At 52.2% G+C, this 232,308-nt stretch overlaps 4 protein-coding genes across 6 annotated transcripts; all 4 read right to left on the reverse strand.

Annotated features, from left to right (window-relative positions):
• Positions 1-46,779: 46,779 nt before the first annotated feature.
• On the reverse strand, positions 46,780-138,984 carry RABL6 (RAB, member RAS oncogene family like 6). Of its 3 annotated transcripts, XM_006117345.3 has the most exons (15): positions 138,590-138,984; positions 132,564-132,698; positions 117,115-117,162; positions 107,690-107,742; positions 105,933-106,024; positions 102,811-102,951; positions 98,340-98,445; positions 95,033-95,136; positions 70,265-70,629; positions 66,308-66,464; positions 61,287-61,499; positions 58,275-58,632; positions 55,658-55,829; positions 49,537-49,592; positions 46,780-48,833 (listed from the first exon to the last, which is right to left on the reverse strand). In XM_006117345.3, exons 1-15 carry the CDS (start codon positions 138,717-138,719, stop codon positions 48,642-48,644), a joined length of 2,322 nt encoding a protein of 773 aa, XP_006117407.3. In that variant the 5' UTR covers positions 138,720-138,984; the 3' UTR covers positions 46,780-48,641. The 3 variants fall into 3 exon arrangements, with proteins under 3 accessions (XP_006117407.3, XP_075761920.2, XP_006117409.3); XM_075905805.2 differs by lacking the exon at positions 102,811-102,951; XM_006117347.3 differs by lacking the exon at positions 49,537-49,592.
• A 2,126-nt stretch (positions 138,985-141,110) lies between these two features.
• On the reverse strand, positions 141,111-165,288 carry CCDC183 (coiled-coil domain containing 183). Its single transcript, XM_006117348.5, has 14 exons — positions 162,353-165,288; positions 161,253-161,374; positions 159,548-159,625; positions 158,447-158,614; positions 157,559-157,663; positions 151,522-151,644; positions 150,537-150,665; positions 150,027-150,087; positions 147,749-147,849; positions 146,557-146,717; positions 145,063-145,228; positions 142,275-142,403; positions 141,536-141,632; positions 141,111-141,318 (listed from the first exon to the last, which is right to left on the reverse strand). The coding sequence occupies exons 1-14, from the start codon at positions 162,420-162,422 to the stop codon at positions 141,182-141,184; spliced, it is 1,647 nt and encodes a 548-aa protein (XP_006117410.3). The 5' UTR covers positions 162,423-165,288; the 3' UTR covers positions 141,111-141,181.
• A 152-nt stretch (positions 165,289-165,440) lies between these two features.
• On the reverse strand, positions 165,441-179,532 carry AMBP (alpha-1-microglobulin/bikunin precursor). Its single transcript, XM_075905281.1, has 10 exons — positions 179,316-179,532; positions 177,798-177,940; positions 176,861-176,937; positions 175,034-175,147; positions 174,495-174,596; positions 171,510-171,547; positions 170,640-170,718; positions 170,011-170,178; positions 168,800-168,973; positions 165,441-165,635 (listed from the first exon to the last, which is right to left on the reverse strand). Exons 1-10 carry the CDS (start codon positions 179,433-179,435, stop codon positions 165,604-165,606), a joined length of 1,047 nt encoding a protein of 348 aa, XP_075761396.1. The 5' UTR covers positions 179,436-179,532; the 3' UTR covers positions 165,441-165,603.
• A 31,728-nt stretch (positions 179,533-211,260) lies between these two features.
• On the reverse strand, positions 211,261-214,027 carry NRARP (NOTCH regulated ankyrin repeat protein). The gene has a single exon (XM_075905265.2). It carries the CDS (start codon positions 213,768-213,770, stop codon positions 213,426-213,428), a length of 345 nt encoding a protein of 114 aa, XP_075761380.1. The 5' UTR covers positions 213,771-214,027; the 3' UTR covers positions 211,261-213,425.
• Positions 214,028-232,308: the final 18,281 nt, after the last annotated feature.

A 232,308-nucleotide genomic window follows, 5' to 3' on the forward strand; every position in this document is an offset into this window, starting at 1 on the left:
TCTCTCCTCTGCCCACGCAGGCAGTGGACACTGGCAGGGGCCAGTTCTGGGGCCCATCCCCAAGCCTGCCAGGCACCAGGGGAAGAATCGATAAACTCTGCTGACTAGAGAGGCCAGCCCACTGTGGTGCCAGGCCCCATCGGCCTGGATGCGCGTGTGGGAGGAGAGGCCACATCCCTGGGAGGGACGAGGCTCCCGATGCCCTCGGGGACATTCTCTGCTGAGGCCGTGAGCTCGCGTGGCCCAGAGTCCGGCTGGCAAAGGCTCGGCTGCAGTTACCACAGGCCCATTTCCAAGCCGGTGCCACTTGGGGGCAAAGGCAAAGGGAGCCCAGATGCCAGCTGGGGCATCCTGAACCCACCTCCTCACAGCTTGTCACAAAGGAGCTGGCACATCACTAGCCCCAGTCTGCAGCTGGGGGGAGGAGGCGCCCTGTGCTCACCACGGCCCAGAACAAGACGCAGGCGCCTGGGTCTGAGCCTCCTGCCGCAGCCCAGAGATCTCCCCTGGCCCCAGAAATTGTCTCCAAGGCCCCCCCAGCTCCCTCCTCCCATCCCAGCCAGACAAAAATCTGAAACACTTGTGCCCTGCATTGGCAGCAGGCGACCTCAGCCCGGGGAAGATCCCAGGGCAGGCACGGCCCCAGCCCAGGAGCGGCAGGATCCAGTCGTGGCACCGCTTCCCCTGAAGCGCCTGGCTCCCGAGAAGGGTTGAGTCCAGGGCCGGCTCGAGCCATTCCTGTGCCCCGGGCAGCGGGCGCACGGCGCACACGCAGCTCCGCCCCCGGGCACACGGCGCCCCTTACAGCTGCAATCGGGCGCACGACACACGCAGCTCCGCCCCCGGGCACACGGCGCCCCTTACAGCTGCAATCGGGCGCACGGCGCACACGCAGCTCCGCCCCCGGGCACACGGCGCCCCTTACAGCTGCAATCGGGCGCACGGCGCACGCGCAGCTCCGACCCCGGGCACACGGCGCCCCTTACAGCTGCAATCGGGCACACGACGCACACGCAGCTCCGCCCCCGGGCACACGGCGCCCCTTACAGCTGCAATCGGGCGCACGGCGCTCGCGCAGCTCCGCCCCCGGGCACACGGCGCCCCTTACAGCTGCAATCGGGCGCACGGCGCACGCGCAGCTCCGCCCCCGGGCACACGGCGCCCCTTACAGCTGCAATCGGGCGCACGGCGCACACGCAGCTCCGCCCCCGGGCACACGGCGCCCCTTACAGCTGCAATCGGGCGCACGGCGCTCGCGCAGCTCCGCCCCTGGGCACACGGCGCCCCTTACAGCTGCAATCGGGCGCACGCGCAGCTCCGCCCCCGGGCACACGGCGCCCCTTACAGCTGCAATCGGGCACACGGCGCACGCGCAGCTCCGCCCCCGGGCACACGGCGCCCCTTACAGCTGCAATCGGGCGCACGACACACGCAGCTCCGCCCCCGGGCACACGGCGCCCCTTACAGCTGCAATCGGGCGCATGACGCACGCGCAGCTCCGCCCCCGGGCACACGGCACCCCTTACAGCTGCAATCGGGGGCACGGCGCACGCGCAGCTCCGCCCCCGGGCACACGGCGCCCCTTACAGCTGCAATCGGGCGCACGGCGCACGCGCAGCTCCGCCCCCGGGCACACGGCGCCCCTTACAGCTGCAATCGGGCGCACGGCGCACGCGCAGCTCCGCCTCCGGGCACACGGCGCCCCGTACAGCTGCAATCGGGCGCACGGCGCACGCGCAGCTCCGCCCCCGGGCACACGGCGCCCCTTACAGCTGCAATCGGGCACACGACACACACACAGCTCCGCCCCGGGCACACGGCGCCCCTTACAGCTGCAATCGGGCGCACGGCGCACGCGCAGCTCCGCCCCCAGGCACACGGCGCCCCTTACAGCTGCAATCGGGCGCACGGCGCACGCGCAGCTCCGCCCCCGGGCACACGGCGCCCCTTACAGCTGCAATCGGGCGCACGCGCAGCTCCGCCCCCGGGCACACGGCGCCCCTTACAGCTGCAATCGGGCGCACGGCGCACGCGCAGCTCCGCCCCCGGGCACACGGCGCCCCTTACAGCTGCAATCGGGGGCACGGCGCACGCGCAGCTCCGCCCCCGGGCACACGGCGCCCCTTACAGCTGCAATCGGGCGCACGGCGCACGCGCAGCTCCGCCCCCGGGCACACGGCGCCCCTTACAGCTGCAATCGGGCGCACGGCGCACGCGCAGCTCCGCCCCCGGGCACACGGCGCCCCTTACAGCTGCAATCGGGCGTACGACGCACGCGCAGCTCCGCCCCGGGCACACGGCGCCCCTTACAGCTGCAATCGGGCGCACTGCGCACGCGCAGCTCCGCCCCCGGGCACACGGCGCCCCTTACAGCTGCAATCGGGCGCACGGCGCACACGCAGCTCCGCCCCGGGCACACGGCGCCCCTTACAGCTGCAATCGGGCGCACTGCGCACGCGCAGCTCCGCCCCCGGGCACACGGCGCCCCTTACAGCTGCAATCGGGCGCACGGCGCACGCGCAGCTCCGCCCCCGGGCACACGGCGCCCCTTACAGCTGCAATCGGGCGCACGGCGCACGCGCAGCTCCGCCCCCGGGCACACGGCGCCCCTTACAGCTGCAATCGGGCGCACGACACACGCGCAGCTCCGCCCCCGGGCACACGGCGCCCCTTACAGCTGCAATCGGGCGCACGACACACGCGCAGCTCCGCCCCCGGGCACACGGCGCCCCTTACAGCTGCAATCGGGCGCACGGCGCACGCGCAGCTCCGCCCCCGGGCACACGGCGCCCCTTACAGCTGCAATCGGGCGCATGACGCACGCGCAGCTCCGCCCCCGGGCACACGGCGCCCCTTACAGCTGCAATCGGGCGCACGACGCACGCGCAGCTCCGCCCCCGGGCACACGGCGCCCCTTACAGCTGCAATCGGGCGCACGACGCACGCGCAGCTCCGCCCCCGGGCACATGGCGCCCCTTACAGCTGCAATCGGGGGCACGGCGCACGCGCAGCTCCGCCCCCGGGCACACGGCGCCCCTTACAGCTGCAATCGGGCGCACGGCGCACGCGCAGCTCCGCCCCCGGGCACACGGCGCCCCTTACAGCTGCAATCGGGCGCACGGCGCACGCGCAGCTCCGCCCCCGGGCACACGGCGCCCCTTACAGCTGCAATCGGGCGCACGGCGCACGCGCAGCTCCGCCTCCGGGCACACGGCGCCCCGTACAGCTGCAATCGGGCGCACGGCGCACGCGCAGCTCCGCCCCCGGGCACACGGCGCCCCTTACAGCTGCAATCGGGCACACGACACACACACAGCTCCGCCCCGGGCACACGGCGCCCCTTACAGCTGCAATCGGGCGCACGGCGCACGCGCAGCTCCGCCCCCAGGCACACGGCGCCCCTTACAGCTGCAATCGGGCGCACGGCGCACGCGCAGCTCCGCCCCCGGGCACACGGCGCCCCTTACAGCTGCAATCGGGCGCACGCGCAGCTCCGCCCCCGGGCACACGGCGCCCCTTACAGCTGCAATCGGGCGCACGGCGCACGCGCAGCTCCGCCCCCGGGCACACGGCGCCCCTTACAGCTGCAATCGGGGGCACGGCGCACGCGCAGCTCCGCCCCCGGGCACACGGCGCCCCTTACAGCTGCAATCGGGCGCACGGCGCACGCGCAGCTCCGCCCCCGGGCACACGGCGCCCCTTACAGCTGCAATCGGGCGCACGGCGCACGCGCAGCTCCGCCCCCGGGCACACGGCGCCCCTTACAGCTGCAATCGGGCGCACGGCGCACGCGCAGCTCCGCCCCCGGGCACACGGCGCCCCTTACAGCTGCAATCGGGCACACGACACACGCGCAGCTCCGCCCCCGGGCACACGGCGCCCCTTACAGCTGCAATCGGGGGCACGGCGCACGCGCAGCTCCGCCCCCGGGCACACGGCGCCCCTTACAGCTGCAATCGGGGGCACGGCGCACGCGCAGCTCCGCCCCCGGGCACACGGCGCCCCTTACAGCTGCAATCGGGCGCACGGCGCACACGCAGCTCCGCCCCCGGGCACACGGCGCCCCTTACAGCTGCAATCGGGCGCACGGCGCACGCGCAGCTCCGCCCCCGGGCACACGGCGCCCCTTACAGCTGCAATCGGGCACACGACACACGCGCAGCTCCGCCCCCGGGCACACGGCGCCCCTTACAGCTGCAATCGGGGGCACGGCGCACGCGCAGCTCCGCCCCCGGGCACACGGCGCCCCTTACAGCTGCAATCGGGCGCACGGCGCACGCGCAGCTCCGCCCCCGGGCACACGGCGCCCCTTACAGCTGCAATCGGGCGCACGGCGCACACGCAGCTCCGCCCCCGGGCACACGGCGCCCCTTACAGCTGCAATCGGGCGCACGGCGCACGCGCAGCTCCGCCCCCGGGCACACGGCGCCCCTTACAGCTGCAATCGGGCACACGACTCACGCGCAGCTCTGCCCCCGGGCACACGGCGCCCCTTACAGCTGCAATCGGGCGCACGGCGCACGCGCAGCTCCGCCCTCGGGCACACGGCGCCCCTTACAGCTGCAATCGGGCGCACGACGCACGCGCAGCTCCGCCCCCGGGCACACGGCGCCCCTTACAGCTGCAATCGGGCGCACGGCGCACACGCAGCTCCGCCCCCGGGCACACGGCGCCCCTTACAGCTGCAATCGGGCACACGACACACACGCAGCTCCGCCCCGGGCACACGGCGCCCCTTACAGCTGCAATCGGGCGCACGACGCACGCGCAGCTCCGCCCCCGGGCACACGGCGCCCCTTACAGCTGCAATCGGGCGCACGGCGCACACGCAGCTCCGCCCCCGGGCACACGGCGCCCCTTACAGCTGCAATCGGGCGCACGGCGCACGCGCAGCTCCGCCCCCGGGCACACGGCGCCCCTTACAGCTGCAATCGGGCGCACGCGCAGCTCCGCCCCCGGGCACACGGCGCCCCTTACAGCTGCAATCGGGCGCACGGCGCACGCGCAGCTCCGCCCCCGGGCACACGGCGCCCCTTACAGCTGCAATCGGGCGCACGGCGCACACGCAGCTCCGCCCCCGGGCACACGGCGCCCCTTACAGCTGCAATCGGGCGCACGGCGCACGCGCAGCTCCGCCCCCGGGCACACGGCGCCCCTTACAGCTGCAATCGGGCGCACGCGCAGCTCCGCCCCCGGGCACACGGCGCCCCTTACAGCTGCAATCGGGCGCACGGCGCACGCGCAGCTCCGCCCCCGGGCACACGGCGCCCCTTACAGCTGCAATCGGGCACACGACACACGCGCAGCTCCGCCCCCGGGCACACGGCGCCCCTTACAGCTGCAATCGGGCGCACGGCGCACGCGCAGCTCCGCCCTCGGGCACACGGCGCCCCTTACAGCTGCAACCGGGCGCACGACGCACGCGCAGCTCCGCCCCCGGGCACACGGCGCCCCTTACAGCTGCAATCGGGCGCACGGCGCACACGCAGCTCCGCCCCCGGGCACACGGCGCCCCTTACAGCTGCAATCGGGCACACGACACACACGCAGCTCCGCCCCGGGCACACGGCGCCCCTTACAGCTGCAATCGGGCGCACGGCGCACACGCAGCTCCGCCCCCGGGCACACGGCGCCCCTTACAGCTGCAATCGGGCGCACGCGCAGCTCCGCTCCCGGGCACACGGCGCCCCTTACAGCTGCAATCGGGCGCACGGCGCACGCGCAGCTCCGCCCCCGGGCACACGGCGCCCCTTACAGCTGCAATCGGGCACACGACACACGCGCAGCTCCGCCCCCGGGCACACGGCGCCCCTTACAGCTGCAATCGGGGGCACGGCGCACGCGCAGCTCCGCCCCCGGGCACACGGCGCCCCTTACAGCTGCAATCGGGGGCACGGCGCACGCGCAGCTCCGCCCCCGGGCACACGGCGCCCCTTACAGCTGCAATCGGGCGCACGGCGCACGCGCAGCTCCGCCCCCGGGCACACGGCGCCCCTTACAGCTGCAATCGGGCGCACGGCGCACGCGCAGCTCCGCCCCCGGGCACACGGCGCCCCTTACAGCTGCAATCGGGCACACGACACACGCGCAGCTCCGCCCCCGGGCACACGGCGCCCCTTACAGCTGCAATCGGGGGCACGGCGCACGCGCAGCTCCGCCCCCGGGCACACGGCGCCCCTTACAGCTGCAATCGGGCGCACGGCGCACGCGCAGCTCCGCCCCCGGGCACACGGCGCCCCTTACAGCTGCAATCGGGCGCACGGCGCACGCGCAGCTCCGCCCCCGGGCACACGGCGCCCCTTACAGCTGCAATCGGGCGCACGGCGCACGCGCAGCTCCGCCCCCGGGCACACGGCGCCCCTTACAGCTGCAATCGGGCACACGACACACGCGCAGCTCCGCCCCCGGGCACACGGCGCCCCTTACAGCTGCAATCGGGGGCACGGCGCACGCGCAGCTCCGCCCCCGGGCACACGGCGCCCCTTACAGCTGCAATCGGGCGCACGGCGCACGCGCAGCTCCGCCCCCGGGCACACGGCGCCCCTTACAGCTGCAATCGGGCGCACGGCGCACGCGCAGCTCCGCCCCCGGGCACACGGCGCCCCTTACAGCTGCAATCGGGCGCACGGCGCACGCGCAGCTCCGCCCCCGGGCACACGGCGCCCCTTACAGCTGCAATCGGGCACACGACACACGCGCAGCTCCGCCCCCGGGCACACGGCGCCCCTTACAGCTGCAATCGGGGGCACGGCACACGCGCAGCTCCGCCCCCGGGCACACGGCGCCCCTTACAGCTGCAATCGGGCGCACGACGCACGCGCAGCTCCGCCCCCGGGCACACGGCGCCCCTTACAGCTGCAATCGGGCGCACGGCGCACACGCAGCTCCGCCCCCGGGCACACGGCGCCCCTTACAGCTGCAATCGGGCGCACGGCGCACGCGCAGCTCCGCCCCCGGGCACACGGCGCCCCTTACAGCTGCAGTCGGGCGCACGCGCAGCTCCGCCCCCGGGCACACGGCGCCCCTTACAGCTGCAATCGGGCGCACGGCGCACGCGCAGCTCCGCCCCCGGGCACACGGCGCCCCTTACAGCTGCAATCGGGCACACGACACACGCGCAGCTCCGCCCCCGGGCACACGGCGCCCCTTACAGCTGCAATCGGGCGCACGGCGCACGCGCAGCTCCGCCCTCGGGCACACGGCGCCCCTTACAGCTGCAATCGGGCGCACGACGCACGCGCAGCTCCGCCCCCGGGCACACGGCGCCCCTTACAGCTGCAATCGGGCGCACGGCGCACACGCAGCTCCGCCCCCGGGCACACGGCGCCCCTTACAGCTGCAATCGGGCACACGACACACACGCAGCTCCGCCCCGGGCACACGGCGCCCCTTACAGCTGCAATCGGGCGCACGGCGCACACGCAGCTCCGCCCCCGGGCACACGGCGCCCCTTACAGCTGCAATCGGGCGCACGCGCAGCTCCGCTCCCGGGCACACGGCGCCCCTTACAGCTGCAATCGGGCGCACGGCGCACGCGCAGCTCCGCCCCCGGGCACACGGCGCCCCTTACAGCTGCAATCGGGCACACGACACACGCGCAGCTCCGCCCCCGGGCACACGGCGCCCCTTACAGCTGCAATCGGGGGCACGGCGCACGCGCAGCTCCGCCCCCGGGCACACGGCGCCCCTTACAGCTGCAATCGGGGGCACGGCGCACGCGCAGCTCCGCCCCCGGGCACACGGCGCCCCTTACAGCTGCAATCGGGCGCACGGCGCACGCGCAGCTCCGCCCCCGGGCACACGGCGCCCCTTACAGCTGCAATCGGGCGCACGGCGCACGCGCAGCTCCGCCCCCGGGCACACGGCGCCCCTTACAGCTGCAATCGGGCACACGACACACGCGCAGCTCCGCCCCCGGGCACACGGCGCCCCTTACAGCTGCAATCGGGGGCACGGCGCACGCGCAGCTCCGCCCCCGGGCACACGGCGCCCCTTACAGCTGCAATCGGGCGCACGGCGCACGCGCAGCTCCGCCCCCGGGCACACGGCGCCCCTTACAGCTGCAATCGGGCGCACGGCGCACGCGCAGCTCCGCCCCCGGGCACACGGCGCCCCTTACAGCTGCAATCGGGCGCACGGCGCACGCGCAGCTCCGCCCCCGGGCACACGGCGCCCCTTACAGCTGCAATCGGGCACACGACACACGCGCAGCTCCGCCCCCGGGCACACGGCGCCCCTTACAGCTGCAATCGGGGGCACGGCGCACGCGCAGCTCCGCCCCCGGGCACACGGCGCCCCTTACAGCTGCAATCGGGCGCACGACGCACGCGCAGCTCCGCCCCCGGGCACACGGCGCCCCTTACAGCTGCAATCGGGCGCATGACACACACGCAGCTCCGCCCCCGGGCACACGGCGCCCCTTACAGCTGCAATCGGGCGCACGGCGCACGCGCAGCTCCGCCCCCGGGCACACGGCGCCCCTTACAGCCGCAATCGGGCGCACGGCGCAGCTCCGCCCCAGGGCACACGGCGCCCCTTACAGCTGCAATCGGGGGCACGGCGCACGCGCAGCTCCGCCCCCGGGCACACGGCGCCCCTTACAGCTGCAATCCGGCGCACGGCGCACACGCAGCCCCGCCCCCGGGCACACGGCGCACCTTACAGCTGCAATCGGGCACACGACACACACGCAGCTCCGCCCCGGGCACACGGCGCCCCTTACAGCTGCAATCGGGCGCACGGCGCACGCGCAGCTCCGCCCCCGGGCACACGGCGCCCCTTACAGCTGCAATCGGGCGCACGCGCAGCTCCGCCCCCGGGCACACGGCGCCCCTTACAGCTGCAATCGGGCGCACGGCGCACGCGCAGCTCCGCCCCCGGGCACACGGCGCCCCTTACAGCTGCAATCGGGCACACGACACACGCGCAGCTCCGCCCCCGGGCACACGGCGCCCCTTACAGCTGCAATCGGGCGCACGGCGCACGCGCAGCTCCGCCCTCGGGCACACGGCGCCCCTTACAGCTGCAATCGGGCGCACGACGCACGCGCAGCTCCGCCCCCGGGCACACGGCGCCCCTTACAGCTGCAATCGGGCGCACGGCGCACACGCAGCTCCGCCCCCGGGCACACGGCGCCCCTTACAGCTGCAATCGGGCGCACGGCGCACGCGCAGCTCCGCCCCCGGGCACACGGCGCCCCTTACAGCTGCAATCGGGCGCACGACGCACGCGCAGCTCCGCCCCCGGGCACACGGCGCCCCTTTTGCTGCAATCGGGCACACGACACACGCGCAGCTCCGCCCCCGGGCACACGGCGCCCCTTACAGCTGCAATCGGGCGCACGACACACGCGCAGCTCCGCCCCCGGGCACACGGCGCCCCTTACAGCTGCAATCGGGCGCACGGCGCACGCGCAGCTCCGCCCCCGGGCACACGGCGCCCCTTACAGCTGCAATCGGGCGCACGGCGCACGCGCAGCTCCGCCCCCGGGCACACGGCGCCCCTTACAGCTGCAATCGGGCACACGACACACGCGCAGCTCCGCCCCCGGGCACACGGCGCCCCTTACAGCTGCAATCGGGGGCACGGCGCACGCGCAGCTCCGCCCCCGGGCACACGGCGCCCCTTACAGCTGCAATCGGGCGCACGACGCACGCGCAGCTCCGCCCCCGGGCACACGGCGCCCCTTACAGCTGCAATCGGGCGCACGGCGCACACGCAGCTCCGCCCCCGGGCACACGGCGCCCCTTACAGCTGCAATCGGGCGCACGGCGCACGCGCAGCTCCGCCCCCGGGCACACGGCGCCCCTTACAGCTGCAATCGGGCGCACGCGCAGCTCCGCCCCCGGGCACACGGCGCCCCTTACAGCTGCAATCGGGCGCACGGCGCACGCGCAGCTCCGCCCCCGGGCACACGGCGCCCCTTACAGCTGCAATCGGGCACACGACACACGCGCAGCTCCGCCCCCGGGCACACGGCGCCCCTTACAGCTGCAATCGGGCGCACGGCGCACGCGCAGCTCCGCCCTCGGGCACACGGCGCCCCTTACAGCTGCAATCGGGCGCACGACGCACGCGCAGCTCCGCCCCCGGGCACACGGCGCCCCTTACAGCTGCAATCGGGCGCACGGCGCACACGCAGCTCCGCCCCCGGGCACACGGCGCCCCTTACAGCTGCAATCGGGCACACGACACACACGCAGCTCCGCCCCGGGCACACGGCGCCCCTTACAGCTGCAATCGGGCGCACGGCGCACACGCAGCTCCGCCCCCGGGCACACGGCGCCCCTTACAGCTGCAATCGGGCGCACGCGCAGCTCCGCTCCCGGGCACACGGCGCCCCTTACAGCTGCAATCGGGCGCACGGCGCACGCGCAGCTCCGCCCCCGGGCACACGGCGCCCCTTACAGCTGCAATCGGGCACACGACACACGCGCAGCTCCGCCCCCGGGCACACGGCGCCCCTTACAGCTGCAATCGGGGGCACGGCGCACGCGCAGCTCCGCCCCCGGGCACACGGCGCCCCTTACAGCTGCAATCGGGGGCACGGCGCACGCGCAGCTCCGCCCCCGGGCACACGGCGCCCCTTACAGCTGCAATCGGGCGCACGGCGCACGCGCAGCTCCGCCCCCGGGCACACGGCGCCCCTTACAGCTGCAATCGGGCGCACGGCGCACGCGCAGCTCCGCCCCCGGGCACACGGCGCCCCTTACAGCTGCAATCGGGCACACGACACACGCGCAGCTCCGCCCCCGGGCACACGGCGCCCCTTACAGCTGCAATCGGGGGCACGGCGCACGCGCAGCTCCGCCCCCGGGCACACGGCGCCCCTTACAGCTGCAATCGGGCGCACGGCGCACGCGCAGCTCCGCCCCCGGGCACACGGCGCCCCTTACAGCTGCAATCGGGCGCACGGCGCACGCGCAGCTCCGCCCCCGGGCACACGGCGCCCCTTACAGCTGCAATCGGGCGCACGGCGCACGCGCAGCTCCGCCCCCGGGCACACGGCGCCCCTTACAGCTGCAATCGGGCACACGACACACGCGCAGCTCCGCCCCCGGGCACACGGCGCCCCTTACAGCTGCAATCGGGGGCACGGCGCACGCGCAGCTCCGCCCCCGGGCACACGGCGCCCCTTACAGCTGCAATCGGGCGCACGACGCACGCGCAGCTCCGCCCCCGGGCACACGGCGCCCCTTACAGCTGCAATCGGGCGCATGACACACACGCAGCTCCGCCCCCGGGCACACGGCGCCCCTTACAGCTGCAATCGGGCGCACGGCGCACGCGCAGCTCCGCCCCCGGGCACACGGCGCCCCTTACAGCTGCAATCGGGCGCACGGCGCAGCTCCGCCCCAGGGCACACGGCGCCCCTTACAGCTGCAATCGGGGGCACGGCGCACGCGCAGCTCCGCCCCCGGGCACACGGCGCCCCTTACAGCTGCAATCGGGCGCACGGCGCACACGCAGCTCCGCCCCCGGGCACACGGCGCCCCTTACAGCTGCAATCGGGCACACGACACACACGCAGCTCCGCCCCGGGCACACGGCGCCCCTTACAGCTGCAATCGGGCGCACGGCGCACGCGCAGCTCCGCCCCCGGGCACACGGCGCCCCTTACAGCTGCAATCGGGCGCACGCGCAGCTCCGCCCCCGGGCACACGGCGCCCCTTACAGCTGCAATCGGGCGCACGGCGCACGCGCAGCTCCGCCCCCGGGCACACGGCGCCCCTTACAGCTGCAATCGGGCACACGACACACGCGCAGCTCCGCCCCCGGGCACACGGCGCCCCTTACAGCTGCAATCGGGCGCACGGCGCACGCGCAGCTCCGCCCTCGGGCACACGGCGCCCCTTACAGCTGCAATCGGGCGCACGACGCACGCGCAGCTCCGCCCCCGGGCACACGGCGCCCCTTACAGCTGCAATCGGGCGCACGGCGCACACGCAGCTCCGCCCCCGGGCACACGGCGCCCCTTACAGCTGCAATCGGGCGCACGGCGCACGCGCAGCTCCGCCCCCGGGCACACGGCGCCCCTTACAGCTGCAATCGGGCGCACGACGCACGCGCAGCTCCGCCCCCGGGCACACGGCGCCCCTTTTGCTGCAATCGGGCACACGACACACGCGCAGCTCCGCCCCCGGGCACACGGCGCCCCTTACAGCTGCAATCGGGCGCACGACTCACGCGCAGCTCCGCCCCCGGGCACACGGCGCCCCTTACAGCTGCAATCGGGCGCACGGCGCACGCGCAGCTCCGCCCCCGGGCACACGGCGCCCCTTACAGCTGCAATCGGGCGCACGACACACACGCAGCTCCGCCCCCGGGCACACGGCGCCCCTTACAGCTGCAATCGGGCGCACGACGCACACGCAGCTCCGCCCCCGGGCACACGGCGCCCCTTTTGCTGCAATCGGGCGCACGGCGCACGCGCAGCTCCGCCCCCGGGCACACGGCGCCCCTTACAGCTGCAATCGGGCGCACGACACACACGCAGCTCCGCCCCCGGGCACACGGCGCCCCTTACAGCTGCAATCGGGCGCATGACGGACGCGCAGCTCCGCCCCCGGGCACACGGCGCCCCTTACAGCTGCAATCGGGCGCACGGTGCACGCGCAGCTCCGCCCCCGGGCACACGGCGCCCCTTACAGCTGCAATCGGGCGCACGACGCACACACAGCTCCGCCCCCGGGCACACGGCGCCCCTTTTGCTGCAATCGGGCGCACGGCGCACGCGCAGCTCCGCCCCCGGGCACACGGCGCCCCTTACAGCTGCAATCGGGCGCACGGCGCACGCGCAGCTCCGCCCCTGGGCACACGGCGCCCCTTACAGCTGCAATCGGGCGCACGGTGCACGCGCAGCTCCGCCCCCGGGCACACGGCGCCCCTTACACCTGCAATCGGGCGCACGACACACACGCAGCTAAGCCCCCGGCCACACGGCGCCCCTTACAGCTGCAATCGGGCGCACGGCGCACGCGCAGCTCCACCCCCGGGCACACGGCGCCCCTTACAGCTGCAATCGGGCGCACGGCGCACACGCAGCTCCGCCCCCGGGCACACGGCGCCCCTTACAGCTGCAATCGGGCGCACGGCGCAAGCGCAGCTCCGCCCGCGGGCACACGGCGCCCCTTACAGCAGCAATCGGGCGCACGGCGCACGCGCAGCTCCGCCCCCGGGCACACGGCGCCCCTTACAGCTGCAATCGGGCGCATGACACACACGCAGCTCCGCCCCCGGGCACACGGCGCCCCTTACAGCTGCAATCGGGCGCACGGCGCACGCGCAGCTCCGCCCCCGGGCACACGGCGCCCCTTACAGCTGCAATCGGGCGCACGGCGCAGCTCCGCCCCAGGGCACACGGCGCCCCTTACACCTGCAATCGGGCGCACGACACACGCGCAGCTCCGCCCCCGGGCACACGGCGCCCCTTACAGCTGCAATCGGGCGCACGACACACACGCAGCTCCGCCCCCGGGCACACGGCGCCCGTTACAGCTGCAATCGGGCACACGGCGCACACGCAGCTCCGCCCCCGGCCACACGGCGCCCGTTACAGCTGCAATCGGGCACACGGCGCACACGCAGCTCCGCCCCCGGGCACACGGCGCCCCTTACAGCTGCAATCGGGCGCACGGCGCAAGCGCAGCTCCGCCCCCGGGCACACGGCGCCCCTTACAGCTGCAATCGGGGGCATGGCGCACGCGCAGCTCCGCCCCCGGGCACACGGCGCCCCTTACAGCTGCAATCGGGCGCACGCGCAGCTCCGCCCCCGGGCACACGGCGCCCCTTACAGCTGCAATCGGGCGCACGCGCAGCTCCGCCCCCGGGCACAGGGCGCCCCTTACAGCTGCAATCGGGCGCACGACGCACGCGCAGCTCCGCCCCCGGGCACACGGCGCCCCTTACAGCTGCAATCGGGCGCATGACGCACGCGCAGCTCCGCCCCCGGGCACACGGCGCCCCTTACAGCTGCAATCGGGCGCACGGCGCACGCGCAGCTCCGCCCCCGGGCACACGGCGCCCCTTACAGCTGCAATCGGGCGCACGACACACACGCAGCTCCGCCCCCGGGCACACGGCGCCCCTTACAGCTGCAATCGGGCGCACGACGCACGCGCAGCTACGCCCCCGGGCACACGGCGCCCCTTACAGCTGCAATCGGGCGCACGGCGCACGCGCAGCTCCGCCTCCGGGCACACGGCGCCCCTTACAGCTGCAATCGGGCGCACGGCGCACGCGCAGCTCCGCCCCGGGCACACGGCGCCCCTTGCAGCTGCAATCGGGCGCACGGCGCACACGCAGCTCCGCCCCCGGGCACACGGCGCCCCTTACAGCTGCAATCGGGCGCACGCGCAGCTCCGCTCCCGGGCACACGGCGCCCCTTACAGCTGCAATCGGGCGCACGGCGCACGCGCAGCTCCGCCCCCGGGCACACGGCGCCCCTTACAGCTGCAATCGGGCACACGACACACGCGCAGCTCCGCCCCCGGGCGCATGGCGCCCCTTACAGCTGCAATCGGGCGCACGGCGCACGCGCAGCTCCGCCCCCGGGCGCACGGCGCCCCTTACAGCTGCAATCGGGCGCACGACGCACGCGCAGCTCCGCCCCCGGGCACACGGCGCCCCTTACAGCTGCAATCGGGCGCACGGCGCGCACGCAGCTCCGCCCCCGGGCACACGGCGCCCCTTACAGCTGCAATCGGGCGCACGACGCACACGCAGCTCCGCCCCCGGGCACACGGCGCCCCTTTTGCTGCAATCGGGCGCACTGCGCACGCGCAGCTCCGGCCCCGGGCACACGGCGCCCCTTTTGCTGCAATCGGGCGCACGACACACACGCAGCTCCGCCCCCGGGCACACGGCGCCCCTTACAGCTGCAATCGGGCGCACGACACACACGCAGCTCCGCCCCCGGGCACACGGCGCCCCTTACAGCTGCAATCGGGCGCACGACACACACGCAGCTCCGCCCCCGGGCACACGGCGCCCCTTACAGCTGCAATCGGGCGCACGACACACACGCAGCTCCGCCCCCGGGCACACGGCACCCCTTACAGCTGCAATCGGGCGCACGGTGCACGCGCAGCTCCGCCCCCGGGCACACGGCGCCCCTTACACCTGCAATCGGGCGCACGACACACACGCAGCTCCGCCCCCGGGCACACGGCGCCCCTTACAGCTGCAATCGGTCGCACGACACACACGCAGCTCCGCCCCCGGGCACACGGCGCCCCTTAAAGCTGCAATCGGGCGCATGACACACACGCAGCTCCGCCCTCGGGCACACGGCGCCCCTTAGAGCTGCAATCGGGCGCACGACACACACGCAGCTCCGCCCCCGGGCACACGGCGCCCCTTACAGCTGCAATCGGGCGCACGGCGCACGCGCAGCTCCGCCCCCGGGCACACGGCGCCCCTTACAGCTGCAATCGGGGGCACGGCGCACGCGCAGCTCCGCCCCCGGGCACACGGCGCCCCTTACAGCTGCAATCGGGCGCACGGCGCACGCGCAGCTCCGCCCCCGGGCACACGGCGCCCCTTACAGCTGCAATCGGGCGCACGACACACACGCAGCTCCGCCCCCGGGCACACGGCGCCCCTTACAGCTGCAATCGGGCGCACGACACACACGCAGCTCCGCCCCTGGGCACACGGTGCCCCTTACAGCTGCAATCGGGCGCACGACACACACGCAGCTCCGCCCCCGGGCACACGGCGCCCCTTACAGCTGCAATCGGGCGCACGGCGCAGCTCCGCCCCCGGGCACACGGCGCCCCTTACACCTGCAATCGGGCGCACGACACACACGCAGCTCCGCCCCCGGCCACACGGCGCCCGTTACAGCTGCAATCGGGCACACGGCGCACACGCAGCTCCGCCCCCGGGCACACGGCGCCCCTTACAGCTGCAATCGGGCGCACGGCGCAAGCGCAGCTCCGCCCCCGGGCACACGGCGCCCCTTACAGCTGCAATCGGGCGCACGACACACACGCAGCTCCGCCCCCGGGCACACGGCACCCCTTACAGCTGCAATCGGGCGCACGGTGCACGCGCAGCTCCGCCCCCGGGCACACGGCGCCCCTTACACCTGCAATCGGGCGCACGACACACACGCAGCTCCGCCCCCGGGCACACGGCGCCCCTTACAGCTGCAATCGGTCGCACGACACACACGCAGCTCCGCCCCCGGGCACACGGCGCCCCTTAAAGCTGCAATCGGGCGCATGACACACACGCAGCTCCGCCCTCGGGCACACGGCGCCCCTTAGAGCTGCAATCGGGCGCACGACACACACGCAGCTCCGCCCCCGGGCACACGGCGCCCCTTACAGCTGCAATCGGGCGCACGGCGCACGCGCAGCTCCGCCCCCGGGCACACGGCGCCCCTTACAGCTGCAATCGGGGGCACGGCGCACGCGCAGCTCCGCCCCCGGGCACACGGCGCCCCTTACAGCTGCAATCGGGCGCACGGCGCACGCGCAGCTCCGCCCCCGGGCACACGGCGCCCCTTACAGCTGCAATCGGGCGCACGGCGCACGCGCAGCTCCGCCCCCGGGCACACGGCGCCCCTTACAGCTGCAATCGGGCGCACGACACACACGCAGCTCCGCCCCCGGGCACACGGCGCCCCTTACAGCTGCAATCGGGCGCACGACACACACGCAGCTCCGCCCCTGGGCACACGGTGCCCCTTACAGCTGCAATCGGGCGCACGACACACACGCAGCTCCGCCCCCGGGCACACGGCGCCCCTTACAGCTGCAATCGGGCGCACGGCGCAGCTCCGCCCCCGGGCACACGGCGCCCCTTACACCTGCAATCGGGCGCACGACACACACGCAGCTCCGCCCCCGGCCACACGGCGCCCGTTACAGCTGCAATCGGGCACACGGCGCACACGCAGCTCCGCCCCCGGGCACACGGCGCCCCTTACAGCTGCAATCGGGCGCACGGCGCAAGCGCAGCTCCGCCCCCGGGCACACGGCGCCCCTTACAGCTGCAATCGGGCGCACGCGCAGCTCCGCCCCCGGGCACACGGCGCCCCTTACAGCTGCAATCGGGCGCACTGCGCACGCGCAGCTCCGCCCCCGGGCACACGGCGCCCCTTACAGCTGCAATCGGGCACACGACACACGCGCAGCTCCGCCCCCGGGCACACGGCGCCCCTTACAGCTGCAATCGGGCGCACGGCGCGCACGCAGCTCCGCCCCCGGGCACACGACGCCCCTTACAGCTGCAATCGGGCGCACGACGCACGCGCAGCTCCGCCCCCGGGCACACGGCGCCCCTTACAGCTGCAATCGGGCGCACTGCGCACGCGCAGCTCCGCCCCCGGGCACACGGCGCCCCTTACAGCTGCAATCGGGCGCACTGCGCACGCGCAGCTTCGCCCCCGGGCACACGGCGCCCCTTACAGCTGCAATCGGGCGCACGGCGCACGCGCAGCTCCGCCCCCGGGCACACGGCGCTCCTTACAGCTGCAATCGGGCACACGACACACGCGCAGCTCCGCCCCCGGGCACACGGCGCCCCTTACAGCTGCAATCGGGCGCACGGCGCACGCGCAGCTCCGCCCCCGGGCACACGGCGCCCCTTACAGATGCAATCGGGCGCACGACGCACGCGCAGCTCTGCCCCCGGGCACACGGCGCCCCTTACAGCTGCAATCGGGCGCACGGCGCACACGCAGCTCCGCCCCCGGGCACAAGGCGCCCCTTACAGCTGCAATCGGGCGCACGACGCACACGCAGCTCCGCCCCCGGGCACACGGCGCCCCTTTTGCTGCAATCGGGCGCACGGCGCACGCGCAGCTCCGCCCCCGGGCACACGGCGCCCCTTACAGCTGCAATCGGGCGCACGGCGCACGCGCAGCTCCGCCCCTGGGCACACGGCGCCCCTTACAGCTGCAATCGGGCACACGACACACGCGCAGCTCCGCCCCCGGGCACACGGCGCCCCTTACAGCTGCAATCGGGCGCACGGCGCACGCGCAGCTCCGCCCCGGGGCACACGGCGCCCCTTACAGCTGCAATCGGGCGCACGACACACGCGCAGCTCCGCCCCCGGGCACACGGCGCCCCTTACAGCTGCAATCGGGCGCACGGCGCACGCGCAGCTCCGCCCCGGGGCACACGGCGCCCCTTACAGCTGCAATCGGGCACACGACACACGCGCAGCTCCGCCCCCGGGCACACGGCGCCCCTTACAGCTGCAATCGGGCGCACGACACACGCGCAGCTCCGCCCCCGGGCACACGGCGCCCCTTACAGCTGCAATCGGGCGCACGACGCACGCGCAGCTCCGCCCCCGGGCACACGGCGCCCCTTACAGCTGCAATCGGGCGCACGGCGCACACGCAGCTCCGCCCCCGGGCACACGGCGCCCCTTACAGCTGCAATCGGGCGCACGGCGCACGCGCAGCTCCGCCCCCGGGCACACGGCGCCCCTTACAGCTGCAATCGGGCGCATGCGCAGCTCCGCCCCCGGGCACACGGCGCCCCTTACAGCTGCAATCGGGCGCACGGCGCACGCGCAGCTCCGCCCCCGGGCACACGGCGCCCCTTACAGCTGCAATCGGGCGCACGACACACGCGCAGCTCCGCCCCCGGGCGCACGGCGCCCCTTACAGCTGCAATCGGGCGCACGGCGCACGCGCAGCTCCGCCCCCGGGCACACGGCGCCCCTTACAGCTGCAATCGGGCGCACGACGCACGCGCAGCTCCGCCCCCGGGCACACGGCGCCCCTTACAGCTGCTATCGGGCGCACGGCGCACACGCAGCTCCGCCCCCGGGCACACGGCGCCCCTTACAGCTGCAATCGGGCGCACGACGCACACGCAGCTCCGCCCCCGGGCACACGGCGCCCCTTTTGCTGCAATCGGGCGCACGGCGCACGCGCAGCTCCGCCCCCGGGCACACGGCGCCCTTTACAGCTGCAATCGGGCGCACGGCGCACGCGCAGCTCCGCCCCCGGGCACACGGCGCCCCTTACAGCTGCAATCGGGCGCACGGCGCACGCGCAGCTCCGCCCCCGGGCACACGGCGCCCCTTTTGCTGCAATCGGGCGCACGGCGCACGCGCAGCTCCGCCCCCGGGCACACGGCGCCCCTTACAGCTGCAATCGGGCGCACGGCGCACACGCAGCTCCGCCCCCGGGCACACGGCGCCCCTTACAGCTGCAATCGGGCGCACGGCGCACGTGCAGCTCCGCCCCCGGGCACACGGCGCCCCTTACAGCTGCAATCGGGCGCACGACACACACGCAGCTCCACCCCCGGGCACACGGCGCCCCTTACAGCTGCAATCGGGCGCACGACGCACACGCAGCTCCGCCCCCGGGCACACGGCGCCCCTTACAGCTGCAATCGGGCGCACGGCGCACGCGCAGCTCCACCCCCGGGCACACGGCGCCCCTTATAGCTGCAATCGGGCGCATGGCGCACGCGCAGCTCCGCCCCCGGGCACACGGCGCCCCTTACAGCTGCAATCGGGCGCACGGCGCATGCGCAGCTCCGCCCCCGGGCACACGGCGCCCCTTACAGCTGCAATCGGGCGCACGGCACACGCGCAGCTCCACCCCCTGGCACACGGCGCCCCTTACAGCTGCAATCGGGCGCACGACGCACACGCAGCTCCGCCCCCGGGCACACGGCGCCCCTTACAGCTGCAATCGGGCGCACGACGCACGCGCAGCTCCGCCCCCGGGCACACGGCGCCCCTTACAGCTGCAATCGGGCGCACGGCGCACGCGCAGCTCCGCCCCCGGGCACACGGCGCCCCTTACAGCTGCAATCGGGCGCACGACACACGCGCAGCTCCGCCCCCGGGCACACGGCGCCCCTTACAGCTGCAATCGGGCGCACGCGCAGCTCCGCCCCCGGGCACACGGCGCCCCTTACAGCTGCAATCGGGCGCACGACACACGCGCAGCTCCGCCCCCGGGCACACGGCGCCCCTTACAGCTGCAATCGGGCGCACGACGCACGCGCAGCTCCGCCCCCGGGCACACGGCGCCCCTTACAGCTGCAATCGGGCGCACGACGCACGCGCAGCTCCGCCCCCGGGCACACGGCGCCCCTTACAGCTGCAATCGGGCGCACGGCGCACGCGCAGCTCCGCCCCCGGGCACACGGCGCCCCTTTTGCTGCAATCGGGCGCACGGCGCACGCGCAGCTCCGCCCCCGGGCACACGGCGCCCCTTACAGCTGCAATCGGGCGCACGACGCACGCGCAGCTCCGCCCCCGGGCACACGGCGCCCCTTACAGCTGCAATCGGGCGCACGGCGCACGCGCAGCTCCGCCCTCGGGCACACGGCGCCCCTTACAGCTGCAATCGGGCGCACGGCACACACGCAGCTCCGCCCCCGGGCACACGGCGCCCCTTACAGCTGCAATCGGGCGCACGCGCACACGCAGCTCCGCCCCTGGGCACACGGTGCCCCTTACAGCTGCAATCGGGAGCACGACACACACGCAGCTCCGCCCCGGGCACACGGCGCCCCTTACAGCTGCAATCGGGAGCACGGCGCCCCTGAGAGCTGCCATCAGGCACCCCCCCCAGTTTGGCGCCACGGGCAGCTGCCTGGCTAACCTCGCCCCTTAATCTGGCCCTGGTTGAGTCACAGACAGACACCAGCCAGCCTGAGCAGCAGCAGAGCTGAGAGTGACAAGGAATAGGGGAGGGTGAGAAAGGGAGACTGAGTGCAAGGGGCCACGTGGGAGTGATGGGGGACTGGCCGGGGCGGTGGATGGGTATCGCTTCAGCACAGACTACACCCCTCGACACAACCCCCAGCCTGCTTCTGAGCTGCCAACCCGCAGCGACCCCCAGCACAACCCCAACCTGTCAACCCCCCAGCACAACCCCCTAACTGCCAACCCGCAGCGACCCCCAGCACAACCCCAACCTGTCAACCCCCCAGCACAACCCCCTAACTGCCAACCCGCAGCGACCCCCAGCACAACCCCAACCTGTCAACCCCCCAGCACAACCCCCTAACTGCCAACCCGCAGCGACCCCCAGCACAACCCCCTAACTGCCAACCCGCAGCGACCCCCAGCACAACCCCAACCTGTCAACCCCCCAGCACAACCCCCTAACTGCCAACCCGCAGCGACCCCCAGCACAACCCCAACCTGTCAACCCCCCAGCACAACCCCCTAACTGCCAACCCGCAGCGACCCCCAGCACAACCCCAACCTGTCAACCCCCAGCACAACCCCCTAACTGCCAACCCGCAGCGACCCCCAGCACAACCCCCTAACTGCCAACCCCACCCCCAGCACAACCCCAACCTGTCAACCCCCCAGCACAACCCCCTAACTGCCAACCCGCAGCGACCCCCAGCACAACCCCAACCTGCCAACCCCCCAGCACAACCCCCTAACTGCCAATCCGCAGCGACCCCCAGCACAACCCCAACCTGCCAACCCCCCAGCACAACCCCCTAACTGCCAATCCGCAGCGACCCCCAGCACAACCCCAACCTGCCAACCCCCCAGCACAACCCCCTAACTGCCAACCCGCAGCGACCCCCAGCACAACCCCAACCTGTCAACCCCCCAGCACAACCCCCTAACTGCCAACCCGCAGCGACCCCCAGCACAACCCCAACCTGCCAACCCCCCAGCACAACCCCCTAACTGCCAACCCGCAGCGACCCCCAGCACAACCCCAACCTGCCAACCCCCCAGCACAACCCCCTAACTGCCAATCCGCAGCGACCCCCAGCACAACCCCAACCTGCCAACCCCCCAGCACAACCCCCTAACTGCCAATCCGCAGCGACCCCCAGCACAACCCCAACCTGCCAACCCCCCAGCACAACCCCCTAACTGCCAATCCGCAGCGACCCCCAGCACAACCCCAACCTGTCAACCCCCCAGCACAACCCCCTAACTGCCAACCCGCAGCGACCCCCAGCACAACCCCAACCTGCCAACCCCCCAGCACAACCCCCTAACTGCCAACCCGCAGCGACCCCCAGCACAACCCCAACCTGCCAACCCCCCAGCACAACCCCCTAACTGCCAACCCGCAGCGACCCCCAGCACAACCCCAACCTGCCAACCCCCCAGCACAACCCCCTAACTGCCAACCCGCAGCGACCCCCAGCACAACCCCAACCTGCCAACCCCCCAGCACAACCCCCTAACTGCCAACCCGCAGCGACCCCCAGCACAACCCCAACCTGCCAACCCCCCAGCACAACCCCCTAACTGCCAATCCGCAGCGACCCCCAGCACAACCCCAACCTGCCAACCCCCCAGCACAACCCCCTAACTGCCAACCCGCAGCGACCCCCAGCACAACCCCAACCTGCCAACCCCCCAGCACAACCCCCCCCAGCAGCGACCCCCAGCACAACCCCAACCTGCCAACCCCCCAGCACAACCCCCTAACTGCCAATCCGCAGCGACCCCCAGCACAACCCCAACCTGCCAACCCCCCAGCACAACCCCCTAACTGCCAACCCGCAGCGACCCCCAGCACAACCCCAACCTGCCAACCCCCCAGCACAACCCCCTAACTGCCAACCCGCAGCGACCCCCAGCACAACCCCAACCTGCCAACCCCCCAGCACAACCCCCTAACTGCCTGCAGCGACCCCCAGCACAACCCCAACCTGTCAACCCCCCAGCACAACCCCCTAACTGCCAATCCGCAGCGACCCCCAGCACAACCCCAACCTGTCAACCCCCCAGCACAACCCCCTAACTGCCAACCCGCAGCGACCCCCAGCACAACCCCAACCTGCCACCCTGTGACCCCCAGTATCCCTCAGCCTACCTCTGAGCTGCCAACCCCCACAGAACAACCCCCAACCTGCTATCTCAGAATGCCCCAAGACAACCTCCAACCTGCCCCCTAATCTTCCAATCTCCCAGCAGCCAAGCACAATCCTCAAACCTGCCCTCGAGCTGCCATCCCCGAACACATCCCCCAGCCTGCCCCCAACCTTCCAATCCCAGAACGCGAGCTCTGACCTCTCCTGCATCTCACTGATTCAAGGTGGCCCGCGTTCTTGCAGGAAATGGGCCTGGCCATTCCACCTGCTCCAGTACAAATGGGCAGGCAATGGCATTTTTGGCTGTAAAAAGTACAAAAATAATAAAGCGCAATAAAACTTAAAACAAAAATTCAGTTTTCTCCAAATGTCAGGTGTGTTGCCCCCCGCCAGACTCCTCTCGAGACACCTACGGATGCCCGTTCCACTGGTAGAGAAACACTGGCCTAGACGGTTAAGCAATAAGCCTTGGCTTAATCTTGCTGACCACTTGCATCCCCCCCATTGCTAACCCTGTATCAGAGCTGGAGCTAGTGCCGGGGGAGCAGGCTTAAAAGCCATTTTCCCCCAGCACTGGCTCCATGGTGCTAGCTGCTCCCCCTGCACAGCTGCCTCTATCAGAGGCAGCAGCTGGGAGGGAGGGGGAAGGTCAAGGGGAGGTTGTCATGAAGCAGCCTCTGTCCTCGGTGGGCCCAGGCTCCCCAGACAGAGGCTGCTCCCGGAGATGCGGAGCAGCCACTGTCCACAGGGAGCTCGGACTCCCCACAGACAGGGGCTGTTACCATGAAGCATCTCCCTGAACAACCTCCCCTGCTGCCCCCTCTCCTCACCTCCCCCACCCCTGCTGCTGCCTCTGATATCAGAGGCAGCAGCGGGGAGTTGGCGGAGCAGGGGAGGCTGCCACAAAGCAGTCTCTGTCTGCAGCAGGCCCAGGACTAATTTCTTAGAGCTGTAACCTGAAAGAGCAAGACACTTTGGGCTCCCGCAGGCTCAACCACACGTAGATCCCGTCACTGTAAAACAAGCCTAAGGGAGATGCACAGACTGAAAGATCCAGGCCCATGTGATCAGAGCCTGGGACTGCAACCTGCAGCATCATGCCCGTCCTACGAATTCACCCTTGGACATCAGAGCAGGTTTGACCATGGGCAAAAAGACCAGCTACTCGCCTTTGTAACTGTTCTTCGAGATGCGTCGCTCACCTCTGTTCCAATCAGGTGCGCGCGCTGCGTGCACGGCTGTTGGAAAGTTTTACCCTAGCTGCTCCCAGCAGGTTGACCGTGGAGCTCTCTGGAGTGGCACTGGTGCCACACCCTATAGATGACACTGCCAGCCCAATCGCCCCCCCCAGTTTCTTCTTGATGGCTACTCTGACAGCAGAGGAGGAGGGTGGGCGTGGAATCAAGATGAGCAACATGTCTCGAAGAACAACAGTTACAAAGGTGAGTAACCATTTTTGCTTCTTTGAGTGTTTGCTGGCATCAGTTCTGATCAGGTGACTCACAAGCCTTACCCTGGAGGAGACCCTGCCTAGTCAATGCGTAGCTGACTTGAGTACTGTGGTACCCAAGGCCAGGTCCTATCTGGACTGTTTCATGACAGCATAGTGTGATGTGAAGGTATGCACCAAAGACCACATAGCAGCTCTACAGATCTCCTGGAGAGGTACCTGAGCCAAGAAACAGCTGAAGAGGCCTGTGTCCATGTAGAACACTCTGTGAGAGGCAGTGAGGAAACCTTGGCCAGATCGTAACACATACGGCTGCATGCTGTGATCCAGGAGAAACAACACTGCAACAAGATTAGCAGCCCCTTTACAAGATCTGCCATTGGCATGAACGGCTGCGAGGACTTGCGAAAGGCCGTGGTCCGGTTGATGTAGAAGTCCAGTGCCTGCCTGACATCAGGGGATGCCATCTTGTCCCTGTAAGCTCTGGTGGGGATTAAGGTAGAACATGGGAAGAAAATGTCCTGGCCAATGTGGAAGTTAGAGCCCACTTTTGGGAGGAAAGCTGGGTGAGGGCAAAGCTGGATTTCGTCCGTAAGGAACGCAGTGTATGGGGCTCAACACCAGGGCATGGAGCCTGCCAAGTGGAGGTGATGGCAACCGGAAGAGCCACCTTCCATGAGAGCAAGTGGGGGGGGGGACCCAGGAGCACCATAAGGACCAGGCTGAGTTCTCAAGCAGGGACGGGGCACTGGGCTGGAGAATGGAATCTGTCCAGGCCCTTGAGGAAGCACCCGACCAGGAGGCTTATGAAAACAGAGCAACCAGCTCCCACCAGGCGGAAAGCAGAGAGGCCACCAGGTGCTTTAGGAACATGAGGCACTCCAGCTCCTGGGGGACAGAGGTAGACAAGGGGCCCAGATGATGCTGCAGACGCCAACAGGAGAAATGTTTCAATTTAGCCAAGTATGTGAGTCTAGCAGAGGGCTTTCTACAGCCAAGAAGGACATGGTGGACTCGCAAGCCTGCTCGGCAGGATTTAGCCACAAAGCTGCTACACCATGAGGTAAGGGAGGGAGTGGAGGTCCGAGTGGTGGAGATGACCATGATGAGGCCCAAGAGCAGGGGAAGTGGAATGGGCAGGTGTACCAACAGCTCCAGGAGAGTGGGGTACCGTGCTGACTGGCCCAGGCTGGAGCTATTAGGATAACATTCATCCTGTCCTGAGGAGCTTGAGAAACACCTTGTGGGCCTACGGGGGAAAAGCATACAGCAGACCGGTTTGCCACGGGATCAAGAATGCGTCTGCTTTTAAGGATCCTAGGCTGAGACCTCAGAATGACCAGAAACGCAGGCACTTCCAGTTGTCCCAGGGGGCAAAGAGACCTAGCTGGGGAAATCTCCACTTCTGGAAAATGGCATGGAAGACATCTGGCCGGATTGGCCACATGTGAGCAAACACATGTCGGCTGAGGTGATCTGCCAACTGGTTCTGGACACTTGGGAGGTATGATGCCTCCAGGTGAGTAGAGTGAACAATGCACAATTCCCACAAATGAAGGACTTCCGAGCAAAGGAGACCAGCTCCACCCTGTTTGTTGATGCAGTTCATGGCGGCCGTGTTACCCCACACACTGCCCCCCGAATGTGCGGTAGAAACACAAGACGTGTGTGGCAGGCACTGATGTTGCGAGACAACTTCCATCATCCACATTGTTGGAGTGGCGAGGTTCCCAAGGTGAGCATCTCTGAACCTAAAGTGGACCCACCTGTGACCAGAGATAATGTGGGTTGTGGAGCATGAAATGGAATGAGCCATCACCAGCTGAGGGTCCAGCCACCACCGGAGGGCGTGAATCAAGCAGCGAGGAACCATGACCCCCATGTGGGTGGGAAGCAGGGCGTCTGTCCCTACAAGTGGACTGATTCATCTCCACGAGGCCTTGAGCAGCCTCAAAAGTGTTCAGTGTGGAAGACAGGCCAAGCACCATCAGAACCCGGGACTCAAGAGGAGCTCATCATCTCAGTGCCCAAGCCCATTAGGGCCTGCCACAGCGGACAGCATGGACAAAGCAGGGCGTGCCGCTGGCGCAGCCACAGGGGACTTAGCCACTCTGGAAGATGTGCTGGAGAATGGGACCAGCACTGGAGGCCTTTGGAGAGCACCAGTGCTGGGACCGGAGGTGCACTACGCACCAAGGCACCCGATGCCAGTTCCTGTCTCAGTCCAGAGAGTGGATTCCACACGGAGCTGCTCCTTCTCTGTAGTATGGTTTAAGGCCTTGCAGATCACGCCCTTGTCTGCCAATAGGCTTCTCACAGTCCTGGGGGCTGCTCATTAGCATAGACTTGAGGCAAGACCTGCAGGGTTTGGCATGCTCCAGCCCAACCCCCCTCTAACTACAACTATCCATTAATGAACTATAAGCACTAGGGCCACATGGCCCCTGCAATGCAAGAGAGCCACAGTTCCAAATAGTGAGGAGAAGGAACTGAGGGGCTGTTGGGCTGGCAGGGTCATCTATAGGGTGCTGCACCAGCATCCCTCCATGGGGCTCCACAGCCAACCTGGCGGGCAGCAGCCGGGGGGAACTTTCCAGCAGCCAAGCACATAGTGTGCACACCTGACTTGCAGTGATGTGAGCAAGCACTGGAAGCAGCAGCCGGGGGGAACTTTCCAGCAGCCATGCACATAGTGTGCACACCTGACTTGCAGTGATGTGAGCAAGCATTGGAAGCAGCAGCCGGGGGGAACTTTCCAGCAGCCAAGCTCATAGTGTGCACACCTGACTTGCAGTGATGTGAGCAAGCACTGGAAGGAGCAGCCGGGGGGAACTTTCCAGCAGCCAAGCACATAGTGTGCACACCTGACTTGAAGTGATGTGAGCAAGCATTGGAAGCAGCAGCCGGGGGGAACTTTCCAGCAGCCAAGCACATAGTGTGCACACCTGACTTGCAGTGATGTGAGCAAGCATTGGAAGCAGCAGCCGGGGGGAACTTTCCAGCAGCCATGCACATAGTGTGCACACCTGACTTGAAGTGATGTGAGCAAGCATTGGAAGCAGCAGCCGGGGGGAACTTTCCAGCAGCCATGCACATAGTGTGCACACCTGACTTGAAGTGATAGGAGCAAGCATTGGAAGCAGCAGCCGGGGGGAACTTTCCAGCAGCCATGCACATAGTGTGCACACCTGACTTGAAGTGATAGGAGCAAGCATTGGAAGCAGCAGCCGGGGGAAACTTTCCAGCAGCCAAGCTCATAGTGTGCACACCTGACTTGAAGTGATATGAGCAAGCATTGGAAGCAGCAGCGGCCAGCAAGGGACATTATTTGACTAGGCAGGTTAGTGACTTGCTAAGCCTAGGACAGTAAGTTTGCCAACTTGGCAATATTTAAAATCCAGAGACTCCGTGCTGGAAGTTGGAACCTCCCCTGCCCTGCCTCCTCCTGCCGGGGACAACATCCCATTCACGCCTTTCCTCCTGCCCCTTTTGCTGGGGGCTGGAACAGTTGGTAGCATGGGGGTGCTGTGAGCCATTGAATCAAGCTGTAATCCTGCAAACCACGTGGGGTGCTGCAGCCCCCCGCTCCCTAGCTCCAGTCTGGGCCTGTTGCTCACTGCTTTTCCCCTCCCACACCTGGCTGGGTCAGGAGGGACTTGCCTGCAGAGCTGGGGCTGGGAGCTGCAGTTGCCTAACACAGGCAGGAGCAGCTCTGAATAGAGGCTGGGTGGGTGATGACATTGGGTGTCCACTTAGCTCCGACTAGACACTGGTTGGTCCCTGTTTCAACCAGACTTTGCAGCTGAAAGCCAGGCATCTGGCCACCACAAGGGCAGGGCAGGGGCTCAGATACAGGGCTGGGGGGGGGAAGAGGGGAGTCTTTAGAGGGCAGGTTGGGGGCTCAGGAAAGACAGGCTGGGGGAGCTGGCAGAGTGGGATCTTGTCACTGGGGGTGTGAGCGGATTTATCAGCTGGGAGGAAGACTGCAGGGTCAGAGGTGCCCTCCAGCAGGGACACAGCTAGGTTTAGTCTGGGGGGGGCCAATAGGATTGTGGGCACATATCAGTGTATGAGGAGAGGGGGGAGGTGGCAGCAGTGAGGTCGGGGGGGGGGGGAGCTCTGATGCTCCACTAGCTTGGCATGAGCCCAGATGTCTGGGCGCCCCCTGTACTACACCATAGCGCTTTTGGGGAAGGGATGGTCCCAGCCTGCTCCCTGGGAAGCCTGGGGGGTGCTGGGAGCCACTGAATCAAGCTGGGGGTGGGGCTCTTACTCCCCCAGCCCAGTTCTCTTACACTGTGCATCCCTCCCACAAACACTTGCATACTTCCATGAACCCACACGCTGCTTGCTCTCCCTCTCCTACACATATGCAGGCACCCTACATGTGCCCAGTCCTCCCTCCCCCATGCACAGCCCGTCACAGCCTGAGCATCACGCTCGCAGCCAGGCCAGGTGAATTTTGTTCTGTTCAGCAGATAATACCCCATGTGACTCAGTTTCCCTGCTCACCCTGTCTCTCCCCTTGTAATGCTGGCACTGGCTATAGGGAAGGGCATCCTTCCCTGCACACAGTTAGGGAGGAGACACAATTTAATTGATCAGAGCTCAAAGGATTTTCCCCTAATCGAATGTCTGTCACTTTCCTGCTTCAGGAAGGGAGGCAGCTCGAGGGGAAGGGAGGGGGAATCAGGGATGCTCAGGGCCAGAGTGCATAGGGGTCAGCGCTGTGCAGAGACCCACTCACCACAGTAGCCACAGGCCCCTAGCGCTGACTCTGCAGTTCAGGGGGGAGCGGGACTGTCACCCCCGGCCCCTCAGCTTGGTAGCTTGGGGTCTGGAGCACGTGGCAGGCCTGGGGCTGTGGGGCAGCAGGTCTGCCCAGAGGCTGGGAGGACAGTGATTAGACTCCTCCCAGGAGGCGTGGCTGAATAGATCTCCTTTGCAGGGGCGTAGGGGGAAGCACAGCTTCCTGGGGGAGCAGCTCCAAGAGGCAGTGGAAGGGGATGAAAGCCCATTTGCAAAGTGGTGGGTGACGAGAGGGGACAGGAATGTTGTGAAAAGCTCCTTTTAGACCCCTCCATTCATTTCTGTTGCTTGGTATCACCCCAGCCATCTGCATCACTCCAGAGCCCGGGATGGCAATGGGCAAACCGACCCCTCCCTGCCCAAAGAGCTGGGATGACTCTGCCCCCTGCCAGCGCCAGTCTGCCTGTGCCTCTGCCCAGTAAGACTCAAAGACCCCCAGGCCAGGGGACCCAGGGACACTCAGACGGCAGATAACCTCCTCCCTGCAGCTCCAGGGCCCAGGCTGCTGCCGCTTCGCTGTGGGTCGGAGGTGAATCTGGAACAGCATGAAAGGCTCCTGGCCCTTCCTTCCTGCCACCTCCGTGCCAGCCCCCAGCCACCTGCTGAACCAAGCCAGGGCACCCTGCTCAGACACAGCTTAAGCCATAAACAGCCTCCAGGGCCCAGCTGGGCCAGCCCACAGACCGCTGGCCCAATGCTCAGCTCCCATTTCAAAGTAAAGGCCCGTCCTTTGGTGCCATCCGCGGGGTTTACAGGGGAAGGGGGAGTGCAGCTGTGTGGATCCCAGTGCAGGATCAGGCCACGGGGTAGGCCCAGCCTTAGGCTGGAAGAAGCTGACATGCTGCAGGCCACAGAATACATCCTCATCCCTGCAAATGGCCTGTCAATGGGGCAGGCTCCTCTGGGACAGGGCTGATGTGGCACAGAGCTGCCAAGGAGGCCTAGGGGAGAAGCCCTGCTCATTTATTGGCAGCATCCTCTGGAAAATGGCCCCCAGCTGACCCTCCAGGATCCTCCCCCATACACACATTTTTGGCTGACACTAATATTTGTCGCCGTCTCCCTTGGCCACCAGAGTCGTGGCCTGCCCTGCCCTGCCCTGCCAAGCTCAGCCTCGCTGCCTGGCGATGACACAAACAGCTGAGGTGCCTGGAGGAAACCCCCCTATGGAGCATGCCCAGGAGACCTGTCTCCAGGCTGTGCCCACCTGCACTCGGGCAGCAGGGCCCTCCTCACACTGAGCAGTGTTCCCCCGGTTCCTGCAGCCCCCCAGACCCCGCAGCCCTCCATCCAGCCCCCCCCCCCGGTTCCTGCAGCCCCCCAGACCCTGCAGCCCTCCATCCAGCCCCCCCCCGGGTTCCTGCAGCCCCCAGCCTGGACTCCCCCTCCCCCGGTTCCTGCAGCCCCCAGCCTGGACTCCCCCTCCCCCTCCCCCTGGTTCCTGCAGCCCCCAGCCTGGACTTCCCCTCCCCCCCCCCCAGTTCCTGCAGCCCCCCAGACCCTGCAGCCCTCCATCCAGCCCCCCCCCCGGCTCCTGCAGCCCCCAGCCCTGCAGCCCCCTCCCCCCGGTTCCTGCAGCCCCCAGCCTGGACCCCCTCCCCCTCCCCCCTCCCCCCCCCCTGGTTCCTGCAGCCCCCAGCCTGGACTTCCCCTTCCCCCCCCCCAGTTCCTGCAGCCCCCCAGACCCTGCAGCCCTCCATCCAGCCCCCCCCCGGGTTCCTGCAGCCCCCCCAGACCCTGCAGCCCTCCATCCAGCCCCCCCCCCCCCCCCCCCCGGGTTCCTGCATCCCCCCGGGTTCCTGCATCCCCCCGGGTTCCTGCAGCCCTCCATCCAGCCCCCCCCCGGTTTCCTGCAGCCCCCAGCCTGGACTCCCCTTCTCCCCCCCCCCGGTTCCTGCAGCCCCCAGCCTGGACTCCCCTTCCCCCCCCCCGGTTCCTGCAGCCCCCAGCCTGGACTCCCCCTTCTCCCCCCCCCCCGGTTCCTGCAGCCCCCAGCCTGGACTCCCCTTCCCCCCCCCCCGGCTCCTGCAGCCCCCAGCCTGGACTCCCCCTTTCCTCTCCCCGGCTCCTGCAGCCCCCAGCCTGGACCCCCCCCCCCCCCCGGTTCCTGCAGCCCCCAGCCTGGACTCCCCCTTCCCCCCCCCCGGTTCCTGCAGCCCCCAGCCTGGACTCCCCCTTCCCCCCCCCCCCGGTTCCTGCAGCCCCCAGCCTGGACTCCCCTTCCCCCCCCCCGGTTCCTGCAGCCCCCAGCCTGGACTCCCCTTCCCCCCCCCCGGTTCCTGCAGCCCCCAGCCTGGACTCCCCCTTCCCCCCCCCGGTTCCTGCAGCCCCCAGCCTGGACTCCCCCTTCCCCCCCCCCGGTTCCTGCAGCCCCCAGCCTGGACTCCCCCTTTCCCCCCCGGTTCCTGCAGCCCCCAGCCTGGACTCCCCCTTCCCCCCCCCGGTTCCTGCAGCCCCCAGCCTGGACTCCCCTTCCCCCCCCCCCGGTTCCTGCAGCCCCCAGCCTGGACTCCCCCTTTCCCCCCCGGTTCCTGCAGCCCCCAGCCTGGACTCCCCTTCCCCCCCCCCCGGTTCCTGCAGCCCCCAGCCTGGACTCCCCCTTTCCTCTCCCCGGTTCCTGCAGCCCCCAGCCTGGACTCCCCCTTTCCCCCCCGGTTCCTGCAGCCCCCAGCCTGGACTCCCCCTTTCCCCCCCGGTTCCTGCAGCCCCCAGCCTGGACTCCCCCTTCCCCCCCCCCGGTTCCTGCAGCCCCCAGCCTGGACTCCCCCTTCCCCCCCCGGTTCCTGCAGCCCCCAGCCTGGACTCCCCTTCCCCCCCCCCCGGTTCCTGCAGCCCCCAGCCTGGATTCCCCCTTCCCCCCCCCCGGTTCCTGCAGCCCCCAGCCTGGACTTCCCCTCCCCCCCCCCGGTTCCTGCAGCCCCCAGCCTGGACTCCCCCTTCCCCCCCCGGTTCCTGCAGCCCCCAGCCTGGACTCCCCCTTCCCCCCCCCGGTTCCTGCAGCCCCCAGCCTGGACTCCCCCTTCCCCCCCCCGGTTCCTGCAGCCCCCAGCCTGGATTCCCCCTTCCCCCCCCCCGGTTCCTGCAGCCCCCAGCCTGGACTCCCCTTCCCCCCCCCCGGTTCCTGCAGCCCCCAGCCTGGACTCCCCCTTCCCCCCCCCCGGTTCCTGCAGCCCCCAGCCTGGATTCCCCCCCCCCCCCCCAACCCAATTTCTGCAGCCTCCGCCCGCGACACAACCTCCCCCCCGCCGGGCCGGTCCCTGCAGCCCCAGCCCAGGATCCCCGGTTCCCGCAGCCCAGCCAGGGCAGGGGCTCCCCGTACCTCCTCCTCCTCCTCCAGCCGCTGCGCCCGCTCAGTGCGCGGCCCCAGGCCGGGGCGGCTCCATCCTGCACCGGCCGCCACGGATCGGGCCCGGCTCCCCGCCTACCTGTCAGGCCGCTTCCAGCTCCGTATCGCCCCCAGCGGGCAGGAGCAGCCTTAAAGGGGCCGCGCCCGCCTCCCAGCTCCGCGGCCCCCCCGGTCTGCGCCCAGAGCGTGGGATCCGCCGCCCCCGCCCAGCTCCCCGCACGCTCCAGCCCCGCATTTCTCCAGGCTTTTCTGACGAACTCCCCCGCCCCCTCCCCCGCATGGCATCGCAGCAGCTGGGTCTCCCCTCCCCTGGGTCTCCCCTCCCCTGTGCCCTACCCGAAGCAGCTTCCTGGGGCGCGGGGGGGGGGGGGTTACAGTCCCCCTCCGATTCCTCCGATTCCCCTTTTCTGGAGGCCAGACGGGAGAGGGGGAGTTTTTTGAGAGTTGTGACTTTGGGGCAGTCTTCGGGGATGGGACACTTTGCCCATTGCCATAGACCCAATTTGTCCAAATCCCCTAGAATGCTGTGAACAGGCCCCTTCTTTCCCCCATTTCCCGGGGCCATTCTCTGGGACTGAGGTTGTGCTGGGTAGCAGCACCAGCTCTCCTGATGGTGGTGGGGAAATGGAACAGGACAAAATGTTCCAACCTGGCTATGACACTACACCCCCCAGGCTTCATGGAGATACCAAGATGCCATTGTAGGTTGGATGCACATTTTGCAGACAGGCCTGTGACTAGCTAGACTATGATTGTCCTATTTCTCATAGAATCCTAGGGCTGAAAGAGACCTCAGGAGTCATGAGTCCAGCCCCCTGCCCAAAGCAAGACCAATCCCAACTAAACCATCCCAGCCAGGACTTTGTCAAGCTGGAACTTAAAAGACTCTAGGGATGCAGATTCCATCCCATAAGAACATAAGAATGGCCATACATCAGACAAAGGTCCATCCAGCCCAGTATCCTGTCTGCCGACAGTGGCCAATGCCAGGTGTCCCAGAGGGAGTGAACTGAACAGGTACTGATCAAGCGATCTCTCTCCTGCCATCCAGCTCCACCCGCTGACAAACAGAGGCTAGGGACATCATTCCTTACCCATCCTAGCTAATAGCCAGTAATGGACTTAACCTCCATGAATTTATCTCGTTCTCTTTTAAACCCTGTTCTAGTCCTAGCCTTCACAACTTCCTTAGGCAAGGAGTTCCACAGATTGACTATGAGCTGTGAGAAGAACTTCCTTTTATTTGTTTTAAACCTGCTGCCCATTAATTTCACGTGGTGGCCCCTAGTTCTTATATTATGGGAACAAGTAAATAGCTTTTCCTTATTCACTTTCTCCACACCACTCATGATTTTATAGACCTCTATCATATCCCCCCTTGGTCTCTTCTTTTCTAAGCTGAAAAGTCCCAGTCGCTTTCAGCTCTCCCCATATGGGACCCGTTCCAAACCCCTAATCATTTTAGTTGCCCTTCTCTGAACCTTTTCTAATGCCAGTATATCAGAGACCACATCTGTTCACAGTATTAAAGATGTGGGCGTACCATGGATTTTATATAAGAGCAATAAGATATTTTCCGTCTTATTCTCTATCCCTTTTTTAATGATTCCTAACATCCTGTTTGCTTTTTTGACTGCTGCTGCACACTGTGTGGAGAACTATCCACAATGACTCCAAGATCTCGTTCCTGATTAGTTGTAGCTAAATTAACCCCCATTATATTGTATGTATAGTTGGGGTTATTTTTTCCAATGTGCATTACTTTACATTTATCCATATTAAATTTCATTTGCCATTTTGTTGCCCAATCACTTAGTTTTGTGAGATCTTTTTGAAGTTCTTCACCGTCTGCTTTGGTCTTACCCTCCCTAGGGAACCCATTTCAGTGCTTCACCACTCTCCTAATGAAATAGTTTTTTCTAATATCCAACCTAGACCAACCCCACTGTAACTTGATCCCATTGCTCCTTATTCTGCTATTCCTCACTACTGCGAACAGCCTCTCTCCATCCTCTTTGGAACCTCCCTTCAGGCAGTTGAAGGCTGCTATCAAATCCCCCCTCACTCTTCTCTTCTGCAGACTAAATAAGCTCAAATCCCTCAGCCTCTCCTCCTTGTAGGTCAGGTGCTCCAGACCCCTAATCATTTTGGTTGCCCTCTGCTGGATGCTCTCCAATGTGTCCACATCCTTTTTGTAGTGGAGGGATGCTTTGTCAGCATGTTATGTTTTGTACACACAGTTCTGAATATGGACCCTGTAGCTGTACATCACAAGTTGTCCCCCTTGAGTGACACCCTCTAGGCCATGATGCTTCTGGTCTGGCTGGTTATAAAGGACCCATTCAGGGCAATGGGCGAGTAGGGAAACTAATAAACCTTCAGGAAAAAACAAAACAAACAAAAAAAACCCCACCCTATGGGGAGCCTTCCTATGGGCATTTCGGCCAGCCTATAATGGATGCTGTGTCTTGCAAGGGCATATGACCAGCTCATGATTCTGGACTCTATTTTGGGGCCTGCATTTTTCTGCATACTGGGCTAGGAACTGGTTTTGAAACAAAGAGCTCCTGCCATATACTAAAGCTATACAAAATGGGGAGTGACCTCATTGGTTGTGCTTCACTCCCCATTCAGGAGAACTCCTGAAAACACCTGAGGAACAAAGACTGAGCTGGGGGAAGTGCTGGGCCCAAGCTAAAGGGATTTATAGCCTCTGTATAGGTCTTTCGAGGCTGCAGTCTACATGTATCATCAGCCAGGGCGAGAATTGGCTAATTCATATTTTCTAGTATTATTTGCTAGGTAATCTGCTTCAATCTCTTTGTTGTCACTTAAAATCACTTACAATGATAAAAGAAAGTATTTTTCAAGTACTGTAGTGTGATCTCTTTATTGTGAAAGTGCAACTTACAAAATAGATCGTTAGATAGCTGCACTCAAAACCAAAACAACGTGAAACTTTAGAGCCTACAAGTCCACTTAGTCCTACTTTTTGTTCAGCAAATTACTTAGACAGACAAGTTTGGTTACCTTTATGGGAGATAATGCTTCCCACATCACATTCACAATGTCACCTGAAATTGAGAGAAGGAGTTCACAGGACAACTTTGTAGCCTAGGATTGGAGCAGCTTGATTTATCTGTAATCGTAGGTTAGGAATTGTTAAACCCTGACTCCCAGCCTGGAATTTCAACATTATGTGGAGCCAAGCCCAGTCACCCTGTCCCAGACTTCCTAGCACTCTCACAAAATGCTGACACTCTAGCCGTTTGTTTGTACTGCAGTGTAAGAAAACTTGATTGTCCACCAAATCTGACTATACAGAGGACAAAGAAAGCCCATAGGACTATGGGATACTTTTAGTTAGAGGCGACATATGGGGAGAGGGCATGCACGGTCATATGTCCTCCCCTATTGCTGCTTGGCTTGTGAGCATGCTCACATGGACTGAGCATGCTCAGTAACTCTGCCGAAGCTGATTGCCCTCACTGTGCACCTCCACTACCGGCAGATTTGATGTTATTGGATTTTTTATGTGAATGTGCAGAACATTGTTGCCTCCACTGTTGTGCATTTGCCCCAATTTTTATACAAGTGGACCATGTGGAGCGTCTATTGAAAGCTGATGCTTTTCCTGGTTCTGTTTATACTGTTGATATATATGTACAATGTGTGTTGTCAAAGTTATGAGTACTTGCTCTGTACTGGTCTTTCAAGTATTTGCTTCTGAGAGACACCAAAAGCCTATTGTGGAAGGGTGGATAAGCACGTGAATTGGAGTCCTTTCCTTTGGGGGATGCCAAGCCACATCTGAGGAATGTTGCTGTGAACCTGTAGACTAGCAGGTAAGCAATGTTCTCTAAGGAAATTCTCATGCATGGACAGGTGACTTGCTCTTGTGACAAACTCCATTCTGGGAAGCACCTTCAGACAGCAGGAAAACAGAATTCCCTCCACATGGGCAAAGAGATAAAAAGGGGCCCAAGAGGTTCCTCCATTTTGTCTTGATCCAGCTCATGACTTCAGGAGCAGCTTTGCTATGAATTGGGCCTGGAGGGATTGATGACCCATCCTAACAGAGGATGTACTCCACAGTCTTTTAAGACAGAAGTTTGTTCCACCTCTGCTAAGAGACTGCTCCAGGAACTTGGCAATTGATGTATAGAATTTGTTCCGTTAACAATTTTACTCTCAACCTTTTCTTTATTTTATTAATAAACCTTTAGATTCTAAAGGACTGGCCCAGCGAGCTCTTTTGGGTAAGATCTGAGGTAGAAATTGACCTTGGATCGTGGCTGGTCCTTTGGGATCGGAAGAACTTCTTCGGAGTTGGCAAGATTGGTTTTCATAACCTCTCATCTGTGTTACGAGGGGTGCTGGTTGTGGGATGTTTATGGGAGTTGCTTGAAGGACATCTTGCTGGCCACGGTGGCAGCTGAAGTGCTCTGTGAGACTGGTTTGTTCCCTTATAGAGAACCCCGTCTTGGGCTGTAAGTAGCCCTGGTTCTAAGCAATTCGCCCTGATTTGAGCATCTCAGTGGTGACCCCAGAACCTGCTATATTACAGCAGGCATGGGTCATCTCTGCTTTTTGCAGACTCCCAAAGCATGAGCTGTGTCTACATTGCAAAGCAAGAGGGCTTGAACCCTGGGTCCTGACTTAGTGGAGGCTCAGACCACCACCACTCCAGGGACCCTGCATCTGAGTCCTGGCTTAGTACGACATGTGCACACACAGAAGTGGGCTTAGACATGAACCTGAGTTGGCACCCTGGATTTCCATCGCAATGTAGACGCACCCTCTGTGTGCTGAGGGGAGGCGGCAGTTTCCTGATGCAGACAGATGCCCAGTGGGGAGATCCTTAAACGCATTTCACCTGTATCCGAAGAGAACTACTCAGGGCCCTAGCAGAGAATGATGAGGGCACTGGGGCCCCTCACCCGCTGGGAGCCGCAGGACAAACCATGGCCAGCGAGGAAACTCTGTTGTTAGGTATTTTGCTTGGTACAAACAAGCTTCTTTTCTACAACAAAGGGGCAGAGGATTTCTCTGCTGCTCTGGGCCCTGCATAGGGGCAATGATCCTGCGCTTCTCCCAGGCTGAGGCCCTTGGTGAAAACTGTCAAGTGAGGGCAATTGTCTGAGCAGACTCTTGGCTGTCATTTCCTTTGCCCTTGGAAGCACCAGTCCCACTGGCAGCAAGGTCATCCCTGCTGCTCTGCCCTCTCACTGCTTCCACATCCTGCAGCCCATGCTGCTCTGATCCATCTGTCTAGCCTGCGGCAACTCCTGCTCCCAGGCTCATCCTTCCCAGCACAGCATCCAGGTCTGAGTGCCAAGGATTATAGGCCAAGCTCTCCACACAGTGGGCAGGTTGTACTGGCCCAGTGCTCATGGGCAGGGCCAGTCCTAACCAATTGGTGGCCCTGGGTGACTGCCTGGCTCACCCGTAGGGTTGCCAGATGGTTTCCAAAAAATATCAGACAAAAATTTCTGCAGCAAAAAAAATAGTGGGGGGGAAACCTCAGGGGAGGATTCGGGAGGTCGGGCCGAAATGCAGTTGCAGCCCACCCCTAAGACCAGCTTGGTTGGTGGCCCCTTGAAAATGGCAGTCCCAGGTGACCGCCTGGCTCGTCTGCCCCTAGGACCAGCTCTGCTCATGGGCGCTGCTGGAGCCCTGAAGAAAGGCCCTGTGTGGGCAAGTGGAGATCCATGCAGGAATGGGCTGGGTTCCAGCCTTGCATGCCAGATGCTGTGCGGAGGTAACTGGCTTGCCTAGAGCTGCCTTACATCCCGAGCATCTCAGACTGATCCTATTGCTGCTCAGAAGATTCAGCAGAAAGCAGCTGTGAAGGGGCTGATTGGCTCTGGAATATGGAGGAAGATTCTGCGAGGATCTAAGCAGTGGGAGGCTGCAAAAAGGAACAGGGACGGATAGAGAGGTGCTGCCCCAACTAGTGGCTGATGAGCTTTTGGCCTGTTAAAAATATAAATCAGGAAAAAAGCCACTGCCTGGGAACCTCTGTAAGAGGCAGAAGAGAAATAATAGCTCACCCCAGTCCTATGCCTTGTCTATAGCACACAGGCTTGTCAATCAAAGTCAGCTTTCATCACTAAAGCAAAGGAAGTGCATTCAACACAATGCTCTGTTTCCCAGCAAAACTCTCCTGCTTTGCCCACAAAATAAACTCACCTGGACAAGAGGCGTAATCAGAGTAACAAAGGGTCAGTGCAGGCAGCGTGCTTGATTATATCCCTGTAAATGGCTGAAGGGGAAAGGAAAGGCTCCTGACGGCTGGTGAGTAGGGACTGGGAGGAGACAGAAGGTCCTTGGTAGCTGGAAAGGTTGGAAGGGAGAGAAGACTCTACCAGCTAGAGGGGGGAGAGAAAGTCCTGCCAGATGGGACCCCTCTCACCCTGAACTTTTCACCCCCCTGACCCTCATTTTTACAACCTCCAAGCCCCCAGTCTCCTGCCCTCCTCCCCCACATCCCCAAGGCCCTGCCCTGACTCCTGCACACCCACACTGCCAGCCTCCTGCCCTGAAGGTCTCAGGCAATACTGGGTAAGTCTTCTAGTTAATATATAAAAAAGAGAAGCGCATTATTAAATAGTTAAAGAGACTCTCTGCCATTACAGCTGATTTCAGAGCCTGCAGATCAGAGTAATAGAAGTGACTGCCAAGAGACTGGCTCGCAATAAAGCTCTCTGGTTCATCCCAAATATCAGGGTCTTCCGCTTTCTCAGGAAGGCTTGCCGTGAGTAGGCTCTTCCCCACCCACTATGTAGACAAAGCATTTTGCCAGGTAGGCCTTACCCAAGTGTAACTACATTTGAAATACAGATACAGAGTCAACATTCATAACTTCAGACCCAAAAGTGATACATACACAGAAATAAAATAATCATATTCAGCAAATCTGACTTGTACAATGACACCGCACATGACTTATCTTCCATAAAATGCATCCTCATGATGCTCTACTATCATAATGATATCACTATGAAGACTATGCCATGCAGTCACACCTTTGTCAAGGGCAGGCTGGGTCTCTGCACTGCCTCCAGCAGAAATGGAAGAAGCCATTCGCAGCACACACCCGTCACTCTTTGTACACTCCCCATACATAGACTTGAGCAGCCTGTCACCACTTTGTATATGAACCTCACGAGATACACTTTTTGCCTATGTCTACATTGTGCATTCTTGCACAAGATATGCAAATGAGGTATGGTGATATTCATTGCCGTGCCTCATTTGCATATCTTCTTGTGCAAGAATGCGCAATGTAGATGTAGCCTTTCACTATAAGAATGTTGTAGACCAGTGGTCACCAACCAGTAGATCAGGATCTGCCAGTAGCTCTTGGAGCCTCTGACAGGTGATCCTGACTGGTTTGGCTGGAAGGCTGTCAAGTGCTGGCACTTCAGCTGCCCCTCCCCGCACTGCCCTGCTGCTCCTGCCCAGAGCCTCTCCCCGGGAGCCTCCTGCTTGTTGTGTAGGATGGAGGAGACTGAGGTGAGGGGACACTTATGTCACTCTGTCCCCCTCTCCCGTACCCCATCTTCACAGAGTGAAGAGGACAGGGCCCAAGATAAGGGGCAGGGCAGAAGTATTTGGATTTGAGGTAGATCCTGGACTGACAAATTCAGAAAGTGATCTTGTGCTTAAAAAGGTTGGAGATCACTGTCGTATACCATCTGCTGATTCAATGCTTGCCCACAGGAAGCAGCTGCGGGGTGTAGCCAGCAGGTCTGAAGCTCCTCCATCTTGCCTGCCACCAGACTGGGTAAGTAATCCCCTGCCTCAAACACTTCCCCCCCAGCCCTGTCTGGGCAGTGACTGGTGCCACAGGCCAGCCACTATCACATGCTCACTGGTGATTCTTCTCTTGGGTTCTTCAGCAAAACTGTGGCTCCTGCCTCGCCCGCCAGCCTCTGCAGGGATGGAATGAGCGGGGAGGCACATGTTGTACTTAGGGATTGGGTTTATCCGAATCCAGTGAACACCAGTACCCAGGAATGTGCTGGGGAAGGAAAGCCATTGCTCAAGGCTTGGAACACCCATGCTCAGATTTTCTGGGTGAGCGCTGGCAGTCAAGCCAGGGGCGTACCCCAGGCCACCTTCTGCAGCCATCCCTGTTGTGGCTACGATCAAAGAAGCAGGGAAGAACTATATGAAACAAGCCACTGCTGAGTCATATGAGGTAGGTCACCAGTGCCAGCCTTGCCTTGCCCAGGTGTTCTCCAGGGCAGGCAACTGGTAGGGCTTTGCAGGCAGCGGTTTGCATTGTAGCCAGCTGCTACTGCTGATGAAAGGACACGTTTCTCACACCCGTCCTACATGGACAAGCTTGGGCTTGCCTGTTGCCATGGCTCAGGGATCAGCAGGAATCTCCCACCTCTGCAAGAGACACAGGGGGCCTCTCCCCGCTGCTGGGACTCCAAGGTCTTCTGCAAATGATCCCTCCCACTGGGCACAGCCAGCCTACGGGAGCAGAGCCCAGACACCTGGCTAGAGTGCTGCTCGGAGCGCCAGTGACAAGAGGAAGACTAACTTCCCTAACAAGTAACAGTCTCTGCCCAGCCTTCTTGACCTGCAGCAAGCACCAAGTTGGTGTGGGGTTTGTGGCCCCATTGATTTTTGGCTTCTCTGCAAAGGCGTCTAAGAAGTGGCCTAGTTAACACCAAGCCAGAGTTGGTTCCTTTTTTCTCTGGTACCTGTCCAAGAAGAGCTGGCCCCTTTTAAAATGATTCCCAACATTCTAGAGCATTCAGAGAACTAGACAATGGCTCAGAGATCTTTCTTGAGTGGTAACAGCACATTTCAATCCCCATCATTTATATGAATAGTTGGGGTCATGTTTTCCAATGTGCATTATTTTGCATTTATCAATATTGAATTTCATCTGCTATTTTGTTGCCCTGTCACCTAGTTTTTGTGAGATCTTTTTAAAGCTCCTTGCAGTCTGCTTTGGACTTAGCTATCTTGAGCAGTTTAGTATCAGCTGCAAATGTTATCATCTGTTGACCCTTTTCCCCAGATCGTTTATGAATATGTTGTATACAATCTGTGGACTGGTCTCAGTACAGACCCCTGGGGCACACCACTAGTTGGCACACCTTTCTCCGTTCTGAAACAGACCATTTATTCCTACCCTTTGTTCCTATATTTTAACCAGGTATCAGTCTATGAGAGAACCTTTTCTCTTATCCAAAGACAGCTTACTTTGCTTAAGAACCTTTGGTGAGAGACTTTGTAAAAGGCTTTCTGGAAATCTAAGTACAGGCAGTCCCCGAGTTACGCGGATCCGACTTATGTCAGATCCGCACTTACGAACGGGGCTCTCTCGCCCCGGAGCTTGCAGGCAGCGGGACCGCCCAGAGCACAGCGGTCCTGCCACCTCGACCTCCGGGGCGAGAAAAGCTGCTTCGGGTGCCCCATGTCTGTTGGGGACCGTCTCCAGCAGACCAGAGACACCTGGAGCAAAGCCGGAGAGGCGGAGGGGTCCCGCGCCTCAGAGCTTTGCTCTGGCAAAGCCGGGGAGGCGCAGGACTCCGCCGCCGCTGCGGCTTTGCTCCTGGTGTCCCTGGTCTGCTGGAGACGGTCCCCAGCAGACCAGAGGCACCGGGAGCAAAGCCGCAGCGGCGGTGGAGTCCCGCGCCTCCCCGGCTTTGCCAGAGCAAAGCCTCAGAGGCACGGGACCCCTCCGCCTCTCCGGCTTTGCTCCGGGTGTTCCTGGTCTGCTGGGGACCGTCTCCAGCAGACCAGGGACACCCGGAGCAAAGCCTCAGAGGCGTGGCACCCCGCCGCCGCTGCGGCTTTGCTCCCCGTGTCCTTGGTCTGCTGGGGGGGGGCGCAGCTAGTGCGCCCCCCGCCCCAGAAGACCAGGCTTTTGTTGTGGACCCTGGGGTAGAGCAGCTGGGGTGCTGCCGGGTTGGTCCTGCAGAGACCTACCTGGCAGCCCAGCTGTTCTGTCCCAGGCTCCAGAGTCAGCCGCTGTTGAAACTGATCAGTGGCTGATTTCAGGAAGCTGGGGGCAGAGCAATTCTGCCTCCGGCTTCCTGTAGTCAGCCCCTGGTTAGTTTCAGCAGCAGCGGCTGAATCTGGAGCCAGTTCCGACTTACATACAAATTCAACTTAAGAACAAACCTATAGTCCCTATCTTGTATGTAACCCAGGGACTGCCTGTACACTATATACACTGGATCCTTTTGTCTCCATGCTTGTTGACTGCCTCAAAGAATTCTAGCAGATTGGCAAGGCATGATTTTTCTTTATAGAATCCTGTTGCCTCTTACCCAACAAATTATGTTCATCCACATGTCTGACAATTGTGTTCTTTACTCAAATTTCAACCAACTCACCCAGAACTGAAGTTAGAGTTACCAGCCTGTAATTGCCAGGATTGCTCAAAAATTGGTGTCTTATGAACTATCCTCTGTCATTTGGGAAAAAGGCTGATTTTAAAGGATAGGTTACAAACCACAGTTAAGTAGTTTTGTAATTTCACATTTGAGTTTTCAGAATTCTTGGGTGAATGCTATCTGGTCCTGGTGACTTGTTACTGTTTAGTTTATCAATTTGTTCCAAAACTTTCTCTAATGATACTTCAATCTGGGACAGTTCCTCAGATCTGGTCTACGGATGATAAGGACTAATTGACTATCTGATAAGCAAATGCTTATCGGATAGTCAACAGGATAGTTGACTAGTCTCTTCCCCCACCCCCCCTTCGCCCAATGCCTCTATCAAGCTGCTCCATGCAGCACTGCCACTTTGAATGTCGTGGGGAGCCTAGTGTTAGGCTTCTAGTGGTATTTCAAAGGGGCAGCACAGCATGGAGCCTGGGATCAGCTGGGGAATCCCCAGCTGACCCTGGGCTTCAGTGCTTTTGCCTTTGAAGTGTAGCAACAGCCTTGGCACCTTATCGACTATTCGATTAGTCAATTACACGATACTTAATCTGGTCACATTAAAAAGAGATGGCTCACGTTTGGGAAGCGCCCATCCTCAGCCATGAAGACCAATGCAAAGAATCCATTTAGTTTCTCGGCTATGACCTTACTGCTCTTTTAGCATCTTGACCATCCAGTGGCCCCATTGATTGCTTAGCAGACTTCCTGTCCCTGCAGCTTGACCTGTCTCACTGATACACCAACACTGGAGTTCTTGCCAGCAACTTCAAGTAACAGGATCCAAACTTAGTGCCTTTCTAGTGCAGGAACTCTGTTGGCATGTGTGTTTAAGGGCAGAAAGAAAAAAAAAAGATCCCTGAATCCTGACTCAGGATTTTGGGGGCTAGTGTACTACTAACAACATATAGCACTTGGAAACCTCATGAAAATAATTAAAAAATAAAGCCTTATTGCAAGTCTAGGAAAATTAGCATCCCAATATACTCCAACCTTCAGCTGCTAATAAGATTCCATATTGGAACATGCTTTTGGAGTAGACTGGGGATGTAATAGTGTCGTCGATTAACCAATAAGTAAAGCTTATAGATTAATGCTATAGACTACACTCATTTCCCTCCCCTCTTCCACCAGCAATTTTTTTAGCAGGCTGGCCAGCAGCCCAGCTCCGTCCTGGCTTGCAACAGTTCCAGGACCTCCCCCTGCTGTGGCTATGCATTTAAAGAGTATTAGGAGCCAGCCAGCTCAGTTCCAGCTTGTGCCGGGGTCCAGGAGCTCAGACACTGCACACACACCCCCAAACAGGGGCTATAGCCACCCCGTGCTGTTGCCTCTTTATCAGAGGCAGCAGCACAGGGCAACAGGCAGCCAGTCCACGAGGGGAGCTGTTTTTTAAACTAACTCCCCTCATATACCATTGCCTGCCTGGCACCCATGCTGCTGCCTCTGATGCAGAGGCAGCAGCACAGAGTTGCAGGGAGCTCCTCGGTAGTGGCACACTGACTGCTGGCCCCGCCCCCAGAGACTACAGAATAGTCAACTAACCAATAAGAGTTCATGTGGTTTCTTGACTAGTCAATTAATCGATATTTAACATCCCTGGAGTGGACACTTGCTCCCCTATTTTCTCTGTTACCATTACTTGCAGAGGACTTTACAAGTTCTATGGGGAGCACTTCCTCGTCTACAGAAATGCAACAATCTTCTCAGCAGCAGCTCAGGTAGCCAAAAAGCCGAATAGGTCCAGTGGCTCTTGACCCATTTTTTATTAGGAAGATATGGTAGGTGGAAACAAAGCACCTCAGTTCTTGCTTCAGTAGGACTTTATGCCCAGTTGCCCTAACATTCATTCTGTACTATCTAACCATCTGCCTATGCTGGAATACAAGCTCTTCAGTGGAGACCAACGTCTGATTTTAAGGTAGTGTGTCAAACCCCCTGTTGTTTCTAAATGAAGCGGTGACATGGAGGGCAGGGAAATTGTAGAGTGAGGTTTTATGCTATGCGAGCCCATCAGCAGCAAGTAACAGGTAGATAAAACTTACAGAACACCTGACGAGCCACTTAGAAAATTTGCCATTTAAATTTACATGCTACAAACAGATAGTGCTACACTGTAGAGTTTAACAACAAATGAACTTACAGCAATTTATGAGACATGATCCACTTGCAACCTGGGGCAGCTTTGGATCTAAGAAATTGCTGTCTCTATCAGCCATGAGTTGGCTGATTGTGTTTACCAGCCATCCCCAAATCAAATGGATTGGCACCTCCTGAAAAACAGCCTTCCAAGGGAAGTAGCGGGGGCAAAAGATCTATCTGGTTTCAAGATTAAACTAGATGGGTTTAGGAAGGGGATGGTTTGATGAGATAACATGATCTTGGTAACTAATTGACCATTCGTTATCAGTGGGAATAGGTCAATGGAGGGATGATAGGAGTTACTATAGAGAACTTTCTGGGTGTCTGGCTGATGAGTCTTGCCCACATGCTCAGGGTTTAGCTGATCACCATATTTGGGGTCGGGAAGGAATTTTCCTCCAGGGTAGATTGGCAGAGGCCCTGGAGGTTTTTCGCCTTCCTCTGTAGCATGGGGTACAGATCACAGCTGGAGGATTCTCTGCATCTTGGGGTCTTCAAAGTATTTGAAGGCTTCAATATCTGAGATATAGGTGAGAGGATTATTCTAGGAGGGGTGGGTGAGATTCTGTGGCCTGCACTGTGCAGGGGGTCAGACTAGATGATCATAATGGTCCCTTCTGACCTTGAAGTCTATGAGTCTATAAATACAGAAACAGAGCTGGAGTCAATGAGCTCCTGTAGAAACTTCCATACTAACACACATGGTTACTCTATACTTGGTTTACTCAAAGGCTGCATACTCTGAATTTGCAGAAACCAATTTTCAGAGGAAGCCAAATCCACAGATTAACTGCTTCTGGCCACTGCTAGCTGGGGCATTTCCTGGACACACACTCAAAGAACGGGGGAAAGGGATTTATATGGGCCACTGCACCTTGTTAGAGTGGAACAATCCTGTCAGCAATATAGTTTCACAGTGGTGCTTCTCTGTCTGGCCACCCAATGCAAGTGCATGGCACACTAGTGTTCAGGCTATCCTGAGGCTGCATTCATCATAGTCTCATGAATATATGGCTCAGCATTGATCCTCATCTTCCCCATGAAGAACAAGCATGCTCACACAACAGAGCAAGAACTGAGGTTCAGATCAATGCAGCAGAGACCAGAAATGAACCCTGATCTCAAATCATTAACAAGGCCAGCTTTCCTCAAAGCTGCGTCAGAGGGGGATGTGCATATGGCTTAGGGGAGGGGGAAGGAGCTCTTATAACCCTTTTCTTCTTTCAAGGACTGTTTAGGAAAGCAATGACTCCCATTACTGTTCTTTGTTTCAGCCATTCTAGTGCCGACTGTATTGTGGGCTGAGAAATCCTGGCCATCAGGAATATTGAAGGGACCATGGCAGTCAAATTTTGGCCAATGTGAGGGTTTGGGAAAAATCACTAGAATTTTCCCCGCCATTCCCCCCAAAATGACATAGTACAGCAAGAATATGTTGATGAGATTTACAGACATGCTGTAGCCTTGTGCTAGCTGAGGAAGTGAAACCATTTAGAAAGTGACTATAAACAGGAACAAAACCAATGGCTCTAGTGTCCTTGGCCTAGGCAACAAATGGAATATATGATCAAGCCATAGGAGGGGTAAGGAATTCAGAATTTAAGTTTTCAATTTTAACTATCTTCTTGTAATATTTACTAGATACAACAAATTTTTTAAAGCTGTGGTTTGTCACTGAGAGGTTCCCTTTAAGGAAACAAAGTAATCAGAAAGGGTTGAAATCCTTGGCCCCTTTGTGAAACTGTCCTGAAAGTTCAGGCTGTCTCTGGAGTTCAAGCAGGTGCTGCAGTGATCAAGCTGTGTGCATAAGGAAAAGTACAGAGGCAGTTGTGTACAAGAGAGCTTTATAGTCAGAATGGAGTGCATGAGATTTTTCAATGAAAAATGTAACATGATCTAAAATCTTTACAGAGCAGAAGCACTTTCAGAAACACTTTGTCAGCTGTAGTGCAAATGTCTTGTTTCCTTTTTGGAGCAGAGGCTGCAAACTGATTTGCATTCTGATATTTCTCCCTGGTATGTGAAATTTGAAATGTCCCATGCAAATTCTCCAAAGTGTCACATAAAACAAAACCAGGCAACCGCTAATGGAAAATGTACCTGGAATGAAACTGCTCACGCAGCAATACCCCAGTTTGTTATATATAGAAAGTTACAAGTGCATTTCTTAGGGGGGAAATGGAGCAATTATCTATAGTACAAGGCAACCCTGAAGTGGAGGATGGATCCAAAGCAGTTTCCCTCTGAAAGGGGAAATGGAAGGAAATCCAAGCTTGGATTTAATGTAGTTTCCTTCAAACAGGCTACCTTTTACAACTTAAAGGATAAAAACAACACACACGCAAAAGGACTATTTAATAAATGCACAAAAATGTGAATGGGCTTCCCAGGGATGAGCCTTGGAGGGAATACAACACAATAGGGTTCAGAATATTAACAGGATCTTTAAAGACAGGGTGGGAGGGGGACACTCACCAAGACAGTGAAAGGCATGAATGGCAGAAAGAGTATCAATAACCATCCATAATCCTTACTGCTGAGCCTGCACTGATACATGGTTCTTTGAGATCAGAGCCAAAATTAAAAGGCATTCAAAACTCACAAGAGGAGTGACAAGAGGAGGTTCTGCACTCTTCTCTGGGCAAGGAAGAGCCTTGCACTAGCTGCTAGGTGATCTAGCAAACCTGGTTTTCAGTATCTGCATAACCTGAAGGACGCTTTTCCCAGCTCAAGTGGTTTCCCCATTTGGTGCAGAGGCAGCTATTGTTTTACAGCATGCCCTGAGAAGTAAACGCCTCCCCATATTAACAAATTTCTGTAAACACTCCTGAAATACTGGTAACTCCACTTCTCTTCAGTAGTCATATCCCTGAGAGGTGCTGTAGGAGGGGGCTGCTAGCCACACTAGGAAATAAGTATCAATTTTTCTCTTTTGTAAAAGGTAACTTAGCATTGTCTTCCCAACTGCACAGTGACTCACCTGTATGGGAATCAATGGGGCTTCATGGATTCCAAAAGGAGCACCAGTGATTAAAATATGCTGCTGTGCAGAAAGATTCCCAAGTTATACTCACTCTTATTTCTGGCCCTGAAGCTGCTTCATTACAACCTGTACAAGAAGATATTTTGCTAATTTAAAGTGTGTTGATTGCTTTATGGGGCAAAGGTCAATAACATCTTTCTCATTAAAAAAATAGGAAGGATAAAAAGTTAAAGACTTGATTATCGACAAGGTGACAGCACGAAGCATTCAAATGGCCTGTATTGCTGCTTTCATGTATTTATTAAAATAGGAATTTCAGGGGTGCAGCAGTGGAACATGCTGGGGTGGGGGTGGTAGCAGGTCCACCACCTCTCCTTCCCCACACCCTGCCAATACCAGATTGGAATGCTCTGGAGAACATAAAGAGGGCTAGACAGTGGTAGGGGGAATGAGAACAGATTGCCACAATCCCGTACCATGACCTTACTCTTCCTCAAGTATACCATGGCTGTGCTTTCTTGCCACACAATGACTGCTCCACAATAGCACACACAGATGTAAAGCTTGTTTGTTCCACCATCTCTGTTTCAACAGTACCTACAGCAGACAGCCAAAGCTTTACACATGTATACCCATCCTGGCATGGCTCATACAGAAAGCTGGTGGCAGCCACCAGTGGAGTCCGCTGATTGTACACATTGAAAGTCTACAGCTCCTCATAGTCCCCGCCCCCTTGCTGCTTGGTGGTGCTGGCTCCTCCTCCCAGAAAAGCCTCCAGTTCATCTATCTCATTGTTTTTCTCTTTGTTTCTTTTCTTTTTTTTCTTCTCATCTTTGCTCTCTTCCTTCTCCTTGCACTTCTTGTGTTTGCTTTTCTTCTTCACAGATTTCTCTTCTTCCTGCAAAATGAGAAGGCAATCAAAAAAAGCTTCTTTCCACTGGTATCAGTAACCCATCATGTATCATTCTGAAAGTGTGACCCAGGGAAGGAAGCCTATCTATTATGGGAATTGTATGGAAGGAATTAAATCCAATATCTAGAAGAGGTGCGGTTACCAATGACAGACCCAGCTGCTGTCATAGATTGAGAGCATGTGAAGCAAAATTTGGGTTGCAATAGGAGTCCTGTCACATAAGGATGGCTAGTCAGAAAACCAAAAGTTAAAAAAAACAAGGTGGGCATGGTAATATTTTTTTTTTTTTTTATAAGAACCAACTTGTTGGTATGAGTGACAAGCTTTCGAGCAACCCAGAGCTGGGAAAGTTTAGGTCTGATGCACTCACTGAAGAACAAATCAGCTGATGATCTATGGTTAGCTCTTAAGATTTATTCTTTCTTGGGCACTGCTGAACTGATAGATAGCACAAAAGCTATTTTTTCTTTATGCAGGCTCTGTACAATCTAACCTTATGCTATATAATATCAGTGATTTAACCAATGGCTACTAGCTTGGAGGCTGAGGGACTATAGATCCCCTTGCCTCACTGGTGATGGAATATGGAAGAGAAATGAGTCACTATGAAAGCCAGCTGCAATTGCCCTCCTCTGTGTGACTGGCAGAAAAGATGCTCATGGAGTTATATCACGGAATGAAGCTGTACCTCTTTGCTCTTCTTTTTTTTCTTCTTTTTCTCCTTGGAAGGATGTTTTTCTTTATCTGTTCAAACAAAAAAACCCAAAAAATAGTTCTCTAGCAAAATTAAATGGCTAACAATGCACTTTCTACTAAAAAGTTCTGCTCTCTTGCTGCTAAAGAGGAAACTGTATATGGTACATCAGAGCTGAAGGGAAGGGACATCCTTCCTGATGCATGTCACTAAAGTGAATGGCACGAAGAAACCAGCTTCTTGCCCAGAAATTTTAGCATGAAGATAGCTACAAATGTAGGGCTGTTTTTTACTCTACAATTATAAAGCTATGCCCACTACTAAGTCTCTGGGCACATGTTCAAACACTAACATGTACTCGATGACTGACATCACCGAAATGTGGGGTTGGGTAATAAGTGGTGTGGGCCCAGAGCACGGCTTCCAACAGCTCCCATTCATAGAATCATAGAATACTAGGACAGGAAGGGACCTCGAGAGGTCATCGAGTCCAGTCCCCTGCCCTCATGGCAGGACCAAATACTGTCTAGACCATCCCTGAAAGACATTTATCTAACCTGCTCTTAAATATCTCCAGAGACGGAGATTCCACAACCTCCCTGGGCAATGTACTCCAGTGTTTGACCACCCTGACAGTTAGGAACTTTTTCCTAATGTCCAACCTAAACCTCCCTTGCTGCAGTTTAAGCCCATTGCTTCTTGTTCTATCCTCAGAGGCCAAGATGAACAAGTTTTCTCCCTTCTCCTTATGAAACCCTTTTAGATACCTGAAAACTGCTATCATGTCCCTCCTCAATCTTCTCTTTTCCAAACTAAACAAACCCAGTTCCTTCAGCCTTCCTTCATAGGTCACGTTCTCTAGACCTTTAATCATTCTTGTTGCTCTTTTCTGGACCCTCTCCAATTTCTGCACATCATTCTTGAAATGCGGGCCCAGAACTGGACACAATACTCCAAGGCTGTGTCTACACTGGCACCCTTTTCCGTAAAAGGGATGCTAATGAGACATTTCGGAATTGCAAATTCCGTGGGGGATTTAAATATCCCCCGCGGCATTTGCATGAAGATGGCTGCCGCTTTTTTCCGGCTCGGGGTTTTGCCGGAGAAAAGTGCCAGTCTAGACGGGATCTTGTGGAAAATAAGTCCTTTTCCGGAAGATCCCTTATTCCTACTTTCAAGGGAGGGACTTCAGCTTGGGAAGTATTCAAGTAGGAATAAGGGATCTTCCGGAAAAGGGCTTATTTTCCGCAAGATCCCGTCTAGACTGGCGCTTTTCTCCAGCAAAACCCCGAGCCGGAAAAAAGCGGCAGCCATGTTCATGCAAATGCCGCGGGGGATATTTAAATCCCCCGCGGAATTTGCAACTCCGAAGTGTCTCATTAGCATCCCTTTTACGGAAAAGGGTGCCAGTGTAGACACAGCCCAACTGAGGCCTAACCAGCGCAGAGTAGAGCGGAAGAATGACTTCTCGTGTCTTGCTCACAACACACCTGTTAATGCATCCCAGAATCATGTTTGCTTTCTTTGCAACAGCATCACACTGCTGACTCATATTCAGCTTGTGGTCCACTATAACCCCTAGATCCCTTTCTGCCACACTCCTTTCTAGACAGTCGCTTCCCATTCTGTATGTGTGAATCTGATTGTTCCTTCCTAACTGGAGCACTTTGTATTTGTCTTTATTAAACTTCATCCTGTTTGCCTCCGACCATTTCTCCAGATCATTTTGAATCATGACCCTATCCTCCAGAGCAGTCGCAACCCCTCCCAGCTCGGTATCATCTGCAAACTTAATAAGCATACTTTCTATGCCAATATCTAAATCGTTGATGAAGATATTGAACAGAGCCGGTCCCAAAACAGACCCCTGCGGAACCCCACTTGTTATACCTTTCCAGCAGGATTGTGAACCATTAATAACTACTCTCTGAGTACGGTTATCCAGCCAGTTATGCACTCACCTTATAGTAGCCCCATCTAAGTTGTATTTGCCTAGTTTATTGATAAGAATATCATGCGAGACAGTATCAAATGCCTTACTAACGTCTAGGTATACCACATCCATCGCTTCTCCCTTATCCACAAGACTCGTTATCCTATCAAAGAAAGCTATCAGATTGGTTTGACATGATTTGTTCTTTACAAACCCATGCTGGCTGTTCCCCATCACCTTGCCACCTTCCAAGTGTTTACAGATGATTTAATTACTTGCTCCATTATCTTCCCTGGCACAGAAGTTAAACTAACTGGTCTGTAGCTTCCTGGGTTCTTATTTCCCTTTTTATAGATGGGCACTATATTTGCCCTTTTCCAGTCTTCTGGAATCTCTCCTGTCTCCCATGATTTTCCAAAGATGATAGCTAGAGGCTCAGATACCTCCTCTATCAGCTCCTTGAGTATTCTAGGTGCATTTCATCAGGACCTGGTGACTTGCAGGCATCTAACTTTTCTAGGTGATTTTTAACTTGTTCTTTTTTTTATTTTACCTTCTAAAATTATCCCCTTCCCACTAGCATTCACTATGTTAGGCATTCCTACAGACTTCTCGGTAAAGACCGAAACAAAGAAGTCATTGAGCATCTCTGCCATTTCCAAGTTTCCTGTTACTGTTTCTCCCTCCTCACTGACCAGTGGGTCTACCTACCCTGTCCTTGGTCTTCCTCTTGCTTCTAATGTATTTACAAAAAGTCTCCTTGTTTCCCTTTATTCCCATAGCTAGTTTGAGTTCATTTTGTGCCTTTGCCTTTCTAATCTTGCACCTGCATTCCTGTGCTGTTTGCCTATATTCATCCTTGGTAATTTGTCCTACTTTCCATTTTTTATATGACTCCTTTTATATTTTTAGTTCATGCAAGATCTCATGGTTAAGCCAAGGCGGTCTTTTGCCATATTTTCTTTCTGACCAAGCGGAATAGCTTCCTTTAGGGCGCTTAATTATGTCCCTTTGAAAAACTGCCAACTCTCCTTGGTTGTTTTTTCCCTCAGTCTTGACCTTAAGCTCTCTGAGCTTACCAAAATCCGCCTTCCCGAAATCCATTTTCTGTATTTTGCTGAACCCTTCTACCCTTCCTTAGAATTGTGAACTCTATGATTTTATGATCACTTTCACCCAAGCTGCCTTCCACTTTCAAATTCTCAACCAGTTCCTCCCTATTTGTTAGGATCAAATCTAGAACAGCTTCCTCCCGGTAGCTTTTTCAACCTTCTGAAATAAAAAGTTGTCTCCAATGCAGTCCAAAAACTTATTGGACAGTCTGTGACCTGCTGGGTTATTTTCCCAACATATATCTGGATAGCTGAAGTCCCTCATCACCACCTAATCTTGGGCTTTGGATGATATTGTTAGTTGTTTAAAAAAAGTCTCATCCACGTCTTCCACCTGGGTAGGTGGCCTGTAGTAGACTCCTAGCATGACATCACCCTTGTTTTTAACCCCTTTTAGCCTAACTCAGAGACTCTCAACACTTTCGTTTCCTATGTCCATCTCCACCTCACTCCAAGTGTGTTCATTTTTAATATATAAGGCAACACCTCCTCCCTTTTTTCCCTGTCTATCCTTCTTGAGCAAGCTGTACCCTTCCATACAAACATTCCAATCGTGTATTATCCCACCAAGTTTCTGTGATGCCAGCAATGTCTTAGAATCATAGAATCACAGAGATGGAAGAGACCTCAGAAGGTCATCAAGTCCAGCCCCCTGCTCTAGACAGGACCAATCCCAACTAAATCAACCCGGCCAGGGCTTTGTCAAGCCAAGACTTAAACACCTCTAGGGATGGAGACTCCACTACTTCCTTAGGTAACCCATTCCAGTGCTTCACTACCCTCCTAGTGAATTAGTTTTTCCTAATATCCAACCTGGACCTCTCCCACCACAACTTGAGACCATTGCTCCTTGTTCTGCCATCTGTCACTACTGAGAACAGCCTCTCTCCATCCTTTTGGAACCTCCCTTCAGGAAGTTGAAGGCTGCTATCAAATCCCCCCTCACTCTTCGCTTCTGCAGACTAACAGACCCAACTCCCTCAGACAGTCCTCATAGGTCATGTGCTCCAGCCCCCTAATCATTTTGGTTGCCCTCCGCTGGACCCTCTCCCATGCGTCCACATCCTTTTTGTAGTGGGGGGCCCCAGAACTGGACACAATACTCCAGATGTGGCCTCACCAGAGCCGAATAAAGGGGAATAATCACATCTCTGGATCTGCTGGCAATGCTCCTCCTAATGCAACCTAATATGCCATTAGCCTTCTTGGCTACAAGGGCACACTGTTGACTCATATCCAGCTTCTCATCCACTATAACCCCCAGGTCCTTTTCTGCAGAACTACTACTTAGCTGGTTGGTCCCCAGCCTGTAACTATGCTTGGGATTCTTCTGTCCCAAGTGCAGGACTCTACACTTGTCCTTGTTGAACCTCATCAGATTTCTTGTGACCCAATCCTCCAATTTGTCTAAGTCATTCTGTACCCTATCTCTGCCCTCAAGCGTATCTACCTCTCCCCCTAGCTTAGTGTCATCCATCAACTTGCTGAGGGTGCAATCCATCCCCTCATCCAGGTCATTAATAAAGATATTGAACAAAACCGGTCCTAGAACTGAACCTTGGGGCACTCCGCTAGAAACCGACCACCATCCTGACATCGAGCCGTTGATCACTACCTGCTGGGCCCGGCCTTCTAGCCAGCTTTCTATCCATCTTACTGTCCATTTATCCAATCCACATTGCCTTAACTTGCTAGCAAGAATATTGTGGGAGACCGTATCAAAAGCCTTGCTAAAGTCAAGGTATATCACATCCACTGACTTTCCCACGTCCACAGAGCCAGTTACCTCACCATAGAAGCTAATCAGATTGGTCAGGCACAACTTTCCCTTTGTGTATCCATGCTGACTATTCCTAATCACTTTCCTCTCTTCCAAGTGCCTCAAAATGGCACCCCCTAGAGCAGGGGGCTGGACGTGATGACCTTCTGAGGTCTCTTTCAGCTCTATGGTTCTATGATTCTATGATCTGGGTCTGAAAGATATGCCCATTTACCGATAGCACCACAAGTCTAGATCATTTCACCTTCTGCCCTTCTGGCACTGTATATGCATTGAACAAAGGGGCTGACAGAATGGATCTCATGGGGCAGGTAAGCAGTTACCTACCTCCACTATAGAGGAGAAAACAGTCACTGAAGTGCAATTTTGTCCACTCAAGTCACTTATACCTCATAGGTCAGCACCAACGGATATGACACCTGGTCTCTTCCATCATTGTCAGTAATTCATCAGACCCAAACATAAGTGGGAAGCACAGGTTCACGGGAGTCAAAGGGTTAAAAGCACTAAATGAAATGTGAGTTACTGACTGTGGCCTCTGGAGAGTGAGTCCCTGCCAGCTGGGTGATGCTGATACAGAAGATAACAGGCTGATGGAGCTTGGATAGGTTTTGACATCTTAGTTATAATTTTAGAACTAATCAATGTCAAATCCCTTGTACACCTTTTACAGCTCCCTCCCCATGCCTGCAGTTTTAATGTTTCATCATTCCATTTACTTTGCAAGCAGATGAACAGGCAGCAGCGATGTGGTAACACCAATACAACCACAGAAACCTCGCTGTATAAGCTCTGATTGGATCTCAGGATGGGGAGGATCTACAATAATACCCAGCATGCTAGACGTACTGCTCCACATACACCATTCCTAAAAAGTGACAGTTAGCAATAGCCCCAAGTGCTCAGACTTGGAACAACAAATGCACAACTCCAAGCCCTTCATGCTCCAGTACCATGGCAGTGGGTACCAATTTTTAAGCATGCTAAGTTGGACAGAAAATCTCCAGAAAAGGCTCCCAAGAAGTGCTCTTGCTTCCAGCAGGGCAGGAAAAAGCACAGCAGTCTTCCCAAGACAAGAGCAAGGGCTTCCCCAGCTGAGGTTAGTCAGGGCAGAGGTGAGAGAAAGTGAAAGTTAATTATGCTTTGTCAAAGCTCATTACATGCTCACATAGGATGCACAGCTGGGTCAAGTTGGGGTTGCTTTATCTAATGCAAAATTGATTTAACATTGGACCTATTCAGGACAATGAAAAATCCAGCAGCTCAGACATATGACCACCTAACTTTTACCTTCGTCACTGGTCCCTTTGGGGCCTGTTTCTTCCAAACCCAAGCCAAAGAGATCAGAGTTATTCTTCAGCTTGAAGGAGCGAATTGTAGACTTCACGGGCTGTGGAGGCTTTGTCAAAGAGGTGTCTTCCTCGGAGACATCAGAGGGGTCTTCTCGGACAGGGAACTCACTCTAGAGAATGAATAAAAGACATCATGTACCCAATCTTCACTACCAATGAGTATAAACTGATCACTCAAGCAAATCCCCATTTCCCCTACACTTAGGATACATTTCTGGCCTCTAAAAGGGTTCTACTATCCCCAGAACTGAGTTAGTTTCAGGATTTCATTCCATGCTGGAATTGCCCAGATAGCACTGGAACCGCAGCTCTGGGGTGAAATTCCCTGTGGTGCTAACATTTGGGCTGAAAAGGCTAAACTCTCGGTGCTGTGGGATTAAACATGATCCTCAGCTGCATCAGGCTTACCAATTACTCTAATGGAAAACCTTCAAATACAACGGGCTCAAACCTATACTGTGCCCTGGCATAGTCACAGAGGGAAATCTGGGCCACGTGGGGTCAAAAGGCAGGGAAAGCATGTCACTGGACTGGAGCAAACCCCTCCGTTGAAGGAAAGAGGGAACTGCATCTCCTGTGATAGAGGCTAAAAGCTGGGAATTTGCAAGGGCCATGTAAAGCCTCAGAAGGCTCCTCTCACCATGCAAGAGGGGAAAGAAGAAAGCTATGCCCCTATCCTGGTCTCACCAGGTTTGTCACTTGATATTGAAAGGAGTTAACTTCTTTCCCTCACGGGACTCCTACCACTAGGCCAAATGTGACCCGCCTCTTGCCGAACTGCCTTTCCAGCCTTGCATGAAGCCTCTCTCTGTTCCTGGAGGGGGGCACAGCTGCTTTCCCTGCTCAACCTGGCCACACACTGCCCTGCAAAAGAGTTTTTCTATGGAGGGATATTTCCATGACACTGCAGCACTTCCCAGCAAATCCTGCTGTGTAAGCCGGAACATGGAGTCATAACCTTGCTGAGAAATGAAATGCTTGGAATGGAGTGTCACAAAACGAGACCAGTACGATCCACGGCCAAGGACATGCAGAAACTAAGATACTGATGCTCCCCATACAACCAAGGAGCAAGATGAACACATCAAACCAACTTTATAGGAGCGCTCTACACTTCCTGGCTCATTACACAGCCCTTGTCTGCAAGCACAAGGGCTTCTTTCCACATAAAAGCATGGCTAGTTGTTTCTGTGCAAATGGGCCTAATGGTTCTAACTGTGAACTATCTAAGGCAGGGACACCCAGAATTTATGAAGTAAAAGCCACAGTAGCAAACTGCTAAGATCCCAAAGAATTCACTGAATACCCTCATCTATTTTTTTTAGAAATGTGCATCTGTCTGTCCGTTTATGAGTCTGTTTGTTCAAGAACGCCTCCAAAACAGTAAAAGCTAGGACCACCAAATTTAGTAGGCGGCTTCCTCTTCTCCTAACTTAAAGCAAGGTCAGGGTTTGGTTGTTCCAAGAAAATGGGATTTGCCTTGCATGGAACTGTTTTCCATAATATGGAAAGGAAGGAGCATAGAAAGATTGGCCACTGGGGGCAACAAACCCACAGGAGAGCGCTATATGCAGAGTACCCACTGGGGAGCACCCACACAACCAAGAGAGTGACCACAAGGTCTGGGACTTGCCGTCTTGCCTGCCCCCACACTGGGTAAGTAGCCCGCCTACCCCACACCCTTTAGTGCAGCACCGAGAAGCGGGGAGAGAAGGCCCCTCATGGTTGGGGACAAAGCTCCACTGAATGGGATGCCCTGCCCTGAGCTCCTCCTCACGCCCTAACCCTCACTCTCACATCCTTTCCAGGCCCCAATCTCCTACCCTGTCCCTCCTTGCATCCCCAAGGCCCTGCCCTGACTCCTGCACCTTCCCTTCCCCCCCCACACACACATTGCCAGCTCCTTATCTTGAAGGACCCAGGTAATACCAGGTAAGTCTTCTAGTGTTTAATATGGAGGAAGACCCAGGAGAGATGCCAGGGGCTTCCTTCTCTCAGGGCAACCTTTGCAGTTTGTATCTATAGTGAAGTTGTGCAGCTGTAGCCTTGTGAATGCTGAGGACATGCTGTGGCTACCCCAACTTTAGCTGTCTGTTGGACTACCACTCTCAAGGCATTTGGGGCTTCAACAGGCTTTGCCAAGTAAGCATTCAATGCTGAACTTCACCATGCCCTGTTAATTCTTGGGTTAAAATCAAGGAACTCTACATACACATTCACTCTGTCCCTTCCCTTTCCCCATTTTTTCCCTCCGCTTTAGGACACCAAACTCCAGATGAAAAATCCTCAGCTTTTGGGTTTCACACGTTCCATATGGCTGCCTGAGCTCCATGCTTATCTGCAGTTGCTGAAAATAATCTGTATACATAGAACTGCAACTGTGAGCCATGCCACCATTCAACTTCAACCATGAGAAGATCATTAGTGGTCTATATTTGACCAATATGCTCTTCAGATCTTCTAGCTCTTAACCTGAAGTTGCTGCTTTTGGGATACTGGGAGATCAGACAAGAGTGCTCATCATTCCACTGTTGCTCTAGGCTGAGCTTATTTACCACTTTCTTCCTTTGGCTGTCAGACTCCTCGCTTTCAAAGTCCGGGTCATCCATCACAAATGAGAGCATCTGAGTGGCTATTGGTCCCTCCCGATCGCTGTCAGACTCCACTGGCTTTTCTTCTTTGCTTCCCTTTGGTTTGGAAACTGAGTCCTTGTTCTGGGAAGTAGTCCCTTGTACCTGGACTGATGCTGCAGCTGTAGGAGCAGCAGTTCCAGTGGCTGGCAGATCTGTGGGGAGCTTTGTGCTGCTGTTTCTCTCGGATCCAAAATGCAGAGGTAAGCTGCCTGGTGGCATCTGGTCAGGTGCTTTAGTGGAAGCTGCTTCCTTTTGAGGTCTCACTGAATTTTTGCAGGACCTTTAAAAAAAGGAAACAGGTTGTCAGCTATAACTCTTAACCACAAAAGGGTGAGCTTGGAACTCTCCCAGAACATCCCAGTTGTGCAAGGACTATGAGACCACTCAGTCACAAGGAGCCTGCTTGTGAGGGAAACAAAGAGATACATTCACTTTGGACCCATCAGCAGGGGTTGCATCACACAATTAAGCTGCACCAAATGGGCTGTTTCAGAGGGTCAGACCACTGGAGTAAGGAAGATGCATGGATCTGCCAGATACCGGCAGGAGCATTAGAATATTAATATTGGATTAACTTTTGTCTCCATTATAGTTGAGGCCTCCCTGGTCATAAGGAAAGGAGGAAGCATAACTAGCTGATTTTGTTAGAAACCGGTTTCATACAGATGAATATTTTCATGTTCAGATCTTCCCAAAGAGGCAGCACTGGAAAGTAAAGAGGAATGTGGGTTTTAATTGACAGAAGTGCTGACTAGCATCTGGCGAATAAGGGGTTAAACTCAGGTAACTAGCAAAGGTGTTGGTCAGGGAGCCGGGAGCCGATATAGAAGAATGAAATTTGAATTGGATATAGATTCCTTGCCTGCATTCTTTGTGTGGGAGAGAAAAATCAAGAGTTGAGAGACACAGAATGATTTAAACCCAGGCAGGACTACCATGCCTCCAAGAACAATGAGAAGTCCTGACCCAGTACGGCCATTCTAAGCTCAGGGTCGGGGGTCTCAATAGACCACCCTGATTTTCATGCAAACCTGCTCCTGGGTGGCCAGGCTGGCAGCTCTCCTGCCCTAGATGGCCACTTTCCTGTGCCTACTGCAGAGGTCGTGGATGAGGTCCACGATCTCTGCACTAGACCAAGTGGGCGCCCGCCTCTTGCGGACCCGGGCAGGCTCCCGGGAGCCGCCAGCCTGGTCCCGGGAAGAGGCGGAGGGCTGGGTGGCAGCGGGTGGCTGGCTCGTGCCGTGCCAGGTGCAGGGTCTGCTGGCTGGGTGCTGGCAGGCTTGCACCTGGCACGGGGACCGTAGCCAGACCGTGCCCCTTTAAGGGCTCCGGGGCCAGGAGGGGGGCAGACGAGTTTCCCTGGTGGTGCCCAGAGTGGCCACCAGGGAAAGCTGGGGAGGGCCAGCCTCCCACTAGTTCGAATTAAGTGGCTACACAGCCCTTAATTCGAACTACTTAATTCGAACTAGGCGTTAGTCCTCGTAGAATGAGGTTTATCTAGTTTGAATTAAGCGCTCCACTAGTTCGAATTAAGTTCAAACTAGCGGTTTGTATGTGTAGCGCCTATCAAAGTTAATTCGAACTAACGTCTGTTAGTTCGAATTAACTTTGTAGTGTAGACATACCCTAACAGATATATTGGAGCATAAGCTTTCATGGGCAAAGACCCACTTCGTCAGATGTATCTGATGAAGTGGGTCTTTGCCCATGAAAGCTTATGCTCCAATATATCTGTTAGTCTATAAGGTGCCACAGGACTTCTTGTTGTTTATGCAGATTCAGACTAACACGGCTACCCCTCTGATACTTGCTTCCAAGGAATTTGGAGCATGGAAGTGGACTGAACAAAGAGGAAGAAAGTGGACTTAGTCGCATTCAGGATATTGTCTCTTTAATTTTGTGGTTTGGTTTGAACTGCACAAGTAAAGCAAAGTGACTAACAGTAACTCACCAGTAAGTGGAATTTATGGGATTTCTCTAATCTGCACGTAAGCAGTGATGAGGCTCTATAGCAGGGTTTCCCAACCTATGGGTCGGGACCCAAATATGGGTCGCCATTACATTTCAAAAGGGTCACCAAGTGTCTTCCCAGGTGGCTCTGCCCTCCCTCCTCCCCCCATTTTTGAATTGCCCTGGGTCACCAACTCTTCCTGAATTGTCAAAATGGGTCCCCATCTGGAAACGGTTGGGAACCGCTGCCCTATAGAGTTGATTCTCAGCATTCAGACCCTGAAATCTTTCTGGCAGTAAGTCAAAAGCTGAAAGATAGCCTGGATGTCTCTGAGAACACAGACACTCGAAACTAAAGCATTTGACTGTGGGCCAAACCCTGCTATATTATTTAAATGACTGCACACTTCACATTCCACACAATTTATACAATATTCTCTGGGCTCCATTCTCCAGCAAGAGTAGCAATGCCTTTCCTTACGCCAATGTGCTGCTTTGCTGTTGCACAGAAGGCATCATAAGAACCCTCTGTGCCCTACGCAGCAAGGCTTGAGACCCAGCCACACCCACTATGAAAAATGTCTCAACTCCCCTTGTTCAAACTTTGTAAGAAGGCGGGGCCAATCCCTCCTCAAGATGTGCTCACACGCTGGGCAAGGATTGCTTGGAATGACAATCAAGTTAGCTCTTTGGTGGCATCTGTGCATTACAGTTTCATCACACTGACTAATCTGGATGGTGATCAATACTTCTGTGCATTTCAATAGCACCTTCCATCAGAGAATGTGCTGTTTGTGAGCTGCTGCAATTTCAGCCTCCCCAGGCAAGGCAGAGACAGCCCCATTTTACAACTGAAGAAACAGGCTCAATATTATTAAGTGGGATGCTTAATGTCACAGAGAGTCAATAGCAGGACTGAAAAAAGACCTACCTCTCCCAACCCCCAGTTCCACACTTTAGCTACTAGATTATACTCCTTCATACCATTGTGCTTCTCGGTCCAGGTAAATGTCTTCATCAGCCGTGATGGTGACTGGAACATCCTCCATTTCCGTCTCCTCCTCACTTGACAAAATAACATTTTTGCTTGGTATAAGTTCTGTTGCCAGTGAGTGTTTGCTGGGCACTCTGTCATCGAGATCCAGATCATCTTGGAAACCAGCTACCATGGGATTCCCTCCAAAAGCCTCCCCATCACTGTAAGACACAGAAGTGTTAAAACTCTGCAGGACACATACAGATGTGCACACTCTTACTTCCAGAATGCAAATGTAGGGCTGGTATGCCAAAATAATGCAACTGGGGTCTCTGAGGGCTCTCTGTGGTTAGTCTGGGTCAGCTGAAGAGGACTGTGCACTCTCTGATCTGCCATGGAGCTCAGGCAGTGCCTGATCACCAGAGCCAGGGGTCCGTCACAGCTTAAGTGACACAATGGATTATACTGGGGGTGGAGGAGAAGGCAGAGAGCGCAGCAGGTAGCAAGTGTGTTTTGTACAACCATGTTAGGTGAGGCCTCACAGCTGCCTCATATCTTTCTATCTCAACGAAGGCTTTATGGGAACATTTCTAGTACACTGTCCAGGGTATTAGTCAATTAAAAAATAAGAACTTCATGCCATAATCCTCATGTCCTGCCATTCAAAAGTATCCTGTATTGTCAGAGTGGCAGGACGTTACCTCCAGCATTTGGCTCCCTTGTGTTACTTCTATTCTATAGTGCTTCCTGAAGGAGGCAGCTATCCTGACACCACAACAATGCTGAACATTCCCCAAATTAAATTAACCTAAGAACACATTTAAGAATGTGAAAGCCCTTAAGGCTCCCCCGACTGAACAAGGTTATGCCCCCTCAGACATCCGGACAGGGAGTTTCACTGCAGAATTATAAACTGGAAATGCTTCGCTTGATTTCTGCAGGACCTGCTGTTTTAATGCTTTCCTCAAGATCTGCTCACATGAAAATAACCTATATTCCTGATCATTTAAACTCGGGAGGCTTCATACTTCCATCCCTTATCCTACCTACTTTCTCTATTAAGTACTTTTTATTCAGAGAGAATCATTTGCTTCTTGATAGATCAACATATTATGTTGTTGTCCAACCCACACAGAGCATTCACCTTCCTGTGAAGGCGTCACTTCCAAATACAAAAAATAACATTCATGGCATGTCATGGTTAACATTTGAGAGGGTTAAAAGAAGGAGCTGGGAATGACTAATGGTCCCTCAGGCTTTCCACCTGGTTTTCTAATAGGTGTCCATCATCATTCTGATCCCCTCTATTCGATGCTCAACCTGAGATTGACCAGCTGTGGATGGTGAGAGCTGCCACATGTGCTGACTAAAGGAACAGGACTTTGGCTGATTTCATGTTGACTTGCCCAGCCTTTTCTTACAAATTTTTTACAGCCTATCATTCCCAGGTTCGCTTTATAATGAATTTGTACTTTGGAGCATGCATGATGGAGAGAACTCATTTCAAATTTGACACTGCACTTAAGAGTTAATTTCAACTGAACATTTGACTGGATCATCATTCTGGAGTCCTAATGAGACACTCTGCTTTCTAAATACTACACTGCAGCCACCAATGCTCCAGCTGAGGCAGACTACCCAGGACTAGGGATGTTAAATACTGGTTAACTGAACAGTCAATTAACCTAATGAATTCTTATTAATTAGTCGACTATTCTAGGGGCAGGGCTGGCAGCAGCGCAGGGTGGCACTGGTCCCTGTCCGGGGGAGGAATGAATTCCCAGACCCAGAGTGAGCCAGAACTGAGCCGGGATGCCTGCCCACCTGGCTCCTTAATACACTTTAAATTCAGATTCACAGCAAGGGGTAGGTCTCAGATCCGGCATGAGCCAGGACTGAGTCGTGCTCCTGGCCAACTTGCTAAAAAATTTACTGGCAAGAGGGTCTGGAAGGGAGGGAAATGCATGTAGTCTATAGCATTAGCCGATAAGCTTTTGCTTATCGTTGGCTCCTGAACATTAGGAGGTGTTGGCTCCTGAGCATTAGGAAGATGCTGTCCCCCAGGCTGAGTAGGTTGCCATTGCAGCTCTCAGACCACACCAGACTCCTAAACGGCTGTAATTGTCTCCTGAACTCTGATCTCTCAAATACCAGGACACAGCATCACCTCAGGCTAGTCCCACAAAAACAAGTTCAAACATGGCACAGGGTTTGGAGAGGGGAGGCCTTTTCAAAGAGAAGTTTCTAAGCACTAAAAGGAACAGGAGTGGACTTCCCCTTGAAATGCATCAAAAAGAAAATGGAAGTGTCCTAGAAACGATGCTGCCCCATGGTTTTATTTTCATATGCTACTGGTGATGTGATGTGTTCTAGAAACCTCACTCTCTAAAGGACTTGAATACACAGCAGTAGAGCAAAGTGATCATCTCCACATGTAACGCAAATGTAAAGAAACTGGACCCATTGTTAGCTTCTACACAGATCACCGACCTGAAGCTTAACAGCAAAGCAAGGACATGAAAATGTGTAAAGAAATCATTGCTGCAATACAAACAACCGTCTGACAATGCAAATTAGCATCAGCTTAGGGCACTGACTCTTCAGTTGGAAGGAACTCACAAAGATGCAAAAATAAGCAAGCTGCGTAAGTTTCAACAGCCCCTGGTAACCTGCCACACCTACATTGATCCTGAGCTAACATACACCTATGTGTACACACTATGCACCAAGTAAGGATTGCTCTTTGAGAAGGATGGGATGCAAGACAAACTCTGCTGACATTAACCCAAAGAACATGCTTGGTGAGGGCCCTCATATTTACAGTAACCATATTTTCTGAACCAAAAATGGGGACACATTAGCCATGCCCTTGAACCTTTAGGCCCTGCCCCCCTGCCACAGGAAGTCCCACCCCTGGAGGTAGTACTTCCAGGGTCAAGATGGACAGATGACCAGAAGTAAAAGGTGTCAAGTGACCCCTCTAAGAACTCCTCCCACCATCCTCTACCAATAGGGATGGGTTTGGGCACCATAGGAATCCCCCATGCAACTATACTGCAACTGCATTAACTCAGGTCCCAGACCTAGGGTACCATGACAGTGCAGTGCTAGGGGTCCAACCTCTATCCAAGATGAGATCCAGGATCTGAGACCTATTACTTTGCAGTGTAGATGCAGCCCCATTTCACTCAGGACCTGGGAGTCATCCAGAACTGTCCCACAATTTCATGGGACAACTGCCATAGCCCTCTTAATGGCTGATGCTTACTGTTTCCAATTAACTGGTAATTGAAGGGGGGCTGCAGCAGCTCCCTACCTGCTGCAGGCAGAGGGCCGCTCCAGCCCCGCAGAGGACCCACTGAAGACAGGGGTCACTTGTCCAGAGCAGCCACTGTCTGTGGGGAATCCAGAGATCCTGCAGGCAGGGACTGCACCATTGTCCAGAGCAGCCTCTCTCCGTGGAGAGTCCAGCTTGCTGTGGACAGGGGCTGCTCCAGCGGGGGCTGGGAGCTGGTGGCAGCCCCGGTGTGATCTAACATTAACTGGTTAACTGAACAATGGCAATTTACATCCCTAATGGGATGGACTGCAACTGCATTTTTTGAAGTTACCACAAAACTATCAAGTGTCTTTTGTTTCCACAGGTCAGAATGACAATACTGAACTAACCATGACAATTACAGGGTGGAGAAGACCATGTCACTAACCCTCACCACCACTGCTTGAAAGGTAAATTTCCTGTGGAGATCAGTGGGGCTAGGCTATTTTATATGTAAAGCTACTGAGAAATGTATATGTCAATATCGTGTTGGCAATGCCTATATTATGTAAATACCACCTAATAATAATTGCCAAATGAGACCACTTCCCAGCCTGCTTACAAAGAGCCTGATCCAATTTTAACTTTAAGCCAGGATTGGGCCCAAAGCAATCTGTTGATATTACTAAAGAAGATCCAGTTAACATTAGGCACCCTTCAAAAATATAAGGGACCAATCAGTAAAAGCCCCACTGCCTGGTAGAGGTGATCTTTGAAGAAAATTGGAGAGACTTTGAATTGACTTGTGATAGCAGCGCTTTCTCTCACCGGATGTGGGGTCTTTAGCACAGGTTTCACTTTGTGTGTCAGAATAACTCAGAAATGCATTGTCATAGCTAACTCTATTCAGTCCTGCAGGGGACCGCGCGGTGCTGAGGCAGGTGGTGGTGGTGGCTCGCCAGGTGGCACGCTGGACCGTGGGGAACTCTGGAAACCGTGTACCACTGGAAGCCACCCCAGCTGCCCGAAAGCAAAGTGCCAAGGCAGGGAACCGCCTACATGCTTGGGGGGGAAGGGGGAGAACTGGTGATGCTGTGCCGCACTAGGGGAAGCTCTGCCAGGTTGTGGGGGGGTAGGGGAGGGAAATGGTGGTGCACACAGCCATTTCTACTTGCTGCTTCTCTGCAAGCTGGATGTGGCAGGGCTTTTCAGGACATTTTAGTACTTGATGGGAATGCCGGGACATCGTATTTAAATTTGGGACTGTCCCGGGATGTATGGTCGGCGTACATATAATGAGCTTCAGTGACATGTGGGGAAAACTATTTCAAATTCTGAGTGTACTGCTTTCAGCTCAGAGGCTGATCTCTTATGTACCTTCCCCTGCAGAGTGTAAACAATCTCCTCCCACCACTTCCATTTAGGAGCTATAGAAACAGAGGGGAAGGAACTGGAATCTAATTCAGCAAGGAAGTTGGAGAAAACTTGTGCTGTGGGGCAGGAGTGGTGCAAACATGTGCCAGGGCAAGAGAAGGCCCCAGCATGAAGGCAACCCTGTCCTCAATTCCCCTTACTCTCAGCACAGCTGGGTGACACTACTGACAGAGTGATCACGAAGGGGTGTGTGAGGGAAGAGGGGGGTGGAGGACGATGGATAAGTTTAGTTATACAGATCTAAGGGTACGGAAAGATAATTAGGAGGCTAGTAAAGATAAAAGCGCTGTTTCTATCCTGCTTCTCTTCCTCGACCTCAGTTTCTTTCCTCCTTACCTGTCACTTTCATTGTGGTCCTTAGTCCTTGGTATCCCCTTGTCTTTCTGAGGGTTTGGATCTTCCAGAAAACTGCGGTCCAGGCTGTCCTCTGGAATAAAGTCCTCCACACTCTGTACTTTTTCAGGAACTTCACTGGGGGGAATAGTAGCAGCATCTGTAGATGGGACAGTGATCAAGTAACACACCACAGAACAGTTTTGCATAAATGGTGCCCAGCTAGTGTGACAGAGAATTCACTCCCCATAGCAGCTCAAATGCAACACAGCTCTAACATGCTGAGGGCCACTTCTGTGTGTCGACATGTAGCTAACAGCTACAGAAGTCTTGGACATTTGCTGCTACTCCTGGGGGATTCTGTGCTCCTGCAGGAAAGGTCCACCCCCACAGATTTACTATTGTTCCCTCCAGAAAGTGGAAGGAGGCTAAGGGAAGGAAGGGACAGGGAAATGACAATGTGCACAGGTTTGGGGGACATGCCTCCTCCAAACAGAGGCAAGGAACAGGGGGCACATGGGGTGATGTGCCACTGCCTCCCCCCCATTTTTTGCAAGGACAGAGGTGCCCTGCTGAAGGAGGCAGTCTCTTCCAACTCTGCAGCTGAACGCAGCCTTCTGGGTCTTAGTTACTTGGGTTCCCTTTCCGTGTGCTGGCTGGGCAAGAGGGGTGGGAGAAGGGTGGAACAGGGAAGGGCGATGGGAATTCGGGAGTGAGGAGAGGGGATGGAGAAGAAAAGGGTTTGTGGAGTCACGGGGGAAGCAGGAGCCCAGATGAAGCATCCTCTCAGCAGCAACTAGGGTCCCTCCATTAAACAGGCCCATCGAACCCTCCCCCTAAAAAGCCCTATCCTCTTACAAGCCCCCAACCAGCTGTACCTGAATCCCTCCACCCCATCAAGCTCCACTTCCCAGATTCCCCCCCCAAGTGCCCACATCCAGACTGCCCTGTCAAACCTCATCTCTCTACACCCAGACCCTTTCTATACCATCTGTCTTGATCCCACTCATGAGATGTGGGGCTTGCCTCCCCCACTCCCCGTAGCCGCACAAGCTGGCACTGGTGCTCCAGCTACACAGGCACAGTGGCTTGGGGTGGGGGGGAGAGAAGTACATAGAAAGGGAATCCCTGAGCTTCACAGACCCAGGCAAGACAAGTGATCGGTTGAATGCTGGCTCTGCCTGGCAGCAGGGAGGAAGTTGCTTTGCGCACTGCAGGGGGACACTCCCAGCAGGCACTGCCCCCAGCATTCCCATTGGCTGGGAATCACAGCCGAACCCAAAAAAGGTTCCCCACACCAGCCCCTAAGTATTACATATAATAAGGGCTTGTCTCCATTATGCCAGGGATCAACGCTGCAACGACTGACCCACTAGTCAATGTATTGTGCCTGCTTAGACACGATAAATCAATCTCCAAGTGCTCTCCCGTTGATGCCAGTACTCCACCAGCACAAGAAGAGTAGCCGGTGTCGATGGGAAAGCAGCCTTCTGACTTTATCACATGCAAGATGCCACAGTGAGCATGTCAACTTCTGTTATGCTATTTGCACTGTTGGAGTAGATCAACTGCGGGGGTTAGCATAGACAAGGCATTACAGTTACTTTAATAGATCTTATCTGTAGAGCATTCATTGAATTTCTCCTGTATTCATCTTCACCCCAAATTCTTAATGCAAAAAAAAAAAAGCAATGCTCAATCAGATACAGAAAAACATGAAATGTGCAACTATATCCACTTTTATTTGCAGCATCCTTTAAGATGAACAATGACTTTTTCCTGATTGCCCTAGTGCAAGTTTTCCTAACGGAGCAGAGCCTAACATGGCTTTTTATTTGCTTTCTTGCTTGGTCAACAGCACCATCAACAACAGGGAATAACTTTTTTTAAATTGATGCTGCAGAATTTGTATGTACAGCTCAAATTTTCTTTGGAAGATCTGATAAAAGCACACTGTGGGTTTCTGAAAATTAAGTGTGACAAAACAATGAATAAAAGGTGACAGTTCTGAGACTGGTGTGCATCTGCTTTTCCTAATGATCCCTATGCCTCTCTGCATTCAATTCCACATGATTTTACTTCCAGTGTAAACTGTGAAGCAGATGGACAGCAAGATATGGCCAGTTTGCATTTTCACTTTTTCGGACAAAGCATAAAAAGACCTACAAATCAGGAGTTTCCAACATTCCTTCCTTCTCCCTATTTCCTGCTTCCAGGGAACTGGCTCAGGTAAGAAGAGTTATGAAACTGAAATTGGTGGGTTTTGTCATAATTGATCCAGGAGATAGGACATGTACACAATTAAAACTGAACAGTGTTTTGTCTAAACTTAAGCATGCATTTTGAGTGCCGCCTCCTTTCTGTGGGTGTCTTGATAGCTTTATGAACTCCTTAGAATGACAGTTTGAAGGAGGAGGTTATTTAGCAAAGGATGACTCAAAACCATGTCATGCTAATAACCGCTAGGCTGTGGGAGCTCCAGTCAGCCTTGTAAGCAAAGCGAATGTGATGGGCAAATTAAGGTCTTGCTCAGTAGAAATGAAAGCAATGAAGAGCCCTTAATGCCTTCGTACTGGGACTCTGTCTGATACTGGTTCTCCATGACCTTTGTAATACTTTGCTCTGCTGTTTAACAGCAGTAAGACCTAACCATGGGCCCCTTTCCTCCACATACCAATTGTGCTAGAGCATATTTCCCCAGAGGGTTATCTGATACTGAGCCAGCACAGAGTTGAAGTTGTGAGAGCATTTCACATTTCTGGCTGAATGATCATGTTCCTTGAATACAAGTGTGATGGGGTGAACAAAGCCTGACCTCTCTGCTGGAGGCCTTTCAGCACTCTGGCCAGCAGCAGGAGCAGTAGAGAGGTCCTCTGAGCAGAACCAAGGGGCAGCCTCTGCTGCAGCCAATCAGGGTGCATCAGGCTGATATAAAAGGAGCTGCTAGGCCAGGGCCTGTCAGTTCCTTCCTGGAGCTTCACCAAGGCAGACCTCAGTGCTGATTGGGGGAACACTAGCACTCTGGGCAGCTCTGAGTGGGAGCTGGGGAAGTACCTGGTCAGAGACAGGTCCTGCGGCTGAAGGCTAGCCAAGAAGCCAAAGATAACCCTGCAGAACCCCGGAGAAGGGGAACGCAAGAAACAAGGCCCTAGAGAATGGCTGGATGGAACAGCATCCTGGAGAAGTGGCCCAGGGATGTGACAGCAACTAATTACTTGAAACTCAGCAGGTACCTGCTACTTGTGGGGTCCCTGGGCCGGGACCTAGAGGAGTGGGCGGACCAGGGTCCACCTCAGCCCCCTGCAAGCCGCACCTGGGTGGGGGAGGGAGAGAGAAGAGGCCTGATCTCTGGCCACTTACTGGATGCTGCCTTGCCCACAGACAGGTGAGTAGACTGTAAGACTCCACTCAGCCACCAAAGGGGGCTTGCCTGAAGGGTGGAACCCTTTACAACAAATATTAGGCTATTTTGTTATGTTTTGCAGCTGCCTTACTTACATACAAGTAGTGGCTGCACGGATTTCTATTACCATGTTGATTTTTTTTGTGAGTGGCACAGGCCCAGCAGAGGGAAGGAAACATTCTAACTCAGAATGTGACCATTTTATTACTTTCCACATCTGCCCCCCTTTGCCCCAAGCCTTGAAGAGCATCATTACAGCCAGCAAGCTGCAGGAAGGAGTCCCATTCAGAGACTAGCATTAGCACTGCTGGAGGAACAAGGCAAATCAAGCAAGGCAGCTAGAAGAAAAGAACAAAGCAACTGTAGTACTCTTTTGATTTATACTGAACACGAGCCTTGCACTGCTAAGACACAAGGGCTGTCTGCTCTGCCTCCAACAGGGAACAGAAGGAATACACCAAAGAAATAGAGACAAAAGGGAAAGGCAATATTATAAGCATGCCCATGTACACACCACCAGACAGCAAAATCCAGATTATCTCTGTATCCGCACCTACCTGGCTGGGAAGGAGACGTCTCTGGTGCCGGTGATGTTCCAAAGAGGCGGGAGATAATGCTGCGTTTCTGCAGTGGGACTGCAACAGGCATTGCTGGGGAGGCTGTGGCGGGGGATGATGTGTATGGTGGCTGAGCCTCTAGTAGAAGCATTGGTGACAAGGATGGTGGAGGCTCAGGAGATGCTGTTGTGTTGGCAGGAAGCTGCTGAGGTGGTGGTGGCTGGGGGGTACCAGGACTAGAACTGTCTGTTGATGTGCAGCTGGGAGGTACTATGGGTGACTGGGAGCCAGAGGAAGGGCTCTGTCCATTAGTTGTCATTGGGGATGCATGTCCACGACTTCGGGCTTCCATCATTTCAAGGAAGCTGCAGGAGAAAGTGATTGCAGATATAAGGACTGGACCACCACACTTCAAGGGGTCTCAGTACAACACTGTGTTTCTCTGGCTGCAGCCTAAGGCTAGCAGCCAAGAGAGCAGGGTTCCAAGCTCAGTGCTGCCAACAACTTCCTGGGAACCTTAGACAAGTCATTTCCCCTCTCTGCACTTAACTTATCCCAACTGCGGATTTCTTCTCCAGAGCAGCTGCAGATACTGATTTCGGGGACATACCCTGACCAAACTTCTCCGAGGGTGGAGGAGGGTGGACAAAGCCTGACCTCCCTGCTGGAGGCCTTTCAGCACCCAATGGGGTCCAAAGGCTAATCAGTGTTAGAGAAAGTGCAGTGACCTCCTTTGATGGAAAGCAGCAAACTGCAAAAAGCATTAATACCTACAGGTCATCATTCCATGCTTGTACAGTAAGTTCTCTGGCACGGGTTTCCAGGAGGAAACCCTATACAGACATGTTACCCTCAGACTGTAGATTCCAACCTTTTCACTGCTGTGGCACACCCTGATACCTTTAAGCATTTGAAGTATATCACCATATTCTCTTCAGAATATTCATGAGCCAATCCAGAACAAGGGTAGTAGGGTTAAAATAAAATAGCCATGGCTGCTAATGTTACATCTAGAATTGTCAACAGTAGAAACTAACATTAAAGCTAAATATAAAAACTCTGGACAAAAGCACACTCAAAGTCACACATTTTGAGAATAATATTTTGGGATGAGCTGCGATTCATTGTTTCTTCTCATTTCCAAAATAAGTCTCTCCTCTGATCTCTGCCAGACAAGGCAAAGTACTGGGATACCCACCCTCCCTGCAAATTAATACAGACACTGAACCACTGCAGCTCTGGGAGGATGCTGTTCTAGAGCACAGCACCCAGGAAACCAACCCCCAAATGGGATCAAAACCTAAGCCACCTTAAAAGCTGGTTTCAGCACATCTTGAGGTGCAGGAAAGGCAGAGGCATAGTGGGGGAATGGTAAAAAGCCGGGAATCAACTGATTCCTGACTTGCGCCCAGTCCCAGATGCTGCATCTCTGCTTTTTAAACGTATTAAAAGCTGCCATTTAACATCCCTAGTATAAACAGTAAGATTTAAGTGGCTGCAAGTGAAAACAGACAGATCAAAGTAAGTTACTAAATTAATAGAAAATGCATAGCCAGTTCTAATTCACTAAAAAACTTATTGCATACAAATTCTTACCCTAAAGAACTGTTCTTATGTCAGCCATAATCTTCAAGTCAGAGAAACTCTTTTTTTCTGACTTGGGTCTCCAGTGCTGTTTGTATCCTACTGTGCCAGGCCGTTCCCCAGGCCAGAGACAAAGGGCCAAATGCTTCCTATTGCATAGACTTCCCCCAGTGCAGGAACCTTTTGTTTTATATCCTTCCTTCAATGGAAAAATGCCAGGGTCAAAATGGAATCCCAGTACTAGGTGGCAGGTCTTCCTAGGACCAACCACTTTCTGGACTTAAAGGACAAACCAGTTAACACATGTCAGATTGGAGAGAGGTAAACAGTCCCTAGGGGTCTGTACTATTTAATATATTCATAAATTATCTGGGGAATAAAGGATAAACAGATGGTAAAATCTGCAAATGATACAACACTCTGGGCACCGCATTTCAAGAAAGACGTGGAGAAATTGGAGAGGGTCCAGAGAAGAGCAAAAAGAATGATTACAGGTCTAGAGAACATGGCATATGAAGGAAGGCTGATAGAACTGGGTTTGTTTAGTTTAGAAAAGAGAAGATTGAGAGAGGACATGATTGCAGTTTTCAGGTATCTAAAAGGGTGTCATGAGGAGGAGGGAGAAAACTTGTTCATCTTGGCCTCTGAGGATAGAACAAGCAGCAATGGGCTTAAACTGCAGCAAGGGAGGTTTAGGTTGGACATTAGGAAAAAGTTCCCAACTGTCAGGGTGGTCAAACACTGGAATAAATTGCCAAGGGAGGTTGTGGAATCTCCATCTCTGGAGAGATTTAAGAGTAGGTTAGATAAATGTCTGTCAGGAATGATCTAGACAGTATTTGGTCCTGCCATGAGGGCAGGGGACTGGACTCGATGACCTTTCGAGGCCCCTTCCAGTCCTAGGATTCTATGATTAACACTCATCAAGACAGGTAAGTTCCAGGCAGACTGCAAAGAACTATAAAAGGATCTCACAAAACAGGTGATGGGGCAACAAAATGGCAGATTAAAGTCAAAGTTGATTGATGTACAGTGGAAAACAATCCCAACTACACATATAACATGATAGGGTCTAAATCAGCTGTAACTACTCAAGAAAGATCTTGGGAGTCACTGTGGAGAGTTCTCTGAAAACATCTAGCCAATGTGCAGCAGCAGTAAAAAAACCTAAGAGAATGTTGAGTATCATTTAAAAAGGGATCGAGAATAAGACAAAATATCATATTGCCTCTGTATAAATCCATGGGCAGAGTACACCTACATCTTGAATATTGCACGAAGATGCCCTATCTCTAGAAAGATATATTGAAATTGGAAAAGGTGTTGTAAAGGGCAACGTAAATGATTAGGGATATGGAACTGCTTCTGTACGAGGAGAGGTAAGAAAGATTCGGACTTCATTTTAGAAAGGAGACAACTAATCATGTAGAGACATGATTGAGGTCTATAAAATCATGACTGATGTGGAGAAAGGAAATAAGGAAGTGCTATTTACTTCTTCACATAACACAACCATTACAGTGTCATCAAATGAAATAGACAGCAGGTTTAAAAAGAAACCAAAGGAAGTATTTATTCCCACAATGCATAGTCAACCTCTGGAACTACTTGCCAAAGGATGTTTTGAGGGCCAAGACTAATAAATTCATGGAGGACAGGTCCATCAATAGCTATCTGGTGCACCTGGCATTAGACAGGATACTGGGCTAGACCGATCTTTGATCTGACCCAGTATGGCCGTTCTTATGTTAGCACAGACACAACCTCCCATGCTGAAATGGATTGATTGATCATTCATGTAGATACTGAATAGCATTGGCAAGAGAGCACTCCCTTGTGAGAAGTCATTTTTCTGTTGCCACCAACAATGCCACATCTTGCATAGCTGGACACAAACATCAGTTTTCCAACAGAGGCTAACTGCTGTATGGGGCAGTTATGGGCGGCAGGTTAGTATAATTTTTGGTGGTGCCCCATTAGCCACGCCCCCATTAACCACACCTCTGGAGGTAACACACTCGGGACTAGATGGACACATAACCAGAAGTAAAAGGTGTCATGTCACCCCTCTTGAAGGGCTTTTCCCACCATCCTCCTACCAACAGGGATTAATTTGGCCCCACCAAACCCCCCTGCATGCAGCTATCCTGCAGTTGCTTAACCCAACGTGTGTGGCATTAACTCGGGGGCAGAAAGCTGGGGGAAGTGTTCCCTCTAAGGCTATGTCTACACTCGCAGCTTCTTGTGCAAGTACAGCCATTCTTGCACAAGAACCCACAGAGCAGCCACACTGCCCGCCTGCTCTTGCGCAAAGAAATTTACAGTACGGCGTGGTAAGAGAGGGCGTCTTGCACAAGAGTTATGCTTTTTTCTAACAGGTGTAAGCTCTCTTATGCAAGAGGGCAGTGTGGATGCTTGGCAGGGATTTCTTGCGCAAGAAACCCCTATGGCTAAAATGGCCATCGGAGCTTTCTTGGGCAAGAGAGCGTCCACACTGCCATGGATGCTCTTGCGCAAAAGCACAGCTCACACATGGCAGCGTGGACGAGTTCTTGAGCAAGACTTCTTGCACAAGAACCCTTGTACAAGAAACCGCCAGTGTAGACACAGCCTAAGAGTTTCCTCCCACGAGCAGAATGAATTTTGTGTTGTGCACCAGTACTGAGTTCATGTGGCTTGTTTGGATGTGCCACTGTGGCACCCAAGTTATTAATAAATATTTTTAAACCTTTGCCTTTTCTCTCTGCTGCCATGTCTCCTCCCCTTGTTCCATCAGCTCCCCTGGTGCCTGCTCCTCCCCCTCCTCTGTTCTCCTGACTCCTGCCCTCAGCCCTCCTGCGACCTGCCCCCCTCCATCAGCCCATCTCTCCAGTAGCCCCACTCTGATAATGTGAACTACCCCTCCTTATCCCCTCTCCTAACACCTCCCCTGCCTCTCTCCTCTGGTGCTGTCCCTCCCCTGCATGTGTCTGCCCTTCTGCTTCACCCCCAGAATCCCCTGGCACCTGCACCTTCCTGGTGCCTCCCCCTTCCCTCACTGCCCCTGCCCCCTTTTTCCCTGATGTCCACCCTCTCACCATCCTCTGCCCCCGTTCCTCTCATGCCCCTGTGCCCTCACACGACTTGCTCCATCCCCACCTTCCTCATGCCCACCCCTTCTTTCAAGCCTTCTCCCAGCACCTCTCCCTCCCCCCTCTAGCCTCCACTGCCCTTACTCTCTCCTCTCCCAGCATCACCCTGTCCCCCCTCCCACTGACACCTCTCTCCTCCTGCCCTTTTCCTCATTGTCTTCACTTGGTCCCCTGGCATTTGTCTCTCCTGCACCCTGTCCCTTGGTGCCTTCCCCTTTCTTCTCCTGCCCCTCCCCCCCAGCACAAGCCCCTTCCTTACTATTTTTCCCCTTCCCCTCCCCAACCTTCTGCCTTCCAGTTTGCAAGGCTGGAGTATGTGGAGCTGCTCCAGCTGCTGGCCCAGGGCCAGGTGGAAGGTCTCCAAGAGACACGAGACCATAGTAATCATAGAGCCCCAACACTCTGAGCAGGACCCGCACACGGAGGCACCGGAAGCCACGTTTATCCTCCAGGTTCAACATGCCACCTGCCCGGGAAGTGTAGTTCCCCAGAGCAAGCTGTGTGGGGCCGAATTGGTGACTCCTGGTTGAGTCTGATGCCTTAGGGTGGAGGAGAAGCCATATCCCGTCCTCTGAGCGTGTTGTGGACCTGCAGCCAGATTCACTCGCGCTTCACTGGGACCATGCGCGGGACTGACAGTGTCCCAGGATCAGCATGTGCCAGGGTCAGTCCCGCTCCCCGCCGACCCATTTGCTCCCCCCGCTGCTTTCCCTGACCCTTCCCAACCAGCACTGTTGCCCCCAACACCCTCCCAGCCACCCCTGCTTCCTGCCGCCCAGTTCTCCTCCTCCCAATCTCCCCAGGCCAGCCCTGCAGCCTCCAATCCCCCCACCCCCATCTCCTCCAGCCAGCCACATTGCCCCTCCCCTCCCATCTCCCCAGGCTAGCTACACTGCCCCCGCCTGCTGGCCCCACCCCGCCCCGCATCTCCCCTGCACAGCCACGCTGCCACGCCCCTCCCGGCCAGCCCTGCCCCCCTCCTGGCCAGTATTTTTTCCCTGGGTGGGCTCTGAGCAGCAGGCCCCCACCATGTGGGCAGCTCCAGAGCCCGGCTGCCAGCAGCCCAGCTCGGGGCAGAGCCTAGAGTGCAAGGAGCAGCTGCTGTAGCCCTGCCCAGCCAGGCACTCCTTCCGACGCAGCGCGGACCGGCCAGTGGTGAGACTCCGGGGCCCCAGCACAGAGGGAGCGGCTCTCAGGCTTGGGGGCGCACGAGCAGCTGCTGGGGTGCAGGCGGGCGAGTGGCACTGGTGAGGAAGGGAGCCCGGCCACCCCCCTCCCCCTGTGAGCGGCTCCTCTCCGGTGCGGCTCTAGCGACGGCATACAGCGGCCAGAAGTAGGGGTACAAAGGCTGGGGGGGGGGGGCACGCACACAAGCGGGGCGGGGGAGTTGCGGGGGTGTGCACAGGAGGGGGTGGCTGGCCGCAGGGGGCACACGGGCGGTAGGGAGGGGCCGCACTCACCCAAAAGCCTCCCGCGTCCTCCACCAGCTTCATGGTGTGCGGCCCTGGCTTTTGAAGTGCCAGGGGCTGTCAGAGCATGCGCAGCATCGCCGAGGCGCACTGGGCTGTGCAGGTTCTTACGCCGCGGCCACCGGCATCTTCTTGCAGGGGGGAAGGGCAATATTCAGAGCTGGGGGAAGAGACCCAGCTCCAAATATTGGTGGAGCAGGGCCCCCGGCTCTAAATATTGCTGGAGCCTGGGCACCACGGGCCCATATAACTCGCCGCCCATGGGGGCAGTGATCTTCTATCATGTTTAATATTTTAATGAGTATCCTTCAGTGATTCACTGCATCATGCAGCTGATGGATTGAACATGGTACCTGTTACTATGGCCTTTTCAAATCTCTGATGTACTGAATGATGTTCAGCAGAAGCCATCTTGCTTTGGGATTAGGTGCGTTTCAACAAGTGGTGATCGGTGGTTCAAGATGAAGTGACACAGCAGTAGTACAGGCCTGAATTTCTTTGGCTTCACTGAGTCCTTCCCCCAACTCCCAGAGTGCCATAATATATGCTTGTTGCCAGATCTTGGGTACTTTGTTTTAAGCTAAGCTCACGTGAAATAACTTGAGTAACCAGTTTTTTGTTGCTGGTATGCTGTGTTGATTAGCTTACTAAGCTAATCATCAAGACCAGTACCCTTGACATTTTTGAAGTTATTAATTCTGGAGGATAATTCAGTCACTGTGTACTGTGCCCCAAATTATGGATCTCCTGGTCGCCATCTCCTGATGAAAAGTGCTACATAAAGAGCTAGGAATTATTAAAATCCCCATAATTTCGTGTTGGGAAAAGAGGGTAACCACAAGTTATCTTACAAATATGCCATATATGGAATTCTTATTTATCACCTGATAAATTAACTTAATAGCAGCCTACTTCAAGCCAGTAAGATTTCCCCCATCCTTTGATTTTATACAACAGTATTTGCAACCCTCTTTCCTTTATGCAAATGCTCATGTGAGAACTATTCACAGAAAGAGAAAGGGGATATCACATTTCTTTTGAACATGTCTGATGGCTATCCTGAAAGTTTTTGGTGTTTGAGTCATCCAATGAGAGCGCAGATATTCCTTGTTTCTTAACTGGCTAATCACAATGCAAATAGCAAATTCTCAAAGTCTCTCAGAAAATAGTCTGCAAGTAGCCTATAGCCTGAAATATGTGCAGGTAAACTGAATAATTCAAAATGACCAGATTCAGAATGCACATCTTTTTAAGGATAATTTAGAAACTGAAAATGGACTTAAATCCAACTCTAGTAGAACTGGGAAACAAAGTGGGGAAGCAATCAAGTGGTGGGGAACAGGTGCAACAGCAGAGACTAAGAAGAGGACAGGGAGACATGCAAATGTGTATTTATCATGCAAGTCAAAGCCATACAGGAGATAAAGTACATCAGTGGTCCCCAATGTGGTGCCTGCGGGTGCCATGGCACCTGCCAGGCCATTTCTGTGTGCCCACCGAGTGGTCGGGGCCGGCCCCTCCCCCGGGAGTGCAGCACAGGGGTGGTGCCAGCCCCGGGGGCGCAGCATGGGCGGCCCTGCCCCCAGGCATGCAGTGTCCTAGGGCTGTTCCAGCCCCAGGTGTGCAGTGTATGGGCATCCCTGCCCCTGGGTGCACGGCGTATGGGCATCCCTGCCCCTGGGTGCACGGCGTATGGGCATCCCTGCCCCTGGGTGCACGGCGTATGGGCATCCCTGCCCCTGGGTGCATGGCACAGGATTGGTGCCAGCCCTGGGCACGTGGCGTATGGGAAGCCCCATCCCGGGCGTGCGGTGCAGGAGAGGTGCCAGCCCCGTGAGTGCGGCGCATGGGTCGCACTGGCACTGGGCACATGGCGTATGGATAGTCCTGCCCCCCGGGTGTGTGTGCAGCCCCGCCCCTGGGTGCCCGGCGCATGAGTGGCCCCGCCCCGGGTGCCCGGCAGCCCCAAAAGGTTGGGGACCACTGAACTACATGAATTGAATGTCTGTTGTATGCCACCTTGTGTTTTCTTTGATAACTGCATGTTGGTGCATCACTGTCATGAGCTGGGGTCATCTGTTCTGTTCCCAGTTGCGTCAAGTACATCAATACAAACGGACAAAACTTAGATTGCTGTTTGGGCCCATGTGTATTTCAAATAGGACACTATCAGTTTTCTTGATCCTTTACCCACTATATGGAGGGAAAATATCAACTGAGATGTGGCTATTTAAGAGATTTCACCAAACACTGATATGCCAGGTGACAGTCTCCCCTCCCCCACACTTTATGAAAACTAGATTATGAATATAAATATGCATAATTCAAAGATGCTTTAGACAAAATACCTCATGTAACTTACCAATTTTAATGTTACAATCTATTGGATCTGTATATCCTATTTTAGTGCATGTATCATTCTTTTATATAAAATTAGAAATATGAAGGATGAGACTGCTGAACTATTAACTGTGGTTTGTAACCTATCCTTTAAATCAACTTTTGTACCTAATGACTGAAAGAGAAGTAACATGACACCAATATTTAAAAAGGGCTCTAGAGGTGATCCTGGCAATTACAGATGGGTAAGTCTAACAGTACTGGGCAAGTTAGTTGAAACTATAGTGAAGAATAAAATTCAGACACACAGATGAACATAATTTGTTGGGGGTAAAATCAACATGGTTTCTGTAAAGGGAAATCATGCCTTTCTAATCTACTAAAGTTCCTTGAGGGGGTCAACAAACATGTGGACAGGGGGGAATCTAGTGGATATAATATACTTAAGATTTCCAGAAAGCCTTTGACAGGTTCCCTCACCAGAGGCTCTTAAGTAAGTTGTCATGAGATAAGAAGGAAGATTCTTTCATGGACTGAAAACTGGTTAAAAGACAGGAAACCAAGGTAGGTGAATGGAGAGAGGTAACTAGTAGGGTCCCCCAAGGTTCTGTCCTGCGACCAATCCTATTCAACTTATTTATAAATCATCTGGTGAAAGGGGTAAACAATGAGTTGGCAAAATTTGCAGATGATACTAAATTGCTCAAGATAGTTAAGACTAAAGCTGACGGTGAAGACCTTCAAAAAGATCTCACCAAACTAAGTGATTGGGAAACAAAATGGCAAATGAAATTGAATGTTGACAAATATAAAGTAATGTACATTAGAAAAATAATCCCAACTCTATATACACACAATATGATGGGGACTAATTTAGCTACAACTACTCAAGAGGGAGATCTTGGGAGTCCTTGTGGATAGTTCACTGGAAAAACCCACTCAGTGAGCAGCGGCAGTCAAAAAAGCAAACTATATTAGGAATCATTAAAAAAGGGACAGAGAATAGGACAGAGAATATCATATTGCCACTGTATAAAACAATGGTACTCCCACATCTTGTTGTCACTTCATCTCAAAAAAGATATATTGTCACTGGAAAAGGTTCAGAAAAAGGCAACAAAAATGATTAGGGGTTTAGAATGGGTCCCATATAAAGATTGATTAAAAAGACTTGGACTTTTCATCTTGGAAAAGAGGCGACTAAGGGGGGATATGATAGAGATCTATAAAATCATGACTAGTGAGGAAAAAGTGAATAACGAAAAGTTATTTACTTGTTCCCATAATACAGGCAGTACCCGGGTTACGTACACAATAGGGACTGTAGGTTTGTTCTTAAGTTGAATTTGTAGGTAAGTCGGAACTGGTACATATTGTACCCCAGGTGTCCCCGATTCAGCCGCTGCTGAAACTGACCAGCGGCTGACTACAGGAAGCCTGAGGCAGAGATGCTTTGCCCCGGGCTTCCTGGAATCAGCCGCTGATCAGTTTCAGCAGCAGCTGACTTGGGGACACCTGGGGTAGAGCAGCTGGGGTGCTGCCAGGTTGGTCCCCGCAGCGCCGAGGTGCGGCGCTGCGGGGACCAACCCGGCAGCGCCCCAGCTGCTCTGTCCCAGGCATCCAGATTCAGCCGCTGTTGAAACTGACCAAAAGCGGCTGAATCGGACACGCCTGGGGCAGAGCAGCTGGAGTGCTGCTGGGTTGGTCTGGTAGCGCCAACCCTCGGCGCTACTGGACCAACCCGGCAGCACCCCAGCTGCTCTGCCCCAGGTGTCCCCAAGTCAGCCGCTGCTGAAACTGACCAGCGGCTGATTCCAGGAAGCCTGGGGCAGAGCAGCTCTGCCTCGGGTTTCCTGTAGTCAGCCGCTGGTCAGTTTCAGCAGTGGCTGAATCGGGGACACCTGGGGCAGAGCAGCTGGGGTGCTGCTGGGTTGGTCCAGTAGCGCCGTCCTCCGCGGCGAGAAAAGCCGCTCCGCATCTCCCTGGTCTGCTGCGGGTGGGGGTGCTAGCTCCGCGTCTCCCTGGTCTGCTGGGGGGAAGTGCCCCCTGCGCCGCTGGAGGCAGCGACAGTGGGGGAGGCACCCCGCACTAGCGGGGACCCCCTCCCCGTTCGTAACTAGGGGTCCGACTTAAGTCGGATTGCCGTAACCCGGGGACTGCCTGTATAAGAACTAGGGATGTTAAATTTCGATTAACTGACTAATCGAATAGTTGATGCAGTTTCCATTGACTATTCAATTAGTTGATAAGAGTGCCTCCGCCTTTGAAGTACAGCACTGGCCCCATGCTCCCTGTGGTGTTTCAAAGCAGCAGTGCCGTGGGAAGCCTGGGGTCAGCTGGGGACTCCCCCACTGACCTTGAGGACTCCCTCTGGGCTCTGTGCAGCGTTGCCATTTTGAAACGCCATAGGGAGCCCAGCATCAGGCTCCATGTGGCGCTTCAAAGCGACAGCACCGCACAGAGCCTGGGGTCAGCTGGGGAGCCTCCAGCTGATCTCAGGATCCATGTGGTGCTGCCACTCAGCAACACTGCATGCAGCCTGGCCCTGGGCTCCATGCAGCACTGCCACTTTGAAGCACTCCCTCCTCTTTTGCTGCCTCTTTCTGATAGAGACAGCAAGGTGGGGGGATGACTAGTTGACTAACGTGTTGACTATCAGAAAAGCATTTACTTACTGGTTAGTTGACTACTCAACCAGTCGTTCACATCCCTAAGAACTAGGGATCACCAAATGAAATTAATAGGTAGTGGGTTTAAAAACAAACCAAGAGGACCTTTTTCTTCATGCAGCGCAGAGTCAACCTGTGGAACTCCTTGCTGGAGGATGTTGTGAAGACTAGAACTTTAACAGGATTGAAAAAAAGAGCTAGAGGAGATTAGGTCCATCAATGACTATTAGCCAGGATGGGTAAAAATGGTGTCCCTACCCTCTGTTTGTCTGAAAATAGATGAGAGGAGAGAGATCATGTGATGATTACTTGTTGTGTTCACGCCTACTGTCACTAGGCAGACAGAATCTGCTACGCCTATCACAGCAAAGCGCGGGAAAACTCTTGCTCTCTCTATAAAACAGCTTCCCCTCCTGCATCCAGTTGAGGGTTCCCAAAAATTTGGAAGGCAGAACACGAGCCAGGTCTGAGGGCTGATCACCTGAGGGCCCCCTCCCGCTCACCGAATCTGTATACCGAATATGCTGTTGTCTCTGTTGTCCCTTCTGTGTCTGATAAGTGTGAGTATTGCTGTGTAAAGTTAGTTAGAGGTTTGTTAAATAATAGTGTTAGGAGTAAGTTAGTACTATTTAACAAACTTCTAACTGTTAGGAGTTAGATAGATGTTAGACCTTATGAGTGAAATGAATGTAAATATAAATGTTAAAAATCCCTGGGTTGTTGTTGATAATTACTGGGACTTGGAAAAACCTCAGGGTATTTTCCTCTATCGCACTGCATTTTGTTTACTGTTCCTGTTAATAGTTATTTGGCGCCCACGCCTGTAAAAACTGTTAAATAGAAAGTTATAGTTAAAAGCATTTTAATAAAAGTTAAAAGATATTCAGTACAAGGTTGCCTGTTTCTGCACCTCCCCGGGGCTGGCCACATTCCCGAACCTTCCATTTTACATCGACAACAAGCGGTGGGGCCATTGGAGAATTGAGGTGCTACAGGAGCACTAAAGGATGTTAATGTCATTGTGAAGAAACTAAATGAATTCTTTATATCAATCTTTTCATGGCTGAGGACATGAGGGAGATTCCCAAAACTAAGCCATTCCCTGTAGGTGACAAGTCTGAGGGGCTGTCCCAGCTTGAAGTTTGTCATAGAGACAGTCCACTTTCTCCAATATACATGGCAGAGGGGCACTGCTGGCACTTGATGGCAAATATTGCACTTGATGGCAAGTGCCAGCAATGCCCCTCTGCCATGTATATTTGAGAAAGTGGACAGTCTCTATGACAAAGGATAAATGGACACAAATCAGACATCAGAAATGGTAACATACAAAACTATAGGGGAACATATTAACCTGCCTGGTCACTCAATCATGGATTTCAAAGTAACCATTCTTCTACAAAGGAATTTCACCAGCCAATTAGAGAGAGAGAGAGTGTGGAATTGGTATTCATCGACAAATTTGACACTTCAGAGGGGTAGCAGAGAGTCTTTAAGGTGCTCTAGACTATTTGTTGTGTTTTAAGTTTTTCCTGTTACAGACTAACAAAACACGTAGATGGTATCATGACACTTCGTGGGTGCAACCCACTTCTCCAGATGACTGGAGTATTAGAAGTCCAGATCCAAGAATAAATAAGGGAAGGAGGAAAAAAAGAGAAGAAAGGAGAAGGAAAAGAAAAAAAAAAGAGACAGACAGTGAGTAGATGGTTCAAATAGTTACAAGAGGCTCATAAGAACACTGAAAATTTGACACTGTTTCCCTGGGCTTCAGTCTCCCCTGCCTTTAACAACTGCATTTTTACATCAAAAGCTAAGAATGAGACACTTCTAGCCCATTTAATTAGCCTCATTAGTACTGGTCCTACAACTGACAGGTACTTTTTTTTGCTGTTATAAATACCTTGGTTTCTGTCATTTTCACTCCAGCTCATTCTAACGAAAGCTAATGATAATATATTTTTATTAGTCTCTAATGTGCTACTGTCTTTTACTCATTTTTAAAGTTACAGATTAACATAGCTGCCTCTGAGACATTTTAGCTGTGGCAGCTGAATCACTTCTGTGAGGCTGTCCCAGGCCTCAGACACAGTGAATGTCTGGATGTTACTGGATCCGCTAAGACTGTGGTTCTCAACTGGTGGTCCATGGTGACTTTTTCGGTGGTCCACAGGAACATTGTCCAAAGTCACACGGCACGAGCAGGCACCGCCGTTACGCTGTTTTACGCCGTATTCACAAGCATGCGGTGCATCATCCATAGTGCCATCTAGGACGCAAACGCCTCAGGCTCAGCCTTCCCCTGTGTGACTCAGAAGAGGGCAGGCCTGACCTAGGCAAGCAGGCTTTAAAAAGCCAGAGCAGTGCGACCAGGGAAGCGAAGCGGACAGGGGACTGCAGACAGGGGACTGCAGACAGGGGAGTTGAAGACGGAGTTGAGCAGAGGGAGTGACTGATGGTGATGAAGACCCGAAGCGCTTGTGCCAATACTTCTCCTGTCTCCTCCACCTGTGCCTGTATCCAGACAGAGAACCTGAGCATGGATGCCTCTACCCAGGTCCTGGTGTGGTCTTGCAGTATTTGTGGCTTGCAATTCCCACTGAGTGATCTCCAGGCTGGGGGAGACAACTGTTGTGAAAGGTGCCTGCTGGTGGAATCTCTCAGGCAGCAGGTGGGAGAGCTACAGGAGGAGGTGGCCAGGCTGAGGAGCATTCGACGCCATGAGGAATTCCTGGACAGTATTCCTGTGGAGTCCACGGAGGTCACTGTCCTAGGATGTGGGACTGTTGACCAGCCACGTATGGAGGAGGCGGTGGTGCAGGGTGAGCACTGGCAGCTGGTTACTTCCGGCAGCAGGCAGTGTTCCACCCCTGCTCCTAACCCTCCCACTGTGTTGTTACATAACCGTTACACTTTACTTTCTGCAGGAGACAAGGAGTCACCCCCCACAGTGGAGGAGACCAGGCCTTGCACCACCAAGGTTGAGCAGTCTCCTGCCACCACTGCGAGGAAGAAACGTAGGGTAGTGGTGGTTGGAGACTCTCTTCTGAGGGGAACGGAGGCACCCATCTGTCGCCCTGACAGTTCATCTCGAGAGGTATGCTGTCTGCCAGGGGCCCGTATCCGAGATGTTACGGAGGCATTGTTGAGGATTATCCGGCCCTCTGACTACTACCCCATGCTACTCATCCACGTGGGCACAAATGATACTGCCAGGTGTGACACTGAGCGGATCAAGTGTGACTACAGGGCTTTGGGAGTACGGGTGAGGGAGTTTGGAGCACAGATGGTATTCTCTTCGATCCTTCCTGTCAAAGGTAGGGGCCCGGGCAGAGAGAGGTGCATCCTGGAGGTGAATGCCTGGCTGCGAAGATGGTGTCGCCAGGAGGGATTCGGCTTCCTTGATCACGGGGTGCTCTTCCAGGAAGGACTGCTTGGCGGAGATGGAGTTCACCTTTGCAGGAGCGGGAAGGCCTTGTTTGGACACAGACTGGCTAACCTTGTGAGGAGGGCTTTAAACTAGGTTTGACGGGGACAGGTGAGCAAAGTCCACAGGTAAGTGCTGAATGTGCGGGACTGGGAGATGGGTTGGAAATGGGGGGGACTATGGCCTATAATGGCAAGGAGAAAGGAGGGTCAGGGCACAACAGGGAGGCAAGATCAAATCAGTATCTTAGATGCCTATATACAAATGCAAGAAGTATGGGTAATAAGCAGGAAGAACTGGAATTGCTAACCAATAAATACAACTATGATATCATTAGTATTACAGAAACCTGGTGGGATGGGACGCATGATTGGGATGTTGGTATGGAAGGGTACGGCTTGCTCAGGAAGGACAGACAGGGAAAAAAGGGAGGAGGGGTTGCCTTGTATATTAAAAATGTACACACTTGGACTGAAGTGGAGATGAACGTAGGAGATAGCTGTGTAGAGAGTCTCTGGGTTAAGCTAAAAGGGGTAAAAAATGAGGGTGATATCATGCTAGGAGTCTACTACAGGCCACCTCGCCAGGTGGAAGAGGTGGATGAGGCCTTTTTTAAACAATTAACAAAACTATCCAAAGCCCAAGATTTGGTGGTGATGGGGGACTTCAACTATCCAGACATATGTTGGGAAACTAACACAGCGGGGCGCAGGCTATCCAATAAGTTTCTGGACTGCATTGGAGACAACTTTCTGTTTCAGAAGGTTGAAAAAGCTACCAGAGGAGAAGCTGTTCTGGATTTGGTTTTAACAAATAGGGAGGAACTAGTTGAGAACTTGAAAGTGGAAGACAGTATAGGGGACAGTGATCATGAAATAATAGAGTTCATGATCCTAAGGAAAGGTAGAAGGGAGACCAGCACAATTGAGGAAATGGATTTCAGGAAGGCAGATTTTGATAAGCTCAGAGAACTTGTAGGTAAGGTCCCATGGGAAGCAAGACTGAAGGGAAAAACAACTGAGGAGAGTTGGAAGTATTTCAAAGGGACGTTGTTAAGGGCCCAAAAGCAAACAATTCCGCTGTGTAGGAAAGATAGAAAATATGGCAAAAGACCAGCATGGCTTAACAAGGAAATCTTGCATGATCTCAAAATAAAAAAGGAGTCCTATAAAAAATGGAAACTAGGACAAATAACAAAGGATGAATATAGGCAAGCAACACGGGAATGCAGGGGCAAGATTAGAAAGGCAAAGGCACAAAATGAGATCAAACTAGCTACAGACATAAAGGGAAACAAGAAGACCTTTTATAAATACATTAAAAGCAAGAGGAAGACCAAGGACAGGGTAGGCCCACTACTTAGTGAGGAGGGAGAAGCAGTAACAGGAAACTTGGAAATGGCAGAGATGCTCAATGACTTCTTTGTTTCGGTCTTCACCGGGAAGTCTGGAGGTGTGCCTAACATAGTGAATACAAGCAGAGAGAGGGTAAGTTTAGAAGATAGGATACACAAAGAACAAGTTAAAAATCACTTAGGAAAGTTAGATGTCAGCAAGTCACCAGGTCCTGATGAAATGCATCCCAGGATACTCAAGGAGCTGATAGAGGAGGTATCTGAGCCTTTAGCTATGATTTTTGAAAAATCATGGCAGACAGGGGAGATTCCAGAAGACTGGAAAAGGGCAAATATTGTGCCCATCTATAAAAAGGGGACCAAGAACAACCCAGGAAACTACAGACCGGTCAGTTTAACGTCTGTCCCAGGGAAGATAATGGAGCAGGTAATTAAGGAAATCATATGCAAACACTTGGAAGGTAATAAAGTGATAGGGAATAGCCAGCATGGGTTTGTGAAGAACAAGTCATGCCAAACTAATCTGATAGCTTTCTTTGATAGGATAACGAGCCTTGTGGATAAGGGAGAAGCGGTGGATGTCATATACATAGACTTTAGTAAGGCATTTGATACGATCTCGCATGATATTCTTATTGATAAACTAGGCAAATATAACTTAGATAGGGCCACGATAAGGTGGGTGCATAATTGGCTGGATAACCGTAGTCAGAGAGTTGTTGTTAACAGTTCTAAATCCTGCTGGAAAGGGATAACAAGTGGAGTTCCGCAAGGGTCTGTTTTGGGATCCGTACTGTTCAGTATCTTCATCAATGACTTAGATATTGGGATAGAGAGTTTGCAGATGATACCAAACTCCTTATTAAGTTTGCAGATGATACCAAACTGGGTGGGGTTGCAACTTCTTTGGAGGATAGGGACATAATTCAAAATGACCTTAGCAAGTTAGAGAAATGGTCAGAGGTAAACAGGATGAGGTTTAATAAAGAGAAATGCAAAGTGCTCCACTTAGGAAGGAACAATCAGTTCCATACATACAAGATGGGAAGCGACTGTCTAGGAAGGAGCATGGCGGAAAGGGATCTAGGGGTCATTGTGGACCACAAGTTGAATATGAGTCAACAGTCTGATGCTGTTGCAAAAAAAAGCAAATATGATTCTAGGTTGTATCAACAGGTGTGTTGTAAGCAAAACTCGTGAAGTCATTCTGCCGCTCTACTCTGCACTAGTTAGGCCTCAGCTGGAGTACTGTGTCCAGTTCTGGGCGCCACATTTCAAGAAAGATGTGGAGAAATTGGAAAGGGTACAGAGAATAGCGACAAGAATGATTAAAGGTCTAGAGACCATGACCTATGAAGCCAGGATTCATGAACTGGGCTTGTTTAGTTTGGAAAAAAAGAAGATTAAGGGGGGACATGATAGCGGTTTTCAAATATCTAAGAGGGTGCCACAAGGAGGAAGGAGAAAATTTGTTCCTCTTGGTTTCTGAGGACAGGACAAGGAGTAATGGGCTTAAAGTGCAGCAGGGGAGGTTTAGATTGGACATTAGGAAAAAATTCCTAACTGTCAGGGTGGTCAAATATTGGAATAAATTGCCAAGGGAGGTGGTGGAATCTCCCTCTCTGGAGATATTTAAGAACAGGTTAGATAGACATCTGTCAGGGATGGTGTAGACGGAGCTTGGTCCTGCCTTGAGGGCGGGGGGCTGGACTCGATGACCTCTTGAGGTCCCTTCCAGTCCTATGATTCTATGATTGTCCAAAGTCACACGGCACGAGCAGGCACCGCCGTTACGCTGTTTTATGCCATGTTCACAAGCATGCGGTGCATCATCCATAGTGCCACCTAGGACGCAAACGCGTTGTGTTGTCAGTAACTTCCGTCTGAGGCTCTGAGCATCAGTGTAGCTGCCACCGTCGTGCTGAGCAGTTGCGGTGTCATTTGTCCTGTGCTATATATGCTATTTTACAGGTGTGGTATAGTTTGTGTATAATGGCAACGACAGGAAGAAATGTTAAGCGTAAGTATTCGGAGGATTACATCAAATTCAGCTTCACTTGTCAAGAAAAAGAAGGCGTGGATTTGCCACAACATGTTATTTGTTTCAAAGATTTGGGGAACGACTAAGCTGAAATTCCATCACAAAGTGTCACCCCAACTTGTTGCAAAAGGATGAAGATTATTTTGAGCAGTGGTTATCAGGTCTGAAACGGCAGCGCCTCGACTCAAGAAATGCATTCTATAATAAGACAAGCCATGCAGTGCGCGCTTCCTACATTGCTGCATACAAAGTTGCACAGGCCAAGAAGCCTTATACCATTGTAGAGCAATTTGTGCTCCCTTGTGTAAAAGAGATGGTGCGACTTCTTCTTGGCAAGGAAGCAGCAAGGAAGCTGAATGATATATCTGTCTATAAAGACACAGTATCGAGATAGATAAATGAGATCAAAGAACATCAGTGAACAAGTTGTGGATGAAATAAAGAAGTCTCCATTGTTTGCCATACAATTGGATGAATTGACCAACGTCGCATTGTGCTCTCAGCTATTGGTGTTCGCGCGATACATGGTTGACTTCAAAGACGAGTTTCTTTTTTGTAAGACTCTTGATACCATCACAAAGGCTCAGGATGTGATGGAAATTAACAATTTCTTTGAAGTACATGGTCTGGATTGGGTAAATCTTGTGGGTGTCACCACTGATGGTGCACCTGCCATGCTGGGCTCAAGATTGGGTTTACAAACGCTGGTGAAACAGCACGCTCCAATGGTAACCAGAGTTCATTGCTTCATTCATAGGGAAGCTTTGGCATCAAAAACATTGCCTGATCAACTGAACACCCTTTTCAAAGAGTTGGTGAAAGTGGTGAATCACATCAAATCATCGGCTCTGAACACCAGGCAGGACATGGGTTCCAACTTTGATGTGTTGCTGTTCTACACTTCTGTACAGTGGTGTCAGCAGGGAATGTACTCAGAGTTTTTCAACTGAGAGAGGAGTTGGATTTATTTCTCCAGGCCCAAGGGAAAGAGGAATTCCGAAATGTGCTGACAGTCAAATTTAGAACTTGCGTATCTTGTCAATATTTTTGGAATCTTGAACAAACTGAATCTTCAGCTACAAGGAAAAGGTGCAAATCTGTTCTCTCACCAAAGCATCATCAAGGCTTTTCTTGACAAACTGGAACTCTGAATCGTAAGAGTCGAAGGCAATAATCTAGTTCAATTGCCATATGTGGATGCCATGCTCGGGGAAAGGAAGCCATTCGGACACAAATTCTCGATCATTTACGGAAGCTATGAGACGAATTCCAATGATACTTTCTGGAGGTGGAAAGGAGAAGGAATGGATTATCTTTCATCACTGTGACGAAGTGTGGGTACATTGCTGGTTGCTAGGCTTGGGTTGTGAGTGACCTCCACTGGCTGCTGTCTACAGCATGGCCCAGCAGGGCAGGGGATGAGTCATTATGCAAGGGGGCTTCAAACCTGTCTGACGAGTTAACTCTGAGGGAGCGGAACAATGGGAGGAAGAGGAGTGGAGCCCTGGCGGGGGGCAGGGCTGGAAGTGGGTGAGTTAGTTTCTGTCTGGGAGCATGGAGGAGACAGCCTAGGGAAAGGGGCTGGAATTTAGGGGCCAGTCTCCCCCAACTCAAGGGGGGCTGAGGCATCCTAGGCCTGCCCTGTAACCAGATTACATCTGCGCTGTGCTGTATCCTGGAGAAGCAATAAACATCTCTATTCTACTGGCTGGTGGAGTCTGTTCGTGCCATTATGGGGGTGCAGGAGACGGGAAAACCCCAACGTGCTGTCACAATCAGGAATCCATTTACAACAGAGGATCTGCAGGAGGAATTCTTGGATCTGAAAAATGATTTTGCGGCTCAAGACGTGTACCAGCAGTCTACCATAGAGAAATTTTGGACCAGGGTGACCAGGAGTTACCCAAATCAGCACAAGCAGTCAGATTTCTTTTGCCATTTGCATCAACTTATATGTGTGAGACTGGATTTTCGTGTTTGTTGCAGGAATCGGCTGGCAGTGGAAAGTGATAATCGTTATGCATTATCAGATACCACTGCAAACATGGAAAAGCTTGTCAGTGAGAAGAGAATCCAAAAATCTGTTAGTAAGAAATAAATTTAAAACCAAAATATTCGTTGTCTGCTCTTTTTTTTATGATGTCTCAAAAAGGAGGTGGTCCACGAAAATGTTTTGATTGACCTGGTGGTCCGTAGACTGAAATGAGTTGAGAGGTGAGGCACCACTCAAGAGTTGAAAGAGCCAAGAATACCCCTGGGTGGCGGTTTGGGGCAGATCACTCTCTAGTAATGAGGAATGTAGAAGCAAAGTAGTCTTTGCTCCTCCTCTTTGTGTTTCTTTTACCAGAGAGAGAGAAAAACAACAGTTTTCTAAACTTGGGGGAGGGAGGGGTGATGCCCCCAGAGAAGAAACAAAGTTGTGGGGGATTTTTTAATTCCAAGGAAGAACAAGAGAGAGGAAACACTATTAGGGAGAACAAAAAAACCAAAATTAGCTATTAATTATGCTAATAACACAGATAAGGAAAGGTCAACTACTCTCTCTGTTTCAGAGGGGCAGCCAAGTTAGTCTGTAACCCGAAAAACTTAACTAATAGTCTTGCAGCACCTTAAAGACTAACAAAACATGTAGATGGTATCATGAGCTTTTGTGGGCACAACCCACTTCTTCAGATGAATGGAGTCATTAAAAGGTCCAGTTTCTAAATAAATAAGGGTATGTCTACACTACAAAGTTAATTCGAACTAACAGCCATTAGTTCGAATTAACTTTCATAGGTGCTACACATACAAACCGCTAGTTGGAACTTAATTCGAACTAGCGGAGCTCTTAATTCGAACTAGGTAAACCTCATTCTACGAGGACTAATCATAGAATCATGGGACTGGAAGGGACCTCGAGAGGTCATCGAGTCCAGCCCCCCGCCCTCAAGGCAGGACCAAGCTCTGTCTACACCATCCCTGACAGATGCCTATCTAACCTGTTCTTAAATATCTCCAGAGAGGGAGATTCCACCAACTCCCTTGGCAATTTATTCCAATATTTGACCACCCTGACAGTTAGGAATTTTTTCCTAATGTCCAATCTAAACCTCCCTTGCTGCACTTTAAGCCCATTACTCCTTGTCCTGTCCTCAGAAACCAAGAGGAACAAATTTTCTCCTTCCTCCTTGTGACACCCTTTTAGATATTTGAAAACCGCTATCATGTCCCCCCTTAATCTTCTTTTTTCCAAACTAAACAAGCCCAGTTCATGAAGCCTGGCTTCATAGGTCATGGTCTCTAGACCTTTAATCATTCTTGTCGCTCTTCTCTGTACCCTTTCCAATTTCTCCACATCTTTCTTGAAAGGTGGTTCCCAGAACTGGACACAGTACTCCAGCTGAGGCCTAACTAGTGCAGAGTAGAGCGGCAGAATGACTTCACGAGTTTTGCTTACAACACACCTGTTGATACAACCTAGAATCATATTTGCTTTTTTTGCAACAGCATCAGACTGTTGACTCATATTCAACTTGTGGTCCACTATGACCCCTAGATCCCTTTCCGCCATGCTCCTTCCTAGACAGTCGCTTCCCATCTTGTATGTATGGAACTGATTGTTCCTTCCTAAGTGGAGCACTTTGCATTTCTCTTTATTAAACCTCATCCTGTTTACCTCTGACCATTTCTCTAACTTGCTAAGGTCATTTTGAATTATGTCCCTATCCTCCAAAGAAGTTGCAACCCCACCCAGTTTGGTATCATCTGCAAACTTAATAAGCGTACTCTCTATCCCAATATCTACATCATTGATGAAGATATTGAACAGTACGGATCCCAAAACAGACCCTTGCGGAACTCCACTTGTTATCCCTTTCCAGCAGGATTTAGCACCGTTAACAACAACTCTCTGACTACGGTTATCCAGCCAATTATGCACCCACCTTATCGTGGCCCTATCTAAGTTATATTTGCCTAGTTTATCAATGCCTAGTTCGAATTAAGTAGTTCGAATTAAGGGCTGCGTAGCCACTTAATTCGAACTAGTTGGAAGCTAGTCCTTCCCAGCTTGCCCTGGTGGCCACTCTGGGCCAAGCCAGGGAAACTCTTCTGGCCCCCTCCCAGCCCCGGAGCCCTTAAAGGGCCACGGTCTGGCTACGGTGCCCGTGCCAGGTACAAGCCTGCCAGCATTCAGCCAGCAGACCCTGCATCTGGCACGGCATGAGCCAGCCACCCGCTGCCACCCAGCCCTCTGCCTCTTCCCAGGACCAGACTGGCGGCTCCCAGGAGCCTGCCCGGGGCTGCAAGAGGCGGGCGCCCGCGCCTGGTCTAGAGCAGAGATCGTGGACTTCGTCGAGGTTTGGGGGGGAGGCCTCCAATGTTCACAATCTCCGCACTAGGCACAGGAAAGTGGCCGTCTAGGACAGGATAGCTGCAGGCCTGGCCACCAAAGGGCACATGCGAACCCAGGAGCAGGTTTGCATGAAAATCAAGTTGGTCCAGTGAGACTCCCGACCCTGAGCCCTGAGCTTAGAACATAAGAACATAAGAATGGCCGTACTGGGTCAGACCAAAGGTCCATCTAGCCCAGTAGCCTGTCTGCCGACAGCGGCCAGCACCAGCTACCCCAGAGGGGATGGACCGAAGACAATGACCAAGCCATTTGTCTCGTGCCATCCATCTCCAGCCTTCCACAAACAGAGGCCAGGGACACCATTCCTACTTCCTGGCTAATATCACTCCATGGACCCAACTTCCATGACTTTATCTAACTTCTCTTTAAACTCTGTTATAGTTCTAGCCTTCACAGCCTCCTGTGGAAAGGAGTTCCACAGGTTGACTATTTGCTTTGTGAAGAAGAACTTTCTTTTATTAGTTTGAAGCCTGCTACCCATTCATTTCATTTGGTGTCCTCTAGTCCTTATATTGTGGGAACTAATGAAGAACTTTTCTTTATGCACCCTCTCCACACCACTCATTATTTTATATACCTCTATCATATTCCCCCTTAGTCTCCTCTTTTCTAATTGAAAAATCCCAGTCTCTTTAGCCTCTCTTCATATGGGACCTGTTCCAAACCCCTAATCATTTTAGTTACCGTTTTCTGAACCCTTTCCAAGGCCAAAACATCTTTTTTGAGGTGATGAGACCACGTCTGTACACTGTACTGAAGATATGGCGTATCATAGTTTTATACTTCCCCTCCTCCTTCTTCCCCTGGCTTCCCCCTTCCAGCTCCCTCCTCCCAGGTTTCCCCCTCCCCTCTCTCTTCCCCTCTCCCACCTCCTTTTCCCAGTCTGCCCAGAGGTTAATCCTCCCCCGCCCAGTTTTGATAAATAAAGAGAGTTTCTATTTTTGAACACACGTGTCCTTTATTTTTTACATCAGGCAGGAGAGCTAGGGAAGGGTAAGTGGAAGGAGGTGAGGGAGGAATGGGGCACAAGCCCCCAATGGGGAGCACTGGGATGGCTCTGTGGGCTCCTCACGGTGGAAGCTCTCCTGCAGGGCCTCCTGGATCCTGACAGCCCCCCGATTGACCCCCCGGATGGCAGCCTGCGGCAAGTGCAGCCGGGCTGATGGCTGAGTGTTGTGATGTGCCGAGTGCGGGCACTCAGGGCACTTCAAGACAGGACTGCTTTGCTGTCCCTCATCGAGGTAGACAAGCAAGCAGGGAACCCTGAGAATTGTCTGTCCGGGGTGGGGGTCGGGTCCCTTTAAGCACAGCCCTCGGCTAGCCTGAGGAAGCAGCTCCATACTCTAAGTCCTAACCTGATGCCCTGCCAGCACTGGTTCCGGCCAGCCTTAACTTTGGTTCATGGTCCACTCAATGTAGACTTGCTAGTTTGAATTAGCAAAAAGCTAATTCAAATTAGTTATTAGGTCTAGATGCACTAATTCAAATTAGCTTAGTTCGAATTAACTAATTCGAATTAAGTTAGATCGAATTAGTGCTGTAGTGTAGACATACCCTAAGAGACTGGGGGGAGGGGGGACAGAGAAGGAAAAAGAAAAAAAGGGGGGGGGGAGAAATAGTCAATTAGTGTCCATGCTACATTAAACTGACAGAGAAGGTGCAAATTGTTATTAAGTATCCATTGTTTGGTTTTTTGTGTCATCAGAATGTGGAATGTAATGGTCCTCTATTGTGAGGCCAAAGGTGGTTGAGAAGGAAATGAAGGGTTTTCCCTTGTACAGTGCTAGATAGACTCCAGGCAGATCATGAGGGAGGGAGAGCACATGGTGGGACCAATGGATACTGCTAGCAAAAGTCACAGATTAGAGGCGCAGGGGAGCATATACACCTACAGTAGAGTACCCATACGGACACTTCTCAAAAGAACTAACCAGAAGATACACAGAAAATGACTACAGACTAAACCATGTAACCCCATTTCTCTCTTGAAGCCCTCGAGTGCACTGTGAGTATCTCCGACATCGTTAGAGGCAGTGACATACTACTCTATAATTCTTATTGCATGTGAATCATTAGAACTCTACCATTTCATCTTATTCAGTTCCATGTCAATTTCTTTCCTCTCCTAAAGGCATGGGAGAAGGCAAAGGCATGTCTGAAGGCAAAGAGTCACAGCTGGAATTCAGAGAACAAGCTTGTATTCGAGGATCTCCTATTTTACACAAGACTCTAATGAAAGATCCAAACAAATACTAAATTGGGCTGTCTCCGAGTCATGTAAAGTGTTGTGCTGCCGAACAGACAAGAGCTACACAGACTCCAGCAAAAGGGTTAGAAAGGAAGGCTCAAGGACCTACATTTCGTAGTTCTGATCCTCTGTCTCTTGCTGCACTGAGAGCTCTTCCAACGTTGCATCAATATCAAGCTGATTTGTCTCCAGCTGCCGTAGCAACGTCTCCCTCTGAAGAAAGGAAAATAAAACAGGGTGAGCAGGAAAACTCACTGTACCAGGTATCTGAGAGCTTGCAGGTACAGCAAGACCTTGCATTAACATTAATGCGCTGTTTTACCCATTTTAATGAATTGATCAGCAGCTAAATGCCCCCAGCAAGGTGTTCAAGTTAAATAAAGGAATACAAGAGAAGAATAGAGGCAGACACACAGTGTTCATTATGAAAGTCAGCATCCTCTTTCACAAGAATGTGTGTGTCACAAAAAGTGTCACTTTTGATACTCACAACGGAGCACTGAAATAGGCTACAGCACAATCATGTAAACATTTCAAATCATGTAAGAATTGCTTATAAGTCCCTTTGAGAGAAGAGTATACAAAATTATGGACAGTGACCTCATTACTTTGCACAACACTGTAGATTCTCTGGATAAAAGAACTCTTCATTATCATGAGGTAGTATTCAGCTGGTGCAGCAAGGGGGACACACGTTTGCTTTCTAATGGCATTTAAGTCAAGCATCTAGCTGGGTGAATATAAAAGAACGATGCTCCTATTAAGTTTACAAAACAAGGTTGAGCAAAATATGGCCTGCAGACTGGATGCAGCCCATTTCTGTCCTGCCTGTGATGAGCATAAGAATGACCATAATGGGTCTGACCAAAGATCCATCTAGCCTAGTATCCTGTGTGCCAACAGTAGCCAATACCAGATGCCCCAGAGGTAGGAAACACAACAGGTAACCATCATGTGATCCCTCCCCTGTCATCCATAAGCTTTTCCTTATCAAATAGTTGACTAGTCGTTTACATCCCTAATTCTTACCTATCCTAGCTAATAGTCACTGATGGACCTAACCCCCATGAATCTACCAAGCACTTTTTTGGATCCTGTTAAGTCTTAGTCTTCACAATATCCTCTGGCAAGGAGGATTCAGTGGGATGCTCAGGCAGGCTGCCTGCCAGCCATGGCTCCACATTGCAGCTCTCGGAGATATGAAGAGCCCCCCTTAACCCCGGGATTTCTTAGCTCTGCAGTCTAGTTTTTTTATAAATTCTCTACCCCTCAATATTCCTTCAAAGTTATCTGCTATAAGAATGAACTTGACATTTATATTCAATAATCCATGGGCTATTTTAATTTCATGTATCAGAACGGGGCAGAAAATGTTACATCGTTAAGTGCTAGACAATTTCCAATAGTGTAAAATGCATGTGAGAAACTAAACTGTAGTTGACAGCCCAAAAGGCTAGTAACAAGGCAAACATTTTGCGAACAAAGTGAAATCTGGTCAGCCAGTAAGCATGCCACAGACACACATATTAAATCATGTTGTTGGCATTTTGGAGCTAACAGTCTGTAAAAATCAAACTCAATGTTCTACAGAACAAGCCAAGCAACTAGCCCATCCTAGAATTTTTCAGTCTAAACCCCACACTTATTTTAACATTAAATTACTCAGTAAAATTGAGTTAACTGAGTTCTAGATCAGTGATCACGAACCTGTTCATTGCGGTGCCCTTAAGAGTCGATCGCCACGGTCAGCTGGCCCAGCGGCTGCTCTTCTCTGATCCAGCCCAGCGGGAGCCTAGTGCAGCCTCAGCGAGCTGAATGCTGGGGCCACCTGAGCTGGAGCAAACAAGTGCAGCTGCCCAGTCAGCTGGCCACGACATTCAGCCCCCTGAGGCTTCGCTATGCTCCAGTTGGGCTGGATCAAAAAGAGGGGTGTTGTGCCCTAGAAAATTAGGCCTAGTGCAATTATGCTAAAGCAGACGTAACAAAGGTTTCTGGGTAGTCCCTGGGCAGAACTGGAGATAGGATCAAGCAGGGGCGCACCCTACATGCTTATTTAAGTTGCAAAAGTCAGATAAGTAAGAAGCTGCATTCTTGTACCTGCTGTGATGAGGAACAGTTTGTTTTGAGAACTGATAAGGAAATTCCCTGTTTCTGCTCTTCCCCTGTTTGTTCCAAACTCCCTGTTTATCATAGAATCATAGAATAATAGGACTGAAAGGGACCTCAAGAGGTCATCGAGTCCAGCCCCCCGCCCTCAAGGCAGGACCAAGCTCCGTCTACACCATCCCTGACAGATGTCTATCTAACCTGTTCTTAAATATCTCCAGAGAGGGAGATTCCACCACCTCCCTTGGCAATTTATTCCAATATTTGACCACCCTGACAGTTAGGAATTTTTTCCTAATGTCCAATCTAAACCTCCCCTGCTGCACTTTAAGCCCATTACTCCTTGTCCTGTCCTCAGAAACCAAGAGGAACAAATTTTCTCCTTCCTCCTTGTGACACCCTCTTAGATATTTGAAAACCGCTATCATGTCCCCCCTTAATCTTCTTTTTTCCAAACTAAACAAGCCCAGTTCATGAAGCCTGGCTTCATAGGTCATGGTCTCTAGACCTTTAATCATTCTTGTCGCTCTTCTCTGTACCCTTTCCAATTTCTCCACATCTTTCTTGAAATGTGGTGCCCAGAACTGGACACAGTACTCCAGCTGAGGCCTAACTAGTGCAGAGTAGAGTGGCAGAATGACTTCACGAGTTTTGCTTACAACACACCTGTTGATACAACCTAGAATCATATTTGCTTTTTTTGCAACAGCATCAGACTGTTGACTCATATTCAACTTGTGGTCCACAATGACCCCTAGATCCCTTTCCGCCATGCTCCTTCCTAGACAGTCGCTTCCCATCTTGTATGTATGGAACTGATTGTTCCTTCCTAAGTGGAGCACTTTGCATTTCTCTTTATTAAACCTCATCCTGTTTACCTCTGACCATTTCTCTAACTTGCTAAGGTCATTTTGAATTATGTCCCTATCCTCCAAAGAAGTTGCAACCCCACCCAGTTTGGTATCATCTGCAAACTTAATAAGCATACTCTCTATCCCAACATCTACATCATTGATGAAGATATTGAACAGTACGGGTCCCAAAACAGACCCTTGGTATTGCACAATACCGACCCTTGGAACCTTTACACTTTGATAAGGGTATGCCTAGCTAGATAAGGAAAAGCACCCACTTTGCCAGCAAAATGCCTGGTGACTTTTGTTAACAACACTCTCATGAAAACAACAATCCATATAGGCTCCTTTAACAACTGAAAAGCAGAACATTACAGGAAAAGCATGCCCACAAGTTCCTGTGGAAAGAATAGTTCTCTCCACCCACTTTGCACTAAGTAAATCCCTGATTCTTACCTGTAGTTGCAAGAATGGGATGTTGAAGAATTTGTGTAGATACTTGAGGCCAAAACTGTTCTTCATGGAAGATTCAGCATAGCGAAAATAAGATGAGCCCGGAGGCCTGTTCCAAATGAGAAGAGAATTACAAAAGACCGACTAACTACACAGACAGCAGAGGCATGTTCTATCCCATGAGCAACTCTCAACTCCCAGGCAAATCTTCAACCTCAAGACACGCTGGCAGCTCATCCTGCTAGCAGACTGGTGGAGAAAGACTAGAGTGCAGTTGTTTTGCTGCTGTGTCATGCAACAGTCTGACCTGCTCTGCTGGGACACTGTGCCAACACTTTACCAAACCAAGTATTTCAAAGCATTTCTTTTGGAACATTTTTATTTTTAATTCCATAAACAGACCTAAATTAAGCTATTAAAACCTCAGCACTGGGAATTAAAGTTACAATAGTTCACCTTGGATAATGGTGTGTATAACATGAATAAACAAGGCTGTAAAAAAAGAACTGGTACAAAGCCATTTATTGTGATGGATTACATTTCTAAACATCTGAGGAAGCCATGAGTGACTGACAGACTTTAAAAGAAAACCTGTTACACAAAAAAGTTCTTGTAAAATCACTCTCAGAAGGAGAAAGGCAGTATGAGGTGGATCAATTGTTCCCTGCCCAATGAGGACAGTATCTCTAACTTGATATTAACAAATAGGGAGAAACTGGTTGAAAATTTGAAAGTGAAAGGCAGCTTGGATGAAAGTGACCATGAAATTATAGAGTTCATGGTTGTAAGGAATGGTAGAAGAGAGAACAGCAAAACAAAGACAATGGCTTTCAGGAAGGCAGATTTTTAGTAAACTCAGGGTATGTCTACACTACAGAGTTATTTTGAAATATCTAATTTCAAAATAGTTATGTCAAAATATCTTATCTCAAAATAATGCGTCTACACACAAAATGCATTTCGAAATAGCTTTTTGCTATTTCGAAATAGCGCATCCACACTGATTGGATGCTGAATCGCATTTAAGGCCAGCCGGAACTGGTTCCGGCAGGTCATCAGGTCAGAAGTTACCTTGTGGCCACAGCGCTTATTTCAAAATAGCAAATTTGAAATTGGCACGATCCTCGTGGAATGGTGTTTACCAATTTCAAAATAAGCCCACCGCTATTTCATATTAATTTCAAAATAGCGGTTGGCTTGTGTAGATGCTAGGAAAGTTATTTCGAAATAATCACTGTTATTTCAAAATAACTTTGCTGTGTAGACATACCCTCAGAGAGCTGGTAGGTAAGGTCCCATAGGAAGCAAGACTAAGAGGAAAACAACTGAAGACAGTTGGCAGTTTTTCAAAGGGACATTATTAAGGGCCCAAAAGCAAACTATTCCACTGCATAGGAAAGATGGAAAGTATGCCAAGAGACCACCTTGGCTTAACCAGGAGATCTTACATTATATAAAAATCAAAAAAGGAGTCACATTAAAAGTGGAAACTAGGTCAAATTACAAAGGATGAATGTAAGCAAATAACGCACATATGCAGGGGCAAGATTAGAAAGAAAAAGACAAACAACGAGCTCAATCTACCTTGAGAAATAAAGAGCAACAAGAAAACATTCTATAAATATATTAGAAGCAAGAGGAAGACCAAGGACGGGGCAGGCACACTGCTCAGTGAAGGAGAAACAATAGGAAACTTGGAAATGGCAGAGGTGCTTAATGACTTCTTTGTTTCAATTTTCACCAAGAAAATTGATGGTGACGGGATGCCTAACATAGTGAATGCTAGTGGAAATGGGGTAGGTTTAGAAGTTAAAATAAAAAAAGAACAAGATAAAAATTACTTAGAAAAGATAGATATCATCAAATCACCAGAGCCTGATGAAACGCATCCTAAAATACTCAAGAGGCTGATAGATTTGGTACCTGAGCATTTAGCAACTATCTTTGAAAAGTCATGGAAGTCGGGAGAGATTCCAAAAGACTGACAAAGAGCAAATATAGTACTCGTCTAAAAAAAGGGAAATAAGAACAACCCAGGAAACTACAGACCAGTCAGTTTAACTTCTGTGCCAGGGAAGATAATAGATTAAGGAATTCATCTGCAAACAGCTGGAAGATAAGGTGATAGGTAACAGCCAGCATGGATTTGCAAAGAACAAATCATGTTAATCCTATCTGATAGCTTTCTTTGATAGGATAAAAAGTCTTGTGGATAAGGGAGAACAGGTAGACATGATATGCCTAGACTTTAGTAAAGCATGATACTGATTTACTTGACCTTATCAATAAACTAGTGAAATGCAACCTAGATGGGGTTACTATAAGGTGTGTGCATAACTGGCTGGATAACCATTCTCAGAAAGTAGTTATTAATGTTTCAGTCATGCTGGCAGTGAACAAGAAGTGGGGATCTACAAGGGTCTGTTTTGGGACCAGCTCTGTTCAATGTCTTCATTAACAATTTAGATATTGGCATAGAAGGTAATATGTTAAGTTTGCAGATGATATGAAGCTGGGAGAGGTTGCAAGTGCTTTGGAGGATAGGGTCATAATTCAAAGTAATGTGAAAAAACTGGAGAGATGGGCTGAGGTAAAGAGGATCGAGTTCAATAAGGACAAATGCAAAGTGCTCCACTTAGGAAGGAACAATCAGTTTCACACATACATAATGGGAAGCAACTACCTAGGAAAGAGTACTGCTGAAGGGGATTTAGGGCTCATAGTGGACCACAAGCTAAATATGAGTCAACAGCGTGACACTGTTGCAAAAAAAGCAAACCTGATTCTGCGATGCATTAACAGGAGTGTTGTGAGCAAAACATAAGTCATTCTTCTGCTCTACTCTGCACTGATTAGATTTCAGTTGGAGTATTGTGTCCAGTTCTGGGCACCACATATCAGAAAAGATGTGGAGAAATTGGAGAAGGTCCAGAGAAGAGCAATAAAAATTATTAAAGATCTAGAAACCATCATCTATGAGAGAAGACTCAAAGAATGGGGCTTGTTTAGTTTAGAAAAGAGACAACTGAGGGAGGACACGATAGCAGTTTTCAAGTATTTAAAAGGATGTTACAAGGAAGAGGGAGAAAAATTGTTCTCCTTGGCCTCTTAACATAGGACAAGAAGCAATGGGCTTAAACTGCAGCAATGGAAGTTTAGGTTGGACAGCAGGAAAACCTTCCTAACTGTCAGGGTAGTTAAACGCTGGAATAAATTGCCTAAGGAGGTTGTGGAATCTCCATCATTGGAGATATTTAAGAGTGGGTGGAACAGACATCTATCAGGGATGATTTAGATGGTGGCTTCCATGAGGGCACAAGACTGGACTTCATGACCTCTAGAGGTCTCTTTCAGTTCTAGTGTTCTATGATTCCGTGATTAAAGAGAGCATACCTCATGGCCAGGTTCAAAGAAATGCCAGTGTAGAGAATTAGCAGGCAGCCTGGAGGACACAGCTTGAAAGAGTTGCAGTGGGGATACTCAATCTCTAGGGTATGGGAAAGGGAGAAAAAGCTAGCTAGAAAAAGCTGCTGGTTACTTGGTGCACCGGCACTTGTGGAACAACAGTGTTGAGGGAAGTAACACCCAAATCTTTCAGCCAGAAAAAACCCCTTATTTTCTTCCATCTGGATAGAGCAGTTCTGAAAGGCCTGCACCATGGGTTAGGGATGTAAAGGACTAGTCAACAGGATGCCGACTAGTCACTCCTCCCACCCCTTGCTGTCTCTAGGAGGGTACTTAAAAGTGACAGGGAGCCCGGGGTCAGCTGCTCTGTGTGGCACTGTTTCTTTGAATGCTGCAGGGAGCCTGGCGTCAGGCTCCTCATGGCATTTCAAAGCTGCAGCGCTGCTTGGAGCCCAGGATCAGCTGGGGATTGACCCTGAGTTCCATGCAGTGTGCCAGCTTTGAAATGTACAATACCACCCAGCGGGAGCTCTTGTGCATTTCAAAGCAGAAGCGCCCTCATGGAGCCCAGGGTCAGCAGGACTTCCTGCTGGCCCTGGGTTTCACGTGGCATTCCACCTTTGAAATGCACAAGAGCCCCCACTGGGGCTCTTGTGCATTTCAAAGGTGGAATGAGGAAGTATTTATCGACTAATCAAGTAGTCGGTGGAAATTCCATCAACTACTCGACTAGCAAATTAATTGCTATTTAATATCACTTCTATGGGGACTTAGTGCTATTCACTGGTTCTGGGAACTGAGTTTTCTTCCCCTGCCCCGCCCTGCCCTCTGCCCGCTCAGAGGATGCCTGTAGGTTCAGTAGGAAAACCACTGCATGAGCAGTAAGCCCAATACAAAGTGACAATACACAGGCATAACGCATCCAACAGAATGAGAAGGGGGTTAGATGATCAGGGAAGGGAACAATTCAATGGCGCACACATGCTGTTAACTGGGGCTAGTTTGCATGCAAGAGAAGGGGAGGAGTACTGCTTGCTCAGAAAGCCAGTGTGGCATCAGCACTGTTTACCTGTTCAGATTATCAATGAATTCCCTCACATCATCTGGCAGGATGACCCGGTGCTCTCCCATATCGCGGTAATTCCCAAGCACACACACTGGAACATGGGTGGGCACTTTAGGAAGCTCCCTCAATATGTAGTTAAATGTCCTTTACCAAATAAGAGGGAAAACAAGTAATTACAGTGTGAGCACACTTGATGGGTTAGCTGTATTCTAAGCAACATCACTACATTTACAGCTTCCATTGACACAATACAAACATACATACATAGTCACAAAAAATGCAAAGCAAACAGAAACATCTAAAATATGAATCTCACAAGTGGGCTCCCTCTGAGGCCCACCTACAGACAAGGCTGAGACATAGTCTGAGGTAAAACTGTTCTTTCACAGAGACTGTCATTCAGAAGCAAACAGTCCAAGTACCTCAGTTCTGTACCTGGAGCTGGGATCCATATAAAATAGTCTAGGACAAGGTAACACACTGCACTGTTGGGTGAGGATTGGAAAAGGGAATATTCTCTTCACCCCAGGTGGAGACTGGGATTACGCCCTTGTATGAGCTTTGATGAAAACAAGGGCTAAAAGTTACTCCCGAGGGAATTCTGCATCACTGCATGCAAGAAGGAAACATGTCCTGCCTCACTCAAATTTCTTTGCTTCCCTGCAGAAAGTGTCAGAAAGCTAAGGAAAACTGCATCAGAATGGGGTGGGGGCAGGCTAGGAATGCTCATGGGCATAGTTTGGAGGATACTGCCTCCAAAACAGAGGCAAGGCATGGGGAGGGGGAGGGCACACAGAATCGTGTGCTACAGGCTCCTCCCACCCACATTTCAACAAGTGCAGAGCTGCCTGGCTGAACAAAAAAAAAATGTATCATTCAGCTGTGCTGACTTTGCAGCTGGATGTGGCCTCTTTGAGTCCTAGTCCCAGCTGTGTTTCCTTTCTGTGTGCTGGGAGCCACTCTGTTTCCTGTACAGCAGTGAGTACCCACCGTAGGGCAGAACAAGAGGGCTGAGTGGAAGAAAGGTAGTTGGAAAAGAAGGGGGTAAGTTGGGGAGATGGAGAAGGGATAGGGAAGAGAAGGGAATAGGAGAATGGGGGGAGAACGGAATAGGAAAATGGGGGAGGGGTGGAGAGCAGGAGTACAGCATGCAGCATCCCCTCGGCAGAAGCTGCAATTGGGGCTGTCACATTCAAGCAGACCCATCAAACCCTCACCTGATATACCCCCACATCCCCTGCACCTGGACCACTCTGATGAGCTCCCCAATAGGGAGGTAAGTGACTAGTTGGCTACCCAATAAACAAATGGAACCTTGTAATGTGCTGGGCTGAGCCTGCCTTCCCACCAACTCTTGGAGCACCTGATTCAGAGGGACAGGCCCCGGTGTCTTATGGTGGGATGCAGCCTCACTGTAGAATGCCTGTCAGGTGGGGGGCTTCAGGCTAATCTTCCCACCTCACTGCAAGCAGCACTCTGTGCTCCCTACTGGGAGAGTCCACATTTATTTACTGACAAATAAAATATGCAGAGTTTTAAAATATTTTACTCAGAATTTTTAATATTTGTGGTACAGAAATAAGTGCAATCTTATACACAGAATCACCGAGTTAGTGAAGCTATTTGTCTTGACAATTCTCTGTACTAGTGAGCTCTACAGGTTACATGCTATATTAGGGATGTTAAATTTCGATTAATTAACTATCAAATAGTCCCTGCGGGGGCACTTGTGCACTTCAAAGTGGAAGCGTCCGCGTGGAGCTTGGGGTCAGCAGGGGACTCCATGCTGGCCTCGGGCTCCACGTAGTATTCCAACTTTGAAATGTACACAAGCTCCAGCAAGGACTGTTGTACATTTCAAAGTTGGCTGCTGCTGTGCCCGTGCCCCTCCCCACGGAGATGGAGCTGGGGGGAACCGGCTTTTAAGCTGGCCCCCTCCAGCATCCTCTCCTCTTCCCCCCCTTACTGCCTCTTTGTAATAGAGGCAGCAAGGGAAGAAGTGACTAGTCGATAAGCTTTTGCTTATCGGACAGTCCATTAGTCACTTACATCCCTATGCTACATATAGAAATATTTTCTTTGATCCACTTCAGGCATATCATTTTAGCTGAGGGCCCTCCTTGTCTTGTCCTATTAAGGACACTGTGTTGATGTTTCCCTGCTTTGCAGGTATACAAGCCAGAACATGCTGTACTGATAGAGAATGGCTAAAGTTGCATGATCTATATCCCAGTGTCTAGACAGGCTGATCTATTATACTGATGAGAATACAGCTTTAGTGCCTGTCCACTTATTCTGATGTGCTGGGGTGTAGGAGTCTGCCAAGAGCTTTAATTAAATTAAACAGCACACGACTGCATCTGGAAGTGAGGCTCAAAGAGAGTTCCAGCAATGAGTACCTCCCTCTCTCTTGGGAGAACTACAGACAGCTTCATGAATTACAGCTCATAAATGTAATTCATGGCACCTTGTCAGCCAAATGACAGCAGTTGTTCCTTAGAAGCTGAAGGCACCAGTGGTAGTAGTTTGGGCCACTCAGGGTCCCTGACACACTAGGATTACTGTTTTCCTTTTCCCAGTTCCTGCCATCCCTGCACTCCTCACTTTCACCTTTCCTTCCCTGCTCCCATGTTTCCTTTCTGTTAGCAGAGGGATAAAAATAGCCCAACAAATTCTGCTGGAGCACTTAGAAACCCATATCTCCCTATTCCCTCAAGCTCTCTTCCCTGTTCCCCACATGTTTGGTTTTCACCGCTCCCATTAGATATCATGCCTACACTTAAGAATGGAAGCTCTTTGGAGCAGGAACTTTGCCATCTAACTTTGAAGGTGCTGAGCACCCTCCAGTGCTGGATAAGTAACCTGTGCAAAAGATATTTTCTTTAGGCTGCTGCATAGTGGGCATTACAGGTCAGTGAACATGTAGGGAGACAGCTTCTTGAGAACAGATCTAAATTGGTTTAAACAGGGGAACAGATGAAAAACAGGCCAGAAAATAAAGCAAAATTATAATATAATAAAGCTCTCAAGACTGGTATGTGTATAGATCCTGTGATTTCTAAAGATCATTTGTTTTGATTAAATAAGCAAGACTCAAGCTGCATGTGTCACTGCTCCTCTCTTACCACTGCTTGGTGATGTCGAATATCATCACTACTCCATTGCAGTTTTTGTACACATCAAGAAACTCCGCATCCAGAGCCATCTCTGACTCTGCCTGGGAACAGAAGGGCACACAAACTGTAAATACTTCAGCTGTTACAGCTTCAGACTCGTAAGAGAAACAATCAGAATAATGAAAAGTCACAAGTTTCCAAGGGGAGCATTTCAACAAAAAGGAGCAACACTAGATTTTACATCACTTGAAGAAGGCTTCTCAAATAGTTCACTGTGTATACTGCCTGAGGAAACAAGAGCTGAAAGCTGCCAGCGTTCTGTGAAAAGCCAAGTATTTGATTAGAGAAAGCAAGAGGATTTTAGCACTTGCAATCTCATTCTTCTCTCCAGCCCATCAGTTCAGATCCCCTCCTAACCAGCAGAATCCATAGACAACTACAGGATACAACAGGCAAAACATACTTTTAGAAAAGCAACTCCCTTTCTTTCTTCCTTTCCAAATCGAAATGTTTGCTGTGTTGTATACTGCTGATAATAAGGGAGTGTCTTCTGCTGCATCTCCCTCCCCTCTATAGTGATACCAGCATTGTCTAGCAGTACTATTGATAAAAAAAATCAATACTGTACTGCATTTTACTACTTTAGACTGCCAAATTCAGTATTTGCGGAGGGCCCCAGTCTTAACTGTGAATTTGCAGAGTCCCATTACAATATCATACCCGTAGCATGCTACATTTTAATGTGAAATTACCCTCCACTCTAATAGCTCAGCAGCTGTATGATTTACTTTCATACATAACTTCACACTGGGAAAACGAGCTTAGAACTTATCACTGGGCATTTCATGGGGAAAGCACCTGAATCAGAGGGTGTCTCTCTACTTATATGCAAGCAGGGAAGTCACTAGACTGGGAAAGAATTAATCCACTCTGTACACCAACCACACTGGCTCACTAATTTCAATAGAATGGTTTCAGAGAATAAAGATGGATACTGCAGGGCACATCACATGACCAAGAGGAACAAAGGACTTCAAGGGAGTAAGTGAACAGAGACTTCAAACCATCCTTCCCTGAAAGAGGAACACAACAGGATTTTTATGAAAGATGATTTGTAGGTGCATCTGAGGTCAAAATGCAGTCTTGGGAGGAAGGCATTACATGTTCTATCTTTGTTCTACAGCAAAAACTTTGCGTGTACAGCATACATCTTGTGCACAACAGCAATGCTGCTGTCAAGAGGGCACAGGCTCCCTACAGTTTGCTCCCATTGTAATATTTGGCAATAGTTCTCCCCTTTTCACCTGAGGATTCAAAATGCTTTAAAAAAGATGAGTGATCATTATCCCCACTGAAAAGATGACCAGCTAAGGTATCACATTAAGTGATCTGCCTTAGATCATGGAAAGGAACCTCTCGGTCTCCCTATTCTAGTTCTACATCCCTTTTGTCACCATAACTCAACAGCTACAATGCTGCACAGTGAACAGTGGAGGAATTTCACTCCAAAAGGGAGGGTAGAAACTATGCCAGGATTGCTACAGTGGATCATTCTCACTGCAATGAAGTGGAAGAAAAAAAAATGCTGGGGAAGCCTAGAACCTCAATCTAGGAGCATATTGTAGCAGATGCATCTGCTCGATCACCCTGAATGCAGACATGAGCGCGAACTACATCAGAACTTTTACACAAGAGATTGGCAGCTGACAACATGCAATCACTTAACAAGAACAAGGAGACATATTTGCATCTCAAATGTGGCTCACCTCTTGAGGGTCGTTCTCCAATTTCAAGCCATCTCCACGTTTTTTGCATTTTCCTTAGAAAGGAGAGAACAATGGAAGAAAAGCACTCAATGAGGTAGAGCATTCTCCAGTTGACCTTGGTGTCACCCATGGGAGCCCTTTCCCTCCCCCAGAGATTTGTGGATTTGCAGACAGCCACAACTAAGAACTGAATTCTACAATGACAGGTAAGAAGCGATCAACCCTAGTCACTCTGGCTGGTGGAATGGTCCTTAAGAGAGTTAGGGTCAACACAGCTATGTAGCTCATGGGTGTGAAAAATCCATCCCCCCAGCTATGCAGTTAAGTCAACCTAATCCTCAGTGTAAACAACACTAAATTGAGGGGAGAGTTCCCCTTTGATGTAGCTCCCACCTCTTAGGGAGGTGGGCTGACAACAATGACAGAAAAACCCTTCCCATTGCTATAATGAGTTTCTACACTATAGATACCAGAGGTGCACCAACACACTCTCCGTAGACTATGCATGCTTGATGGTGATTTCCCAGAGGCAGTTTTGTCCTTGGACAGGACACAATATTTGCATCCTACATTTAAAGCAGACCCACTTATTTCTATAAGTGGGGAGTCAGCAGGCTTTGAGGAAAAAAACCCATCAAGTCTGTTGAACATGAAGAAAAGCCTACTGTAGCCCTTCCTGGCAAGCAACCAGAAATAAGTGAAAGATCAAGGCCTAGGGCCTGCTCTTTGTTTAAAAAAAAAGAGCAGCTGTGACTGTTCCACCTTTTGTTCCTGCTAGCACTGGAGAAGCACAGTGCAAGACCTGACAACTGAATTGCACAATATAGCCAAATGCAAAAAGGCAAATATTTCAGTATGCAACCTTCCCAGGAGAGACTATAAGTGCTGAGTGTTGTTATATAAACCTGAAGCAAACAACATATGAATGTTTTAAATGTGGTTTTAGATAATTCATTGGTGCTTTGGTTTGGTTTGTAAGTAAGTGACTGTAGCAACCAAAATGATTAAGGGCAAATGAAACAGACTCTGAGGAAAGACAAAAAAGCTAAAGCTGTGGAACATGCCTAAAGGATGATTGTGGTAGGGGGAGGAGGGAAGGAGAAACATCCCACAGGCATGTGAAGGGAAGGCAGGAGAGAGACAGCACAGAGGGAATCTTATGACAATTTCTAAGAAGCCCCAATCCAAAGATCTGAACACATGACCACACTCTAGAAGCATACATAGCCAATTTAAGCTAAAGGCAGGAAAAGCTTAACAACAATGCCTGATCTACACTAGAGAATTAGATCAACACAGGGACAGTCCCTCAGTGACGGACTGTGGTGGGTGGCTGCAGTAGAGAGTCCTGCTGAGGCAGGGTATGGGCGGGGAGTTGCTGTGGTGAGCCCTGCAGAGATGGGGAAGGCCGGCAGTGGTGAGCCCTGTGGCAGGGCTAACAGCCCCCCACACTGCCCCATTAAAGGTAGTGAAACCCCTCTAGGTGAGGACACCCATCACCAACAGAAGGAGGGTAGCATGGACATGAAAAACTACAGTAATTACTGTGATGGCTATATATCAACCTAAGTTGGTTGATTTAATTCTGTAATATAGAAATGGCCTAAGATCTACAGGGCTATGGAATCATCTCAAGAGAAGGGAAAACCCAGCACTCAAGTCACTGAAGTAGACAAAAAAACTAGAAAATGTACTGCCAAAACCCAGTCTTGCAGGACACTGATCAAAGGCTAATTTAGATGAGCCAACATTTCTCTTATTAGGAAAGTCACAAAAGTTAGAGAGTACTGCTAAAATACAATTTTTGCATACAAAAATCCCTCAGCATCTTTCTGTCTTGGATAACATACAAATATCCTTAAATGCACCCCTTTTCACATGCTCAATATTCCCTAAAAAAAGCTGTTAAAACTGCTGCCCATATCCTCAAAGGAATGTGATCATTAAGGATTGTCTATACATGGGCACTATTGCAAAATTAACCAATGTGTGAATTTAAAGTAGAAAAGCTATTCTACACTTGCCCCCAACTAGGGTTGCCAGGTATTTAGTACTGAACCGGACAATCCGGTATTTTTGCCTCCTGTCCAGTTAAAAAAAAAAAAAAAAAAAAAAAAATCAGAAAATACCGGATACCTAAAATGCCCAGTATTTTCTGATTTTTTTCCCGGCCAGCAGGCGAAAATCCTGGGAAAATACCAGGTTCCGCAGGGGAGCTGCCTGGCCCGGCGCAGGGAGGCAAGATGGCAAGGTGGCCACCGGCAGCCTGTTAGGACCAAAAAGCCTCAAAAGCAAAGCGTTTCTTAAAGGGATTGTGTGGGGTTTTTTTTGGCTTAGCAACTCTCAGGGTCCTTTTTTTTTTTTGGTTCAGGTATTTTTTCAGAAACCATCTGGCAACCCTACTCCCAATATGGACAAGCTTACTCTACACTATAACTGCTTTTGCATAGTTGAACTTAACCTATTCTAGATATTTTTCTGTGTAGAAAAGTCCTTACAAGAATTCACAGAAACCAGAAAATACTGTTAAAAAGCTGCTTCACACATCTTAACTCTGCCCCCCAAAGGGATGGCATTACCTTGCTACATTGTTCTTTTGAGTGCACAGAACATATGCCTCAACTACAGGAATCAAAAGGCATGGAATCCCATTATGCATTGTTAGTATCTTTATGTGCAGCTCAAAACAAAGAAGCAGGTTTATGTACCTAATGTGACTCAAAAGCAGTTAGCTCCCATATCAAAGCTGCTATGCAGACCACATTAAGGGTCTCATTTGGCACTGCGAGGCATACTAACGCTGAAAATGCTCTTGCTATTCATTTCTTTTGATTGAAAAAAAAAAACCTCTTAGAGCTCCACAGCAAGGAAATCAAATGCTTTTATAACTATTTTATTCTCAGTATTTAATCCACCTGAAAAAATACAGGAAAAAAGTTTGTAAAATACTCTTTTTTGGCACATGGGCATGAAACAAATAGGGACAACACAAAATGTGTTTAATCATCTATTTGTTAAGGACAAAATAGAGAAATTATCCAATAAATGCTCTCCTCAGAGGATTTAACCACTTGGTAGTGCTTCTCCTGTGAAATAAGAGCAAAGGACGTCCGCAATTAAGGAATTCTTTCATGAAATAGCCTGGTTCATCATAAGCTCCTCGGCAGGTTTACTAGAAAATATTAATCTATAAGTGTTTACACTCAAAATGGCACTCAACAAGCAATCCTAACATTATTAAAAAAAAAAACCCAACAAATGGTCTGGTAGCACTTTGTAGACTAACAAAACATGTAGATGGGTATCATGAGCTTTCATGGACACAGCCCACTTCTTCAGATAACCGGAGTTATGAGTAGGGGATTTGAAAACTTGAAATAAATAGGAGAAGGGAAAGAGGGGGAGGGGGAAAGAGAATAATGCTCTGTCTCCTACCCCCCTTCCTGTTTTTTCTTTAAGTATCTGGAGAATGGGTGCTAAACCTAAGCAGATAAAGATCAAAGTCAATAGATAGACTGCTAAGACAGGAAGGATGCCACTCAGAAAACTGTTAGCACCCTCATTGATAGAGTCCCCACCAACCTAAATCAAGAGTGAGTCCATTAGCATATGAACTGAATTTGTGTATGTAATGTAATTCCAAGCTTTCTCTGTGAATTTGGCTTGAGGAGCTGGCTTGTGACAAGACCGCCACTTGCAGATCTGTCAGATTGTGGTTAGAAAAACAGAAATGTTCTCCAACGGGTTTCTGAGTATTCCCTTTACATATATCCGATTTCTAGTAACTACTGAAATAAAAATTTCTGTTGCTATTGTCTGGTCACAAATGGGTTAAGTTGAAACTGTAATGGAGCGAGGGTCCACAGAACCACAGGGTTGGAAGAGACCTCAGGAGGTCTTCAAGCCCAAACCCTTGTTAAAAGCAGGACCAATCCAACTAAATCATCCCAGCCAGGGCTTTGTCAAGCTAAGACTTAAAAAACCTCTAGGAATGGAGATTGCACCATCTGATTAAGCAACCCATTCCAGTGCTTCACTAACTCTTCTAGTAAAATAATTTTTCCTAATATCCAACCTAGACCTCCCACACTGCAACCTGAGACCTCATTGTGTCATCCTTCACCACTGAGAACAGCCTCTTTCCCTCCTCTTTGGAATCCCCCTTCAGGTAGTTGAAGGCTGCTATTAAATTCTCCCCACACTCTTCTGTAGACTAAACAAGCCCAAATCCCTCAGCCTCTCATAGGTCATATGCTCCAGCTCCCTAATCATTTTTTATTTGTTCCTGTCCCATAATCATTTTTGTTGCTGGACTCTCTCCAGTGTGTCCACATGCTTTCTTTAATAGGGACCCAGATGGGAAGTAATTCTTCAGATGTGACCTTACCAGTGCCAAATAAAGGGAAATAATCACTTCCCTAGATCTGCTGGCAATGCTCTAACTAATGCACCGCAATATGCTGTTAGCCTTCTTGGCTACAAGGGCGCGCTGTTAAGTCATATCAAGCTTCTCAGCCACTGTAATCCCCAGGTCCTTTTCTGCAGAACTGCTGCTTTAGCCAGTCGGACCCCATCCTGTAGCAGTGCTTGGGATTCTTCCATCTCAAGTGCAGGACTCTACACTTGTCCTTGTTGAACCTCATTAGATTTCTTTTGGTCCAATCCTACAATTTCTCTGTCCCTTCCCTCCAACATATCTACTTTTCCGCCTAGCTTAGTGTAATCCGCAAACTTGCTGAGGATGCAATCCATCCCTTCATCCTGGTCATTAATAATGTTGTCGAACAAAACTAGCCCCTGAACCAAACCTTGGGGCACTCTGCTTGATACCAACTGCCAACCAGACATCAAGCCATTGATCACTACTAGGGCTGTTGAGCAATTTAAAAAAATAATCACGATTAATCACGCGATTAAAAAATGTAATTGCAATTAATCGTGCTGTTAAACAATAAGAAGACTCCAGTTGACCCAGGGCTCCGAGTTGCACTGCCCCTTTGAAGCACCACCACAGCATTTCAAAGGGGCAGCGACACAAGAGTCCAGGATCAGCTATGCGGCACTGAGTCCCCAGCTGACCCCAGCTCCATGCAGCTCTACCCTTTTGAAACGCCGCCCTGGCATTTCAAAGGGGCAGCACCATGGGAGCCTGGAATCAGCTGTAATCCCCAGCTGATCCCAGGCTCTGCTCTCATTGCCTCTTTGAAATGCAGCCCCAGCATTTCAAAAGGGGAAGCGCTGCAGGGAGCCTGGGGTCAGCTGGGGATTCCAGCTGATCCCAGGCTCCCACTGCGCTGCCCCTTTGAAAAGCCCTACCAGCATTTCAAAGGGGCAACATCACAGCAATGCCTGTGATAAATGCGTTTAAAAAAATTAATGCGTTAATTGTGCTCTGCATTAATTGCAGGCGTTAAAGCACATTAATTGACAGCCCCAATCGTCGGGCTCAATGGGTAGTGATCTAGCCAACTTTCTACCCACCTTACACTCTAGTTCACTCATCTTGTTATTTAGACTTCTAGCATTTGTATATAAGCACTTTAAAAATTTGTCATTATTTAGCTATCTGCCATTGCATGATGTAATTGAATGGAACTCTTCATTTGGCTCTTTCATCAGATCTTATCCAGATTTTATCATCTTCCATTTTCTCCTCTTTACTAGAACAGAGAATCTCTATTAATAGACCCTCCCTTAAGGGATGTCTGACTGATCCATGTGCTCCTCTACACCGGTTGGCTTTCCCCCAGCCCTTCATTTAAAAACTGCTCTACAACTTTTTTCATTTTAAGTGCCAGCAATCTGGTTTCCTTTTGGTTTACGTGGTTTCCTGTACAGGCAGTCCCCGACTTACGCGGATCCGACTTATGTCGGATCCGCACTTACGAACGGGGCTCTCTCGCCCTGGAGCTCGCAGGCAGCGGTCCGCCACCTCGACCTCCGGGGCGAGAAAAGCTGCTCCCGGTGCCCCTGGTCTGCTGGGGACCATCTCCAGCAGACCAGGGGCACCGGGAGCAAAGCCGCAGCCGCGGCGGGGTCCCGTGCCTCTGAGGCTTTGCCAGAGCAAAGCCTCAGAAGCGCGGCACCCCGCTGCCGCTGCAGCTTTGCTCCCCGTGTCCCTGGTCTGCTGGGGAGGGGGGGAGCTATTGTGCCCTCCCCTCCCCCAGCAGACCAGGCTTTTGTTGTGGACCCTGGGGCAGAGCAGCTGGGGCGCTGCCAGTTGGTCCCGCAGTGCCGCTCTGGGCACTACTGGCCCAATCCGGCAGCACCCCAGCTGTTCTGCCCCAGGTGTCCTGATTCAGCCGCTGCTGGTCAGTTTTAGCAGCGGCTGAATCAGGACGCCTGGGGCAGAGCAGCTGGGGTGCTGCCGGATTGGTCCAGTAGCGCCGAGGAGCGGTGCTACTGGAGCAACCCAGCAGCAACCCAGCTGCTCTGCCCCAGGCATCCCCAAGTCAGCCGCTGCTGAAACTGACCAGCGCTGACTACAGGAAGCCCGAGGCAGAGTTGCTCTGCCCCGGGCTTCCTGGAATCAGCCGCTGATCAGTTTCAGCAGCGGCTGACTTGGGGACGCTTGGGGTTCTTAAGTTGAATCTGTATGTAAGTCAGAACTGGCGGTCAGTTTCAGCAGTGTCTGAATCTGGACGCCAGTTCCGACTTACATACAGATTCAACTTAAGAACAAACCTACAGTCCCTATCTTGTACGTAACCCGGGAACTGCCTGTATAGAACCTCCATTTCCCAAAAGTCTCCTCAGTTCCTAATATATCTAAACCTTTCTATACTGCACCATCCTCTCATCCACACACTGAAACCCTGCAGTTCTGCCTGTCTACCTGGCCCTGTGCGTGGAACTGGAAGCATTTCAGAGAACGCTACTATGAAGGTCCTGGATTTCAGTCTCTTATCTAGCAGCCTAAATTTGGCCTCCAAGACCTCTCTCCTGTCCTTTCCTATGTCACTGGTACTCACATGTACCATGATCACCAGCTCCTTCCCAGCACTACACAAGTCTATCTAGATGTCTCAAGAGAGCCACAACCTTTGTGCCAAGCAGGTAAGTTGAAACAAATTGAGACCTGATCCTACCATTACCATAAAAGGGATGACTTAGGAAGTAGTAATGAATGGCAAGAGATACAAAATAGGTGATTATAACTTTAAGCATCTGGAATCAAGCAGCTGCTTTGCATTCAGATTCTGTAAAAGCTTTCTAGTTTGCATCAGTTATACAACTCAGTCCAAAGCTGATACATGAGTCAGGACTGCACAGGGTGTGGTAGGCAAAACACTGCTTAATGAAATGAAGATACAGCAAATTCTCTCTGCTACCAGAGATTCCTACTCTTTAACCTCAGAAAAAGAATTATGAAGTGCCATTTCTTGGGATGCCATTTAGCAAAACTTCCAGACTCTTCTATAGCCGTGTAATACCTTTTATTTGATATGAAGTGCTGCCAGGGTATCAACAAGACCAAATTTGAACAGTGTATCCACTTGTGCATCTATTTGGTTAAGTTACCACCAATTTACCATGAAGTGCTTAATATTTTTGCATCTGACCGGGTGAGATGTATTAGTATGTTAGGACAAGTCTACACTAGACCTGGAAGGTTAGCTTAAGGTATGCAGCTCTAGCTATGTAGAATATGTAGCTGGAGTTGGCTTACCTTAAGCCAAGATTAGTGGCGTTCCCACAGCGGAAGGCTGACGGAAGCAAACACTCCTGTTGGCTTCCCTTACTCCTCGCAACTGTGAGGAGTACTGGCGCTGGCTAGAGCTGCCCTCAGCATTTGATTTACGGGTTTTAGCTAGACCTGCTAAGTCTAACATCAGAAGGTTGACCTCTGGAGCAGCAAGTGAAGACACGCCCTTTTCTTCTTGAAAGCAGGGATTTTTCCAGTGTTGGGGGTGCAATTTATAATTTTAGGTTGAAATCAATACCACATTCAGAGTGTAAACGTTGGCGGCATTTTCAAAGGCAGCCTTGTAAATGCAGCACACTGCACGACTGTTAAACATGCACATTACACTGGACTTTCTAGGAGAGGGTAAAGCAAGGATCAGCTCCTATATGCAGCACTGGAGGCTTTGCTAAAAAAGGGCTACAGTGTAGACTAGTGTGTCTCACCCACAGCATCACGGAAGAAGAATTTTTGGCCTGAGCACACAGGAAGAAAAATTAAATGAGATCACGTTAAAGCATGAAACAGTGAGATATGAATAATTACTTAAACATACCTTAAGGGAAAAAAAGAAACTAACCATTATCACAGAATTGCACTACTGTGAGGAGTTTGGTTGCAATATACGGCAATAACTAGGCCCATTAATCTGTAACTACATAAAAAACTTGGGTTTATTTATTCCATTTATTTATAGGATTCTATAAATTGACATTTTCACCCACTGGGAATGGAGATAAAGAGGACAATACATTTAAATTTCAGGCACACTCCATGCTCAGAAGTCAATGTGAGTGAATTGGAATCAACTTCTGCAAATACCAGTTTGCCTAGCCTTTTTTGCCACGAGGATGACAAGTCTTTAAAGCTTAAAGTCCAGCTCTGCTCTGAAAAGAAACAAAATTAAATTCAAACTAACAGCCAAAGTGCACAGCAAAGAAAAGCTGTTGGGGGAAAAAAGTGCAAAAGGACACCAGAAAATGCTGAACAAAATGCCTGATGGAATGTTTTACATGGTCCCAAGATGCAGTGCTCTTTGTTCCATGGTCCCAACACCTAGTAACAGATGGTGTTGCCAGGCACTGTTAGATTCATACCCATAGTGCATTGCTCCCGCTGTCGATGAGGAAAATCCCAATGTGAACACGAACCATCGACAGAGTGGGCAAGTGAGAACACATATTAGTGACTTTGCCGTTGTCGATTTCTATGTGTCGACATTTATTTTCCTCAACAAAATTTGGCAATGTAGACATACCTTTAGATTAGTGCACAGAAAATGCAATCATTTAAGTGGATCTAAATCACGCATTAAAAAAACATTTTCCACAGTGGAGCTATCATTTAAAAAAATATATTCCTTTAAAAATACAGTTCAGTGATTATTATTAGAAAAAGAATGAACTAGTGACCTAAAAAGGGAAAGGAAATGAAGTTTACCAAGCACAGTAGGAACCAAATCGTTTGGTCCATCATTGAATGAATGAAGATTACTTGGGGAGAAATTCAGGCTTCTTGCAACTTCTTCTAAATTTTTTTATTCCCCTGGAGTGAAAATGGCAAATCTGAGCTTTGGTAATAAGGGTGAATTCCCAGACCTCACAAGTTACTTCAGGAAATTAACATAAAATATTTCTACCAAAGGAAAGAAAAGCAAAGTTTCTATATTTTACATAAATTCTTCTAAATTAAGTTTCAAAAGGATCTAAGTAGCATTAGAAAGGAAACAAGAAGTCTTTACCTTTGTCAACTACATCCCAGACTTCAACCTTTACGATATCATCAGTGGCTAGAAATTGAATGAAAACACAAAATTTTAGAAAGGAGGATTTGGGGAGAAAAGAAAAACAGAGTATCTAAGTGCAAATAAAAAGCCTTAAAAATCCCACAGCATCCCCTCTCTGATGTACTTCAAATGCCATTCTCTAAGGAACTCCTTGAAAATCCCTGGTGACAGAAGTGACACTTGGACAATTTTTTTTAATTAAGTTGCAAATTTGGAACATTTCTTCAGGAGACCTTCAAAACCCCACTTGGATTCTTTTCTGTACCATACAGAGAGCTGCCACATTCTTCTTTAAGACTACAAGCTAATTAAATTCTGAGAACAAAAACTGGTTTGTAACAAAAACAAAATACAGGTCTATGTAGCACTTTAAAGACTAACAAGATGGTTTATTAGATGATGGTTTGTAACAAGTATCTGTGGTACAAAACTTCAGGAAAGGTATTCTAAGTGAGATCAACTTTACTAACATTTTAAAATCCTCATACAAATGCACCAAACAGGAATTGAAAATAAAACAATAAAACATAAAACAAGTCACACACAAGGTCTGTTATTGTGCAAGCTTCAAGTCACATTATCTATTCTTCTGACAAAATAAGCTTTTACTCTGGAAAGCACAACAAACCCAACAGGTATAAAAGAATAAGATTTATGAACTAAGTTCCAGTTGTAGAAATTTTATCACTGATGATGCATGAGCCAGAAACAGCTCAGCTTTGTTGTGCAGGAAAAGCAGTTAGCTAGATTTTTACTCAGTCTGAGTAACGGATATGATGCCATATTGAACACAGACACTGACTATATACCTTAGTTAGAGAGCTGCTTTTCAGAATAGTGCCACACTAGGGACTAAAACAACAATTTGTACTGGCAATCCCTATAGGCCCACAGCAATTGAGCCAAGATGGAGCAATTGAGCAAAGAGGCTCAAGGAAAAAAACATTTCCCTAACACACTGAGATAGAATTTCAACCTCTCTCATCTTAATCACTAAATAGTAGCAACAGTAACCTAATTCCAGTATGCAGTAGGGATGTAAATCCCCTTTTCATTAAACTTAACGTTTAACTAATTAATTAACGGGTTAACTGATCAAATGGAGTTGGATGAGAACTGGGGGCCATTCCAGCCCAGCTGCTTCAGACCCGGAGCTAGGCTGCCACCTCCCAGCACATACGAGCCTCACATGGGGCTGAAAGCAACAGCAAGGATGTGGGAGGTGGGGATGCTGGCTCCCAGTCCATGAGGGCTTGCAGGCTGGGCATCACCACCCTGCTGTGGGTGGAAAGGAATCGGCAGTCCCCCCTCCCCACCACCACCGCCAGCCCCCTTCTACCTCACAAGGCTGACAACTCCTAGTCTGGCAAGGAGTTCCACTGGTTGACTACACGCTGTGTGAAGAACTTTCTTTTATTAGTTTTAAACCTGCTACCCATTAATTTCATTTGGTGTCCTCTAGTTCTTCTATTATGGGAACTAATACAGAACTTTTCTTTATTCGCCATCTCCACACCACTCATGATTTTATAGACCTCTATCATATCCCCCCTCAGTCTCCTCTTTTCTAAACTGAAAAGTCCGAGTCGTTTTAACCTCTCTTCATATGGGACCCCTTCCAACCCCCTAATCATTTTAGTTGCCCTTTTCTGAACCCTTTCCAAGGCCAAAATATCTTTTTTGAGGTGAGACCACATCTGTACACAGTATTCAAGATGTGGGCGTACCATAGTTTTATACAGGGGCAGTAAGATATTCTGGGTCTTATTTTCTATCCCTTTCTTAATAATTCCTAGCATCTTATTTGCCTTTTTGACGGCCGCTGCACACTGTGTGGAAGTTTTCAGAGAACTGTCCACGATAACTCCAAGATCTCTTTCCTGATTTGTCGTAGCCAAATTAGCCCCCATCATACTGTAGGTATAGTTGGGGTTATTTTTCCGGATGTACATTACTTTACACTTATCCACATTAAATTTCATTTGCCATTTTGTTGCCCAATCACTCAGTTTGGTGAGATCTTTTTGGAGTCCCTCACAGTCCACTTTTGTCTTGACTATCCTAAACAGTTTGGTATCATCCCTCCCAGTGGCCAGACACCATCCAGCACCCTGTCCCTGGCCAGACCCCCACCAGCACCCATGCCTTGCCCCCTGGCCCAACCCCCACTAGCACCCAGGCCGCAGGCCAGACACTCACCAGGACCCTGTTGCTGCTCCCTGGCCAGACTCCCACCAGCAACCTACTCTTTTCCCCTCCCTCCTGGCCAGACACCTACCCCCAGCTTGCTATTTTCCCCCAGATTTTGAAGCCCCATCTCTATTCCACTTACTGGAAACCCTGTCCCGCACACTGGTTCCCTCATTTTTGGCCCCACCTCAGAGTGTAGAGGGGCCCACAAAATCTACTAACCCTGGAACCCCAAAAGTGTTAATCTGGCCTGAGGCCTTGAACTTCAGTCCTAGCTACCCCCTCCCCCCCCATGGGCTGCAGTGCCAAGGGAGTGAGGTATCTCAGTTGGGGTCACATCAGTGAGGCTTGGGGTTTTTTGGAGGGGTTGTTTTTTTTGCATCTCACTTGTGACTGATTTTTCTGTGGGTCAGTGGCCCCTGACCCAAAGCAGGTTCCCCGCCCCTCTCATAAATAAAGACAACGGAGAAACCTTTTGTGTTGGACATAATATTTTATTAAAAAATGAAGCCTGGCCAACTAGCCCCCTATCTGGCCGCAGCATCATAACACTCCTGCACCTCCCACAGACCCCAACCCTGAACCCATCACCTGAACCCTGTGCCCCTCATACATCCCAACCCAAACTCCTAGACCCCCAGCTCCACAAGCCTGCAGCTTGCTCAGCACACCAACCCTCCATCTGACCCCAACACTCTCTAGCCTAGAGCCCTCTGCCTGAGCCAGCATCCCCTTCTCCACGTTCTCCTGCATCCAAATTCCCTCCCAGAGCCTGCACCTCTTACCCCTCCACACATTCAAATCCATCATTCTCACCCAGAGCCCACACCTCCTGTCTCAACCCAGTGAGAGCGAGTAAGGGCTGGGGACAACAAATTATGGAGAGAAGGGGAATGGAGAGAGTGGGGCCTCAAGGAAGGGGTGGGATCTTGGGGAAAGGATGGGATAGATCTTGGGTGTAAAAGGGTTGGAGACCACAGATTTAGATTATCCCTGACAGGTGTCTGCCTAACCTGCTCTTAAATATCTCCAGTGATGGAGATTCTACAACCCGCCTAGGCAATTTATTCCAGTATTTAACCACCCTGGCAGTTAGGAAGATTTTCTTAATGTCCAACCTAAACTTCCTTTGCTGCAATTTGTACTGTCATCAGAGGCCAAGTAGAACAATTTTCCTCCCTCCTTGTAACACCCTTTTAGATACTTGAAAACCACTATTATGTCCACCCTCAGTCTTCTCTTTTCTAAACTAAACAAGCCCAGTTCTTTCAGTCTTCCCTCGCAGGTCATGGTTTCTAGATCTTTAATCATTTTTATTGCTCTTCTCTGGGCCTTCTCCAATTTCTCCACATCTTTCTTGAAACGTAGTGCCCAGAACTGAACACAATACTCCAATTGAGGACTAATCAACACAGAGTAGAGCGGAAGAATGACTTCTTATGTCTTGCTGATAACACTCCCAGTAATGCATCTCAGAATTGTGCTTGCTTTTTTGCTACAGTGTCACACTGTTGACTCATTTTTTACTTGTAGTCCACTATGATCCCTAAATCTCTTTCAGCAGTACTCCTTCCTAGAAAGTCGCTTCCCATTCTGTGTGTGTGAAACTGATTGTTCCTGCCTAAGTGGAGTACTTTGCATTTCTCCTTATTAAACTTCATTGTTTACCTCAGACCATTCTCTAGTTTGTCCATATCACTTTGAATTCTGACCCTATCCTCCAAAGCACTTGTACTCCCTCCCAGCTTGGTTTCACCTGCAAACTTAATAATCATACTCTCTATGCCATTTTCTAAATCAGAGGTAGGCAATAATTTTTTACCAGGAGTAACTTCAGAAATGTAAGCCACCCCAGGCCACCCCGGAAGGGGTGGGGCCAGGACACTTCCATGCTTACCCACCAACGGACCATGATTGGCCTGGGGGTGGAGGAACGCGCAGTCTTTTCCCCCATCCCCACCCTGAAAGAACTGCCAGCTATTCTAAACACCTGGCAGTTCCCTCTAGGTACCCATGCCCCTGGCAATGGGAAGAGACTTCATGTGCTTCCCCTTGGGGATGGGGGAGCGTGCAAAGGTCAATCAGGGACTGGGGAGGAGGAGCACATGAAATCTCTCCCTCTCCCCCACTGCCCTGCAAGGGAGCACCGCACTTAAGAGTCAATCACCATTTGAGCAGCAGCTGGCTGTTGACTAAGTACTGAGCCCCTCGCAGAATGGGAGATTTCATGGGCTCCCTCTGCCCTCAAGCCATGATTGGCCTGGGGCGGGGGGAGAGCATGAAGTTGTTACATAAAAGCGTCCACCTGAGCTATTACTTGAATTTATACATGGATTTTCTGGAATACACTAAACTGTAAGGTCCTGCCAACACATGACTTCAACTGACAAAAACCTCCTGCTGGCTGCTGGGGTGGGGGGCAGTTGTCTTCTAAATCACTTCATTACTGATGACTTGAAAATGATTCTCTGAAGCTTTGTAATTGTTTCAGCTGCATTGCCTTTTAAACTCTGCAACTCATTGTAATCTTTGTAAAACCTTACAACTTTGTAACTCTCAGCAACTTTGCTTTGTAAGTTCAGAAACCTACTGTAAGCTTGGTGATTGAGCCTTGCAACATGACTGAGTGAGAGTGAGAGTAAAACTATTGTGTTTGGGATTAGAAATTGCAAGCTAGGTGATGAGTCATCAGACCAATCAGGGAAACACTGCTGCTCTGCTGGATCAAGGGAAGTCTGGGCATGCTCCCAGGTGAGGGATGTGGATGAGTCACAGGGGTTGTACAGTGGCAATAAAGAAGAGAGCACATGGCAGAAGCTCCCTTTCTGCAACCAGAAGCTCTCTTTCTTTTCTGATCAGCTCCCCAGCCATGATCAGCAGACAGGCCCTCCAGAATCTACATGTCTTGGCTCCTTCTGCAATCCATATGCCTGTGTGAGTGCCTGAGGGCAGGAATGAATGTGTGTGAATGAATGAAGGTGTGTGTTTGTGTGTGTGAGAGATAGCTGGTTCCCCTTTAGTTTAAACCTTTAGTGGCAGCTCTATCATCTTTAGTTTAACCATATAGTGGAGTGTTAATTCCTCAATCAATAAATCCATACTAGTGTAACCTGGGTGGTATCCAGTAGGAATTTTTGGGTAATAGATGTCTCCCCCCACTCTGCCAGAAGCACATGGCACTTCTAAACATCGCATGCTCCTTGGAGGGCAGGAGCAAGGTGGGAGGAGACTTCACACACTCCCCCTCACCCCAGGCCTTAATTGGCCTGGAGGCGGGAGGAACGGCAGGGCCTCTGCAGGCCAGATCAACTTGCTTGGTGGGCTGGATCCAGTCTGTGCAGGCCCTTGTGCCCACCCCAATATAAATCATTGATGAAGACATTGAACAGAACCGGTCCCAAAACAGACCTCTGTGGAACCCCACTTGTGCCCTTCCAAAATAAACCATTAATAACGACTCTCTGAGAATGGTTGTCCAGTCAGTTATACACCCACCTTATAGTAGCCCCTTCTAGGCTGCATTTCAGTAATTTATCAATAAGGTCACATGAGACCATGTCAAACGCCTTACTAAAGTCTAGGTTTCCCACATCCACTGCTTCTCTCTTATCCACAAGTTTTGATATCCTATCAAAGAAAGCTATCAGATTGGATTAACATGATTTGTTCTTTACAAATCCATGCTGGCTGTTACCTACCACCTTATTATCTTCCAGATGTTTGCAGATGGATTCCTTAATTACTTGCCACATTATATTCCCTGGCACGGTAGTTAAACTGACTGGTCTGTAGAATCCTGGGTTGTTCTTATTTTCCTTTTGATAGATGAGGGCACTATATTTGCCCTTTTCCAGTATTCTGGAATCTCTCCCAACTTCCATGATTTTTCAAAGATGATAGCTAAAGTCCCAGATACCTCTTCCATTAGCTCCTTGAGTATTCTAGGATGCATTTCATCTGGCCCTTGCAACTTGCACACATCTAACTTTTCTAAATAATGTTTAACTTCTAAACCTACCCCATTTCCACGTGCATTCTCTATGTTAGGCATCCCATCACCATCCATCTTCTTGATGAAAACCGATACAAAGAAACCATTAAGCACCTGTGCCACTTACTCTAAAACTAACTGCTATTAAACTACGAAGACAAATTAGACTAAACTATTTACAACTATACACTAGAGATGTTAAAATGTGGGTATTTAATTGAGGAACGATAGAACTTTTATCAACTACTCAATTAGTTGACGGGCAGCCCGGCTCAATTACGGCTCGTGTCTGGTACAGGAACAAATCCTGCTGCAGCTCTGCAATTTAGAAGGCAGTAGGCCGTGAAGCAGCCCCTGCTTGTGACTGGGTCACAGGAACAGCTTCTGTCCACCTGTCATCTCTGACAGAGGCAGCATGGGAGAAGAAACAGGCAGCACCGTGGAATGGTGGGGGAACGGGCGTTTAAGCTGGCTCCCCTCAATACTGGCTCTTGCTTCCACACACCCTGATACAGAGGCAGCAAGGGGAAGGAATGCAAGTCGTTGACTACTCTTTTACATCCCTACTATATACAATGGAACAAGAAAAGCACTAGTCTGCTTGCAAAGTAAGAGATAAGCAGAGGAAGCTCCAGCTACCGTCACTGACGTAAGAAAGAACTGAAGAGAAGGAGGGTCAACAGCACCTTTTATGGGCAGCCATTTTGGCACCACTCCAGGAGGTGCTGAGGCTGACCCTACAGCAAGCTGCTAGGGGAAAACTTTTCTGGCTACTGTGCACGTGTGTATGCATACCCGATTGGAATGCACTTGAACAAACACTCGAAGAACTAGCAGAAACCTGTCAGAGGGAGTGTTCACTTTTGAGGAAAACCACTTTACCCGTGTCACAGAAAAGAAACAAAGAGAAGAAAGGAAAGACAACACTCATGCAGCAATCACAGCCGAACCTTGTCTTCCGACACAACGAGCTCCAGGATCAGACTCCTCAGATTCCTAGGGACCCATGAAAAATAAAACCTGTGAAAGAATCATCGACCTGCAGGGATCACCAATGACTGAATTTAACCAACTATAACTAAGACTACAATTTAGCCATGAGCATCTTTAGTGGAAGTCATGGACAGGTCACAGGAAATAAACAAAAATTCACATGACCTGTCCATAACTTGCACTAAAAATGCCTGTGATTAAACCTAGGCTGAGTGTGAGCAGAAGAGGAAGATCAGGACTGCATACTGGGGGAGCGCAGCACAGGCACAGACCAGGTGAGTAGCTGGGGGTGGGAGCGCGCAGGCGCCCAGAGCCAGCAGCAACAACTGTTGGGGGCCTCAGGGACCAGAGCTGTACTGGAGACTGGGGACCAAAGCTGCTCCAACTGACTGCCTGAAAACTGCTGCAAATGCTTATTGGATAGCTGACACGCTAGTCGACTAGTCACTCCCACCCCCTCTTGCTGCATAAGAACATAAGAACGGCCGTACTGGGTCAGACCAAAGGTCCATCTAGCCCAGTATCCTGTCTGCCGACAGTGGCCAGCACCAGGTGCCCCAGAGAGGGTGGACCGAAGACAATGATCAAGCGATTTGTCTCCTGCCATCCCTCTCCAGCCTCTGACAGACAGAGGCCAAGGACACCATTTTATCCCCTGGCTAATAGCCTTTTATGGACCTAACCTCCATGAAATTATCTAGCTTCTCTTTAAACTCTATTATAGTCCTAGCCTTCAAAGCCTCCTCTGGCATGGAGTTCCACAGGTTGACTACACGCTGTGTGAAGAAGAACTTTCTTTTATTAGTTTTAAACCTGCTACCCATTAATTTCATTTGGTGTCCTCTAGTTCTTCTATTTAGGGAACTAATAAATAATTTTTCTTTATCGGCCCTCTCCACACCACTCATGATTTTATAGACCTCTATCATATCCCCCCTCAGTCTCCTCTTTTCTAAACTGATAAGTCCCAGTCGCTTTAACCTCTCCTCATATGGGACCCGTTCCAAACCCCTAATCATTTTAGTTGCCATAGTTTTATACAGGGGCAGTAAGATATTCTGGGTCTTATTTTCTATCCCTTTCTTAATAATTCCTAGCATCCTATTTGCCTTTTTGACCGCCGCTGCACACTGTGTGGAAGTTTTCAGAGAACTGTCCACAATAACTCCAAGATCTCTTTCCTGATTTGTCGTAGCCAAATTAGCCCCCATCATACTGTACGTATAGTTGGGGTTATTTTTCCGGATGTGCATTACTTTACACTTATCCACATTAAATTTCATTTGCCATTTTGTTGCCCAATCACTCAGTTTGGTGAGATCTTCTTGGAGTCCCTCACAGTCTGCTTCTGTCTTGACTATCCTAAACAGTTTTGTATCATCTGCAAACTTTACTACATCACTGCTTACCCCTTTCTCCAGATCATTTATGAATAAGTTGAAAAGGATTGGTCCCAGGACTGACCCTTGGGGTACACCACTAGCTACCCCTCTCCAATCTGAAAATTTACCATTTATTCCTACCCTTTGTTACCTGTCTTTTAACCAGTTCTCAATCCAAGAAAGGACCTTCCCTCTTATCCCATGGCCATGTAATTTACACAAGAGCCTTTGGTGAGGGACCTTGTCAAAGGCTTTCTGAAAATCCAAGTATACTATATCTACTGGATCCCCCCTGTCTGCATGTTTGTTAACCCCTTCAAAGAACTCTAACAGATTAGTAAGACAGGATTTCCCTTTACAGAAACCATGTTGACTTTTTCCAATAAATTATGTTGTTCTACATGCTTCACAATTTTATTCTTTACTATTGTTTCGACTAATTTGCCCGGTACTGAAGTTAGACTTACCGGTCTGTAATTGCCAGGATCGCCTCTAGAGCCCTTTTTAAATATTGGTGTCACGTTGGCTACCTTCCAGTCATTAGGTACGGAAGCCGATTTAAAGGATAGGTTACAAACCACAGATAATAGCTCAGCAATTTCCCATTTTAGTTCTTTTAGAACCCTTGGATGAATGCCATCCGGTCCCGGAGATTTGTTAACATTAAGTTTTTCTATTTGTTCCAAAACCTCCTCTAATGACACTTCAATCCGGGACAGTTCCTCAGATTCATCACCCACAAAGGACAGTGCAGATTCAGGAATCTCCCCAACGTCCTCAGCCGTGAAGACTGAAGCAAAGAAATCATTTAGTTTCTCCGCAATGGCTTTATCATCCTTGACTGCTCCTTTTATAGCTCGATCATCTAGGGGACCCACAGGTTTTTTAGCAGGCTTCCTGCTTCTAATGTACTTAAAAAACATTTTGTTATTTCTTTTTGAGTTTTTGGCTAGCTGTTCCTCAAAATCATGTTTTGCTTTTCTTATTACATTTTTACACTTGATTTGACAGTGTTTATGTTCCTTTCTATTTATCTCACTAGGATTGGACTTCCACTTCTTAAAAGATACCTTTTTGTCCCTCACTGCTTCTTTTACATGGTGGTTAAGCCACGGTGACTCTTTTTTAGGTCTCTTGCTATGTTTTTTAATTTGGGGTATACATTTAAGTTGGGCCTCTATTATGGTGTCTTTAAAAAGTTTCCATGCAGCTTTCAGGGATTTGGCTCTAGTCACTGTGCCTTTTAATTTCTGTTTAACTAACCTCCTCATTTTTGCGTAATTCCCCTTTTTGAAATTAAATGCCAGGGTACTGGACTGCTGAGGTGTTCTTCCCACCACAGGAACGTTGAATGTTATTATATTATGGTCACTATTCCCAAGCGGTATGGTAACGGTTATATCCTGGACCTGATCCTGCACTCCACTCAGGACTAAATCGAGAATTGCCTCTCCTCTTGTGGGTTCCTGCACTAGCTGCTCCAAGAAGCAGTCATTTAAGCCATTGAGAAATTTTATCTCCGCTTCTCTTCCTGAGGTGACATGTATCCAGTCAATATGGGGGTAATTAAAATCCCCCATTATTATAGAGTTGTAGTGTGAAAGATGCAGTGTGTGTGTGTGGGGGGGGATGCTTCAAAGAGGCAGAACTGTGTGAAGCCAGGGGCCAGACCCTGGGCTCCATACAGCACTGATAATTGTAACACTGCATGCAGCCCAGGGCCAGCTGGGGACTCTCCCACTGACCCTGGGCTCCCTGTGGTGCTGCCACTTTGAAACGCTGCAGGGAGCCCTGAGCCAGCAGGTGACTGCTTGAACCCTCAGACTGTTGCTATACTTCAAAGGCGAAGGTGCCCTTATCAACTAATCAAATAGCCAATGCAAATTGCATCAACTACTCTATTAGCCGATTCATCTAAATTTAACAACCCTAACCCTAAGTATGACTTTCAATCTAGGAAACCATGCACTTCTGGTTTAGCACAGGGGTGGAACCTTTTTTGGTTCAAGGACTACTGACCTACAGAAAAATTAGTCAGGGGCCACACACAAGTGAGAAGCAAAAACAAACAAACAAAAAAAACCTTTACTGACACTTCCCTCACTCACCAGCACCTAGGGAGGCCCAGATGAGCAGATTATGTCTGCTCAAGCCCCGCAGTAGGAAGGGGGGGGCTGGAATGCCACTGTGGGCTCTCCAATGCTGAGGAGGATGGACGACCCTGAACCTCAGGGGCTGGGGGCAACATCCAGGTCTTGGGCTTTATGTTCCCCACCCCTGGTTTAGCTAATAAATGTAAAAATCCTGTAAAAAGAATAACTGGTACAAATATTTTTTTTAATTATTGCTTTCCTAATACATTTATTTGAACTTAGGGTTAGCCAGAGATCAGATGCAAAGCCTAGCTTTGCAAAGCAATTCCTGCTCTGCATTCAATTTTCCAGCTTGACTGACTGACAGGCACAAGGTGATCAAGTGACTTGTCCAAAGTCAAAGTGCCCTAGGCCTCACTGGACTGAAAACCATTACATTCTGAGTTTTTGTTTCAGACACACAGTCTTTTGTTTCTATCACAAGACATGTCTAAAGTCATGCATTCATGAAGCCAGATTTTGCGACCCTTAATCATACTGAGTAGTATCTTACTCCACGAGTAGTACCACTAAAATCAACGTGGCTACTTGCAGAGTACTACTCACTGGGCAAAGGCTTACCTTGCCCACGTTTAGCTTTCCTCACTGTTTGCCCCTGCCAGAGCCTTCCCCTATTGCTGGAGTTCTCATCTGCAACAGGGAAAGGCTCCAGCAGCGGGAAGCTGGCAGAGCGTCTCTTTGCAGTAGGGAAAGGTTTCATCAGCAGGAAGGCAAAGGGACATTACACAGATAAAAGCAGCAGTGTAGACAAGAAGGCAAGCTTGGGCGAGTAGAGAGCTGTTTAGGGTACATATTCAGGTATATACCAACATGCTTCACACTTGTCTGTACTCTATTCACCTAAGCCATGTCTCTACATTGCTATTTAAAACCTGTGCCGTGGGCTTACCCAAGTACACATCCTACACTCCCCCAAAAAGAATCATGCAGTGTAGACATAGCCTGTGAATAAAGCAAAGAAAGGGATGTTTATCATGTGTTAGTGAAGGCATAACTTATAGAACCTCTTAATTTGAGAGACGTGATGAAAAGAACCCATCTTGACAGAAAGCCAGGGTGAATTCACAAAACTGACCATTATAAATAAAAGTTACCTTTTGCATTTGCACATCAGTTTGTTCAGTTTGCAATCAGACAGTGGATACAGAACACTTTTGGGCCATTTATACAAAAGACAATTTAAGTATAAATACTGCACTTTTTAACAAGGAAGTAGAGCCACATTTGTAAAGGCATTTAGGCACCTAAATATGCAGACAGAAACCTAATGAGATTTTCAGAAGTGCCTAAACAGATTGTGGTTATTCTACACCAGTGTTTCGAGTACCCACAGGGGTACCTGAGAGAAGTCTGGGAGATACATCAACACAACTGAAACTTGGAGAAAACTGAATTTTTGCTTTAAGTTTTACAGTGTTTTATTATTTTTGTACTTTTTACACCCAAAAATTTCATCGCCCGCCTGGCTACGATTAAGTTGTTTAAACAAATGTGTTGCAGTGGTAGAAAAAAAATGGTGTGTGTCTGACAACAGTTGGTACTGGGGGTATTTTTTTTTAAGGGGGTACTTTATTAAAAAAAGGTTGAGAAACACTGTTATACACAGCACACCGTACAATGGCACGAGTGTGCTGATGCAGCCACACCATTGTAAGGTGTATTGTGTGGCCATGGAGAAAGCTCTTCCAGAGACAAAATAAAGCCACCTCCAATTATGGGCAATAGCTTTGTCGGTGGGTGCGTGCATGGCTCCTGCAGACAAAGCGCTGTCCACACAGGCACTTTTTGTTGCCAAAACTTTTGTCATTCAAGGGCTGTTTTTTCAGACCCGTCATCAACAAACATTTAATAATGAAAGTGCCAATGTAGACAGAACCTAAATAAAATCAATAGGAGTTACCCATTAGGTCTTTAGGCACCTAAATACCTTCAGACAGGGACTATGGAACACTTTACTTCCACCACAACCTGATCATTCTCTTCCCCCACCCAGGTGCAGCTCCTCCCCCCAGCAACCTGGCCACTGTGTTGCCTCTTGTTTTCCCATCCCTGAGTGGAATGAATGTTCTTATGTGCACCAATGTGGAGCTGATGTGCAACACATCACCTTCATATTGGTGCACATAACAAAATTCACATGGCAAGAGTTGGGCCAAAGGGTTCTGAGCGTGGAAAGAGGCTCAGGGCTGGGGCAGAGAGTGGGGATGCAGGTCTGTGAGGACACTAGCAGGGAGTGCAGGCTCTAGAGCAGGGTTCAAGGCTGAGACAGAGGGTTAGAGTGCAAGGGGCCTAGACTCAAAATGTAACCTGTCTGCTCCTTTATCATAATGGAGCCAGAAAGAATGAGCAAGTGGTGTTGCAACCTGGCATGTATAGTCAGTGTCACTTGTGTTTAGCCCAGACAAAAAGCGGTAGGGTCACATCCCAGGTGGTTCCCCAGCAATCCCCGGCTCCATAGCCTATGCTATTGAAAAATCTATCCCCATGTCCTTATATTTACCAAAATAACCTTGCAGATACAAAGCAAATGGAGACTGATACAATGCATCTTCCAGTGTCTGCAGACAGATAGCTATACCAGGTACAGAAGCACTAGTTCTAAGCAGCAGGAGAATGAACTTAATACTGATTAGTTTTAGTCCCTAACCCTGAGGTCTGGATACAATTGTGTCAATTTCACACCCCTGCAGAAGGCTCTGGAGACTTTGTAGTGATTCAGAAAAAGACAACACACTGGATTTGCACTGAGCTAGGAGGAACAAAGCACAAATCTGTTTCCAGACACATTTACAGCAGCCAGAAGGCTTGCAGTAGCCAAGATACTTTGCCAGAGAGGAGAAGAGTATGCAGGGAACAGGGCGTGGGGGAAGAGAGAAGCAGCTCCTCTTCTCTTCCAGCAGCTAGAGAGAATAGAGCTTCACTAGCCAGAAACTAAATGCAAGATTAAGCCCTGTAACCAGAGCAGGATCCAGGTACAAACTACAGCAGCATCCTTCCTGCTTCTCTTTAGTTGCAAGATCAGTGAGGTTGGACTTCTCAGATCCTGCCATTGGCACCAAAGAACCCTCCTCTTATTGTGTATATACCTGCTGCTAACAAGGTTATGTCACCTAACAGATACATTAATTGCTCAAAACTCTGCTCAAAATCAACAGTAACCCTTACAGTTAACTTAGAAGACAAAGCTAACTAGTCCAGAAAGAAGAGAAACATTCAGTCCTTTTTGATGGAGTTTTAGAAGCAGTAAGGAGATAATAGCATGGCATCTAGAAGCAAGAGGGAAATGGGCAAGTATTTGGGATACAAATGATCCATGGGAAAATTATATTCATAATTACTTACAAGATTAAATGTTATTTTCCCATGGTAAAAAAGAACAGTTATACTCAACATGTAGTTTTAGTTTTTAAACAGCATTCCTAACTATATCATGAACATTCAAGCAGATGATTAGCTTTTAGGGCCCTGGGTTAACCTTTAGGACACAGAAGACATTTTTAGGGAGCATCCCACATAAACTGCTTCTGAAGACAAGTATCTGAACAATAGTGTTAGATCACAGGTTTAACCCAAACGAAAGATTTGGGACTGATAGGCTTGCAACACAGGCTAAGCATTCAAACCTATTCAAATATCTAGGTTCAATAAACTACTTGGCATAGCATTTTGCAGCCATTTTCCACACTAAAGACATTGTTCATTCTCAAAAAAGGAAGGGATGGGGGAGTCAGTAAGGCCTCTGATTGGTGTTCCCTCTAATTTTTTCCACACCTGTGCAGAATTTTTTCCATCACCCTCGTATTGGTGGATATAAAATTCATGTGGTGGGAACGGAGACAGGGGGTTCCAAGTGTAGAAGGGGGCTCAGGACTGGGACAGAGGGTTGAGATGCAAGGGCTCCGGCAGCGGGTGCATGCTCTGGGGTGAGGCTGGGGATGAGGGATTTGGAATGTAGAAATGGGGCTCAAGGGAAGGACTGTGAGTGGGGGTTGGTGTGCAGAAGGGGGTTCAGATTCAGGGTGGGGGGTGGGCTTTGGGATGCAGCTGGGACGAGGGCCTGAGGTGCAGCATAAGCTTTATACTGCAGAGCCCACAGCAAAGTCTCCCTGGCAGCAGGGCTGGCATGGGCTGTTGGTTCCACACTCAGGGAGGCTTCTATGGTCTCTACAGCCAACTCTCTGAGAGTGGGGCTGGTAGCTGCTGCTCTCCGCCTTGCTCCTGGGAAGCCAGCATGTAATCTGTGGCATGGGGGCTGGGCCGAAACCACCACAGATAGGGGCTGCTCTGGCAGGCCCCATGGGGCTGGAGCAGCCCCCTGCCATGGGAAGACAGGGAGCTGCTTCAGCCCCTACCAGTTAACTGGAACAGTTAAGCTTCATCCATTAAGGGCAAGTCTTACCAGTTAATCAATTAACCATTTACATCCCTAGTTTTCAAGAAAATACAATGAACATTTCAATTCATGTTGTTAAAAGTTTTCTGTCTGTGATCTTAACTACTGAGTACATCTTCAAATGGTCAGTAAAGTGAATGAAAGGTTTACAAAACAGGATTATTTGAATAATCAAATAACTCTGATAAGCACCAGTTTTAAATCTAACCTGGATATAGCTGCATGAAACAGAGGAGAATTCCCACCTCCAAGGCACTGACAGTTCCTTCCCCCAGATACCCTGACTCTCTCTCCATTCTTACTTTTATAGTTCCAGTGGATGCTGGTGACTTGGATCTCCTGAGTAGGAATGTATTCCTCAACAAACTTCTTCCCTTGGAGTCGGTGCCAGAGTGTGGTTTTCCCTGTGTTCCTGTCTCCTCGGATTACAATTTTCACTGGGGGGAGGAGAAGAGCAAGTACAAAACCAAAGTTGATTAAAACAAATCTTGCGAACACTGGGAGAAGCGTTAATATTCTGACAATGTGATTTTGACATAATTAGTGCTTTCATGTTGCACATGTATGGTATTTTGCACAAGATATGAGCATCAATCATTCAAATTCCTGCTTACTCAACTGCATAATTTAGATCAGTAGGAAGAACCAACTTCAAGATCAAGCACTTATCTTTGTCTCAGGGCCTTGCACAATATCACTCTCTATGCCTCTGATCTCATTTCTCCCTAGTTCCCATCTTGTTGCCTTCCCTCCACATCACCCTAGATAACCTAACCACTGCTCATGTTTCAATAAGGTCTTCCACACTTATCTTTGTTTCCATCCTCCTCCTCCTTCCCACACGCCAAATGCCTCTTCTAGCATTCCAGGTTCCTTAAACAGTTTTCTTATCTTCAAGAAAATAATGATCTCCTGATAGAGATGTTAAATTTAGATTAATGGACAAACTGAATAGTCCATGCAATTTGCACTACTGGATTAGTTGATAAGGGCACCTTGGGCTGTGGTTACACTTCAAAGGTGAAAGCACTGGCCCCATGCTCCCCCCGGCTTTTCAAAGCAGCAGTGCCCGGTGAAGCTCAGGGTCTGGACCCAGGCTCCACGCTGCACTGCCACTTTGAAGGACCCTGTCCTCTTCCCCCCTGCCCTTGCCGCCTTCTTATTATAGAGGCAGCAAGGGGTGTGTGGAAGGGGAAGCGACTAGTTGACTAGGATGTTGACTATCCAATAAGCATTTGCTTACTGGATAGTCAACTAGTTAGTCCTTCACATCCCTACTTCTGAAGCTGTCTGCACCACTTGAATATCAGCTTGAATATCTGGTAACACCTTAAAGACTAACAAAACATGTAGATGGTATCATGAGCTTTTGTGGGCACAACCCACTTCTTCACATGACAGAACACTGAAGAAGTGGGTTGTACCCACGAATGCTCATGATACCATCTACATGTTTTGTTAGTCTTTAAGGTGCTACTAGACTATTTGTTTTTTTTTAAGTTTTTCCTGTTACAGACTAATTTGGCTACCCTTCTGAAGCTTTTGAATATCTGAATTGCCCTGTCTGCAGGGTTGCCTACTTGAGAAGGCTGCACCAATTTAATTTAAAGATGTGAATTTAAACTGACAGAATTACACTGGTGCAAATGACTGTGCGGACACTCTAGTTTAAGAGTGACCTATTTTAACTTAAATTGATTAGGAACAGGATTTAAGCTAAAAACAAGTACATGTGTGTCTGTCTGTCCTCCATACAGGGGACATGCCTACTGGAGCTGTAAAAGCCATGGACAGGCACTTCTCACCTGGTCACAAGTTTCTGAGGTTAGAAAGGGCTGGGGTAGACCTCTCTCCCCAAGGCAGCCTGCATACTGAATCGCTCACCCACAGCGACACTCCAGAATAATGATTTAAATGAAGAAAAACAAAATCCTCTAGTCTGCTATATATTTCAGAGAGCTTGTCTGTCTGTTCAAGAACTCCTCCTAAACAGGAACAGCTAAGACTACCAAATTTGGTATGCAACTTCCTCTTATAACATAAAGCAAGGTAAGGGCTAGGTTATGCCAAGAAAATGGGATGTGCCGGGAATGGGATTGATTTTTATAAAACCATACAGAAAAGAGACCGAAAGAGACAGGTGAAAGGGGCTGGCTGGAGGCATGTCCCTCCATCTGGAATTACCCCAATCCCAAGCCTCCCACTCCCAAAGCACCCTTTAGGGAGGGTGAGGAGGAAAGGTCTGAAGCTCTTTCCTCCCCCGATTTGTATGGGAATGTTGCTGGCTGACCCCCTTTGTCAGGGAGCAAGGGAAAAGTGCAGTTTGTTGCATTCCTCACCCTGGCTGGGGAGCACATGAACCTGGATCTGCCACAACAGGGCAGCAAACTGACCCAAGCTGCTGCCCTGAGAGAGGGCTGGAGTAGTCCTCATCCCCAGACCCAACCCCACCCCAGAGCAATGATTTAAATGAAGTATGTACATTTTCATTTTATTTTCCAAAAGTCAAAAATTAATTTGAGTTCAGGACCTAAGCAATGCCGGGTAAATCTTCTAGTATTATGCAAGAGCAATAAGGATGTTAACTAACGAGTAATTTACTAGTCAAGTAGTCGATGGAATTTCCATCAACTAGTCGACAGGCACTTCCACAATCCTCCTTTGACATGTACAAGAGCCCCTGTTGGGGCTCTTGTACATGTCAAAGGAGGAACAGGGAACTCTATATGCAGACCCGCATTGAAATGTACAAGAGTCCCCAGCGGGGGCTCTTGTGCATTTCAAAGCAGACGCACCCTCATAGAGCCTGGGCTCAGCGGGGGACTCAGAGTCCCCCACTGACCCTGGGCTCTGCGCAGCAGTTCCAGAGAACCCGGGGTCAGCTGAGGAGTCCCCAGCTGACCCCGGGTTCCGCATGCTTTGAAATGCTGCACGGAAATGCTCGGCATGGAAATGCTGCACGGAGCCTGGGATCAGCTTGGGACTGATCCCGGGCTCCATGCAGCATTTCAAAGCGGCAGTGCCACACGAAGCTCACAGGGAGCCCAGGGTTAGGTAGGGAGTCCCCAGCTGACCCCAGGCTCCATGCAGCGCTGCCCCTTTGAAACACCGCCGTGGCATTTCAAAGGGGCAGCGCTGCACAGCACCTGGGGTCAGCTGTGTGGCGCTGCCGCTTTGAAACGCCGCTACAGTGTTTCAAAGGGGCAGTGCCGCACAGAGCCCAGACATGAGCTCCGTGCGGCACTGCCACTTTGAAGTACTGTCTCTCTCCCCCCCACCTTGCTGCCTCTATCTGATAGAGGTAGCAGGGGGAGGGGGAGAGATGACTGGACTATTCAATTAGCATTTGCTTATTAGATAGTTGACTAGTCCTTAATATCCTTAAGCAGCAACACTTAAGAATTACTATGGAGACTGGAAAACTTCCCTCAAAGCAGTGACAGAACACTTCAGTTCTATTATCAATATTAGAAACAGCAATTGGAACACAAGTACTGTCAAGTCAAGGCACTAAATAAAAGCCTTTCACAGGTTTTCAATATTGTGCCGAAGTTAAAATGGAAGTACCTGCTAGAGAATCAATGGGACCACGCTTGGTAGCTTTTGTGTTTGCATTTTTGACCCAGCTATATTAACCTTAAAAATGGATACAGCTCCACACAACTGCTACACATTCTAAAATTACACACTATTCTTGCTATGCCTAACAAATGTAAACCAAATACTCCTGTGGTATAACACAGAAATGCACACACCAGTTCGAAAGCCCTGCTGACCAACTTTTCTACATTTCTAATGTTAGTCTCTCCTTTCTCCTCATCTATGGCTTTAATTAAGATGTGATATGGGTTCTATTCCCTCTCATCTCCTCAAATGCACACACATGCGCAAAAAACTGAGCCCAACATTTACAAAGCAGATCTATTATTCCACACTGCTGATCTCCTCTCAAGCCTTCTACATTCTACCTACCCAGATCCACACAGATGAGTTAGTACTTACTGTGCGGTTGTCTCTCTATTTTCATAATGGATCATGTAATTATCACCTAATGTCAGGGTTTCCCAAAAGGTCTCAACCCACCTATGAGTCATAGAGGGTTTAGATGGGTTGCACGTAGAGATGTAAAAAATGTGCAAAAATAGTAACTGTGTAATGGATCAAAATTCTATCAGTTACATGGTTAAACAGTTTACCTGGGGACCTAAGGGTGCCCTCACTTCCAGGATCCAGGCTGCTGTCCCTGTGCCGTGGGCTCTGCTGCCAGCGAGGTCGTGGCAGCCAGCCCTGTGCTGCAGGCTTTGCCGCTGGCAGCATCCCAATGTGCACAAGGTCCCGGCTGCCAACCCCTCTCTTGGAGCCCTAGCAAAGTTTAACCGTTAACAGAAACCAATAAGCATCAGCTTATCGATTAACCAGTTAAAACTTTTACTAGGGATGTAAAAATCACATTTAAAAGGCTAACCAGTTAAATGTTAAGATTAATCGGGACCCTGTGGCACATGCAGGGGGCTGCTCATACCGGGCTGGGCCCAACACATCATGCTGTGGGCAAGGTCTGCTCTGACCTGGCTGGGCTGCCAGTTAACTTGTTACCCCAGTAAGCATGCCAGTAAGATTAATGCTTACTGGATAACTGGTTAACCCTTTACATCTCTAACTCTTACTTCCCTGGTTGCAGGCCTGGTGTGGAGGGGGAAGGGGCTGTAGAGGGAGCCTGTGGTGATTAACAGTGGCTCATCACCTCACAGTGGTGGCTCCTGTCCTACAGGGTTGAGAACAGTTTCCTATTCTGAGCATTGTGACGTGATGCAAGGCACTGCAGCACAACTTAGGTTTGGCCCAGCTACCCCTCCACAGCTGGGCCACTCCTGAATAGTGCCGCAATCATGCAGCAGGTCACAATGCCTGGAGCAGAGAGCTAGGTCCAGTCCCATAGGACAGTGACTGCTGCTGTACAGGTGAGTGTGAAACAGGCTTAGTCTCAAATGCACCTGAAGGGCCTCTTCTCTACACAGGAATTATGGTTGCATTGTGAGGGTAGATGGTTGCTATGAGTGGTCAATGCTACAGCCTCAACAGGGTAAGGAGAAAGCAACAGCAGTGGAAGATACTGACAACTTATGCTTTTCAGCCCTTGGGTAGGTCACAAAAGGAGACAAAATATAGTTGGTGGATTACTTAAGTAAAAAGTTTCTGAGACACTGCCCTGTCACAATTATTACTTATGCATGTACTTCACCTACTTATGGTGGCCCTCTGAGTCTCAAGATATATTTTCTCATTGGGAATAAGAGATGCTACTATTGCCCACTGGAAAACATTCATTAAAATGCAAAGAATTCTAAAAAAATTTACCTGTGCATAAACAGATATCTAACATGAGAATAACTGACCTAATAAAACTAAATATGGCACCTTCTTCACCTTTCATTAACATTTAGCATGGTAGAATGTCATTAAGTGACTATTGTGGAAAACAGCTACTAATGCTTGATGGGAAAATACTAGTTTTCTGGGATGCAGCATCCAAATATTGGTGGTGAAGGGATGGAAGAAAAGAACTTTAATGGACTGAGATTAGGAAGCATTGTACTCCTCCTGTACCTTCCAATAAAGCTTGGGATGTCCTGGGGAGGGGGGATGCAGGCATTCAGAACCCCCCCAGCCCCTAATATGGGGAAAGTTTTTTAAACAAGCATTACAACTCTGAGTTCTCTATTTTTCAAACAAGAGGTCTTTCCTATCTCTCCAGCTCCTGAACATAATGTGACTATGTAATGTCAAAACAAACTGTTCCGGGGACAGAAACAAGAGCTGTGTCTACACTGGTGGGATCTTGCGCAAAAACTTGCTGCCTGTCTACACTGGCCGCCTGTCTACACTGGCCGCGTGTTCTTGCGCAAGTAAACTGATGTTCTAATGTATGAAATCAGGGCTTCTTGCACCAGAACTCTGACGCTCCAGCTCAGGAATAAGCCCTTTTGCACAACTATTCTTGTGCAAGAGGCCAATGTAGACAGGCAACATGAATTTTTGCACAAGAAAGCGCGATGGTTAAAATGGCCATTGGAGCTTTCTTGCGCAAGAGAGCGGCTACGCTGGCACGGATGCTCCTGTGCACACGCACAAGCCAGTGTGGACGCGCTCTTGCAACTCCTTTAAGGCAAGAACCGCGCTAAAGAGTTTCTGCGCAAGCTCAGCCAGAGCCCTGCAGCACCGTAGAGACCAAACGCGTATCACGGCACAAGCCTTCGCCAGGACGGGAGCGGGCTTGAGAGGCCGCGGACACTCGCGCGGGCGAGGCGGGGCGGGCCGCGCTACTCACTGTTGTACTGCACCCCCTTGGCGAAGCGGCGCTGCAGGGCCTGGTTCATGGACTGCAGCCCGGCAGGGATGTTCTTGTCGCGGCCGGGAGCCTGGTCCGAGCCCACCAGCTTCTTCAGGGCCGAGAACATCTTCCCGCCGCCCGCCCCGGGGCAGGCGCCTCCCGCCCGCTGACAGGCTGCGGCCGGGCTTACGTGGCCATGGGCGCCGAAGAGCCCCGCGCAGGCGGGAGGAGCCCGGGGCAGAGGGCGGCGAGGCGGGGTCTCGACGCTGCCGACGGCTCCTCTGGGCCGGGCTCAGCCCCGGCCGGCGCCGCCACCCGCTGAGGTGAGAGGAGTCGCTCAGCCCCCCCGCGCCGCCGCCATCTTGGTCCCTTCGCTTCTAGAGGGAGGCGCGCAAGCGCGCCGCGTAGCTACGGCGCCGCGCGCGGGACAAGAGAGTGACAGTGGCGCGCGCCCGCCGGCCGAGCCAGCCCTTCCCCCTTGGCAGCCGGCCCGGCCCACATCCAGCCGGCGGGCAGGGGCGTCCGCGGGCCGGGCTGGCGCCCTGAGCCAGGGCCTGCTCCCACACGGCCCAGGCCTGGCTGGGCTTTGCCAGAAAACCAGTTGAGTCTGCTGGAGTTGTCAGCGCAGCTCCGTGCACTGGCATGATTATCACAGGCCGCTGGGACAGCTGGTGCAAAGCCAGTCTGGCCACAGGCCGCCCTGGTCCCGCTTCTGCAGCCTAAGTGGTAACAGATCAAACCTGTGGAAAACACCTGTCTGCCCCACATGCATGCTCACAGCCCCGCATGTGTGTTCTCTATCCCCCACATGCATGCTCGCAGCCCCGCATGTGTGTTCTCTATCCCCCACATGCATGCTCGCAGCCCCGCATGTGTGTTCTCTATCCCCCACATGCATGCTCACAGCCCCGCATGTGTGTTCTCTATCCCCCACATGCATGCTCACAGCCTCGCATGTGTGTTCTCTATCCCCCACATGCATGCTCGCAGCCCCGCATGTGTGTTCTCTATCCCCCACATGCATGCTCGCAGCCCCGCATGTGTGTTCTCTATCCCCCACATGGATGCTCGCAGCCCCGCATGTGTGTTCTCTGTCCCCCACATGGATGCTCGCAGCCCCGCATGTGTGTTCTCTATCCCCCACATGGATGCTCGCAGCCCCGCATGTGTGTTCTCTATCCCCCACATGCATGCTCGCAGCCCCGCATGTGTGTTCTCTATCCCCCACATGGATGCTCGCAGCCCCGCATGTGTGTTCTCTATCCCCCACATGGATGCTCGCAGCCCCGCATGTGTGTTCTCTATCCCCCACATGCATGCTCACAGCCCCGCATGTGTGTTCTCTATCCCCCACATGCATGCTCGCAGCCCCGCATGTGTGTTCTCTATCCCCCACATGGATGCTCGCAGCCCCGCATGTGTGTTCTCTGTCCCCCACATGGATGCTCACAGCCCCGCATGTGTGTTCTCTATCCCCACATGGATGCTAGCAGCCCCGCATGTGTGTTCTCTATCCCCCACATGGATGCTCACAGCCCCGCATGTGTGTTCTCTATCCCCCACATGTATGCTAGCAGCCCCGCATGTGTGTTCTCTATCCCCCACATGGATGTTCACAGCCCCACATGTGTGTTCTCTATCCCCCACATGCATGCTCGCAGCCCCGCATGTGTGTTCTCTATCCCCCACATGTATGCTCGCAGCCCCACATGTGTGTTCTCTATCCCCCACATGCATGCTAGCAGCCCCGCATGTGTGTTCTCTATCCCCCACATGCATGCTCGCAGCCCCGCATGTGTGTTCTCTATCCCCCACATGCATGCTCGCAGCCCCGCGTGTGTTCTCTATCCCCCACATGCATGCTCGCAGCCCCGCATGTGTGTTCTCTATCCCCCACATGTATGCTAGCAGCCCCGCATGTGTGTTCTCTATCCCCCACATGGATGCTCACAGCCCCGCATGTGTGTTCTCTATCCCCCACATGTATGCTAGCAGCCCCACATGTGTGTTCTCTATCCCCCACATGTATGCTCACAGCCCCACATATGTGTTCTCTATCCCCCACATGTATGCTAGCAGCCCCGCATGTGTGTTCTCTATCTAGAGCAGGGCTACTCAAGATGCGGCCCTGCAGCCCACGGTGCAGTTTGGGTTTACATGGGGCTGAACACACGGCCTACAGGTGGAAATCCCTTGAACATGACCTCCAATGGGAACACGCTCCACAACAGCAAGGCATCTCTCAGGCAGAGTGAGCATTGAAAGACACAAGAGTATCATGTGGCCCCTGGGGCTTCCAAAGTGGAGTAGCCCTGATCTAGACTGTAAGGAGCTGTTGCCAAGTTGCCTTGTTCTTGAAGTTGGGGTTGTGGAGGGCTTGCCTTGAAAGGGCTTTTTCTTTTATTTTTGCATTTCAAAGATGGCAACCTCACTGAGCACCCTGGCAGGATTTGTCCCTCATCAGCCCAAGCGCCCAGTTTTTCAGGGTACTGAGTGGGCCTGGGCAGCATGAGGCCAGTCAAGGAAAATGAAGTCCTTTATTGAGTCTGAAATAAAGTTACTTTTGGAGTGAGGCCGCGGCCTAGTGATTTAGGTGCCTTTCCTGCCTCCGCGTTGCTTCTTCTTGGCAGCCTTGGTCATGGTTTCAATCAGGCGCGCACCCTGCTTTTTTATCTCTTCTCGGCTTGGCACATAGCTGTGGTCAATGTCAGCAAAATCAAAGGCATCTGCAAAAGAACAAAGCCTACTACAGCAGGCTGGGAAACTGTGTCATGTGACAAATGGGGGCTAAATCCCCAGCACAGGTCACCTGTATTTGGGCTCATGGTGTCTTTGGTGGAGAGGCCATTGACAATGTTGTTGAAAACTCCCTCCAGAAGCTGGCTGGGATCCTCCTTCTAACTACAAGTCCACAGTGCCCACCCAATTCCAAGGCCTTCATACCTCTAACAGCATCTTCTTCATCCTCAAAAGAAATCTTCAGGTTCTGGCGCTCTTTCCTTGTACTTTCCTCCAGGAAATTCCTAACTTTTACATAGGTCTGTAAAAAACACTTCAGGTTAAATACTGCATAGGTGAGGGGAGGGGAAATGAGAATGGGAAGAGTAGGTCTGCATTTCCAACAGAAGAGATCATTTCCAGCTCCAGGACTAAGCTAGCATGCTAAATGTGGTGCCTATCTGCGGAGGTGCAAGGAGTGTAATTCCATCTCAGACCATGTGGCTAACTTTATTCTGTCACCCAGGAGAGGTGATCTAATTTGGGTATAAAGCCCCATTAAACCTGGCAGGCTTCTGCATTCACAATAGTGCAAACCAAGGCTGGGAGACAGTCTCTGGTTGCTTAGATAGTTGTTCTTGATTTCCCTGGTTTGCACTATTTTTACTGCACTTTGCTCAGATGCTGCTCAGCAGGGGCCTGTACATTCATTAAAAAAAAAAAAAGAAAGATGAGGGCAGCTGCAATATGCCTGGGGGCTCCTGGCCAGGTACCAGGGCAACCCCTTTGGCTGGGTAAAGTTTAGGCCTTTCCAACCCATCAGCACGTGTGTTCTGGGGCCTCCTCCGGGCTCTAGGGAGAGGAGACCTGCTGCCTGAGGGCTTCAGCAGCAGTGTGGCTATCCCGTTGCCCAAGCCCAGCCTCTCAGGAGACAGTTCAGGTCTGCCAGGGAGGAACCGCACACCTCATTGTTCTCCTCCCTGCTGAAGTTGTAGGATGGGAGGTTGGTCATGACTTTTGTCAAGTGCAACAGCTTCGTCTCACAGAACTGCAGCTTGTCATACGCATCGCTGGTGTCCACGCGAATGTCACCCTAGGGGCAAGGCGACAAAGCAATAAACATAGTGCCACTTCCAGAGACTCCTTCCAGGGCCAGTTTCTGAGGTGGGAACCAGCAAGTGGGAATAAGCATCAAGGAGGTTCAGGACAGGGGATGAGAGGCCCTGGCAATTAGAGAATTGCCTGCTGGGTGCTAAGCAGAGGGACATTTATAAAGTGCCTCTCCCCACATACTTGCAGCCATACTGACTAGGAGGTGTTTAAATTAGCATCTGGCTCCAAACGCATGTTGGATTCCTATCCAAACAAAGAATGTGGCATTTACCACCCAGTTCCAGCCATAGAATCAGAGAACACTAGAACTGGAAGGGACCTTGAGAGGTCACCAAGTCCAGTCCCCTGCCCTCTCGGCAGGACCAAGCACTGTTTAGACCATCCCTTATAGATTTCTGTCCAACCTGCTCTTAAATATCTTCAGTGATGGATGATTTTGCGGAAAAACTTGCCAGTCTAGACACAGCCCTCGTGTCTAGCTCACAACACTCCTATTGATGCAATCTAGCTTCAGTGCTAGGCTCTGCTGAAATCCTCGACCCCCAACTCCATGACATTTGGCCTCCTGTTTGTTCGGAGGGAAAATGAGAGCTCATTCTGTCTAAGGTGAGATTCCATAGCCATGCAAAGGCTGCAGAGCAGGGAATGATCCCTCCCCTGCTGTCCACTTCCAGCTTCTGGCTGTCAGAGATGAAGGACACCCAGACAGGGATGCCAGAACAGGGCAGGCCAAAAGGCCATGGCCTGTCCACTCTTCACCATGGACCCCTCCCACTGCTTCTCTTCTTCCTTCCGAGACTCTGTCCCCCGGCCAGGCCAGAAGCTGGACTCCAGCCCAAGGAAGAGTGGCTGGGGAGCCTGGGCAGTGGTGGGGAGCTGCAGACCACCCATCTACTCGGGGTCAGGAGGCCAGAGCAGTTCCCAGCCTGCATCCTTGTCCCCACAAACCCCCCACAGCATTTGGAGGATCTGTAGCTCCACACAGAGACCCAGATGACTCTTACCATGGCCCAGCTGCAGCTGTTTGGCCCCCAGGCAAAAAGGAAAAGCCAGATGGGGGTAAGAGCTGCTCAGGCAGCTGTAGTTCCCACTCGTAGGTCGAATCTGGAGCCCCTGCACCCAGAGCATGGCATTGCATCCCTGCCTATCCTGGTTACTAGCCACTGATGGCCTTGTCCTCCATGAACTTAGTTTATTCTTTTTTGAGCCCTGCTATAGTTTTGGCCTTTAGCAATGGAAAGAGCATGCAGTCTGCTTGGTCTGAGCATGTGAGGGATTCTAGGGGCCCCAAACTGAACGAGGTCTGGGAACAGAGCAATGCAGGGGTAGGCAGGTTCAGGGCCTGTTCCCAGTGGTGGAGCAATGTAAAAGGACACTGGGAGCCCAGGAAAGGGAGAGGCACATGGGCGGGCACACCAGGCTGATGCTGAGAGCTGGATCAGGAGTAGCAACACCTTTGTGAAGACTCCTCTAGCAGCAGGGACAGAGCATGTGTAACCCACACACCTACTGGGGGTGGCCACTGTGCTGTGGATTGGCCCTTAGACCACTTCCAGAGAGAGAATGAGCTTGCTCTACAGCAGTGTCACCAGCCAGTCGATCGGGATCCACACGTGGATCTTGGAGCCCCTGACAGGTGACCCTGACTGGTTTGGCCAAGAGGCTGTCAAGTGCCAGCACTTCAGCTGCCCCTCCCCCTACTGCTGCGCCTCTCCTGCCCTTTGCCCTGGAGCTGCCTCCCCCCACCTCTGGGAGCCTCCTGTGTGCTGGGACGGCAGCGGAAGAAAGGGGGGTGCTGATGTCAAGGTGCCCCCTCTACCACCCTGTAACTGTCTCCACAGAACAGAGTGGGGGGCACAACAGGACTTGGCATGGAGTTTGCTGGCTGCTTTAGGGAGTGGTCCAGAGCCAGGGCAGGGGTGAGGCTGCCTTAGCCCCACTGCACCCCCACCCAGGAGCCACCTGAGGTAAGCAGTGCCCAGCTGGAGCCCGCATCCTGAAACCCTAGCCCAGTCATGAACCCCCTTGTGCACCCCAAGACCCTGCCCTAGCCCCGAGCACCCTGCATCCAAACACCCTCCCAGAGCCTGCACCTAGAACCCCCTCCGGCATCTCAGCTCAGAGCCCCTCTCGCACTCCCAATCCCTTAATCCAAGGCCAGAGCCTGCACCCCAACCTGGAGAAAGTGAGGAAGGATGGGGGAGGGAGGAAAGATGGAGTGAGCAGGGTTGGGGGGTCTCAGAGAAAGGGCACAAAGGAGGTCGGGCAAGGGGATTTGGGTTTGAGGTAGATCTTGGATTGCACTTCAATTCAAAAGGTGATTGCATGCTTCAGAATACTACAGACCCTGCTCTACAGCCTTGGCTGAGCGCCAGCTGGCTTTTAGCTCAAGCTGTAGTGTAGCGGCTCCTGCACTAAACTCCAGAGGTCCCAGGTTCAGTTCTGCCTGTTGACGTTGCACGTGCACTGCACTGCCCACCTACTGCTTCTCTGTGGCAATGACCATGTGTCTTATGTTTGGAGGTGAGCCCAGTTACAAGTTCCTAAAGGAGCAACATGGTGCTGAAGAGGTGGGAGCAGAGAGGTCTCTCCTGCCCAGCCCAGCCCTGTGACAGGAAGAGGGAATGTAGGGCACATACATGGCCAGGCACAGTAATCCCACACAGGCGAATAAGGAGGTTGTCAACACCATTTTCAAAGCTGAGCAGAAGTTCCTGATTCTTCAGCATTTGGGTGTGCACCTGGTGTAGCCGGACCTCTTCCTCCTCCAAATTCCGCTTCAGTTCTTCCTCCAGTTTCCTAGAGCTACATACATGCAAATGCACACACACACGTACATATGTGCACACACAAGTGCTGGTATTTCTTCCAGCTGTTATTCTTCCGGGTTATACTTATGCAAGCCTCATCCACACATCATCTGGATGCTCTTTAGCTGGCTCAGATCAGCAGCATTGCTCCCAACCTCTCCCAGACACTGCACAGGAGCACACAAGCTGCGACTCCTGCAGTATAGCAACCATGGGCAGCGGGTGCACCCACTTTGGGGAGGCCAGCCCTGCCCATCTGCCCAAGCCTTGAAGCTACCACCCTATTTAAAAAGAAAAGCACGGAAGGGTTCCCCAAACTGAAGGAGCCCCAAACCGCCCACCCAAGCCACAATGGACTGAGCCATCCACTCCCCAACAGCACCACTGAGTCTCTCTCCCCTGGCTCCTGAGCACCAGGCCAGTCTCAGTGCCTGGCTGAGCCCACAGCCTCCCTGAGGGATACAGTGAGCAGCAAGGACCCTGGGGGCGGGGGCTGACTGGAGGAAGCAGTGGGACTCTTGGGGAAGGGAGGCACCGCAGCCCATTGTCTGTCATCAGGTCGGTGGCATCTGCCTTCCCTGGCCTACTATACTCACCGCCCATGACAGCAACATTAAAATCCTAGAATCCTAGAATACTAGACTGGAAGGGACCTTGAGAGTCATCAAGTCCAGTCCCCTGCCGTCACAGCAGGGCCAAGCCCCATCTAGACCATCCCTGACAGGTGTCTGTCCAACCTGCTCTTACATATCTCCAGAGCTGGAGATTCCACAACCTCAAGAGCAGGCATGGAAAAAAGCTAAGCAGCAGGCACCTTGTCCTGCATCCTGGAGCCTGGGCCATCAAGTGTGTCATATGAGGCCTGACACTGAGGTGTTTCCAGGAGGGACAAATTGTGGAAGTGAAAGCCTGCTGCAGAAAATGCCCTGTCCCCTTCCAAAAGCGATCTTGGTTCTGCACAGCTACGTGCAGTGGAGCTTGTGGCTCTCAGACACGTAGCAAAATCTTTTGCTCCACATCCTCCTTTGCAAACAGCACATGGGATTCAGGGGAATTAACCACATGGCTACAGAAGTGCAGCGGAGAAAGCTTAGTAGTGGGGGGAAGGGAGCGGACTGTGAGAATTAAGAGTACATCATATCCCATCCTCACACCCAGAACATGAGCAGCTATGGAGCAGGCACCAACCAGGGCAGAAAACGCACCTTATGAGCCTGAATTGCAACATATGCCTCTTCTCAGAAGCTACGCCATCAGGGTGTAGATGGGAGCAGGTGGCAGCAGCATAGAGCCCAGCAGCACTGTGCAAGGGTAGATACCTACCTTATGGAGCTTGGGGTCTGGTGGAATTTCAGCTCTGCACGTTCCAGTTCCAGCTCCTTCAAGTTGGCCTCCAGCTCCTTACGCTTTTGCTCACATTCCACTATCTGCTGTTGCAGGTTCTCCCCAGACTTCTGCTGGGCCAGGAACCTCCCTGCGATATCCTGGCCAGGGGGCAGGAGGAGGCAGCAGCATCAAAACAAAATGCATCAGATCAGGAAGAATACAGGACCTCTGAGATCCCAGCTCTGCTCCCAGGGCTTGCGGGGCTCACCAGCTTCAGCCAGACGTCCGGGATCATGTGAGCCCAGTTGCAGGGACAGTTACTCTGTTTTGGGGGCTCCTTGGAGGGACTGCTCAGTAAGAGCTGGGCAGCATCTGGCTGTGGCTTTGGGGTCCCCCCTCAGCAAAGCCCCTTAGGAGTTTCAGGTGACTTCTAGGGCCATCCTTGCCTATCGGTGCTTGACATAATGGATAGGACCCTGACCACTGGCCTCAGTCCTCAGTTCCAATTCAGAGCTGAGTCAAGAGTCTGATGCCTCTTTCCCCCTGTTGCACATCCCAAGGGTCCCGTCCCCTTGTGACAGAGTCTGCTGCTACCAGCACTCTGCAAATCAAACTGCTGTAGGCAGCTGGAGCAAGAGGGAAGGCAGAGGAAGAGCACCTCAGCCAGCCACTCTGGGCCGTGGCAGAAGGGAGCTCAGAGAGCAGCTCCCAGCACACAGGAGTCACCAGGGCACCCTCAGCAGTCAGAGCTGTTGGGAGAGACAAGCTCTCAGCTTGAGTGAGACTGCTCAGGCTCCTGGGGATACCGCCCCTAGGTGCTTCTGAGGCTCAACATGGGCATAAGCATAGTATGAATATTACATCTCCTTAGCACAGGCACTCCCATGCTCCTAGCAGATCCCAGGACCACAGAAGGGCTCCCTCCAAGACATGACAGGGACATAGGCAGGGCATGGGGGAGCTGTCCACCCCAGGGGTCTGGAACAATTTGTAGAGTGGGGGCACTGAGAGCCATTGAACCACACTGTAAACTCTGCATCTGATGGAAACTATTTCCAGGTGGGGCTGTGGCTGCCCCCAGTGCCCTCTTCCAGCACCTACGTCCATGCAGGACAGAAGCTTTCAGCCTCCCAGGCTGACAACCCAGCATTCCCTCCCCTGAAGCCACATCCCAAGCAAGCACCATTACCCAAAGGTGTGAGCACTGTACTGCACACTTGATCTTGTCCACCTCAGCCGTCACTAGGGCCTGATGCTCAATCTGGGCTTTGGAGGCCTCCAGCTTTGCACCTAGGTGTAGGGAGGAAGCAGCAATGAGACCAGTGTTAGATTACCACATCTGGGGCAGGCCTGGGGGCCAGAGGAGGGAGTCAAACAGGCCAGCCATGCAGGGGGCCACGCAATGACACCCCAATGACGGCCAAGGACTGCAGCAGTCTATGGGCAAGGTATGAATAACAAGCTCCCCAGGTGAATGCTGTATCCCCTAGTCCACTCCAGAAGCCAGCCTACCTCCCTACCTTCAGGGGGTCCTTATTGTGCCTTCCTAATACGGGAGCCAGGTTGAGCATAGATAAGAGCTGACTGGAACCTTGGGTGCTTGTGTGCCCAGAACTACGCCCCACACTCTACAGAAGCATGGCAGGGAACAGCCCACTTGGCCAAGGAGACATTCCAATACAAGGCCAAGCTCTCATTAGCTAATCCTACCTGCTCCTAGCAAGGGCTGGCTCCCACATTAATGCCAGCCCTGAGCCAGGTCCCTCGACCCCTGTCCCCAAGCAGGGCCACTGAAGAAAATCCCTTCCTGGTATGCAGGGGCCCAGAGACAGCCTAGGCTGTATTAAGTTTGCAGATGATCCCGAGCTGGGAGGGGTCGCGACTGCTCTGGAGGACAGGGTCATAATTCAAAATGATCTGGACAAAGTGGAGAAATGGTCAGAGGTAAACAGGATGAGGGTTAATAAGGACAAATGCAAAGTGCTCCAGTTAGGAAGGAACAATCCGTTTCACACATACAGAATGGGAAGCGACGGTCTGGGAAGGAGTATAGCAGAAAGGGATCTAGGGGTTATAGTGGATCACAAGCTGAATATGAGTCAGCAGAGTGATGCTGTGGCAAAAAAAGCAACCATGATTCTGGGATGCATTAACAGGTGTGTTGTGAGCAAGACACGAGAAGTCATTCTTCCGCTCTACTCTGCGCTGGTTAGGCCTCAATTGGAGTATTGTGTCCAGTTCCGGGCACCGCATTTCAAGAAAGATGTGGAGAAACTGGAGAAGGTCCAGAGAAGGGCAACAAGAATGATTAAAGGTCTAGAGAACATAACCTATGAGGGAAGGCTGAAGGAATTGGGTTTGTTTAGTTTAGAAAAGAGAAGATTGAGGGGGGACATAATAGCCGTTTTCAGGTATCTAAAAGGGTGTCATAAGGAGGAGGGAGAAAACTTGTTCATCTTGTCCTCTGAGGATAGAACAAGAAGCAATGGACTTAAACTGCAGCAAGGGAGGTTTAGGTTGGACATTAGGAAAAAGTTCCTAACTGTCAGGGTGGTCAAACACTGGAATAAATTGCCCAGGGAGGTTGTGGAATCTCCATCTGTGGAGATATTTAAGAGCAGGTTAGATAAATGTCTATCAGGGATGGTCTAGACAGTATTTGGTCCTGCCATGAGGGCAGGGGAGTAGACTCGATGACCTCTCGAGGTCCCTTTCAGTCCTAGTATTCTATGATTCTATGACAACCATGTCCAAAGGCCAGAGTAGGGGGTTTCTTGGTTCTGCTTGCAGGCTAGGCTGTGGGAGCTCAATGCAAGAGAAATGTGCAACCTGGTCTTTGAGTGACTAGTCTGTAGCAAGCCAGCGCAGTGGAGACAGAATAAGTAGTGCATCTCTGCTGTATGGAGCAGCTTGCTTGGTTTCACTCCTGTTTTGGTTCCAGTGCGTTATTGTTTTGGATTCTCTGATGTTACAATTTCCAGCAAGAGTTTTTTAACTAACTTCTCTGTGTACGTTCAATGACCATGACACTTCCCAGACAGGCTTAAGTGGTGAGGGAACCTTGGGCTGGGCTGCAGGCCAAAACACGACTGGAGTTGCAACATTCACCATGGGGTCAGTGTTGTCCCCAGTGACCTCAGCAAGAGCAGGACCAGGCCGCATGGGATCACGTCTCCCACCCAGAGCAGCCAGTAGTGAATGCTCATCAAGTGTGTTTGCTGGAAAAAGGGGAAGAGAAGGCAGAAGAGAAATGGCCAGATGCCAGGATTGCCCATCTCCAAGCTGGACATTCATCCCCCCGCCTGTCACCCTGCCTCAGGCAGCGGCCAACACCTATTTCTGGTGGCCAAGGGATGCTGCCATTGCCCTCAGCAGGCTACGCTCTGAAGCTGCCAGTTTCGAATGCTGACCCAGCATCCCCATGAGCCAGCACACTGCAGATGGGCCCTGGCCAGAATGCCACTCACCTTTCAGCGAGTCACGTGATATCAGGGTTGGGAAATCCACATTGAGCTCTCGCCTGGCCTGCTGCAAGGGAATCAGAAGCAACCAAGTCACAGCAAAGTGTGGGAGGAAATGAGGTACCTGGCCCATGCCAAGCCAAACTGGCCTCAGGGCAGAGCCAACTTAAGAGGCTGGCCCCTAGTAATAACCTAGAAATAGCCCCTGTCTGCCGGGGGGATCCCAAAGCACTTCATACCCAGGGGCCGAGTTCTGCCTATGTGAGGTGCCTACCTGGCCCTCAGAGGATCTCTAATGATGGCAGAGGGGAGCTGAGGAGACCCAGTTCAAGGCTCCACTTTGCATTGGATCCCGTAAGTCAAACAACTGGGCAGCTGCAGCCCACCTGAAAGGCACCCCCTGCTAAGGGCAGTCAGGGTGGGGAAGGCCCCCAAATGTCCCATTCCCCATCCCCAAGCCAGGCACCCCACATGAGCTCACTCGCACATCTGCGCCCACAGTTCACATGGACTCACCACTCTCCTGTGCCGCTCACTTGCGTCCTTGACCCGGATCCTGTCGATCTGTTTCTTTTGGAAGTTCAGGGAATTCTCCCGGAACTTCCTCTCTGCAATGAACTCACTTTCCATGTTGGTCATGTCTGCCTGGAGTGGGGTACCGCCAGGCAAGGGAGGAACAATCACCACATCAGTCACGTCCCTTGCACACCAAAGCACTGCACCAGCTGCACCCCGCCCCCCAGCACTGCTGCAGTGAAGCCACCTCTGGGGCAGGGCGGGGGGGCAGACACCCAGCCCAGAGTGCACAGCACAGCAGTGGGAGGAGGCAACCCCCTGCATCCTATGAAATGTGCCCGGAGATCATTAATGCCTGCGCAGAGCTGGCAGAGCCTCCGTTTGCAATGTCTTTTCCAAAGGACACTACAAAATAAGCAGCCTGGGGTGCTGGAGAGGCAGGGCTTGAACCTGTCTGGGTGTTTCATTCCTAGTGCTGTCAGCACCCAGGCGAGGGGCGGCTCAGGGGCTGAGCACTGGAATCCCCCACTCAGTTTGTTCTGCTCTTTAAGGCAAGACAATTCGCTGGAACAGGGTGGGGAACCTGAGGCCTTGGGCCAGATGCAGCCTCTGGCTTGCCTAGAGCCATCTCCCCGAGGCTCAGGTCCCCTCCTCTGCCCAGCATTGGGGAGCTTTACTGGCACTCCAGCCTCCCCATGTGGCTGGAGCACACACTCTGCTGCCCAGCCCCCCCTGCTCTGGTGTGCAAGGGGAATCTGGGGAGTTGGGGGCCACCACATCAGCGAGGGGTTTGTTTGGGTTTCTTTCTTTGCACCTCACTTTGCATGCAGCCCCCGACTGAATTTTCTGTAGCTCGTGGCTCCCAAACCAAAAAAACTTCCCCACCCAGACCTAATGGATCCCTAGATAGGTCCCTGCATTCGCAGATGCAGCAGCCCTTGAGCCAGGACCATTCCCAGCATGATTCCCAAGCAGGAGGTCTCACCTTGGCTGCTTCTGTCGCTTCAGTGGCATCCACAGCCATTAGTCTCATGCCCTTCAGCTCCACCTGGTAGACGTCTACCATGTGCTGAAGGACGTTCAGCTGCAAAGGGAGCTGGGCTAGTTCCTAGGACACAGACAGCAATGTTCACCACCTCCAGGACATACTGGTGCAATACAACCCTGTGCTCCCACCTCCTCAATGAGAGGCAGCATGATGGAGAATGGGCGGGAACCACCTCTGGAATCAACAAGGAACTCAACAGCACTAATCCGGGGCCATCTAGGCCACTTGTGGTAACACCCAGGCAGTGCACTGCCACCCTATGTCCCTGCCAAAAATCTTGATTTCTAAATGGGGGGCTCCCACATGTTCCTTCCCTGTTCCTCTGGGTGGCCCTTCCTGCATCCCCTCCCTTGCAGGTACCGGCACCTCTGCTGGGCCAGATTTTCTCCTGCATGAAGATCTGCTTAGAACAGGTAGGGGAGGGGGCATTGGATCCTACAGGACCATGCACCAACTAAGAACAACTGTAAGAGAGCAAAGTTTCACCCCATCCTATTCTGCCTTCCCAGCTCCCTTACATCTCTCCTTGATGGGGCAGAGGCAGCCCCGAAGAAATTCTCCATTGGCCAGGTCATACCCCACTTGGTACCACACAGGTCACGGGTATAGAGAACAGGGGTTGAGGTGTTTTTAGCTTCCCAGAATGTAGGGACTGCATTAATAAATCAAGGCAGCACAAAGCGTTTGGAACCAGAGCTCATTTAGCTCACAGATTTAGTCATGTCCCAAAACTGCTCATGAAAACATAAAACCTGAGCAAAAAGAACTTTTTCACAAATGTGAAAAAGTCGCTGTGACGTAGTGGGGGTATCTGGCTGGTTTCTATGCTGGCTCTGTGGTAACCCCCACTGGCTGCTGTCAGTACCACGGCCCAGCAAGACAGGGGATGAGTCATTATGCAAAGAGGGGCTCTCAACCTGTCTGACCAGCTACCCCCGCAGGGAGAGAAACAAAGGAAGGGGGAAAGCTGCCCCTGGCTGGGGGGCAGGGCTGGAAGAGAGTTAGCTAGTCTCTGTCTGGGAGCGTGCAGGAGACGGGAAAACCCCAACGCGTCGTCACAGTCGCAAACTATGATTTTCACCCTGCATTGCTTGCAATGGATTCTTTTGCCACATATGTAAGTATCAGCTTTGTCCTCAGTACATGTAAAAAAAAACTCCACACCAATTGACCTAGTTTTGTCCCATCATGGATCAAAGGCACTGAAGAGTGCTGAAGCTAGCTTCACTTACACCATTGGTTGCGATCTCATCAAAATCAGGTATTGTCAATTTCAGCACCTTGGAAAACAGTCACTTCTCAGTTTGGCAGAGCAAGCTGAAATATTTATGAACTGCTTTCACTGATCTTTCTGTAAGCTGACAACTGACTTGAAACGTAGGAGGCTGAGTAACCATACACCGGTAGCATGTACTGAAATAGCATTGCTGTTACATTTTGTGTTGTTCTGAGCATAATATTTTCAATAAATGTGTAGCCTCTCTGTTCAAGCCTTGATTGAACACTAGACATTGAAAAATCAATTACTTTGCAGTAGATGTACTGATCAAACTCTTTTGCTGTGTTTGGGTAGTTGGGTTTACCTGTTCCTATTTGCATTTTCTTAGAACCTTTTCTCTTCCCTGGAAGCTCATGCCTTCTATATTCATTTTCAAACTGCTCTGACAGATTTGTTCCCAAATTAAGTTGTAGGTTTTGTGCGATTAGCTACTGAAGTGAATTCAGTGTCATTTTCACATGATATCAACCGCCCAAGAGGAAAACTCTTGCCCTTTGCAGCATATAACACATTGTCAAAGTTTTTAGGATTTCTCAACCTAGTTCAATACCAAGAAGAAGTTTAACTTTTCCATTTGAGCTCTGAGCTGTAATTTCAGGATCTCTCACTGCGTCTTTTGTAACCTCTCAAGTTACCCACAGTGAAAGATTGCTCTCAAATGAACAGCTCAGAGTCTAGTTGGCAGCTGGTATCAAGCAGAACGTTCCAGGGTTTGATCCTGAGGTTGGTTTTGTTCAACATTTCCATTAATGACCTGAATGAGGGGATTGATTGCATCCTCAGCAAGTTTGTGGATGACACTATGGGTGCATCTACACTGCAGGGCTTAACTCAAAGTAAGCCATGCAAACTGAACAACATCAATTGCGTCTTATTTCGAAATAGCTTATTTTGAAATAAGGAGCATCTACACAGCACTTATTTTGAAATTGAGCATTTCTTCCTCCAACTTCCCTTACTCCTCATACAATGAGGGTTACAGGAATCGGAGTAAGAAGTCCTCCAGCTTGACAGTATTTTGACACTATTTCAAAATAACTGCCTGCTGTGTAGACATGGAGTAAGTTATTCGAATAGCACTAGTCATTTCTAAATAGTGTTGCAATGTAGACATACCCTAAGCTAAGGGGAGAGGTAAATATGCTGGAGAATAGGGAGAGGTTCCAAAGTGACCTAAACAAATTGGAGGATTGGGCCAAAAGAAATCTGATGAGGTTCAACAAGGACAAGTGCAGAGTCCTGTCCTTGGGATGGAAGAATCCCAAGCACTGTTACAGGCTGGGGACTGATTGGCTAAGCAACAGTTCGGACCTGGAGATTACTGTGGATGGGAAGCTGACTATGAGTCAACCGTGTGCCCTTGTTCCCAAGAAGGTTAATGGCATATTAGGATGCAATAGGGAAGATAATGGAGCAAGTAATTAAGGAAATCATCTGTAAACACTTAGAAGGTGGCAAGGTGATGGGGAACAGCCAGCATGGATTTGTAAAGAACAAATCATGTCAAACCAATCTGATAGCTTTCTTTGATAGGATAAGGGAGAAGCGGTGGATGTGGTATACCTAGATTTTAGTAAGGCGTTTGATACGGTCTCACATTATATTCTTATCAATAAACTAGGCAAATACAACTTAAATGGGGCTACTATAAAGTGGGTGCATAACTGGCTGGATAACCGTACTCAGAGAGTAGTTATTAATGGTTCACAATTCTGTTGGAAAGGTATAACAAGTGGGGTTCCACAGGGGTCGGTTTTGGGACCGACTCTGTTCAGTATCTTCAACGATTTAGATATTGGCATAGACAGTACGCTTATTAAGTTTGCAGATGATACCAAGCTGGGAGGGGTTGCGACTGCTCTGGAGGATAGGGTCATAATTAAAAATGATCTGGACAAATTGGAGAAATGGTCTGAGGCAAACAGGATGAAGTTTAATAAAGACAAATGTAAAGTGCTCCTCTTAGGAAGGAACAATCAGTTTCACACATACAGAATGGGGAGCGACTGTCTAGGAAGGAGTACGGCAGAAAGGGATCTAGGGGTTATAGTGAAACACAAGCTGAATATGAGTCAGCAGTGTGATGCTGTTGCAAAGAAAGCAAACATGAATCTGGGATGCATTAACAGGTGTGCTGTGAGCAAGACACGAGAAGTCATTCTTCCGCTCTACTCTGCGCTGGTTAGGTCTCAGTCTAGACAGGATTTGGTCCTGCCATGAGGGCAGGGGACTGGACTCGATGACCTCTCGAGGTCCCTTCCAGTCCTAGTATTCTATGATTTCTATGATTGTGTTCTACTCCAGAGATGTGTTACTGGGGTGCCTCCAGCACCTACCAACAAGGGGGTGGTTACTGCTGGGGACTGGAAACCCTCCCTCTGCCAGAGAAGCATCCAGCTGGGCTGGTTTGCACACAACTAGCTCAAGCTGGTTTCCCACTGATTAGAAAATCAGAGCGTTTGGTATCAGGCTGGTCTGAACTGAGACAAGGCCTTCTCCCCAGTCCCACAGATGGATGTGAAGGGTTGCGGGGGGGGACACCTTGAACTTGGCCTCACCGACAGTGACTCCTGGTATGTTCAGTAGATGTTTGCAGCTGTTTTACCTCAGGACTGGAGCTGCTGCCTAGGAAGAGCTGCGCGATGACATTTAAGTGCCAATGCTGGGAACATCAAATGGAAGGCAGGGAATTGTGCAGCAGTAACCCCCCTCCCCACCCCAGAACGGAGTGGGACAAAAGTTCCTGCCTAAGGCAAAGGCGAGAGCAGGGTCCGAAGTGGAGGCTGGAGCGGGGGCCTGCTAGTCAAAGACGCAGACCTAGGAACAGACCCTGTGCTGGGAGCAGGGCTGCAGAAGGTGCAGCCAGTGGCCATTCTCTGAGGCTGCCCGTCTCTCCTCTCCTCCGTGAGGGCGGATCTGCATTCCCGAGTCCTCTTGCAGCAAAGAAGCGAGCAAGCTGCATGAAGTGGGGCTCACCCAGGCACTCAGAATTCTGCATCAAGAAGAGCGGCCCCACCTGCTGAGCCATTTCCCAGCCAGGAAAGAAAGGGGCCAGAGCCTGGCACAGGACAGGAGAGACCCTCCCCATCCCTGATGACCAAAAGTCAGCTGAAACCAAGGGGCACCAAGCAGCCCTCAGATTCCCAGAGAACAGCCCAAGTTACTGGCAAACTGTGCCTACCACAAAAATTAGATCATGTCAGAATGAGAATCTGCAGCTGTTGTTTGATGTTTTTCCGCTCTGACCCCTCTCGCTGAATAAGCTGTCTTTGCCCCGGCAGGTGGTGCAAACGGGGCAGAAGTGGAGCTGAGACTCTGGTCCAAGGATCTTCAAAACAGCTGTGTTTTCCAAATGGCCCCACACAGCGTACTTTGTTGCTTTCTCCTTGAAGCATTATCCCTTGCAATGCTGCACATCACCTCCTCTGACTTCCCAGGGCCCACCAGGCTGAAAATCACACACCTTGTGGCTCTCACTGCAGCACTGCCCAGCCCACACTTGGCAATTCCACTGCACATTCCTTCCCGCAGCCCTGTGCGGACTGCTCCTGGCACACAGAAGCGCAGACATCTCTGCATTTAACACAAACTGGTCACGTGCACTCCTTGGGGGTTCTAACAAGACACCGTTTACACCAACATGCAGCAGGACTTCCCTGGACATGAATGCCGGATTGCCTTTTAAGCCAAAAATATCTTTCTGAAGATGAGCCTATTATGATCTGCCGGCTGAACCACATTCCTTGACACTAAGCTCACACTTGAGAATGGAAATAGATCAGTAGCATTTCCACACACTCTCCAGTCCAGCAACTGTTTTGGCAGCACCAGCTTGGGAGGCATGCAAAGCCGACAGGCAGCTTCTCCAAAGAGATGGGTTTGCCACCCAATCTGGGTTTCAGCATGTGTCTGGGATCCACTTGACAGGTGGGTTTTTCTAGTCTGAGAGAAAGGTGGCACCCTTTGGAGGAAGGAAGCCACCACGGCAGCAGCCGCGGCAACCACCGCCAGCAGGCTACTTATGCGGTTCCTGGTGGCGCGTGGTGCTTGGGACAGGGCCTGGGAGAAAAGAGGCAGAGAAAGGGCAAGGCCTTGGGGGAAGAAGTGGGGCTGGCTGGGGCCTTGATGGAAGAGAAGAGGAGCAGGGCCTCAGGGTCTGGTTACTCTACAAAGGACCAGAGCAGGGCTGGAAAGGAAAGCCACCTCATATGTGGGCCTAACCCCAGAGCCAGTTCCCAGAATAAGGCTGCGTCCAGGAGCCTCAGGGAGGTGATTCCAAGCAGAGACTGGCCTGGATCCAGACCTTGGCTCAGATACCCTGGAGCTGTGAGGAAATTGCAATTTGTAGCTGAAAATGATGGCTGTTTTCTATCTACCCCAGGGCAGACCTGGCCCAGCAAGATCACTAATGCCATCAGCACCTGCTACCTAGTTCCTCCATGCGCCTGGCCCCAGATTTCCATAAGGACACGGGGATTCCTGTGATCCCTTCTGGCCAATGCCTGTAACTGCTCCTTGATGCTACTCCATGGCCCGCACCTCCCAGTGTATCCCTGTTTTGCTCTATAGTAGAGACTTAGAGCCTGGTCTTGGTCCTGCCCACACCAACGGCAAAGGCTGGGGCCCCAGGCTGGCTTATGCCCCTGTTTGTGGCATACAGTAGCCTGGAGAGACCATATGGGGGAGGGAACTCACATCCTTCAGGAAATCCACCATCTTTAGGTACAGGTAATAAATCTTCTCGCCAGTCGTGATCTTCATCAGCATCTTCTCTATGTTATTCTCCAGCTGACGAATCACCTGCAATAGAGAAGGCCTTTGTGTTGCGTCACTGGGCTGCCTGGGACATGACAATGCTCCTGGGAACCAAAAGGGCTGGGGCAGGCTCCAGGGCCCTCAGCTATGGGGAGAGCCCATTGACTTGGTGCTCCAGTGAGATTCTGCATTGTGCACTGCCCTTGCCATGGGTTTGAAGCCCAGCAGCCTCCCATGACACACCACAGCATGTTCAAGAGACACTAGTAACGGGGCCCAGTGAGAATGGCAGTGGGGAGGCTGCATGCTGCTGTTGTACAGTGCAGGGCACCCAGCTTGCGAACTTCTGGGGCCATAAGCCAGGAAATGCTCCTGCCTCATAGAAGCTTGGTTTGTACTGGGCCCAGGTTCCTGCTCTGCAGACCCGTGGGAGGAGTAGGGCTGGTCTCTGCAGGCAGGGAAGGTCGGGATCACTCTGTGACCACCCCATGGCAGAACTAGAATTGGAGATGGAGTTCCAAGGGGCTCCTCACCCAGGCCTCAGCAGCTGGAACAAGGCCCCGTGATGTGGCGCCATCAGGTGCAGCAGTGCAAGTGAGCATGTGTGGGCCAAGCATGCACATGGTTGTCTGGGTAGGAATGCCCTGGCTGGCTGGAACTGCCATGGGGGCTGTCCAGAGCTCACCCCCTCCACAGAAAAGGGAGCTGGGGCCAGAGCGGACATCAGTGGGGCCAGCACGTTCACAGCCCTCCCCAGGACCTGGCCTATTGCTGTCACCACAGATGTCTGGTCTGTATGCTCCTCCGCTGGCGCTGAGCCTGTCTCACCTGCAGCTGCAGCTGGCCCTGTCTGTCAGCTCCTTCCATGTCTGTCAGGTGTTGCAGCTTCTGCTGCAGCCCCTCCAGCATGGCTCCCTGCTGCTTTGCCTCGTACAGCAGCATATTGTGCACGTTCATCCTCTCAAAGATGGAGTTCTGCAGCGTCTCGCGGGCAGCCTGAAAGAGACGTGGCACTCGGGGGCACTGGCTGGACTCCCCCACAAGCAGCCTGCAAAGCCGAGCCAGCCCACAGGCAGCCTTGCAGCAGAGACCCCAAAGGGAGGCGAGCCGGGGAGAGGTGATGGTCGGATCCCTGCTGCCAGTCATTGCCATGTACAAGTAGCAGCTAAGCCCTAAGATGGAAGCCAGCGGCAGGGGGCAGGCTGGGAAAACTGAGCCCCAGGGAGCTGTGCAGAGGCTCTTTGCAGGGTGCAGATCTGGCTCTGAAAGTCTGATGCATTAATCACAGTCACATCTGGAAATTGAGGCACATCCTGGGCCCACAGCACCTCACTCCTCTCCCTGGGGCTGCCCCAGCGCAGTGAACACAGAGCCCCCGGGGTTGGACGTGACTCCTGCTCCCTGGCCTGGCAACAAGGACCCCAGCTGATGCTGAGGCCCTTCCTGCTCCCATGTTAATCTCTGGCATGTCCTGAATCCAGCAGGCAGGGAAGGACCCTGTCACCTGTGAGGACAGCACTAGAGCAGTGCTGCACAGTGAAGAGCCTTTGAACTGTAGGAATGACAGGGACATTGACACTTGGGAGCAACATGAGCCTTCTCTAGGTCTCTATGCTGTATCCTGTGACAACAGCGCAGAAACAAAACTCCTGCCAGCCGAGCTAGAGGAGACTCTCCAGTAACTGTTCACAGTATAGGGTCTAAGGCACACAGCAGAACAGTTCTCACTGCAGCCAGCACAGGGCTGTAGGGTGTGTGCACAAACATACACACACTCCCCAGCTCACTACCGTACAGCCCCCTGGAGCTTGGACGACATGTACCCAAGGGGGACGATATCCTTCAGGGTCCCCTCCAGCCTCCCATTTTCTCTGCTCTGTTGCTGGGCAGCATGTGTCAGAGAGGCTGGACAAATGCTCTGCCAATTACCTCCACGGTGCTCCTGGCTAAATGCATCTTCAGCCGCTTTTGCTCCCAACACGCCTGGGAAATGGTCACTTGGTCATGCTGTGGGCAGGAGGGGGACAGAGAGAAACTTGGGAGCCAAGTTACATTGCTGATCTGCCCACGTGTGCATGCAGCATTGTTAGAGCTTTACGCTCAGGGATTAGCCCGTCTGCCCCCAGTTAACGCAAGGCAGCTACACATTCTGTGGCCCTCCATTTTTGGCAACCAATCCAGAGCCAGCTGGAGCCTGCCTTTCAGGTGGTTGCCTGTCCCTGCCGCCAGCTGACCAGAGCGGGTGCTCTCAGTGCCTCTGGGCCAGGACGACTCATGTTGTGACCCAAAGTGCAGGTGCCCCAACTGAGGCCAGAGCGACCTGCCCAAGATCTGCCAGCAAGGAGAGTGGAGGGCAGAGGCCTCGGCCTCTGTGTCTGGCTGTGACTGTGACTGCCCCTCTAGCCGGCTGGTTTGCCAGGCCCCAGGACTGAGCATTTGACCCACAGAGCAGAACTGCCTGGGGAGCTGTCGGCAGCCCAGCCTTGCCCCACGGCGCTTACACTGCTGAGCCAGCGGGAGCAGCTCAGACCCTGGTGGCCCACAGCATGGGGGCAGCACCAGGGGGCTGGAGAGATGGGCGCAGGGCATCCCAGGGTACGTCTACACTGCTGGGGGTTTCTGGGATACCTCCAGTGTCCCAGAAAAACGCTGCCACGTCCAGGGAACGTGTTTGCTCTGCCGCTTTTTTTGCGGAAGTGCAAACGTGCTTTTTTGGAAGCCCTGTGTTCCTCTTCCGGAAAAAAAAAATCGAAAAAAGCTGTGGTGTAGACCTAGCCCCGGGGGGGAACAGCCTTCCCGTGCTGGGCAGCACAGCAACAGCAGGGGCCAGAGCTGGGCAAGATGGGGGTTAGCCCTGTCTGGACAGGCCCCAGGGGAGAGATGCCCAAGGCTGGGAGCACAGTTTGGGGGCGGGCAGCAGTAGCGTACTGAATGGAATTTCCCTTGGTCTCCTGCTGGCCCCAGGGGCGACAGGTGAATTCTCTCAGAGCTGCAGCATGCTGGAGCCTTCCCAGTGCTGGAGCTGAGGGATGGGCCAGCACCAAGCCCCTTACACCACCCACCGGCTCCCCGCCTCAACCTGGGCCACTGGCCATGGTCCCCAGCCACAAGTGCAGTGACACAGCAGCAGCTGCCTCGTCATGGCCGTCGGCAAGATCATGCTAGCCCCTAGCATGGGCAGGGCCTGGGCTCCAAATACCAGGCAGACCCAGGGCAGACTGTCCCTGCCCTACAGCACCCACAATCTATCGCTAATGTCTCCCAGCCAGCTCATGGCCCTGAGTTCTCTTCTGCTCCTGCTGCTCTTTAAAACCACTAACCGCTGAACTGAGGAACTACAGCTGGGGGGTGCAAACCCCAAAGGGCATGTAAGGGGTCCGGGCAGGGAAACCCTCCACTAGAAGGGTGTGCCGGGGCACCGGCAGGGCAAATGTTCCCCTCCCTCCCAAGGGTGCACTGGGGGGGCGGGCGGGGCAAACACCCCCTTCCCTCCCCAAGGGGTGCATAGTGAGCGGCTGGCCCAGCCTGTGAGTGTGGAGCTCAGCTGCAGGCACCGCCGGATGGCCATCAGCGTTTGGCCCAGCAGGATGCAGGTAGACAGGCCAGAGCAAGGCGCGGTCGGGGGCACAGATACCTTCTGAGCCATGCCCAGCAGGCACATCTTGTCGTGCACATTCCCACGCAGGAAGCTGATGAGATCTTTGTTCTGATTGAGCTTCTCCTCTGTTGAATGCGCAAAGAGCTTCTTCCCTTGCTCTAGAGGCACGAATGGGATTTCAGTCCTAGGGCAGCACCAGCCCATCCCCACCATGCGCCCAACTCTGACAGGCCAGGCCGGGCTCCGCACTCTGCTGCAAGTGGAGGGGCGACTCATCCCGTCATTGGCACATCACTCATGTGACCAGCTGAGGGTCTGGTGCCATGTTGGCCTTCCAGCCCCCTGTAGGGCCAAGCTCTGTAACCCCAGCCCACCACATGCCAGACAGTCCCGCAGTCTGGCCAGCCACTCTGGGGCGCCCCTCAATAGCTCCTGTCACTAAGGGCCAGCCCAGGAGCCTCTCAGAGGCCGCCTGGCACTTATGGCCACATGCTAGAAAGCCCTTAGGCAGAGGGACGTCTCGTCCTGCACCCTGTGGCTATGTCTACACGCGCGGCTTCTTGTGCGAGAAATATGCAAATGAGGCTCTTGTGCCAGAAGGAGTGTCTACACTGCCCCTCCTTGCGCAAGAAAATCCCTCTCGCGCAACGCCGTTCTTCCTGAAAATAATCAGCGTAGAGGCGCAAGAGCCTCTTCTGCAAAAATGGCGGCTCATTAGGCATGCAAATGAGGCTCGGCGATATTCTATGCTTAGCCTCATTTGCATATTTCTCGCACAAGAAGCCACGCGTGTAGACATAGCCACAGGGTGCAGGACGCGACGTCCCTCTGCCTAAGGGCTTTCTAGCATGTGGCCATAAGTGCCAGGCGGCCAGGATTTAGATCCATATTTCTAAAGGCTCACAATGCCCATCAGGCATCACTGAGGGGTGTTGGGCATTAGATCTCCTCACCCACCCCCTCTTCTCAGGGGGTTTCCTTCTCCCCAAATCATCTGAACCCCGCCTGGAGCCCAGCCCAAATCTCATCGGACCCTGATCCCTAAGGTTGCACTTGGCTCCTGACACTCCAGGGCCTCAGGCAGCCGTTTCACCCCACCCAGCCTGTCACAGCCTGGCCGGGGCGCGGAGCAGCACCTTGCAGTGAGATGATGGCACGCAGCTCACGAATCTGCTGCTTGATGTCCCTCTTCCTCTGGAACTTCATGGTGGCAGAGGTTCCTGTCACAGTCACACGCTGGGCCCCTGCCCAGAGACACACCGAGTCCTCCCCTCCCACCAGCTGCTGAGCCAGAGAGCTCTGCCTTTGGAACCCGCTTTTCTGTGGTCCTTGGACTATGATGTCGGAAGGAGCTTTGTGACACAGGCCTGCATCACTGGCTTCTCCATGGCGGCCGCTGGGTGCGTGTCCCCTCCACCCACTGGCCCCGCAGCCCTCAGTAGCACTACCAGAACCACCACACACGTGGCATGGGGGACGAGGTGCATGGCCAGGTTTATTGCCAAGGAAGCACAGTCCTAGCGCCCTGGCTCTGAGGTTACAGACACGCGCACACGTGACCCCGAGAACGGGCCAGCTCTGCGACGTTCTGCCACCCCTCAGTGGGGCACAGACCCACCTCTAGTGACTTCTCCCTCCACACATCAATATGAACACGTGTTCCACGCCGTAGTGGGGGTCAACTCACCACCGAGGCACCTCCTGCTGGTCACACTGGGAATTAGTTATGGCCCCTCCTTCTGACTGGTGTCTCACCCACCTTCATGGTGCTCCACTATCTTCCCTCTCTGGCTTTGGACCCACCTCGCTCCCTGGACGGCAGCATCCTCTTCCGGACATGTCCTCCAGCTGTGCCCGCCCCGCTGTCCTCTCCCCATTCCGGGCCCTCAACGAGCAGGCCTGCCACCGTGGCCAACTGCAGCCCCAAAGTCTGGCCCCTCGCCTCAGAGGCAAATGGCAGCTGGTAAAGGCCACGCTCCTTGGTGGCAAGGTGTGGTGCAAGGGAGAAGATCCAGGCCCACCTGTTCCTCTGGATCCCAGCCCAGGGGCCCCGTCCTGCCCTCGTTCACACTGCTGGCTGCCCTCAACGTGCCTGGACCCCTTCCCCATGACCCTAGCAGCCTCCCAGCCCTTGTAGCAAGGCCTCAGCCTGGGAGGTGTCAGGCAGGAGCCTCTCTCTGCTGCCCTGAGCCGGCCCAGCCCGTCTCTGTCCAAAGTGCTTTTCCCAGGGGGCCGGGGCCTGCCCTTCGCTGGTCAGGACACAACTGCCCTATGCATGGCCGAGCAGCTCCTTATATCAGGGCTGCCCCAGCAAGCCGCCCTCTGATTGGCTCCCGCTGAGCCTCTCGCTGATTGGAGGGGACTGTGGAGGCTTTTTCCGGCCTGGTTGCTTGGCCAGAGTGGGGCAGGCAGTCGAAGAAAGGAGAGCGAGGCCTGTGGGCAGCCCTCTGCTTGGTGGGAGATGGTGGCACGTGGCCAAGCCAGAAGGAGACTTCACCCCCCAGCCCCAGCTTCTTGGGTCTCTGGCGCTAGTGGGCTAGGCAGCCTCGTCGACCGATTCGATCGCAGCCACTCGGTCCCCAGCCCCCAGTGCATACCTCGGCTACCCAGACCCGCTTGGCTGCAGAGTCTCAGCTTTCCTTCCTGCAAGTGAGCAGGTCCCCCAAAGCGTGTGCGGGACCCAAGGTGGCATGCTGCACCGTGCGCCCGGGCAGCGAGTGCTGTGCAGTGCGGGGCCCAAGACAACTGCCTTTCTCGCCTTGCGCTAAGGTGAAGCATGTGCAGGGCCTGTCTCTACGCAATAGCTTAGCCATGCCTGCCCATTAACAGGTCAATGCACACTCCCTGCCCACTTCCCAAGGAGCCAGGCAGCCAGGGCTGGGGGGCCAGAGTTAAAATTCACTGCCTGTAACTATTATTGCAGAGCTCAACTTGAGTAGCAGGGGCTTGTCACGCCTCTACTTGACCCTCGGGAAACCAGGAACTGCCCACCAGGCATCCCCGAGCCCTGCCCCCACTGCCCTCCCAAATTTCAGCCTCCAGCCCTCCCTGTCTTATTGCCACCTCCAGCCCCATACCCAGTCCACCATGGGAGCCTGGAGTCCTAGGTTCTGGGAGGGCTAAGGAGGGACCCCTGGGCTCCAGGCCTGCCTGTGACTGGCTCACGTGTGGTGCTGGGCCAGTCACCTGCCCTCGTTGCACCTCACTTTCCCAGCTGGGAGAGGCGGGAGGCTGGTGAAAAGCCGCCAGGGAGAACAACCAGCCTCGCGCATCCCTGACAGGCGATCGTCAACCCTCCCTGACGGTGAGTCCACAGCTGCCGCAGCCAATGGCCTGGCGGTGCTGGATTCAGAGATGAGGGCTGGAAGAGCTCTCAGGAGGTCGTCCCGTCCAGTCGCTGCACTGGCGCTCAGGTTTTGTGCCTGGAGAGACAAGTGGGGACCTTAGTCCACAGCCTCACCTTCAGCCGTAGCTTCGAGAGATACAGATCCTTGTTCCAGATGTCTGCTCTCCAGGGGCTGAGCCGCTGGAGCCAGGGCCGCAGGGCTGGGCCTCAGCTTCCTCCTGGCACTAATCATGGCCAATGAACAGCCCAGGGCGACTCGCTGGTGCCCCAGCCCACCTGAGCTCCTGCACTGCAGCTTTCAATGCCAGGGCCCCTCATACCACCCACACTGCACTCAGCAGAGCCCAGACCCAGAGCTCAAGGACCCAAAACTTTCGGCTTCCAAATTTCAGCCTTTGATTCGGGTTTTTTGGGTGTTTCCCCATTTCTTGTAGTTAACCAAGTATCTCCTCTGCATTCTCCTCAGCCTGTGGTGGGTTCTTCGGGGCGATTCCCTAGCATTGGATCACGACAGCCTGATGAGGACAAGAAGGGCACAGGCCCTGTTCAGAACCACGGCTCCCGTTTCATGCTAGCGTCCCCAGTTCCATCGGGGGAGAGAAGAGATGCAGGAACAGAATCTACTCCACATTCTGCAGGAGGCATCAATGCTGTGCAAGCCAGCAAGCAAACCCAGGCCTGCTTAGACACAGGCCAGGGCTGCAGAGGGTCTAGTGAAGGGAGCATGGCAGGAGCGTGAGGTGGAAAGAGACTCAAAAGTGATGGCTGAATTGAGTCAAAGTGGGGGAGCGTGGCTCTCAGGGCTGCCTCCCACAGCTGATTATGGCCAACACTTGTGCACCCTGGTGATGGGCGAGGGGGGAGGACCAAGAGGGGAAGCATGTACACTGCTCATTTATTACTGTTCCTTTTAGAGACATTTCCTGTGCATGGAGCCCAATCTACACACAATCAGCACAAACTTGATTCCCAACATTCTCCTCCCAGGAGCTGCTCTTGGGGCTTATTCTGCGATTCCAGCTGCCCCTCCCTGTGTTCCCTTCAGTTGTTCAACCCCAGAAACTCCTCTTCTCCTGTAAGAAAAGAGAGAAGGCATACCTCTACAGAGCTGTGCAGCTTTTTCCCAGGCAGCACCGGGCAGCCAGAGGCCTTGGCATTGTGCCCAGTGACAGCTGGCCAGGCATCCCGCTGCTGGTTGTCCCACAAACACCAGAACTGTTCAGTCAGTACAGATGTCGAATTAGGAAACCCTTCCTTTCATCTGGATCAGCATGACCTCCTGACAGTCAGCAGGGTCACCGGGCCTGGGCTCACACTTTCCAGCACAGGTAACAGCCCCCGAGCTCGGCTCAAGCCAGCATGCTAAATAGCTGCACAGGCAGCAGCTCGGCTGGCTACAAGACTGCCTGGAGTCCTGGTGACAAACGCTGGTGGTGAGCCCAAGCTGCCCCAGCTCCCTGCCATTTTCAAGCAGAGCTAGTGTGTGTCTAGCTGTGCTGGAAAGCACATCGCTGCCCACCCAGGCCAGGCAGCAGGGGCCCAGCTGCTGCCTACTGAGATTAGCCTGCCCCCAGCTGCAATCACAGTCCCCTTGGAATGTCTCCTCATGTGTGTGTGTGTGGGGGGGGGGTTAACGGATCTGTTGTCACCAAAGGACCGACATCCTCCTGAGCCAATGTCACATTCCCTACCAGGCCCAATGCTCTGCACTCAAGGCCAGCATGACGGGGCCTCTCCTGCAGAAAGGTGGCGATAGCTGGTAGGCAGCTGCTCTGCATGTGAAAGTCCAGAGCAATAGCTCAGCTGCTGGCCAGTAGCTACAGCTTCACCTGGCCCTGGGTGCATGTAGTGGGGAACAGGTGAGCTGCAAGACCTGCCCCTCCATCACAGACATGGCTGCCTTACACCCTTACCCACACCGCTCGAGTGGTAGCTCATCCCAGCACCAGTCCTCTGCCTTGGCGCTCAGCAGGGAGTGCCAGCGTGCACCTGGCAGAGCTGGGAGGCAGAAGCCAAGTGGTTCAATGAAGCCCTATGTGCCAACAGCAGTTCAGAGCTAAGCGCATCATGGAGCAGAGCTAGTAATGCATTCACGACCGCTTCGGAGGGGAGTAGCACCTACTGGCTAGAGTAGGGAAGTGGCCAAAAGGAGACCTAAGTTCTGTTTCTGCCACTGACTCCCGTGACCTTGAAGAAGTCACATAGACATCTTCGAATGCAGGTGCCTGCAGTTAGAGCCATAAACCAGGACCACTGTCAGGAGAGCCAGCCCGATTTTCTGGTGTGAGCTGCAGGGACTTGGGGCCTCTGAAATGCGTGCTGCTGCCTTAGGAGCCCCCAGCCTTAGATAAGGGTTTAGCTACCTAACTGTAGGCACCAACTTTGAATTAGCCTGTCTGTGTGGCATGCCTCAGTTTCCCTGCCTACTGAAAGGAGCAGCCCATTCTGCAAGGACCTAAAGAACTGGTGAAAAGTGCTGCATGGCAGGAAGCAGGGCCTGCCACAGAGCAGCCTCTGGGCAACCGAACAAGCACAGCTGGTCTGCAGCAAGTGAGAAAAGCCAACAGGCCGCGCTTAAGCACAGCAGCAACAGCGGCATCTCAAAGCTCGCGCTCCTGGCTTTGATAGCCCTTGTTCATTCCCAGTCCACTCCAGTGACCCCAGCCTGACGTCTGACCCTGTCCGCTGGCTCTGAGCCTGGGCACCAATTCCTGGCTACCAGCTCCTGCATTAACTACTAGGCATGGCTCTCGCTTTCATCACAGGGCGTGGGTGCCCACCACGGGTGCAATAGCCTCTGCCAGCCCCTGGGCAAGGTAGAGGGCACAGCTCTGCACTCCTGGACGGGACGGGGCCAAGGGCCGGCAGCCTTCAGCACCATGCTGAGTCACAGACAGCCCTCAGTGCCACTGGGAGCGCTTTGCACTTCGCCTCACACCAGCAGCGATTTCAAGGGCCCGGCGCTCCAGCCACCACCACTGTCACTGCAGCAGCAGCCAGGACTAGGCCCCTTTGAGTCGCTGGCTCCGGAACAGCTGCCCCTTTGCCCGCAGGCCTGATGCCCACTTCCCGGCCACTGCACGTTAGTGCAAAGCCAGGGCTTGTTCTGGTTTGCAATGGCTCACTCTGCTCACCCAGCGGAGGGGCAGGATGTGGTGTAGTGGAGACTGTATTCACTCTGTTTGCTTTGTTATGCTGCATGTGATCCTACTGTCCAGTCGTAACTCCGTGGCTGTGTCTAGACTGGCAGCTGCTTTTCTGGAAAAACTTGCCAGCTGTCTACACTGGCCGCTTGAATTTCCGCAAAAGCACTGACGATCTCATGTAAGAAATCAGTGCTTCTTGCGGAAATACTATTCTGCTCCCGTTCGGGCCAGTGTACACAGCTCAGATTTGTTTTGTGCAAAAAGTCCCGTGCCAATCTAGACGCTCTTTTCCGAAAATTCTTTTAACCGAAAAGCTTTTCAGTTAAAAGCATTTGCGGAAAATCGTGCCAGTCTAGACGTAGCCCTTGTGTGTGTGTGCGCGTGCGTGTGCATGCCTCAGTTTCTCTGGGCACTGTAACGCTATGTGGATGAGGAGGGAAAGGCTGGGCGCAACTCACTGGGGAAGTATGTCAGTCTCTCAGGGCCTGAGGACCAGGTGATAGCAGATAACAGCGAGGACGAGGCAGGGCTGCCTACAGGCTGGGACCAGGGGTGTGAGTTAGTTTTTGCCTGGTTTAGGGAAGAGTCTAGCTGGCTTGGGGGGCCTGGTTCTGGGCCCCCTTATCCCCAAGATGGATTGTACTGAATGCTCCTGGTCCCTGTAACATGTCTGTGCTACACTGTGTCTGTCCCTGTCAACAAATAACGTGTGACTGAGGACGGGGTGACGCCCCCGCACTCCGTGACACACGCAAAGCCAGACACCAGAGGAGACTGAGGGAAGAAAAGGAGGTTCCAGGTGAGAACATTGACCCCAGGGGGCCTGTGTGCAGCCACAGGACAGGAAGGGGAATGAGGGTGGGTAGCACTCCCCGGCAGCCAGCTCCCCCCTTCCCATCCTTGTTCCCTGGCAGGGAGGTGAGGGTGCAAGGGGAAGCCTGGGGAAAGGGTGGGGGCAGGGCTGGGGCACAGCAAGGTGGGAGGGGCGAAGCAGGGGATTGAAAGAGAGTTTGTGTTGCTGGCAAGAGGCTCTGGGAGCGGAGGGCGGAGCGTCTGCTGGTGGGGGCGAGGGAGGGGCGGGAGGGGCGTACCGTCTGCCGGGACCCCGCAGTACTCCCTGCACTCCTTCTCCGAGTAGAACTTGTTCCCGTTGCCCTGGCAGCCGCCGTAATGGAAGGTGGTGCACTTGCCCTGGCTCGCATCGAAGGCCCAGAGCATCACTGGCTGCTGGCAGGGCCCTGCCACGATGGGCAGCCTGCAGGCCGCTGGGGAGGGAGACAAGAGGCAGGGAGCTGAGAACCTGGAGCCCAGCTACAGAGCGAGCAGGGCAAGGGGAAGGATGCAACAGCCCCTGCTTGCCAGCGCGGCCGGGGCCGAGGAGAGGGGGCCCTGCAGTGGCTCAGGGTCTGCCTTTGCACCAGACCCCCCAGGCCAAAAGGAACCCCGGAGGCTCCAGTCACCACCACTATCCTGGCTGTGGAATATCCGCCCCCACCTCCTCCCGTCACCCCTCCCCGTTCCGATCCCCCTGCATCCCCTTCCTCTCCCACCTCCCGTCCCCTTCCCCTCCTACACACGTCCCCTTTCCCACGTCACCCCTCCCCGTTCCGATCCTCCTGCATCCCGTTCCCCTCCCACCTCCCATCCCCTTCCCCTTCCACACACCTCCTCTTTCCCACATCACCCCTCCCCGTTCCAGTCCGCCTGTACCTCCCTTCCCCACACGTCATCCCTCCCCCTTCTGATCGCCCTGCATCTCCTTCCCCTCCCACCTCCCATCTCCTTCCCCTCCTACACACATCCCCTTCCCCACGTCACCCCTCCCTGTTCCAGTCTGCCTGTACCTCCCTTCCCCACACGTCACCCCTCCCCTCCCAACTATGACCCCTTCCCCTCATGTCACCCCTCCCTTCCCAACTCCCCCTCTTCCCCACATCACCCTTCCCCGTTCTGATCCCTCTGCACCCTCCTTCCCCACGTCACCCCCTCCCCGTTCCGATCTCCCTGCACTCCCTTCCCCTCATGTGACCCCTCCCCTCCCACCTCCCCCCCTTTCCCTCATGTCATCCCTCCCCATCCCTACTCCCCCACACCACATCCTCACTTCCCACCCATCATACTCCTCTTTGTATCCCTCCCTATCCCAACCCCATCCCCGCCCTTCCATGGCATCCCTCCTCATTCAACCAGGTGTGAGGAGCAGGAGGCTGGGGCCACACGGGACAGAGATGTCAGAAGCTGCCCCTCCTGCACTTGTCAGAGACTAATGTCCACGTGACTGTCTGCAAGGGCTGCCCCTTACCCTCGGTTCGGCAGGTTTGCAGACATGCCTTCTCAGAAGGGAAGTTGTTCCCGTTCCCAAGGCAGCCACCATAGTGGAAGCTCTCACAGGCCATAGAAGAGGAGTTGTAGAAGAACCGAATGTTCATCCCCATGCAGGGGCCCACTTCTTTATTCAGCAGGCAGAAATCTGAGCACATCAAGTGGGAGACCTGAGTGAGTCACAGAACTACACCACGTAGCGTCCCTGTCCCCATCCCCATCTCTCCGGGGACAGAGCCTCGCCCCAAACCTCCATCTCCCCTTTCCATGTGCTGCTTTCTGCCCAGGTTTGCAGCCTGTGGAGTGGAGTCCCGCCGAAGACTCTCACGGGTCCCAGTGAAGTTGCCAGTGGCCCTAGAAGGTCCTGAGGCCACAGGCCTTAAAGCAATAGCATCTGGCTGCCTAGAAAAGCTCTGGCAAGGGAAAGTTGAAGTTTCCAACATGAATTTACTCTGTTTCTGCTCCCACTGAGGTCTGTGCACAGCCAGCCCTTTTCCAGGGCCCAGGAGAAGGTGAGTCCCCATCCAAGTACTCCAGCTCCTCACCCCCCCCTCCCCCCGAATGCGATAACTTCATCTCACCCCACTGGGAGCCCAGCTTAATACAGACCTTCCTTTCTGCTGATGAACGTTGGCAGCGGGCCGGCAGCAGAGCCCTCCTCCTCAGGCAGGACAGCTCTTCGAGCCCTCTGCTCACAGAAGAAAGAGCACCCATTAGGAACAGCTGTGAGCCACAAATCCCAATGTCTCCCTTAATATGGCAGCGAATTCAGGGACTCCACAGGCAAATGGCAGGCCCATGGCCAGTGCCAGTCACTGAAGTTTGGCTCTGCTCTTGGCCTCTATGATATCTGGTAGCAGGGAGTTCCACTGGCTACATATGTGTTGTGTGAAAAAGTAGGTTAGGTCCTCCTCCAATTTGTCACCAGCCAGGCTCTGGGACAGGCAATGGGACATGGGGGTTTTCACCTATTTGTCACCTAAAAGTTCCTGGCCAGCTGCTAGCCCCTGCAAGCCATTAGTTTGGTGTCTCAGACTACTTATTAGTGAGCAAGTGTCTCACAAATAACCTCCACTGCAGCTGACACAACCTGGTGCCAGCAGCCCTTCAACTATCCCCTCTGAGAGCTCAGCCCCAAGGGCTGGAAAGGACAAATCGTGTCCTTGAAGGGGGCCCCTCTGAACCCACGGGGCAAACGGGAGGAGGCGACTCCCAGCTCCGGAACTGGCTACTTGCACCAAACATGGAACGTTAACGGGACCTCAAATGCAACAAAGCAGCATCGCGATGGGAACTTGCCTCGGCTGGGCAGCTTGCCCCGCACCCATTTCATCCCTTCCAAGGACCATCTCCCCAGCCTACCTGAGCAGCAGGTGCTGGCTAACCTGGCTACATGCTCTGGGGGATGCCTCTCGCACTAGTGCCCTGCGCCAGAGACCCAGGGCATTCAGCTTGAAGGGTCGAGTGCCAGAAACTCACCTGGGCTTCCACTTGGGCCTCACTGGGAACACATTCACCTGCACAGGGGACAGGAGAGCGTCAGCACAAAGGGAGCTAGGAGAGGAAGCTGTTGTTGGAGAGAGCAGATCCAATGGGCCTGCCCAACCCTGCCCAGTCTGCCTGTGTCAGAGCCTGGCGCATCTATGGGGACAAACACAGCTGGCTTCTGGGAGGCCCCATGCTCCCTCCTGTCAGAGTGAAGCCTGGGAATCCCGCCTCGGGGCCAGGCTGAGGCTGAGGTACATGGAATTGGAAAGGGCGCAGGCGGGTGGAGCCAGGGCAGGAGGAATGGGCCTTTGGCACCTCCCAACCAGCCAAACCGGGAAGGCAGCCCCAGGCACTGGTCAGACATTGGTAGGGAACAGGCTGGTGAGGCTCTCAGGGACCATGCTGTATAGGTGTCAACACAGCCCTGTCTCCAGGGCACACGTGGACAGAGCAGCCGAGACCTGCTCTGCATGGCTGGGATTTCTCATGCTCTTTTCCTGGCCTCTACTCACCCACACTTCACCTGAGATAGAGCTGTACAGCAAGAGCAGCTCTGCTAATGGGACAGAGCGGTGTGGGGCTGGCAGGGACCTCGAGAGGCCAGAGTAAGTGCCACTAGCTCACCCCGATGTCCTTACCCCTTCAGACACCAGGGGGGGGCAGCACCTTCCGCCCTCCCCAGTCCTAGTGCTGCATGTTGCCCCAATACTTCCTGTCCTGCCTTCCTGGACACAGATCTTGGCATCAGTCCATCACAGGGCTGAAGCCCATATCAGATCCCCCCCAGTCGTCTTTCCTTGAGGCTAAGCAGACCCAGATTTCTGGACCTTTCCTCACAGTTCAGGCTTTCCAAACCTTTCATCAGTTTTGTTCCTCTTCTCTGGCCTCCCGCCAATCTGGCCCAGAGCAGCACCTAGCCCTCTGACCAAGGCCTCCCCCATGCCGGGCAGGGCCAAGCAGTTACCTCCGTATCCTCACGGAGCTCACCATCAGAGGGACTGTGACTCCTAGGCGGTCAGCCCTTCTGATGCCACAGTCCACACAGCCCCTTGAGGATGACACTAGGGACAGTCTGCCTCCGTTTTCCCTGCTGGAGTGTTTACATCAAACGTCTTCCAGGTGGAACCCTCCTTGAGAGCTGGGTTTATTCATATGAAATAAACTGCAAACAGCGCTCAAAATCTGCACCAAAGCCCTCACAACACAACACAAGGTTCCTCTGCCTGCTCCCAGGCTCCAGGTCTTGGGTCTTTGAATTCATTCCCCTGCTTGGTCATGGTCTCACCTTCCCAGCTCCCTGGCTGAGGCAAGTGCCTGGTCTCTGGACCCTCAGCAGCCTTTCATCCCCCACAGCAGCTGCTTACAGCCCTCCCCTCACTGTGCACTCAGCCAGCCAGCACGCTGGTACACTCTGTGCCCCTCTCCTCCTCAATGCACTGCTGGGCACGGCACCAAACAGGTGAGAGGTGGAGGGATGCAGCTGTCATTCACCGGGCACCTCAACTAGCACAAGAGTTCCTGCGGGAATTCTGGCTGGCTCAGCAGCGGGAACTGACCCCATCGCTCCTGGACTGGCTGTGAGCAGTGGTCCCTGGGCACTTGTGCAGCCAATCAGGAGAGATTCTAGTGCTGCCCAGCTGATTAGCAAAACACCCACGGCTAGGTTGTGTTTCTACTAGTGGTTCACATCTGCACGTGTCTTGGTTTGCATAAAAAATTATTCTGCACATGGATAGAAAAGATCAGAGGGAACATTGGCTGGAGTCGCCCAGAATCAGCTGCAATCTCCTGGCTGGGACTGCAAGCAATCCAGGTGATTTTAACAGGCAGTGGGGCTCAGGTGGGCTCTCTGCCTGCCCTGGCTCCATGCAGCTCCTAGAAGTAGCCAGCATGGCCAGCTCCTGGTGCAGGGACAACCTGGTATCTCTGCAAGCTGGAGTGCTGACTCCATAGCTCCCATAGGCCAGGAGCCTCAGCCGGGGAGTGCTGTGGGGAGGGTGCCTGCAGGCAGGGGCTGGGTGTAGAGCCCCCTGGCTGCCCCTGAGCCAACAAGCGGCAGGGACATGTCCCATCTTCCAGAGGCTGCCTGAGGTAAGCTCTGATCAGCTGGAGCTTGCACCACATCCCACACCCCAGCCCTGAGCCCTCTGCTGCACCCAAACTTCCTCTCAGGGCCCATACTGCCTCCTGCACCCCAACTCCCTGCCCCTGATGGGAGCCCTCCCACACCCTGAACTCCTTGTCCCCACCCCAGCCCAAGGCCCACAATGTCTCCTGCACCCCACCCCCTGCCCCTGACGGGAGCCCTTCCCACACCCTGAACCAGAGTCCACACCCCCTCTCACATCCCAACCCCCTACCTCCCTGGGGAAAGGGAGGGGGAGGGAGTGAACAGGGCAGGGCCTCAGCAAAGGGGCAGGACAGTGGATGGGGCAAGGGTGTTTGGGTTTGGGCAGCCTCACCGGTAGGGAGCATGAGTGGGAGGAGCTATCGCCCTCCCAGAGCACTCAGGAGCTGGGCAGCGTGTGTGGGGCAATGACCCAAGGCCAAGCGAGGGTGCTGGTGCCACATTAGGGCTGTGAATGGTGACAAGCTAGTGAGGTACAAGGCTGCTTGGGAATGCACTATATAGCCTGGAGCTATCTAACTATCCCGTGCCCATCTCATGACTGTTCTTGGGGGTCTGCAGGCCCGTGGGGCTCAGGAGAGCCCAGGCCTGGGGGTCTGATCCAGTCAGAGATGGTCCCATTGCCATTTCTCCAGACAGCTGCTCTCTGCTACTGCCAGAGAACTTTCTCCCTGCCTCCAGTCTCCTGCCTCCCTTCCAACCTCCAGCTATTGGCTCTGCTCTTCCCACCAGCCATGCTGCTTTCTCCCTCCCCGCTATGGCCTGCGGCACAAGTCACAGGACAGACAGGCCACGGAGATGCCTGCGGCCAGGGAGAGAAGGTGTCCCTGCAGTAGCACCCCAATTACCCTTATTAATCATGATGAAAATGGCGTCCTCAGGAATCCCCATCTCTCGAGCAAACTGTCTGAAATCCACAATGAGGCCTTCTCGCAGCTCTGGGCTTCTGCCTGGAGAGAACCCAAATGTCAGCAGGTGTGAGAAGGGGGCACAGGTTGGGAGAGGGGCCAGAATCCGCCCCCCACACACTTCCTTCCCCCAAAGCTCCTCTAGCTAAAGCAAGGTCGGGGCAGCCCCCACCCCCGGCAGCTCAGGTGTGGAACCAGCTTCATTCAGGTCAGAGCTTTGGCCCCTGCGGAGGTCAAGTGCTTGGAAGAGCCTGTGTTTGTACAACCCCTCAGTCCTGCCAGCCCGGCCCCAGCCTGTCCTGAGCTGGCACTGCCAAAGCCACCCCAAGTAGTGCGATTGGACAGTTGGTGGCCTCACCAGTGGGCCAGACTCCCCCTTTGGAACAGGGGGGAGCCCCAGCCCCACTGACATCCCCTGGTGACTGCCAAGGTCTGAGCTCATTGCTAATGCCTGTCTGATGCCCCAGTCAGACATGTACCGTAGAGTTTGGCTGTAATTGTCAGGCCCAAGCTACTTTTCTTCTGCATTAGAATGATGGCATATTCCTTGTAGTTGGTGTGCACCACATAGGAGTTGATGGTCACATTCCAGCCTGCAGAAATGGAAAGACACAGCTGTCTGTGAATGTCTGCAATGAATACGGCTTCATCTGGCCTTTGCAAATGGGCCGGATGAAGAGAGGCAGCTGAGCCAGGGCCCCAGCCTGGGCTAGTTCCTGGGAGTTTAGGTAGCCACATCTTAAGCTACATCTTGGAATGTACCATCGTGCAGGGCCCCATGGCTACCCTGCACAGCGCCTGATTTCACTGCTGCATTCCTCTCATTTGCTACCCAAATACCTCCCCTGCATCCATGGGCCGTAGACAGACAACTCACGAGCAAGAAACTGACAGGCCTCTTCTCATTGCCACTGCTGGCTGGTCCCTCGAACGAGAGGAGGAAGATCTGGGACTGCTTAGTCCTGCACTATTGGCTTTTATTCCAAAGCCTAGGTGTCAGGGGCATGAGGCCTGGAGCTTCCACCACTCCCGATGGGGGGCTGCTCCGCCGTCTCTATTGTGGTTCCATGTTATACTTTGCAACCAGCTACCTGGGAAGTATTTGCCTTCTCTTCACTCCAGCCCATTACTCCTAGGGGCGGCTGCCCCTTCTCTTTGAATATACACTTCGCACCTAAGTACACACAGCTCTAGGAGAGAAGTGGAGTGTCCTCCCCACGCTTACCGGGGCTACGGTAGGTGCGTTTCCCAAGGTGTCCTCCCCACGCTTACCGGGGCTACGGTAGGTGCGTTTCCCAAGGTGTCCGCCCCACGCTTACCGGGGCTACGGTAGGTGCGTTTCCCAAGGTGTCCGCCCCACGCTTACCGGGGCTACGGTAGGTGCGTTTCCCAAGGTGTCCGCCCCACCCTTACCGGGGCTACGGTAGGTGCGTTTCCCAAGGTGTCCGCCCCACGCTTACCGGGGCTACGGTAGGTGCGTTTCCCAAGGTGTCCTCCCCACGCTTACCGGGGCTACGGTAGGTGCGTTTCCCAAGGTGTCCTCCCCACGCTTACCGGGGCTACGGTAGGTGCGTTTCCCAAGGTGTCCTCCCCACGCTTACCGGGGCTACGGTAGGTGCGTTTCCCAAGGTGTCCTCCCCACGCTTACCGGGGCTACGGTAGGTGCGTTTCCCAAGGTGTCCTCCCCACGCTTACCGGGGCTACGGTAGGTGCGTTTCCCAAGGTGTCCTCCCCACGCTTACCGGGGCTACGGTAGGTGCGTTTCCCAAGGTGTCCTCCCCACGCTTACCGGGGCTACGGTAGGTGCGTTTCCCAAGGTGTCCGCCCCACGCTTACCGGGGCTACGGTAGGTGCGTTTCCCAAGGTGTCCGCCCCACGCTTACCGGGGCTACGGTAGGTGCGTTTTCCAAGGTGTCTTCCCCACGCTTACCGGGGCTACGGTAGGTGCGTTTCCCAAGGTGTCCTCCCCACGCTTACCGGGGCTACGGTAGGTGCGTTTCCCAAGGTGTCCTCCCCACGCTTACCGGGGCTACGGTAGGTGCGTTTCCCAAGGTGTCCTCCCCACGCTTACCGGGGCTATGGTAGGTGCGTTTCCCAAGGTGTCCTCCCCACGCTTACCGGGGTTATGGTAGGTGCGTTTTCCAAGGTGTCCTCCCCACCCTTACCGGGGCTACGGTAGGTGCGTTTTCCAAGGTGTCCTCCCCACGCTTACCGGGGCTACGGTAGGTGCGTTTTCCAAGGTGTCCTCCCCACCCTTACCGGGGCTACGGTAGGTGCGTTTCCCAAGGTGTCCTCCCCACGCTTACCGGGGTTATGGTAGGTGTATTTCCCAAGTATGCTGGTTTTTTCATACTCGCCAATAACTTGCGTGCAGACACCTTGCCTGAGCAGGGAGAGAAAACAGCTAGTAACTTCAGCAGTGGCTAGTCCCACTCCAGTCTCAGGCCAGAGTTCTTTAGTCATGGCCAAGTGATGCATGAAAGGTGCCCTGGCCTATGGACCCATTGGTCCTGCCTCCGCCACAAGAGATTCCAACTCCCCCCTTCCTGCCCCACTGAGTCTGGTGCACCTGAGCCCTCCACAGGAAGGAGGGAGCAGGCAAGGTCCAAGTCAGGACTAGTCCAGTGCGAAGGCACCAAGCGGGTTTTCCTTCTTTCATATTCTACAGCCTGTTAAGGCTGTGGTGGTGCAGGAAGCAGGGAGCAGCCTATTTAAACAGCTTTTCATGCTGCCAAGTCCAAAGGCCCAGACATCTCCAGGAACAGCAGCATGAGTCACAACAGGAATCAAGCCTCAGCTGGAGTAGATAACAGGGCTGCAACAACTCCTGACTCTGTTCAAGGCCCTACCAAGCCTGTGGTGGGGTCTGAGTTTTTCTATAGCCATTGAAATCCCTTCCCTTCTTCCAGCTGGATTCCAACCAAGAGATCCCTGGGATTCAGAGTTAATTTCTCCTTTAGCTCCTTTCTGCTGTGCCCAGACTCTCCACTCTCATCCGCCAAGCTCAAAGGGTTCGCGGGTCTAGAGATTCCCCTTCTGCACATAGTTGTATTTCAGGATCAGGGAGAGCCACATACCCAGCATTGCAGCAAGTGGGCAGTAAACACAGCCCCTGACTCTGTTTACAGATTCACAAGGGACTGGACTTTCAGGCCTGTCCAGTGGGACCAGCAGAGGGCAGCAGCTGGGAAAGTCAGGCAGAGTGGGGGGGGGGGGGGGGGGGGGCTGTTCCTGGGAGCCTACCTGAGCCTGGTGCTAGTGGTGCTGATCTGATTGCTGCTCAGCCCGGGGCCCAACACCAGCGTGCCCATGTTGAACTTGTCCTTGTACTGCTTCATCCAGGTGCACGTTGTGCCAATGGCGATGTCGTACCATTTCCCATATATCTGGGGGAAAGCAAAGCCCAGCCTGTGACTGCCACCCTGCGCCCATTCCGCCTCGGCCGAGCTTTGGGGATTTCAGGGTTTTCTGCAGAGTGGCAAATCTCTTTGCAAAATCTTGACAAGCCTGATCCCGTGGGCACCACTGGCCAGCTCAGGCGCCAAGTCAGTCTGCGAGGTTGCAGGCTTTTCACGGGCAGGGCCCAGCAAGCTTTGGAAGCATGAACCAGGCTTCAGCTGCCCGTCTTCAGCCAGCCTGGTCGCTGGCAGTGTTGAGAGGGTCAATCCGCCAGGGGCATGAGTTCTGAGCCCTAATACCTGCACTTTAACGTGACCATCCTTAACTATTTCCCTGTCAGTCAGCCAGAAACATCTGGCTAATGCGCCTTCTTTTGCCCTCCCAACTTCAGGTCAGACCCACTGCCCTGATGCTCGTGGGGCAGCAGGGTGAGCTGCTCTTCCTTCCCCGCTGGGCTGCAGACCAGTATTTTCACTTAGCTGCACATGCCTCACTGCACCAGCCCTATAGCCATGTCTCCGGCCAAGAGCTTGTGCCACGGCTGAGGAAGGCGGAAGAGACAACATAGTTAATGCACAATGCAAAGCCTAGATTAGAGCTCCCAACTGTGGGGCACACCCCAGGGGCAGTCGGGGGGCAGCTGGTGCCTGGATCTACCCCCATGGGAAGCAGGGAGGCAACACCACCTAGCTCCGCTCCTTTCCCTAGTGCTGCTTGTTGGCCCCATGCCCAGGGGGCTCTGCACCAGCCCTGCCAACAGAGCATCTGCTGCGTGGGGAGGTGGCTCTGTTATGCCAATGGGAACTCTGCAAGGTGGCTCTGCCCTGGCACAGCTGCATGCTTGGCGCTGGAGATGCACCCCGAGAGCCGGTAAGCAGCCTGATTCCTGCTCGGGATGGACATGAGAAGTGTCAGCTATTAAAGGCCACTTAAAAGGCATCTGCCAGGGAGTCTTTTGGCTCCAGAACCTGGCAGGTTGTGCAACAGCTCTGCCCACAGAGCAAGTTGTTCCTTGTGTGGGACAAGCCCTGCAGCCCCAGTGGCACAGCCACGTGCGTGGGCACCCAGCACGGGGAAGTGCATTATCCCCGCCTGATAACCCACCCAGACTCGCTCATTCACTTCCCCTCTGCACATGCGTCAGCCCTTCCTAGCAGAGGGCTGCAGTGAGAGGCAATGTCCGGTGTGCTCACGCCAGCCCCTAGTGAGGGGGTCAGAGCAAGACCCTCCCGGCTCTGGCCCAGCTCTTGTTGGAAGGGGGCGAGAGAGGGTGACTGAAAACGTTGGCGTTTTTGGAGACAAACACACGTCACTCTACTGACACGCTCCTGAGAGGTTCCGGGAGCACCGGCCTGCTGGTACCTGTTCCGGGTCGAAGTTCTCCTGCACTTGGATCTCCCTGGCTTGGCTCCAAGTTGGACTCCCTCTGGTCCTGGGCAGAACAGCAAGCAAGAGAAGGAAGAGGAACCCTGGGAACGGCATGGCCCTCCGGTCGCTTGTGCTCCTCAGCTTCGGGATGGACAGACTCAGCCCTGCAATACAGATGCTGCAAAATGTGAACTCCAGCCCCGGCCACAGTAAGAGGTGACTGGCTGTGGGTGGGCCCCTTGAGTTAGTTGGGATTGGTCCTGCTGTGGGCAGGGGGCTGGACTCGCTGACTCCTGAGGTCTCTGCCCACCCTGGGATCCTAGAGTCTATGTCTGAGCGCAGCCCACACAGCCCATCAATCAGAGCGCGCAGGCTGGGGGGGCAGAGCCCCCTGGGTCATGCGGGAGGCACCACAGAACTGGCCTGCAGGTGCTTGACCTATCCGCAGTGCTTGGTGCAAACAGAACATCCCTGGCAGAGCAGGAACTGGGTTAGTAGCAACCAGCAGCATTTACAGGCCGTTAGCAGCAGTCCCCAGAGGACGCGGGGGGGGGGGGTTGCCCTGGGTCTCGCGATCTAGGAGGCCCCCACAGAAGCTTCCCCACCCGTCCTATGGGCAGGACAGTCCCCCTATCATGACCGGTCTGCGGGGCCCAAGGCAGCCTGGGTACTACCTGGGGGAGCTGCAGGGAGTGGAGTGACCCAGTAGCCTGCCCCACCCTGCCCCCATCTCCCAGCCAGGTTGCTCCGCTTCGCCACGGCAGGAAGCAAAGTGAGCCGAGTGGAGCAAGCTGGGGTCTGGTTGCTCCGCTTCCCCGGTGAGTGCAGGCAGGCAGACCCCTGCTGCTGCCCCATGCCAGCTCCCCCCCTTGTAATCCTCAGGGTCACATCGCTGGGGGCACTTGGATGATTTGACCCACTGGCCACTCGTGACTAGACGGAGACACTGCAGGGCCCTGTGGCAGACCAGCCCTTGGCACATGCTGAGCGAAAGCTGCTCAGGACAATGTGGTCCTGGCACCTTCCATCTGAGCCCTGGATGCCCCTGGGACAGAAGGCTCCTCTGCTCCTCCAATGTAGGTGCCATCAGACACGCCTGCAGCGCTGCCATTCAGCCACTCAGCATCTTGGCACTGGCCCCAGGAGCCCTAGCGTTTGTCTGGACCCAGGAGTGAGGCCAGGAGCCTACTGGCTTTGTCTGGCCCTGGGTCCCAAGCAAAAGCCTAGCAGCGAAGAAGGTCTGTGGCTCTGTATGCAGGGAAGCAGGCTGTGTGCACTTTTCAGCTGGGGGAACTGGGCTGTAGTGAAGGGATTTGCCTCAGGTCACAGAGTGAGTCTGTGGCAGAGCCAGGCACAGATCCCAGACCCCTTAATGCCCCATCCTGATGTTCTGCTGTGAGACTTTCCTCCTCCAGTGAACAAAGGACTCCCCACAGAAGAAGCCTTCTCTCCCGGGGTGATGTAGAAGCCAGAGAGAGACGTTGTCCAGGGGGTCGTTTCTATGCTTGGATTGGATTCGGCTTGACAGGTCACTGCAATCCACAAACAGCTGAACTGCCCAGTTCCTCCTCCAGGGACAGAGATTGCAACAAGGCTTATGTTTGCATCAGCTCCCACAGCAACCTCTTTTGGAAGCCTAATGCAGCCCTCAGCCACCCTGAACTCATGGCTACCCCCATGCGTTTCAGCCACTGACAATGACCCGTCACCTCCAGCCCCACAGAGGCTCTTTTACTGCCCTACAAAAGAAAAGAGAAGGGTTTAACCATGCCAGGCCAGGCTGGCTCCAGGGTCCTCTTGCTGCTCCCCAAGCCTGTTTATGTTTGAAGACTGATTAACTAAACCAAACAGTGAGAGGGAAAAAGCAAACAGAGCAAAGGGCAAAATCAAGGTTTTTAACCTAATGTTTGCAAATCAAGAAGCAGAACCAAAGAAGCTGGTTGCAAACTGCAGCCTTTCCTCTACCCCCGCAGAACTAGCCACGCTTGTTTTCTGGACCCCAAGCCAATGGGCATTCTGTCTGAGTGAGGAACGAGTAACCAGCTGAGTTCAGCCCCTCCTCTCGGTAACTGAGAACAAGCATGTTTAAACCCTGAATTCAGCCTTCACCCAGGGTGCTGTTTGCTAGTGTGCATGGTCTTCCCCTTTCCCTCGCAAGCACGGAGCGGTGTGTGAAAGGGCACTAGTGTCTCACACCTGTGCATATCGCTGGCCAATAATGCTGGACAAATTTGCATTGCCAAGGGACCAGAAGTTCCTGCGTTAGCATGACAGGCAGCAAAGCAATGTTGCCCAGACCCCAGCGGCCACCAACATCTCTCCTAAGCACTGGTCTAGCAGCTGTCTGCTTGTAACCGTGGGAACTGCCTGCTCAGGTGTGTTGTAAGCAAAACTCGTGAAGTCATTCTGCCGCTCTACTCTGCACTAGTTAGGCCTCAGCTGGAGTACTGTGTCCAGTTCTGGGAACCACATTTCAAGAAAGATGTGGAGAAATTGGAAAGGGTACAGAGAAGAGTGACAAGAATGATTAAAGGTCTAGAGACCATGACCTATGAAGCCAGGCTTCATGAACTGGGCTTGTTTAGTTTGGAAAAAAGAAGATTAAGGGGGGACATGATAGCGGTTTTCAAATATCTAAAAGGGTGTCACAAGGAGGAAGGAGAAAATTTGTTCCTCTTGGTTTCTGAGGACAGGACAAGGAGTAATGGGCTTAAAGTGCAGCAGGGGAGGTTTAGATTGGACAGTAGGAAAAAATTCCTAACTGTCAGGGTGGTCAAATATTGGAATAAATTGCCAAGAGAGGTGGTGGAATCTCCCTCTCTGGAGATATTTAAGAACAGGTTAGATAGACATCTGTCAGGGATGGTGTAGACGGAGCTTGGTCCTGCCTTGAGGGCGGGGGGCTGGACTCGATGACCTCTCGAGGTCCCCTCCAGTCCTATGATTCTATGAGCTCTGACCTGAGGCCTGGACCAAGCCAGCTTTGATGGAGACATAGGAGTTAGGCTGCAGTCTGTGCTGCTAATGCACCTTTAGGAGTGACCTTGTTGGCAGTCTGTTGTGCTTAAGGACCCCAGAGGTTTTCTCCCAAACTAGAACGTGATGCCTGGAATGAAATGGAGCCACCACAACAGGTGGCAGAAAGCTGTGGAATGGGCATATGAGAGGGGAAATAGTGTCAGGTCCCCTCAGTAAGTATTTGGGATTAACTTCCACATGGACACCCACTGGCGACCAGCATCTGGCTCAAAGGGAAGCATCCATAAAGGTGGCCTGTGTGGGACATGAATTTGGTCTGGGAACAGAACCTGTGACGAGCCAAACTGGGTCAGGGCAAAGGTCCTGGAGCCTGTCTTTGGGCAGTGGCAGTTTCCAAGAGTGCGAACAGGCACAGGAAATCAACCAGTGATCCAGCCCCGGGGTTCACGCCCGACTCTGGGCAGTCAGAGGTGAGAGTGCACCCACTGTCCCACTAGGAGGGTTCCCAGCCCAGCCTGCCCATAGTGAGGTCTCATTAATCATATTGCGAGACGGGGCTCCTCGCTCTGTGAAAAGAGGTTCTGGGCCTCTTGGGGCTCTCACCACTGCCCCCACTGGTCCCTAATCACAGGGTACTCGGTGGCTGCCACACTGGGCAATGTGCCTTCCGCCCAGCAGGGACAGCGTCCCTGCCTAGCCTCACGCTGCTTCCCGAGCCCAGGGCCTGCTGCCAATCCTCTCTCCTGGGATCAGCTTCCTGCAGCTCACTCAGACCTGCCCCGCTTGTCTCGGCTGCCCCTAGCAGAGCGGGGACAGGGAGGCCAACAGTGACACTAAGCAGGAATAAGCACCCCATCCTCGGTCAACGCGGACGGGAGCTGGAGCTGGCTGCTCTACTCTATGGAACCTAATGAGACTCCAAGACCTTCCTTGATGTAACAGAGGGATGTTGTGGTTAATGGGATAATTAGATGTTACTGTGAGCACCCCACAGTGAGGGCTCCAGCCTCAGGGCTCTCCCATGGCCTAAGGCTTAACTCCTTAATCACTACACAGTTTGTTAACCCTTTAGTAATTGGGGACAGGCTGTGTGTGTGTGGGGGGGGGGGGAGGTTTGAAATAAAGTACCAAAAGAATTGAAACTAGCATGATCATGTAGTGTCATTTTAACAAATATAATATGCAGAATTTTAAAATAGTAAATTTTAATTTTTGGCACTAAGGAGAAGACCTGCACTTGTCTTCATCTTCTTCTTGCTCCTAGTTGTTAGTGGGCTTCCCTTCACTCTCACTCTGGTTCTGGACACAACAACAGAGAGCAAAAGACCAGTCGTCCGAAGTGCAGATGGTTAATTCCCAACAAATAATGATCCCAATTTTCTTTCCCTACTTCCAGTGTGACCTCAGTTTAGATAGTAAAACTTGAATTCTACTTCGCTATACTTTAACCCAGTGTTTCTCAAACTGTGCTCCACGGAGCCCCAGCTCCGCGAGGCTGACAAACTGGAAACTTGGATAGGTACAACACATACAATCAGTGGACCGCTGGGGCTCCACATAAATTTTTACGCATGTAAAGGGCTCCGGAAAGTTTGAGAACCACTGCCTTAACCAGTCATTTTACTCTGCAATCCTAACACATTGTAACATAATTCTTGACCAATTATATCCCGCCACCTTAATGATTTTACACTTAGCAAAGTTAATTCTACAGCAGACAGAAACAAAGAGCCAGAAAGGGACCATATAGTTTAACAAGGAAAAGTGAGGTCATAATGACAAACCAATAAAGAAATGAGGGTTTAGTAACCACAACTAACAAGAAGTGAGTTCTTGCCGGACAGAGCTATCAAACAAAGATTTCTTTAAACATTCAGGGATCTGTCCTTTATCTGGAGGTGTTAGATTGGGTTGCCTCCTTAACAGTCTAATATTGCCTTATTTCAATGTGACCGGACACTTCCCAGCTTAGGACTGCCCCTTCTGCCTAGCCAAAGAACAAGGCCTCAGACTGTCACAGTGAGAGAAGGCCCAGACACAGGTGGACCTCTGATTTTGTTTCTTTGATTATATCTTGCTCAGAGGCCCACGGAGGCTGTCTGGGCCTCTTGAATGCCTATTTCTATTATCGTGATAGAAATGTAGCCGTGTTAGTCTGGTGTCGCTGAAACTAAATACAGGACTATGTAGCACTTTAAAGACTAACAAGATGGTTTATTAGGTGATGAGCTTTCGTGGGCCAGACCCACTTCCTCAGATCAAATAGTGGAAGAAAATTGTCACAACCATATATACCAAAGGATACAATTAAAAAAAAGTGAACACATATATGTGGACAAAGCTGGCAACGGGGTTTGTTGCAAGGGAAGGTACTTGTGTTGGTATTAGTGTGATATGTCCTGTGGTTGTTGGTAAGAATCATCTTGAGGTTAGGTGGTTGTCTATAGGAGACTATGGGTCTGTCTCCCAGAGTCTCTTGGAGTTTAGTATCCTGTTCCAGTATAGGCTGTAGTTTATTGATAATATCTACAGGCAGTCCCCGACTTACGCAGATCCGACTTACGTCGGATCCGCACTTACGAACGGAGCTTTCTCGCCCCGGAAGTCGGGGCGAGAAAGCCCCGTTCGTAAGCTGCTCCGGTGCCCCTGGTCTGCTGGAGACCGTCTCCAGCAGACCAGGGGCACCGGGCGGGTTCCCGCGCTTCTGAGGCTTTGCCAGAGCAAAGCCTCGGAAGCGCGGGAACCGCTGCTGCTGCCACTTGGGTCCCGGTGCCTGTGGTCTGCTGGGGACGGTCCCCAGCAGACCACAGGCACCGGGACCCAAGCGGCAGCAGCGGGCGGGTTCCTGCGCTTCTGAGGCTTTGCCAGAGCTTCAGTCAAAGCGGCAGCAGCGGCGGTTCCCCGCGCCTCTGAGGCTTTGCTCTGGCAAAGCCTCAGAGGCGCGGGACCCCCCCGCGGCTGCGGCTTCAGTCCGGGTGCCTGTGGTCTGCTGGGGACGGTCCCCAGCAGACCACAGGCATCCAGACTGGAGCGGCAGCAGCGACGGTTCCCCGCGCCTCTGAGGCTTTGCTCTGGCAAAGCCTCAGAGGTGCGGGACCCCCCGCGGCTGCGGCTTCAGTCCGGGTGCCTGTGGTCTGCTGGGGACGGTCCCCAGCAGACCACAGGCACCCTGACTGAAGCCGCAGCCGCAGGGAGTCCCGCACCTCTGAGGCTTTGCCAGAGCAAAGCCTCAGAGGCGCGGCACCCCGCTGCCGCTGCGGCTCTGCTCCCCGTGTCCCTGGTCTGCTGGGGGGGGGGCGCAGCTAGTGTGCTCCCCCCCCCCCCCCCAGCAGACCAGGCTTTTGTTTTGGACTCTGGGGCAGAGCAGCTGGGGCACTGCCGATTGGTCCTGCAGTGCACGTGGGCACTACTGGACCAACCCGGCAGCACCCCAGCTGCTCTGCCCCAGGTCCTGATTCAGCCGCTGCTGGTCAGTTTCAGCAGCGGCTGAATCAGGACGTCTGGGGCAGAGCAGATGGGGTGCTGCTGGGTTGGTCCAGTAGCACCCCAGCTGCTCTGCCCCAGGCGTCCCCAAGTCAGCTTCTGCTGAAACTGACCAGCGCTGACTACAGGAAGCCCCAGGCAGAGTTGCTCTGCCCCGGGCTTCCTGGAATCAGCTGCTGATCAATTTCAGCAGCAGCTGACTTGGGGACGCCTGGGGTTCTTAAGTTGATTCTGTATGTAAGTCAGAACTGGTGGTCAGTTTCAGCAGTGTCTGAATCTGGACGCCAGTTCCGACTTACATACAGATTCAACTTAAGAACAAACCTACAGTCCCTATCTTGTACGTAACCCGGGGACTGCCTGTATAGACAACCACCTAACCTCAAGATGATGTGTTCACTTTTTTTTTTTTAAATTGTATCCTTTGGTATATAAGGTTGTGACAATTTTCTTCCACTATTTGATCTGAGGAAGTGGGTCTGGCCCACAAAAGCTCATCATCTAATAAACCATCTTGTTAGTCTTTAAAGTGCTACATAGTCCTGTCTTGTATTTCTATTATCCTCCTTAGAGATTTAGCCATTGTTCCACTTTGTGTAGCGTCCTCTTGGATTATCAGGTGTTAAAGAACTCCTAATGGGGAACTATTGGCCTCTTTCAACTTTTGTCCTATCTTTCCTCCTTTTCCCTTAGACTTTCTTCCCATGGAACCCCCTTTGCCAGTCTGGTTTATTAAACTGCTTTGTAAGGCCATTGCCCTTGATTTGCTGCTCACTCTCCCGGGAATCTCTCACCTGTCCCTGCCCCCAGAAATCACAAAGGTGTCCCATGTTCAGCTGCAGCTCACAAGAGCCTGACTCTTCTCATCTCATGCTCTCTGGCCTGGCTTGCTGACAGCACTAGAGAGTAGGAACAGGGCGGTAACACCTAGTACAGAGTAGCTCTGGCAAGGTTTCAATGTTCAGCATCATCACTACAACTTAAGAACATAAGAACGGCCATACTGGGTCAGACCAATGGTTAGGGTTGCCAGATGGTTTAACCCCCCCCCCCCAAAAAAAAAACAGGAAAAAAATTCTGTTGAGCAAAAGGAAGAGAAAAAAAAAGCCCAGCTAAAAAAAACCAACAACCCAGTAAAAGCAACAAAAAAAGGGACTGACCTGTGCCGAAATATAGTCGTGGCCCCTTTAATTCCCAGCCTGCTCCATCCTCCCCAGCCAGCCCAAGCCCTACCCACCCTTCTGTTGGATGCCTGAGCCGGGAAAAACAGAAAATACTGGACATTTTACATGTCCAGTATTTTCTGATTTTTTTTTAACCGGACGGAAGGTGCAAATACTGGGCTGTCTGGTTCAATAGCAGACACCAGGCCACCCTAACAATGGGCCATCCAGCCCAGTATCCTCCCTGCTGACAGTGGCCAATACCAGATGCCCCAAAGGGCAGGAAAACAACAGGTAATCCTCATGTGATCCTTCCCATGTCACCCAGCCTGGCTAATAGCCATTGATGGACCTAACCTCCATGAATCTATCCAGCTCTTTTTTTTAACCCTGTTAAAATACTAGTCTTCACCATGTCCTCCGGCAAGGAGTTCCACAGGTTGACTGTGCACTGAGTGAAGAAAAACCTCCTTTTGTTTGTTTTAAACTTGCTGTTATTAATTTCATTTGGTGATCCCTAGTTCTTATATTGTGAGAATACATAAATAACTTTTCCGTATTCACTTTTGCCATACCACTCATGATTTTATAGACCTCTATCATATCCCCCCTTAGTCGCCACTTTTCTAAGCTGAAAAGTCCCAGTCTTTTTAATCTCTCCTCATATGGGACCCATTCTAAACCCCTCAGCATTTTTGTTGCCCTTTCTGAACCTTTTCCAATGCCAATAGATCTTTTCTGAGATGAGGTGACCACATCTGCACACAGTATTCAAGATCATGGTTTTATATAGGATCATTAAGATATTTTCTGTCTTATTTTCTATCCCTTTGTAAATTATTCCCAACATTCTGTTTGCTTTTCTGACTGCCCCTGCACACCGAGTGGATGTTTTCAGAGAACTATCCATAGTGACTCTAAGATCTCTCTCTTGACTAGCTGTAGCTAAATTAGTCCTCAGCATAGTGTATGTCTAGTTGGGATTATTTTATCCAGTGTGCATTACTTTACATTTGTCAACATTACATTTCATTTGCCATTTTGTTGCCCAATCACTTAGTTTTGTGAGATCTTTTTGAAACTCTTCGGAGTCTGCTTCAGTCTTAACTATCTTGAGCAGTTTGGTGTCATCTGCAAATTTTGCCACCTCACCGTTTACCCCTTTCGCTAGACCATTTATAAATAAGTTGAATAGGACTTGTCCCAGCACAGACCCTTGGGGGACCCCACTAGTTACTGCTCTCCACCTGAAAAACTGACCATTTATTCTTACCCTTTGTTTCCTGTTCTCAATCCATGAAAGAACCTTCCCTCTTATCCCATGACAATTTACTTTACGTAAGAGCCTTTGGTGAGGGACCTTGTCAAAGGCTTTCTGGAAATCTAAGTATACACTGGATCCCCCTTGGCCACACGCTTGTTGTCCCCGCTAAAAGAAGTGTAGCGGATAAGTCTGGCAGACTTAATCCTACAAAAATGGAAATGTCCATTTCTACCAAACACTAAGCCAGTGAGATGGCTAACGACCAACTGGCATGGGCAGATGGAGAATGCCCAACAAATCCAGAGCAACCTGGGCTACCTAGTTAGAGTGTTGTGATTAATGTAGATCCTGAAGATAAATATGTCACTTCCCTTCTCTTCCCTTCTGGGGTCCAACCAGGTCTATAGTGAACTAGCCACACTCAGCTAGCCAAATAGCCACATTGTTCAAGCTAACAACCAGCCAAATAGCCACATGGCTAGTAGCTAGCATGTTGGAACCATGGCAATACTATAACTTTTTGTACTCGTTGTGTATTGGGATGAATCAGGTATTTTGGTGCCATCTGTTGGGTTCAGGGGAAAATACGCCCAGAAAATCACTAGATGGTGCAATAGGCTAAGGCAAGAACCATTCACTTCTGCTGCTCTCCAAGTTCAACAAAACAGAAATTAGGTCTTCTGGGGTCTCTGTCAACCCTAATCTTTTATTATCCAATGTTGAACGATATCAGAGCCAGAAGAGATCCCTAGAACTCCACTTGAGACCATCTTCTGATCCAACATCAGTCCATTAAGAGTTACTTTTTGTTTGCAGCTGTTTAACCAGTTATGTACCTGCTCAATGGTAGTTCTGTTGAGCCCACATTTCTCCTGCTTATTATTCAGAATGGCATGTGGGACTGTGTCCAAAGCCTGCCTGAAGTTCAGGTAAATTATATCCACTACTTTTCCCATTACCCTGTCAAAGAAGGAAATTAAGCTGGTTTGGCAGGGGTTGAGCTTGGTAAATCCATGCCGGATGCTACCCTTCATCCTCCAGATATTTGCAAATGGAATGATTTATACATTGCTCTTTTAGCTTCTCAGGTGTCAAAGTCAGGTTGACCAGTCTATAGTTCTCCGGCTCCTTCTTTGTCTCCTATTTGAAGGTAGGTTCTATGTTAGCCCTTCTCTAACCTTCCAGGACCTCTCCTAGAATCACAGAATTCTAGGGTTGGAAGAGACCTCAGGAGGTCATTGAGTCCAACCCCTTGCTAAACGAAGGACTAACCCCAACTAAATCATCCCAGCCAGGGCTTTGTCAAGCCAGGACTTAAAAACCTCTAGGGATGGAGATTCCACCTAATCCATTCCAGTGCTTCACCACTCTCCTAGGGAAATAGTTTTCCCTAATAGCCAACTTAGACCTCCCTGTTTCCAACTTGAAACTATTGCTCTTCATTGCTCCTCAACCATTGCTCCTTGGTCTATCATCCATGTAAATATTATTGCCAAGAAATCTGCAGATAATTCCTTCAATATCCTCAGATAAATAGCAGCATCTATCCCTGCTGATTTGAATCCATTCAGATTGGTCTGAAGGTCTTTACTTATCCCGATCTGCATTTCTTCCCCTTTTTTGTGTATGGTACCATCACAAGTCGTCTGGTCATGTTATTTCTTGTGAGATGACTGAAGCAAAGGAGGCACGGAACAGCTCTGCCTTCTGTTACCAGCTCCTCACCTCCATCGAGCAGCACACCCACACCCTCCTGGAGCTTGTGGTTTGGTCTCTTCTCTCTAAGTTCGATCTAGGGAGGCTAATGAGGGCGACCAAAATTGCAAATGAAGCGCGGGATTTAAATACCACACGCTTCATTAGCATGTTCCCGGCTGGTCACCATTTTAGAAATTGACTAGCCCGAAGTAACTGCCCGCGTCTACATGTGGCAGTGAAATGGGATTTCAAATTAAAGCCCTAAATCGAATTAGTTGGTATTCCTCCTGCAATGAGGTTTACCAGCTAATTCGATTTAGGGCTTTAATTCGGAATCCACAGAGGAATGTGGCCAAAATCCCCCTCCAGAAGTTAAGTCCCCAAGCCCCCCCCCCACCCGTCAGCAGACCAAGCCCCTGTGGGGTCAGTGGGAGTTGGAGCTGGTGCTCAACCAGTTAAAGGAGGAAGTGGGCAAGAATGTCATTGGGGAAGCTCCATTCCTGTTCACCAGGAGCCTCTGAAGGGTCCACTTAGCATCAGGAGTGAGCAGCCCACAGCCCAGGACAACCAGGGGGAGCCCCTGCCCCCGGGTCTTAACCTAGGCACATGGACTGAGACTCAGAGCGGGTGAGTGGGGGTGTCTGGTTTAGTACATTCCAGTGGGGATTGATGGGCACATGTCAGCCTGAGAATGAGCTCCCCTGGGGGCTGGTACATCCTGCCACCCACATCTGCCCACCTGGGATCCCACTCCAGCTCCAAAGGCAGGGACACCTGGGCTGCATCTAGACTGGCAAGTTTTTCTGCAAAAGCAGCTGCTTTTGTGGAAAAACTTGCCAGCTGTCTACACTGGCCGCTTGAATTTCCACAAGAACACTGAAGATCTCATGTAAGATTGTCAGTGTTCCTGCAGAAACGCTATGCTGCTCCTGTTCGGGCAAAAGCCCTCTTGCTCAAATGCTTTTGTGCAAGGGGGCCAGTGTAGACAACGTGGTATTGTTTGCGCAAAAAAGCCCTGATGGCGAAAATGGCGATCAGGGCTTTCTTGCGCAAAACCGCGTCTAGATTGGCATGGACGCAAAAGACGTACTTTTGCGGAAAAGCATCTGTGCCAATCTAGACGCTCTTTTCCGCAAATGCTTTTAACAGAAAAACTTTTCCATTAAAAGCAGTTGCGGAAAATCATGGCAGTCTAGACGTAGCTCTGCTGTCTGTCTGGCTCTGGAGAGTGAGAGGGCAAGCGTGCATCTCTATGTGTGTGTCCATCCGCCTCTCCCTGGCTGGCTGAGTGCATGCCCCCCCTGACTGGCAGGGAAGGTGTGTGTGTTTTCCCCCGTGGGCTGACTGGCTGGATGTCCGCCTCCCTCAGTTGTCTGGGTGCCTGTCTCCTTCCACCCGCTGACTGGCTGGGACCCCTGTGCCTGGCTGGGTGCCCCTCAGGGGCTGGGTGTGTACCTCACTGGCTGGCTGACTGGGTTTCTCCCTTTTGACTGGTTGGGTCCCCTCCAGCTGTCTGGCTGATTGGCTGGATGTGCCCCACCCAGTGGTGGGCTGGTAGGGTGTCCTCCAGCTGGCTTGCTGGGTCATCCCCCCCCCCCCTCCAACTGGCTGGCTGCCCCCACAACTGGTTTGCTGCGTCCCCCTCCAGCCGGCTGGTGGATGCTCCCCCAGCTGGGTGGATGTGTTTCCTCCTTTTGGCTGGCTGCATTCCCCCTCCAGCTGGCTGGGTGCTCCTGTGCTGGCTGGGTCCCCTTAGGCTGGCTGGGTGCGGTGCATGATCCCCCCAGCTGGCTGGCTGGCTCCCTCCTTTGGCTTGTGGGGTGCCCACCCCCTGCTGTCTGAGCCCCCCTGGCTGGCTAGGTGCTAAGGAAGCCTAAGCCGCATTTGGGCATTGTCTGTGAGCTCTGCCCCCGGGCTGGGTAGAGCCTGTAGCCAGAGTAGGGCTCTCCCTGCCCCTTTCACAGCCCAGCCTGGCTCTGCAGATGGCTGCACCTCCTCCCCCCACCCCGCTACAGTTTTAACCCTGCCCTGCAACTTCTTTTTGTTGCCTCTCCTTGAGTGTCAGCCTCGCCCCTCAGTCCCTCTGCCCCTCCCCCCAAACCACACACACCAGTGAACTTCGCTGCATTTTCCAGCAATTAAAAAGAATAAAGCAACAGTTGTCTGCAGGCAGGGCATGGATCCTGGTGACCCTGATTTTCTGTGTGGCTGGGCAGGGTGAATGGGGCCATTGAGAACCTGACGACTGGCACCTCCAAGAGGGGATTGTCTCCCCCTTCCTGTCTTTCCCCGCCTGCCCACCCTCCTTCTCGCTTTCAATCCCTTCCCGGGGAGACGTGCTCATTGGCCAGGGGCCTGAAAAGGAACCGAGAAGACAAGGACAGGATTAAAGGCACACTGGTTAGGAACAGGCAGCCTGAATGCAAGATGCACCGGCTGGGAAAGAATGGGGGCTCAGTGGGGCAGCGGATCAGCATGCCTCCCCCCATTCAACCCCGCCTGCATTCCTGCATTGCTAAGCAGGCCTGCCAGCTCCAAGCTGCCTTGTAGCGCACCTGCCAGGGCAGGTAGGCAGGGGAGGGGAGTTGCTGTGGACGGCACCTGGCCCATTGGTATTTGGAGGTGCCAGGCTGGATGGACACTGAGGCTGTGTCGAAGGGATGGGGAAGAGAAGAAAGAAAGAGCAAAGACATTGTGCTAAGGAATAGCTCCCCTCAGCTCAGGCCACACCCCTGCCTGTGGGTGCTCACTCTGGTTCTGCTGGGGCGGGGGTGCCTGCTCAGGCTAGCTAAGAGCTCTGCGCTGGTCCCTGGCTTCAGCAGAGGCCTGGCCACGGAGTGGAGGCTGTGCAGAGCATTCCCAGAGCAGCCCGTGCTGGGGGGGCAGCTGCAACCTTCGGCGACAGGCGCAGACGGGGCTGAAACCAGGGAGATGAGAGTCAGTAAAAAGGTGCAAGGTGCGGCCCCGAGGCAGGGAAACTCAAATGCACAAGCCAGGAGGGACTGGCAAAATGGATCTGGGCTCAGAGCGGGTCACCAATGTGATGCAGTGTTTGAGCTGCGCTTCCTTTGGCGAGAACCCCAGCCAGGAGCCTCCCTCCTGTAGCTGATGTCGGGCTCTTCTTGGCGTTCAATAGGCTCTGGAGGGACTGCTGGCCAGAGCCAGTGGAGACCCCGAAGGGACACACGCACGCAGCCGACCACTGGCAGCATCTGGCAGCACTACCACTGCCCTGTACCCCCCTCTGGGCGTAGTGCGGAGGAATACTTCCTTTTGGTGGTTTTAAACCTGCACCCTACTCATTTCATTTGGCGACCCCCAGTTCTTGTGTTATGGGAAGTAAATAATTTATCTTACTTTCTTCACACCCGTCCTGATTTTACAAACCTCTATCGCATCTCCCGTTAGTCAGCGCTTTTCGAAAATGAAAAGTCCCACTACTATTAATCTCTCCTCGTATGGCGGCCGGTCCACACCCCTAAGCATTCTGTTGCCCTTTTCCAGTGTCAGATATCTCTTTTGAGACGAGGCAACCACATGTGCAGGTCGCATTCAAGATGTGGTTACTCCTGGATCACTAGGTTCTGAGATGTCCGAGGGCCATATCATGACAGAAAAAAGACTGTGACTAAGCACATTCTGGGTCAGTTTCATCTTCAACCCTCTGTGTTTTCTGAATGCCTCCAACCTCTCCAGCCCTCAGCTACCACCAGCTCATAACCTTCCAGTCTCAAAAGGCAAGAACAAACATCTTGTCTGCACACACACGTCTCATGCACCCACTGGTCTCATGCATCCATCTCACACACAACCCTGGTGTCAGGCCACTCAATGAGCTCAGAAATTATAGCATAAGAAAACCTGACCTGGGTCCTTGTGACAGGGAACATGTAGATCAGGATGGGCAATAACTTTTGATGGGGAGCCACTCAAAGATATTGGTCAAGCGCCGCACTTTTCTGTGGAGGGGGGCAGGATCTGGGACAGAGGACAGGTGCAGAAGGGAGCTCAGGGTAGGAGACTGAGATGCAAGAAAGGGTGTGGGGTCTGAGGAGGAGTTTGGGTAAAAGAGGGGGTTGTGACTGGAGTGCAGGGTTCAGGAGGGGGGACGGGTGCAAGAGAGGATTCTGACCTGGGGAAGGGAATTATGAGAGAGTCTGGGAGGGAATTGTGACCTGGGGAGCAGGATGCAGAGGGTTTGGGTGGTGACTTACGGTAGGGAGTTGAGGAGCAGGCGAGAGGTTGGGGTGCCAGAGGCAGGCTCTTGCTGGGAGGTGCTTACCTAGGTGGCTCCATGCCAGCAGCCCAGTGAGACACCGAGGCAGACTCTTTACCTGCCTCAGTCCAAAGTTGCTCAAAATAGCTGGCTGCTCCCTCCACGTGCTTCCCTGCTCCATGCAGGGGGGTGAGGAGTAAGACTTTGCATGCTGCCCCCACTCCCAGCCCAATCGTAGCAGCTCCCATGGGCCGGTTTCCAGCCAATGAGAGCTGTGATGATTGGGCTGGGGGCGAGGGCAGCTCTTGAATTCCCCCCTGCACAGCACAGAGGGAGCAGCCTGAGGCTGCAGCAGGCAGAGAGCCTGCCCCGGGGGTCTTGGTGGGACGGGCTGCAACACTAAGGGGAGCAATTTAGAGCATGTCTACAGTGGCAGGTCATGGTGCGGTAAATCAGCGCCCAGGGCTGTAATTCCCGAGGTGCCCCCCTGACAAGGCTACACACTAGCTCTGCAGTTGCTGCGCTCTAGGCAAACCCCCTCAGCGAGGAGCATAGAGCTTGCTGTGCTCTAGGTACAGCAGTGGGGTGCCAGTGTGGGCACCGTGGGGCGTACTGCATCCTGACTGGCCTCCAGCACCCTTCCCACAAGGCCTGTTCTGGCTCCGTGGTCATTGGGTTCAACTCTGCTGCCCTGCTCTCAGGCAACCAACCCTCAGACCCACCCTTTGCCTTTTGCCTTCCTGTTTGCTTGGCGACGCCTGGTGTGTTCTCAGCATCTCTCCAGCTGGCCATGTGGCTCCACACACCAGGAGATCCCTGGCCTGGAGCCAGGCCAAGGGGCTGGACCTTACCGGCATGTGGGGAGAGGAGGCTGTGCAGCCGTAGGAATGACAACACCTACGGGCAGATCTCTAGGTACCTGGCTGAAAGGGGCCACGGCCGGGACGCTCTGCAGTGCAGGGGCACAGTGAGGAGCTGCAAAGCGCCAACCACAAGGTATGGGAAGCAAACCACCACTTCAGTGCTGCACCCACAACCTGCCGGGTCTACAAAGAGCTGGATGTCATCCTGGGGGGGGGGGCACCTCCATTCCAAAGACCCTGTGGATACTTCGGGGCCTCAGGGGCCATCCTACACTGGACTGAGCCACGGTGATCCACATGTGCCTGCAGAACCGTGGCAAAATACCCCTTGCGGTTACTGTACCCAGAGGCTAGGCAGTGTGGTGTCGGAACTGGGATATGTGCACCATCTAGCCACTATGTCACACACGTTGCCCAGAGTCACAGACTTTTGGAGCAGGATGCGACTGTTGACCCAGAATACTTCCATCAGCAAGAGTCCAACGGGTGACACTCACTCCAACATGACTGGTGACTGGGTGGAGTAGCCGCTTCCACAGAGCAATTGCCACGCGTTTCTCCACCAGCAGGGCAGCTCTCATTCTCGTGTGTTTGTGTGGCAGGGTGGGGAAGAGCTCAGCACACCAGCCACTGGAAGAGACTCTCCTCTCAACGCTGTGCAGCTGCCGCTCATCATCCCAGGCTGGCACGTCAATGTCAGCCCACCACTCAGCCCACCAAAGCAGCGTTCCACTGGGGTCAGCATCTCTGTGAAAGCCACAAGAAATCTCCTGTCGTACAAAGGCTGCACAGACTCCTCATTGTCACCTTGCAGCTTCAGCAGCAACTCGACTGCCATTTGTGATGTTGCCGTGAGACCGGTCAGCATTTTTGCAGCAACTAGGGATCCATTCCCGCGCAGCACAGAAGCCACTGAAAGATGGCGCCAAATGTGGACAGAAGCGCAGGGGTTGCTGGGATGCAAAGGGAGGCACCATGGGGCAGTGGGACAGGACCCAGCATGCCCTGCACCTTCCCACAAGCCTCAGTGGCAGAGGAGGAAGAGGTGCGCTGTGGGAGCTACCCAGAGTGCACCGCTCCGAAAGCTGCTGCAAGTGCCACGAGTGTGGCCATGCTACTGCGCTGACAGCCGGCTGCGGAGACGCAACGGCGGGTGCTCTGGGAGCAGCATTGGAACTGCCGGTGCTTTACATCTCCAGTGCAGACACAGCCTTGGGCTCCAATCCTTTAGCATCTATGTAACTTTTAGCATGAGTCTTTGAGCTATTCATGTGCTTAGAATTACGCCTTTCTTATAAACCCTGCAGAACTGTGGCCCCAGAGAGAGCACTGGGAACCAGAACATCTGGTTCTAATTGCAGTTCTGCCATTTGCTGCATGTCACATGGAGCCAGAGTCTCAGAAAAGTGCTAAGCCAGATTTTCAGGTGGCATCTAGAATCATTTTGCTCAAAGCAGCACCCTTGACATCTAACCCTTAAAGAGACACTGCGAGGGAGCTGGGGCTTGCAAAGAGGGTTTTTGGGGGGAGATTTTAAAAACGTGTGAATATTGATATTTTCGTTCATCTGTCGGCATGCCAGGGGACAGTATTTCAGAGAGATTTGCACTTTCTCCTGCAGCATAACTTTGCAGCCTTGGTCTAGTGAATTAGAACTTGGAAGCAAAACTAATTAGGAAGTGAGAAGAAATGTGGGTGCTTCCAAATTGACACAAGTGCTTAGTCCAGTTCAGTTTACCCCAGCTCAGGAAGGGGGCTGAGCTATGCCAGCTTTTACCCAGGTAGAACGCAGGCTGTTCTACATGGGTCCAATATAGCCATGTCCTTGTATCAAGACAAACCCTGGAGTGTGTATCCCAGGCCCACGGGACAGGCGCTAGGTCAGCAATTCGTGGGACAAGGTGGGCGAGGTTCTGCGGCCCTGCTCTGCAGCCCCTCAGGCTAGACGAACGTGGTTGGTCCCTTCTGCACTTCCCCTTTCTTCGTTCCTCCGCCTGACCTTCCTGCTCAGCTAGTTTGGGGCCTGCTGGGCCCCTCCTGGGCGCTTACTTCACCGTGGCAAGCTGAGTCGCAGTGACAGACCGTCCCCGGTGCCCCCTCGCAGGGAGCGGGCCCCTGCGCAGAGACTCCTCCAGTGCACGGGAGACGGGGCTCCGGGCAGCACAACGCCTGGGTGTTGGCCTCTGAGCGCCTCACAGCGCACGCAGCGGCCGAGGCTGCTCCGCGGAGCCTGGACACCAGAGGCCAAAACTGCCGAAGAGAAATGAACTTAGTGACCCGGTGACAGAAAAGACTCTGCCCCGGGCCGCTCGGCCGGCAAGTGCGGCGTTCACGCGTCCTCCAGCAGACCGGCCGGCCCAGCGCCATGACGCCGGGGTCTGGGCGCCCTTCCCTCGGCCTCCTCGGGGGTGGAGATGGCGGCAGGGCTTGGTTTGGTTTGATGCAGCGCTATGAATACCCGGGGCCTTTCTGCTCCCTGTTTAATGGATTTGAATGTGAAAAGGTGGCGAGATTGGGAAGAGGGCGGGGGGGCTGCCCCCTTTGTTTGGGAATGCCGCTCCCGCCGGGGATTTATTTAGCTCTGGAGTTCTCGGGGTCTCTTCCTTTCTGCCTGCGCTCATTAGCATAGCAGCTGCTCCAGGAGAGGGGCTAGGCGAGAGAAAAGGACCGAGGCGTCCTGGGAATGAATGGGGGAAAGAGCTGAAAGGGACAGAGGCTTTGAATGGGGGAGGCTGAAAGATGTCGCTGTAGCTTTGAATTTGGTCTGAGCGCAATGAGCGCGCTCTCAAAGGCATAGCCACGGAAGGGGAGCGACCCCCCCTCCAGGGTGACTGCTACTGGAGGGCAGGAGAAAGGAGGAAGAGCAGCTTGAGAACGGAGGTGGACTTTGGACCCCATGGGAGGGGGGATCGGACTCTGGAAAGCACAATGGGCACCACCCTGGGCTCCATTCCTGGGCAGCAGGGGAAGGTGCTGAAACCACCTGGACAGAAGCATCTGCCGCTGTCAGCAGCCCTGAAAATAGTGCCCTTTGGCCACCTCTGTCCCGATGGCCAGCCACATCAGTCAGGCCCCCAGGCCAAAAGGGCTCCTGCTCCGTGTCCCCACTGGAGCGGGGTGCTGTTGGGCTAGCCAGCTTCCCAGCAGAAGAGGCTGTAATGTGCTCTGTAGAGTCACATCTACGGACAAGGTACCACTGGGGCAGGAATAAAGGTGGAACGATGCACCTTCTTGGCTTTGCCTTCATGCTCTCACAATGTGAAATCAGAAACTAGGACTACTGCAAAGAACCCTCAAAAGTAACAGTCACCCTGAGGGCAAACCTGTTCCTGGTCCCTGAGAAGATGGACAGGAAAGAGGATGAGTTTGCAGACCTTAGAGTACAACAGGAAACCTATAAAATTGCAACAGAGCTGCACAAAAAGGAAAAGAAAATAAGAGCAGCTCCATTCTTAGCAGGAATGGCAGAGGCTGTCATACTGCAACAGCATTCCAGAGATGTCAGTGGCACTTTGAGAGGATCCATGTCAAATCCTTGAAGTGCTCCAAAAACATTTTCAACCCACCAAAAATAGCATATACAAAGGGGGATTTTAATAACTCTGATCACCAAAGTGGAGAAACAGCACCGCAGTATGCCGCCAAAGTGTGTGAATTGGCTGACTTGTGATTATCAAATCTTAAAAGATGAACTGATCTGTGCTATATTAGTAATAGCGATGAAAGATGCAGGCACTCAAAGGAGAATGCTTAGAGCACCCACTGTAACTATAGCCCTGTATAGCTAATAAACTAACTCCCACCCCAGGGCAGAGCGTAAGTGGAGCATAAGACAGAAATAATTAATGAAGAAGCACAAGGAAATCATAAAAAGACACCAACAGCTGTGCAAAAGCAAACACACAAACACAAAGCAGGGGAGAGGAGCAAAATGGAAAGGAAGTTCGGTGGGTGCTGGGGAGAAAAACAGGATACTGGCAAACGCTAACCAGAGATCTTGTGCAATTATGGCTCCAAGAGAAATCATTATGGTAAAGCTTGCCAGCAAGTAAATAAGAAAAAAAAACGTGCTTCAATGAGGACACAAGCAGTGACTCCAAGAGGGAGATTTTGCATGTGTATGGCATTAGTGGGCACAAAACATGAAGTGACTTGCAAAGACACGGCAGCAGCCCAAAAGCAAACAGGAAATTGAATGCCCTCTGGGTAGTGGGTCATCCAAGAACGTGTGAGGCTCCAAAGACTCCCTCAGTCAGCGCACCCCAGCAAACCCCTGCTGAGCCGGATGCTGCAGCGACTGCCCTGCTGAGCAGGGACAGTAAGTTACAAGCAGCAATTTCAGGTAATGCGGGTGACACAGAAGCAGCTGCATTCAGTTCACGCAGTGTCTAACCCTTGGACAGCCAAGTCTTACAATGGAATCATAGACCCATAGGGCAGGAAGGGGCTGCAGGGCCATCTAGTCTAACCCCTGCCGAGGTGCAGGATTTGCTGGTCTAGACCAGCCAAGGCAGATTGCGATCCAGCCTCCTTTTCAAAGGCTCTGGCGAAGGAGCTTGCACAACCAGAGATTTCATTTCAATCTGCCCTGCTGCAGTTTGACCCCCTTGCCTCTTGTCCTGCCTTCTGTGGCAAGAGAGAAGCACTTTTCATCACTTCTTTATGGTAGCCTTTCAAGGATTCATGTCCCCCTTCATCTCCTCTTTTCCACACTAAACACGCCCAGTTCCGCCTGCCTTTGCTCCTATGGCTCCATTCCATCCCTCGGACCATCTTTGTTGCTGGCCTTTGGCTCTTTTCCCTACATCCCATCTATATAGCAGTGACCAAAACTGGACACAGCGCTCCAACCGATGCTAACCAGTGCCAAGCTGAGTGGGACTACCACAGCTACGATGTCCCTGCTCTGCCTCTGCTAACACACAAGTATGCTTGGGTTTGTTTTGCAACAACGTCACCTGCTCTTAAAAATCTCCAGTGGCCTGAGATTTCCCCAACTTCCCTAGGCAATTTGTTCCAGTGCTTAACCACCCTAACAGGACATTTTTCCTAATGTCCAACTTAACTTCAGACTGTCTCCAAAATATATGCATGACTATATAATACAAAGATGTGAAAGAACAACCCACCCACGCTCAGAGGCCAATACCCCAGTTTCCAAAAAGAGTTCAGATTTAATAAAAAAGGAGTTTGTGTTAAGTTGTGTTATGTGTTACAGGCATGCACGCACACACACTCTTTATGGGGATAGAATAGAAAGTTAAGGTTAAAGAATTCATTTTTAATTTTGCTTTCTCCAATCAATGTGATAGAAGGAATGTTATGGCAACTACCTAACTTCCTGGTAAGAGGCAGCACAATGTGATGATGTCCTGGGGCAGGTCTTGGAACTTTGGACAACTCACTTTCAGGAGGTGCTTGATGAGACAGGCTAATCAATATGGAGGAAAGAATAAAGCTGGACTATTGCAGGTCCTGGGCCTGTGTTGCTTGTTCATAGCAATTGGTGTTGAGCTGTCCCTTGGCTGCAGAAAACACAGTGATGGTCTAGCGATGTCCTGGGATGTGGCAGTAGTGTGTGACTGGAGCAGCTGAATGTCTATGGCGGGGAGGGAACCTTTTTTGGGTCAGGGATCGCTGACCCACAGAAAAGTCAGTTGGGGAATCACACACAAGTGAGAAGCAAAGAAAAAACAAACCAAACCAAACCCTCACTGATTGAGAAGGAGAAAGACAGTCCCCAATTCCTCTTGCACACCAGAGCTTGGCGGGGGGGGGGGGGAAACTAGGAGATTGTGTGCTCTAGCCCCATGAGGGTGGGTGGCAGGGGAGCTGGAGCACCAGTGCAGGCTCCTCAATGCTGGGGGAAGCCCTGAGCCTCGGGGGCCAGCTCCAGGCAAGCCAGGGGCTGCATCTGGCCCCACCTCTGGTCTATGGAATGAAAATTAAATTCATGCCAAATCCTGCCCCTGCTGAAGTGAACAGATTTCAGGCCAAAGACAATTGACTCAATCATATTCCTAGGGCACCTGTCACTGCGTTCTCACAGTTGTGTACAAAGCGCACCCCATAAATGATGGATGTATTTAAATGCAATACCCGTAGTGCTGCCACCACTAACAGCGATGTCACCACTCGGGGCCTGCCTTGCCTTGCCCTGTGTCTATGCTACTCATACGGGATGCACATGTTAGAACCACCATAGCCCTGTCGTGTGGATACTACCTCCCTGCACTGTAGAACATCCACCTCTCTGGGACGCAGGAGCGAAGTCAACAGAACAATTCTCCCATTGACCTACACTGCGGCTTTCGTCAGCTCACTCCATTGCAAAGGGGCATGGGTAATTGCACTAGTCATAGCACCACAACCCACTCCTGAGCCTTTCTCAGCGCTGAAACCCTCAAGGGGACAGTTTCTAGCAGACTCACCACTCTAGCACCTGGGCAGCATGCAGTCTGGCTTACCTGAAAGACAGGTGGGAGGGAGGCTTTGTGCTTCAACAGAGCACGGCAGAGAGGCCACTCAGCATGCATCTAGGCTCGACGGGCAGGTGACCAAAGCCCACAGGTAAGTCATAAACATGGAGACCTGGGCAATGGGTCAGAATTGGAGGGAGCATGGGCTGTAATAGCTGGGATAAAGGGGACTCAAGACAGAACTTGGAGGGGATCAAGTCAGTATCTTTGTTGTCTGTATACAAATGCGAGAAGTATAGGGAAGAAGCAGGAAGAACTTGAAAGTCTGGTAAATAGATACAACTATGACACAGATGGCATCATAGGGTATGTCTACACTACAAAGTTAATTCGAACTAACAGCCGTTCATATGGGACCTGTTCCAAACCCCTAATCATTTCAGTTGCCCTTTTCTGAACCCTTTCCAAGGCCAAAATATCTTTTTTGAGGTGAGGAGACCACATCTGTACACAGTACTGAAGATATGGCGTACCATAGTTTTATACTTCCCCTGGCTTCTCCCATCCAGCTCCCTCGTCCCAGGTTTCCCCCTCCCCTCTTCCACCCTCTCTCTTCCCCTCTCCCATCTCCTTTCCCAATCTCCCCAGAGGTTAATTCCCCCCCCCCCCCCCAGTTTTGCTAAATCAAGAGAGTTCTATTTTTGAACACACGTGTCCTTTATTTTTTACATCAGGCAGGAGAGCTAGGGAAGGGTAAGTGGAAGGAGGTGAGGGAGGAATGGGGCACAAGCCTCCGATGGGGAGGACTGGGGTGGCTCTGCAGGTTCCTCGGGGTGGAAGCTCTCCTGCAGGGTTTCCTGGATCCTGACAGCCCCCCGATTGACCCCCCCGGATGGCAGCCTGCGGCAAGTGCAGCCGGGCTGATGGCCAAGTGCTGTGATGTTCCGAGTGCGGGCACTCAGGGCACTCCAAGCCAGGACTGCTTTGCTGTCCCTCATCGAGGTAGACATGCAAGCGGGGAACCCTGAGAACTGTCTGTCCGGGGTGGGGGTCGGGTCCCTTTAAGCACAGCCCTCGGCTAGCCTTAGGCAGCAGCTCCACACTCTAAGTCCTAACCTGATGCCCTGCCAGCACTGGTTCTGGCCAGCCTTAACTTTGGTTCAGGGTCCACTCAATGTGGATGTGCTATTTCGAATTAGCAAAATGCTAATTCGAATTAGTTTTTAGGTCCAGATGCACTAATTCAAATTAGCTTAGTTCGAATTAACTAATTCGAATTAAGTTAGTTTGAATTAGTGCTGTAGTGTAGACATACCCATAGAGACTTGGTGGGAGAATACACACGATTGGAATATTGGTATAGAAGCGTACAGCTTACTCAGGAAGGATAGGCAGGGAAAAAAGGAAGGAGGTGATGCCTTGTATATATCAATAATGTACACACTTGGAGTGAGGTGGAGATGGATGTAGGAGACAGACTTGCTGAGAATCTCTGGGTAAGGATAAAAGGGATAAAAAACAAGGGTGATGTCATGCTAGGGGGGTCTACGACAGACCACCTAACCAGGAAGAAGAGGTGAATGAAACTTTTTTGAACTAACAAAATCATCCAAAGCGTTGGGAAAATAACACTGAGGGCACAGACTAGCCAACAAATTCTTGGAATGTATTGGAGCCAATTATTTTATTCCAGAAGATGGAGAATGTTACTAGGGAGGAGGCTGTTCTAGATTTGGTTTTAACAAATAGGGAGGAATTATTTGAGAATTTGAAAGTGGAAGGCAGCTTGGGTGAGAGCAATCACGAAATGACAGAGTTCGTGATTCTAAGAAATGGTAGGAGGGAGAACAGCAAAAAAAAAGAATGGATTTTAAGAAGCCAGACTTCAGTAAACTCCGGAAGCTGATAGGTAAGGTCCCATGGGAAGCAAGAGCATTTGAAGAGAGCTGACAGTTCTTCAAAGGGACATTATTAAGGGAGCAAGAGCACACTATTCCACTGCATAGAAAAGATAGGAGGATGGCAGGAGACCGCCATGGCTTACCCAGCAGAGCTTGAATGATCTAAACATTGAAAACAAGTCCTGCAAAAAGAGGAAAATAGGTCAAAATACAAAGGATAAAAATAAACAAATTATACAAGTATGCAGGGGCAAAATTAGAAAGGCAAAGATACAAAATGAGCTCAAACTAGCTAGAGCAGTGTTTCCCAATTTTATTTGGCCATGGAACCCTTTAAACTCGAAAGCATTTTGTGGAACCCCTGATAAGAGTCTCAGTCATAGAGCTGAAAAAGTAAACCACAACTAATTAAAGATAATAATAAACAAATGCTAAACAAGGTCATGAAATCAACATTTAGTTTAATTGCACAGATTTAAAACATTTTTTAAAATCATAAAATGCGATTGTAATGGAATTTTCTCACTGAACCCTCATTTTCACTTCGCGGAACCCCGGGGTTCTGCAGAACACCATTTGGGATACACTGAGCTAGAGACATAAAAGGCCAGAGGAAAACATTCTACAAATGCATTAGAAGCAAGAGGAAGACCAAGAACAAGGTAGGACCATTACTCAATGAAGAAGGGAAAACAATAATAGAAAATGGCAAAGGTGCTGAATGACTTCTTTGTTTGGGTTTTATTAAAGAAGGTTGGTGGTGATTGGATGCCTAGCATAGTGAATGCTGGAGAAAATTAGGTAGGTTCAGAAGTTAAAATAGGAAATGAACAAGTTAAAAAATACTTAGAAAAGTTAAGTGTCTTCAATGTCACCAGGGTCAGATGAAATGCATCCTAGAATACGCAAGGAGCTGATTGAGGAGGTGAGCTATTAGGTATTATCTTTGAAAAGTCATAAGAGATTCCAGAAGACTGGAAAAGGGCAAATATACTGCCCATCTATAAAAAGGGGAATAAGGAAAACCCAGGAAACTATAAGCTTCAGAGAAGTAGGTAAGTTGGTTTGTAACTGGAAAAAATTTAAAAAACAACAAATAGTCTTGCAGCACCATTGGGTACGTCTAGACTACATGGCTCCGTTGACGGAGCCATGTAAAATAGTTTATTCTGCATAGTCCAAGAAGCAGGGATTTAAATAATCCCCACTTCATTAAAATAAAAATGGCCACCACGTTGTGCTGACGATCAGCTGATCCGGCACAGCGCAGCAGTCTAGACGTGGTGCGGTCGACAAGGGAAGCCTTTGTCGACTGCGCCGGTATGCCTCATGAAACGGATGCCTCGTGAAACGAGGTTTACTGGCACAATCGACAAAGGCTTCCCTTGTCGACCGCACCACGTCTAGACTGCCGCGCTGTGCCAGATCAGCTGATCATTGGCACAGTGCGGCAGCCATTTTTATTTTAATGAAGCGGGGATTATTTAAATCCTCACTTCTTTGACTATGCCAAGTAAACTATTTTACATGGCTCCATCGACGGAGCCATGTAGTCTAGACGTACCCTTTGAGACTAACAAAACATGTAGATGGTAACATGAGCTTTCGTGGGCACAACCCACTGCTTCAGATGAAGGAATCTGTAAACCACTCTGACAGGAAAGATAATGGAACAACCAATTAAAGAATCCAGTTGCAAATATCTGGAAGATAATAAGGTGATAAGTAAAAGTCAGCAGATTTGTAAAGAACAAATCATGTCAAACCAACCTGATAACTTTCTTTGATAGGATAAGTCTTGTGCATAAGAAGGAAGAGGTAGATGTGGTATACCTAGACCTTAGTAAAGCATTTGATACAGTCTCGCCTGACCTTCTCATTCATAAACTATGAAAATACAACATAGACAAGACTATGGTAGATACATAACTGGCTGCATAACTGTTCCTAGAGAGTAGTTATCAGTGGTTCACAGTTGTGCTGGAAGGGCGTAACAAATGGGGGTTCCACAAGGATCAGTTTGGGGACCAGTTCTGTTCAATTTCTTCATCAACAATTTAGTTAATGGCATAGAGAGTACACATATAAAGTTTGCAGATGATACCAAGCTGGGAGGGGTTGCAAATTCTTTGGAGGATAGGATTATAATTCAAAATTATCTGGACAAACTGGAGAAATGGTCTGAAGTAAATAGGATGAAATTCAATAAGGACAAATGCAAAGTACTTCACTTAAGGAGGACCAAATCAGTTTCACACATACAAAAAAAATTAAACATAATTCTGGGATCTATTAAGAGGAGTATTGCAAACAAGACATAAGGAAAAACTTAAAAAACAACAAATAGTCTAGTAGCACCTTAAAGACTAACAAAACCTGGAGATGTTTTGTTAGTCTTTAAGGTGCTACTAGACTATTTGTTGTTTTTTAAGTTTTTCCTGTTACAGACTAACTCGACTACTCCTCTGAAGCTTTTAAGACATAAGCTTGGCTACGTCTACACTGGCAGCTTCTTGTGCAAAAACTCTTCCACAAGAAGGCGTCTACACTGGCATGTGCTTTTGCGCAAGAGCATCCATGCCAGTGTAGACGCTCTCTTGCGCAAGAACGCTCTGATGGCCATTTTAACCATAGGGGCTTCTTGCGCAAGAAATTCATGTTGCCTGTCTACACTGGCCTCTTCTGGAAGAGCTCTTGTGCAAGAGGGCTTCTTCCTGAGAGGGAGCGTCAGAGTTCTCACACAAGAAGCCCTGATTTGCTGCATTACAGTTTACTTGTGCAAGAACACGTGGCCAGTGTAGACAGGCAGCATGTTTTTGTGCAAGATCAGCCATTTTTGCACAAGAACGTGCCAGTGTAGACACAGCCAAGCAGTAATTCTACCACTTTGCTCCATGCTGATATGACATCAACTGGAGTATTGTGTCCAGTGCTTGGCACCCCATTTCAGGAAAGATGTGGAGAAATTGGAGAAGGTCCAGAGACGAGCAAGAAAATGATTAAAGATGTAGAAAACAGGACCTGTTAGGGAAGACTGAAAGAACTGAGTTTGTTTAGTATGGAAAAGAGACGACTGAGGGGGGACATGATAGCAGCTTTCAAGTACCTAAAAGGTTGTTACAAGGAAGAGGGAGGTAAAATATTCTCCTTAGCCTCTGATGATAGGCCAAGAAGCAACAGGCTTAAATTGCAGCAAGGGAGGTTTAGGTTGGACATTAGGAAAAAATTCCTGCCTGTCCGGGTGGTTAAACACTGGACTAAGTTGCCCAGGAGGTTGTGGAATCTCCATCCCTGGAGATGTTTAAGAACAAGTTGGACAGACACCTGTTAGGGATGGTCTAGATCAGTGATTCCCAACTATCTGTCTGTGGAACAGTGCCAGGCCACAGTGGCACTGGGGGCCAGGGCTGGGGTACACCGCCTAGTGCCCCGCCTCCCGCAGTGGCTCTGGGGAGAGGCATGTCCTGCCCCGCCTTTCAGCCAACCAGTGCTGGGCTGGGGCGGGGTCTCCTCCAGGACACGGAAGAGCACATCAGGTGAAAAGCAGCTTCACCATGAAATGCAGGACCAGGACCAGGACCAGGACCAGAGGAACATTCTGCCGGAACTAAGACTGCAGCTATGCGGGCAGCGCTGACATGGGGCAGGCCCTTCTGAAGCCTCCTCAGGGCTGGAAAGAAATGGAGGCTGAAGCTCAGCACCCGTCTCATAGAAAAGCGCCTGGAGCGCGAATCCAGCTGGACATACAGGCTGGGGAAAGGCATGTGTACAGCAGAGTGTTCTGGAGTGCTTTCCTCACCGCTCAAAGGCAAACCACCTGTTTCCACCAGTGCTACATGGTGGGCTTGTACCGAGACACAGAGTAAGTGACCAAGGCAGAGAGAAGCAGCAGCAAAAACATGAGCCTGGAACAGTTGCCTTCAGTGTCTGGATTTAAACCCTCATTCTCCCTCTACCCTGAGCAAGAGCCACTGGGGGTTTGAAAAGGTAAGTCCCAGTCTGATCTTGACTGTGCATTCTCAGAGTCACACAAACGCCCAACAAAGCATCTCTTTAAAAGATGCTGCATTTTGATGACAGACCTTCCCCCCTTTTCTCACCGACTTTCTTTCTCATTCGTTACTTACTGTGTTAAGCTTCCTGAAATTCAAATAAACCCACCTCCCTTCTCCCCTGCATGTGTGTTGCACGCTTCAACCCTGATGTCTAAGCTTGACAAATGAAGGGGAGTCTAACAGAAGACAAAGCTGAGGGCTATGTTGATTTCCCATCACCCCTGAGGACTGGGGAGACTGATCCATCTGTTTTGGAGTCTGAAGTACAAACAAAAGCAAGAAAGAGACAATGACAGGAAACACTTGAAAGTTCAGATTCTTTCTTTGGTTTCTCTTAGAGCAGCAGAATCTACGTAATGTGGCCAGCGGACAATAACATGCAGCCAGGGAAGCACAAAAATGCCAGAAGAATGTGCTTACAACACAAAACAAAGACATTTTGCAACAAAAATAGAAATGGGAAAAATAAACTTTGGAGTTCCTAGGTTTCTTGGATTTTGTTTCTATAGAGCAGATCCGTGTAACTTCTTAGAAATGTCTGCTAAAAATTCTGATGTTGAAAACATTTTTATGGCACCCAATTGTGTTTTTCCTTACTGAAAGTGGTGCAGTGTAATCTAGAAAACAACATTGTTCTCCTGCAGTTGGGATGACATTGGATTCTCTTTCATCACCATCTCTGCAGCCAGAAGCAAAACATGCCCATGAACTGAGAGTTTCTCCTGAAATTCTTGCCCATGTGGGAGAGGTGACAGCTTATCCGGTACCAAGCTTGGACCAGTTTCATATTCATTGCGTGAAAAGGTTCTGGATCCTGCTGGCCTCATTCACACTGTCACGCCGATGGGCAAGTAAGGGCTTCAGGATTGGACACATTGCCGCAGCAAACAGCTGAGCTTGCCTTGGTCTGGTTACAAAGGTCTGGGTTCAGAGGTGAGCTATGCCCTGGTGTAAGATGAATGATTCTAGGGAATTGATAAGCCCAAAGCGTTTCTAGTTACACTTAATGGAGTAGCTCCCAAGAGACCTGAAGAGAGTGGGAGTTGCAAGCGAAGCAGCTAGCAGGAGAGTGCTGGAAGGTGGAAGGTAAAAACACGTCAGGCAGCACTTCCACTAGCAACTCTTCTGGCTGCTCTGCACAGAAGGGACAGCAGTGGACCCTGCAGCCAGCATGCAAATAGCCAGGGCTGAGTTGGGCTCTCAAGTATTCGGGCTCATTTTGTCTTTGAGTCATTCCAGTGTATCCTTGTGCCTCTCGGAGAGGGCCAGTGAGGGCAGAGCAAAGGGCAGATAATTAGAAGCCAGGATAAGGAGACTGAACTGTCACAGACAGAGGCAGGAAGGGGTTTGTGAAAAATATGCCTGAGGCTTCAGCAGGAGTTCAGAACTGGCTTACAGCTGAACCTCTGAGCAGCACACTAGGCCTGTGGTTTTCCAGGCTATGATCCATGGACCCCTGGGGGTCAACAGACTATGTCTAAGCTTTTCAGGAATCTAAAAGAGTGTCACAAGGAGGAGGGAGAAAAATTGTTCTCCTTGGCCTCTGAGGATAGAGCAACAAGCAATGGGCTTAAACTCCAGCAAGGGAGGTTTAGGTTGGACATTAGAAAAAATTCCTGCCTGTCAGGGTGGTTAAACACTGGAATACATTGCCCAGGGAGGTTGTGGAATCTCCATCTCTGGAGAGATTTAAGAGCAGGTTAGATAAATGCCTATCGGGATGGTCTAGACAGTACTGGGTCCTGCCATGAGGGCAGGGGACTGGACTCGATCACTCAAGGTCCCTTCCAGTCCTAGTATTCTATGATTCTATTATTCCAAAGGAGCCTGCACCTCCATTCAAAATGTTTTCAGGCTCTGCAGCTAAAAAAAGGTTGGAACCTACAGCTACCCTCTTGCATTGCGTTTGTCTGGCTCTCCAGAAACATGCAGGGAGGCAGGTTGCCCCTTGTGAGTATGACACCAGTGCTGTTTGAATGCTTCCTAGCATGACCGGGCAGGCGGCTTGCTAGGGTTCCCTACAGCATCTGGCAGACAAGGCTCAGGGGCTGTCTCAGCACCCAGGGAATGCTCTCACCAGCCTAGAGCAGGCTCCAACGTTGCCCGCCCTGGTTAAAGTCATTGAGATCCCTGGGAGCAGGACTGAGCACGTCTACACTACAGGACAACCCTGAATTGAGGTCAGCTATGCAATTAACATAGCTGAAGGAGCATAAGCTGAAGTACCTTAACTCGGCTGTTGGTGCTGTTCACACAGCAGGAAGTCAAAGGGAGAATACTCTCCGCCTTCAACTACTCTAACCCATGGTGAAAGCAGGGCTACCAGCATCGACCACAACGCCCCTCTCCGTTCGAATTAGCGGTCTTAACTAGACCCACTAGATCAAAGCCTGGAAGATCGACAGCAGCAGCTTCAACCCTCTCTGTAGTGCAGACATACCCTTAGAGAGATGGGGCAAGCTGGAGCTAACCTCCACCTGCCCTTAGGAAGGTTCAGACAGGGGTCCTGATGATGGAGGTCCTGATCCTGCTATTGAACCAACAGCAAAATAGCCACTGACTTCAAAGGGTGTAACTCAGGGCTAGAGTTCCATTCTCATGTAGGAGTGTACATGAGCAGTCCTGCCCCAGAGCAGCCTCCTGCAGAATGCTGAGCACCTACGAGGCCAGAGGGGTGGGGCAGGGAGCTTCTGCATCTCACACACACACCCCCTGCAAACACACAGAGCTTGGGTTGTTCCATTTAATCTCGTGTTCAGTAGATTAGGGGCCAAACATGCTACTCAGGGCATGAGTTCAAGCTCACAAATCCTGCAACTTCAAGTGTAATCTAATGCACCTCATCAGCCTGTATGGCTCAGGGATGAAGGGGTTTATGAAATTATGTGCTGGCTGTGTGATGGGGGAAAAAACCCAACACTCCTATTAACCACATGCAGGAGGTGCTTCTATAGATGTCACAATAGGAGCAAAGGGTGCCCACCACCTTACAGGATCAGACTCTAAATGCCAGGCCACTGAATGACAGCCTAGGTTGCTGCTGTGGTTTGTCTAACACAAGAAGGCTTTTGTATTTATTTTTCTACACAAGTAAACAGAGACAACAGTTTAATAGTTTAGACTAGAGATTGCTAATCTCAGTGATACGATTTCCCTTAGTCCTGGCTTCAACACAAAACAAGATGCACATCATCCTGACCTAAACCAGCAAGTCTGAAGCATAATTAGCACAGAGGAAAATGCAATGTGTGACTGAGTGAGTTGCTTGCTCTCAAAGGCAGAGAATGAGAGTACAATGCCGGAGCCTTTACAAGCCTGAGATTTATTCCACTCCCTGTTGCTTGGAAACGCTTCACAAATCTATTTACTCCAGAAAGATGTGCTGCTTTTCGTGTTGTGTTTTCAAATCCATCCAAGGACACTTGGGTGAAAGGCAGTGGACAACACACACATCTAATCAATGTTTTTAAACACTGGACAAGAGCAAACCTTTGCAATGTAGCTAACTGCTTCCTTGTCCCAGGCGCATGAGTTGTCCCTACCAAACTGTAAGTTGACAGATGTCCATGTGGGAAAGAATAAACCAAAAAGCCACTTTTTATAAAAAGATCAATGAAAAAATTTATTTATAAATTTCTCACTCTGGGACTACAAGTCTATATCATACACTCAGGAATATGCTGTACTGTACAGACTTTATCCAGTTAGAAATGATCATATAGTGACCCACATACAGCTTCAATATAAGCCTAAAAATTCGTAACATTAATTAACATAATTAAAAAAGTATTCACGTCTAGAGAAAAAAAATCTACAGAAAAACTCCTTTCTGGAGCAATCTGTGCATCAGCTTCAATGTCTGCTTATTTCACTGACATTATCAATATATTCTTCTTACAAAAAAAAAAAAAAATGACTGCCAAAATGTGACCAGTCATGCACACAAGAACCCAAAAACTGTCTTTTCTCTTGTATTCCCCATTTTGGCATGAAGGGTCAGCAGCACTATGAGCCAAACAAGCAGGGGGAAAATCCTCAATACAATTTGAATAAATCAGCATCCCTTTATTTATCAAGATAACAAAATATATATATATATTTGGGATTTGTGGGGTTGCATAGAAAATTGAAACTATAGGGACTAGGAAGGGCAGCAGCTTTTCAGTAAAATATTTTTTTAAAGTGATGCAAAAAATACATCAAAATTTCAGAGCAAGCCCTCTTCCCCAATGCACACGTTTTAAAATTCTAATCCTGCCTAAAGCTCCAAGAAGCTGAAGAGGAACAATACTTTTCTTAAACTCACTTAGTAATTCACACAAGAGATTCACAGTCTTTATAGGTATTTTATAAAAATATAAATATGGGTTATATTATGTTGTCTTTACAACACTGGACAGAACTCCCTTCAGAATTGGGTTCATAACCAAGATTTCTTTAGAAAAAAAAAAAACAATCTAGAACTTGGTTTTAATACACTAACTTTAATATTATGTCATAAATGTTATGACATTGTGGCAAATCCATTTATTTAAAAAAATGTGCAACCATCTGGTATCTATAATAAAACCTCACTAGAAAAGATATTGTTCCCCCTATAACAGAGAAGCACCAACAAAAGTGCTTAACACCATCTTCAATGCTCACAGAGAAAGTTTGCAAACTAACAAGTTCCTTGTAAATTACAGCATTAACAATAGACACTTTCAAAAGGGCTTTTTTAAAATCTGGAGCGTTTTAATTATATACGTTGTATGAGAAAAAACTGCAGGTGAGAGCAGAAAATTCAGTGCAATGAAAAAAAACCCCACGGCAGACTCAAGTTTAGTTTTAAGACTAGAAAAATGCATATTTTCCAAACCATATTTTGAATCACTCACAAATGGCTTCAAACACAACCAGGCACACAAACATCACCCACAAATATATACATATACCATAAATAATTATAATCACAACCAACAAACCAAACTAGTAGATAGGGGAAAAATCTAACTGTAATGGTTTGGATGAGGGGGATAAGAGGGTAGACAGGAGATGCCAGTGAGAGGGGGTTTAGTGCAGACAAACAGAGGGATAAAAGACCAACCGTGGAAAGGAGACTTCTGAAAATTTCTGCATTTTTTTCAATGGATGTTACTGTGCCATGGCAACAAAAAGCAGCATTGCACGTGTGGATGGATGCAACCACTTCCCAATGCAGCACAAGATGGTTCCTCATCTTCCTCCCTTGCAAGAACGGGAGATCAGATGGGCTCATTCTGCATGGAGAAGCGTCAGCCAAGTTTCACAAAACAACAAAAATCCCAAACTATTTCTCAAAAGTGTTGGGGTTTTATTCTTGAAACTTTCCTGCTAGCCTGCAGGGGGCGCACAGCCTCTTTGCGTGGGAAAGCGACTCCTCTGCCCTCGAGCTCAGTTCGCTTTCAGGCTGGTTTTAACTCAGGACTGGCTCAGCGGTTCCCACCGGGGCGCTGCTGGGGGGGGGGGGGGAGCGTCTCTCCTGCGACCTCAGGGGCGGGATGGAGACAAGGCTGGGCCGGGACCAAGCGCAATGACAAATCCCAGCCCCAGGAGAATGGGGGGGGGGGTGTCTGTCATTCTCATGGGGGGGGGGAGGCTGCAAAAGACGCTTCTTGCTCCGCTCCCGGGAGGTCGCCCAGCCAAGTCCCCCCCGCCGCCCCTTAGCAAGCACCGACTGGGGCTAACAAGCCGCACTGCGATCGGTTCCCGAGCTGAAGCGGAGTCACTTCGGAGCCAGGTCGCTGAGGGCGGGGCGGTTAAAGCATCTGCCCAGGTCTGGGACCGGAGCGGAGCGCTGGGCGCAGCCGAGGTAGGTGCAGAGGAGGATTCCCAGCGGGGCCCCGCGGCGCAGGTCCAGGGGCTTCAGTAACATCGTGACGGGCCCCGAGGGAGTCCGAGCAGCTTTGTCATGTGAACGAGACAGTCCCCGGCCCCGCGCTGCCCCGGGCCGGCCCCCCCAGCGCGAGGCCCCTCGGCCCGGGCGGAGCAGCTCCGGGGGTGGGTCCGCAGGGCCGGGCGGGCGCCCCGCGGCTCCCGGCGTCACCGGCTGCCGGCCGCGTACTTGGCCTTGGTGATCAGGTAGAGCACGATGTCCTGGTGCCCGCCGAAGGCCGCGATGTGCAGCGCGCTCCAGCCGTCGCGGTTGGCCAGGCGGATGTCGGCGCCGAACTTGACCAGCAGCTTGACGAGCTCCAGGTTGCCGTCGATGACCGACTGGTGCAGCGCGGTCTGGCCCTCGGGCCCGAAGCTGTTCACGTTGAACTCGCAGCTGCTCATGTTCTGCAGCAGCGACTGCAGCTCCTGCGTGTTGCCCTTGCGCACCGCCTCCTGGAAGACGCGCTGGCCCGGCGGCGCCGCGCAGGTGGACAGCTCCGTCTGGCTCATGGCTCCGCGCCCGCGGGGCGGCTGCGCATGGGAGCCCGCGGGCGGCTCGGGCCGGGCTGCTCCCGCTGCGGCGGCTGCTACGCGCCCCGGCAGCGCATCCGGCTGCCCAGCTCGGTCCCCGGCGGCGGCGACTGCGCCCGGAGCGGAGCCCAGCGAGGGCGCGGCGCGGACCGGCCTCCCCTGTGCCTGCGCTCCCGGCGCCACTTCCCGGGGCGGCTTTGCAGGACCGGAGACCCCGGGCAGCTCCTTTTAGGCAGCCGCGGATTTGCATAACAATGGCACGTCTGTGACGCGCGCCCGTCTCCCCGGGCGGGGCGGGGCGGGGACGGGCCTGACCCGGGCGGGGCGGGGCCCGCGCCTGGCATGTCGAGGCTTTTCAACCCCCGCGTGATCAGGGCCGGGGGGGGGGCCCTTGTGCGCCTCCCCGGCCTGGCCTCGGGCCACACGGCCCTTGGCACCCCCGTGGCGTCGTTCGCCCTGAGCTCCCGCGGCGCGGGCCTGGGAAGCGGCCGCTGCGGGGCAGGACGCGAAGCAGGCGGGGAGCGACGCGCTCTCCAGGCGGGGTCGCTGGTGGCCAGAAATGCACAGGGCGCTGTGGCCAAGCGGCGGGGCTCGCAGCGGCAGCACGCTCGGGCGAGCGCTGGGACCCGCTTTTCTTCCTTGCCCGCCCCCAGCTGCTGCTCCGTAGCGAGAGAGCAGCTGAGCGGCACAGCCAGGACCAACCGTCCTACAGCTCTTCAGGCCCAAAGACAGGGCAGTTCTGTAGAAAACAGTCTCCCCACTCCTCTGGTCACTGCACACACGGGCTCCTTCCAGCCACAGACTTGTCCTTGCATCTTGGCTTTTGGGGACGAGGGGTTGCAGATTATGGCTGTGTATGTTGTAAGTAAGCAACCCCTGGCCTTTTTGGAAAGGGCCTTTGCTACCACTCAGATGCAGACGGGAGAAAGCTGAAGACTGATCATTGATGAGACTACAAGAATTCAAACTGTGGCCCCAGAAAAGTCAGGGTAGCCAGACTTTTGCACCAGGATCCAGTGAAACTTGGAGAGGATCTGGTTTCTTAGGAGCTCTCCCAAATCAGTGTGAGATCTCTGCTCACATTAAGGAAAGTCAAAATACCTAAGGGTGCAGGTGCTGAAGAGATGTTGGGAGCAGGGGAAACAGGAGCGTTTGCAACTAGTTTGAGGAAGACCTCACCCAGCTAGTGAAAATGTGAGAGCCATATATGCCTCTTCCTTCTGATGCTAGCTAGCTACCAGTCCATTAGTGCTTTCAAAAGTCTCACTCCTCTACAAAGAGCAGGTCTCACTTCTTGTTATATCATGTAAGGGCAATTTTGAGATGTACCTTTGTCTTAAACACAGGGCAAGTTCTGTACTGCTATAAGTGCCTGATCCTGGGACATGCCAGGCACCCAAAGGCCAGGGTCAAGTTTTGTAGGAACACTGCATTGAACTCCCAGTGTCGCTGAGAACAGCATGTAGCCCCCTGTTTTTAGATTAATGACTGCACCTTTTCAAATACATTTCAAAAGCAAGCTCCAGCCATCAGGTTGTCTCTTGGGCTTTTTTATAGAGGCATTTAACAGTTTGTGGCCCTATCATGGTTGCTGGAAATGAAAGAAATAATGTTTGATAGTTTACAGAGCAAAATTCACATCCTGGCATTGTATGGCATGCTACAACTTGTGTCCCCTTTGACAGTCCTGCTGGAATTGTAGGGAAAATTCTCTCAACATCCTGCATGAGGCTGCAGTCAGTGAAAGGGGGAAGAAAATGTATGATTGAAACATGAACTCCTCAGTCAGACCCCTCCTCCAAATAGCAGTACCAGTAAAGCCAAGACTTAGAATAAAGAACTAGACATACAGACAATTGGCCATGCATCCATCAGTGCTTTATAGCCAGGTGGAGAACACAGAGTAGCAGCCTGAGCCAGTGCTACTTAATATACATACTCAACAAACAAAAGCCTGGTGATCAGATGGCAATTCTGAGGGACATTACGCTACAGACATAGCCAACAGCAAATCCAGTGAAGGGAGCACAGGGTAGGCCTGCCTTGAAGCTGGATTGGTGAACCCAGGTTAAATTAGTTGAGGACTAATACAGGGCTTTCAATGGGTGGCCTGTTGCTTAAGAGGTTTTCATTAATGTAATAAGATATATAGCAGTGGTCTCCAACCTTTTAAAGCATGAGATCACTTTAAGCACAATCCAAGACCTACCTCAAACCCAAATACCTTTGCCCCGCCTCCTTCCCACCCCTTCTCTGAGGCCCTGCCCCTGCTCGCTCCATCCTCCCTCCCCCATCTTCACTCGCTTTTATCAGGCTAGGGGCAGGGGTTTGGGGTGCAGGAGGGGTTCAGGACTGGGGCCAGGGTTTGGAATGTGAGCTCCAGCTGGGCACCACTTACCACGGGTGGCTTCTGGGTGGTGGTGCAGGGGGCTAAGATAAGCTCACCCCTACCCTGACCCTGCACTACTCCCAAAGCAGCCAGCAAACTCCCTCCTCCCTATACCCCTTTTCCATGGGGCAGGGATGGAGAGAGGGACACCCTGACATCAGCACTCCCTCTTCTTCTTCCTGTGCCCTGCACAGCAAGCAGGAGGCTCCCAGGGGTGAGGGGCACCTCAAGGCAGAGGGCAGGAGCAGCACGGCAGTGCTGAGAGGGGAAGATGAAGTGCTGGCACTTCACAGCCTCCTGGCCAAACCTCTCAGATCACCTGTCAGAGGTTGGTGACCACTGATATATAGGCTTTGGCTTCAATGAAAAAGGGAAGTAGAATTACACAGGCCAAAAAATAATTGGAAGAGCAAGTAGCAAAATGCACAGACAATAACAGCAGGCTTTAACATCTTAACCTGAATAACAAGACAGAAAATATAATAATGCCCCTCTAGAACTCAGTGGCACACCCACTTCTTGACTAGTGTGTACAGTTCTGGTTGCCCCCATCTAAAAAAAATAAAATAAATAGAAAAGTATGGAGAAGGACAACAAAAACTATGAGAGTTACAGAACAGTTTTCATATGAGGAGAGATTAATAGGACTGTCACCTTGGAAAAGAGACAACAGGGGACATGATAGATACCTAAAGTCACCGTTAGTGTGGAGATGGCAAGTAACGCAGAAGTCACTTGGTGTAGTTGGATGGTTCTTCAAGATGTGTGTTCATGGGGTATAGCAGTATAGATGCCCCTGCCTTGCTGACCGGAGAACTTTGGTTGCAGTGTCTATTGGGCCCACACATGCACCCTCTCTCCTCATGCTTGTCAGCACACTGGCACTAACCACCCTCAGTTCCCTCTCTGCTCAGAGTTACGAGTGCGCCAAGGCAGGGAAGGAGGACAGACAGCGGAGCACCCCTAGAGATACACATCTCAAAGAGCTATTGTTATCGCACAAGGGGAGTATTTCTTTAAGCACTGATTGTTCCGATGGGTGCTCCACTATAGGTTGCTGCCAAGTAGTGTTCTGTTTGGAAGGCTGAGACTGCAGAGTTGGGTCAGTGACTGATGACAGTTCTGTGGAGTGTGGCAGGGTCAGTCCCACTCCTGGGCCCCTGACCCCTGTTCAGCCCACTGTCCCACAGTCTAGAAGTCATAGTAATATGGTTCACTCACCTTGGCTTGAGTTTTGTTGTCTCCCTGGAGTCTTTTAACAAGGTCGATGCTGTTCTCTTGACTCCTCCAGCGTCTTTCTCTCTCCAAACTCCTCTTCAATTTGCTCCACACTCACACAACTCTCCACACCCCATCTCACCCACAGGGAGGGTTCTTAAATAGGCCTCCAGGCAGCCTCAATTGGTTTCACCTGGGCCTTAACTGATTTTGCAGCCGCCCTGTCTCAGCTGCCCGTAATTAGCCAGGATTTCTGACTCTCTCTGCCTCTTTCCCCTTCCATCAAGCTCTTTAACCTGGGCTACGTCTACACTGGCATGAATTTCTGAAAATGCTTTTAACAGAAAAGTTTTCCATTAAAAGCTTTTTCGGAAAAGCACGTCTAGATTGGCAGGATGCTTTTCCGCAAAAGCACTTTTTGCAGAAAAGCGTCCGTGGCCAATCTAGACGCGGTTTTCCGCCATTTTCGCGATCGGGGTTTTTTTGCAGAAAACACTACTGTGCTGTCTACACTGGCCCTTTTGGGCAAAAGTCTTTCGGAAAAAGACTTTTGCCCAAACGGGAGCAGCATAGTATTTCCGGAAAAGCACTGATGATCTTACATGAGATCGTCAGTGCTTTTCCGGAAATTCAAGCGGCCAGTGAAGACAGCTGGCAAATTTTTCCGCAAAATCAAATGATTTTGCGGAAAAACTTGCCAGTCTAGACACAGCCCTACTGTATCACCCCTGCTCTGTCACAGGAGTCAAAGATTCCTTCAAAAGGAATTTGAAGAACTAGCCAAAAACTCAAAAAAGTGAGAGCAAAAATATTGTAAGTACATGAGAAGCAGGAAGCCTGCTAAACAGCCAGTGAGGCCACTGGATGATCGAGATGCTAAAGGAGCATACAAGGACGATAAGGTCATTGCAGAGAAACTAAATTAATTCTTTGCATTGGTCATTACTGCTGAGGGTGTAAGGGAGATTCCCAAACCTGAGATTCTTTTTAGGTGACAAATCTGAGGAAGTCACCAGGAGCAGACGGCATTCACTTGAGTTCTGAAAGAACTCGTGTGAAATTGTGGAACTGCTCTTTGTGGTTTGTAACCGATCCTTTAAATCCACTTCTGTACCAAATGACTGGCTGATGGCTCATGTAACGCCAATCTTTAAAAAGGGCTCTAGCAATTACAGACTGGTAAGTCTAACAACAGTACCGGGCAGGTTAGTTGAAACTGTCACAGAATCATAGAACACTAGGACTGGAAGGGACCTCGAGAGTCATCGAGTCCAGTCACCTGCCCTCCTGGCAGGACCAAATACTGTCTAGACCAGTGGTCCCCAATGTGGCGCCCGCCGGGCCATTTCTGCGCGCCCGCCAAGTGATAGGAGCCGGGGCCGACCTTGCCCCCAGGCATGCGGCGCGTGGGCGGAGCCAGCCCCTGGGCGCATTGGCAGCGCCGGCCCCAGGCGCACGGCGGTTAGGCAGCCCCACCCCCGGGTGTGCGGCGCGAGGTCTGTGCCAGCCCCGGCCCCGAGCATGTGGCATATGGGCGGTGCCGGCCCAGGCGTGCAGCACATGGCGGCCCCTCCCCTGGGGGAGTGGCGCGAAGGCTGTGCCGGACCCGGGCTTGCAGCGTATGGGTGGTGCCGACCCAGGCGCGCGGCATACAGGTGGCGCCGGCCCCGGGTGAGCAGCACATGGGCAGCCCCACCATGGGGTGTGCGGCGCATGGGGGCTGCCGGCTCCTAGGAGCGTGGCACAGGCGCCGGCTCCGGGCACGCAGCACATGGGCGGTGGTGGCCCCGCCCCCAGGCGCACGGGACACGGGCTGTTCCGGTCCCAGGTGCGCGGCGTATGGGCGGCCCACCCCTGGGCATGCAGCACAGTTGTGACGCCAGCCCCGGGAGTGCAGCGCATGGGTGGTGCCGGCTCTGGGCACGCAGCGTATGAGTGGCCCCGCCCCCAGGCGCGTGCGTGGCTCCGCCCCCTGGTGCCCGCGTGTGAGCAGCCCCACCCCCAGGCACCTGGCAGCTCCAAAAGGTTGGGGACCACTGGTCTAGGCCATCCCTGACAGACCTGCTCTTAAGTCTCTCCAGAGACGGGGATTCCACAACCTCCCTGGGCAATTTATCCCAGTGTCTGAGCACCCTGACAGGCAGGAACTTTTTCCTAATGTCCAACCTATAGCAGAGAACAGAACTGTCAGTCAGGATGTCCGAGTGTAAGCGACTAACCGTTTAACTCATTAGCAGATGCTGCTTATGGGTTAAGAGCCAGTCAGCAAAGTCTCCTCCCCAGGAGCCTGGCAGGCAACTGCTGTTGGATCTGCTCCCAGAGAAGAGGCTTCACTGTCACAACCCTAACCCAGGAGGGGCTGATGGCCCTGCTCCCAGGGAGGCTTCACTGCAGGCTCTGCAGTACAAAGCGAAGTTTTATCTTGCAGAGTGTCTAACCATGGAATCACTAAGAACTGTAGCAGTTACATGGTTACCATATGATGCAATTTGTAACATCCCTAATATGTACATATTTCTGCTTCAACAAGTAATGGAATTGCAAAAAAATTGTTAATCAGAAGAGATTTTTAATATTAAAAAAGGTCGGGGGAAAGGAAAAAGAAAAAGTCAGTTTTTTGTTTTCTTCCACTTTTAAATATAGTTATAGAATGTTATAGACAAAATTATTTAAAAATAAAAATTTATGCATAAAGTTAACCAAATATTTTCTACAGGTTTCCACAGTTTAGTTCCCAAACACAATGAAGCATCATAAATATTGAATACCCTTAGGGTGTGTCTAGACTGGCAAGATTTTGCGCAAAAGCAGCCGCTTTTGTGCAAAAACTTGGCAGCTGTCTTCACTGGCCACTTGAATTTGCACAAGAGCACTGACTTTGTAATATACAAAATCAGTGCTTCTTGCGCAAATACTTTCCCGCTCCCGCTCGGGAAAAAGCCCTCTTGCGCAAGAATACTTGCTCAAGAGGGCCAGTGTAGACAGGGAAAAATTGTTTTGTGCAAAAAAGCCCCGATGGCTAAAATGGCAATTGGGGCTTTCTTGCGCAAAATTGCGTCTAGACTGGCCACAGATGCTTTTGTGCAAAAGCAAATCTTTTGTGCAAAGGCACTTGCCAATCTAGACACGCTTTTGCAGAAATACTTTTAACGGAAAAACTTTTCCATTAAAAGTATTTCTGGAAAATCATGCCAATCTAGATGCAGCCTTAAGGTTTTTACATAAATTTGCATTTAGCTTGGTTTAATTTTACATACTTTTATGTTATGTTAAAAAAGTAGCGATTGTTTTAACTTTGTGTTTCTAAAAAGTTAAAAGTGGAATTGGTATCACAAGCAAATTGACTCTAAAAGTTTGGGCAAAAATATGTTACTGTTTTGCTAAAATGAGTGTTCAGCAAGGGAAAACAATACATTCTCATAAAAATTTAATAATCTATTTTCACAGTTAAGCATTGCATTTAGTATAAAATATTACTAATACACCTCAGGCAAAAATATAGCTTGTATTATAAAGAATTTGATCCCTACTACATTGTAAACATACTGAATTAATTGGACATTAAATTAAAATTACTACAAACAAAAGAAGGAAAAATGAACAAAGCATTTCATTATGTTAACTGTTTTAAACTGTATTCCACAAACCAAAAAGACCCCAAAAAAACCCACAGTACAAACAACAAATATATCAGTATACAATTTAAAAAAACCAGCATAAAAAGTGCCCTATAAATAAAAAACTGGTCAAAAGTACCTTAATCTACCATATATAAACAATTATCTTAACAATCAGGTAGAAACCACAGTTAGTGAATTCAAATTTATCCAATATGTAAAATCAAGTGTATTATTGCTCTATTGTATTACAGATGTAGGTTATTTACAATGTGTGTAACATTGATAAATTGTTTATCAAACACACCAGTCAAAATCAATAAATGGCAGCAAACAACATAGTGTCAAAGTAAAAAAAAAGTTATAAAGTAACTACAAATTAAGTAAACAAATTACCTGCTAGCATCAGTCATAATAGGGGTTAATAACACTGCATCCCACTGTTTGTGTTACTCAGTGATACACACCAGTAACTGATATAGATTCAGTTGCTTGTTGTGGATGTGCACATCTTATTCAAAACAATCTCGATCAGTCTGGGTGCCAATACTACATCCTAACACAGCAAGATTTTAAAAAATGGCCACTCCCCATTCAGTAGGTTATTTAACAAGCACATCCACAACTAAACAACTGAATCTATATCAGTTACTGGTGTATCACTGAGCAATGCAAATGGTGTAACAAACAAGAGCTAGCAATTCCAGTTTTCTGCCCAACAAAGCTTACCAAGGGTAACAACCAACCCTAAGAGTAACCTATAAAAGTGCTACGTTGTAATTGATTACAGAACATTTCTGTGTAAAGGCCTCATCTAGAATGTCACTACTGTCCAGCAATCAGACACAAAATGTGCAAACCAGAAAAACAAATCTGACACAAATGTATAAATGGTTAACTATGGTGGCCAAAGAACAGTGTTTAGCCCACAGGGATGTTAGCTATCAAATAATTGAACAGACATGTAACCGCATGAAATTTTAGCAGTTACACGACTAGTCAATAGCCCCTAGAGGCGGGGCCAGCAGCCAGTGCGCTCCCACTTCTGATACAGAGGCAGCAGGGGAGGGAATGCATATAGTTGACAAGATTAATTGATAAGCCCGGGCTCATTGGTTAATCGTGTAGTCGTCTACACGATGACATCCCTAGTCCCTGCACGATGCTTTTCAGGAACAATGGGGAAAATAACCTCCCAATAAAAAGCCCTCCTTTTTGTCTATTTACTAGGAAGAGAGCCAGAGATACTGTAGACCTGGTACGATGCCGAAGCTGGAGCAATAGGTAAGCTTTGCTGATCCCAAGCAGTTACAAAAGTCAGACTGTGAGCCAATGTTGGGCTCTGCCCACTTGTGAGGTCACAGAATGGGGCAGGCCCAGGGCTGATTCCTAAGATGTGCCGGGCACACAGCACTTCTCCCCCTCCCCTCCAATATTATATGGTACCAAAACCTCCCAGTATCAAGAATGGTACCAAACCAGCCCCAAGAAAACCAACACACTGACCCCTCCTAGCAGACAGCCAGGGTGACAGCGTAATAAATAACTTGTTTTAATCAAACCGACAGATATAACAATGGTTCATCATAACTAGCCCCATCCGTGGGCAATACAAGTAGCTCTGTCAGAGGGGCAGTAGGAAACTGCTTTGTAGCAGGCTATAAAATAGTATCTCTAAAAAGTGTCTGGTCCAGCTGAGGAGGAAATGATAATCCTGCCATTCACTGAGCTGCCTCCATTGTCACAGGCTTACATGTCCTCACAGAGTCTGCCAGGTGCTATTTATTACCCTGCTTTGCCAACAATAAACCTGGCTGGGCACCTTCAGACCTTAACAGATCTTGTGGCCATTGGGCGGTGACTTAAGATCTGCGGCCTGGCTATCTGCACAGAGCTGGGACAGCACACGGAAAACACACTCACATGCAACCCAATACCCATCTGCAAACTCAAAGGGTCCCTTCTAGTCAGGGCAGCTGAGCAGGGTCTGAGGACTGCACCACACACAGACAGTGATCATGCGCCCCCTCCCCCCTCCGAGTTCTCCCATCAGTGGTGAAGGGTCATAGACACACCAAGGCTACGTCTAGACTGGCATGACTTTCTGGAAATGCTTTTAATGGAAAAGTTTTCCGTTAAAAGCATTTTTGGAACAGAGCGTCTAGATTGGCACGGACGCTTTTCCACAAAAGCACTTTTTGCAGAAAAGCGTCTGTGCCAATCTAGACGCGCTTTTCCGCAAAAAAGCCCCGATCGCCATTTTCGCGATCGGGGCTTTTTTGTGGAAGACAAATCTGGGCTGTCTACACTGGCCCTTTTGCGCAAAAGGACTTTTGCCCGAATGGGAGCAGCACAGTATTTCCGCAAGAACACTGACAATCTGACATGAGATCGTCAGTGCTTTTGCGGAAATTCAAGCAGCCAGTGTAGACAGCTGGCAAGTTTTTCCAGAAAAGTGGCTGATTTTCCAGAAAAACTGTCCAGTCTAGACACAGCCCAACAGAGGAGCGCCTACGGAATGCTGCACAACACTCAAACCAGGGCTCGCCCAATGAAATGAACAGGCAGCAGGTTTAAAACCAACAAAGGAAGCATTTCTTCACACAACACACAGTCAGCCTGTGCAACTTGCCACTGGATGCTGGGAAGGCCAAGACAAGAACAGGGTTCCAAAAAGAGCATGATAAGTTGATGGAGGCAAGGTCCAGCAATGGCTCTTAGCCTGGTCAAAGACCCAACCCCATGATTTGGGTGTCCCTAGCCTCTGACTGCCGGTAGCTGGCCCTGGATGACAGCAGATGCATCACCCCATGATTGCCTCTTCTCATCTCATCTCTCCTCTCCTCTCCTCTCCCTCTGAAGCATCTGGCTCTAGCTACTGTCAGACGAGGACGGATACTGGGCTAGATGAACTATTGGTTTGACCCACTATGGCCATTGCATATCTTTAAAATTCACTCCCTCTGGGGCCCATGGCATTGGCCACTGTGGACAGGCAGGATACTGGGCTAGATGGACCATTGGTCTGGCCCACAATGGCTGTTCTTATGTTCTAAATCTCCCCCTCCCTTCTGCACTCTACTCCCCCTCCCAGACCTTGCACCCTAATCCCCTGCCCCAGGTCACACCTGCCTCCTTCACCCAAACTCCCTCCCAGATCCCACACCCCGTCCTTCAATCCATTACCCTGAGCTCCCTTCTGCACCCAGCCTCCATGCCAGACGCCACACCTCCTCCATTAATATCACAGAAGAGTGCAGGCCTTGACCACTTACCAGATTCTTGGAGTGGCTCCCCTCAAAAATGATTGACCACCCCTGCTGTGGAGGCTGCTTGTTTTCCCCAGTGAACATGGTGACCGTCCCAACCCCCATCCTGCCCAGAGAGGCCTCACTCAATACAATTCAGGCGCAAGGTGCTAGGATCAAATCTCTTTCCAAGCAAATGTTTGAATTGCTGAGGACAAAAGTGCAAGAATCACTAACTGTAAATGTTTCTTGGGACAACACAGAAGAATGGAAACTGAACAGGGACGGAAAGCACCTCACATGTTACAGCATATTGGAAAACAAACCTACGTTTGACTAACTGGTGTTTGGAGCATTATCTCTGATTTACAAAGGCTATTCCCTCTTCTTACCCTCTCATTCCCAAAACTCCATTAATTCCAAGCATTCAAATCACCACCTTGTGTCTCTCCAGATGGCCGTTGTGAAAGCCAGCCTTGGCTGAGGAACTGACCCCATGATATGTTCCATTTGGCCCAGCTCTAGAGCAAATGGTGAAACCTGGGTGGGAATGTAAGACTGGCTGCCAAATTGAAATGTTGAGTGTGGCATTTTCATAGCAATTGTGTCCACTGAAGCAGGCAGCATGAAAATCCATCCATCCATCCATCCAAGTAAAGGAACCCACGACCAAGTCTCACTGGTGAAGACAGCTCACGGCTTAGTATCAGAATCGCACTAAACTCCGCTCGCGTGGCACCAAGGGGGGGTCATGCTGCTCATGCTAACTACAGTGAGATTAGCGGAGCTGCCTGCAGGCAGCTGATAGCAGACATTTTTCCTGCCTTGCATTGCTACTCTGGAGTGCTGTAAAAACCAGGCCAAACCAAAACTGTGACTGACCCAAATGAGATCTCCTGAACTAAATATACTACGACCTAAGGAGCATGCTGATGCTTAGAGACAACATATCACACTCCTGAGACAACTCCACACTTCAAACTCCCTTTCCATCCCTCCAGCCACCCAGAATGGGCTCTTCACACAGAGGAGTCAGTTGTCATTAACTTTCTGCGACATAACTAGCCAGCCTGGGCATTGGGGTGCAAGGAACACACCAGTCATCCCCACCTAGAATACATCTACACTGCAGCGTTTTTCTGGAATAACGGCCATTATTCCAGAAAGACAATACTTGCGTCCACACTGCAATAGCATTATTTTGACAAAAAGTCAAAATAACGGAGGGCTTTTTCTGATGGTGGTAAACCTCATTCTATGAGGAATAATGCTTTTTCCAAAAAAGTTTTTTTGGAAAAAGGTGTGTGTGGACATGGAAGTTATTTCGAAAGAAGAGGCCTCCAGGAAAAACACAGGTGCCCTGCTGGCCACTCCAGCCACACTCATCACAACTCTATAGTTCCTGTCTCCCGGCAGCTCTTAAAGCTGACACACCTGGGACAGAGCTTGTGGCAGGAAGCCAGCCCTGGGAGCTGCAACTGACCATGCGGCTGAGTCAAACCTGGCTGCTCAAACAATTAGTTCCCTGGAAGCCGGAGGAGTGGCTCATGGTGCGCAACCTTTTTCCAGCCACGACCCCCTTATGTTGTTGTACTCGTGTGGTGCCTCCCAAGGTAATCTGAGCGGGGCAGCACTTAGATCCAGGCGGCCGGGGCTTATGCCCACGGCTACGGCGACCCCCGGGATGACATCCGCCAGCTCCTCGGGGGCTGCAACCACTGGACTAAGCCATGACCCAGCTAGGGCATCTGAGTCTGAGCAAAGCCCTGTCCTGTCACTCACATCCCCCCCCCCGTCCTTAAACAGCCCAGATCGGCTGGTTTTGCCACAAGGCTGGCCTCCTAGAAAGGGCCTGAGCTATGAGGTGCTGGCCACGCCCACATTTCCATGGCGACCAATGGGGTTAGGGTGCTTAGGTCCGTGCTGGATTGGGCCCTGGCCGCAGGAGCGTTGCTGCTGCCTGCCAGCGGCCTGGCAGCGACGGACAGGCAAGCCCAGCACCGGGGCAGGCAGCAGCGCAGCGGATTGGACGGCTCAGGGTTTGAATGGCAGCCGGACCACGTGCCGTGTGTCTGGCTCTTCCCCGCCCAGGGTGGCTTTGTGACGTCAGAGAACGTTCCAAGGCCCGCGGCGTTGTCCTGCAAAGCAGCCTCGCGCCCGCGGGCCGGTCACGCAGTGCGCGGTGCACGGCCGGCTGCAGCCACGGCGGGCGGGGCGTGGGAACAGGGGCCACGCGGGAACAGGGGCCGCGCGGGGGAGTTTTGTGCCGGGGTCTCGGGCTCCCCCTGCCCAGCGCGCTGAGTCCTCGGGGTTACATTCGCGTTACCGGCCTCCGCGCTACGCCCGGAGCCAGCCAGATTCCTGGTCGCAAAGAGCAGCAGCCAGTCCGCCCAGCAACCCTCCGAGGCCTCCTTAAAGGGAGCCAAGGAGCCTCGGGGCGGGGCCAGAGGCACTCGGGAAGGAGGCGTGGCCCCTGCTTAATTCATTGAAATGTGTCAGAGAGCGTGGGAAAGACCAGAGCTTTTCTTCCCAGCGCCAGCGGAGAAAAAGAGGAGAGTGGATAGCGATCAAACAACAAACAGGCTCAGGGCAGCGCGGGCCCAGGGCAGGAACTGGGGCAGACAAGCCCTGGGCAGGACAGACCTTTGCTGGTGGCCTTCCCTGCCAATCAGTCATTAAAGCAGCAACATGAAAGTCAATCAGAGCTTGTGACTAAAGAGACAGGGGCACCGGGCACAGGCACGTTTTGGATTGAACAATTGGGTGTTTTCCTCCGCTGCTGGGTTTTTTCCTTGTGATTTAAAACAAAATTAAAATAGTTCATTTATCATAGTTAGGTGCAGGATCGGCCCAGCTGACCAAGGAGCACTGGTAGTTAGCATCCCTGTCATAGAAACACACAGGGGCTGCATCTAGACTGGCACTATTTTGTGCAAATACTTTTAACTGAAAAGTTTTTCCGTTAAAAGTATTTGCGCAGGAGAGCGTCTACACTGGCATGTGCCTTTGTGCAACAGCATCCGTGCCAGTGTAGACGCTCTCTTGTGCAAGAAAGCTCCAATGGCCATTTTAGCCATCAGGCTTTCTTGCGCATGAGATTAATGTTGCTGTCTACACTGGCCTCTTGCACAAGAATACTTGCGCACGAGGGCTTATCCCTGAGTGGGAGCATCAAGAGTATTTGCACAAGAACCACTGATTTCCTACATCACAAAGTCAGTGGTCTTGCGCAAGTACTTGTGGCCAGTGTAGACAGGCAGCAAGATTTTGCGCAAAATCTTGCCACCTGTCTACACTGGCTGCAAGTACTTGTGCAAGACCACTGACACTCTAATGTAGGAAATCAGTGCTTCTTGCACAAATAGTGTGATGCTCCCGCTCAGGGATAAGCCTTCTTGCGCAAGAGGCCAGTGTAGACAGCAACGTTAATTTTTTGCGCAAGAAAGCCTGATGGCTAAAATGGCCATCGGAGCTTTCTTGCACAAGAGAGCGTCTACACTGGCACGGATGCTGTTGCGCAAAAGTACATCTCTTGTGCAAAGGCACATGCCAGTGTAGACGCTCTCTTGCGCAAATACTTTAACACAAAAACTCTTGCGTTAAAAGTATTTGCACAAAATCCTGCCAGTGTAGACGTAGCCCGAGGGCTGGAGATGGCACGTCCAGGCAGACAGAGACAAGGTTGCATTTAGAAACCCAAGGGCTTACCTTGCAAGTTGCCAGTGTTCCCAATGCCCTTGGTTTCAGTGGCCCTGAAGGTGGAAGTTTAACCCGCCGGCTGATTAACCAGGAGCATCCCTAATTTACATATGGAGAAGTCTTCACCCTCATTTCTTGTATCCAGGGGATCTTCCCTGTTCAATGGCTCCCCTGGCTGCTACCTGATCCCTGGGGTGCCATGTTCAGGGGGCTCTTAACATAGACAGGAAATGGTACCCCTTGGCTGAATTCAAGAGGTTCTGAAGCCAGTTACGGTGTCTCTTGAGTCATCTAAGACCACACTTGGTTCATTTTACAAAGGTAATGTTCAACTATCTCCATATTTCACAAGGTCTACCCAGCCACGGTGGAACGTTTGATTCAGGACCAGGAATTTGCCCAATGAAATCTCCATTGCAGATTTTGCCGTTAGCCCAGGGCATGTTGGGACAGGACTGGGGGGTTGGGAAGTACATAGTTCATTGCCATAGTGCCTTGATATGAAGCTCTCTTCTGTCCCCTGGGATGTACTCAGAACCCTCCTTGAGAGACACCCGAAGGGAAGACCTGATGCAGGGGCTGTTTAATAGACCAAAAGCTGTTTGCACCTGTGGGTGGCCTATACCAAATATTGTCCAGGGTTCACCCTAAGTCCAGGGGCAAGTATCCACATTGAACATGAAACAAACCCCCACAACCAGCCCCTGGGTCCCCTACCAGCTGACAGCCAGACCCAGAGTGAGTTGAACACCCCATCTACCCAGGCCAGCATGTCAGCATGGGGGGCAGCTTGCATTACTGCCTGTGCTGTAGTCCCTTGTGGGGGGGCACAGAAGGGGTCTCTCTGTCCAAGCTGTGGGTAGTGACCATTCAAAAGGCCACTAGGGCCTTTATCCCTGCAGCCAGCTCTTAAACTCGCCCAGCCATGAGCCAAGTATGGGAAGCAAAGTCTGTCATTATGTGTGCTTCCTTCTGCTCAGAGGCAGCTCCGGAGGCCAGGACTTGGCCAAAGCCCGAGCTCCACAGACATGGCTCCAGTGTGGGGCTGACCTGCAGCCCAGCTTCAATCCAGGCCCCAAAGTTGCTGTGTGCATGCTGAGCCGCTCTGAGATGCAGCCTGGTTTCCGCTCCAGCTTAGCCAAGGAAGGAAGTTGGCTCGGAAGGGGCTGGGGCTGGGTGGGAAGAGGGGAGGGAAGCACATTCCTGGCTGGTGAGGAATTGTGTTTATTGAGTCATTTGTAAACTGAATTAGCTGGAGCGCCAAATGCCTTGTCACCCTCAGACTCAGGATATGCAGGAAAACAACGGGAGCCCGGTTACTCAGTCACAGCCACAAGCAGCGCGCAAATGGTCAGGGTCTGCCATTCAGCTGGGCAAACTGTGTGACTCCAGGCCAGGACCCTGGCTCCCGCTGCTTGCTCAGCATCAATTCTACCCACCTGCTTTTCCTTCGAAGACACATCCAGCCAGGGGCACAGACGACCTGCATAGAGCCCTTCGGAAACTCCTCGGCATCACCACAGGCTAGTCTGACAGCCCCATGGGACTGCAATCCAGCCGGGCCAAATGGTCCGTGGGGGCACTCAGGCGAGGAGCTGGGATAGGCCAAGGAGAGCGTGTCCTAGCCCAAGACTGGGCGTCAGTGACAGTGGGTCTCAGCTGGCCATACCCTACGTGCGTCCCATTTCTGAGCGCCAGGAATGCCAGTGAGACAGCTCCTACCCGCCCAGCCAGGGTGGGATGCTGTGCCACGGCCCACGGAGCACATGGTGAGCCTGGAGAAGGCTTTGTCACTGAAGCCAAAAACTGCATATTTCCAAAAGCGCCTTGGTCACTGGCTGGAAAAGGGGCTTGTCGGAGGCCCGTTGTGTGCTTCAGGCTGACGGGCAGAGAGCAGGCCCAAGTGTCTGGCTCTTTGGAAGGGTTAACAAGCACCCTGCCCCATGCCTGAGCTGCCCTCCTTAGAGGGGTGGGGAGAAGACAGATTAGCTCATTGCTGCCAGCTGCTGGGTCCTGGCAGCTTCCATCCCACGCTAAGCACAGGCTGAGCTGGGCAGGCCAGTGCAGGGGGCTGAGGTGTAAGGTGCTGGGCAAAGGAGTGCGGTGGGGGAGGGGTGTCATTATTACTGCGGGGGAGGGGAAGTAGTAACTGGAGCTTTCCCAAAGGGGCTTTGCAGTGGAAGAAGGCCTCAGTTTCCGGGCCAAGGTCAGGGCCAGCCTCTCATGCCCAGACAGGAAATGTCCTTGGGCAGCCAGTGTCTCTCTGGTGGGCTCCTTCCCCTCATGCCTTCACTTCTGAACCACGCCTGCCTGCCATGCCCGCCTGCCCGCCCCACATCGGCTCAAACCACGGAGAAAGGGCGCATTACCTTGCTAATAAACCTTCCACATTAGCGCGGCAGTGCCAAGGCTTCAAAAAAGCCGCCAATTAGGAAAACAATCTTTGTGTCTGATTAAAAGAGTTGGGTTTAATTCTCTTTGAAGTTTGCCCGCCATTCAAAACTGGACAATTTATGACTTCCTGGGTGTTGCTCAAGGCCGGTTCGGCAAGGAGCTTGGCTTTGAATCCACCGTTATTGCTAGAGATAAGCTTGGCGCACAGATTACATCTCCGGCATCGCTGCCTTTGTGCAAGCCACGGGGCGCGGGCACAGGTGCGCTGCCTGGGAACAGGTGTTGGCAGGAACCCCAGCCACTGAGCCAGAGCCCAGACTCCAGTCAAAGCCTCCCAGCAGACGCCCCTGGCTCTGGCTCAGCCCTTCGTGTCTGTTTATCCAGCCCAGGGAGGCAGGCAGATTGCCAGGCACTAGCTCTGCTTGAGCTACAACATGGACAGTACCAGCATGGCCTGTACAGGCGGCCACCTGAGGACCTGCCTGGCCCCTGGGGCTCAGCTTGGGCAACTAGCGTGAGCCACGGCTCGGGCAGCAAGGTCCATGCTGCTATTGTCCGTGTTGTAGCTTGAGAAGGGTCAGTGTGATGCTGTTTGCCTGTCTGGAAATCACACCCCTCAGCTGCAGTGTAGACGTTCCCTTGGCGACTGAGACCCCCTCCCACATAAGCAGCTTCTGTGCCAAGAGAGGTAATGGAACAACTAATGAAGGAATCCATCTGCAAACAGCTGGAAGACACTAAGGTGCTAGGGAACAGCCAGCATGGATTTGCAAAGAACAAATCATGTCAATCCAGTCCGATAGCTTTGGGTCTGTCTACACTACAAAGTTAGTTCGAACTAGCGCTGTAGTGTAGACGTACCCTTTCTTTGCTAGGATGACAAGTCTTGTGGCTAAGGGAGAAGTACAAGTGGTTTACCTAGACTTTAGTAAAGTTTGCTATGGTTTCACATTACCCTCTTATCAATAAACTAGGCAAATACAACCTAGATGAGGCTACTATAAGGTGGGTGCATAACTGGCTGGATAACTTTTCTCAGGGATTAATGACAAAAAAACCCCAACTCTGGGTACTCAAGCGCACTGAGTACCCACTCCATCAGATTCATTTAGCATGGACACTCTAATTGACAATATTTCCCCCCTTTTTTTCACCTTCTCTTCCCCCCACCTCCATCCCCTCTCTTTCTCTGCTATTTATTTGGAGACTGGACCCTTAAACTCCATTCCGCTGAAGAAGTGGGTTGTGCCCATGAACGCTACATCCATCTACATACCAGCTACATTTTTGTTAGTCTCTAAGGTGCTGCAAGACTATTTGTTGTTTTTTTTAAGGTTTTTCATTCTCAGAGCGTAGTTATTAATGGTTCACAGTCCTGCAGAAAGAGCATAATAAGTGGGGTTCCATAGGGGTCAGTTTTTGGGACTGGCTCTGTTCAATATCTTCATCAATGATTTAGATGATGGCATAAAGAGTATTCTTACAAAGTTTGTGGATGATACCAAACTAGGAGGGGTTGCAAGCACGTTGAAGCATAAGGGTATAATTCAAAATGAGCTGGACAACTGAAGAAATGGGCAATAGGATGAAGTTCGATAAGGACAAATGCAAAATGCTCTACTTAGGAAGGAACAAAACGGGAAGTGAACGGCTAGGAAGGAGGACTGCAGAAAAAGATCTAGGGGTCATAGTGGGTCATAAGCTAAATGTGACTCAACAGTGTGACACTGTTGCTAAAAAACGCAACCAGCATGCATTGCCCGGTGTGCTGTGAGCAGGACACGAGGAGCCATTCTTCTGTTCTACTCTGCGCTGGTTAGGCCTCAGTGGGAGGCGTGTGTCCAGTTTTGGGCACCACATTTCAGGAAAGACGTGGTGAAACGGGGGAAGATCCAGAGCAGGGCCATAAAACGATTAACGGTCTCGAGAACATGAGCTGTGCCTGGTCAATG

The sequence above is a fragment of the Pelodiscus sinensis genome, chromosome 23, assembly GCF_052426305.1.
Source record: "Pelodiscus sinensis isolate ZL-2025 chromosome 23, ASM5242630v1, whole genome shotgun sequence".
NCBI classification, from domain to species: Eukaryota; Metazoa; Chordata; order Testudines; family Trionychidae; genus Pelodiscus; species Pelodiscus sinensis.

Excerpts from the sequence above, each read along its gene's own strand:
- NRARP (XM_075905265.2), bottom strand. The coding sequence starts at position 213,770 with ATGAGCCAGACGGAGCTGTCCACCTGCGCGGCGCCGCCGGGCCAGCGC.
- CCDC183 (XM_006117348.5), bottom strand. The coding sequence starts at position 162,422 with ATGAAGTTCCAGAGGAAGAGGGACATCAAGCAGCAGATTCGTGAGCTG. Across the intron at positions 159,626-161,252 it reads TGCTGGGCATGGCTCAGAAG|CATGACCAAGTGACCATTTC; the intron begins GTATCTGTGCCC and ends TCCTGCCCACAG. Across the intron at positions 151,645-157,558 it reads TGGTGGATTTCCTGAAGGAT|GAACTAGCCCAGCTCCCTTT; the intron begins GTGAGTTCCCTC and ends TCTGTGTCCTAG.
- AMBP (XM_075905281.1), bottom strand. The coding sequence starts at position 179,435 with ATGCCGTTCCCAGGGTTCCTCTTCCTTCTCTTGCTTGCTGTTCTGCCC. Across the intron at positions 176,938-177,797 it reads ACCACTAGCACCAGGCTCAG|GCAAGGTGTCTGCACGCAAG; the intron begins GTAGGCTCCCAG and ends CTCCCTGCTCAG. Across the intron at positions 168,974-170,010 it reads GCAAACCTGCCGAACCGAGG|CGGCCTGCAGGCTGCCCATC; the intron begins GTAAGGGGCAGC and ends CTCCCTCCCCAG.
- RABL6 (XM_006117345.3), bottom strand. The coding sequence starts at position 138,719 with ATGTTCTCGGCCCTGAAGAAGCTGGTGGGCTCGGACCAGGCTCCCGGC. Across the intron at positions 106,025-107,689 it reads TGGAGAACGACCCTCAAGAG|GCAGAGTCAGAGATGGCTCT; the intron begins GTGAGCCACATT and ends TTCTGTTCCCAG. Across the intron at positions 49,593-55,657 it reads CAAAGGGACCAGTGACGAAG|ATAAAGAAAAACATCCTTCC; the intron begins GTAAAAGTTAGG and ends TTGTTTGAACAG.